This window comes from Meriones unguiculatus, chromosome 20 (assembly GCF_030254825.1).
Source record: "Meriones unguiculatus strain TT.TT164.6M chromosome 20, Bangor_MerUng_6.1, whole genome shotgun sequence".
NCBI lineage: Eukaryota > Metazoa > Chordata > Mammalia > Rodentia > Muridae > Meriones > Meriones unguiculatus.
The window spans coordinates 18,619,730-18,908,087 of record NC_083367.1 but is presented as its reverse complement, the minus strand read 5'-3'; the positions used below and the strand labels follow the sequence as shown (position 1 = coordinate 18,908,087).

At 37.9% G+C, this 288,358-nt stretch overlaps 1 non-coding gene and 1 pseudogene across 1 annotated transcript; one reads left to right on the top strand and one right to left on the bottom strand.

Moving 5' to 3' along the window:
- Positions 1-17,987: 17,987 nt before the first annotated feature.
- On the bottom strand, positions 17,988-18,121 carry LOC132649603 (small nucleolar RNA SNORA17). The gene has a single exon (XR_009588099.1). It is a non-coding gene; the product is annotated as a small nucleolar RNA SNORA17 (small nucleolar RNA).
- Positions 18,122-133,750: 115,629 nt separating this feature from the next.
- Positions 133,751-263,460, top strand: LOC110564667 (large ribosomal subunit protein uL2-like; annotated as a pseudogene).
- The last annotated feature ends 24,898 nt before the right edge of the window (positions 263,461-288,358 follow it).

The window sequence follows — 288,358 nt, the reverse complement described above, 5'->3', positions numbered from 1 at the left end:
ATAAAATACGGGGACCTGGTTTTCTTGATATGATTTTTTTTCAAATTTTTTCTCACTTATATATTCAATCACTTTACAGCCTGACCCTAATACCCTCTCTCCTCTCTTCCGAATCCCACTCTCACACTCCTCTCCCCAAATTCTTTCTTTTCCTTCTTCTCAGAGAAAAAGAAGCCCCAAGGGATTCAAAGCCGTCCTGTTACCTCAGGTTACAGCAACCTCTAGATGCAACCTCTCTCACTGAGGCCAGACAAGGAAATAGAGCTATGGGGAAAGGGATCCAAAGGCGGTAACAGAGTCAGAGACAGCCTTTCCTAACTTCCATTGTTAGGGGACTCACATGATGACCAAGTATCACATCGACGTATGTGTAAGGGACCTCTAAGTCCAGCCCATGAATGCTCTTTGGTGGTTCAGTCTCTGTGAGGTCTCATGGGTCCAAGTTAGTTTACTCTGTAAGTTTTCTTGTGGTGTTCTTGACCCGTCCAGTTCTGTCAGTCCTTCCTCCCACTCTTCGACAAAACTTCTTGAGCTTGTCCTATTGCTGGGCTGTGAGTCTCTGTATCTATTTCCATCAGCTGCTGGATAAAGCCTCTCAGAAGACAGTTATGCTAGACCCTTTTCTGCCCCTATAGCAGAGTATCATTCATAGTGTCAGGGGTTGGCTCTCTTCCGTGGGGTTGGTCTCAAGTTGGGCTTATTGCTTAGCCATTCCCCCAATCTCTGCTCCATCGTTTTCCTTACACTTCTTGTAGGTGAGACGAATTTTGTGTGGAAGATTTTACGGGTGGGCTGTTGTCCTCCCTCCACTAAAAGTCCCATGCTGGCTACAAGAACTACTGACTTCAGGCTTCATATCCTCTGCTGCTAGGGGTCTCAGCTAGGTTCACCCTCATAGACTCCTGGGAGCCTCCCCTGTCCCACAGATACCCCTGATGGCTGTCCTTTCCCCTGGTTTTTCCCCTTGACAGATAGCTCAGCTGTTGAAGGTTAGGCTCACAACCAAAAATATAAGAGTTCAGTTCCTGACATGATTTTAACATGCCCAGGAACCACCTCTGTTTCCATTTATCCCAGTAAAATCTTTTCCTGGGAACAAGTCTTTTACTAGTCTGGCTGGATGGGTGGTTCCTGAAAGAGAGTGACGTTGTTGCTTCTACTCAGGTACTTTTGTGCTCGTCTTTTTGCAGACCGCACATTTTGCAGTCATTTTTATCCCTTTAAATGGAGACAAAACTTCCTGTAAATGGAATCTCTTAGGGCTTTTTGTCTTTGTGACTAGTATCTCTATAAAACCACAAACTTTCTCTGCCATCCTCAATGGATTGCACTTGGGTTCAAAGCAGACTCAGTATAGTATATGTTGAACAAAGAACAACTAGTCTAACATTTTTTTTTCAGATATTTACATTGTGATTTATTTTTTTTTCTTTTCCATAATTGTATTTTTCTCATTAGTTACATTTTGTAATTCTGTATCCCAGCTGTATCCCTCATTCCCTCCCCATTCCCACCCTCCTTCCCTCATCTCCTCCCTGCCCCTTTCCAAGTCCACTAGTAGGGGAGGACCTCCTCCCCTTTCATATGACTCCCTTTTGTCAGGTATTTCAAGACTGGGTGCAAAGTCCTCCTCTGTGGCCTAACAGTACTGCTCCTCCCTTGGGAGGTGGGGAGGTCAAAGAGCCAGTCATTGAGTTCCTGTTAGTAATAGTCCTTGTTCCCCTTACTATGGGAAACCAATTGATTACTGAGCTATCACGGGTAACATCTGAGCAGAGGTTCTAGGTTTTATCCTCTCATGGACTTTGGTTGAGTGTCCATCTCAGAAAAGACCCTGTGCCCAGATACGTTTGGTCCTTGTGGAGCTCCTATCCTTTCCACATCAAACTCCCCTTCTTTCCTATGATTCCCTGCACTCTGCCGAAGGTTTGGTTGTGAGTCTTAGTATCTATTTTGGAGCACTGCTAATAGAGTAGAGTCTTTCAGATGTTTTCTGTGGTAGACTCCTGTCATACGTTCAATGCAGATCCCATTTGTCTTTCTAAATGAGGATAGATCATCATACCCCGTGTCCACTTTCTTGATTATCTTCTTTAGGTATATAGATTTCATTATGTTTATCCTATCTTTTAGGTCTATATAAGCAAGTATATTCCATGTTTGTCTTCTCCTTCTGGGATACTTCACTCAGAATGATCTTTTCTAGATCCCACCATTTGCCTGCAAATTTCATGATTTCCTCCTTTTTGATTGCTAAGTAGTATTCCATTGTGTAAAAATACCACAGTTTCTGTATCCATTCCTCCGTTGATGGACATCTGGGTTGTTTCCAGGTTCTGGCTATTACAAATAAAGCTGCTACAAACATGGTTGAGCAAATGTCCTTATTGTGTACTTGAGCAAATTTTGGGTATATGCCTAGCAGTGGCATAGCTGGGTCTTGAGGAAGCACTATTCCTAATTGTCTGAGAAAGCGCCAGATTGGCTTCCAAAGTGGTTGTACCAGTTTCATTCCCACCAGCAATGGAAAGGGTTCCCCTTTCTCCACAACCTCTCCAACATGTGTTGTCATTTGTGTTTTTCATCTTGGCCATTCTGATGGGTGTAAGGTGAAATCTTAGGGTCGTTTTGACTTGCATTTCCCTAATGGCTAATGACATTGAGCATTTCTTTAAGTATTTCTCTGCCATTCTATATTCCTCTACAGAGAATTCTCTGTTTAGCTCCGTTCCCCATTTTTTAATTGGATTACTTGTTTTGCTGCTTTTCAGCTTCTTTAGTTCTTTATATATACTGGATATTAGCCCTCTGTCAGATAGAGGGTTAGTGAAGATTCTTTCCCAATCTGTAGGCAGTTGTTTTGTTTTGATGATGGTGTCCTTTGCTTTACAGAAGCTTTTCAGTTTCATGAGATCCCATTTGTTGATTATTGCTCTTAAAGCCTGTGCTGTTGGAGTTCTGTTCAGGAAGTTGTCTCCTGTGCCAAAGAGTTCTAGGCTGTTCCCTACTTTTTCTTCTAACAGATTTAGCGTGTCTGGTTTTATGTTGAGGTCTTTGATCCATTTGGACTTTAGTTTTGTGCAGGGTGATAAATGTGGATCTATTTTCATTTTTCTGCATGTAGACATCCAATTAGACCAGCACCATCTGTTGAAGATGCTATCTTTTTTCCATTGAATGGTTTTGGCTGCTTTGTCAAAAATTGAGTATTCATAGGTACATGGGTTTATTTCTGGGTCTTCAATTTGGTTCCATTGATCCTCCTTTCTGTTTCTATGCCAATACCATGCAGTTTTTATTACTATTGCTCTGTAGTACAGCTTGAGATCGGGAATGGAGATACCTCCAGATGATCTGTTGTTGTATAGGGTTGTTTTGGAGATTCTAGGTTTTTTGTTTCTCCATATGAAGCTGAGAATCTTTTTTTCAAGGTCTGAAAAGAATTGAGTTGGTATTTTGATAGGAATTGCATTGAATCTGTAGATTGCTTTTGGCAGGATGGCCATTTTCACAATGTTAATCCTACCAATCCATGAGCATGGGAGATCTTTCCATCTTCTGAGATCTTCTTCAATTTCTTTCTTCAGAGACTTGAAGTTTTTCTCAAACAGGTCTTTCACTTGCTTGGTTAGTGTCACCCCAAGGTACTTTATGTTATTAGTGGCTATTGTGAAGGGTGTTGTTTCCCTAATTTCTTTCTCCGCCCTTTTGTCTTTGGTATGTATACAGGAGGGCTTCTGATTTTTTTGAGTTGATTTTGTATCCAGCCACTTTGCTGAAGGTGGTTATCAGCTGAAGGAGTTCTCTGGTTGAATTTTTGGGGTCACTCATGTATACTATCATATCATCTGCAAATAGTGACACTTTGACCTCTTCCTTTCCAATTTGTATCCCTTTGATCTCCTTTAGTTGTCTTATTGCTCTGGCTAAGACTTCAAGTACTATGTTGAAGAGATATGGCCAGAGTGGGCAGCCTTGTCTTGTCCCTGATTCCAGTGCGATTGATTTAAGTTTCTCTCCATTGAGTTTGATGTTGGCTGTAGGCTTGCTGTATATTGCCTTTACTATGTTTAAGTATGTGCCTTGTATCCCTGATCTCTCCAAGACTTTAAACATGAATGGGTGTTGGACTTTGTCAAATGCTTTTTCGGCATCTAAGGAGATTGTCATATGGTTTTTCTCCTTCAGTTTGTTTATGTGGTGGATTACATTGATGGATTTCCGTATGTTGAACCACCCTTTCATGCCTGGGATGAAGCCTACTTGGTCATGGTGGATGATATCTTTGATGTGTTCTTGGATTCGGTTTGCAAGTATTTTATTGAGTATTTTTGCCTCAATATTCATAAGAGAGATAGGTCTGAAGTTCTCTTTTTTTGTTGGGTCTTTGTGTGGTTTGGGTATCAAGGTAACTGTCGCTTCATAGAATGAGTTTGGTAATGTTCCTTCTGTTTCTATTTTGTGGAATAGTTTGAGGAGAATTGGTATTAGCACTTCTTTGAAGGTCTGGTAGAATTCTGTGCTGAAACCATCAGGCCCAGGGCTTTTTTTGGAGGGGAGGCTGTTGATGACTGCTTCAATTTCCTTGGGGGATATATGGCTATTCAGTCTTTCTATCTGATCTTGACTTAATGTTGGTAGATGGAATCTATCTAGAAAATTGTCCATTTCATTTAAATTTTCAAATTTTGTGGCGTATAGGCTTTTGTAGTATGACCTAATGATTGTTTGGATTTCTTCAGTGTCTGTAGTTATGTCCCCCTTTTCATTTCTGATTTTGCTGATTTGGATAGATTCTCTCTGCTTTTTAGTTAGCTTGGCTAAGGGTTTGTCTATCTTGTTGATTTTCTCAAAGAACCAGCTTTTTGTTTCATTGATTCTTTGAATAGTTTTATTTGTTTCCAATTGATTGATTTCAGCCCTGAGTTTGATTATTTCCAGCCTTCTGCTCCTCTTGGGTGTATCTGCTTCTTTTTTTTTCTAGGGTTTTCAGTTGGACCATTAAGTTACTTGTATGTGATGTTATAAATTTCTTCTTGAAGGCACTTAGTGCTATAAATTTTCCTCTGAGCACCGCTTTCAATGTGTTCCATAAATTTGGGTATGTTGTGCCTTCATTTTCATTGAATTCTAGGAAGTCTTTAATTTCTTTCTTTATTTCTTCCTTAACCCAGCTGTCATTGAGTAACAAGTCGTTCAGTTTCCATGTGCGTGTCGGCTTTTTGTTGTTTCCATTGTTGTTGATGTCCAGCTTTAGTCCATGGTGGTCCGATAGAATACAAGGTATTATCTCAATTTTTTTATATCTGTTGAGGCTTGCTTTGTGACCAACTATATGGTCTATTTTGGAGAAGGTTCCATGAGGTGCTGAAAAGAAGGTGTACTCTTTTGAGTTTGGGTGGAAAGATCTGTAGATGTCTATTAGGTCCATTTGATTTAGGGACTCTGTAAGTGCTTTTATTTCCCTATTTGGTTTCTGTCTAGTTGATCTGTCCTTTGGTGAGAGTGGGGTGTTGAAGTCACCCACTATTAGGGTATTGCCATCAATGTGTGGTTTAAACTTTAATAATGTTTCATTTATGAATGTGGGTGCTCTTGTATTTGGGGCATAGATGTTTAGAATTGTGATGTCTTCTTGATGAATTTTTCCTTTGATGAAAATGTAGTGCCCCTCTATGTCTTTTTTTGATTAGTTTTGGTTGAAAATCTATTTTATTAGATATTAGGATAGCCACTCCTGCTTGTTTTTTGGGTCCATTTGCTTGAAAAACTGTTTTCCAGCCTTTTACTCTGAGGTAATGTTTATCTTTGTTGCTTAGGTGTGTTTCTTGGATGCAGCAGAATATTGGTTCCTATTTCCGCACCCATTCTGTTAGTCTGTGTCTTTTTATTGGAGAGTTGAGTCCATTGATGTTGATAGATAATAATGACCATTGAATGTTATTTCCTATTATTGTGGAGTTGGCGATATTACTGTGAATCATTGCTTGTTTGCTTTTGACTTTTGTTGGAAATTATCTTTAACCTATGTTTTCTTGGGTGTATTTGTTTTCATTGGATTGGAATTTTCCTTCTAGTATCTTCTGTAGGGCTGGATTGCTGTTCAAATATTGCTTAAATTTAGTTTTGTCATGGAATATTTTATTTTCTCTATCTATGTTGATTGAAAGCTTTGTTGGGTAAAGTAGTCTAGGTTGGCACCTGTGGTCCCTTAGAGCCCGCATGATCTCTCCCCAGGCTCTTCTGGCTTTCATAGTTTCTGATGAGAAGTCCGGTGTGATTCTGATAGGTTTGCCTTTATATGTTACTTGGCCTTTTTCCCTTGCCGCTTTTAGTATCTTTTCTTTGTTTTGTAGATTAAGTGTTTTGACTATGATGTGGTGTGAAGAGTTTCTTCTCTGGTCTAGTCTATTTGGTGTTCTGTAGGCCTCTTGTATGTTTGTGGACATCTCTTTCTTTAGGTTGGGAAAATTTTCTTCTATGATTTTCTTGAAATTATTTTCTGGACCTTGTAACCTGGACTCCTCTTCTTCTTCAATTCCTATTATTCTTATATTTTGCCTTTTCATGGCATCCTTGATTTCTTGGATGGTTTGTGTTTGGGATTTTTCTGATTTTATTTTTGCTTTGAGAGAAGTATCAATTTCTGTGAGTGTATCTTCAGCACCTGAGATTCTCTCTTCCATCTCTTGAATTCTATTAGTGATGCTTACCTTTGAGATTCCTTCTCTTTTCTCTAAGTTCTTCAGTTCCAGGGTTTTCTCAGTTTGTGTTTTCTTTATTGATTCTAATTCTGTTTTCATGTCTTGCAACATTTCCTTCATCTGTTTGAGTGTGGATTCCTGTGTCTCCAAGATGGACTCTATCTTTTTGTTTGTTTCCTCTCTTAGTGCCTCTGCTTCTGCCTCCAATTGTTTGGCTGTATTTGCATGTGTTTCTTTAAGAGCTTCTTCGTTCACCTCGTTTGTCTTTGCTTCTATTGGGAGGCCAAATCGTTAAGGGATTTTTTTGTATCCTCTTTAACTGTTTGAATCTCTATGACTATTTCTCTGAGAGATTTTTTGGTTTCCTCTTTATGTGCCTCAAATAACTGGATAATCATAACTTTAAAATCATTTTCTTTTTCTGTTTCTGCTGAGTTGGAGTGTCCAATAATTTTGGGGGTTGCCGGTGCAGCCATGATATCTTGATTTGCGTTGGTTGTGTTCTTTCGCCGACCTCTGGCCATTTGGTTATCTGTGGTGTTCACTGTCTGTTCCTGGATTCTGAAGGTCAGACTGGTTTTTCTCTGGTATCTGGAGAATTCTTCAGGAGAATGAAGGTCTAGTGAGGTCTAGTGGTTTCAGTGTGTGCGTTGGTTATTCAGCTATACCTGTAGAAGGAAAGTTCGCAGGCGCAGAAGGGCAAATGCGGGGTAGCGTGTGTTTGAGCGTGTGCTTGTGGGTGTGTCTTAAGGGACAGGGTGTTGGTGAATGAAGAGGCCTTCAGTGTGTGAGAGGGGTGCTTTGCAGGCACTGAAGTTTTTGCAGGCGCTAAGGGATCGGAAGCGCTGTTGAATAATGCGTGCGTGTACTGATTTTACTGGTCTGCTGGTCTTTGGTGTCTATTCAGCTGGTTTTCTGCCACTGAGGGGTTGGATGGCCCATACAGTCACTGGCTGGGCCGCCCTGTGTAGTCCGTGCTGCCACTTGCAGGCTTGGGATCTGGGAAGGGTTGTACTGTGGGTCTGAGTCTCTGTGGCTAGCACTGTTTGGGCGTGCGCTCTGGCGGGATGGAGTTTCAGTGGTGTGTGCACTCCTGCAGAGCCGGGTGGTGGTGGTAGTGGGGAGTGTGTTCCGCGGGTCAAGAGCTAGGCGAGAGGGCTCTAGGTCGGGTGTGTTCTCCTCTGAGTGGTGGCGTTCAGCAGGATGTTACTACTCTCCACTGCGGCTGCAGGGTCTGGAGCCCTGCCTCTTCCCGTCTTGGGTCCCAGGCACTGAGCTTTGCGGTTTTGGTATCCAGGAAGAATTGTATTGTGGATCTGAGTCTCTGTGGTTAGGGCTCAGTGGTTGGAGCTCTGTGATTGGGCCTGCGCTCCTCCTGTGAGGAGGTTTCTGGGGTTATTGCGCTCTGGCCGCTTGGGGCGTGAGCTCCGCTGCACTTCCTGCTGTGGTCTAAGCCGAGGGCTCACGTCAGCGGGATGGGGGAGGGGACGATCCTCTGGACCCGAGGGCCCCAAGCGGGACGTGTCCCAGGAGGGGGCGGGTGTTCAACTGGTGGTTACAACAGATCGCTGCTGTAAGGGGCCCGGAGCACTGTCTCTGCTGCCTTGATCTCCTGGATGTGAGTTTTGTGCTCAGCTGCCTGGTGCTGTGTGCGGGTTTCTCCGCGGGAGGCCCGGACAAGGGAAGTGCCCTATTTCCTTCCCGGAGAAGTCCGCGCCCGATCTAAATCTACTAGCACTCCACACTTCTGTGGTGGCTCCTCTCCTTTAGAAAGCCCCACAGTCCAAATTCTAGCTTTGATTGACTCTCCACTCACCAATTACGGAGATTCAAGTCTTCTGCCTCTCCAAAACGGTGCGCTCTGCTTGCCGCCATCTTGGAGTCGACCTCCTAGTCTAACATTTTAAGACAATTTTTATGACAACACATGAGAAACCATGAAAGCATCCCCTGAACCATAAAATTCCCTACAAATCAACATTGCTAGAAGAATCATTACTTTCTCATGTTATTCACATAAAGTGGTTCAGACCCAGGAAACAGGATGAGATTTTGAAACCAGGAAGTCTGACTGGAGCTCCTATAGCTATAATTATCTTGCAAGTCACCATAATAATAGCTACTCTTTTCCAATATAATAATTAATTTATTGGTTTAAATTGGTAAGTCAGAAAAGAAAGATTTTTTTTTTTTTTTTTTTTTTTTTGCCTATCAAAACTTCCAAAGAGCCCCAAATAATCTTGGGATCTATGTAATTTGCTTTAAGAAATTGTTATTGAAACTTAAAGTTTTCTTAATGTCTAATCTTCCTTTCAAAGCAAAGCCTCTTTGTTAGGACCATTTGAGAGATATTTCTTCTCCTTTTCAACTTATGAGGTGTAGGTGGGATTGTGTCAAATGTAGAGTGAAGCTGAATGGCATGAGTTTTCCAGCTTGACAACCAACTTTTCCATGACCCCCAACAGAGAAAGGAAGCTGTATTGAGGCTGATTTGTGTATTAAAGCACATTTGCCTGGAGTGAACTCTCTTAGGATTCATTCAGAGCTGCTAGGAAGAAAACGACTTAAATGGAGCCACGTGTCCTTGTGCAATTGTTTCAAATACTCCAGAATTCAGTTTTCTCTTATTTAAATATTGTTTACCTAATGTGTTTATATTGGCTCTAGTCCTCAGAGACCTCTTATATAAGCAGGATGCAAAGTGAGTATGGTGTTTTCCTTGTCCTCTGACATTGCTTTAGGTGCAGTTTGTGGTCAGCATAGCTCCTAGGTAACTAGAATTTTCTTTCAGACCTGTTGCTTGCTTCTTGTCAGTATCATAGGCATATTTTCAGGGATATAAACTAGTATAACTAATATACTATGTAGAAAATAATAATAATCTATTGGAAAAATAAGACTGTAGGTAATTTGGGAAGTTTGCATCTGGTCAAATACATTATCCAGTGAAATTAAAAAATAAATAAAAACCAACAACTTCATAATAAGAAAAACTCACATTATCTCTCACATCTGTCCCTTTTCTTTTATCTGCAGGCAGCAGGCAGGCACACACAGTTTACACATCCATACATATAGGAAAACATACATATGAAAAAAAATTAATCTGATACAACATCTACTCAATGTTAGTGGGGTACTTTCAATAAAGGAAAAAAATCAGAATACTCTCCAAATTCCAAAGTGTATTATAAATCATGAATGCTATAAGCTATTTAATCTAGGGGGAGAGAAGACAGCAAAATGGATTACCACTATTTTCACATATTAGAAGCATCATGTTGAACTGTACTCTTCTTTCTAGAAGATTGGTTGAGCAGACCAATTTATAAGATCACAGAGATCTCACTGTCACATTTCCACCCACCTTATTGAGGGTAAGCATCTGGCACAGGGATCTGATAAGATACGTAAGTGAAATCAGTAAGTGTGCAATAGAAGAGCACTTAGTGAAGATGGTATAGGGAGGAATAATATTTTTGGAATGACAAACTTGAGTCTGAAACTCTATAGAATAGTCATTAGTAGGGTCTCAGCTGTATGTCTCATAAGACTTAATACTCACAACCAGTTCTTTTTGACATGTTAGAGAGGGTCATAGGTCACATTGGTTAAACACTGTTTTATCATCTTCAGTTTTTTTTGATCCAGGGATGCACAAAGGGTGAACTTCAAAACTCCCTTGAAAGTTTGGGTACCCATCATATTCTCTGCCAAAAGATTCTAGTAGATTTCCCCAAACCAATCCCAAAGGCACTGTCTGCTCTAGTCTCCAACCTACTCCCATCATTCTGCCCTGAACTCTGCTTCCAAGCAGCAGGTACACACGCTTCACAGTACTCCATAACTGACACATACAGCTTCCCAAGGAGGATTTCTTTGAGCTTAGGCCTGGAAAATTGGCTTACTCCAGTGAAAATGTATGTTTGAACATACTGAGTGAGATCTGGTTCTCTCAGTGCTTCTGGCCTTTTAACTACCATTCATGTAGACACCAGAGAGATGTAAACTCTGCGTCTAATTGATTGTAATAGTGAGTTAAAAAATACATACGTAATAATTATAGGGCAAATAATAAACATGACATAGCCCAACACCATCTTATTTTCAACAACAGAAGTGATAACAGAGCAGCTTCAATTCATGATTAGTGTAAATATTTATGTCTTGGAAGAACAGGGAGAAGATATAACAGCAGGAACCAAGGGCCTGTATAACCAATCTTCAAAGTTTGGCCCCAAGAGACCAATTTCTACCACCTATCCTCTGCCTCCCACAAACTTGACAGGCCTCCCAAGTAGTGCCACTATTTGAGGAACAAGTATTTAAAAGGTAAGGCTGTTAGAAACATAGATTCAAACCACAGCATTAAACCCCTGGCCCTCAAAGGTTAATGAGCATCTCATAATAAAAACGCATTTAATTCCTTTTCAAGAACCCCCTACTTCTAACCATCCCAACACTGTTCAAACATCCCAAATTCAAGAACTCTTCTGAAAATAAGTAATCTTTTTACTGAGAGCCTTTGAGAATGAAAAGAAGCCATATTATTGTGATATCTACTGGCACAAAGTAAACATTACTCTTTTAATAGGGGGAGGTAAGAGCATATAAGGAGGGTATTAGATCATGAGAAGACTGAATCCAGATGGGTATGAACGAAGCCCTACATATTCATGCTCAGGCACAGGGAATGTAGTCACATGATGTGAGCTCCATCGGGTCTGTGTAGTCTCTCTTCTATGGCTCTGCTCATTTTAGAATTCACAGCATCACTCTTTTCTTGTCTCCACTCAGTGTTTATGGCTTTTGTGACAAATATCCCATTTTCTCAGCATTTCTAACATCCTGAGGTCTCCATTACAACTTGAAAAATATCCCTATTGGTTAATACAAGCCCTTGAGAAGTCAAGGGCTCCTTGCAGAGAATCCAACAGTTATACAACTCTTGTTCTCACAGGCTTTACTCCAAAATCTTGGTAGGAGTATCCACTGCCCCATAAATCTTCCATTTTGTCTGTCTGCAGAATCAGTATCACAAAAATAAGGCTAAGTTTTGTGGTCAGCCTGAACAATTAGCTATACCACTTTTGACCAAGGCTGTAGCAGCTTCTGAGTTCTTCTGTAAGTGAACCCAGGAAAGCACTTACCTGCAATACTGTCCCTGCACATGAATAATGGAAGCCCTAATATAGGAATGTCTTTTACATGAATATTCAGTTTTATTTCCAAGATTCATTGATGGGTAAGGTCCAGAGAATTTCTAAAATGTCCTCAAGATACCTCTTCTACTGTGTCAATGAGAAGTACCTGACTTCTTAGCCAATTTAGTAGCCCCTGTCTGGTTGTCTATCTCTTCATATCTCTTCCTTTAATAGCAAAACTGCTTCTCACATTTTTCTGTCCTGTTCTTTGCCTAAAATCCTCATCATAAGTACAGGTAAAGTGGCCAGTAACAATTATGTCTCTAACTGATAACTACGCTGTCTTGAAATTTACTCCACCAAATTAATTAGGCAATTATTTCTAAGTTTATTTTTTTTCCTGAGACATGGGCAACACGTAGACAAAAATTTTCATTAGAGGATAAAGCAAACGGCCTCTATTCCAATTTCCAGTATAACCCATGCTCCCTTCTGAAACATTTAAAAGAGAGTTTACATATTTATTTTCTCAGTGTAAATGTCTTGACTGTGTACATGAGTGTGCATGATGTGTGTGCCTAGAGTCCACAGAGCTCACAGATGGTATCAGATATCTGGGAACTAGAGATAAAAAGCTGGTTGTGAGCTGCCATGTGAATGCTGGGAACAGAAGCCTGGTCTTTTGTAAGTGCAGGAAGTGTTCTTCACCCTGGAGCCATTTTTTCAGCCCTACCCTCTGTGCAGAACTTCTTCTGACTTCCCTTTATACTCTTTTTCTCTGCATTCTGAGCTGAGCTCCCACCGGACTTTCCCATTACTGTTTATAACACTGTATGATTTCTCTCATGCACGTTTCTAGACTCTTCTAGATTCGTCTCCCTAAATACTCTAAAGTCCTATAGACATCATGGTAGTGTTAGGCACTACTAATTAGCCCAGTTCTCTGATATCAGTTTCCATGATTAATTATACTGCTCACAGAAATGACTTAAGAGTGGAAGAATTTATATTGCCTCATGGTTTCAATGGGAAGACATGGTGGAACAGCTTAGCCCATAGAAGTTGGACTGTGTACTGGAGGTTGTTCCTATCGTGACAAACCAGAACATGGACACAATGACAGGAATCAGGGGCCACGTATATCAGTGGCTTCTCCTATTGACTTATTTCTTTCAGATGTCTTCCATTGCTAAAATGTTTGCAACTTTCTAAAATACTGCCATTAGCTGGGAAACAAGCATTTAAAACATTATCCTGCCTTGTGCATTTCATATTAAAAATGTACTAGTTATGAGTCTTAGCATCTGCTTCGATACCCTGCAGGGAAGAGTCTTTCAGAGGCCCTCTATGGTAGGCTACTGACCTGTTTCCTGTTTTCTCCCTCTTCTGATGTCCACCCTCTTTGCCTTTCTGACTGGGTATTGAGCAACTTAGCCAGAGTCCTCCTTCCTGATTAGCTTCCTTAGGTGTACAGATTTTAGTATGTTTATCCTATATTATATGTCTAATATCCACTTATGAGTGAGTATATACCCTGTGTGTCTTTCTGCTTCTGGGATACCTCAGTCAGGATGATCTTTTCCAGTTCCCACCATTTACCTGCAAATTTCATGATTTCCTTGTTTTTATCGCCGAGTAGTATTCCATTGCGTAGATGTAGCACAATTTCTATATCCATTCCTCAACTGAGGGACATCTGGGCTTCTTCCAGCTTCTGGCTATTACAAATAAAGCTGCTACAAACATGGTTGAACAGATGTCCTTGTTGAATACTTGAGTGTATTTTGGATATATGCCTAGGAGTGGTATAGCTTGATCTTGCAGAAGTGGTATTCCTAATTGTCTGAGAAAGCGCCAGAAACTTTGGGTAGAGTGCAGGGAATCTTATGAAAGAAGTGGGAGATAGCAAGCCCTGGAAAGGATAGGGGCTCCACAAGGACAGCAACATATCCAAAAAGTCTGGGTATAGGGTTCTTTTCTGAGACAGATACTCCAGCCAAGGACCACTCTTGGAGATTGCCTGAAAACCCTGCAGAGGTAGCCCATGGCAGTTCAGTCTCCTAGTGGGCTCCATAGTAATGGGGACAGGGACTGTCTTTAATAGGAACTGATTGGCCTGCTCTTTGATCACCTTCTCCTGAGGGGGGAGCAGCTTTGCCAGGCCACAGAAAAAGACAATGCAGCCACTCCTAATGAGACCTGATAGACCAGGATCAGAAGAAAGGGGAGGAGGACCTCCCTTATCAGTAGACTGGGAGAGGGACACAGGTGGGGGAGAGGGAGGGTGGGATTGAGAAAGGAGTAGGGAGGGATGTACAGGAGGGATACAAAGTGAATAAACTGTAATTAATAAAAATTAAAAAATATATATACTAGTTTGGAGAGCAAGGCTATCTTTGGTCAATTTTGAAATGAATTAAGTTCTGATAAAGCAGTAGTCAAGCTCAAGAGACTGACATAGAATATGTACATTGTTGGGTAATATTATATTACATTTTATCATGCAAAATTTTGATTGTTACATTTAACACACTGCATTATAATATGAAATTAAGAAGAAGCTTAATGTGTAAATAAAATGGTTACGTGATAGTCCAGTTCAAAAATCTGGGGCTGATGTGAATGTTGTCAGGAATGAAACTTGGAACTTTAGTATGTCCACTTATTACTGTTACTCTCTTATCAGCACAAAAACTCTGAGTCTATCCTGATAGGATGCCTAAGACTCTTACATAGCTGCTTTTTCTAATACAAATGAGCATCAGAGCAGAGATGGCGTGCCCGAATAGGCCTTCCTCATAGTCATTTACCACGGTCATGGAATTGACCATTTGGCTTCTTGTTCCAGTTCACCCACACAGGAGTGTGGTGTACAATGAGGCCTGGACTTGAACTGTCTGAGAGATGGCAACTCCTCCATTTGCATTTTTTAAGTCAAGTATGGGTCTAATATAAGAGTTTATTAAACTGGAATACCCCAAGTTAAAGTTTTCTAGCTTTTTTGGCCTTCCACAGATCATGAAAATGGTTACCCCCATGTTCTCTCAGAAGCTGATGAGCTTGATTATTATTTCAAGGTATCTGATATACAGAAGGCTTTTCCTTTGAAGTAGGAAGTATAATGTTACTCAGGTGTGAAAGGGAAGAAAGAGCAGTGATTGCATGAGGCAGGAACTGAGGACTCCTGAGAATTCTGTAGAAGGAATGGTGATATAGTGCCTCATTGCTGACTCAAGATGGATAGGTCAGATTTTAAATGAAAAGAAGAGAATCCAGAGATTAAGAGATTTTTATCATAGTGAATTTAATTGTATTTGGAATTTAAGCCTTACTACCTATACCTGGCTGTGTCTTACTGGACCCATTCACCATGCATTGTTACACAGGTTGTTCTTTGCCAAAACCATCTTACTCAGGAAGGATTAAGCTAGTAATTGTCTCCTAAAGGGAGTCATGTCTTTTCTACACAAAATTAAGAAAACTTTTTCATTTAAAATTTTTGATTTGTGTGAGTGTGTGGCACAAGTGTTTTGCCTGCATATATGTCTATGTACAATGTGCTGCTTACTTGTTGCCAGTGGAGCCCAGAAGAGGCTGTCAGATCCCCCAGAACCAGAGTTTGTGTTCCAGTGTACATGCTTGTGAGCTGTGGGTGCTGGTTATTGAACTCCTGCCTGCTGGGAAAGCAGCCATTACTGTTAATGGCTAAGTCATCTCTCCAGCTCCAAGGAATTCCTTTTCTTGATTCCCCAAACGGCACTGTATCCATCTGCCCTGAAGGTGCAGATTAAATTCAGAGTTGCAATTTCTTTATAGCATTTGCCTCATGAAATTGTTGTTAGGGGAGAAGACATTTCAACAGTACAGGCATCTCATTCTAGGCTGTTAGAATCGCAACATTCTTTTTTGGCACTTGGTGCTGGGTGTGTTAGGGTAGAGGATTATGCCACTCTATAATATCATCTGGAAAACACAATAACTATAATGACTACAAAATCACCACACACACACAAACACACACAAGCATGCACACACACACAACCAAATGGAACAACAACAAAATAATCAACAACATTATCAAGCGGTTCAGATAAAGCTATTTAGTACAGGCTGGGGCATTTATTTCAGTAAAATATGAAAGAACTATATTTTGAAAAATGCATATTCATTGGCATTATTAATTCCAAAGATGGCTGTGGGACATGTCACTAGCAGAAGGAGAATAGAGGGAGAGAGGGCTTTGGCTGTAGAAATCTCTGCTTAGACTTCCGTACTTTTTTTTTTAAATACAAATAACTCTATTGTAAAGATCTTGCAAAGAAAAATCATCAAAAAGTTAGAGTAGCATAGCCGCTGGAAACACTGGGAGCACACACACGGTCTTCCTAGGTTCAAGCCAGACAAGGTCGCATGCCTGAAAGAGGGAAATGGGCACGGGCATACCCTAACAAGAAGCTATCTGCAATTAATACACTTGGCAAAAGAAAAACTATTTTTCTTCGATGGAGTACCATTGGTATATTAACCTGTGCCCAGGAGTAGTTGGTAAACACGAAATTAATGCAATGGTATTTTTTAGTAGTCATTTTTGTTTGTTTGTTTTGCTTTTATTGGGGGGGGGGCTTATTGGTCTTTACTGGTTTATTTAGTATATTTCTTGTTTTTGTTTCTTTGTTTTTTGTTATATTTGTTTATTTTAACTTTTTATCGGTTCTTTGCGAATTTCACATCATGTACCCCAAACCTTCTCATCGCCCCTCCCTCCCCTTGGTCCTACCCTTTGCCCTTGCAGCTTCCCCCCAACAGAGGAAAAAAAAATCTCATTGTGGAAGCTGTAGTGTGTCACAGTGTGTCCCACAGCTTTCCGTTTTGTCCACACTTCTTTGCTTGCAAACGTTCATTGCAAGGACACGTTTATCTGGTTTGAGGCCTCTATCAGTCCTGCAATCTCACTGGGACTTCTGGCAGATATCCTGTTGTCGCCCTTTGTCGTAGAGATCCTGTACGTTTGGAACTGCGGGGCCTCTGACGAATTCCAGCAGTTCATCCATGGTATAGACGATGGGCCAATTTGAAGCCCTGGATCTGGTCCTGAGAGGCAGCTGAGCTGAGCTGGTCAGCTCTCTGCTCTCCTGCTTTCATGTCCCTGTGGGCCCAGCAAAAACAGGACCGCTCTATCCTGTTGCCCAGGGTGAAGTGCAGGGAAGGCTTTTCCGAGTGTTACAGCTGGGGAGGGACCAGGCCGGATCTTGTATTCTCATGATCTCAGGACCAGTTGTCCTGCCTAGATATCAAGCAATATGAGGGAAGCCTGAACAGGCGGGAAGGCACCTCTCCCTCACTGGCACGACTGCCCAGCAGACAAGAGACAGGGACAGCTCTCTCACATCCACAACTTTGGGGGGAGGAGGGATAATCTCACCTGAAACCCCCCATCCAGGGCCAGCTCTGCTGTGCTGTCCAGGTGAGGTGCAGGGCCTGCTCTCCCAAGAGCTGCAGCAGGTAAGGGTCAGGACCAGCTCTCCTGCTCTCATGACCCCCAGGCGTTGTCTTCTGCCTGCCGCAGGCAGTGAGGGGTGGTGGTGGAGGAGGGTATCTCTCCCATGTCCATGTTAACACACAGGGGATGGCTAGGGGCGGGGTCAGCTGTCTTGCTCCCACAGTGCTCAGGTGGAGGGGTGAAGCCAGTTTTGTACAGGAATCAGACATCAACATGTCCCCACACAGCAGCCCAGACCAGCCTGTCTGCCTGGACTTTGGTGGTAACAGACCCTTGCTACTGCAGGGCCATTGACCCAAATGTGGCTTCCCTTGACAGCACAGGCCAGGACCCTGCCCCGGTCCTAGGGCTACACCACTGGCTACTCACATCAAGCTGTTTCTCACTACCCTTGGGTTTCCTGTTCTGCCTCTCTTCGTTTTGTTTGTCTTTCTGTTTTGTTTCTAGCATACTTGCTTCTATTATTGGTGCCCTGGGTCTCTGAGTGTCTGGGATGGTCTCAGGAGTGTTCTCAGAAGGGCACTGCTCTGCTCATGTATTATAACAGCACCAGGCAGGCATCATCTTCGGCATGATCTACCCCCAGATCTCTGTGCAGCACTGGACTGGCAGTCATGTCAGACTTGCCTTCTTTCAGGGAGTGTTAGGCTGCTACTAACCAATCTGATGTTCATACATGAGAACACTGAGCATAGACATAGTCTCTTCCTTCTCTGCTACCTACTGAAGCACATGTGACACAGCAACCACTCCTGCTATGCTCTAGGGGCAGTTAGCTAGCTAGTTTTTTTTTTTTTTTAAAAACGAACAAAATATAAAGTTGGGTGAGTAGGAAGAATCTGGCAGAAATTAGGAGAGGAAAAAACATGATCAAATTGTATTTTACCAAAAAACAAAACAAAACAAAATATTTTCAGTTAAAAAGAGAAGGAATGCACCACATATCACTATGTACACAGTGAAGGTAGTTTAACCACTGTGATGAAGTCCATGCTATAACCAGGTACCTCATAACAGGTTATTACTGTGGCTGGTAAAAAGTCTATTAATTTTTTGTACAATTTAAATGTGAAATATATTATTAAAAATTTTACAACCAAAAGAAAAAAAAATGTATGGCCACTCTAATAAGCACTTTCCAGATCCAATACTGTGCATTGCAATGACCTTCTGCACAGGTAAAAGAGTCATTCAGAAGCTGTGGAGCTTCTGCTCTTTCAGCCTCAATTACATATTTATTCTCTTATGTATCACAACCTGCCTCCTAATAAAAATGTATCTGTGACCTAGTAAAAACTAGAAAGATCATTAACTTTATATCTTTTTTCATGGCTCACATGTCTAGCATCTACAGTCCACTCTTCCTCATCACCTATCACTCTTGTTCTACCTGTACTTACAGATACATTTATATCTGTACTACACAGATACATTTATTCTAGGTGAGAATCTATATGTGTTCTTTGTTTTATAGGCTTCACACTCTTTTGAAATAATTTTATTCATGGTTAGTTGATCTTTTATTCAATTATTTTCATTGTTTATATTTGCTGTATGTGGTATCATGTTACATAACAACATTTCCATGCAGTTCATAATGATGCTGAGCATCTTTTCCCATATCCGCTGTTCTCCTTTTAATCTCCTCCCCTTCCACTGATCATTTTCCACTAGACAATTATTACACCTACCTTTCTGTCGTATATACCTATATGATCTTATGTAGGATAGGAAACATGCAATATTTGTCTTTGAGACTGACTAAATTCATGTAGTCATTCTATTATTATCATTATTCCCAACCCTCCATGCTGTACCCTTTCTGTGCTATACATGTGTTGTGTACTTCTTCCAGACTTCCTGGAAGGTTGCTTTCAAACATTTAAGTATTTTCCAGTATTGAAATAACTCTGTTTTTCTGGCTGAAAATATTTCATCCTATCCTCATACCACTTCTTTCATTACCCACTTCTGTGTGTAGTCACACCTAGGTTGCAGTCATACTCTGCTATTGAGAACAGTGTTGCACGAGTGTGGAAGCGCCTCTGTGATGTGTTGAAATATCCTTCAAGGAAATATCTGGGAGTGCTATACCTGTGGTAGATCTTTTTTTAGGAATTTTTTTTCCAGGAATTCAGATACTGACTTCCATAATTGCTGGTCAAGTTTACATTCTAGCAAATGCTGGTGTGTCTACCTAGTCCACAAAATGATAAATATTTGTTTTGCTCTTATTTTCTAATAATCATAGCCATTCTAACCAGGTAAAATGATTTCTCAATATAGTTTAATAGTATGGCATATAATATGCAATACAACATGAATATACTGTGTCCTTGCCAATATACTGAGGTTTTACACAGCTGCTTATTTGAACAGTAAAATAATTATTAGGTAAGATGGCCACTTTTACTATGTTAATCCTACTGATCCATGAACACAGAAGATATTCCCATCTTCTGGTATCTTTTTCAATTTCTCTCTTCAAAGACAAAATTCTTGTCATACAGGCCTTTCACTTGCTTGGTCAGCGTTTCACCATGACATTTCATATTATTTATGGCTATTGTGAAGGGTATTGTTTCCCTAATTTATTTCTCAACTCATTTGCCATTTGTATGCAGGAAGGCTGATTTTTTTTTTTTTTGAGTTAATTTTGTATCCAGCCATTTTGCTGAAAGTGTTTATTGGCTGTAGGAGCTCTCTGGTAGAATTTTGTGAGTCACATATACTATCATATCATCTGCAAATAAAGAAACTTTGCTTCTTCTTTTCCAATTTGTATCCCCTGATCTCCTTTAGTTGTCTTATTGCTCTGGGAGAGAGTGGGGAGCCTTGTCTTATCCCTGATTTTAGTGGAATTGCTTTAAGTTTCTCTCCATTTAATTTAATGTTGGCTATTGGCTTGCTCAGTATTGCCTTTCTTGTGTTCAGGTATATGTCTTGTATCTCTGATCTCTCCAAAACTTTTAACATGAATAGGTGTTGAATTTTGTCATAGGTTTTGTCAACATCTAAGGAGATAATAATTTTTTTTAATTTCAGTTTGTTTATATGGTGGATTACATTGGTAGATTTTCATATGTTGAACCATCTCTGCATCCCTAGATGAAGTCTACATGGTCATGGTGGATGATGTTTTTGATGTGTTCTTGGATTTTTTTTATGAGTATTTTATTGAGTATTTTTGTATCAATGTTCATAAGGGAGATTGGTCTGAAATTTTCTTAGTTGGCTCTTTGTGTGGTTTAGGTATCAGGGTGATTGTGGACTCATAGAATGGCAATGCTTCTTCTGTTTCTATTTTGTGGAATAGTTTTTTTTTTTTTTTTTCAATGCAGTTTATTCAGGAACATTGAACAATCCTCGGACCCCGGGGAAAGCCAGCCCACAGCTTAAATAGCCTCTGGGTAGCCAACCCAGGCATGCCACGGGGGCAATGCAGATAGGTCTACATACATGGAAGCAAGCCAGATCCTCGGCCTTAGCCAAATGTGGAGTTGTTCCTGACAGAGAGCACTCACCATCGGGAAGGTGGAAGGCGGAAACCAGCTCCATCTTTAAGGCATAGCATTCTGCAGCTCTCTACAGTTCCCCCTTTTTGTTTTAGACGCATCAGAGATCAGACCTCTACTTTTGTGGAATAGTTTGAGGAGTATTGATACTTGCTCTTCTTTGAAAGTCTAGTAGAATTCTGCACTGAAACCATCTGATCTGTCTGCTTGCAGACAGGAGCCTAGCATAAGTGCCTTTTGAGAGGCTTCATTGAGCAGGTGATGAAAACAGATGTAGAGACCCACAGCCAAACAATAGGCCAAACTCAGGGAGCCTGGTGGAAGAGTAGGAGGATTGAGGGATTGGGAGAGGTCAAGGACACCACAAGAAGACCTATAGATTAAATTAACCTAGGCCCATGGAGGCTCACAAAGACTGAACCACCAACTGAAGAGCATGTATGGGCTGTACCTAGACCCCTTACATATTAGTAGCAGATGTGCAGCAAGGTCATCATGTGGGTCCCTAACAACAGAAGTAGGGGCTTTCTCTGACTCTGTTGCCTGCTTTTGGATACCTTTCCACTAGCCTGGTGGGGCTGCCTTGGCAGGCCTCATTGGGAGAGGATGTGCTTATTCCTGCTGTGACTTGAGGTGCCAGGGTGTGTTGGTACTCCTTAGGGGCCTCCCCTTCTCTGAGAAGGAGAGGGGAAAATAGGAGGAGAGAGACCTGAGGACAGGACTGGGAGGAGAGGAAGGAGGAACCTGGGATCAGGCTGTAAAGTGATTAAATAAATAAAATTAAAAAAAAATATTAGGAGACACTAATGTTTCCAGAATGCTAATTAATTGATTGGAGAATATTGTATGAAGAGAAGAATACTTGTTTCTATTCTACTTTTCATGTTCAATGTTTTTTTTTAACTAGGTAAAGAAAAATGTGGGTTGAGAGCCATACTGCTTTATCTTATTATCATAACTACTTGAATATTGCGTCAAATATGTGGAATTGTTTTGTGAAAATTTTACAAATTATTTTGTAGGAGTATTATCAACATCTAATATTTCAGATTTTGAATCACCATTTTACAAAAAACTCAAGCTCTTTATATGTGACTACAAAAGTGATTTAGCATACATCTGTGTATCAGAAATTTTGCCTCTTACTTTATTTTGTATAAAACAACATTTTGAGGCAGTTAATAATGAAATAGATGACAGCTTTTATTGCTATTTTTTTTCTTTTTAGAACTCAAATGTCACACCATATTACTTTGCAGTTTCACATAGAACCATCTGCCATGTTAGGTAGTTTCACCCCGTTTTGTTTCACATATGTGTCCTACTTTGAATGCATCACCATTTTTTTTTTTTTGGTTTTGTTTGCTAGTGACATGAAATTCAAAGAGCTAAATGTGTGAATGCCCCACATTTTTGTGTAAAGGCGTGAGAGAAAATACACTTCCCTGTGGTACTTCACAACCAGAGTTCAGGAAGCTCCTTCAGTTATATCTTTCCTTCTCAACAACACAACCTTATTATCTCTGCTTTGTTTAATGGTGATGAGCTGATACCTCCAAAACAAAATTCTTAAGATTTTTCCTTAACATTAAATTAAACAGATGTCTTCAACCTCTGATGATAGTTCAGGTCCACAGAGATGTCCTCAGTCAATAAACGGGATAAAGATTCATATCTTTGGAATGTATCAATGTTGAAACAATGGGTCTGCAGAGACCCTATGGGGGAATTTCCACCCCACAGAAAATATGTTCGCAAATACATTGTATGGAAAACCAAACAAGGCATAAGAAATTATTAGCAGCCACTGGAGGCTTGGAGATGGAAGAGACAGAATATCTCTGGGAGTCTCAAGAGGTATCATGGCTAGTGAAACTGACAGTGACCCTCAAGCCTATAAAAATGCTTTATTTCAACTTTGTTTTATGAACTTTTATATTATCTCAGGTATTCTTAACAAGTATTTTTGCCTTGAGGAATATTGCCTTTTCTTTAATTTCTTTAAAGAAAATAAGAGAAGAGTCATTATGTAAAGGCTTGTCTACCAGGTCCCTGCTTATGTATTGCTTATATTATCTCATTAGTCACTGGCTGGAACACTAATGAATTCCCAAAGTCATAAAAATACATAAAACATTGAGACTCCTGGTATTTTAAAAAACACTATTTTATTGTTTTGTAAGTTTGATTGGTTTCTTTCATGGGGACTTTGAAGGTGATAAGATGCCCTGAGGTTAACAAGCTGATCACTCTTGCCTCCCTTTAATTTAAAAGAGGTTATTTTCTCATGCCATATATCTTGATTACATCTCTTCTTCTCTCTATTTCTCCTAGTTCCTCTCCACTTACCCTCCCATCTGGATCCATTCACTATCTGTCTCTCACTAAGAAGAACTGGTTTTAAGAGACAACAACAAAACATAATAAATAAAATATAATAAGATAAGACAAAACCCAACACATTGAAGTTGGACAAGGCAAACCAACACAATGAAAAGATATCAAGAGAAGGTATAAGAATCAGAAAACCACTGTTCACACCCTCAGGAGTCCATAAAAATACTAAACAGAAAGTTACAATAAACTACAATACATTTGGAGAGGACCTGGTGCAGACCCATGCAGACCCTGTGCTTGCGGCTTCAGTCTGTGAGTTCATATGAGCTTTGTTCGGTTGATTTAGAGGAACTTGTTCTCCTAGTGTCCTCCAACCCCTTTGATTCTTTCTCTCTTTCTGCTTCTTCTAAATGGAATTCCCTTAGCTCTCAAGGAAAGGATTTTATGGAGACTTCTATTTAGTGTTATGTGTTCCAGGGTCTATCTGTGTGTATAATGTATGGCTGTAGGTCTCTGTATTTTTTTTTTTTTTTTGTCATCTGCTGAAGGAAGAAACTTCTCTGATATTGGGTGAATAAGGCATTGATCTATGAGTACAACAGAATACCCATAGGAGTCATTTTTGTTTTAATTTTTGAGACTGCAGGGTTTCCCTGCATAGCTCTGGCCATTCTGGTATTTGCTCAGTAGACCAGGCTGGATATGAATCCCATGATTCCTTTGCCTCTTCAGTGCTGGGTTCAAAGTCATATATCACCACCACTGGGCTCTTTTTTAAAATTTAATAATTTATTTTTATTTTTTATTCATTGGTGTTTTGCCTGCATGTGTGAAGTTATATCTGTGTGAAGCTATCAGATTACCTGGAACTGGAGTTACAGACAAGTGTAACTTGTCTGTTGTCATGTGGATGCTGGGAATTGAACTTGGGTCCTCATGAAGGTCATCCAGTGCTCTTAACCTCTGAGATATTGCTCCAACCCCTCACAGGAGTCATTTTATCACTGGATCACTGATTTTTTTTTTTTTTTAATGAATAGCAGTATTTGCTTTACCTTAGGTCCTGTTTTAAATAGTCTCTTGCTCTGGGTCACCCAAGGAATGTTGGGTGTGTGTTCCATCTCCTGGATCGGACCATAAATCAATTCAGACATTGTTTGGTTACTCTCACAAGTTTTATGCCACCATTACCCTAGCACGAAGGTGAGAATTATCCTTTTGAGATTTATGAATAATTGTATTAGAATTTTGATGGAGATTGCATTGAATCCGTAAATTGCTTTTGGTAAGATGATGCTTTTTGCTATGTTAATTCAACCTTTTCATGAGCATGGGCCATCTTTCCATCTATTCATATCTGTTTCAATTTCTTGCTTGAAAGACATGAAGGGTTTTTAAAAATTTATTCTTATTATTTATTTATTTATCTATTTACTTATTTATTTATTTTATCATACCAGTGTTTCAATTGTTAAGTTAGAGTTACCTCAAGATATTTTATATTATTTGAGGCTACTGTGAAATTTGTTGTTTCCCTGATTTCTCTCTCAGTCACTTTGTCATTTCTATATAAGAGGGTTTCTGATTTTTGTGAGTTGATTTTGTACCCAGCTCTTTTTGCTGAAAGTGTAATTAGTGATAGAATTTTCATAGGTAAATTTTTAGGATCACATGTATACTATTATATCACCGGCAAATAAAGATAGTTAGGCTTCTTCCTTTCCTATTTGTTTCACCTTGAACTTCTTCAGTTGTCTTATTGTTCTGGCTAAGATTTCAAGTACTTTATTGAATACTTAGGTAGTGAATCTACAACCTTGTCTTATTCCTGACTTTAATGGAATTTTTCCTCATAAATTGGGAATTGTTCCTTTTGTTTCTGGTTTGTTGGTTAATTTCGGGAGTATTAGCAAGTAGGAGGTACCCTGCTGGTGAAGGTGGCAGTTCATTTTTTTTCCAATTTATTTATTTATTTATTACAGTTTATTTACTTTGTATCCCAGCTGTAGCCCCCTCTCACATTCCCTCCCAACCCTCTCTCCTTCCCTCCCAATCCCACCTTTCCTTCTTCTTCTACTCCCATGCCCCTTTCCCAGTCATCTGATATGGGAGGAAGTTCCTCCTCCCTTTCCATCTGACCCTAGTTTATTAGTTCTCATCAGGACTGGCTGCATTACCTTCCTCTGTGGCCTGGTAAGGCTGCTGCCCCCTCAGGGGGAGATGATCAAAGAGCCAGCCACTGAGTTCATGTGAGAGATAGCCCCTCTTCCCCTTATTAGGGAGCTCATTTGGAGACTGAGCTGCCATGGACTACATCTGTGCAGGGGTTCTAGGTAATCTCCATGAATGGTCCTTGGTTGGAGTATCAGTCTCAGAAAAGACCCTGGGCTCAGATTTTTTGTTCTATTGCTCTCTTTGTGGAGCTCCAGTCCCTGCCAGGTCTTTCTATCTCCCCCTTTTTCTATAAGATTCCCTGCACTTAGATCAACAATCAATAAATGGGACCTCACAAAACTAAAATGCTTCTGTAAAGTGAGGATACTGTCATAAGAAGAAAATGACAGCCTAAAGATTGGGAAAGGATCTTCACCAACCTTATATCTGACAGAGGACTAATATCCAGAATACATAAAGAACTAAAGAACTTAAACATTATCAAATCAAATAATCCAATTTAAAAAATGGGGTACAGAGCTAAACAGAGAATTCTCAATAGAGCAATAGAGAATGGCAAAGAAACACTTAAAGAAATGTTCAACATCCTTAGCCACAAATACAAATCAAAACGACCCTGAGATTTCACCTTACACCTATCAGAATGGCTAAGATCAAAAGCTCAAGTGACAATACATTCTGGAGATGGTGTGGAGAAAGGGGAACCCTCCACCATTGCTGGTTGGAATATAAACTTGTACAACCACTTTGGAAATCAATCTGGTACTTTCTCAAACAATTAGGAATAGTGCTACCTCAAGATCCAGCAATACCACTTCTAGGCATATATCCAAAATATACTCAAGTATACAACAAGGACATTTGCTCAACCTTGTTCATAGCAGCTTTATTTGTAATAGCCAGAATCTGGAAATAAAGCAGATATACCTCCATTAAGGAATGGATACAGAAACTGTGGTACATTTAAACAGTGGAATACTACTCATAAATTAAAAACAAGGAAATCACTTTGTATCCCCCTGTACCTCCCTTCCTCCTCCCCTACCAGTCTCACCCACCTTCCCCCTTATCCACCCATGCCCTTTCCCCAGTCCACTGATAGGGGAGGTCTTCCTTCCCTTCCTTCAGATCCTAGTCTATCAGGTCTTATCAGGACTGACTGCATTGTCTTCCTCTGTGGCCTGGTAAGGCTGCTCCCCACTCAGGGAGATACTGAGACTCATAGCTAAACTTTGGGTAAAGGTTACAGTGGACCTGATAGCCATTCAGAGCTTGGAGCTAAAAGCAGAACTCTATCCCCTCATTGGTCCCTGCTTTCTGTCTGACTTCATTTGGAAACTCCCTTAACCACACTTGATATATGGCCTCAGACACAGCTCCCTATCATCTCTTCCCTTCCTAGGCCTATATGTTAATTAGGTACTAACATTCTATTCTTTTGATAGGCGTGTGCTGTATAATGGAAATCAGGCATCTTTGAAGTGCCTAGTTTCCAACCAATTATGTACACCTATTCTTGGAGCCCCTCACCCACTCCCCTAGGGGTATATAACAGTTGTTTTCTGGAATATAAGTTGAACCAGCCTTAGCTGTTCCCAGGGTGTGTGATCCTTGTATGGTTCTTGAGGCCATTCCAGGCATGCTTCCGGTCTCCTGCCCCTCCTGACTTCTTGATCTACTGGGAGGCAAATCCCACGCAGGAGCAGAACTAACATTAGGATTAACATTTTTTTCAAAGTCTTATAGAACTATCTGGTGCAAAAACCATCTGGGCCTGGGATTATTTTAGTTGAGATACTCTTATTGATTTCTTTTTCCCTAGGGGTTATGGGTCTGTTTAAATTGATTATCTGATACTGATTTAAATTTGATAAATGGATTTTCAAATACTCTTCTATGCCTTCAAGTCTAATCCTCCTTTCTCAGCCTCAGCTCAACATCAGAACACCTGTGGCAGCCTTCCTCTAACCCATGTCTTTTGGACCCTTCAGATCTTCTCATAACCCCCCTCTAGTCATTGCTTTATCCCAGCTCCCAGCTCTAACACATTCTTGCTAACACAAATAGCAGACTACTCTTCCCAGTTAAGCAGGTAGGATGGATGCAGATCTTCACCTTTCCCTCTGCTATCAGATTCAGTTTCCTAGTTTCATCGCCAGATCTTCAACAAAACGCTTGGGAAAGCCTTTGATACTCATCTGTCCCATGACCTGTTGATCCTATTAGGCCCAGCAGAAGCCTAATATCCAGAAAGGCAGATGAAGGAAATTTGGAGACCAAATTTGCAAACCCAAGAGGTTTATTCAAACCAATGAGCGATGTGGCTGCCCTCCAAACCATTGAGGAACAGCACAGAGAGACAAAAGCCTGGGGTTTTTAAAGGAAAGATCGGGGAAAGCTCAAGCTGGGTCGTTGGGGGGTTTGCAAGCTTGGCAACACTGGATTGGGTAGGGCAGTTGACTTTTAAAATGATTTGTATGTTTTTGGTGCCAAGTCCAGTCAGTCCTGCCCCCCAATTGCAAGGGAACTCTATCTCATACAGCAGATCTGGACATTCCTCCAGCAGGGTGGAGACCTTTGGCATTCCTTTGCAACAAGGTGGGTCTTGTCTTTCTTCAACTACTTCTCCTTTCGCCCTTCTGCTTTCTGGAAAAGTACTGGGAGAACTTAGTTTAATAAGGGATATAAGATTTATAAAGAAACCTGTAAAGTTAACTTGTTCCTTTCAATCCCACAGATTTTCCTAGAGAGAATTTCTGCACTATGAAATGACACATAGGAAGCAAGAACTCTGGCTCATCAAGACTCAATAGCTGGTGTTTGTTCAAACTTCTTGAGTTTGACATAGGGCCAGTTGTTGTAGGCATATGTAAGTACAGTATAATTTAGAAAAAAGTTTCCTGGTGGGACACAACTCCCTGTGCACAAAGAGATAAAATTACATTGAAACTCATTTAAAAGTATGTCACATAATCTTCCATGAAGATGGATTCTGAAGAGAGGTTACATGTTATCTTAAGAGAGGATCTGGTATGATCTCTGTCATACAGATAACATAGAGGTCATTAGGGCTAATAGTCAGCTTAGGTCTTTATTGTGGGAGATCAGGTGAGCCCCTGGCCATATGGATAGTACAGAAGTCATCTATTAGCCACCTCAACTCCTCATCCTTCTGGGAGAGATAACCCTCCATGTTTAACATTGCTGGTTTCCCTAGTGCTATCTGTGAGCAGAAGTATCTTTGTACTCTTGACATTTCCCTCTCCTAAGCTATTCCCTGACTTATTGCCTTATCCCAGTCCCCAACTCCAAAAGCCACCTTAGCAGACCTTTTAGGGTGACCTGTCATCACTCTCTGACCCCATTCCAAGGAAAATAAATCAACACAACCTGGTGGAATACACTGCTTTCCTCCCTCCTTTTAAATTGCTCATAACCTTAGCCTATCCCCATTCCTAACTGTCATCTTCTAATATCCAGAGACACATTTTACCTCCAGTGGCCATACCTGTCAGGCACACATAAATTTCCTACCAGGAACACTCAGTAAGCATATACTAATATCCACAGAAGAGACAGAAACCAAGGAACAAAAACAGTATTCAACATAGAACACAAGAACTACAATACCAGATGCCAAGACACCACCATAAAAGCACAACCAATAAAACCGGGAGAGAATGTCTCCACCAGATCCCAGAAGCCCGACCATAGCAGGGTGTGAGCAGTGCAACATAGCAGAAGCACACAAAAAAGACCTTAAAACCACCTGTATAAATACACCTATTTTAGAAGGTTTTTAGGCAGTCTGTGGCAATACATAGCACCATTTCTTTGCCTAAAGTATACTCAGCCACTTGGTGTGGAAAAACATGGCCACTGATATGTCTTTTGAACACTCCATTTTGTTTTTGTTTTGTAGCACAGTAATTAGTAATTTGCACATGAAGCTGAGAAACCAATTCAGTAAATTTCAAAACAAAGACCAATAGAAACAAAAGCAACAGATAAACAAACATGAAGAAGTAATAACACTTTCTGGCTCATTCTGGCAGTTGATTTCATATCATGACAATCTTAACTTTGTACCACATAGTGTCAAAATGATCCAGAAATTATTATTATTGCTTTATGTTTATTTATTTGGTAAGACACTGATCAATTTTAATTTTATGTTGTCTGAACAAGATTAATAATTAGAAGGTATCACACACATTAAAAATGTAATCCTTCAAACAAGAATCACATTCATGCATTTGTGTTTTCATTGTTATTTTGCTTTACTTTGATCTGATTGAACGATATAGTAAATTTTCTTTTCTTTATTATCCCTTTTATTTTGCCTACAGTAAGCCATCAAAACACATTTAAATTTGACCGGAGTTTGTTATGAAAATCTATTTTATCAAATTTGGTAAAGAGTTAAGTCTTATCTAGATTACAAGTAAGTTCTTCTTATGGTCTTCTGTCAAGCTTCAAGTCAGGTCCACACCATTAGCAATTTCAGAGAGTAAGCACTATGCTTTCTAATATAAATGGTTGTTTTTAGAACAGTGACAGTATTAATAGGAAACACTCAGATCAAGTAAATCTACAACTATCATTAAAAAGATTCTTTTATTAGAGAACAAACAAAACATTCATTTAAACAAAATGGTTTTTTAAAAATATAAAATTAAATGTTTATTATGTAAGATTGATGCTTTGTATATAATGTTTTTATTCACATGAACATAAATTTATTCACAAGTCTGCAATTCTCTCTTGTTGAAAGCTAACAATTGTCCTCATCCCCAAAGCTGAGTCCTGTCATTCTGGACATGGCTGAACTGTCTTTTTTCTGTGTTGCTCATACTGAATCAACTGCTCCTCTTCTTTTGAGGCCCACAGGATCCTATCACATGCAACTTTCTGTTGAGATATTGCTTCCCTATCCCACCACTGAATTGTAATTTCAAGTGTCCTTTGATGTAGAACCTCCAACTGTTCAAAGTTCACTTTGTGTAGAGCCTTTGGGGGTGGCCTGTCTCATCGTCTTGCACAGAGTGTAAGCCTGTTCTGCTTGTTAACTCAGTGAGGTCTTTTTCCAGTCTGTGGCTTGGTAGCCTCTGGAATATCCTGGCCTGATCCATCACTGTCCTCTGCCCAACTGCTGTAATAGCAATTACAGAGTATTTTATTTTGGGAAGAAAAGTTATTTTAAAAACTACATCCTACCATGAAAATTGCTCATGACTCATATCCCATGCTCACATTTCTTTGGTGGAGTTATCTTCTCATGCATAATAAATTTTTATGCAATGAAATGCATACTTTTTAAGTGCACAGCAAGACAAATGTTGACATCAAGCTATGGCATATTACTATCATCTAATAATGCCAATAACCCTTTGCTCTCAATCCAGAAGCTTTTCCCAGGTACCATTCTTTTACATTCTAGCAGAAATGTTAATAGATCTTAGAGTTGAACGTCAAATAAATAAAACCACATATCATATATGATAAATGTGTACATCATAGATCTGAATGTTTTCCACCTTTATTAACATAATGGTTTTGACAGTAGTTCATGTGGTTTCATTATAGTTGATTTTTAATACTGATGATTAGATTTTTATTCCATTGATATATTACAGTATGTCCATCGATTCTGCAACTGATGAATATTTGACTATGCTCAGTTTGGAATTATTGTGATTAACATTGTTTGGAAAATTCTTTTATAGGTCACATTTTTCTTAGGATACGTGAAAATATCTAATTAGGGGCTGGAGAGATGGTGCAGTAATTAAGAGCATTGGAACTCTTCCAGGAAAACCTGGTTTGATTTCCAACACCTATATGGTGGCTCCAATTTTCAGTTACCCAGTAACCTGTGGCATCCAACACTAGACTCGCATGGTACACAGATGTAAATAATGTTTCTATTTCCTTAGAAGGGTGAAAGAGATTAGAGCCACACCCAAGCTTTTCAAAAACCATGGCTTAGGCTGAGCCCAGAATATTTCTGTCTAAATATTCCATAGGCCTAGAACTGGAAGTTTTTAGTCTCCATAAATATTCCATAATCTTCTGCAAGCTGGGACCTTGAAGGCTCAGCTTCAAGCCTCCATCTGTGAGTAAATGTGCTTTTCTCTGGTAGAAGTGATGGCATCCAATTTTCTTCTATAAGAGACAGACACTTTTCTTTCTCTTGGGCATGCATTTCCTGTTGGTGTCATAATTTTCCAAAGGGACTCAAATTTGTTCCTGGGTCAAAGTGTTTAAAAACCCTATTAGTTTAAAGCATAAAGCCCAGGAACACAGTATATCATGCTACCTTTGTCTTATCAGCCATCCTATTAGAAACATCTGTACAATGGATTAGCAATGAATAATAATTATCAGAAGTGATTGAGGGACATTGTCTGATAAATTGTAAATCCAATTTATCAGATAGATATGTATTTATAGCGTCATATCAAAGCCTTTTCTCTTTAGAGATTATATCTAAAACTATTCACAAATTTCCAACATAAGAAATATGTCACTATGAGTGGGACCTTTCTCTGGAACACAGTGGCATGCTTCCATCACAGTCTTGTCTCTGTCATACTGTGAGAACTTTATTGACTTCTCCTGTATGTTTGTAGGTGGGGGGGTTATTGGCTATATTCCTAGGTAGTCTCTCATTTCATCAATTGTAGAGGAATTGTAATACTGCAACATGGCTGCTCTGACAAGAGATCACATCTAAAGACCTTCTAAGTTTTTGTGATCTGGCAGCAATGTAGACATGACCTCAGTACACACCTTTATTCTCAAGCAATAAAAGTAAGCTTAGTTTATAGAAGGAAACAGTAATGTCTGAAAGTGACATCTAATTGAGCAGCAGACCAAGTGATGAATCAGAGAAATATTTGACAGAATGAGTCAGGAATAGGATACACCTAGTTCTCAGACAGAAAGGCAAGGCTACATCAGAGCAGTGAAGGGAAAGAGAGGAGAATTGAGTTCAGTGCAGTTCAGTTGACTACAGTTGATTTCAGTTGAGTTTGTATAATTCCTTTCATTTCTGTTTAGTTCATGCAGTCAGTTCAGTTCAGTTCATAGAGTTTAAGGGCAGTTTTTCTAAGCAGAGTAATTCAGTGAGAAGCAGAGAAAAGCCAGTTTGTATCAATCAGCTTGGAGTGGAGTTTTAAGTCAGAACAGCTGAGTTGAATCAGGCAGCCAAAGTTCAGAAAGAATTAGAAAGTGTGAGCTTCTTTAGCTCTAAGTCTCAGAGGCTGAAAACTTTCTAGGACTAGGTTAGCAGGAGGAGGCTAGAAGCTGAAGCCTTCAGTATCCCAGCTTGTAGAAGATTAGATTGTATGAAAGCTAGAAGCTTCCAAGTTTAGGCCTAGAAATAATTATATAAAAACATTCTGTGCTCAGCCCACCCCATGTATTAGTAAAGTTTGGGTATGGCTCTCATCTCTTCCCTCCATCTAAGAAATAAAGGCAACATCTACAATCATTTTTTTTTCAGAAATATGCATGCCCTTACCATATTCTGTGTTGACTATGTGTAAAACAATCTAAAGTATCTGTTACATTTTTAACTATCTTCCTTGCAAAGAACCTGCTTAAAATAAGAAGCACAGTTCCTTTTTTGAACACTTAGAGATCATTTACTTAACTCTGTTGGTTCTTTCTACTTCCCTACTTAGTCAGAATGTTAAAACACTTTGATGCTTACTTCCTTATTTTTTAGTAGTTAGACTTTAGAAAGATTTCCAATACATATTAACTCATTTTTAAAGAAAATGTAAATGTCTAATACTTTGTTTTAGGCTTCTTCAGGGATACTCTGTTATGCCACAACCATGTTGTTAGGATTTAGATCTTAGTGTCTTCTGAGGGATTATGCACCAAAGACTTAGTTGCCAGCCTATGTCACTACTGAGAAATGGAGGGAATCTGAGGAGATTGTCCCCAGTAGGAAAAAATTAAGTTATTGATGGCATATCCTTTAGAGAAATATGAAGAACTCATATCTTGGTTTTTATTCCCTCCTACTTCCATAAGTGATCACCGTTGATCATATACTTTCATCATCTTCTGCTCTGCTCCTTGCTCAAACTAGGTAAGAGGCAAAGACAGGGCCAACCTGCTAAAAATTAACTAAATAGCTTCAATTGTTATCAACTTACATTGTGTTCTAATTACAGTTACTACTTATGGTGTTATGAATTATGTTTGCTTGATAAATGCCATGAATAGAGCAACTTGGGGATAAAAGGGTTTATTTGCTTAATACTTTCACATAGTAGTTCAACATTGAAGGAAGTTAGGACAGGAACTCAAACAGGACAGAAACCTGGAGTCAGGAGCTGATGCAGGGGCCATGAAGGGATACTGCTTACAGGCCTGCTCCTTCTAGCTTTCTTTCCTGCTTTCTTATAGAACCCAGGACCACCTGCCCAGGGATAGCCTTACCTGCAAAGGTTTGGGTTTTCTTCCATTAATCATAAATTAAGAAAATGCCCTACAGGCTTGCCTACAGCGATCTTCTGGAGATATTTTCTTAATTAAAGTTACTTCCTCTCAGATGACTTTAGCTTGTGTCAGATTGACATACAAATAGGTAGAAAACATTTTAATATCAAATAACCAAATCCTCAATTCCAACATATGCAACTCCATCAAAAAATGAAGATTTGGATTAGACACCTTTTTCTTATTTTTGTCAGATAACCAGTTTTTTTTTTTTTTAAGATGGCTATAGTTTGCTCTTGTCACATTTCATTAGAGAATGAGAAGATTTGCTCTATAGAACAAACCTTATCCCCAGTTACCCTCATAAAGTATGTAAGTGCCATATCTGATAGTCCGGGTCAGCTGAGACTGGTTGGATAGAAAAATTTGAAAAACAGAACAGGAATGACTCAGGTATATAGAATTATTTTGCTGCTATAATTTGAGATAGCTTCTATGCCTTCTTCTATATTGACTCCAAAACAGTAAAGGTGCAAAGAGGCATGTATAGTTTTATGCACAATGGAATACTACTCAGCAATCAAAAAGGAGGAAATCATGAAATTTGCAGGCAAATGGTGGGATCTAGAAAAGATCATTCTGAGTGAAGTATCCCAGAAGGAGAAAGACAAACTTGGTATATACTCGCTTATATGGACCTACAAGATATGATAAACATAATGAAATCTACACACTTAAAGAAGATAATCAAGAAAGTGGACAAGGGCGAAGATGATCAATCCTCATTTAGAAAGACAAATGGGATATGCATTGAACGTATGACAGGAGTCTACTGCAAAAGGCATCTGAAAGACTCTACCTAGCAGTGTTTCAAAGCAGACACTAAGACTCATAACCAAACCCTCGGCAGAGTGCAGAGAATCATATGAAAGAAGGGGAGTTAGTATGATATTGAAAGGATAGGAGCCCGACAAGGAACAAATATATTCGGGCACAGGGTCTTTTCTGAGACTGACACTCAACCAAGGACCATCTATGGATATAACATAGAACTTCTGCTCAGATGTGGCCCGTGGTAGCTCAGTAACCAAGTAGTTTTCCAAAGTAAGGGGAACAAGGACTATTTCTAACAGGATCTCAAGGGCAGGCTCTTTGACCTCTCTCCCCTCCCCAGGGGAGGAGCAGTCCTGTTAGGCCACAGAGGAGGACTTTGCAGCCAGCCCTGAAGATACCTGATAAAACAGGGTCAAATGAAAGGGGAGGAGGTCCTCCCCTATCAGTGGACTTGGAAAGGGGCAGGGAGGAGACCAGGGAGGGAGTGTGGGGCTGGGGAGGAAATGAGGGAGCAGGATACAGCTGGGACACAGAGTTAACAAAATGTAACTAAAAAGAAAAATAAAAATTAAAAAAAAAAAGAACCTAGGGAATCACAGACATAAGATTGATGATATTCAATCCAGAGAATACACACTACCTTCTTATATTTGAAATGTTCTAGGTAGATTAGGACAGTTAATATCTATATGTGATCTATCGTGTTAGTAATTTCAGAACCTTGCATGCATGACTTAAAGGAGTAGAAAAATCCCTTCAATATGACTAAGATTTGATTTCTTAACATTTCTATACATTTAGAAGTCAGGAAAGATAAACAAGCTGTCAAAAGAAAATTGAGCCCAGTTAAGAACACTGGAAAGTACTATTTCATGTCCTCAAGTGTTGAGAATTAAATTATACTAATTTTACATTTATTAGCAAAAGACCTTTCTACTCTTTAGTGTTGCAGCATATTTGATCACACCATAAACCCTGAGATTATGTACTGGGAAAACCTGTTCCTTGTTGCGGTGTGGCTCAGCCCTAGCACACACCTTTAATACAAGACCTGTCTGTAAACAGGATTAAATAAAGTTAACTCTAGGTCAAGAGGCAGATCAAGCAACCAGTTGACATGGCATGAATATGGAAAAAAAATCATGAAGAGGGAGAGGAAGTCTGGAGGAGTAATAGAAAATAGCACAGGAAGTAGAAAAGAGGTGCATTCAGTTTGAAGGGTTTTTAAAACAGCATGAAGAAGAGAAGGCTTTTACCTTTTGGGATGTTGGCTAAGTAGGAAGGTCAACTGGGTGCTTTCTCTGCCTTTCTACACTAGCATCTAGGTCCTGAGTCTTTATTGGTAAATTAAACAACTTGGATTTTCTTTCTTTAAAACAACACTTTGAACATGTCTCTTGAATAAAACATCCACCATTATATTTAGTTTACTTTCATAAGAGATTCCTAATTTTGCTTATCCTATCTGACATGGATTATCTTGATTCAGATTGTATGTGTTGATAGTGTTAAGCTCAGTGGAGGAGGATTCTTTGATTATTTTTATTAACTCCTGCGCCAGTGTTTACATTAGTGCCTTGTATATAACAGGTGCTAATTAGAGTCTGTTAAATGAGTGGCTCATTTTCAAAAATTCTCATGGTATTGTGAAAGTGTAAAGATGCCAACATATGAAATCTTGAAATAATGACAAGACTGATATTCCTATGAAGCAAACGGTACCTGTCCTAGATTTCTTGAAGGCGAAGCCAGCATTTTTTGTCTTGCTTTACTCCTGTTTTCAGTTCATTTGATGTTCCCCTTTGTTTTCTTATATTTATTTAGAAGATTGGTCCCCTAAGATACACCTGCAATTTGGAAAATGTAAAAGCTTTCCACTCACACTATCTATGTGACAACATTAGACTTTTAGTCATCAGAACTGACTTTTATATATGTTTTTGTAATATACATACACACATTTACACACATATATCTTTCAATTCTATAGCTGTAAAGTAATGTAGAACAATTTTATATTATACTAATTTAGTATTCTTCAACATTTATTTATTCACTGTACATACTGATTGTATTCCCCCTCCTCTCCTTCGAGTCCCCATTCCATACCCCTCCCCGAATTCTCCCCTTTCCTTTCCCTCAGAAAATGGGGAGGCTCTTCATGGGTACCAACCCATCCTATCACATTACATTGCAGCAAAACTAGCTGCATCAGGCCAGACAAAGGAGCCCAGTTAGGGGAACAGGATCCAAAAGGGAGGCATCAGAGTCAGAGAGGGACCCTGCTCCAGCTGTTGGGGAATACACATGAAGACCAAGCAGTGCATCTTCTAGTGCGGGAAGCCTAGAACCAGTCCATGCACACACTTTGGTTGGTGATTCAGTCTCCATGAGCCCCCATGGCCCAAGTTAGTTGACTCTGTAGGTCTTCTTTTGGAGTCTTTGACCCCTCTGGCTGTCTCAATCATTCTGTCAGCTCCTCCATCAGACTTTCCAAGCTCTGTCTAATTCTTGGCTATGGGTTTCTGCATCTGTTTCCATCAATTCTGGTTGAAGCATCTCAGCAGAGTCATGCTAAGCTCCTATTTACAAGCATAGCAGAGTAACATTAATACTGCCAGGTAATAGTTATTTCCCATGGTATGGGACTCAAGTATGGCCAGTGTTTAGTTGGCCATTGCCTCAATTTTTACTCCATCTTTGTCCCTGCATATTTTGCAGGCAGGACAATTTGGGTCAAAGTTATTATGGGTGGGTTGGTATCCTTATCCCTCCATTGGAAGTCCTGCCTGGCAACAAGAGGTTCCACTAAAGACTTCATGTCCCCTGCTGCGAGGAGTCTCAGGTAGACTGACACTATAGACTTCCTGGGGTCTCTCCTATCCCAGGTCCCTAGAAAATCCAAGAAATGCCCCCACCTCTGGTTTCCGTTCTCTCACCAGGCCCTCTATCACCTGCTCTCCCTATTCCTCATACCTACCCCTTCTCCCCTCCCCATACTTTCTCCTTTCTAGTTCCTTTACTCTATCTACCTCCAATGCCTATTTTATTTCCCCTTCTGAGTGAGACTAAGCATCTTTCCTTGAGAACTCAGCTTATCTTCTTTGGGTTTGCTGAATATAGCATGGTTATCATGTACCTAATGGCCAATATCCACTTACAAGTACGTGGTATGAGTACATACCATGCATGTCTTTTTGGATTTGGGTTACCTCAGTCATGAAGATCTTTTCTAGATCCATCCAGTTTACTGAAAATTTCCAGATGTTTTTAATAGCTAAGTAGTATTCCACTGTGTAAATACACCACATTTTCTTGTGATTTTTTATTGAGATTGCTTTGCAGTGCAGCTTGAAATAAAAAATGGTGAAACCCTCAGAAGTTCTTTTATTGTATATGATTGTTTTAGCTATATTTTGCTTTTTCATATAAAGTTGAGAATTTCTCTTTACTGCTCTGTAAAGATTTGTATTGGAATTTTGATGTGAATTGCATTGAATGTGTAGATTGCTTTTGGTACGATGGCTAATTTTACTATGTTATCCTACCAATCCACGAGTAAAGGTGATCTTTCCATCCTCCGATATATTCTTCAATTTCTTTCTCCATAGACCTTAAGTTCTTGTCATACAGGACTTTTACTTGCTTGGTTAGATTTAAAACACTCTTATTTCATATTGTTTGTGACTATTGTGAAAAGGGCTGCTTTTGTAAATTCCTTCTCTGCCCATTTATTGATTGTATACAGGAGAGCTACTGCTTCTTTTTTTTTTAAGTTAATTTTGTATCCAGCCACTTTACTAAATGTGTTTATCAGCTGTAATAGTTCTCTGGTAGAATTTTTGGGGCTAGTTATGTATACTATCATATAATTTGCAAATGACTTCTTACTTTCTAATTTCTGTGCCCTTTATCTCCGTTAGTTGTCTTATTGCTTTATCTCAGACTTCAAGTACTATATTAAAGAGATATGGATAGAGTGGGCAGCCTTGTCTTGTCCCTGATTTCAGTGGAATTAATTTAAGTTTCTCTCTGTTTAATTTGATGTTGGCTATGGGCTTGCTGTATATTGCCTTGTTGTGTTTAGATATACACCTTGTATCTCTGATCTCTCCAAGGCTTTTAACATGAAGAGGTGTTTGTCAAAACCTTTTTCTGCATTTAATGAGTTGATCATGCATGTTTTTTTTCTTTCAGTTTGTTTATAGGGTGGATTATGTTGAAGGATTTTTATATATTGAAACACCCCTGCATCCCTGTGATGAAGTTTACTTGATCATTGTGGATTATGTTTTTGATGAGTTCTTGATTCAATTTGCAAGTATTTTATTGAGTATTTTGCACCAATGTTTCTAAATGAGATTGGTCAACTGTCTTTGTTGGATCTTTGTGTGGTTTAGGTATCAGGGTGACTGTGGCCTCATAGAATGAGTTTGGCAATGTTCTTTTTGTTTCTATTTTGTTGGATAATTTGATGAGTATTGGTATTAGTGCTTCTTCAAAATTCTGGTAGAATTCTGCACTGAAACCATCTGGCCCTGAGAATTTTGTTGTTATTGTTGTTGTTGTAAGGCTTTTATTTATTTAGGAGTTATAAGACTATTTAAGTTGTTTACCTGATTCCATGTTGTACTTGGTTCATTTGTGCTAATACCAAGAAGGTATTTTAATGCATATGCACCATTCATACAAAAGGGATTGCTATGTTCTAGTCTGAATATTTTTATTTTCATTCATTTCATAAGTTTCTAATTACTTGGTTGGAAGGTATAAAGAGATGTGATGTTAGGGACTGATTATGCTGTGAGTATGGAACTCTCATTAATATATTTGTTTATTCCTTTATAAAAGAGGCTCTGGGAGAGTTTGTTTTCATTCTCCTCAGTGTGAGCATGCATGGTGGAAACTGGGAGTTTGAGGAAGTGTGCCTTTCTAGACATCAGAAAGGAAGAAACTGTAGACATTGATCTCCTTAGTTGGAAGGATTGTGAGAAGTAAATATAGGTTGCTATCTTATTTACCTTTCTGTCTCCTAAGATACCACTACAAGGCAACTTATAGAAAAAAGAGTATATAATGGAGATTTACAGTTTCCGACAATGAGTACTTGACCCTCACACTATGGATTACGGCCACAGGTGCACTGGTACATAACTGGAACAGTAGCAGAGAGCTTGCATGTTGAAACAACAAACGTGAGTCAAAGAGAGAGCTAATGGGGAATGGCATGGGCTTTTGAAACCCTAAACCCTACCTCTACGTGACATACCTTCAACAAAGCCATACCTCCTAAACCTTCCCAAACAGTTCCATCAAACATATGTGCCCATGAAGGCCATTCTACTACAGTTGTTTTTAGGATAACTAGCTGGTGTTCTCTGTTATTGTAGTTTAACAAGAGTATTAGGACAAAGGAAGATCTGTCTAGTGTTGGCCACAGGGTAAATGTGTAATGTGACAAAGTAATAGAAAATTTAGGAATGAGCTTTCCAGGAGCCACAGCCCAAAGCACATTTACTAGCAGTACATGCCCTCTGAAAGAGAGGAAAGCTGTGAACTCCTGGGATTTTCTGTGCATTTCACCAGCGTGTGTGCTTTTGAGAAAGAATATTTCTACTAGTTACATAATTATTTTGTGTCTCAATCAAAACAAGTCTTCTATCACTGTTTCTCTAGATGTGGAATTTAAAGTGACATGGCCGGGTAGATTTTACATGACCTGTCCCCTGAGGTTGTAACCAGATCTCTGTGGAAAAAAAAGGTTGTTTAAAAATAGGATTGGAGCTGAGGGGTCCATCCTACATGGCTCTGGGACTGTTAGGAAAAAGAAGGGTACAGATTGTGAAAGTCAGAGATCAGGGAGAATCTGAGTAAAGCACGGAATTCTAGACAGGACATAACAACTACACTTAGAGGAGCTGTGGATGCCTGATCAGGATGAGTTTTAAAACAATAAAAGAAATAAGCATCTCACTGCATGTTCACTCTAGACACAATTTTCAATATTTTTTCTTTTAATAGTTTCATAGTTTTGAGAGCATCGTACTAAAATACTGTATCTGCATCACCTCTGCTCTTTCCTTTGCTCTCTCCAACTCGTCTGAGGTTCTCTCCTCCCAAATTTATGATCTCTTCTTTAATTATTATCCTCATGTTCCAGTAAATTATTTTTCTGACTAACATAACTGCAATTTTAAATCATCTTTAACAAACCTAAATTGAATGTTTATTGGCTTAAATTAAATATTTTAATGATAATAATGATATAAAATTATATAGATATATGAGAGGAATTTCCATATAAGGTAAATGGAAATTTTTAGTTTTCAGAAAGATAGTTGTTAATCAAGTGAATAATAGTCAACTTGATAATAAAAACCAGTAGTTTTCTGGTGAACATAAAGAATTGAGATTGGAAAGAGGTGTAATAATTGTCTATGACTTTTTAATATGGGGAAAATGAGTACAGAAATAGAAGATTTAGTTACTGTAAAATAAGGGTTTTTGAATGAAGAGACCAAAAAGACCCATCTTAAAAAGAACAATATTCAAATGACAGCTATTGATTTGTTCTTTAGCCCTCAACAAACTTCTGTCATTGGTTATGCATCTGTATGATTCTATGATATGTGGAAGCATAACTATCCTTATGGCACACAAGTCTAAATGGTAAGTGCCTGTTAGCCTTAGCAATACAGTTCTCACTGTTACTCATACTAATTCCTCCATTCTTTTCAGCCCTCTTATGGTCCAATCTTATTCCAGATTCAAAATATGACTATTTTTATTTGGGAAAGAAATTGGGATTATTTAAATTAGGATGATGTCCTTTTTTATTCATTCAACAAACTCATTGAAGACTTGCCTTAATAATGGCTACTTCGCTAGATGTTCTTGGAAAATCACAAGAGAAAAGAGTTCAACACCAAGGCTTCTTTCTGTTTTACTGTGAAGGCATGGAAAATGGTAACTAATTCATTTGGACTGTAGAGAGTCCTCTAAATTAAAAAGTTGATACATGATACATACTGATACTTGTACTTCCATTACAGAGACCAGAATCTTACTGCACTAGCAGAAAAGAGTTGATGTTAAAACAACAGAATAACTTTAATATTTCCTAATTTAAAAAGGTAATTTTTGATGACTATTATCCAAATCTTGCTTATAAAGAGTAAGATGGAAAATTAACCTTCTCATTTGAATATGTATGGATAATAATTTTAAGTAGGCATAAGGAGCACATAAATTTGCATATTTTTGAGATGGGGAGTGGGCTAGGATGAACATCTATTCATTACAGTGATTAACTGATGCCCATAAAAGATACGAATTGCAAATACACCTTTTTTCAAAATCAATTGGATAAAAATTAGTCATATTAGCTTGGTTTAATATAACTATGCCATGTGTTAATAACTAATTTCCCATTAATGCAAGACATTTTCTTAGGCACACAATAATTGTGAGAAAATGTATTCTGCAGCTGATATGGTTAAGTTTTGGTATACATCTCTATTCACTATAGAATTTCTATAGCAGTAAGTTTTTGAATATGTCTAACATATATGCCAGTCATGTTTATTTACTGGGGACAGCATTACATTGCAGGTAAACTTATTAAGCTTACGCTTTTAAATAGAAACCAGTTCTGTTAATGGTAAAATAAAAAGTATAATACAATGTTCCCCATTTTCTCACAAATAATAACATGCAAATACAATTTAAAATAATTTGTAGAAAAGAATAAAATTTGTAGTAATGAATGTTTAAAGTTGTTCGATGTATTCCTTTTACTTTCTATACTCTACAAATGACATAAACATATGCCACAATTATCTTTGTGAGCCTGCGCTCCCTTGTTACACTTTGAAATTCAAAGCCTCATTATTTATTTCTAACTCTTAATGAAGTACTTTTTTCCGGTCTTGGACTTAGAAATAGAAGCTCTAGGCAAGGACATCCTCTGTCTCTTGGAAATCTGTTCCTGGGGGTGTTTTCTTTTGGCTTCCTTAAGTGTCTTGTCAAAAGTTTAGCATATTCTGCAGTCTCCCCCTGTTTTTCTTAGTGTATTGATGCTTCAGAGCACTATGTCAGCATTTGTTTTTCAGGACACATAAAGTAACATGATATTGAATATTTGGGTGCTTTATTTCTGGATTTCTTACATTCTTTTGTTTAAGGGTTTTCTGACTACATATTAGCAGACAGCATCTTTTTTTTTTTTCCTTTTAGAGATTTAAAATGTTTTCAAGTTTCCGTAGCTCTATTGGGTCCTAACTACAGAGACACAACAGTATTTGCCACTCCAAGACTATTACCCCCCCTTTATTTATTTATTTATTTATTTATTTATTTATGTATTTTTCAGTTACCTAGTTGAGAACTGAGATTAGCCAGATTGGCATCCAAAGTGCAACCCCAAGCTGACTTGCCCTTCTTCCCACCAACTGTCTTTGGTCTGTAGCAGAAATGGTCTTTATTAAACAGCAGGTGTGCTCTGACCCACTGCTTCATGGGAAAACCTTATTGTCATTCAACCACTGATTTGGACCACATAACTCTTCCACTCTTCATCAGAAAATCAGCAGCTAACTTTGTGGCCATGTGCTCCTTATAGAAAGTATGGAGGTGTGGTTATTGTTCACTTCAGTAAGTTTCCGACAGCTGGTGGGGTGGCTGAGTAAATATCCTGCTTCATTTAGGCATAGCCCACCACTATACAGCATCATGAAAAAGAGCCAGGCTTACTTTACTTAACATGATGATCACTTGTTTCATCCATTTTCCTTCAAATTGTTTAATCTTATTCTTCATGAAATAAGAAATAAACTGTTAGGAACAAGGGAGTAGAATAAGACAAATAGTAAGAGAGGTAAATATGATCAAACTGTATTGAAATGACTAGAAATATCATCATATAACTATTTACTAACACATCAGTAAAAAAAATCACTTGAAATAAAATGAATAAGACAGCATTACTTTTGTATTTTGAGAAAGGTGAATAGGTGGAATAGAGCAACGACTACAAAACATGGTCATACCATCTTGCAACTAACGGTAAGGATGTGGACAGTAGGTTGAGATAGTTCAATAAAATATTAAAATTCTCAGTATGTAAATAATATTATAAGTATTTACAAAGTTGTGATGTTTTAGAGGTTATTTTTTGAAGGGTCACACTTAAGATGAAAAAGTAATGGTAAGAATACCATCATGACAGTTTAAAGACTAAAAAATATATCTGGGAAAAAAGTTAGGAAAACTCTGAAGCTTACAAAAGCTATCTGGAGGCCAATAAACAAACAACAATAACAACAAAAAGTCCATCAGTGTGTGCTACTAGATTAACATATAGTGTTAAAATTATTATAATAAGTAATAGTGGAATATTCCTTCCCTTCTAAGCATTTTAATAAATTTATTCCATAGTATTATTTTAAGACTTAAAATTACTATTATTTCAGCTAGCAGATGGTTGTATCAATTAACATATTAGGTCATTATGGCCTAAACCATCACTTAATGGGTTCAATTTGCTTTATTAAGCCATGTAATTTTAACTTTTAGTGATAATTAGTGAAGTATGCCTGTGATTTTAAAACTATACAAACTTCTGTTTTAATCAATACCATATATCGGCTGATATGTGATAGGAAACCCAAAGGAAGGTTAGGAAGTATAAAACTGTGGGGCCAAATAATAACAATTCTGACACTAAAAGGCAATATCTCATTTAAATTTTTAGGTTGAAACAGCTTTCATTGTTCAAATCCCAAATCATTTATTTTTTTGTGTATATATGACAATTTTGTAAATTAGGATGTGAAACTACTATTATAAATGCTAAAATGAAACAGTTTTGATCTTGTTGGTTAATTATTTGTGTTACTTAAAATTAACATCCCATAGTTTTATGAGTTAATGTAAAATAGGATTTTTGTCAATATATTGTTATGTAAAGATATAGATTACCAACAAAATAATTAAATATAAAAATTTTATTGAGCGTAGAATGACTATATAGCAGCTTTATTCAATTATGAAATCCATTTTCATAGAATTGTTGCATCATAAAAGTAATATTAGTAACTTTTCTCTTCACTGTGACAGATTAACTAATGGGAGAAATGATTCAGAATTTCAATACATCATGCTGGAAAAGACATAGCAAAAGGAATGGCTTAGTGGGTGTTGATGGGAGTATGAGGCAATTTTGATTCATAAACTGGCATCTTCAATTTAGAAAAATAAAGCATAATTAATCCAGCCGGATCATGGCAGGCAAGAAGCAAAATTCTGGCCCTTCTGGCCTTCTTTAGTGACGTAAATATACCAGCTAAACTCTGTCCCACAGTATCCATGATCTCCTAAAGCAGTGCTAAATGGCAGAATATGTGTTCAAACACTGAGTAGACACTGTGATGAACATTCCACTTTTGATTCACAGCAGCAGCTATCAGAGTTAGCATATTTCTAATAGCTCTGAATTGTATCTTAACATGAACACACAGGGTGATGTTGTATTACATGGGATTGCAATATTTGCTTTATTTTCTTACTTTTAGAATAGCAGAGGTTCAAATGATGGATACTGCAGCAGCACATAGTTTAAAAAGGCTAAGAAATCATATCAGTGTTAGATATAGTGGTTCAGTAGTTTGATATATGTTTCTGATTGGTCTCTGTCAAATTCTGGTAAAGGGGATACAACAAAAGGGAGCTGAAGGAGATGCTGTGATAAAAGCTATGTTGAATTCTAATATAGGGCCTACACATAAATAAAAGTTCAAAGAACACTATGGTAAAAATATGTCTGGTATATTTAAGATAGTTATTTCATGCCAATGATCTCTGGGGCAGTTAAATATAACCCCCTCCCTGACTAGATACTGTCTCCTCATCTTTAACACAGTTAATTTATTTAATAAATAGAAGAGCTAAATGAGATGACATCTCTTAGGTTGGAAAGCACCTTCCTACAGGTAGGCATTTAAGTTTCACCGCACGGTAGCATAGGGTGCGGCAGATCGTTAGGTTATCTGTACATATAGTCTTTCTAAAGAAATAAAGCTACGGTTGAATTCTGGCAACTGTGAGCTACAAGACAACACAATTAAGGCAAACTCAGCGAATGAGCAATAGCCTAATGTGGCCCATTGGGATAGAAGGAATAAGCTATTACACTTGTTATATAACACATGGCTAGGACTGCTTGCTACATGAACAATATTGGAGTTATGACCATTTCAAAGAAAGTTACACACAAGAGGTATTCCTTTAGAGTGTGAAACAAACTTATGATAGTTCACTTTTAGGTTGAAACCAATAATAGTTGCTCTTGCCCAACTTAAACGGTAATTTCTAGATCCAATTAAAGCTAATGTGTTACAGTAATTTTTATATAACTGTTTTCTCTTTTTCTCTCTTAACCCGGCTATCATACAAATGATTGAGCCTCCATAATTTTTTTTTTAATAATAAGCTTCACAACACAGTACCTGACTAGCTCTTACTCTAGTCTGAATCTTTCATGCTAATCTGTTTTCCTCCCAGCATACATCCCAGAATACTTGCACTTTTTTGCTTCATTTGTAAACTCTCTCTCCTGCTGTCATCTGGACCTCTCCATGGTTAAATCCCCGACTTCCTATCCTCTAACTCCTCCTCCCCTGGCTGGCAGTAAGGCCAGCCCTATTCTCTTCCCTGCTCAGTGATTGGCTGTCAGCTACTTTATTGACATCTCAGGGGACCACTGGGGAACAGAGTTTATCCAGCACAAGTCTATCAACCAGATATGGGGGATACAGAAGCCAGCATTTAAATTACACAATAACCTTATACCGAAACTAACGGTTTGCTGAGACTTTAGGATTAGTTTTACCCCTTGAATGCAGCTGAGAATCATCCTTACCAACTTTACCACAATTCTCAAGCATGAATGAGTATTTTTAAAACACTGTGTCTAGCTGTCTCTCTCCCCATAAATACTACCTTTCCTTTGTTTCTTGGACATATCAGTGGCCACCATTTCTCTGCATGTCTCTTTTTACAATTCTGATTTTTGTTATTCCCCAAACACCATCATTTTGTATACAAGTAATCTATAATTTTCTTTCCATTTCATTGCCGGATAATTGTATTTATAATTTAACTCATAAGTATTGTATATTGTGTGTGTGTCTAATATTAACTAAAATTAAATCACAAATGAACAAAACAGCTTAAGTGTCTGAAAACATCTAAGCCATTTTTTCTCTTAATTATTTTTAAGACTTTTTGTTCTAAAAGTATTGACTTATTTAATTGTGAAATAATAACTTGCTGCTAAGTAAAAACAGAATGAAGATGAATTTATAACTTTGTAAATCCATTTTCTTTCAGACTTAGTCATCCAAAGAATTATATTTCTTAAAATGGATATTCTTGTGATCCCCATGAGGTAGTTGTCTGAACAATGGCTTCATTGGAAGATGTGTTATATCAATTCCTCTTTCTACTTCAAGGCAGTTGATTTTATGTCATAATAAAGTAAACTTATGACTTGTTATTCAACAAATCCAAAATGTTTGTTTAATGAGATGATTCAGACTTTTTTTATGGCAACTATTTTCTATTCCTGAGTCTGGAATGGTAGCTCATGCATATAATCCCAGCATTCAGAAGACTGAGGCTGGGGATGGCCATTAGCTTTAGACCAGCCTATTCTACTGTTTAAGGCATTGTCAATTTTTTTTTAATGTTTTTTTCTGAATGATTGTTCAAATAGACAACACTTTCAAACTATATTTACCCCGTTTTGTCCATCCAAACACAATACATTTCAATATTAATTTGGATCTGTGCTTGCTGTTATGTAAAAATGTGAAATGTTGTGTTTTATTAGCAGTAGTTTCTCTATATTATTATAACATTTATAAAAATTTGTGATGCTGATCAAAATAGAATACTTAATACAGATTGAAGAAACAGTTTATCTTCTGACCTAAAAACTATTTTATAGAAATTAATTATATAGCTAAAATAAAGACAACTCAAACTAATGTGGCCCTGTTATTGGAGAAGGATAACAATCAATTCTTCTTGTCATTAGGTGTCAGGCTTCTGGCAAGAGGAAAGAATATGCCTCTCTCTCTTCTTGTTAGGTTACAGTTGATGATTCAAGTAAGAAGAATCATGGCCGTAATAATTAAAACAACTTTAATAGGAATACAGTACAAACAATTATCACTAATGATCCTATTGTTTCAACATCTTGCAAAAATGTGAGCGTTACAGTAAAAATATGATTGAGTCATTGAAATTAAAAAATATAACAAAATAATAAACGTAATAAACACATATGTTCTTACAATATATATTATAAGACAATATAAAAATTAAAATTATAAAATTATAAGACAATATAAACAAAATAACATGATAAACATATGTTCTTACAATATATATTATAAAACTAATCACTTAAAAAAAAGCTGGTTGATTAAGATCAACCTCAATCAGTAGGGATAGGAATGTCTCCATTATTCTAGTTTAAGCATGAGGGATATTATATGGTAGTGACCATTTTGTAATCTGTTGAGAAAGATGAGGAGTAGATGAATCTGTGAAAAATGCCTTAGGTCAACCGTGACAAAGAAAGTACAAAGGGTAGCATATCAGTACTCGCTTTACTGAGATATTTGGATTAACTTGTGTATTAAACTAAAATGCTAAAAAAATATTAGAAACTACCACTAAGCTGCCTCTGTCTCTCCCCTAAGTTGATCAAAGCCAATAAGAGTTATTTTTTAATGTAAATAGTGTATGAATGAACATATGTAACCCTTACCACATGTCACAGAATACACGTACCACTACATGTGGCAGTTGCGTTATTGCTCATATTGTCAACTTGTTGAAATATAACGCAAGGCACGCTTCATAGACCCATGTTCATTCTTGCTTTAAATATGTTATGACCCTGGTTTCAACATTTAGATGTCAACCTAGGTTCATGACCATAATAGATACCTGATTATAACTCTTTCCATTAAAGTCAAGATGAATCTTTCATATATATTTCTGGAGCATCTGTATCTGGCTGGAGTAATCTATGTGGCTGTGAAATAGATGGTTCTTTTAGAATTTCAATGTGACTTAAATCAATGTGACTTAAATCAATGTGACTTAAATCACTGCTGTATTAGGAAGTTATTGGCTAATATCAGAGAGAAAATTAGTAACTACTAGTTAATAAGAAATAAGCATGTTTGGAAAACATTAGCCTCAGAAAAGAAAGTTTCAAATTTACATTGTCATTGTTTGTGTTGCCACAGTGAGTTCTACAGGCAAAAAAATGAAATTAAATAATTAAAAGAAGTAAAAATAAATTAAGTAAATAAAATTTAAATAATTCATTGTATTAAGTTAGATATCTATTGGCTATATCTGGCCAAATTTGACGTGTGTTTCTTCCCCTTTCAAAGAACATAAATTGGAGCAAAATAATATATAATTATGTCTTATAATTATTTTTATTTGCAGGTGTATGTAGAGAGCATGATCGCCTGATGCTCATATGGAAGTCAGAAGACAACCGTCAGTAGTCAATTTTCTCTTTCTACCTTATGAGTCCTAAAGATAAAATCATGCTTTGCAGCAAGTGCCTTTCTCTGCTGAGCCACCCCACCAGATGAACTTTAGGATTTTTGGATGCTAGAATGAGAACATAAAATTTATTATTAGCTTCATATCCAATGTGTGATTTCAATGTTACCACTTGAAAATATGTTCTAAAGATTTTTAAAACATTATCTTTTGGACTGAGCAGGCCAGCTACCTGTATGAATTCACAGTAGTTGTAGCAAAACACATAAAACCTGTTTAAGTCCAACCCAGACAAAATCCCAACATGGAGAGGGCAATGGCGCTATTGGCAATTAGTAGCTGAGTACACAGAGAGAGACAGATTTCCTTTCTATTTGCCCCATAGGTTGACCATGCTCCATTGGAAGACCATACATCCAAGATGATTTGGACAGCACAGATTGTTCTTGAAGTGATTTCTCTTAAAAAAAAAAAAGTAGGGTAGCAGAGGAGGGTGTGCTTAATATTGGAATAGCTGTAGGGAATTTTCAAAGAACTACTAAAATACCCCCTGCTCAGATGTAGCCCATAGGCAGCTCAATCTCCATGTGGAATTCCCAAGTAAGGGGAGTGGGGCTGTCTCTGTCATGAAGCATGCTGATTGCACTTTGATCAATTCTCCATGGTGATGTAGCCTTGCCAGGTCACAGAGGAAGAGGATCCAGGCAGACCTGATCAGTCTTGATAAGCTAGGGTCAGATGGCAAGGGAGGGGAACTCCCCTTTCAGTAAACTAGGGGAAGGAGATGGAGGGAAGAGGCGGGGGGGGACCAGGAGGAGATGAGGGAGGGGGCAATAATTGGGATATACAGTGAATAAATTGTAAAAAATAAATAAATAAAAACAAAAACAACTGAGGTAAATTAAATAGTTATGCATTCTGAGTGGTTAGTACCTTTGAAGACAAAGTTTGATTATTTTTTGGCTTTTTATTATGAGATCATCTGAACCATAATGATTAATTTAGGTCATAATGTTTAATTACTTATACAATAAAAATTCATATCCAGTCGATAAAATTTTATGAATTGTTTTAGTAAATGTAGGAAAGGCTTAGTGCTTCCTAGTTCCTCTGCTTTTCAGTTTTAGGTTAATAGCATATTAAACAAAAGTATTTCTATTTTTCTTTTGTATTTACCTATTCACTATCAATGACTTACCCATGCAGATAAGGGCTTAGGTAGAAAAGTATTTATTTTTATAGCATCATTCTTGCTGAATTGTTGTATGAAACAATATTTACTATTGATATATCTTCTGGTAAAGCTGCTGCTAATTCTAAACAGCTGTATAACCAAATCACCACACAGAAACCATGAGTTATTTAATTAACCTAGAACACAATGCTGGACAATAGGTGCTCCATCCTAACTCTCCAAGCCATCATAGTTTCCTAACATTTAGATTTCCCACATTATACTTGCTTTTAGTGATATATTAGGTCCAGTCCATCTCTCCACATCAGTCCAAGATTTCTGCTCCTGCCTCAGTTCTCCCAGTCCTCAGCTCTCTCCTGTGCTTTTTGCTCTCCTCTGCCTCCCACCTTCCTGTCCTCTAGCTCTTCCCTCTCTTTCTTCTTCCTTTCCCTTGCTTAGTATTGTGTCTAGTTGCTTTATTTTGGCATGTTTACACAAAGTTGAGAGAGGTGATGCTTAGAATAAATATCACAAAACAATGTCTAGATTGAAACCAGAGAGTAGAAGAGAGAAATCAGTATTTAAATGAACAAGGGTAAAGTGTATACATTTCAAAAGAACATTATACCAACACTCAATATTCAGGCTAAGACAATATAGTTATAGGAGGTTGTGTTACAGGTATTTATTTATGGGATACTGGAGTAATATATAAAGGATATCACTCTTAAGCCAATTATTTTATATATAATTATTTATTGATAAAAGTTCTACATCAATTGAAATGATCCTTTCATAAACGGAATTTTCTTTTTTCTTTTTTCTTAATTATTCTTTATTCACTTTGTATCCCCCATAAGCCCCTTCCTCCTCCCCTCCTGGTCCCATCCTCCCTCCCCCTTCTTCATACATACCCCTCCCAAAGTCCACTGATAAAGGAGGTCCTCCTCTTCTTCCTTCTAATCTTAGTCTATCAGATCTCATCAGGAGTGGCTGCATTGTAATCTTCTGTGGCCTGGTAAGGCTTCTTTCTCCTCAGGTGGAGGTGATTAGAGAGCAGACCTATCAGATTATGTCAGAGGCAGTCCCTCTTCCCATTATTATGTAACCCACTTGGACACAAAACTGCCATGGGCTACGTCTGTGCAGGGGTTCTAAGTTATCTCCATGCATGGTACGTGGTTGGAGTATGAGTCTCTGGGAAGACCCTTTGTTCAAATTTTCTGGTTCTGTTGCTCTCCTTGTAGAGTTCCTCTCCAGATCTTACTATTTCCCACTTCTTTCATAAGATTCCATTCACACTGCCCAAAGTTGGCCATAAGTCATAGCATCTACTTTGATAGTCTGCAGGGCAGAGCCTTTCAGAGGCCCTCTGTGGCAGGTTCCTAGCTTGTTTCCTGTTTTCTTCTTCTTCTGATGTCCTTCCTCTTTGCCTTTTGGGATGGAGATTGAGCATTTTAGTCAGGGTCCTCTCTCTTGGTCAGTTTCTTTAGATGTACATATTTTAGTAGGTTTATCCAATATTACATGTCTATATGAGTGAGTATATACCATGTGTGTCTTTCTGCTCCTGGGACAGCTCATTCATGATGATCTTTTCCAGGTCTCACCATTTACCTGCAAATTTCATGATTTCCTTATTTTTCCTTGCTGATTAATATTCCATCGTGTAGATGTACCACAATTTTGTGTCCATTCTTCAGTTGAGGGGCAACTGGACTGTTTCCAGCTTCTGGCTATTACAAACAAGGCTGCTACAAACATGGTTGAGCAAATGTTCTTATTATGTATTTGAGCCTCTTTTGGATATATGCCTAGGCTGGAGTGGTATGGCTGGATCTTGAGGAAGCGCTATTCCTCGTTGTCTGAGAAAGCACCAGATTGATTTCCAGAGTGGTTGTACAAGTTTACATTCCCACCAGCAGTGGAGGAGGGTTCCACTTTCTACACAGCCTCTCCAGCATGTGTTATCACTCAGTTTTTGTCTTTGCCATTCTGATGGGTGTAAGGTGAAATCTCAGGGTCGTTTTGATTTGCATTTTCCTAATGGCTAATGATGTTGAGCATTTCTTTAAGTGTTTCTTTGCCATTCGATATTTCTCTATTGAGAATTCTATGCTTATCTCTGGTCCCCATTTTTTAATTGGATTACTTGGTTTGTTGTTTTTCAGCTTTTTTAGTTCTTTATATCTATTGTATATTAGCCCTCTGTCACATAAAGGGTTGGTGAAGATTCTTTCCCAATCTGTAGGGAACTCTTACAGCTGATAATCACCTTCAGCAAAGTGGCTGGATCCAAAATTTACTCCAAAAAATCAGTAGCCCTCCTGTATACAAAAGACAAAATGGCTGAGAAAGAAATTAGGGAAACAAAACCCTTCAAAATAGCCACAAATGATGTAAAGTAGCTTGGTGTAATCCTAACCAAGCAAGTCAAAGACTTGTATGAAAAAAAAATTCAAGTCTCTGAAGAAAGAATTAGAAGAAGTTATCAGAAGATGGAAAGATCTCCCATGCTCATGGCTTGGCAGGATTAACATAGTAAAAATGGCCATCTTACCAAAAGCAATCTACAGATTCAATACATTTCCCATCAAATTAGCAACACAATTCTTTACAGACCTGGAAAGAAAAGATTCTCAAATTCATATGGAATAACAAGAAGCCCAGAATTTCTAAAACAATCCTCTACAATAAAAGATCTTCTGGAGGTATCTTCATCTCTGATCTTAATCTGTACTATAGAGCAACAGTTATAAAAACTGCATGGTACTGGCATAGAAGCAGAATGGTGGATCAATGGAACCGAAGAGAAGACCCAGAAATAAACCCACACACTTATGGACACCTGATTTTTGACAAAGATGCCAAAACCATACAATGGAAAAAAGATAGCATCTTCAACAAACGTTACTGGTCTAACTGGATATCTACATGTAGAAAAATGCAAATAGATCCATACTCATCACCCTGCACAAAACTGAAGTCCAAGTGGATCAAATACCTCAATATAAAACCAGACACATTAAATCGGTTAGAAGAAAAAGTGGGGAATACCCTAGAACTCATTCGTACAGGAGAAAACTTCCTGAACAGAACACCAACAGTACAGGCTCTACGATCAACAATTAATAAATGGGACCTCATGAAACTGAAAAGCTTCTGCAAAGCAAAGGACACCGTCATCAAAACAAAATTACTGCCTGTAGATTGGGAAAGAATCTTCATAAACTGAATTTTCAAGGTAAATTTGAGTGTGAACTTGAGTCTCCGTTTGTTAGTAAGCTTTTAATTCTAAAAATATATATTACTTTATATGAAATTTTATAATTGTTTAAAAGCAGTTCTTCTAATTTTAATATCTTCAGTACAAGGTGTCTGTTTATTATGTTTTTCTAATTTTTTGTGGAAAAGGTAGGCAGCTTCTTAATTTTGCTTTTTTTTGGTGAAGTGTGGTATAGCTATTTCTTCCTCTAAACTAAAGCATACCTTCCCGGAGAGATGAGGGTGATTCACAAAACTAATGAAGCCTGTGAAGAATGGCCCTGGAGGTTCACAACTTTCATGAAACTCTGGACACATAGGAAATCATAAGACCCACAAGATTTCTAGAGTTGGATGAAATCACTCACTTGGCTTGTTCTTACTGCCATGTTTAGAGTAATGTGCTTGGTTTTCTGACAGAAACTGACAAATTAAAAGACACATTGAAGATGGTCAGTTGCACTTGCTGCTCCTGCACATATATGATCAGATTTATGTTTCCATGTGAAACTTGAAGGCTCACACCACCTGTAACTCCAACTGTGTGTGGGGTGTCCATTGCCCTCCTCTGACCTCCGTGGGCACTGCTGTGACATACCCACACATAGACAGACATGCATATACATACACATAATTAAAAATGGAACAAACCTATTTTATAAAAAATACATTTGCATCAACATCAACCGTTTGGTACCTCCCATTTGCATAAAGGCTTTATTACTTTATAATTTATCAATGGAATCTTCTCCATTTTTAAAACTTTGCTTTTTTTCTTCACATCTTAATCTATCAAAAATTCACAAAAGAAAGTTGTTTCATATTTCAATAGCTACATGATTTCTCTGTACTCTGTATGATTTTACTTTATGTCCCAATCCATTCTTAAGGAATAATCTAGAATATTTCCTATCAGGATGTAAGATCCAAACTTTTTTCTTGTTTTCAAGAGAGTTACCCTCTCAATATTCAGAGTACATTTACAGATTTTTATGTTATTAAAGGAAAAAAAAACTACTGACAAATTTTCCTAGTTTTTAAATTTAAAACAAATTTTAAATTTAAATATATTTTGATTACATTTTTCCCTTCTCTCAGAATTTTAAGTTCTCTCTCAAAAATAAAAACAATATATAAACAAAATTCTCCAAACCAAAAACCAAAATACAATCGCACCCCAAAAGAACAAAATAAAACAAAGTAAAACACTAAACTATAACAAAATAAAAGCACACAGAAAAAACTGGCTTTTGTGACATGTTGAGCAGTTATTCAGGAACATAAGACCTGTCTTAGAACAAGTGATATACTTCTACCCTGATGGCTATTTTCACATTCATTCATTGATTCAGTCATTCATTTTTTAATACATAACAAAAAATATAATAAGATAAAACAAAAACTATCACATTGAAATTTTACAAAACAAACCAACAGAAGAAAAACAGTTCAGGAAAAGGCACAAGAATCTAAGATCCACTTGTTTGCACACTGAGGAATTCCATAAAGACACTAAACTGGAAGCCAGAATATATATGCAGAGGACCTGGTATAAACCTGAGCAGGCTACTTCAGTTTCTGTGGGTTCATATGAGTTTTGCTTATGTTGATTTAGAGGATCTTTTTTTTTTTCTTGGTGTCTTCCATGCCCTCTGGCTCTTAAAATCTTTCCACTTCCACTTTTGTGGGATTCCCTGGGCTCTGAGGGGACAAATTTGATGGAAACATCCCATTTAGGGCTGAGTATTGCAATGTCTTATGAACAATACTTGTAATAATTATGATTCAGCATTGTCTTATCCAAGCTAAAATTGCTTGATTCTTTCAAATGAACACTTTATTTGGCTAATTAGAAACAACTCTATCTAATAGGTCATTTAGCTTAATTTAGTATAGGCAAATTTTCTAAGGTCACTGTTTCAATTATGCAGGCAAACCCATTTATGTGCACTGTGCAAAAAAGAAATACCGACACCGTATGTTTTGTGCATTTCAACTCTCCAAACACACACACACACACCACAAACTCCTTTGAATATCCTATTTTCCTACTCATCTGAATATCCTTGATCATTATGTAGATAAAGCCATTGTTTCTCATAGAAACTGTCAATTAATTGCATTCCTTTTCAGCAATCACACATTTTTCTTATTAAGATAACATTTCAAAGAGTCTGATTCATATTGAAAGACACTTTTGAATTCTTTTGTGGTGCTAGGGATGAAACTCAGGGCCTTTGGCATAATAGGCCAATGCTTTGGCACTCAGAGACATCAGGAGCCCTGATATTTTACTTTTAACTCACGTGTTGTATAAGAATGTGGATCTCCTTTTACTCTGTAATATCAAGAGCCTCTGCAGAGAAAAGCACTTCACCTCAAGTCATTTAATTCATATGCTGGTCAAATCCCCATTGAGTCACTCAGCATATTAAGACTCACAGAGAATATGCAAAACATTAGATCATTTCTTTATATTTTTAAGCCCAGTTCCCAGGAAAGTAGAGAAAACTTGCAAACTTCCAGATCTGGATAGAGAGGAATTACTTGAAAAAGCCATTTTTAATGGGACACTTTGGTCCTCTGAGAGCTCTTTCCGGTACAGTAAGCCATGTGTTAAGCAGCCCCTTTTGCCCTGAGCATTGAATATACCCATTCTGTAAATCTGAAGAAATAAGCTTTAGCACTAAGATTAGAATGAAAGGGAAGACTTCAAAGCATATTAATTCAGACCCCTTCACTAATATCCTACACTTTTTTTATATTCACCAGAGACCTAAAATGGCTTTCTTCTGTGACTATTCTTTTCCTACATGTACATTTTTTATTTATTAAGGAATGTATGTTCCAGGCATTGAGCATATTGAGATTCAGTACTGAGGGTATTACCAAAATGTGAGACACTTTCCACCAAGTAGAAATATTCTAACTTAGAAAGGGACTCTTTAAACCACAAAAAATAAACAGGAAGAGGAAGTCTCTGAAACTTACGAGACTCACATAGTTATGGGCAGTAAGGCTTTTGGAGCTGCTTACAAGTTATACAGAGTTTCAGGCCTAAAGCTTTTCTGAGTCGTTACCCAAAATGAGGTGCATTTTGTTGGTGCACACGTCTTCGCATCATTTGGTTTCCCATAAGTAACAGCCTATAAACAACCCTAATATAGAAAGTTACTATATATATGTATACCTTGAAATGAAATGACTTGTGAGTGACTTAATTTGAGTTTACTTTTTAGCTTTTCTTTAATCTCTTACACATGACTTTTTTTTTCAGCTACTGTTATTATATTAATGATCTACATGCTTGTGCACAAGGAGGAGGAGGAAGAGGAGGAGCAAGTTATAGATGAAGGGCCTTTGAAACTCTTCTGGGTCAATAAATGATATGTTGAGATTCATATGCTAAGAAGAAAATAGGTCTTTCAGGAAGCTGCAAACTGTTTGGTAAACCTGGATATAGAACTTGACATGGGCAGTGAGAAAATAAAAAATAAGCTGAGGGTGTCACTGCTGGATGCTGACAGGTTGGTCTCTGTGTTACAAACTAAATGTAAACAACTTTCTCAAAATGCAATCAATACTAAGGAAAGACCATTCAATGACCACAATAACATATGACAGAGAAGGACACCTTTAAACAGCAGATGTGACTCTAGCTATACTTTAAGTCTCTTCCCTCATAGATGTTTACAAAGCAAAGAAAGAAACAAAAGGAAAAATTGAGGATATTTGATTTGTCTCTTATCACTCAGCATAATTCAAAATATTGTAATAATGTCCATTCATCCATGTTTACAAAGCTGCAATAGCATTTCCTTGGTTTATGCTCTTTCTTGATGCAAGATTCTAAGTTAAAACCCTAAATCTGTTTGTCTACAGGCAAGAGGCAGCCTTTGGTGTATTAGTCATCTTGTTATGTAACAAAATGCCCAAAATACTTTAGGTACAAAGAAGGACAATCTACTTAGGCCATAATCTGTTGGTGCCATTCATCTTGGCCTAGAGGCAAATCAACATATCATGATGGGGAATTGGTAGTGGATTAAAGCTGCCCTCTTCATGACCAGTGTGCCAAAAAAGAGAAAATCTACCAAGGACCATTAAGTCCTTTAGGACATACACACAGTGACCCAATATTTCCCTACAGGACCTGTTCAAGTTTCTACTGGCTTCCATAATAGCACCCTTAAGAGCAATCAGTCACCTAAGGCATGGGATTCAGACGGAACATTCCAGATTCAAATTACAGAATTTTATTTGTAATTTTGATGACTGTAGTAGAAGATATATTATGTGATTAGTTTAGATTAAGTTCATAAAGATGATATTAGAAAGTAAACTGGGCCATAGTCAAACTTTGGGCAGGGTTAAGGTAATCCTATGGAAGAAGGGAGAGATAAGATGTCTTGGAGGGGACAGAAGCTCCACAAGCAGACCGACAGAGCAAAAACACTTGGACCCAGGGGGTGCCTGCATCCAAGAACCTTGCGTGTTAGGAACATTGAACCCCTGCTCAGCTGTAGCCCATAGGCAACTCAGTCTCCAAGCGCGCTCCCTAGTTAGGGCAGCAGGGTCTGTTTCTGACATGGACTCAGTGGCTGGCTCTTTGATCACCTCCTTCTTGCCAGGCGGCAGAGGAAGAAGACGCAGCCAGTCCTGATGAGATCTAATAGGGTAGTGTCAGATAGAAGGGGAGGAGGTCCTGCCTATCTGCGGACTAGGGGAGGGGCATACAGGGAGAAGTGGGAGAGAGGATAGGACTGGGAGGAGACAAAGGGAGGCAGCTACAGCCAGGATACAAAGAGAATATATTTTAATATATAATAAATAAATGAATTAAAAAAATAAATTGGCAAGGAAGTGATATCTTATGTATGATAGCTGGCCATTGGAAAAGTATTCGACACACCAAGACAATTTTCAAAACTTTTTAAAGCATTACTTTGTTGGTAGTATAGATGATAAATTGAACAAGGGAAAACGTGTAAGTAAATAATTTTGTGAATAGCTATAGAAACCTAGAGCAAGTGATCGTGAGCCAATGAAACTTAAAAACTGACAGTGTATACATAAAGGAGTAGACAGATGAAAATGTGTGCTTTCATAGCTGGTGAACATGATGCTATGCTCTGAAAAGCTAAGAATTTTATGATGCTTTCATAATGGCAGAACAAAAGAAAATTAAAAATTTTTAAACAGGAAGACATCAGGTAAGTAGGCTGTGGCTATGTAGGAGAAGTCATTTCTACAGGCCTCAAATGCTTTCTGATGTTATTCTTAGCAGTATGGAAGGACTAATTTTGAGGAAGTTCATGGCTCAGGAGTTAATTCCAGCCATTGGTATAAAGCTTGAGGGACGTGCTTTGAACAGAAACATAGATTTGGTTATCAACAGCAGAGAGATGGCTAAGCAGTCTTTGAATTATTGAGCTACAGTTAATTCCATGCAACACTGAGTGATTTCAGATGACTCTGCTACTCTTGTTTTTCTATCTCCTTTTAAAAACTACTTGATGGAACCAGTTATAAGTCATAGAGAGAAACTGAATAGGACACTTGTAGTGCTTTAAAAAAAAGATAAGTTAACTAGATTCAGATAATTCATCAGTATAGACTGTGCATGAGCAAAGATAATAGACATGGTTTTTTAGGAAATTCCACAGATATAGAATTCTCAAATGAGTCACTCAGGTCAAATGATTCCTTCAGGGCTGATTGTTATGGATAACAGATGAAAAGCTGTATAAGGGGATAATTTTCCTGTGAAAGGAATCTAAAGTTTAATTTTCCAAAGAACATTACATATGTGAATGCTGCAATATTTAATAATACCCTGTCAATCACTGTGAGCAAGACAACCTTTGCAATTCATATTCAAGATTCTCAGTAATTCACCATTTACCCATTCATTCCACAGAAAATAATTTGTGTGAAGTAGGAAAAGATTTGAGGACATGAAATTTCACTTAATATAAAATATGATTAGGCAAAGTCTTTTTATAGCATTTCCCCAATTCTTACACCACAGTAGCTGTAGACCACAGGAATTTTTTGTTGTTTGAGATGATACTCTCCTCATCTTCCTTTTCTGCCTCTTCCCTTCCTTCTTTGTTATCTTCTTTTGCTTTTCCTTCTTTTGTACAGAGTCCTCCCACACTAAAAAGCTGCTCTATCACTAAGCTGTATCATTAGTTCTTTATTTATTTTTCCTGTGCTGTAAGTATTAAAAATTTCTCACAGGAGATGACATGGGAGAAAATCCAGGTGCTCCTGGGTATGGTGATGAGATTTTCACAAAATACCAGACACAATAAATTTTAAAGCATTGATAAATTAAACTTTGTTAAAATTACTATAGTTAGTAAATACTAGAATTAACTTCAGAAACAAAGCTCTTGAATACCACATTTTTATTTTTGTACTATAAAAATATTGTTGTCTTTTGATGATACAATACGATTAATTTTAATTAACTGAAAAATATAATCTTGTTTGCAAAACTGATTCTTCATATAAGTTAGCTAAGATATTTTACAAAGTATATTGGTCTAACTATTGCTCAGTTCAGATTATAGCAAGCCTCCAGCTCCCATTAGTCATCCAAAATGTATACTAGTTTTACTGTGACAGTAAATTCCTATCCTTCTCAGGAAAACATTCTCCTGAACAACCAAAAGCCTTAAAATGGAAATATTTACCTTTCCAGCTTCTGTTATGCATTTGGTTTCAACTCCTAAAGCACGAAGGATTCTTTATTCTGTTTATCACAGCAAGGTCTGTTGTTCCTTAGGTCAGATGTGACATTCTGTCTGTAGATTTCAGCAGAGCAATTTTAAGACCACTTTTCCAAGTTGCATGTAAAATGTATTGAATCTGAGTCAGTAGGACCAGATGAGTGAATCTACGTTATCAAGGTTTCTAGGAAGGCTTTGCACATGATAGTTTGACAACCACAGCAACAGGGAGCTTTGATTGAATACAATTTCCTTGATGCTTTAAAGAGCTGCTGATCTTTCAATATATGATGGAAAAAACACAAAATTTGTTTTTAATAACTCTGAAGTTGCAAATCATATATTATCACTCCACATGTCGTTTATTTTTTGCATGGTATTTCTGGTAGCACACGATTAGTTTATTGGCATAGCAACACACAACAAACTCCTATGTGAAAAGATGCATTTCCGTTAACAACAGTTCGCTGTTAGAATTCACAGATATGTCTTAGCACTTCAGTAAAGAGTGAAGAAGACTTACACTCATGAACAAAGAGGAAAAAGTTTTATGTGAAAAGAATGGGAGGCAAGATCGCAAATACTTCCTACATTGTCACTAAATTTATAGCTATTATTCTTCTATGGCCGGTCTATAAACAAGAAAAAGAGTAAGACAATTACATAACCCAAAGGCCTAATGGGTACCCTCTCAGTACCCTCAAAGAGGAAATGTCAAATAATCAGTCTTACATTTTCAAAACTAGTGGAAACAAAAATAACATAGTTTAAAAAAACAATTTAAGTGTGAAACTCAAATTGATTTTATATTGTGACTAGGAAAAGAATGTGGAAATGATATGGAAATAGAAGACCAAATTGGAAAACAAGAGGCAGAAAATAACACTGCAAAGATAGACAATTTACTTATGAACAGTGGGAAAATCTAAAGGGACACATGCATTGTCTGAAGCTGCCAATTGTCACATGCATATATTTTCTTTTTTGCTTTTGACAATATAAAAGCACAACTTTTGCCTCATGGAGAAAAATAATTTAGTTTTTAGACAAGTATGAGTAGTCATAGCCTAGGAACATGGACTGAGAATACTAAAAATATCATTTCAAAGAGCTACCAATTTTATGATGTTTTCATAATGGTGTAACAAAAGAAAATTATACATTGTAAAACAGGAGGACATCCAGTAAGTATGTTGTGACTATGTATGTAGGAGAAGTCATTTCTACAGGCCTCAGATACTTTCAGATGTTATTCTTAGCCCATGGGTTGGTGGATGCTTGTAAGTCATTATAGTGTTTTCACTTGATAATCTCAGGGTTGTTAAGTCATAGACAACACATGAGGAATAAATAGCTTTTAAATTAAAAAATAATCCCCCAAATCAGAATACTTTATTTCCCTTAGTCTTTAAGTTTATATTTCCCTTAGTCATGGAAGTTCTAATCAGTCAATCAATCTTATAGAATCTTTAACCTCTGTGAGTCATTTTTTTTTCTCCTGACAGAATCCAAGGTGATTTCAAGTTTAGAGCAAGTTTAGATGTTTTGTGCCTTCATTCTCGAAGGGGGATGACAGGCATCCTGGATCTTTAGATCGAGTCTCTTAGTATCTTAACTATGCAGCATCACTCAAGAGGCTGTTCCACAGTTAAGGAGAAAATGGAAAATATAAAGACAGGGCACCAGGCATTCACAGCTCTTAGTTATAATGTGAGTTCCTTAGTAGCTACCGATCTTATAGCTCTTCATATAGGGAAAAGGCCTAGTAAGAATTTGCCCAGTCTAGGTTGGCATGTCTACCAGAGTGGCCTTTTGCCGATTTTGTGCAGGTAGCCACACTGCTGAAAGCTCATGGGCACACCATTGCTATTAGAACCACAAGATCATATTCCACAGCAATACTCCCAGTGCTCTGCACTCTCTCCTAAGAAGTTCTCTGTAGAGGGTGTGTGGTGTGGATATCCCATTTGGGGCTGGGCATCACATTGTCATTTACTTTCTGCAGTTTGAAGATTTGTGAATCTCTGTAGTAGCCTCTGGGTGCTGCAAAACAAAGCTTTCTAAATGAAGGGTGAAAACTTCAGTTCCCTATGGTTATGAATATAAATATTTTGAATGTAGTTGGAAGTCATATTAGTTTTAGTAAAAGATAGCCTTAGAGCTTTTTGTGGAGACTCTGCTGCAGTCACTGGTTATAGGCACTGCATGAGTTTCCTCCTAAGGAGTGAGCCTTGAGTCCAGTTGGAAGTTGGTTACCTATAGGACATAAGTGCCACTATGGCATCATTGTTGTGGTTTGTGGGCTTTACAGCTGGGTAGGACTATTCTTGACTTTCTGCCTCTGGAAACTCGAGAGCTATAAAAGTAGTGCTAAAGGAGTAGGTTCTGGTTCAGTACCTGATGATTTCTCCAAGTCCTATATCTAAAGACTGCGGTGTCTTCAGTAATAGTATCATGTTTTGAAGTTATGCCAGGCAATAAAAGATAGTGGTAATAGCTTATTTTGTTCAGGAAGTCTAATGGAGCTCCCTGACCAAAAACTCAAAGGTACTGTCCCTTGCCTCTCACTGTGGGTTTGTTACATAATCTATGATAATTGGTTCATAATCAGCATGACGAGAAAACTCCATTTATTCTATATGTACACATATAAACACACATATAATTGTTTATTTTAAAAATAATATTTTATTACTTTTATATGTATTTTATATGGGTCTTTTTGTCTACATGTGTCTCTGGTGTCTACAGAGGCTAGCTGAAGGAATCATATCCTCTGGAACTGGAGTTCCAGATAGTTGTAAACAGACATGTAGTATTGGGAATTGAACCCAGGTCTTCTGGAAATCAGAGCCAGTGCTTGTAACTACTGAGACATTTCCGTAGCCCCAGTATATATGTATTTTTATGTTGAGCTTATACAAGGTTTTCTATGGCTTTTTAAACATCCTGAGTGTTTTATTCTTCCTTCTGTCCTTTCCTGCATTATATTCCTCCCCACATCAGTCAAGTTTCCCTGCCCTGTTCTCCTCTTTCCCATCTTTAACATCAGTGTCTTTCTACTTCTCCCTCTCCCAGTGATATTTTTTCTTTCCCAGCTGTGTGATTACTCAAGTTGTACATTTACACCTTAAATTAGGATCAAAATTATTTAGGCCATGCTAGGCACCAGCATGTAAGGAGGAAGCTACTCAGCTGCTTTGAACCTACAATTGCCAACTTGACATAATTAGTTCTTAGAGCAGACTGGGAACATTTTCAAAAATACAAAGTAAAAAGCAAAAGAAAAGAAAACAAGCAAACAAAATACTCCAAAGACTATGAAGTAAACAGGAAATTTGTTTTCTCATGAGCAAGAGGTTAGAACTGCATCTACAAGATGACCACAGACCTTAGGAACAGGCCACAGAGACTACTGTTTTGGAAGGCATGTGTGAAGAATATGCATCTTGGACCTGAGTAGGACACTGATCTCAAGAAGCCCAATTGTAAGTGGAAAAAAAAATAGCTTTTAGAGTCATTAAGGAAGCAATTATAATTATGCCTGGTAGTGTAGGGATTAGTTATTGACATGTTAAAATTCACAAAAAAACATGTGAACAAGATACAAATGACTTCTTCAAAAATGCCATCATACAAAAAATAACTAAAATTGTTATATTTCATTAATGTGCTTTATTCACCATGTGACAATGGCATAGATGCTGATGGCTCTAAACACTGACTTTTAACAAACTGTATTTGATAATGCTAATGAAGAAATGGATAGCTATGAAGCATGCTTTAGAATCTGGCCTAGAGGAGACAAGCTTACAAATGCATCAGTGTTTCTGAAGACAAACCTAGACAATGAAAATGACTGTATTGAAGACAGTTTTATTCCATTTTATAAAGCTGAGCTATATTTTTTTTTTTTGTTTTAAAAATGTAGCCATTTTTTTTTCTTAATTAATCACTCCACACAATTGTATCAGTTATGGGGTAGGGAGTGGGGAGTCTTCTGAAGGACTTAAATTTTGTGACCAGACACTTGAAGGCAACACTTTAAAAGTAATTTTTGGTCAGTTTTCCTATCACACTTTAAAATAGTGTTAATACTGATAGCAAGGAACGGTGACACAGACAAAAGTACAGGAGACCACGCATGGCTAAAGAAGGTGCAAATGTTGTGGGAGACTCACAGTAGAGCAGAGAGCAACCCAAAGAAGATTGCAAATAACACTCAGCATTCCAAACAACAAAGAAGGGAAGAACTGAATACATTATCAAATAAAAGGATATTGTAATCAATGTTTTGTTTAGAGTTACATATATAAAAATACAGTCATTTTCATTGTCTAGGTTTGTCTTCAGAAACACTGATGCGTTTGTAAGCCCATGCATTTGTCATCTACTTGCTACTGACCTTTTTGTCAATATCTTAATTCTTGTGCATATAACCAAATATAAAAATTCTGTGTTTAATTCATTTGATTAGAAATAGTATAAGTATTGGGATTCCATAATAATATTTAACCATTATTTTATCAATAATTTTTAGTTCATAATTTTCTCAAAGTTACATATGCATAATGCTGTCTAGTAATCTCAAAGTTTTTCCCGAAACAAATTAAGTATTCTTTAATTCAGTGTTTCTTAAAGAAATACCACAAGTATAAGTCAATATACTTTAGAAATTTGTGAAAATTACGTTACTATGTCCATACCTGCACCTTATCATCTCTTCATACAGAGCTCAGAACATGCCTTTTTCAATTTGTCCTTTTCTGTGAAAGAGAGAGAATGACTGTCCCAGGCTGTTCTTTCTTTTTTTTTCTATATGTTTTTCATTGTTGAAAGAGGACATTATTGTTATCTGTATAAATCTCGCTTCAAAGTTTCGGCTACAACAAGCCAGTGTTTGGTAAAAGAGAATGAAAATACTTAGTAACTCTAAGACAAGTGTGGACACTTTAAATGAGCAATTCTCGAAATCAGTTTTGTCTGGGCTGCACCAACACCACCCAATGTTTTTATTTAAAAGTCACATTTTGAACTTTGTTTGGGAGACCATCACTTTTTTGAGTGGGTTCCAGTAGGCAGCAGGGACATTTGAGATACTTGTTAACAGGAAGATCGTTTTAAACACCAGTCTGAACTTCTTTTAATCATAATAATTGCTGAATAATAATTCATTGCTGTTATTTGTGGCTTGCTAAAGCATATGGTACAGCTATCAAGGCTCAAGGCAAATCTTCCCTCAACACACACATTTAAGCATAAGAAACCACAAAAACCTTAAGCAGAGGAAGCCTTCGTTTGCATTTGTCTCTGATCCATGAGCCTTTCGTAGATACAGAAATTCATCTTTTAGGCTTAAGCCAATAGGAGTACAGACACAGAACCTGGAAAAATCAAGGAAGAGGACATTAAAGACAGATGTTTAAGAATTGGTAATATTAGATATCTATAATGTTGGTCTATATGTTAAAGTGACTTTTAAAATCTTAATATTTTCAATAAATATAAATTAAAATTGTTATCTTTAAATCATTAAAAATTATCTTCAGGAAACAATTAAGCCTTTTAATGAAAACTCAGCTATGCCTATCTGAAGATCCAATAGAGAGGCAACTGACTAAAGCATTGTCATTAGGACTCTGTGTTCTGACTCAGTAGGTGAAAGTTCCTTTACTTTAGAAATCCTTAGAAAATCATCAGCTTGGAGTTTTCAGTGTTGCTCTCAATGTAAAGAGTAATCTGAAAAATAGCTGTCATGTGTGGGAGATAGATCTAACATAAGTTTCTTATACTGTTGCTTTAAGAAAGAACTAGGCAATATTAATAGAGGTTACTGGTGAAATTGATGGAGGTAAAAGACAAATCAAATTAAGATATCCCACTTTTATCATCTGTGATATTTCCAGATATACAAAAAGATGTTTTAATTAAGACCAACAGCTACTGCTTATGCTCATTGCAGATAAGTCTGGACATACCCACATGACAATACATTTGTTAGCTCTTGATGCAGATAAATGCGTATTAATACTCTAAAATACCTTCTACATATTTATAAAGGTATACTCAAGAAAATATTTTTATGAGAAGTGGAGTTGTAGGAGAGTGATCAACATTTATTTGCAAGAACACTGATGAGTGACTCTGACCCTGATATTTTTTTAGGTATCACCTGAGAGACCAAATAATTGAATTTTTTTTTGGGGGGAGTATTAGTTTGGGGTTTGGAGCACAGGTCTGAGTGAAGGCCAGTCAAATGAAGACATGTCCAGCCACCTGGGTAAAGGAACTAGCTTTACTGCATTTTTTTCCTGCCCACTACAGATAGGGTTGTTAGGAAACTGGCACAGATTGGCCAGGCCAGAACCATTTATAGTCTTGGAGGCTAAAGTAAACCAATCATTTCAAAGTCAGTTTCCCTTATCCAATCATGTAACACCAAGGCATATAACTCCCTGCTTGCATTTTTTTCTTTTTAAAAACCTGTTCCCCTAGACCATGGGGCCACATTCCTTTCCTGCTTTCACAGGAAGGTTTATGACCTGGACTTCAGCTTGTAATAAAAAGATCCTCATGTGTTTTGCAATGAGCTTGACTCCTGGTGGTCTTTTGGGGTCTCAAGAATTGTGCACAACACAACATACAAATGAAGATTTCTCTAGAGTGAGCTTGTTCTGAGAATTTCATTTAATGAATTCTCCATCTAAATCAGAGAAGAAGTTAAAAAAAAAGGGGGGATTTTAAATTTGCACTCTGAAATTTTATGCTCCTTCATGTATCTTCATGCAAGCTTCCAGAGAATTAAATTTCAGGAGATATGTTTATAATTTTAAGATGCCACTGAGTCTTACCAGTTTTGCTTCCAAAAGAGGTATCTTGCTTCTCCATCTTCAGACCATTTTATTGCTTATGTTGCTACAACCTTTTCTTTTTTAAGAAGCATTTTTTTTTAAATTTAATTTATTTTTTTTAATTTATTTATTATATATCCTGATTGAAGCCCTTTTCCTCAACTCCCCTCTTTCCCAGCCTCCCTCCCTCTTTCCCCCTATCCACTTCCTCTAGTCCACTGAAAGGTGGATTTCTCCTCCCCTTCCATGTGCCCATAGCTTGTTAAGTCTCATCAGGACTGCCTGGATCAGATTGTCTTCCTCCTCCGTGGCCTGGCAAGGCCACATGGCCAGGGGCAAGTGATCAGTCAACTGAGTTCATGACAGAGGCAGCTCCTGCTAGCTAATTGGGTACTTCTATGCAGGGGGTCTAGGTCCTTCCCATGCATGGTTCTTGGTTGGTACATCAGTCTTGGCAGGACCACCTGAGCTCAGAGTTTTTAGCTTTGTTCGCCTCCTTGTGAGACTCCTGTCCCTTCCTTGTCCTGCACCTGACCAAAGTTTGCCTGTGAGTCTCAGCATCTGCTTTGATCCCCTGTTGAGTGAAGCCTTTCAGGGGACCCTTTGAGGGAACAGTATGGGAGCGTACTATAGAGAAGGTCTCGCTTTTTTTTAGACTGTTAGCCAAAAGTTTTCTATGCATGATCCTAGCTGTTCAAAACTTAGTAATAATAATAAAAACTTAAGCTGGAGTTTATAAGCTCTACACATTTCTGTTCATCCATCTAGGATATAGAAGAGAAAGCAATCAGAATACATTATATGCATGTATGAATTTTTTTTCCAGGGCCTTGTGCTTGCTAGGCAAGTGCTCTACCACTGAGCTAAATCCCCAACCTCTGAAATTTTTATTAAACGAAATTTTTCAGTAAAAATGTCACTATCAAAATCCACTGAATTATAGACTATAATATATACTTAAATATGAATATTAAAATGATAAAGGAGATAAGTGAGATGTAACAACTTTTCGTATGTCTATGTGTGTAACATGTACAGAATCTTGCAGATGAGGGGAAGGAAATATCATAGGAGCCAGAGGAATGAAGGACACCAGGAGAACACGGCCCACAGAATCAACTAAGCAGGGCTCATCAGGGCTCACAGACTCTGAAAGGGTAATCACAGAGCCTGCATGGTCTGCAGCAGGTCCTCTAAATTCATGCTGTGGTTCTTTCTCTTGGGGTTTTTGTTGGGCTCATAGCAATGTGATGGGCATGGCTCCGACTCTTACCTGAGTGTGGGACCTTTTTTCTCCTCCTACTGGGTTGACTCGTTCAGCATTGATATGAGGTTGTGTGCCTGGTCTCATTGCATCTTGTTATGCCAAGTTTGGTTGCTATCACTTGGAGGCCTGCTCTTTTTTAAAGGGAAAAGGAGGAGCAGTGTTTTCTTTGTTTGTCTGTTTGTTTTTTGTATTTTCTATAAACTATGTCTCTCTCTTCTAGCAAAAAGAAAAGGACACAGTGTACATACAATATTATTATTAACATGCTACTGAATGCACATTCAATAATTCTAAACCTGGTAATAAATTAAATAACCATTATTTTGACTCGTAGAGAGAAGCACATGATACAGACTTTTAAAGTATTTCATGTGGCAAGTCACCTGAGCTTTATGGAAACTTGTTCCCCCTCCTTTTCAAACTTTTTGTTTAGCTGTCTTTGAAGCAACTTACATGTATACTGCTTTTCTGTTACACAGTTACCACTCTGTAATTGTAGAAATGGTTATTTTTGTTGTCATTCTGGGTTGCATAGGTACATAGAGACTTACCTAAGAGAATAAAATCTAGCTGATGTGTGCCTGAAAAGGGAAGTTAAACATTTGGAAGCTGGTATATTCATGGGCTGATAGATGAGATTCTGCTCAATCTCCCTTCCTGTCTTGGGTAATTGTCACTGCAATTTACAGATTACTATTTACAATATGAAGCAAATTTTAATAATACCTTAGAAATGTCTAAATGAAGCCACCCACTCAAAACTTTAAAGATAACAAATGGTGAGAAAAGAGGACTACCACACCTGCTATTATATTAGTTATTTATACATTACAGAACAGTTTATCTACAATAGACTTGCTTATAAAGGAGATGCTAGCATCCAGTATCTAATGTAACATAAAACAGCTTAAGATATTTTCGTTTTAGTTCATTCTTTCAAAGCATAACAGTACAAAAAATAATAAAGAAAAGGCTACTGTTCACATCAACATTAATACCATAAGTTGTTAAAACACTAACAATTCTATCTCTGGAAACTCCTTGACCCAAAAAATGTTAAAAATGGAATAAAACCTTATATACCTTGCACACTACACACTTACACTATGGATAAGAGTGAGAGGTTATGCTCTCTGAGACAAGGGCAATGCAGGGTTAGATGGGGCTCCGTCTCCCATACTTGGCCAGGTATATTCTAGAAACATGTATAGGATCTGGGTGTGCAGTGCCTCCATGTTCAAGTTTATGAAACGCTGTTCTATCTTTCCAGGCAGTTCCATGAGGAAGTCCTATTGTTCTTCTGGAGTCACCTACGCTATTCAAGGTGAAGATCTGCAGGTTATTAATACAAATTTGTGTTTTGTATAAGTTTTATACATACAAGTGCATTCTGGTTTTCCCATACTGTCTTCACTATGCTGCTCATATTTTCTTCCTAGTAGTTGGTTTTCTATAATTAAAGGAAGACACTGAAGCAGACTCGGATGATCAGGTATAGCTCAAACTGCTTTAGTTCTTGCTAAAGCCTGTAAGGTCTAATCCATATCTATGCTCTATTGGATAGCTCCTGGTGGTTCTGCCTCTCTAGGTAAATCCTAAAAACATAGCTGTTAATTTGCCTCAATGTTTGAAACCCTTGCTTATTGTTATTAATTCTTTATCACAGTGAATGTGTCCATCATTTATCAAGAAGGACATTATGTGCATAAGCATTTATCAAATGCAAGTGATTTTGATTAAATTCCTGATTTACTGAAGGAAGCTGTTGTATACAAATTCAGTGATAAAGAAAGAATGTAAAAGTTCTGTTTCTTAATTATTTAAAAAGGACCTAAAATAATATCTTATGTTCAGCACTGTCCCTTCCTTTACTGCTCACCATGCTCACTTGCCTCAAAATATATATGACAATGAGTTCTTTACATTTTCTAGTAAAATGAAGGGGTTATAAACACTTATCCATAAAAATTAATTATGATATTAGCACTATGATCATTTACCCTATATTCTAAGAACAATATTCATGACGATCATGAATATTCTTTTTCTTAGGGGCTAACCCAGATGCAAACATTTTTATATCCAGCTTCTTAAACAGTAGAAAGTCAGCTCTTATGACTGGATTTTTTTTTCTTTTAGAGTAATTCTTTGAGGGAATTATATAGTCACAAGCAAGCCTATTTCTTTCTTTTGTTCACAAGTTTCCTGGGCATTTTCTAAATCAGAAGGTGGCCTATGAATTAAAATGACTTTTTTTCCTCAATACATACATAGCATTTTATTCCTATCATAGTAGCTAAAACTCTTTGTACTTTCTGGAAGTACTGGCAATGTTAATAAAAACCCCAAAATTTTATATTTATGAGATTTCTGTTGAAGAAAAGGACATTTTTTTCCTGTAAAACATAACATACTTTAGATACATTTAGAATGAGCTGCATAAATCATAAACATTAGAAAGTCTTAACATGGGATATAAAATTCCCAAGTAATAGAATCAATAACAGCAGGCCCATTTGCTAGAAGGCACTAAGTCTTCAAAAACTAAGCAGAAGCAAAGAATGCATGTACAGCCAATTGTGGTAGAAATCTGAAAAACTGAGTGTCATTTTTGTGAATAGCTACACTAAGCCAGACTTTATCTTCCTATTCACAATCCACAAAGCCTCCCGTTGCCTTTGCTTTGGAAGCAGTTGTCCTCACAGGGCTCACTGCAAAACCAACACAATATAATTGAAGCTACTTAAGTACAAGTAAGGGCCTGTGATACTGTACTGAATATAAAACCAGAAAAATTTCTGTTGTCAAGACAACACAAGAACTATTTTTATTTTAATGCAAAGGGCATAGCATAGTCCTAATTGATTATTCTGCCATTGCACACACACACATATATATATATGTAAGTACATATATATATATATGTATTTACAAAATATGATAATGATAATAAATGTTGTCTCTTAGATTTCTGAAGCATTCTAATTAGGATACCTCAACAGGCTAAATTTTTAGAAAAAAAATCAAGTTTCATTTGAAAGACACAAATTTGTCTCATTGTCAAGAAGTGAAACAGATGAACCATAACTAAAATAATTAGTGAATACTTATTTATTTGCAAGAGTTTGATTTTATAAAATCACCATGAACAATGAATGCATGGATTTTGAGCCGTTACTTTGTGAGGAAATAAACAATTTGGTTTCTGCCACATGAGGTAACTGAAATGCTAATTGCATTTTAGTTTCAGTTGTTGACATTAGTACAAAACAGATTTTTCTCCTCAACATAGCCCCTTCCCTGTATAACAACAAACAGGTATATTAAAAATCACCTGCAGCTTCTGAACCTCCCTCAATTGCAAGTTTGTTTTTCACACATCATCGCCTTTGAAGATTGTAAGGCAGCTCTGCTGGAGAAAGGTTTCACATTTCCCGTCCCTGGGTGATAGAGCTGAATTCCTTTGCCTTTATACCTTATGATTGATTCATTAGCGTTGAACTCCCAGTCAGCAGCAGTATATCTTATGCCTGAACAAAGCTTGTCTAACATATGTAGCTTTTCTTCAGTGCACATCACATCATTCTTGTGCTTAGGAACACTAGGAAGCATCTTACTATGCTTGGCAGGAAAATTCTAAACAGCATATAAAAGAACAGAAAACAATAGTGACCAAACAGAAAGGGATGCTTGTTTGTAGCATTTGCAGTTTTGCTAAAACAAACGTTTGTTGCCTGGTCTGGATGTGTTGGGGATGTATACAGAAGATAGTCCAGTGTTTGTCTGCTGTGGCTATAACCACACATAGATGTAGAGAGCAAAATTACACTAAACACTTAAGAGGATAAACCAATGAGAGTACTGCAACAGTGGTAGGGAGTCATTAAAGATAGACTGTGTACTTAGCTGTGCACAAGGTTTCTGCTGGCAGTCTTCGTACTCGTGGCTGTTCTGTTGTTTGTTTTGTTTTCTGTTCATGAGAATTCAAATTATTCTGTGGTTTTCTCATTATTATGTAATGGAAAGTCAAAGTTTAGTCAGTGTACACATACAATAGCTATATAGTTTAAAATTTAAATATGATTGAATCCAAAAGTTAGCTATTTAGTTTCTTTTATCTCCTTTATGCTACATGTAAACTTTGTAAAGTTGGCAACTTCCTTATAGGCATAACTTGGAAACTTGAAAGTCTACCTATGTTTCTGCTAAGGAAGTAAAGGCTCTGGGGTATTGAAAAATTTTCTTAAATGAAAATGAAAAGCAAAGAGGAAAAGTAGGAAGATATGGGGGCTCTGCTTCAACATAATGGCAGGCAGTGAGCCTGTAAGATTGACGGAATCAAACTTTTTCAGAATCCTAGAACCGAGACACATACCTAAAATTCACTGCAGGAAGCTCCTTAGAAAGCAAGGTGCTGCTGGATAGTCAGGACCCCTTAAACTTTCCACATACAACCTCCACAGTCCAGAGATGTCCGGCCTGCGGTCAGGCAGTTGTTATTAAAGAAATTCCCGGTGTGAATGCAGCCAATGTTAGATAGGTTATCTGAATATGCCTACTATGAAGTGTCATCCTTATACTACCAAGATCATTTATTTATTGCATTCTTTCACGCACAGTTTTAACTGTCTTTGATTTCATACAGTTTGAAAATGATAATTACACCCTGTATTTTTTTGGGAGGGGGGTGAGGTTGAAAATGTGGGAAGCATTTTCTTAACCCTTCTTGCTCCTTTTGTTTCAATAACATGGATATTATATACTTTAAAATACTATCCAGGGTCGGGGTATGTGGGGGCTAGGATCGGGGATAGCAGTGCTGAGAGGACACTGTATCTGAAGAGCAGGACAGCAGTGACTGTTTAGTGACCAGCAGACTGAACTTTGGGCCCTAAAACACTAGCAATTTTGTTTCTCAGTTGAGAGGAACCCCTATGGTGTAGGAAACAATGAGACCATTCTCAGGTCACCCAACTAAACCCCTGAAGAGTTTCTGGGTCCCAGCAGGTACTGGGGGCCAGCCCAGAGTCACAAGCCTGTATGCTCTGATCACCATCCCAGACTGAACTGTGGGCTCCACAACACCAGAGACTGGGATTTCCAGTCCAGAGGAAACCCCACTGTGAACGAAGCAATCAGGACTGATCTCAGGTCACCTAGACAATCCCTGGGAAAGGTTCTGGGCTCTGACAGGTGTGCAACAGCCAGCCCAGAGATCCGCCTGCATGCCCTACTCACATTCCCAGTCCCAGACAGAACTGTGGGTCCCCCAAACAGCAGAGACTGTGTTTCCCTGTTGGGAGGAAACCTCACGTGAAGGAAACATCTGGTCTGAACTCAGGGCACTTAGACAACCCCCCTCCAAAGTTCTTGAGAAAGTTCCCGGGTTCCTACAGGCCCCCAGTCTCCAGCGCTGGGTGCACATGCGTGCTCTACTCACCATCACAGACTGAACTGTGAATGCCAAAACACCACAAAATGGGTCACCCTGTTGGGAGGAAACCCCACTGTAGGGGAATCATCAGGTCTGACCTCCAGGCACCCAGCTAATTCCTGGAAAATTCCCTGGGCTCCTCTGGACTCTGGGCTCTAGTCTCCTGAGTATTGTGCTCACCTGCCACTGATTACCACTTGGGTAGTGGGGCACAGAGCTCCAACGTTAGGCCTATAGAAGCTTGGGATCCACAGGATCAGCTCCCAGACACTGCTCTAAAGTGCAACCTGTCTCCCTAGCTAAACTGACCAAACCTCAGGGCTCCCTGGTTCTTCAAGAGGGCTATGCCCAGCAAACACAGTGTAGGAGAAGCAGCAGCAGATTACTAAATTGAGAGCAAGAACCAGTGGCAGGGCAGCTGTCTCCAGAACTTCTCCTGGTGAGAGGAGAACCCTCCCTGACTACCAATGACCACAGTTAGCACACAGGTCCATACACCTGAAGTGAGCTGTGGCAATTACTGAGAAGCACGGCCATTTGGTAACCATTCCCAAAAAGCTGAGGAGGCTGCCTCATCCAAGGTGATTCTCCCCACCACAGGATTCCAGCAGGCACCAGAAACTTAACAGTAAAAACCTGATGCAGCCAGATGAGTAGTGGCCCACATAAAAGCACAACCAACAAATCCAAAACAATATGGCATCTCCCAAACCCAGTTATCCAGGGACAAGTAGCCCTAGACACCCTATCATAACTGAAATTCAAGAAGATGACTTTGCATCTATGCTTATGAAGAGGATAATGGAGAAACAAATAAAATGCAAAAGAAACAGAGGAAGATAATGTCAAACAGATTATGGCATTCAAAAATAAAAAGAAAAGAAAAAAAAAAAAAAAAACAAAAACGAAGCAGGAGCCAAACAGTTTGTGGCCTTCTGAGAGAAAATAATTAAGTTATTGAAAGAAATAAAAGAAATAGAGAGGAATGTTAAAACAAACAGGTGAAGGAATTGAAGGAAAAGCAAGAAAATACAGTCAGACAGGTGAAGGAAATCAACAAAATCTGAAGACAGAATTGGAAAAATTAAAGAAAACACAAATGGAGGAAATCATGGAGAGGAAGAACTTAGGGAAGAAAACAGGAACTACAGAGGTAAGCATAAACAACAGACTACAAGAGATGGAAGAAAGAATCTCAGGTGTGAAAGATATAATGGAAGAAATCAATGTATCAGTCAAAGGAAATGTTAAATCTAAAAAAAAATCCTGACATAGACCATCCAAGAAATCCAAGATAACATGAAAAGACAAAACCTAAGAAAAATATGAAGAGAGGAAAAAGAAGATTCCTGTCTCCAAGACCCGCAAAATATTTTCAACAAAATCATAGAAGAAAATTTCCCCAATTTAAAGGAGAGGCCTATGAGCATATAAGAGTCCTACCAAATAAATTACCTAATAAATTAGATCAGAAAAGAAAATCCTCCTCACGTAATAGTCAGAACACTATATACACAGAATAAATAAAAAAAATATTAAAATCTGCAAGGGAAAACAACCAAGTAACATATAATAGCAAACCCATCAAAATCAGAGCTGACTTCTCAACAGAAACTATGAAAGCCAGAAAGGCATGGATGGATATCATGCAGACCCTAAGAGAGGACAGATTTCAGCCCAGGTTACTATACCAAGCAAAACTCTTACTCATCATAGATGGAGAAAAAAAGATATTCAACAACAAAAACAAATTTAAACAATACCTACCCACAAATCCAGCATTACAGAAGATACCAGAAGAAAAAAAAATACAACCGAAGAAGGCTAACTACATTTAAGAAAACACAGGAAATAAATAACCTCACTACAACAAAACGAAAAGTAGCCAAGCACACAAACACACTACCACAACCAACATCAAAATGAAGGGACCAAACAGCCACTGGTCATTAATCTCTCTAAACATCAATGGACTCAACTCTCCAATAAAAAGAAACAGACTAACAGAATGGATGTGTAAACAAGACCCAAAAATCTGTTACATACAAAAAACACACCTGAGTCAAAAAGATAAATATTACCTGAGAATAAAGGGCTGGAAAACAGTTTTCCAAGCAAATTGTCCCAAGAAGCAAGCAGGTGTAGACATTCTAATAGCTAATAAAAGACACTTTCAACCAAAATTAATCAAAAGAGATTGGGAAGTTCATTTCTTCGACCAAGAAGACATCATAACTTTGATTATCTATGCCCCAAATACAATAACACTCACATTTGTAAAATAAACATTAAGAAAACTTAAACCACAAATAGATACACATTCCCAACAAAGGGCAGATCAACAAAACAGAAATTAAATAAAGAAACAATGACTCTAATAGATGACATGGATCAAATTAACCTAACAGATATTTGTAGAACCTTCCATCCAAACACAAAAGAATTTAACTTCTTCTCAGTACCTCATGGAACCTTCTCCAAAATAAACAGTATAATAGGGCACAAAAAAACCTCAAGAGATACAAGAAGATTGAAATAATCCCTTGTATCCTATCAGGCTACCATGGACTAAAGTTGGACCTCAACAAACAAATAGCAAAGAACCTACATACACATAGAAACTGTACAACTCACTATTCAATAACAGCTAGGTCAGGGAAAATGAAAGAAAGAAAGGATTCCAAGAATTCAATGAAAATGAAGGCACAACTCACCCAAACTTAGGGACACAATGAAAGCAGTGCTAAGAGAAAAGTTCAGAACACTAAGTGCCTTCAAAAAGAAATTTGAAACATATAATACAACCAACTTAACAGCTCACCTAAATGCCCTAGAAGAAGAGGAAGCAGACACACCCAAGAGGAGTAGATGGCTGGAAATTATCCCATTCAGGGCTGAAATCAACAAACTAGAAACAAAGAGAAAAATTCAAAGAATTAATGAAACCAAAAACTGGTTCTTTGAGAAAATCAACAAGATAGACAAACCCTTAGCAAAACCAACTAAAAGGAAGAAAGTCACTACCCAAATCATCAAAATCAGAAATGAAAAGGGGGACATAACAATAGACACTGAGGAAATACAAACAATCATGAGGTCTTACTTCAAAAACCTATATCCACAAAATTTGAAAATCTAAATGAAATGGATAATTTTCTTTATTGATTCCACTTATCAAAGCTGAATCAAGACCAGTTAAATAAATTAAATATTTCTATATAAGAAAGTAGAAGGTGTAGTCAAAAGTCCACCATCAAAAGAAGCCAAGAGCCTGATTATTTCAATGCAGAATTCTATCTGACCTTCAAAGAAATGCTAACACCAATACTCTTCAAACAGCTCCACAAAATAGAAACAGAAGGAACATTATCAAACTCATTCTATGAAGCCACAGTTATCTTGATACCTAGGCCTCACAAAGACCCGACAGAGAAGGAGAATTTAAGACCATTAACTCTTATGAACATTGATGCAAAAATACTTAACAAAATACTGGCAAACTAAATCCAAGACCATATAATAGATATCATCCACTATAACCATATAGACTTCATCCCAGAAATGCAGGGGTGGTTCAGTATGTGGAAATCCATCAATGTAATTCACCATATGAATAAACTGAAAAAATATGATAATCTCCTTAGATGCCAAAAAAGAATCTGATAAAAAAACAACACTTGTTTATGTTTATGTCCTGGAGGGATAAGGGATACAAACACTTACCTAAACATAGAAAAGGCAATGTACAATAAGCCTATAGCCAACGTCAAACTAAATGGAGAGAAACTTAAATAAATCCCACTGAAATCAGGAACAAGGCAAGGCTGCCCACTCTTTCCATATATCTTCAACATAGTTATTGATGTCCTAGCTAGAGCAATAAGACAATTAAAGGAGATCAAGGGGATTAAAATCGGAAAGGAAGAAGTCAAGTTTCACCATTTACAGATGATATGATAGTATACATGAGTGACCCCAAAAATTCAACTAGAGAACACCTTCAACTGATAAACACCTTCAGCAAAGTGGCTAGATACAAAATTAACTCAAAAAAAGAAAATCAGTAGCCCTCTTGTAAACAAAAGACAAATGAGCTAAGAAAGAAATTAGGGAAACAATACCCTTCACAATAGCCACAAAGACATAAAATATCTTGGTATAACTCTAACCCAGCAAGTCATAGACTTATAGGAAAAACCTTCCAGTCTCTGAAGAAAGAGCTAGAAGAAGATATCAAAGATAGAAATATCTCTCATGCTTATGACTTGACAGGATTAACACAGTAAAAAATTGCCAAAAGCAATCTACAGAGTCAATGAAATTTCCATCAAAGTATTAATACACTTCTTTACAGACCTTGAAAGAAAAACTCTCAATGTCATGTGGAATAACAAGAAACCCCTAATAGTTAAAACAATCCTGTACAATAAAAGATCTTCTGGAGGTATCTCCATCCCTGATCTCAAGTTGAGCTATAGAGCAAAAGTAATAAAAACTGCATGGTACTGGCACAGAAACAGACTGGTGGATCAGTGTAATCAAATAGAAAACCCAGAAATGAACCCACACACCTATGGATACTTGATTTTTGACAAATAATCCAAAACCATTCAATGGATAAAAGACAGCATCTTCAAAAAACGGTGCTGGTCTAACTGGAAGTCTACAGGTAGAAAAATGGAAATAGATTCATACTTATCATGCTGCACAAAACTAAAGTCCAAGTGGATCAAAGACCTTAACATAAAGCCAGACACATTAAACCTGTTAGAAGAAAAAGTGGAGAAAAGCCTTGAACTCATTGATACAGGAGACAACATCCTGAACAGAATACCAACAGCATAGACTTTAATATCAACAATCAATAAATGGGACCTCATGTAACTGAAAAGCTTCTGTAAAGCAAAGGACACTGTTATCAGAAAAAAATGACAGCCTATAGACTGGGAAAGGATGTTCACCAACCCTATATTTGAGAGAGGGCTAATATCCAGAATATATAAAGAATTCAAGAAATTAAAAGCAAAAAATTATGAAATCCAATTAAAAAATGGAGTAAAGAGCTAAAGAGACAATTCTCTGTAGAGAAATATCAAATGGCGGAGAAACACTTAAAGAAAGGCTCAACATCCTTAGTCATCAGTGGAATGCAAATCAAAATGACCCTGAAATTTCACCTTACACCCATTAGAATGGCTAAGATCAAAAACTCAAGTGACAACACATGCTGGAGAGGTTGTGGAGAAGGGAAACCCTCCTCCATTGCTGGTGGGAATGTAAACTTGTGCAACCACTTTGGAAATCAATTTGGCGCTTTCTCAGACAGCTATGAATAGTGCTTCCTCAAGTTCCAGGTATACCACCCCTAGGCATATATCCAAAATATAACCAAGTTTACAAATATATTTGTTCAACCATGTTCTTAGAATCTTTATTTATGATAGCCAGACTCTGGAAACAACCCACGTGTCCCTCAACTGAGAAATGGATACAGAAATTGTGGTATATGACACAGAAGAATACTAGTTAGTAATTAAAAACAATTAAAAACTAGTCAGCAATTAAAATAACGAAATCATGAAATTTGCTGGCATATGGTGGGAAATAGAAAAGAACACCCTGAATGAGTTATTCCAGAAGCACAAAGACTTATATGTGGATATTAGACATATAATGTAGGATAAGCACACTAAAAATCTATACACCTAAAGAAGCTAAGGAAGAAGAAGGATGCTAGGTAAGATGATCAATCCTCACTCAGAAAGGTAAATGGGAGAGACATCAGAAGAGGGAGAAAACAGGAAACAAGACAGGAGCCTATCACAAAAGGCCTTTCAAAGACTCTATTATACAGGGTATCAAAGTTTGGCTATGGCTGAGGCTCATAGCCAAACTTTGGGCAGAGTGCAGGGAACCTTTTGAAAAAATGGGGAGATAGGCAGACCTGGAGGGCAATGGATCTCCACAAGGAGAGGAACAGAATCCAGAAATCTGGGCACAGGGGTCTTTTCCGAGACTGATACTCCAACCAAGGACCATTTATGGTGATAACTTAGTAACCCTGCATAGATATAGCACACAGCAGCTCAGTCTCCAAGTGAGTGCCTAATAAGGTGCACAGGTGCTGTCTCTGACATGAACTCAGTGGCTGGCTCTTTGATCACCTCCCTCTGAGTGGGGAGCAGCATTACTAGGCCACAGAGGAAGACAATGCAGCTAGTCCTGATGAGACTTGATAGTCTAGGGTCAGATGATAATGGAGGAGGACCTACCCTCTCAGTGGCCTGGTGAGGGACATGGGAGGAGAAGAGTGAGGAGGGTGGATTGGCAGGCAATGAGGTAGGAGGCTAAAGCTGGGATACAAACTGAATAAATTTTAATAAATGAAAAATAAAAAAAACCACTCTCCACTGTTTTTGAGTCTGAAGCTTTTTTATTCTTCTTTCTTTTGGCACACCGGTGTTGGTACTTTTAAATTAACAATTCTCTATTTTAAATTAGTTATTAATTATTTAATTAGTTGTAATGGCACTACCAGTTAGATGTGTCCCAACTCTAAATAAATATTCAAGCTTACTTACTATTTCTTTGGTTGGATGAGTCTTCTGATGAAGTTTTTTTATGTTTTTTTTTATTCTTTATTAATTACACTTTATTCACTTTGCATCCCCCCCTGTGTTTCCCTCCCTCCTCCTGTCCCAATCCCTCCCTTCTTCCACCCTCTGCATGCATGCCCCTCCCCAAGTCCACTGATAGGGGAGGTCTTCTTTCTTCCTTCTGATGCTAGTGAAGTAGGTCTCATCAGAAGTGGCTGCATTATCTTCTTCTGTGGCCTGGTAATGTTGCTTCTCCCTCAGGGAGAGGTAATTAAAGAACAGGCTAATCAGTTCATGCAGTCCCTGTTCCTATTACAATGGAACCCACTTGGATACTGAACTGCCATGGGCTACATCTGTGCAGGGGTCTTAGGTTATCTCAATGCATAGTCCTTGGTTAGAGTATCAGTCTCAGGAAAGACTCCTGTGCTCAGATTTTTTAGTTCTGTTGCTCTCCTTGTGGAGTTCCTGTCCTCTCCAGATGTTACTGTTTCCCACTTTCATAAGATTCCTTGCACTCTGCCCAAAGGTTGCCCATAAGTCTCAGCATCTTCATTGAGAGTCTGCAGGGCAGAGCCTTTCAGCAGTCCTCTGTGTCATGCTCCTGACTTGTTCCCTCTTTTCTCCTTCTTCAACAAATGGTGCTTGTCTAACTGGATGTCTACATGTATCACCCTGCACAAAACTAAAATCCAAGTGGATCAAAGACCTCAACATAAAACCAGACACACTAAACCACTTAGAAGAAAAAGTGGGGAAGAGCCTTGAACTCATTGGCACAGGAGAAAACTTCCTGAACAGAACACCAACAGCACAGGTTCCAAGAGCAACAATCAATAAATGGGACCTCATGAAACTGAAAAGTTTCTGTAAAGCAAAGGACACTATCATCAGAACAAAATGACTGCCTACAGATTGGGAAAGGATCTTCACCAACCCTATATCTGACAAAGGACTAATATACAGTATATATTAAGAACTCAAGAAGTTAAACAGCAACAAATCAAGTAATCCAATTAAAAAATGGGGTACAGAGCTAAACAGAGAATTCCCAATAGAGGAATATTGAATGGCAGAGAAACACTTAAAGAAATGTTCAACATCCTTTGTCATAAGGGAAATGCAAATCAAAATGACCCTAAGATTTCACCTTAAACCCATCAAAATGGATAAGATCAAAAACTCAAGTGACAACACATGCTGGAGAGGTTGTGTAGAAAGGGGAACCCTCCTCTACTGCTGGTGGGAATGTAAACTTGTACAACCACTCTGGGAAGCAATCTAGTGCTTCCTTAGACAACTAGGAATAGTGCTTCCTCAAGATCCAGCTATACCACTCCTAGGCATATACCTAAAAGAGTCTCAAATACACAATAAGGACATTTGCTCAACCATGTTTGTAGCAGCGTTATTTGTAATAGCCAAATTACAAATAAGAAGCTGGAGACAGCCCGGATTCCCCTCAGTGGAGGAATGGATACAGAAATTGTGGTACATCTACACAGTGGAATATTACTCAGCAATAGAAAACAAGGAAATCATGCAATTTTCAGGTAAATGGTGGGACTAGGAAAGGATCATCCTGAGTGAGCTATCCCAGAAGCAGAAAGACACACATGGTATATACTCACTCATATAGACATATAATATAGGATAAACCTACTAAAATATATATACCTAAAGAAACTAATCAAGAGGGAGGACTCTTGCTAAAATGCTCAGTTCCTATCCAGAAAGGCAAAGGGGATGGACATCAGAAGAAGGAGAAAAGAGGGAACAAGTCAGGAGCCTGATGAAGTTTTAAAGTCATTTTTCATCTGTTTTTACTTTCCTTATGTACAGCACTTCTCTTTTAGTTGAAGAATTCCCACCTCTTCTTATATTACTAATATGGCTTTGGATTTTGTATACCTTATTATCCAACAGAAATATTATCTTATCAGTCATAGTGCTTTTTAATATTCTGGTTGATTACTTATGTATCTATTTCATATTTGTGATAGAGTGAATAATTTGAGCTTTGTTTTTGTGTAGGTGAAATCTAAACATTTTCTCAGGAAAGGAGGTAAACAGAGCTCTGATTTATATTGCTTATGCAAAGCTGGCTAGATTTCGATTTTGTTTCCTGCAACTATATATATCCCAGTGCTAAGGTTTCTCTTGGGTTTTGCTACTTTCTCTTGACTGTGGGCTTTTCAATGATTCCCCCGGCCACGACAGAAAGTCTTTTCATGTATTGTAGCTACATTGGTTTAGTAGTTTCAATCTGTTATATCATATTCCTGTTGGTTGTCTCTCTGAAAAGAAAATAAGAAGAACATACATTCTATAGTCTTTGACTTAAATCTCAGTGCTCCTGTGAGTTTGTTTTTGGCTCACTCCAGAAATACCTTATTTTCTTATATAATACCTCCAATTTTAGATGGGATATGAAGGCTGAAATGAGATAAACGAGAAAAATCACCCACCCATCCCCAGCTTGTGAAAAGGCTATAATAATGTCTTTTCTGCATCAGAGGACAGCAGACTGGGATCAAGTCTCAGACTATGATACAGAATAATCTCCCTCTCCTCTGGCATGACACAAGGAGAGCTTTTCCTCAAGCATCTAGCTGTTTCTTGAAAGTCACAGTCATGAAAGCTAAAGTCCCAGGGGCATCTCATTCTCAAGGAGAGCTATAGCAAAACTTTACCCTCTCATGCATGTTCCTCTTCAAGAGAACTTGCCAGTTCATATTTCCTGTGGTTAATGCGTCATCTCCAGTTCCTTCAGCTTCTTTTTGGTCTCAGTCTAGTGCATAACTTGTTAAGATTAAGATTCAAGAAAGTATACTAATTTACATTTTGTCCTCATACATTATAAAATGGAGGTGATAGTCTCTAAGCTCTTTTCCTAAGAGGTGGAACATTGGGTGTTTGTTGTTTTTATAACTTCTAAATCCTTGCTGGTTTCTCAAATATTTGATTTCTAGGTCTAGTGTACTCTGAGAGAATATTGTGTTATTAGTTACTTGTGGTATGAGTTATGTTTTATTACTGAGAATGTTTCAACCTTCATGGTGTTTTATGAGAATCTGAGAAGATTTGTTAATTATATTATGTTAGCTGGAACATTCTATGGATGTCAAATTGCTTAACATTTTTGATAGTGCTGTTTTTAATTAATTAATTTTTAATTTTTTATTTCTATTTTTTCTTCACATTTTTTTCCATTATATATCCTGACTGAAGCCCTCTCCCTCAACAACTTAAGTCCCACTCTCCCTCCTTCTTCCCCTCATTCCCTTCTGCCCGTCCACTGAAACGAGGAGCTCTCCACTATTGCTACTGCCCATGTCTTGTTAAGTCTCAGCAGGACTGCCTGGATCCCCTTCCTCTGCGGTCTGGCATGGCTGCATCATCAGGGACAAGTGATCAGGGAACAGTCAACTGAGTTCATGATAGAGGCAGCCCCTGCTCCTCTCACTCAGAGATCCACATGGAGACAGAGCTGCCAATCAGCCACATCTGAGAAGGGGGTCTAAGTCTTCTACGTTCATGATCCTCTGTTGGTGCATCAGTCTCTTCAGGACGCCCTGGGCTCAGATTGTTTAATTTTGTTGGTCTCATAATGGGGCTCCTTTTTTCTCCATGTCCCTCTAATTCCTCCCCTCTCTTCCTCCATAAGACTCCCTGCACTCTGCCCAACGTTTGGCCCTGAGTCTCAGCATTTGCTTTGATCCCCTGTTGGGTGAATCCTTTCAGAGACCATCTATAATAGACTCCCATTGTTTCCTCTCTTCCATGGCTTTTGGTGTCTATCCTCTGCCATTCTGAATGAGACTTAATCATCCTCTCTAGGGTCCTCCTTAGCTTCTTTAGGTCTGTAGATAGCTATCCTATATTTTACGGATAATATCTGCCTGTCTTTCTGTTTCTGGGTTACCTCACTGTGGATGATATTCTTCTAGTTCGTCTAGTGCTGTTTTTAAAATTAATTATTTTTAAATTTATAAAATTTTAAATAAATTAATCAATCAATTTATTTACTTTACATTGAAGGCCCTCCAGGATGTGGAAATTTCTGGTTTCTTTGAAGATAGAATTTTGTCATGTGATGTTTTGCTGCAAGCTAGTCATGTGATGTTTTGCCCAGGTTGGCTTGTGAGAGAGCAAGTGATATTTTCCTGTGACTCCTCATATTTGAGGGGTGTGACTTTGGACAGATGAGAATGTTCATGCGGGGACTCTGAGGAGAGGACATATATAGAGACCCACACAGAGTGAGACACTGCTTTTTGGATTAACATGAGTCTGCTCCTCTTAATGCTTCAACAATTTTTTTTTGTAGAGAGAAAGATTCCAGAGAGCTTCTCTGGGCAATGCAACTGAGTCTTTTTGCTTTCACTGACTTTGTGTTGCTGCTTCCTGTTGCTGTTTTGTATTGGCTTTTGGACTAGAATGCAGGTATCCTGATGACTGAGTCTGGTAATGCCCTAATGATCCATTGACACTAATCAGCAGGAAGCAGATAAAAGAGGACTGTGTCTCTTTTCCTTACTAATCTCCTACAGAAGGTTTGGGGAGGGGGTTGGAAGGGAGGTAAATGTCCTTTAAAATCCCAAATAATTTAGGATAGGTGAAAAATCTAAGCCTACACCTCCCTGCTCTCCTTCCATTCCCATCCTCTCTCCCATTTCCCAGTATTCCCCCTCCCCTACTCCTCAGATAAGGGAAGCCTTCTACCTACTGAGACCAGCACATCAAGTTGCATCAGGATTGAGTGCATCTTCTTCCCCTGTGGCCCTGACAAGACAACCCCACCAGGGGGATGTGACTGAAAAGCAGGCAACAGAATCCATGTTAGAGACAGCTCGATGTCCTCTGACCCACATGTTGGCCATGCTACTCAGTTGTGTATGAGGGGCCTAGGTTGAGTCCATGCATGGTCCTTCATTAGTGTTCTGTAAGACCCCCTGGCCCAGGCTAGTTGGCTCTTTTGGCCTTCTTGTGGAGCTCCTGTCTGCTCTGGATCCTTCTATTCTTCTCTTTTCTTCCAGATGACTCCATTCCCTCCACTCACTGTTTGGCTGTGAATCTCATCATCTGTTTCCATCCACTGCTTGATGTAGCCTCTCAGAGGACAGCTATGCTAACCTCCTATCTGCAAGCATAGTTGAGTATATTTAATAGTGTGAGGGACTGGTTTACTCCCATGGGGTGAGTCTCATGCTGGACCAGTCATTGTTTGGACATTCTCTCAATCTCTGCTCTATCTTTACCCTTGCACATCTTGTTGGCAGGGTAAATTTTGGGCCCAGTTTTTGAGGATGAGTTTGTGTTCTTCCTCCACTAGGAGTCCAATTTAGTTAGAGGGTGTCCTTTTCGGTCTCTATGACCACTGCTACTAAGAGTCTCAGCTAGAGTCACCCCCTATTCTTCCAGGAGCCTAACCTGTCATAGGTCTCCAGCTTGTCTCGAAACGTGCCTACCCACAATTTCTTTTTTCTTTGCAAGCCCTCTGTCTTCCCTCCCCCTCTCTGATCTAGATCCTCATTTCTCTTCACGATCATTCTTCAACCCTTTACTATCTATTGTTTTTCTATTTCTAAGTAATATTTAGGTATCCTCCCTTGAGTCCTCCTAGTTACATATCTTCTTTGGGTCTGTGAATTGTAGTAAGGTATCCTGTACTGTATGGTTAATATTCACTTATAAGTGAGTACACACCATGTGTGTCTTTCTGGGGCTGGGTCACCTCACTCAGAATGATCTTTACTAGTTACATCCCTTTGCCTTCATATTTCATAATGTGATTGTTTTTTAGAGCTGAGTAGTATTCCATTGTGTAAATGTACCACAATTTCTTTATCCATTCTTCGGTTGAGGGACATCTAAGTTGTTTCCAGTGTCCAGTTATTACTAATAAAGCCTCCATGACATAGTTGAGCAAATGTCTTTGCTGTACGGTGGATCATCTTTCAGGTATATGCCCAGGAGTTGTAAAGCTGGGTCTTTAGGTAAAGCTCTTCCCAAGTTTTTGAGAAAATGCCAGGTTGGTTTCCAAAGCGGTTGTACATGTTTGCACATGGACCAGCAATGGAGGAGTGTTCCCCTTTCTCCACGTCCTTGAGAGCATGCAGTGAGACATGAGTTTTTTTAAATATATTAATATTTTCTTATTTTTAAATAATTTTATACATTCACTTGTATCCCAGCTGTAGCCCACTCCCTCTTTTCCTCATAATCCTCCCCTCCCTCCCTCATCTCCACCCTCCCCCTTCCGAGTCCACTGAGAGGGGATGTCCTCCTCTCCTTCCGTCTGGCCCTAGTTTATCAAATATCTTCAGAATGGTTACAATGTCCTTATTTGTGGCCTATCAAGGTTGCTCCTTCCTCAGGGGGGAGGGGGAGCTCATGAGTTCATGTCAGAAACAATTCCTGTCCCCCTTACTAGGGAACCGACTTGGATACTGAGCTACAATGGGCTGTCTGAGCAGGGGTTGTAGGTTATATCCATGCATAGTCCTTGGTTGGATAAACAGTCTCAAAGAAGACCCCTGTGCTCAGATATATTTGGACCTTGTGTGACTCCCTGTCCCCTCTAGATATAGTAATTCCTCCTTCCTTCATATGATTTTCTACGCTCTGCCGAAGGCTTGGTTATGGGTCTTAGCATCTGCTTTGATACACTGCTAGGTAGAGTCTTTCAGAGACCCTCTGTGGTAGGCTCCTGACCTGTTACTTGTTTTCTCCTATTTCCAATGTCCATCCCCTTTGTCTTTGTAGATGAGGAGTGATCATCTTACCCCTGGACCTCTTGCTTGTTTATCTTCCTTAGGTGTACATATTTTAGTATGTTTGTACTATCTTATATGTGTATATAAGTGAGTACATACCATATGTGTCTTTCTGCTTTTGGGATACCTCACTCAGGATGATTTTTTTCTAGATCCCACCATTTGCCTGCAAATTCATGATTTCCTTGTTTTTAATTGCTGAGAAGTATTCCATTGTGTAAAAGTATCACAATTTCGGTATCCATTCCTCTGTTGATGGACTTCTGGGTTGTTTCCAGGTTCTGGCTATTACGAATAAGGCTGCTACAAACATGGTTGAGCAAATGTCCTTGTTGTGTACTTGAACATCTTTTGAATATATGCCTAGGTGTGGTATAGTTGGATCTTGAGGAATCACTATTCCTAATTGTCTGAGAAAGTGCCAGATTGATTTCCATAGTGGTTGTACCAGTTGACATTCCCACCAGCAATGGAGGAGGGTTCCCCTTTCTCCACAGTCTCTCCAGCATGCATTATCTCTTGAGTTTTTGATCTTAGTCATTCTGATGGGTGCAAGGTGAAATCTCAGGGTCTTTTTGATTTGTATCTCTCTGATGGCTAGGGATGTTGAACATCTCTGCCATTCTATATTCTACAGAGAATTCTCTGTTTAGCTCCATACCACATTTTTTAATTGGGTTACTTGGATTATTAACTTTTAACTTCTTGAGTTCTTTATATATTCCAGATATCAGCCCTCTGTCAGATGTTGGGTTGGTGAAGAACCTTTCCCAATCTGTAGGCTGTTGTTTTGTTCTAACGACAGTGTCTTTTGCTTTACAGAAGCTTTTCAGTTTCATGAGGTCCCATTTATTGATTGTTGCTCTTAAGGCCTGTGCTGTTGGTGTTCTGTTCAGGAAGTTGTCTCCTGTGCCAATGAGTTCTAGGGTCGGGACATGAGTTTTTGATCCTGGCCATTCTGATGTGTGTAAGATGGAATCTCGAGTTGTTTTGATTTGCATTTTCCTGATAACCAAGGACTTTGAACATTTCTTTAAGTGCTTCTTGGCCATTATATATTCCTCTGTTGAGAATTCTCTGTTTAGCTCTGTACCTCATTTTTTTTTAATTGGATTATTTTGTTGGTTGGTTTTTAATTTCTTGAGTTCTTTATATACTTTGGATATTAGCCCTATGTCAGATGTAGAGTTGATGAAGATCTTTTCCCAAACTGCAGGCTGCTGTTTTGTTCGTTTGACAGTGTACTTTGCCTTGCAGAAGCTTTTCAGTTTTATGAGGTTCCATTTATTAATCATTGATCTTAGTTTCTGAGCTGTTGGTGCTGCTAATTTTTTTTCCTTGGTTGAATCTTTGTGTGGTTTAGGTTATCAAGATGACTGTAGCTTCATAGAATGAGTTTGGTGATGTTTCTTCAGTTTCTATTTTGTCGAATAGTTTAAAGAGTATTGCATTAGTTCTTCTTTGAAAGTCTGGTAGAATTATGTGCTGAAACCATGTGACCCTTGGCTTTTTTTTTGGGGGGGAGAGATACTTTTAATGACTGCTTCTATTTCTTTGGGGTTATTTATATTGTTAACCTGATCTTTACTTAACTTTGGTAAAGGAATCTATCAAGAAAATCATACATTTTATTTATATTTTTCTGGTTTTGTGAAGTATAGCCTTTTGAAATAAGACCTAATGATTCTGTGGATTTCCTCAGTATCTGTCATTATGTCCCTCTTTTCGTTTCTGATTTTTTTAATATGAATATTATAGCTCTGCTGTTTAGTCTGGCTAAGGATTTGTCTATGTTGTTGGTTTTTCAATAAACTATTGTGTGTCGAATCTACTGTCTCCCTTTCCAGGGTGCTGATGATGTATTTCTCTGCCTCAAGGGAATCAAGAAGGTGGGATGTGGCTAGCATAGGATAAATTGTCCTTTTTAGCTGGAATAAGGATTTGAGTGTTACAGAAAATAATTTTTAAATTTTCTTTATTTTCTGCATTTAGTATTTGAATATCCTTGGCTCATTTATTGCAGTATAAAATTACAGTCATACAAGAACAAATACTTGGTATACACATATTATCTTTGAAAGCAATGAATCATATCCTGATACATCAAGTCCTTAATGTACAATTGAACATCATAGAGAAGTATTCAATAATTACTTATATCTTGAGCATTATTCTTCTAGCTGAAATTTTTATAAATAATGAAATAATTCATACTTTAATGTTGGTATAATGTTTATTGGAATGTATACACTTTACCCTGTTCATTCAAATGCTGATTTCTCTCCCCCCACTCTCTGATTTCAATCCAGAGAGTATCACAAAGACATTGCATTGTGATACTTATTCTAAGCATCACCTGTCTCAACTTTGTGTAAACATGCCAAAATAAAGCAACTAGCCACAAAGTTGAGCAATAGAAAGGAAGCAGAAAGAGAGGGAGGAGCCAGAGGACAAGAAGGTAGAAGGCAGAGGGGGAGGAGAGAAGGGCAGGAGAGTGCTGGTAGAACAGAGGCAGGAGGAAATGTTTTGGAACAACTGTGGAGAGATGGACTGGATCTAATATCACACACACACACACACAAAAAAAACAAAACAAAACAAAACAAGTATAATGTGGGAAATCTGAATGGTAGAAACTGCATGGGCTTGGAGGTTTAGGATGGAACAACTACTGCCTGGCATTGTGTTCTAGATTTATTAAATAAATCCCAGTGTCTGTGTGGTGATTTGGGTATACAGCTGTTTAGGATTAACAACAGCTTTACCAGAAGATATATCAATAATAAATATTAATCACCACCTACGACACTCTAAGAATACTAAGCATAGTTTTATTGGACACTTGCTTTAGTTACAATTTATTTTGAAGTCTGGTCAATTTTTTTACAGTGTTCCAATGGAAGTTATGTAAAAGGCACTTTCTTTATGGCACAGGCTTATATATGACAACAAAAAATAAGACAGGTGCATCTTTCATTGAGAGAAAGCTATTTATGGATCAGGATGCTGAAAGGGAATGACATTACCCATTATATCATTCCATTAAAAAGCCTTTAAAAGCACTGTCCAAAATATCAGACTGAAGGTCCAGCTGTGTTGTTCAAGAGCACTGTTTCTGCCTTTATCTGTTCTTTCTAGCCATGGGATATTATTTCAGTGATATTCTTTCAGTGAAATTATTTCAGCAGTACTGACTTGTTAAACATGACTTTCAAGATCCATAAACATATTTCTTTTGTTTTGATTTTTAAGGTAATAGACAAGTTTAAGATGCCTCAAAACACTATTTCAAGACTTGTTCAAATGCAGTATGGTTTGGGGTTTTCTAGTAAATTGTAATATTATTCTCCTGAACAGTGTCCTCTGCACCTAAAACGATATTAGGTGGGTCATAAGCTATTAAAAGTAATTTTCATTGAGAAAATTTTAAAATATTTTTTATTAGAGATTATTCGCATTGTATCCCGACTATAGCCCCTCCTTTCTCATCTCCTCCCAATCATACTCTTCCTCCCTCTTTTCCTCCAATGCCCTTCCCCCAGGCCACTGATAGGGAGGTCTTCCTTCATTTCCATCTGACCATAGCCTATCAGATCTCATCAGAACTGGCTGCATTGTCTTCCTCTGTGGCCTTGTAAGGAAGGCTACACCACCCTGACAGGGAGGTGATCAAAGAGCAGGCCAATCAGTTCATTGATAGAGACAGTCCCTGTTCCCCTTACTAGGAAACCCACTTGGGAAACTGAGCTGCCATGGACTATATCTCTGCAGGGTTTCTAGGTTATTTCAAAACGTGGTCCTTGGTTGGATTATAAGTCTCAGACTCTTATGCTCAGATTTTTTGGTTTTCTTACTCTCCTGGGTCTTCCAGGTCATTCTATTTCTCCCTTCTTTCATAAAATTCCCTGCACTCTGCCCAAAGTTTGGCTATGAGACTCAGCATCTGCTTTGATACCATGCTGGGTAGAGTCTTTCAGTGGCCCTCTGTTGTAGGCTCCTGTTCTGTTCTCTGTTTTCTCCCTCTTCCAATGTCTGTCCCATTTGCCTTTCTGAATGAAGATTGATCATCTTACCCAGACTCCTCCTTGCTTAGCTTCTATAGGTATACAGATTTCAGTATGCTTATCCTATATTATATGTCTAATATCCACTTATAAGAGAGTATATACCATGTGTCTCTTTCTGCTTCTGGGATACCTCACTCAGGATGATCTTTTCTATTTCCCACTATTTGCCTGCAAATTTCATGATTTCCTTGTTTGTAATTGCTGAGTAACATTGCATTCTAGGAGTGTACCAAAATTTCTTATCGATTACCCAATTGAGGGATATCTGGGTTGTTTCCAGTTTCTGGCTATTATGTATAAAGCTGTTATGAACATTGTTGAGCAAATGTCCTTGTTGTATACTTGAGCATACTTTGGATATATGCTTAGGAGTGGTATAGCTGGATCTTGTCACATCAGAATGGCTAAGATCTAAAACTCAAATGACAATACATGCTGGAGAGGATGTGGAGAAAGGGGAACCCTCCTCCATTGCTGATGTGAATGTAAACTTGTACAACCACTTTGGAAATCATTCTGAAGCTTTCTCAGAAAATTAGGAATAGTGCAATGTTATTGAGAAATTATTTTTCTTTTCTTTCTTTCGTTAAAATTTTATTTATTTTTATTAATTACAGTCTATTCACTTTCTATTCCAGCTGTAGCCCCTTCCCCCATTCCCTCCAAATTCTATTCTTCCTCCCTGTTTTCCTTCTATGTCCCTACTCCAGTCCACTGAAAGCAAAGGTCTTCCTCCCCTTCCATCTGATCCTAGCCTATCAGGTCTTATCAGAGAGGCTGTATTGTCTTCCTCTGTGGCCTGGTAAGGTTGATCCCCACTCTACCGGTGATGATCAAAGAGCAGGCCATTGAGTTAATATCAGAGATAGCCTTGTTCCCATTATTAGGGTACCCACTTGGAGACTAAGCTGCTATGGGCTACATCTGTGCAGGGGTTCTAGGTTCTCTCCATGAATGATCCTTCGTTGCAGTATCAGTCTCAGAAAAAAGACCCTGTGCCCAAATATTTTTCTGTCCTTGTGGAGCTCTTATCCCCTCTACATCTTTCCATCTCCCCCTTCTTTCATAAGTTTCCCTGTAATCTGCCCAGAGTTTGGTTATTTGGAAATCAATCTGGTGCTTTCACAGACAATTAAGAATAGTGCTACCTCAAAATCCAGCTATACTACTCTTAGGAATATATCCAAAAATGCTCAAGCATACAAGGATATTTGCCCAACTTTTTAGTAGCAATTTTATGTGTAATAGCTAGAATCTAGAAACAACCCAAATGTCCCTCAATTACACAATTGAATATACTCAGCAATTATAAACAAGGAAGTCATGAAATTTGCAGGCAAATGGTGGGAACTAGAAACGATTATCCTGAGTGAGGTATCCCAGAAACAGAAAGACACACATGGTATATACTCACTTATAAGTGGATATTAGACATATAATATAGGATAAACATACTAAAATATGTACAGCTAAAGAAGCTAAACAAGAAGGAGGACCCTGGGTATGATACTCAATCTTCATTCAGAAAGGCAAATGGGTTGGACACCAGAAGAGAGGGAAAACAGGGAATAGGAAAGGAGCTTACTACAGAGGGTCTCTGAAAGACTCTACCCTACAGGGTATCGCAGCTTTTGATAACCAGAATATTGTGAGGTGGCAAAATTAGCCACTTGGTTATATTCATTTAGATTTCCTACTTAAAGTTTTGAAACAAACTTCCTATAATAGTGATGATGGCAAGAGCCTTTGTGCTGCTGTTATCTCAAGAGGACCTTGTTCTAAATGGAAACATAGGCGCATGTCTCATTTTATGAGGAAAAAAAAAGCCATTGCAAAAGTGAAAGCAAAAACTTTAGCTAATGTAATTTACCTTACTTTTTATGTAACAAACATAAAACATATTTTGAAATAAAATGTTTTATAGTTTTTGTTATGCCCAGATTGCAAAGATTCTAAAGACTACCAGGAGGCCAGCCCTACATGCAAGAAAAAAGAGCCTTTATTATTTCCAGCTGTCTACTCCTCTTTGGTGTGTCTGCTTCCTTTTTTTCTAGGGCTTTTAGGTGAGCCATTAAGTTGCTTAAATGAGATGTTTCGAATGTCTTCTTGAAGGGACTTAGTGCTATGAACTTTCTTCTTTTTTTTTTTTTTTCAATGCAGTTTATTCAGGAACCTTGAACAATCCTCGGACCCTGGGGAAAGCCAGCCCACAGCTTAAATAGCCTCTGGGTAGCCAACCCCAGTGTGCCACGTGGGCAATGCAGATAGGTCCACATACATGGAAGCAAGCCAGATCTTCAGCCTTAGCCAAATGTGGAATTGTTCGTGACAGAGAGCACTCACCATCAGGAAGGTGGAAGGTGAAAACCAGCTCCATCTTTAAGGCATAGCATTCCGCAGCTCTCTACAGTTCCCCCTTTTTGTTTTAGACACATCAGGCAAGAGTAGAGGTCTGATCTCTGATATTAGAAATAAATTGGGACTTTGTACCGATGTTCATTTAGGTGTCATCCACCCAAAGAGCATCAGACCCTTCCAATACCTTTTTCTCAGAGGCGGGACCAGGGGCATCAACCCGCATGCAACCAGACATGCTCTTCTCTGGGTCCAAAGCGGCTGACCCTGAGTGCAGTGCTTAGCCTCGCATCCTGAGCGTATCATTTTAGCTTTTTATGGTATCCAACCATGCTTGGGGAGAATGTCCTGCTTCAATGGCTGTAAAGGCCTGAATGATCATGGCTGCATCACACTGTTGTGAGACTCTAATCTTGCATATATACCACAGGCAAACCAAGGAGACCAACACCAGAAGGCCTGCTAACGCTCCCATGCCCGCCCATTCCTTCAGATGATTCATGGCTGCAGCAATCCATGTTGATAATCCTGTGGCTAGTCCTGCGTCCACTCTGGTAGAATTTACTGTGACAATGGCCACTCTCAGCTGCTCCATCGTAGTATCGAATTCTCCAGTCCAATTACCTAAAATATAGCTCGACAATTGTTTAGACAGATTTGCAGCACAGGAAAAATTCTCATGTTATATGCTAGTGACACAAAGTCCAGCATACTTTCATTGACAACCAGGTTGAGCGATTTGCCATAGGGTATCAATTTGCTCCTGCACGAGCTCAATCCTCTGATTGAACACCATCAAGCTTCCTTTTAGTACATAAAGGAATTAATGCTCAACTAAAATGAACTTTCTTCTTAATACTGCTTTCATTGTGTCCCTTAAGTTTGTTTATGTTGTGAATTTATTTTTATTGAATTCTTGGAATTCTTTAACTTCTTTCCTTATTTCTTCCCAGACCCAGCTGTCATTGAGTAGCAAGTTGTTCCCATGAGTGTGTAGGTTTTTTGCTATTGCTGTTGTTGTTGAGGTCCAGCTTTAATCCATGGTGATCAGAGAGGATACACAGGATTATTTTAATCTTCTGTATCTATTGAGGTTTGCTTTGTGACTAACTATATGGTCTATTTTGGAGAAGGTTCCATGTGGTGCTGAAAAGAAGGTAAATTCTTTTGTTTTTATGTGAAAGGTTCTGTAGATGTTTGTTAGGTGCATTTGATTCATGACCTCTGTTAGAGTTGTTTCTTTGTTTAAATTCTGTTTTGTTGAGATTGGGGTGTTGAAGTCTCCCACTATTGCTGTGTAGGAATCTATGTATGGTTTAAGATTTCTTAATGTTTCTTCTACAAGTGTGGGTGACTTTGTATTTGAGATATAGATGTTCAGGATTGTGATGCCTTTCCTGGTGGAATTTTCCTGTGATGGGTATGAAGTGTCCTTCCTCATCTCTCTTTGATAATTTTTGGTTTAAAGTCTATTTTATTAGATATTAGAGTGGCATATATCCAAAATACACTCAAGTATGCAACAAGGACATTTGCTCACCCATGTTCATAACAGCTTTATTTGTAATAGCCTGAAGCTGGAAACAACCCAGATGCCCCTCACTTGAAGAATGGATACAAATATTGTGGTACATTTACACAATGGAATTGTGAGTCTTATAGACAAACTTTGGGCAGAGTGCAGGGAAGTGGGAGATAGTAAGACATGGAGAGGACAGGAGCTCCCCAAAGAGAGCAACAGAACCAAAAAAATCTGGACACAGGGGTGTTTTCTGAGACTGATACTCCAATGAAGGACCATGCATGGAGATAACCTGAAACCCCTGCATGGATGTAGCCCATGGTAGTTCAGTGTCCATGTGGGTTCCCTATTAACGGGAACAGGGACTGTCTCTGACATGAATTGATTGGCCTGCTCTTTAATTATTTCCCCCTGAGAGGGAAGCAGCATTATCAGGCCACAGAAGAAGACAATGCAGCCGCTCCTGATGAGACCTGACAGACTAGGATCAGATGGAAAGGGAAGAGGACCTCTGCTATCAGTGGACTCTGGGAGGGGCATTGGTTAAGAAGAGGAAGGGAGGATGGGTTGGAAGGGAAAAGAGAGGGAGCTACAAGTGGGGTAAAAAGTGAATAAACTGTAATTAATAAGATAAAAAAGAGCCTTTATGATGGACTTAAGCTCAGACTCCCCACCATTCAATGCAGTTGATTAGGGCGGGAGCCCCAAGTAGCTGTAAAGCTGGGTTTTTATTATGGTTTGAGCAACAATGGGACTTTTCCAACTTGTCAGTTACATGATTGGCTCTCATTTAGCAGAAGCAAGCTTTTCCTAAACTGATTGGTTGATGCTGATCTAGGGGATGACATTGACTTCATGGAGTATCCAAGTGGCAAGGTGTGCCAGGGAACAAAGAATTTTAAGAAAAAGTGTCCAGGTAACAGTTTCATTTTCACTAGGTAAGCAAAGGTTTCTAATTACGTTTTAATTTGATTGGTCAACTGCATATGGACTTTTCAAGGCAGTTACTAGATTATTGTTTCTGATTTTCAGGGAAGTTATTGAGTTATTTCATCCTGGAAACATGGGCGGGGTGGGGAGGAAATGAATAAATGATAGACACACACACAGGATAGCTGGCATTATTTGTGCTGTTTGTTCTTTGATACAGGGTACCAACTACGGCAACAACTGAGAACCTCAGTGAGTTTACGATGGACAGCACAGGAAAGAGGTTCTGATTTCTCAGTGGGAGGTCTCTGTAGGTGAGCAGCCTTAAGCTTGGAAAAGAAAGTGACAGCTTCTAGCTTTTGCACACACTAATTATTCATTCATAAATGCTGGTGCCTTCATACATTGTCAACACTCATGCTCAGACCAGAAGACTTTGCCAATTCTGAGCCTGGCCTATATGGAAAAGGCTTTGCCCCTCCCAAGTATTTGAGCCATTAGGTGCTTGTCTATGTCAGTAATAGGCATCCACTCACAACTTCTTCAAGTCTTTATACATTCCTAGGCTCCCCACATATAAATGCCATGTATCCCTCAAAAACCAGCTACATATCACTGCAGTATCCACCACTGTTTTGATGGGATAATAAGATACAGATTTCCTGCAGAAATGTAATATCTGGTTTTAGGTTAAGAATGAAAGAAGAAAAACAATCAAAGTCACATCTGGGTGATGATTTAAGGGATTATACCATTATCCAAGGAGGCAAAAACAAAAACAAAAACAAAGTTACACTGCTAAAGAGCTAGTAAGATAAGGTGGGAGCAGATCCCAGTGGATAAGGAATAACCCACTGAGCCTATACATTGAAGTTTGTGCACCATAAGCAGCAGGAGAGAAAGAGTTATCTTAAGTGGCTGTAGCATGTGACAGAAGATTAACAGTTTGTCACTCATAGTGATGATGACAAAGTTAGAACAAGCCTAAAAAGTTAGTGATGAATTTATTGGCTCTACAGTCAATAGGGAATCATTCAGACACTTGTATCATGTCTACCAACCACTGAAGATATTCAACCCAAATTGTACCAAGAACCACACAAGTGCTCTTCTGTGAAAGCAGACACAAAACACAGTTGCCAGTTAGAGAGAAAGAATGTTTACTTAGTTTTGCTTAGGCTTAAAAAATAAATTCTGGGAGATCCAAGATAGAAGCAACCAGTGCCCACTGTGTCTAAGGGGTATAGGATCCAAAACTCCAAAATTGGTGAGTGGAGGGGAATCTGAACCTAGAACATAAACACTGAGGCTTCCTGAGCAAGAGGAGACAACCCATGAACTGAGACCATTTGGATCTAGGTCCCCTGCGAACTCTGGGAATGAGAGTGGCAAATATTCAATGCCCCTGCACATTCCTTAACTGAAGCATGGGTCTCCCTCCTCAGTGGAGGTAAACCAAAGTGCCCACTGCTCCAAGCATGGACCTTCCTGCTCAGTAACTGAGACAGCAGAGGCCTCCCAGTTCCAAGGCTGCAGCTGCAGTGGGCAGCTGTAAGGTTTCCCAGAGGGTCACAATATAGGCCTCTCAGGTCTGTAGGTGGCTGTACAGGCTACCCAGGGCCTACCAGTGGGTGACTGTACTGGCCTCACAGTTCTGCTACAACAGTGAGACCCTGTACAGGCCTCCAGGTCCTTAGGCACTGTTCAGACTTGCCAGGGCCTCTCAGCAGGCAGCTGTACCAGCCTCCCAGGTTTTCAGTGGCGGCAGTGGAGTGGCAGCTAGCCCTAAAAGGAGCCTCCATGCTCTGTGAGTGAGACAACAAAAGTGGCTATCCAAAGCAAGGGTCTCCCTTCCCAGTGGACAAGCAGTGCACACCACTGATCCGACTTATCTACTACACTCTCATTTGCCCATGCTGGCCCAAATATGATTGTAGAGAACAGAGGGAAGCACTGTGCATGCTGATTAGGCCTGCAAGAGAGTGAGTGAGCCTTCAAGTGAGCGCATGCAGGGTCCAGGGTCCATCTACACTAGGAGCCAGACATCGGATGCCTCCCACCCACACAGCTATTATGGGCAACATAGGGATTCTAGGGACAGCATTATCAACATTAAAGACCCTGTTCTGTGGGTCTACCAGTGGAGTCCAGACCAATAATTCTGGAGCCCCAACAGAATTGAATGCCAGGGGACAGTACAACAGGCTTGTAGGCCATGGAGGTGTTCAGGGCACCAGCATATGCACATTGCACATGTAAAATGCATCAGCACCCACATCCCCTCCTGTGCTTAAGCTCCATGTTCCAGGCGTCTACACATGCTGTCACCCTGTCCTTTAAGACCTGTCCTTCCATGCATATGCCCTAGCTTGTCACTCATACTTGTGCACCCACACTTGTGATCTTCCTCTCTTAGCTACAGCCAAAACACCAACATCCACTCTCAAACTGGTGGACCTCTCTCATCTTCCTCAAGAATACTCCAGTTAATAAAGAAAGGCGGACCCCGTCTGAAGTACAGACTCCAGTAACAAACAGTGAAGGTTAAGGATAAGCAGATGGCTAGAGGTCAGCAGAAGAACACATCCAACAAAAATCAGGACATCATGACTTCACCAGCAAGCCCCAAAATCAATGAACATACTAACACATGTCAGAATCACAGGAAAATGATCTCAATTCTAGGTTTATCCAGATATTAGAGGCACATAAAGAGGAAACAAACAAACCTCTCAAAGAAATACAGATGAATACAGCCAGACAAATAAAGTCACAAGCAGAGGCATATAGAGAGGAAACAAACAAAAAAACGGATGACATCATGGAAAGATAGGAATCCACATTCACACAGATAAAGGAAATGGTGCAAGGCATGAAAACAGAATTAGAATCAATAAAGAAAACATAAACAGAGAAATCCTTGGAGCTGGAGAACTTAGAGAAAAAGATCAGGAACCACAAAGGTAAGCATCACCAACAACAGTTGGAAGAGAGAAGCTCAGGCACTGAAGATATGTTTGCAGAAATTAACACATCTCTCAAAGATAAAGTAAACTCAGAAAAGTTCCAAGCTTAAAACATCCAAGAAATTAAGTATGCCATGAAAAGATAAAAATGACATCTAAGAATAATAGGAATAATAATAATAAAAAGATTCCTGGCTCCAAGGTCCAGAAAATTATTTTCAAAAAAATCATAGAAGAAATTTTTTTCCAACATAAAGAAAAAGATGTCCATAAATAAACAAAAGGCCTACAGAACACCTAATAAACTAGACCAGTAAAGAAACTCCTCATATCACATAATAGTCAAAACACTAAATCTATAGAACAAAGAAAAAAATATTAAAGGCAGCAAGGGAAAAAGGCAAAGTAACATATAAAGGCAGACCTATCAGATTCATACCAGATTTCTCAAGAGAAATTATGAAAGCCAGCAGGGCCTGGGCAGATGTCATGCAGACACTAAGGAAACACAGATACGAACCCAGACTTCGATACCCAGCAAAGTTTTCAGTCAACATAGATGGAGAAAACAAAGCATTCCATGACAAAACTAAACTTAAACAATATCTACATAGCAACCCAGTCCTACAGAAGATACTAGAAAGAAAACTCCAATCCAATTAAAACAACTACACCCAAGAAAACACCTGATATAGATAACTTCACAACAAAAAAAAAAAAAATGAAGGAAAACATGCATTGAACATAGTAACATTACCAACTCCACAATAAAAGGAACTAACATTCATTGGTTACCATTATCTGTCAACATAAATGACTCAACTCTCCAATAAAAAGACACAGACTAACAGAATGGTTGCAGAAACAGGATCCAACATTCTGCTGCATCCAAGAGACACACCTCTGTAAAGATAAACACTACCTCAGAGCAAAGGGCTGGAAAAAATTTTTTTAAGAAAATGGACCCAGAAAACAAAGTGTATGGATAGTTATCCTAATATCTAATAAAACAGACTTTCAACCAAAATTAATCAAAAAAGATGAGGGAGAGCACTTCATTCTCATAAAAGGAAAAATCGACCAGGAGGACATGACAAATCTGAATATCTAAGCCTGAAATACAAGAGCACTTTTGTAAATGAAACATTATTAAAGCTTAAACCACACATAAATCCCAAAACCTTGATATTGGGAGAATTCAACTCTCCTCTCTCACCAAGGAAGAGATCATCTAAACAGAACCTGAATAGGGAAATAATGACACTTACAGAGGTCCTAAATGGACCTAATAGAGATCTACAGAACCTTTCACCCAAACTCAAAAAAGTATACCTCCTTTTCAGCACCTCATGGAACCTTCTCAAAATCTGACCACATAGTTGAGCAGAAAGCTAGCCTTAACAGGTACAAGAATATCAAACTAATCCCTTGTATCCTATCAGACAATCATGGCCTAAAACTAGACTTCAACAACAACAGAAATAAAAAGCTTACATACATATAGAATCTAAACAACTCTCTTCTCAATAACAGCTTGGTCAAGGAAGAAATGAAAAAAGAAATTAGAGACTTCCTAAAATTTAATGAAAATTAAGACATAACCTGCCTAAATTATGAGACATCATGAAAACAGTGCTAAGAAGAAAGTGCACAGCACTAAGTGCCTCCAGAAAGAAGTTTGAGACACTTCATACAAGCAACATAAAAGCACACATATACGTCCTAGAAAAAAAAAAAAGAATCAGACACACACAAAAATGAGTAGACTGTTGGAAACAATCAAACTCAGAGCTAAAATCAATTAATTAGAAACAAAGAAAATGATTTAAAACAATCAATGAGACCAAGATCTGGTTCTTTGAGAAAACGAAAAATATATACGAACCCTTAGTCAAACTAACTAAAAGGCAGAGACAAACTATCCAACTCAGGAAAATCAGAAAAGAAAAGGGGGCCATAACAACAGACACTGAGGAAATCCAAACAATCATTAAGTCTTACTACAAAAGCCTATATGCCAAAAAATTGAAAATCTAAAAGAAATGGACAATTTTCTTGACAGATTCCATTTACAAAATTAAATCAAGATCAGGTAAATAGTCCTAAATCCTCCAAGGAAATAGAAGCAGTCATCAAATGTCTTCCATCCAAAAGAAGACTGGTGCCAGATGGTTTCAGAACAGAATTCTAGCAGACCTTCAAAGAAAAGCTAACTCCACTTCTCTTCAAACTATTCACAAAATAGAAACAGAAGGAACATTACCAAACTCATTCTATGAAGCCACAGTCACCTTGATACCTAAACCACACAAAGACCCAACCAAAAAGAGAATTTTAGACCTATCTCTCTTATGAACATTAATGCAAAAATACTCAATTAAATACTTGCAAACATAATTCAAGAATACCTAAAAAATATCATCCACCATGACCAAATAGGCTTCATCCCAGGCAGGCAGGGGTGGTTCAATATATGGAAATCCATCAATGTAGCCTGCCATTTTAAAACAACAATAACAACAAAAACTGAAGGAGAAAACCCACATGATCACCTTCTTAGAGGCCAAAAAAGCATTTGACAAAATGCAACACCCATTCATGTTTAAAACCCATTCATGTTTAAAATCTTGGAGAGATCAAGGATACAAGGCACATACCTAAACATAGTAAAGGCAATATACAGCAAGCCTATAGCCAACATAAAACTAAATGGAGAGAAGATTAAATCAACCCCACTGACATCAAGGACAAGACAAGGCTGCCCATTCTCTCTGAGTCTCTTCAACATAGTACTTGACAGTCATATCTAGAGCAAGAAAAACTAAAGGAGATCAAGAATATGCAAATTGGAAAGGAAGAAATCAAAGTATCACTTTGCAGATGATACGATAGTATATATGAGCGACCCCCAAAATTGAACCAGAGAACTCCTTCAGCTGAAAAACACCTTCAACAAAGTGGCTGGATAGAAAATTAACTCAAAAAAATCAGTAGCCCTCCTGTATACAAAAGACAAAAGGGCTGGGGCTGAGAAAGAAATTAGGGAAAAAACACCCTTCACAATAGCCACAAAAGACATAAAGTACCTTGGTTTGACTCTAACCAAGCAAGACCTGTTAAAAAAAAAAAAGAAAAAAACTTCAAGTATCTGAAGGAAGAAATTGAAGAAGATATCAGAAGATGAAAGAACTGTCATGCTCATGGATCTGAAATATTAACATAGTGAAAATGGTGATCCTGTCAAAGGTAATCTACAGATTCAATGCAATTCCCATCAAAATACCAACACTATTCTTTACAGTCCTTGACAGAACAATACTCAACTTCATATGAAAAAACAAACAAACAAACAAACAGACAAAAAAACAGAATTGCTAAACTGATCATGTACAATAACAAATTGGAGGTATCTCCATCCCTGGTCTCAAGCTGTACTTCAGAGCAATAGTAATAAAAACGGCATGGCACTGGCATAGAAACAGAATGGTGGATCAATGGAATCAAATAGAAGACCCAGAAATTAACCCACACATGTATGGACACTTGATTTTTGACAAAGAAGCCAAAACCATTCAATAGAAAAAAGAGAGAATCATCAACAAATGGTGCTTGTCTAACTGGATGTCTACATGTACATCTGTACTTATCACCCTGCACAAAACTAAAATTGAAGTGGATCAAAGACCTCAATATAAAACCAGACACTCTAAATTGATTAGAAAAAATAGTGGTGAAGAGCCTTGAACTCATTGGCACAGGAGACAACTTCCTGAACAGAACACAAACAACACAGGCTCTAAGATCAACAATTAATAAGTGGGACCTCATGAAACTGAAAAGCTTCTGTAAAGCAAAGGACTATATCGTCAGAAGAAAGACTGGGAGCCTACAGACTTGGAAAGGATCTTCACCAACCCTGACAGAGTGCTAAAATCCAGGATGTATAAAGAACTCAAGAAGTTAAAAAGAATCAAATTAAGTAATCCAATTAAAAAATGGGTTAAGGAGCTAACCAGAGAATTTTTTGTAGAAGAATATAGAATGGTAGAAAGAAATGCTCAATGTCCTTAGTCATCAGGGAGATGCAAATCAAAACGATCCTGAGATTTCACCTTATACCCATCAGAATGGTTAAGATCAAAAATTCAAGTGACAATACATGCTGGAGAGGATGTGAAGAAAGAGGAACCCTCCTCCATTGCTGGTGGGAATGTAAACTTATACAGTCACTTTGGAAATCCATCTGGTGCTTTCTCAGAGAATTAGGAATACTGCTTCCTCCAGATCAACCTATACCATTCCTAGGCATATATCCAAAATATGCTCAAACACACCACAAATACATTTCCTCATACCATTTTTGTAGCAGCTTTATGCATAATAGTCAGAAGCTGAAAAAAAACTCAGATTTCCCTCAATAAAGAATAGACACTGCCTGATACCCTATGTCAAATCGCTCAACTTGGCTGTCAATGAAAATATGTTGGACTTTGAGTCACTAGCATATAACATGAGAATTTTTCCTGTGCTGCAAATCTGTCTAAACAATTGTCGAGCTATATTTTAGGTAATTGGACTGGAGAATTCGATACTACGATGGAGCAGCTGAGAGTGGCCATTGTCACAGTAAATTCTACCAGAGTGGACGCAGGACTAGCCACAGGATTATCATCATGGATTGCTGAAGCCATGAATCATCTGAAGGAATGGGCGGGCATGGGAGCGTTAGCAGGCCTTTTGGTATTGGTCTCCTTGGTTTGCCTGTGGTATATATGCAAGATTAGAGTCTCACAACAGTGTGATGCAGCCATGATCATTCAGGCCTTTACAGCCATTAAAGCAGGACATTCGCCCCAAGCATGGTTGGATACCATAAAAAGCTAAAATGTTAAGCTCAGGATGCGAGGCTAAGCACTGCACTCAGGGTCAGCCGCTTTGGACCAAGAGAAGAGCATGTCTGATTGCATGCGGGTTGATGCCCCAGGTCCCGCCTCTGAGAAAAAGGTATCAGACGGGTCTGATGCTCTTTGGGTGGATGACACCTAAATGAACATCGGTACAAAGTCCCAATTTATTTCTAATATCAGAGATCAGACCTCTACTCTTGCCTGATGCATCTAAAACAAAAAGGGGGAACTGTAGAGAGCTGCGGAATGCTGTGCCTTAAAGATGGAGCTGGTTTCCGCCTTCCACCTTCCCGATGGTGAGTGCTCTCTGTCACGAAGAATTCCACATTTGGCTAAGGCTGAGGATCTGGCTTGCTTCCATGTATGTGGACCTATCTGCATTGCCCACGTGGCATGCCTGGGTTGGCTTTCCCCAGGGTCAGATGATTGTTCAAGGTTCCTGAATAAACTGCATTGGAAAAAAAAAGTGGTACATTTACACAATGTAATATTACCCAGTAACTAAAAACAAGAAGATCATGAAATTTGCAGGCAAATATTAGGATCTAGAAAAGATCATCCTGAGTGATATATCCTAGAAGCAGAAAGACTCATAAGGTATATACTCACTTGTAAGTGGATATTAGACATTTAATATAGGATTAACATAATAAAATCTGTACACCTAATGAAGCTAAAGATAAAGGAGGGCCCTGGGTAATATGATCAATCCTTACTCAGAAAGACAAATGGAATGGACATTGGAAGAAGGAGGAAATAGGAAACAGTACAGGAGCCTGCCACAGAGGGCCTCTGAAAGACTCTACACAGCAGTATATCAAAGCAGATGCTGAGACTCATAACCAAACTTTGTGTAAAGTGCAAGGAATCTTGTGAAAGAAGGGAGAGATAGTAAACCTGGAGGGGACAGAAATTACACAAGAAGAGCAACAGAACCCAGACATCTGGGCTCAGAGGTCTTTTCTGAGACTGATACTCCAACCAAGGACCATACATTGAGATAACCTGAAGCCCTGAACATTTATAGCCCATGGCATCTCAGTCTCCTAGTGGGTTCTCTGAGTAAGGGGAACAGGGGCTGTCTCCGACATGACCTCAGTGAATGGCTCTTTGATCACCTTCCCCTGATGGGGGAGCAGGCTTACCAGGCCACAGAGGAGTACTTTGCAGCCAGTCCTGATGAGACTTGATAGGATAGGTATAATGGAAGGGGATGAGCACTTTCCCTACCATTGGCATTGGACAGGGGAATGGGAGATGATGAAGGAGAGAATGTGGGATTGGAAAGGAATGAAGGACATAGCTACAGTTGGGATACAAAGTGAATAAACTGTAATTAATATAAAAAATAAAAATCAGCTGAAAAGGCATTTGACAAAATCCAACATCCATTCATGTTTAAAGTAGTGGAGAGATCAGGGATACAAGGCACATACGTGAACATAGTAAAGGCGATATACAGTAAGCAAGCCTATAGCCAACATCAAACTCAATGGAGAGAAACTTAAATCATTCCCACTGAAATCAGGGACAAGGCAAGGCTGTCCACTCTCTCCATATCTCTTCAACATTGTTCTTGAAGTCCTAGCTAACACAGTAAGACAATTGAAGGAGATCAAGTGGATACAAATTGGAAAGGAAGAAGTCAAAGTATCACTGTTTGCAGATGATATGATAGTATATCTGAATGATCCCCAAAATTCTACCAGGGAACTCCTACAGATGATTAACACCTTCAGCAAAGTGCCTGGATACAAAATTAACTAAAAAAAAAAAAATCAGTAGCCCTCCTGTATACAAAAGACAAAAGGGCTGAGAAAGAAATTGGGGAAACAACACGCTTCACAATAGCCACAAAAGAAATAAAGTACCTTGGTGTGAACCTAACCAAGCAAGTCAAAGACTTGTATGAAAAAAATTCTGGTCTCTGAAGAAAGAATTAGAAGAAGATGTCAGAAGATGGCAATATCTCCCATGTTCATGGCATGGCAGGATTAATATAGTAAAAATGGCCATCCTACCAAAAGCAATCTACAGATTCAATGCAATTCCCATCAAATTACCAACACAATTCTTTACAGACCTTGAAAGAAAAATTCTCCCCTTCATATGGAACAACAAGAAACCCAGAATTGCTACAACAATTCTCTACAGTAAAAGATTTCAGGAGGTATCTCCATCCCTGATCTCAAGCTGTATTATAGAGCAACAATATGAAAAACTGCATGTTATTGGCATAGAAACAGACTGATGGATCAATGTAATTGAATAGAAGACCGTGACATAAATCCACACACTTATGAACACCTGAATTTGATAAAGATGCCAAATCCATTCAATGGAAAATATACAGCATCTTCAACAAATGGTGCTGGTCTAACTGGATGTCTACATGTAGAAAAATGCAAATAGATCCATACTTATCACCCTGCACAAAACTAAAGTCCAAGTGGATCAAAGACCTCAACATAAAGCCAGACATACTAAACCACTTAGAAGAAAAAGTGAACTCATTGGCATAGGAAACAACTTCCTGAACAGAACACCAACAGCACAGGTTCTAAGAGCAACAGTCAATAAATAGGACCTCATGAAACTGAAAAGCTTCTGTAAAGCAAAGGACACTGTCCTCAGAACAAAAGGACAGCCTACAGATTAGGAAAGGATCTTCACCAACCCTTTATCTGACAGAGGGCTAATATACAGTATATATATATTATATATATATAAAACTAAAGAAGTTAAACAGCAAAAAATCAAGTAATCAAATTAAAAAATGGGGTACAGAGCTAAACAGAGAATTCCCAATAGAGGAATATCGAATGGCAGAGAAACACTTAAAGAAATGCTCAACCTCACTAGCCATCAGGGAAATGCAAATCAAAAGGACCCTAAGATTTCACCTTACACCCATCAGAATGGCTAAGATAAAAAAACTCAGCAGACAACACATGCTGAAGAGGTTGTGGAGAAAGGGGAACCCTCCTCCACTGCTGGTGGGATTTTAAACTTGTACAACCACTCTGGAAAGCAATCTGGTGCTTTCTCAGACAACTAGGAATAGTGCTTCCTCAAGATCCAGCTATACCACTCCTAGGCATATATCCAAAAGTTTCTCAAGTACACAATAAGGACATTTGCTTAACCATGTTTGTAGCAGCCTTATTGGTAATAGCCAGAAGCTGGAAACAGCCCAGATGCCCCTCAGTGGAGGAATGGATGCACAAATTGTGATACATCTACACAATGGAATATTACTCAGCAATAAAAAACAAGGAAATCATGAAATTTGCAGGTAAATGGTGGAAACTGGAAAAGATCATCCTGAGTGAGCTATCCCAGAAGCAGAAAGATGCACATGGTATATACTCACTCATATAGACATATAATATAGGATAAACCTACTAAAATCTGTACACCTAAAGAAGCTAATCAAGAGGGAGGACTCTTGCTAAAATGCTTAATTCCTACCCAGAATGGCAAAGAAGCTCGACATCAGAAGAAGGAGAAAAGAGGGAAAAAGTCAGGAGCCTGACACAGAGGACTTCTGAAAAGCTCTGCCCTGCAGACTGTCAATGTGGATGCTGAGACTTATGAGAATCCTTTGGGCAGAGTGCAGGGAATCTTAGGAAAGAAGTGGGAAACAGTAAGATCTGGAGAAGACAGGGACTCCACAAGGAGAGCAACAGAATAAAAAAATCTGAGCACAGGGGTCTTTCCTGAGACTGATATTCCAACCAAGAACTATGCATAGAAATAACCTAAGACCCCTGCACAGATGTAGCCCATGGCAGTTCAGTATCCAAGTGGGTTCCATTGTAACAGGAACAGGGACTGTCTCTGACATGAACTGATTGGCCTGCTCTTTAATTACCTTCCCCTGAGGGGCAAGCAGCATTATCAGGCCACAGAAGAAAACAAAACAGCCACTCCTGATGAGACCTAATTGACTAGGATCAGAAAGAAGGAGAAGAAGTCCTCCCCTATCAGTGGACTTGGGGAGGGTCATGCATGAAAAGGGTGGAAGAAGGGAGGGATTTGGATGGGAGGAGGGAGGGAACCACAGGGGGATACAAAATGAGTAAAGTGTAATTAATAAAAAAAATCAAAAATGAATTCTTCTTTGACCTGCTACAAATTGGATATTCTATAAGACAGAATTTCCATAGAAGTCACAAATGTCATCATTTTTTTCCATAATTTTATTTTTCTCATTAGTTACATTTTGTTAATTCTGTATCCCAGCTGTATCCCTCATTCCCTCCCCAATCCCACCCTCCCTCCCTCATCTCCTCCCTGCCCCCTTCCAAGTCCACTAATAGGGGAGGACCTCCTCCCCTTTCATATGACTCACTTTTGTCAGGTATTTTCCTGACTGGCTGCAAAGTCCTCCTCTGTGGCCTAACAGTACTGCTCCTCCCTTGGGAGGTGGGGAGGTCAAAGAGCCAGTCATTGAGTTCCTGTTAGAAATAGTCCTTGTTCCCCTTACTATGGGAAACCAATTGATTACTGAGCTATCACGGGTCACATCCTAGCAGAGGTTCTAGGTTTTATCCTCTCATGGACTTTGGTTGAGTGTCCATCTCAGAAAAGACCCTGTGCCCAGATACGTTTGCAGAGAGACACTTAAAGAAATGCTCAACCTCATTAGCCATTAGGGAAATGCAAATCAAAACGACCCTCAAGATTTCACCTTACACCCATCAGAATGGCCAAGATAAAAAACACAAATGACAACACATGTTGGAGAGGTTGTGGAGAAAGAGGAACCCTTCTCCATTGCTGGTGGGAATGTAATCTGGTACAACCACTTTGGAAGTCAATCTGGCACTTTCTCAGACAATTAGGAATAGCGCTTCCTCAAGACCCAGCTATACCACTGCTAGGCATATACCCAAATGTCATCATTTTTAATGATATATTTTCAAAATATTAGTGTGAGACCAACTTGTACTCATTTCATGGAAAACTACTTAATTTAAAACTTTTTTCTAGACAAGTAATAAAAGTAATAAGAATAGTTAACATTTACCTAATAAGCTTTAACCTCATGTTTATCTTTTCCATGATTTAAACAATGAACATCACTTTTATTGCTAACATAATTTTTCTTGTGGTTTATTTTTAATGTAAGTTAATTACATTTCTCCCTTCCCTTTCCTCCCACCAAACCCTTCCACATGCTCCTTTCCACTGTCCTTCAAATCCATGTTGTCTTTTTTCATTGTTTTTGTATACAGATGCATATTAGCATATACCTTTATATTCCTAACTATATCATGTTGAATCCATATAAGATTATTTGTGTGCATGTTTTAGAACTATTTCACCAGTTGGTGTGTTCTTCTCTGGGAGACTCAAGTCTCTTGTCCCAAGCTTTATCCCGTTGCCTATAGTTCTTTGTGTGTGGTTGAGGCCTCGTGTGCTTTGCCCATGATATTTGGCAAGTTTGTTACTGTTATCTTTGTGCAGACCACTTTTGGACAGTCATGTTAATGAGACATCATGGGCCTAGTTTTTGATAGTACTAAGAGACGCAATCTCATAACAATTACTCTGATCCTCTGGTTCTTTCGGTTACACCCTATCTTCTGCAATGTTCTCTGAATCTTGGAAGTGTGAGCGTTTTGTAGATGCATCTGTTGTGACTGGTCTGTACAAATTTTCATTTTGATTGCCAATGATTTTCTGTAATATCCTTCAACTATTAACTTCTTTTTGCTACATATGGCAACCACTACTGGAAACAACCAATATTATTTAAAAATAACATGGTATTCCTATTTCTAATGCATCACAAAATACCTAGATCTAAATAAGAAGATCCCAAGATGAGCTATTTTTACAATAAATTTCAATAAAAGAAATAGTGTATTTTACTTAATTTTGAGTGTATTTGTAGTCATTTATGATTAACATGTCCCTCAAAACTGTAAATTTAAAATAAGAAGGTATTTACATCATTTATATATTATAGAGATATTATTTAAAAACTTAAGTCTATAAAAACATATATATAAACTATAGCTTACCTCAGGATTATTCTTTTCTTAGGAGTTTATAGAAACAAACTTTTCCACTACCTGACTGCTACAAAGAGAGATTTCTGTACATTTTCCCCTAATAAATAAAACTTCTTAGTGATTGTAGTGATAGTTATCAGCCATAGTAACAGAAGCAAAAATATGTTGCAGACTTTTAAGATTTTTTTTTTTCTGTGTATCTCACGAGGAAAGACAGCTAGATCCGAAACTTCATATTGCGTTCTGTTCTTTTATGTGTCTGTAGGCATTTTCCCAGAATACCAGAAAAACATCTGCCCTTGCCTCAAAGATCAGTGCCATGGATAGGGTTTAAATGAGCTTTTCAATGATAACAGTACTTGCCTTTGGGAGGCACATTTGAAATTTATTTTCAATAAAAGTGTGAAAATGGCAAGGCATTGAAAATTAATTGAACAATGTTGGAATAATTCTTAAAAAACTGAAATATTAACTTTTTAAGAGTGTTTGTTTTCAGCAGTTAGATATTCAAGTACTCATGAGTTTGTTTTTTTTAATATGAATTGTCACTGGCAGAGAATGGAATGTGATGGTTTATATCACATACACTGTCTAGCTTTATTTATTGGGATAATTTTATTGTTTTTGATGAGATTCAGTATGTAACTATCTCTGACTAGGTGTGGTCCTGTGGTTCTCTTGCCTCCATTACCTGAGTGCTGAAATTAGAAAGATGTATCATCACACATGGCAGTGGTTGAGGAAAGCATTTTGTTTTGCCACACACTGAATCTAGAACCCTGAGTCTGAGAGGCAAGTGCTGTAACATTCAGCAACATTGAGCTAGAGTCATGTGAGCTGGGACTCATATGATCTGTATTTATCACTTGTAAACACTGGTTAAAGTGTTGGGAGAAAGCAACAAGGAACATGATTAATTTTATTTTAAGGCACACACACAATAGATTGAGACTCCCACAAAGTTCTTATTACATTTTTTTTGGTTGATACCATTGCATATACATCTTAAAAATCTTTGTTATATAATATTCACGTGTATTAAAGCATTACATGCACTCTATTAATATGTGGTTTTATATGTCTTTATACATCAGTCAGAATCTAATTAATAAAAGGAAGTTAATACAAAAAAACATAACATCTATATAAACAAGTTAAATTACTTTGTGTTTGAAGCTGCTTTCATGGAAATTAATAGCAGCAATGATGGCATCCTGACACTGGCTACACAGATACTGTGAATTTCCCAGCAGGTAAGACAAAAGGGTAGAGGAGTAGAGATATATTATGTTTTATCCATCAGAGAAAGTGTGATCATTTGTTGATGATGCTTGGGACAGTTTGCTAATATGATTTGTTCCCAATGATGGTTTAATACAAATTTGGAGGCAATGCTGGCAATTGCCATCCACTGCACCTGGTATGTGATGCACACTTGAGGACCTTACATAGTAAACATCTTTGAAAATAGCCACATGGCTCTTTGACCACCACCCCCTGAGCGGGGAGCAGCCTGGCCAGGCCATGGAGGAAGACAATGCAGCCAGTTCTGATGAGACCTGATAAGCTAGGGTCAGATGGAAGGGGAGGAGGACCTCCATTATCATGGGGTTTGGAGAGGGAAATGAGGAGATGAGGGAGGGAGGGTAGGATTGGGGGAGGATTGAGGGAGGGGGTTACAGCTGGGATACAAAGTAAATAAACTGTAATTAATATTAAAAAATAAAAATTTCATTAAAATAGAAAATAACCACATGGAAGAGGGCTTAATTTCATTCCAAGACTAAACAGTTATCGGCTGATGGTTAGAAAAACAAATTGTAATGAACCAAAATTAAATTGTGTAATTTGAAGATCAAATAAAAATTGATATTAATACTATTCAAGTAATTCGATTCTAGATGCTGCTTACAACACTGTTAATACAGGTCAGTGGAGTGAAAATGTATTAATGTGGAAAATAGAATTTCCAGGTATGATGGGTCTACGTGTGCAATGACAGCAGCACTGTTATGTGAATTAACAGACTTCCCTCTGACTTGAGTAGGACTTATTCCACAGAATCCCTGCCTGGTGCTGTGAGACTTACCCATAATCCATGCCTGGGAAGATGATAGGCAAATCCAGGCGCTTACTCCTATTGTTTAAGTAAACGGACACAGCACCAAACTGCCCTCTGATGATCTAGGCTTATATCCATAAACAAAAGATGCTCTAAAGCCTTAATCAGAGAAGACGCCCTCTGAAGTGAACAGTGGTGAGTTCAGAGTCTGGAGCTGATAAAAAGTGGCAGTTAAGGACCAAGGCCCAAGTAAGATGTTTATATGATCCTCTCTAACCTGAAGAAGAGGCAAGAGAACACAAGAGCAAGAAGATAGGCTAATGGCTGTGAGATGTTATCCTTCAGGCATAATACACCACTGCAATCATGGAATTACCTCAGCCATGGCTACTTATGCTAGACCAGTACAAGAATTTAAGATTGGTCATTAATTGATGAGTCTTGGAAGTCTGGGAATGGAGGAGGATTATATGGAGCCCTTCCACTTACTGCTGAACTATTAGCTACTGATAGATTTGCATCAGGTGGAAATCTTTGTTTGTTTGTTTTATAGGTTTATAAATATGTTTTTTCTATTATTATTATTATTATTATTATTATAATTTTTACAATTTATTCACTTTGTATCCTGGTTGTAGCCCACTCCCCCATCAGTCCCACCATCCCTCCCTCTTCCTCCCCTATCCCTCTCCCCTAGTCCACTGATAGGGGAAGTCATTCTACCCTATTGTCAGATACTAGCCTACCAAGTCTATCAAGCCTATCAAGGACTGCCTGAATCCCCTGTGGGATGGCTAGATTACCCCCCAGACTCTGCACACCCCCTTGGGCCCAGCTTATAATTTTTGGCTTTGTTGGTCTCCCTGTGGTGCTCCTGTCCCTTCTGGGTTTTTCTATATGAGAGGAGGAAATCTTTATATTTAGTTATGTTTCCACTGGGATGCCAAAAGACTTCATTGCAAGCCTCCTAGTTCATGCTCACACAATGACACTTTTTAAACTCAGTGGCTAACAAAAGAAAATAAAATACAGATGACACTGAGGAAGAGTGTTTTAGGGAAGAAGAGGATAGGAAAGGGTATGATGAAGGTAAGAAAGTATGTAAATGTAATAAATATGCATTTAAACATGTATAAAAATATAACAGATCAAATGTAATTAATTAAAATTAAAAAACCTTTAATGTAACAACACAGCTATGACATAAACATTTTCAGTATATCATGAAGTCATATTGAAATAAATTATATATTCTCTTTGCCTGTATAATTTTCTTTTAAATTTGGTTATTTTTGTGATTTTTATGGTTGTGAGCCTACCTTTAATGTTTGAGACATCTGAAGCCCTGCAAGGGGAGGTGCAGGATCTAGACCCCCTGCTCAGATGTAGCCCGTAGGCAGCTCAGTCTCCATGTAGGTTCCTCAGTAAGGAAAAAGAGACATGAACTCTGTTGCCTGCTCCTTGATCACTTTTCCCTGGTGTGGTGACCTAACCATCTGACAGAGGAAGAGGATGCAGACAGTTCTGATGAGACTTGAAAAAATATGGTCAATAGAAGGAGAGAAGGACTCCCCCTTTCAGTGGACTAGGTGAGGGGTTTGAGGGAGGAGGAAGGGAGGGTGGCCCAGGAGGAGATGAGGGAGGGCTACAACCAGGATATAAAGTGAACAAATTGTAATATATATATTACAATATATATATCTATTATATATGTAATACATATCTAAATATATATGTATTATATATAAAATTTTATATATATTGTAATATATATAAAATAATCTGTGTCTCTTTCTTTCTTTAGATAGATAGATAGATGGATAGATAGATAGATAGATAGATAGATAGATAGATAATTTTATGACTGGAAAATAATTGGTCATTTTAATCATATATTTGTTATTTTCAAGTGTGGTTTGCACTAGATCTAAAACTGCTTTGTGACATATATATATGTATGTATAAACTCTAGAGTCCTCCAGTATCTTCTTCTATGTAGTTCAGAGCATTACTTTCAGAAATGTGCAAATTTATAGTTACTAGTTTTGGGTGAATTGACCCTTATGTGAAATACTTTTCTTTATTCCCATAGCCCCTCTGCATGGGACCAAATCTTTATGATATCAATCTAGCCACTTTAAATTTATGATGCTTGTTCTTTGTAAGGTGTACCATTTAATTTTTATTTGGCAGTGGTTTGAGCAAACACAAAAATCAATCTGAATTTTCATCAGATTTGACAGGCATTGTCTTTTACTTCAGGCATTTTGAACTTTTGCATTTTATGTAGTTATGGATATGGTTGAGTTACATGTATCATTTCCTTTCTTATTCAGTGCCGTATCGGCTATTAGAATACTTACTTCCTCTACTTTCCAGTTTTACACCCTATAATTGCTTACCAATATGATGCTTAAATAAATGTTTTAGAGTTTGTAGTAGATTTTGGAATATATGTAAGTAATTTATCACAGTTAACTTCCAATATTTTAATAACTAATTTATTTACTTTACATCCTGATCCCAGCCCCCTTACCTCCTTCTTTCCTAGTACCCCTTCTTACAGCCAGGGGAAGGAATGCCATCAAAATTAATTTTTTTTCTTAATGGACTATCAGTGCTACAGGATAAATTGAGAAGGCTATTAAGGAAACATTTTCATTGATATTTCTGGAAACAGAAAAGAATGAGAAGCCATGGTATGAAAATAAGTAGTTCAAATGAAATAATTCTAGTCATTCTCATAGTACACTTGGAACAGAAAATAGAAAGGAAATTCTTATCTCAAAGGAAATAGGCAAAAAAATACAAGATCAAAATGGTTTTTGTAAATTAATAGTAGCAACTAACCTCAAGTTGTCTGCTTTAGAGTATTTTGGTAAACCAGAGCCTAGTGGAAGCCATTACTTTGACGTAGTATGAATATGCATTCTACAGTGTAAGTGCATGTTGGGCTCTTTAATCACATCTGATTTCGTTGCCCTTTCAGACATGAAGGATAAGATGGCATAAGTGATGTTGTAGAATTTGTATGTTATTCTAGTATCATGACAGTTTCATTTCAGTACTATAGACACCAGAAGCAGGCTACTTTTAGTGAGTCTTGGAAAATGACTAAACTTTCTTTTTAGAAATTGTCCAGTTTAATAGATTTTAACACTTGCCAGTTGATCAACAAGCTTAATATTTTTGCAAAAGTTTTATTTAGGTGCTTAATTTATACTTGAAAACACTGCATTATGTATTATATTCAAAGGCCTAAAACATTTACATGTATCAGCTCATTTGCAAGTGTCCCAGAAATTTAGCTGAACATATGGAAGAATACACAAAATATCCCAAAAGTCAAGTGGTACAGAATGTGCAGCAGAGAGGATGGGGGCTGACTGAGCTGGAAACTGTTTCAAGATGGACCTACATGAGAAACTACCTGGAGATGCCACTCAAAGTAAATCAGCACCTAGATAAGGTACTTTGTAGCAGACTCTCAACATCACAAATGATGTGTGGTTCCTATTCTGCTGCTTTGATAAGCACCATGACTAAAACAACATGGGAAAGAAAAGGATTATTTTTCTTGTATCTCTGCATTAAATAATGTCCATCACTGATAGAAACTAAGGAAGGAACTCAGAAAGGCAGGGACATAAAAGCAAGAACTGAAACTTACTTCTTTTCCTTGTTCCCCATGGCTTGCTCAGTCTGATTTTGAGGATCGCCTGCCCAGAGGTGGTACCAACCAGTGTGTTGGAACCTCTCTTATTATTAATTGAGAAAATGTTCTAGAGACTCTCCTACCAGACCGTATGATATCAGCAATTCATCAGCTGAGGCTCCCTCTTCCCAGGTGACTTTAGGTTTGTCAGGCTGACATAAATATGACACACACACACAATCTCTATTGTGTCAAATCACAAAACTGAACAGCTGTCTTAATAGTGACATAGTGACATGGTTTTCCATGCTTATGCACAACCTTATTTACTAGGTATCATTTATATTTTGCTTGCCCAAGTTTCTTCTGTATATATAATTTTGATTTTAACTATACATAGAAGATAGTGTTTATAACAAGGGTAAACTGTCTAATATTGAAAATATCTTAGTATTACCAATAGTGGAAAAATGTTTTTGTTGATTTTGGGAGATGACAATTTTTTTTTTTTTTTTTAGTAATAGGACTATAACTAGAAAACCATGAAATAATATAAGGAGCTACTGTAAATACAGTCTAAGCATATATCATTATGCAGAAAGTTTTGTATACATTTCCTTCAACTAGATACAGCTCAGGCTAGTCACTGCAGAGCAATGCTGTCTTGCTCCTCTGAGGCCGACTCTTTAACTGATCAAGCTGCCACGATCAGTTCTCCCCTGGTATTTGCTATTTCCAGGATGACATAAAAGTGGAGGTAGTAGGCTCATTCCGGGACTGTATTTATGATGGTTAACTAAACTGGGACACCTCCAGCACACCTATGCTTCTGTCTGTAGACAAAAGCAGCTTCCAGACCTAATCAGAGGATCATTACCTTACAGTACACAGTGATGAATGTCAAGAGGTGTGCCCCTCTCACTTGATCTACGTGTGTGTTAGTGCACATCCATAAAAAGTCAAGAATAACTCCCCAGTAAGGCTCAGGGAACACTGAAGAAGAGAAGCCAAGGAGGCATTGAAGAGCCGAAAAATAGGGTGAAGCATCACAAAACACGATTCCTTTATATGCACTGAACAACTGTAACCATTAACTCACATCAAGTGTAGTCGCATGTATCACAACAGACTAACCCAATAACAGTCAGTCAAGTAGAGGTGCATGGCACAAAAGCCTGAGCTTTGAATTGTTTGCTATTGCTACACTGGGAGAGGGAGAATCATTGTTGAGATTCACAGGTTTTCCTCAGCCCACCAAGCTCAAATAGATACTTCCAAATCTATGGTAAAAAATGGCCCTTGTTGGTCTTGGTGAGTTACAAAAGTACATGAATAGACATTAATATGAGAAAAATTTGTGAGAGAGAGTGAGAGTAGTGGGAGGGCAGCAGAACATGAGAGTAGTCAGCATTCAGGAACTCAAGGCAGGAGCCTGAAGCAGAATCCACAGAGAAAGATGTTGCTGGCTTACTCCCAACAGAGTTAATTCATCTAGCATAACGCATCCAAGATTTACCTCTGTTGCTGCAAATAGAACTTCCATCTTTTTCAAAGCTTAAAAACAGGCTACAGTATTTAAAGATCATAATTTTGTTTTTGCTTATTCATCTGTTGGTGATATTTCAGTTGTTTTCTTTTTTTAATTTTTATTTTTTTAATATTAGTTGCAGTTTGTTAACTTTGTATCACTGCTGTATCCAGTTCACTTTCCCTCTCAATCCCACCCTCCCTCCATCATCTCCTCCCTGTCCTTTTCCAAGTCCACTGATAGAGGAGAACTTCCTCCCCTTTCATCTGATACTGGTTTATCAGGTATCTTCAGGACTGGCTGCAAAGTACTCTTCTGTGTACTTGCAGGACTGCTCTTCCCTTGGAAGGGAGGGGGAGATTAAAGAGTCCACCATTGAGTTCATGTCAGAAACAGTCCCTCTTCCCCTTATTAGGGAACCCACTTGGAAAATGAGCTACCAAGGATTACATTTGAGCAGAGGTTCTAGGTTGCATCCATACGTGGTCCTTGTTTGGAGAAACAGTGTCATATAAGACCACTGTGCCCAGATATATTTGGTCCTTGTGGAGCTCCTGTCCTCTCCAGGTCATATTAACTGCCCCCCCTCTTTTATGATTCCCTGCACTCTGCCGAAGATTTGGTTGTAAGTCATAGTATCTGCTTTGATACACTGCTAGGTAGAGTCTTTCAGAGGCCCTTTGTGGTAGGCTCCTGTCCTGTTCCTTGTTTGTTCCTACATCCAATGTCCATACCATTATTCTTTCTAAGTGAGGATTGATCATCATACCATGGGTGCTCTTTCTTGTTTATCTTCTTTAGGTGTATAGATTACAGTATGTTTATCCTATCTTATAGGTCTATTTAAGTGAGTATATACCATGTGTGTCTTTCTGCTTTTGGGATACTTCACTCAGGCTGATCGTTTCTAGGTCCCACAATTTGCCTGCAAATTTCATGATTTCCTTGTTTTTAATTGCTGAGTAGTATTCCATTGTGTAAAAATACCACAATTTCTGTATTCATTCCTCAACGGAGGGACATCTGGGTTGTTTCCAGGTTCTGGCTATTACAAATAAAGCTGCAACAAACATGGTTGAACAAATGTCCTTGTTGTATACTTGAGTATCTTTTGGATATATGCCTAGGAGTGGTATAGCTGGATCTTGAGGAAGCTGTTTTTCTAATTGTCTGAAAAGTGCCAGATTGATTTCCAAAGTGGTTCTACAAGTTTGCATTCCCACCAGCAATGGAGGAGGGTTCCCATTTCTCCACAACCTTTCCAGAATGTGTTTTCACTTGAGTTTTTCATCTTAGCCATTCTGGTGGGTGTCAGGTGAAATTGCAGGATCGTTTTGATTTGCATCTCCTTGATCATTAAGGATATTGAGTAGTTCTTTAATTGTTTCTCTGCCATTCTGTATTCCTCTACTGAGAATTCTTTGTTTAGCTCTGTATCCCATTTTATAAATCAGATTGCTCGATTTTTTACTTTTTAACTTCTTTAGTTCTTTATATATTCTGGTTATCAGCCCTCTGTCAGATAGAGGGTTGGTGAAGATCCTTTCCCAGTCTGTAGGCTGTCATTTTGTTTTGATGACTATGTCTTTTGCTTTACAGAAGCTTTTCAGTTTCATGAGGTCCCATTTATGGATTAGAGCCTGTGCTGTTGGTGTTCTGTTCAGGACGTTGTCTCCTGTGCCAATGAGTACCAATGTTTTACCCACTTTTTCTTCTAACTGATTTAGTGTATTTGGATTTATGTTGAGGTCTTTGATCTACTTGGACGTTACTTTTGTGCAGGGTGATAAATATTGATCTATTTTCATTTTTCTGCATGTAGACGTCCAGTTGGACCAGCACCATTTGTTGAAGATGTTGTCTTTTTTTCCACTGAATGGTTTTGGCTTCTTTGTCAAAAATCAAGTATTCATAGATGTGTGGATTTATTTCTGGGTCCTCTATTTGGTTCCATTTCTCCTCCTTTCTGTTTCTATGCCAATACCATTTATTAGTATTGCTCTGTAGTATAGCTTGAGATCAGGGATGGAGATGCCTCCAGATGATCTGTTTTTGTACAGGATTGTTTTGGAGATTCTGGGTATTTTGTTTCTCCATATGAAGTTGATAATTTTTCTCTCAAGGTCTATGAAGAATTGTGTTGGCATTTTGATGGGAACTGCATTAAATCTGTAGATTGCTTTTGGCAGAATAGCCATTTTCACTACTTTAATCTTGCCGATCCATGAATGTGGGAGATCTTTCCATCTTCTGATATCTTCTTCAATTTCTTTCTTCAGAGCCTTGAAGTTTTTCTCATACAGGTCTTTTACTTGTTTGGTTAGAGTCACTCCAATGTACTTTATGTTATGAATGGCTATTGTGAAGGGTGTTCTTTCCCTAATTTCTTTCTCGGCCCTTTTGTCTTTGGTATACAGGAGGGCTTCTGATTTTTTTGAGTTAATTTTGTATCGAGCCACTTTGCTGAAAGTATTTATCAGCTGAAGGAGTTCTCTGGTTGAATTTTTGGGGTCGCTCATGTATACCATCATATCATCTGCGAATAGTGAAACTTTGAACTCTTCCTTTCTGATATGTATCCCCTTGATCTCCTTTAGTTGTCTTATTGCTCTAGTTAGGACTTCAAGTATTATGTTGAAGAGACATGGAGAGAGTGGGCAGCCTTGTCTTGTCCCTGATTTCAGTGGAATTAATTTAAGTTTCTCTCCATTGAGTTTGATGTTGGCTATAGGCTTGCTGTATATTGCCTTTACTATGTTTAGATATGTGCCTTGTATCCCTGATCTCTCCAATACTTTAAACATGAATGGGTGTTGGACTTTGTCAAATGATTTTTTGACATCTAAGGAGATGATCATGTGGTTTTTCTCCTTCAGTTTGTTTATGTGGTCAGTTACATTGATGGATTTCCATATATTGAACCACATTTGCATGCCTGAGATGAAGCCTAGTTGGTCATGGTGGATATCTTTGATGTGTTCTTGCATTTGGTTTGCAAGTATTTTATTGAGTATTTTTGCATCAATGTTCATAAGAGAGATAGGTCTGAAGTTCTTTTTTTTGTTAGGTCTTTGTGTGCTTTAGGTATCAAGGTGACTGTGGCTTCATAGAATGATTTTGGTAATGTTCCTTTTGTTTATATTTTGTGGAATAGTTTGAGGGGTATTGTTAATAGCACTTCTTTGAAGGTCTGGTAGAATTATGCACTGAAACCATCCATTCCAGGGCTTTTTTTGGAGAAGAGACTGTTAATGACTGCTTCAATTTCCTTGGGGGATGTAGGGCTATTCAGTCTTTCTACCTGATCTTGACTTAATGTTGATAGATGGAATCTATCAAGAAAATTGTCCATTTTGTTTAAATTTTCAAATTTTGTGGCATACAGGCTTTTGTAGTACGTAATTATTGTTTTCTATATTGTGATTAATACAATGATGACACTATATATATACCTTAAGACTGGCTCCTAAAGTTTTGGTTGTATTCACCTAAGTGGTATTGTGGTTTCTGAGGCTAGAAATATTTAATATTTAATTAAGAACTTCCTTTGCTTTGTTATAGCATAGTAGTTTGACATTCATGTTTAGAGCATGCAAAAAAGTAAATTGCAGAGTTAATATGTAGGTCATTTGAACTGAGGATGGCAGTTAAATAATACAACAATATTTTTTAAAGCATCTAAGGCAGAAGTACATAGAGCAAAAGCGATGTGAAAAGTTATTTGAAGACTGATTTGGACCCAAATCGATTTAGAGCCTGAGGTCAATTAAAGTAAAACAGGCAAATGGCAAGAGGGAGCTGTGTGTCAGCACCTATTTTGTTTTAGATTTTTCTAATAACAGGTTAAGTGTTTGTGAAATGGCCAATGCCAAATCGTTGTCAGGGAAAATTTATTCAAATTAACAATATTGATTAAATTTATTACCTGTAGTGTTTTGGAAGTGAACTTTTACTGTGGAAAAAATTGCTTTCAGGGCAAATGTGACATTAGTGACTATTAGCGGAGAACGCGCTTTCGACGTGGATGTGATAGAAATGAAAACTAAGGTTTCACCTGAAGGTGGAGAGCTCTCTGGTCACAGTGCTCCAGAGAACAGCTGGAAGGAAGTTTTCAGCTTGTGAAGTTCAAGTGTGGTGTTTGTTTCAATATTGTGTCTTAGCAATAATTCAGAATGCTACCTGATGCATCCTATTCTTTACCTTATTGACATACTAAAACCATGATACATTTTATTCTGTCCTTTCAAAATGCTTTTAAATGAGCCTATTTTGGCATTTTGTGAGAAATATGACCACTGTATAGTATTTTCACAATACTGTCTTGGTTTTATTCAGCTATCAGTGACTGGAAGTTGTCCTTGTCTATTATGTGAGTACTAATTTAATAGCTTCATAGCCATTTATCCATAAAAGTGAAAATTAGAAATGATTTTATTTTCCTCTTATTAAACTTCGCTTTTGCTACCTTAATAATCATATTTTGCTTTGCCAAAGCTTGGAAGTTAGGTAAATGATTTCCATGTTATAAATAATTAGACAGAACAAATCAGATGTTTTCATCTTCCATCTCACAATATATTCTGGGTAACTATAAAACAAGAGTAACCTATGGATTTCCTGACATTGTAAACCAAACTAATCAAACTATATCTTTATCCCACAAGTTCTCACTAAAGGAATATTCTAAGTTCATTGGTATGATCTCTGCTCTCCGTCTGTGTGAAAGATATTAAATGGACAGTGAGAAAATCCCAGTTACTCGCAATATGCTTTTAAAGTTAAAAACAAAGGTGAGAAAATTATTGCACAAGATGGAATAAAATACCACAGGGTACTCAAAGAAGGAAAAATATAACCATGCAGTAGCTGGAAAATGAAAATAAATAGGTTAATAAAACTGTGAAGCAAAACATGCAGGCCACAAACATGCTAAAGGTCAAATGATATATATGAAATACAGGTATAATGAAGAAATGTGAGTTTTGCATACAGTGAAACAGTAATTGAGAATTAGATTTTTAATAATTCAATAAACATTTTATTGAGCTGCTAAGATTTAAAAGATAATATTGACAGAGCTACTGGCCTCTATTTGCTAACATGTTAGTGGAAAAAAATATACATATATATCTTATATATGCATACATATATATGTAAGTTTTTTTGGATAAAGTAATGAATTTTGGGAAAACGTATATTCCACATTGGACCCTGAGGTAGAAAATCATGCTATTAATTTGGGCATTCATGTGGTGTTGTTGTCTTTCATGTAAGAATTCCTGTCTCTCTACAGGTAACTGAGAATGTGTTTTATAAATTATGTGAAGTATTTTTATGAGTCTTTTATGTGGTATTTATGACAAAACTGTGCATCATGCTGTTATATGATTGGCCAATGCTATGAAGACAGCACTGTTTATAGTCTTTTAAATTTTATAAGAACAATTTTTATTTTGTGTTTTTTTAAATAATACACTCTCCTTATGGGAAGAATAATTCTAGTGGTATAGATTTAAATTATTTTACCCTCCAATTGCTATAAGAGAAATAAGCTACTTCAGCAGCACAGCAAATAAACATGCTGTAGTTAACACCAGTCCAATTACATACTGAAGAATCACTGCGGATCATAAACAAATAATAACCAAAATGCATAGGGATGAGCAGCCTTAGCAATCCAATGAACACAAGACCACAGGGCAGGACAGGACAGAGCAGGGCATGGAAGGATAGAGATATGGGACAACTGATGAGTTGCTCAATAATCAACGAAAGGTATGAGTAACCAGTGAATGAGGAAGGGACTTCCACAAGCTTTAGTTTTCAAAACAGACATACCCAAATATAACTTGTATCTCAGAAACTTACCTGTCTGAACTGTATAATTTAAATTTAAGTGAAATTATGAGGTTATACCAACTCCATAACCACTAGCTCACGTGTATTTTGTCATACTGATATGTCACTTTAATTTTTGTTCAGTGGTAGGTACATGATGAATTCTCACAAATAATACATTTTTGGAAGGATAAGTTAACCTTAATTTGGTTAATCTTAATTTGAGGGAACTGATTGAAAGAAAAGTAGTTTTGATTCAAATGGAGGGCATACTTTAAAAACAGGGAGGAAGTGAGATGGGTAGCACTGATGGAGAGTAATCGGTTTATCACACTGTCAACTATGTCCATGATACAACCCTGTCAAAAAGTAAGACTTGGCATTGTAAAGACGACTTGTTAAAACCTTTGAGACAACAGCAGTGTATTCCCACAGGCTTTACATAGCATATTTGTACATTTCTGGGAGAAAAAAAAGAGTAGTTCTTGGACAGAAGGTGCAAAAAAGAAAAATTTGAAAAACATGTATAAATATGTTCAGAAAGAAGGGAGATGTGTCTAAATATAGTAGTGAAACAGACAGCAAGCTGTCAGATATGCTAAAAACCAGCAGCGATTCATGTGTCAAGGAATCTGAATGACACTGGTTGCTTTAAAGGTCAAGAGAGCTAGCATAAATGTGGAGATGAGAACACGGTATGATCTCAAGGTTTACTTTAAACGGTATAATAACTGAATATGCGGGAAGTTGAGAATTTTATAACTGTCATTTAAAATGTGGCTGTTCAGAAATTTGAAAACTCTCATGAGCGTGTGATCTGTCAGAAGATACCAGGAAAGCAGGGAATGTGGGACAAGGAGTGCACGGGAGGACAGTAGCGCTCAGGTTGAGTAAAGGCCTGTGAGGGACGCAGCTGTGGAGCAGCCCACTACAGGGGGCTGGTGGAAGACAGCAGTAGAAATGGGCAGGAGTAATTTTAATGTGTTAGAGGTACCTTAGGGCAAACAGTTAGTGGTGAGAACAAATAAGAATTGTCTCCATTCTGCGCATTCACAGTATGATTCAGGACTTCCTTCAGCAGATTAAGTTACGTGAGGACACGAGAGCATTTGGTGTATGGATCCACACAGAGGAGTGTGGGATTTTACACAACTCAGCCATGTAAGAGGGTGTCTCACATCCCTCATGATCTGTGTGAGATTAAAGATTGTTTGTAGAGGAAGTGGTAGTTTACACTGCAAATCAGAACACTCCTTGTATATATTTACAGGGCACAAAGCATTTCTCAAATAAAATATCTTCCTGATTGTACTATATTAAAAACAACTATGCACTGCAATAAATATTTTTAGAAGGACTAAAATATTCAAATTAAATTCTTGACACTATCTCACTAGCTGAGGGCTCCACACAGTTTGGAGTTTCTGTCTCTTTAGATTTTAATGTTTGCATAATTAATGGATCCTTTGGGTAATAAAAATCTTATGTGGAGAGGATTTTGTAAAAGAAATGGAGAAAAGTAAACAGGGCAGGGCATTCCAAAAGAACTATATACTTTTAAAAGAAACTGATGTTTTTCAAATTGTTTCTTTAATAAATGAAATTGACAGACAAGTGATTCTGCATTCCAGATCATGAACATCTCTGACCGGGTAATTTGCAGAGTGTTCACTCTCCCAATGCCCAAGCAGTTTCAAAGTGCTGCCACTCCTAGCTTAGAGCTCTCTCAAATTAATGTTTTCAATGCCATGTCCCTTTTTAAAAACATTATTTTATTTTTAATTAAAATGTAATTACATTATTCCTTCTTTCTATATTTAATCTTTCTAAGATCCTCAATTTACTCCAAAAGTCCTAGTCTCTCTCTCTCTTTTTTAATCATTATTCACACACACACACACACACACTCGTACCAATAAATGTTTAAGTATAACTTACTAAGTCAATTTAGTGTAGCTTGTGTGCTTGTATTTTCAAGGCTAAATACTCCTATTGGGTAACAAATAAGTTGGCTCATTCTTGAGGAAGAATAATCTCTCTTTCTCATCAGTCCTTAATTGCCTGTAGTTCTTCCTCTAGGTGTGGGGGTCCTGCTATTTCTCCTGTCTACAATGAAATGTCAAGTGGAACAGTCACTGTTCAGATCGCAGAGAGTTTGATTGGTGTGGCTTCCCCACCATATGTAGAATAAAAAAAGAAAAAAAAACCCACAGAAGACTTTTTTTCCTTTACCTTTTTTATTACCTGAGTCATGGACTATGATAATAATTGATTTAAAAGATTGCTTCTTACAATCTTCTTTCATGAGCAGGATAAGGAAAGGCTTCCTTTCTCAGTACCTACTTGAAATAATGGTGAATCAGTAAATAGATATCACTGGAAAGTTCTGCTACAGTGAATGTTAAATAGTCCAATTTTACGCCAATATTTTCTACAACAACCAGTAGAAATAATTTATGACGATTTCCTCAATCTATTATTTATAATTGCATGGATGATATTTTGTTGGCTGATTCTGATACAGGTATTTTAGAGAAAATGTTTAAGGAAAACCAAAGAATTCTGCCATACCGAGGGTTACAGATTGCTCCTGAAAAACTACAGAGAGGAGATTCTATTAGTTATTTAAGTTACAAAATAAGTCAACAAAAAATTCAATTACAAAAGATACAGATATGAAGAGACCAGTTGCAAACACTTAATGATTTTCAAAAATTAATGGGGAATATTAATTGGCTATGAACTACCTTTGTTTTAATTACTGAGTTAAATAGTATGTTTCATATATTACAAGGAGATTGAGACTTAAACAGTTCAAAATGGTTGACAGTTGAAGCAGAGAGAAAAAGAGAGACAGAGACAGAGAGATAGGGAGACAAAGAGTGAGAGAGTTAATTCTAGTAGATCAGAGACTTTGACATGCATATGTGGATTGTTTATAGCAGCTTTATTTGTAATAGCCTGAACCTGGAAACAACCCAGATGTCCATCAATGGAGGAATGGGTACAGAAATCGTGGTATTTTTACACAATGGAATACTACTCAGCAATCAAAAAGGAGGAAATCATGAAATTTGCAGACAAATGGTGGGATCTAGAAAAGATCATTCTGAGTGAAATATCCCAGAAGGAGAAAGACAAACACGGTATATACTCACTTATATAGACCTATAAGATATGATAAACATAATGAAATCTATACACCTAAAAAAGATAATCAAGAGAGCGGACATGGGGTAATACGATCAATCCTCATTTAGAAAGACAGATGGGATGTGCATTGAACGTATGACAGGAGTCTACTGAGCGCATCTGAAAGACTCTAACTAGCAGTGTTTTCAAAGCAAAGACTCATGACCAAACCTTTGGCAGAGTACAGGGAATCATAAGAAAGAAGGGGAGTTAGTCTGATGGGGAAAGGATAGGAGCTCCACAAGGACCAAATATATCTGGGCACAGGGTCTTTTCTGAGACTGACATTCAACCAAGGACCATGTATGGATATAACCTAGAACCTCCACTCAGATGTAGCCTGTGGTAGCTCAGTAACCAATTGGTTTCCCAAAGTGAGGGGAACAAGGACTATTTCTAACAGGAACTCAATGACTGGCTCTTGGGCCTCCCCACCCCCCAAGGGAGGAGCAGTCCTGTTAGGCCACAGAGGAGGGCTTTGCAGCCAGTCCTGAGGATACCTGATAAAACAGGATCAGATGAATGGGGAGGAGGTCCCCCCCTATCAGTGGACTTGGAAAGGGGCATGGTGGAGATGAGGGAGGGAGGGAGGAACTGGGAGGGAATGAGGGATCGGGACACGGCTGGGATATAGAGTTAATAAAATGTAACTGATAAGAAAAAAATAAAATAAAATAAAAAAGACTCTAAACTCGACTATATTTTTATTATTTTGCCTTCAACTCATTTTTTCTTTTTTTACTTAATTTTTATTTTTTTAAGATTGGTTAACAGTTTATTCACTTTGTATTCCAGCTATATCCTGCTCCCCCATTCCCTCCCAATCCCATCCTTGCTCCCTCATCTCCTCCCTGCCCCTTTCCAAGTCCCCTAATAGGGGAGATCCTCTTCCCTTTCCATCTGACCCTAGCTTATCAGTTCTCTTCAGGACTGGCTGCAAAGTACTCCTCTGTGGACTAGCAAGGCTTCTCCTCCCTCAGGGGAGAGAGGAGGTCAAAGAGTCAGCCATTGAGTTCATGTCAGAAATAGTCCCTGTTCCCTTACTAGGGTACCCACTAGGATACTGAACTACCATGGGCTACATCTGAGCAGGGATTTTAGGTTATATCCATTCATGGTCCTTGGTTAGAGACACAGTCTCATAAGAGACTCCTGTGTCCAGATATATTTGGTTGTTGTGGAGCTCTTGCTCTCTCCAGGTCATACTAACTCCCCTTCTTTCATATGATTCCTTGCACTCTGCTGAAGTTTTAATTATGAGTCTCAGTATCTGCTTTGATACACTGCTAGGTAGAGTCTTTCAGAGGCCCTCTGTGGTAGGCTCCTGTCCTGTTCCTTGTTTTCTCCTACTTCCAATGTCCATCCCAGTTGTATTTCTAAGTAAAGATTGATCATCTCACCCAAGATCCTCTTTCTTGTTTATCTTCTTTAATTGTACAGATTTTATTATGTTTATCCTATCTTATAGGTCTAATACCCACTTATAAGTGAGTATATACCATGTGTGTCTTTCTCCTTCTGGGATACCTCACTCAGGATGATCTTTTGTCTAAAAATCTCATGATTTCATTGTTTTTAATTGCTGAGTAGTATTCCATTGTGTAAAAGTACCACAATTTCTGTATCCATTCCTCCGTTGACGGACATCTGGGTCATTTCCAGGTTCTGGCTATTACAAATAAAGCTGCTAAAAACCATGGTTGAGAAAATGTCCTTGTTGTGTTTTTGAGCATCTTTTGCTCAAGGACATATATGCCTAGGAGTGGTATAGCTGGATCTTGAGTAAGCACTATTCCTAACTGTCTGAGAAAGCACAAGATTGATTTCCAAAGTGGTTGTACAAGTTTACATTCCCACCAGCAATGGAGGAGGGATCCCGTTTCTCCACATTTCTCTTCAGCATGTGTTATCATTTGAGTTTTTGATCTTTTTCATACTGATGGGTGAAAGGTGAAATCTCATGGTCGTTTTGATTTGCATCTCTCTGTTGGATAAGGACATTGAGCATCTCTTTAAGTGTTTCTTTGGTATTCTATATTCCTCTACAGAGAATTCTCTCTTTAGCTTCTTACCCCATTTTTTTTATTTGGATTGCTTGATTTATTGCTTTTTAACTTCTTGAGTTCTTTATATATTCTGGATATCAGCTCACTGTCAGATATTGGGTTGGGGAAGATCCTTTCCCAATCTCTAGGCTGTCATTTTGTTCTGATGACAGTGTATTTTGCTTCAGAAGCTTTTCAGTTTCATGAGGTCCCATTTATTGATTGTTGCTCTTAGAGCCTGTGTTGTTGGTGTTCTGTTCAGGAAGTTGTCTTCTGTGCCAATGAGTTCTAGGCTCTTCCCTACTTTTTCTTCTAACCAATTTAGTGTGTCTGCTTTTATGTTGAGGTCTTTGATCCACTTGGACTTTAGTTTTGTGCAGGGTGATAAATACAGATCTATTTTCATTTTTCTGCATGTAGACATCCATTTAGATCAGCACCATTTGCTGAAGATGCTGTCTTTTTTCCATTGAATGGTTTTGGCTTCTTTGTCAAAAATCAAGTATTCATAGTTGTGTTGTTTTATTTATGGGTCTTTCAATCTGTTCCATTGATCCTCCTATATTTCTATGCCAAGAGCATGTAGTCTTTATTACTATTGCTCTGTAGTACAGCTTGGAATCAGAGATGGAGATACCTCCAGATGGATCTGCTGTTGTACAGGATCATTTTGGAAATTCTGGGTTTTTGGTTTCTCCATATGAAGTTGAGAATTTTTCTTTCCCGGTCTGTAAAGAATTGTGTTGGTATTTTGATGGGAACTGCATTGAATCTGTAGATTGTTTTTGGCAGGATTGTCATTTTCACTGTTAATCCTACCAATCCATGAGCACAGGAGATCTTTCCATGTTCTCATATCTTCTTCAATTTCTATCTTCAGAGACTTAAGTTTTTTTTTTTTTCAAACAGGCCTTTCACTTGCTTGGTTAGTGTCACTCCAATGTACTTTTTATTATTATTGGCTATTGTGAAGGGTGTTGTATCCCTAATTTTTTTCTCGGCCCTTTTGTCTTTGGTATACAGGAGGGTTTCTGATTTTTGTGTTGAATTTGTACCCAGCCACTTTGCTGAAGGTGTTTATCAACTGAAGGAGTTCTCTGGTTGAATTTTTGTTGTTGCTCATATATACTATCATATCATCTGCAAATAGTGACACTTTGACCTCTTCCTTTCTGATTTGTATCTCCTTGATCTCTTTTAGTTGTCTTGTTGCTCTGGCTAGGACTTCAAGTACTATGTTAAAGAGATATGGAGAGAGTGGGCAGCCTTGTCTTGTCCCTGATTTCAGTGGGATTGGTTTGAGTTTCTCACCATTGAGTTTGATGTTGGCTATAGGTTTACTGTATATTGCCTTTACTATGTTTAGGTATATGCCTTGTATTCCTGATCTTTCCAAGACTTTAAACATGAAATGGTGTTGGATTTTGTCAAATGCTTTTTCGGCATCTAATAGATGATCATGTATTTTTTCTCCTTCAGTTTGTTTATATGGTCGATTACATTGATGGTTTTCTGTACGTTGAACCACCCTTGCATGCCTGGGATGAGGTGTACTTGGTCATGGTGGATGATATTTTTGAATGTTCTTGGATTCGGTTTGCAAGTATTTTACTGAGTATTTTTGCATCAATGTTCATAAGAGAAATAGGTCTGAAGTTATCTTTTTTGTTGGGTCTTTGTGTCGTTTAGGTATGAAGGTGACTGTGGCTTCATAAATTGAGTTTGGTAATGTTCCTCTTCCAAGACCCATCATTTCCCTATCCATAGGTAGTTGGTTAAGTTTCCAGTACCTCCAGTGAAGTGGGCCTTGAGTCCAATTGGATAGCTGTTGGTAACTTCCAAGGTATAAGTGCCACTATAGTACCTTTAGGAGTATCTTGACATTCTGGCCAGATAATGCTCCACCCCTTAGGCACACACTATGTAACAAAATCTTCATTACCAACTATGCTAAAGTCTCTTTCAAGTTATCGGTCAGGGATGTCCAAGAGTATCCCTAAACACTGTAGACTATTTCTGGTGCTCTCACTTGCTTTCTAGAATTTAAAGGTAAGTTCCTAATGCTGAAGCATCATATACTTCAGACAAAGGCAACACTGAAATTAAGGTGGATCTAACCCTAAGGTACTATTCAAGCTGCCAAGGGAGGGAGGTAATAAATAGTCCTAATTTGGTGGTAAATGCATTGAATCTGTAGATTGCTTTTGGTAAGATGGCTTTTTTGTTTTTTAAATTTTATTAATTACCATTTATTCACTTTGTATCCCCCCTGTAGCTCTGTACCTCCTCACCTCCCAATCCCACCCTCTCTTCCCCTTCTCCACCCATGTACCTCTCCAAGTCCACTGATGGGGGTGGTCCTCCTCCCTTTCTTTGTGATCGTAGTCTATCAGGTCTCATCAGGAGTGGATGCATTGTCTTCCTCTGTGACCTGCTAAGGCTGCTCCCCCCTCAGGGAGATCAAAGAGCAGGCCAATCAGTTCATGTCAGAGACAGTCCCTGTTCCCATTACTATGGAACCCACTTGGACCCTGAATTGACATGGGCTATGTATGTGCAGAGGTTCTAGGTTATGTCCATGAATGGTCCATGGTTGGAGTATCCATCTCAGAAAATACCCCTGTGCCAAGATTTTTTGATTCTGTTGCTCTCCTTGGGGAGCTCTTGTCCTCTCCATGTCTTACTATATCCCTCTTCTTTCATAAGATTCCCTGAACCCCTGACCAAAGTTTGGCTATCAGTCTCAGCATCTGCTCTGATATCCTGCAGAGTAAAGCCTTTCAGAGGCCCTCTGTGGCTGTCCTTTACTATATTAATCCTGCCAAGCCATGAGCATGGGAGATCTTTCCATCTTCTGATATTGGGGATTCAACTCGGAAAGGAAGAAGTCAAAGTATCACTATTTGCAGATGATATGATGATAGTACACATGAGTAACCCAAAAAATTCTACTAGGGAAGTCCTACATCTGATAAACACCTTCAGTAAAGTGACTGGATATAAAATTAACTCAAACAAATCAGTATACAAAAGACAATTGAGCTGAGAAAGAAATTAGGGAAATAACATAATACCCTTCCAAATAACCACAAAGGACATAAAGTACTTTTGTGTAACTCTAACCAAGTCAAAACTTGTATGAAAAAAAGAACACTTTAAGTCTCTGAAGAAAGAAATAGAAGACCATGTATCTTTTAAAAATCTTTTAAGAGCAGAGATGCACAGCAACAGAGCTTGAGACAGAGAGAAAAAAAGTGTTTGCACATAATTCCAATCATGTAGCAATAACACATCATGTTATTTTATAACATGTTAGAAAACAGTTAGGAATATGAGGTTTTCAGAATCAATCTAATTAATTAAATTATTTATTCATATTTTTCTCTGAATTTGTAACTCACAGTATTTGAAATAAAGGGACAAAGAAAATTCACTTTTCTTTCAGTTTGAGTTATCAAATGTTTGCATTTTTTCAGTACATGTATTATTCAATAATATATTTTTAAATAGCTTCAAAAATATCCTGGAAGTCAGTTACAACCATCCTATCACTTTTGTCCTATATATGTCAATGTATATTTTCTAACAAGAATTTTTTCTATGTAATCTAATATTTCTTTGTAGCTATTATGTCATCTAAAATAACATCTTAAATGACATTTTATATACAATATTATATTTAAATTTCAATTAAAATACAATCTGAAGCTAATATATCTCCAGAATAATAAAAACTATATAAATAGAGGAATTACAAAGGAAGTTAGGCACAGTAAATGTGGATATATCAAAGAAGATCTGTGTTGATGTTTAAACTGTGTTTCCTTCATTGTACATAGATGTTTTGTAATTTACATCAACATCTTTGACTTCTTTTAAAAATAATACTCATTTTAAATAAATATTAGATTCATAAATGTTGCAAAGTCTTTATAATGTTTTTATATATCCCACATCCTATTTTCTTATAATTGGTCATTTTTAATAACTTACATAGGTATGATATATTTATTAAAAATCACGAACCAACATTGTTAAATTACAATTAAGTAATGACCATTGTCTGTGCAGATTTTCCAAATCCTATCTAGGATATTATTTGGTTATCACTATTTCTTTGGGTGTCTGTGAATGTTTGTTCAATTTTAATTCTTTTCTTTTTTTGGATGACCTTAATAATTTTAAAGACTACTGGTGAGAATTCTCCTTAATAAGAATTAGTTAGTATTTTATTGTTATTCTTAATGGGTTTTTGAAGAATGACCACAGAGGCAAAAATGTCATCATATGCAAACCACATCATGGATTTCTCATTAGTTCATTATGCTTACCACAGTATTGTAGAATGCTGCTGTTATAAGCAAGAGACACTTATTTTCAAATAGTACTGGATCTAAACAAGGACAATAAGATCTTGTGCTCAGGCCTCCTTTATCATAGTTGGTTCAAACACTTGTCAAATTGGATTAAGGTCCACTTTATTTGTAATCACTTTTAAAAGAGTCTACTAAGGATAAATTATTAGATGTGGCTTCCATATCACTCTGAAAGCCATGACAGAGTAAAATGATAATTAAGTCTATTGATAAAGAAAATTATTAAATGAGTGTCAGAAATCACAATGGTGATGAAAAGGCATGGAGAGACAGAAGGTGATGCATCAGACAGAAAGTAAGAGAAAAGTGGAAGAGAACATAGAAACATCACTCATGGGTAATGCAAGCAGCCCAGTGAAAGAGATTGAAAGTCCTGCCCAGCTATCAAGACCCTAGATATCCCAAAAATTATACCAGATGAAGATTTTGGATGAGACATTAATAGTTCCTGCAGGACTGCTGAAGGTCAAGAGGAGTTTATATTGTCTTTTCCCGAGCCCTAGAGAGTCATAGCCTGTTGTGCTCTTGAAAATCTATTGCTCAAGACTGAGTTGTTGTTTTTTTTTAATTTACATGTATAAATGAATGAATGAACGTGTGTGTGCATGTGTGAGAGAGAGACAGAGAAAGAAAGAGAGAGGGGGGAAAGACACAGAGAGAGAAAAATCAAAGTGAAATAAAACTATGGAAAAAGTGGAATAAGTCGAAAAGAGAAAAAAAGAGGTGTAAGGCAGAGTAATGAAACAAATGTAGTATGCAAGTAAAGAGAAAGACTGTTTTGTGTATGTAATAGAGAGGAATTGTAAGAAGAGATAATGGAAAAGAAAGGGCAACTGGAAGAATCAATATGATTATACACACACAATGATAGCTAAACAATTCAGAAATATGAATTTAGAAGAGTGAGCTATGGGGTGGGGCAAGATGGCGGTGCCTGGAGGACTCTCATTCCAAGCAGCAGCACTGCAGGATCGGGACAGTGACCAGCAATCAGAACTCACGGAGGTAAAACACAGGCGATTCTGTTTCCCAGGTGAGAGGATACCCCACGGTGGGGGACTCAATCAGCTTTTAACTCACCTGACTAAACCATGGAAGAGATCCCAGTTCTGCCAGACACTTGGCCGCCGGCCACCAGGCCCAGCCCCAGCCCAGAGCCACAAGCCAGTGTCTCTGGTCATGATCCCAGACTGAACCGTGCGAATCACACTATCAGAGACTATAATCTTCAGTCGAGAGATAACCCAACAGTGCAGGAAACTATTGGAACCGACCTTAGGTCACCCAGACATCCCCTAGAAAAGACTTGGGTTCCATGGGCACCCCAGGAGCCAGCCTGGAGCCAGAGCCAGGTACCCAGGCTCTGGCACAAAGCCCTGCTTGCGCACCTGATTCACTGCCCCAGACAGAACTGTGTGCTCCAGGGCACCAGAGACTGGCTTTCACTGTCCAGTGCAAACACACAAGGAGGGAAACGACTTGTCTGATCTCAGAACACTCAGCCGACACCCCAAGGTCTTGGTAAAATTACCCAGTTTAGGCAGACGCCCAGGCTCCCAAAGGTCTGAAAGGCAGACACAGGCAGTTTCTGTGTGCCAGCCAGCTGGCGGACACTGAGCAGTGTGCACCAGGGCAAAAAAAGACACTGGGAGTCTGTGTCTCCAGAGAATCCACAGGAAAGGAAGGAAAATATACTGACTTAAATCACCCAATCCTTCCCTAGGAAAAGTCTAGGAGACCAGTGGGGCCGAGACACCGTCACTGAGCTGTGCTCCAGACACAGGCACAAACAGTTGGTGCACGCCTGATGTCCAACTGGGTCACAGCAGCTGATCATTAAATTTACAACAAGAAACCCAGAAACAGGGCAGCTGCCCTCAGGACTTCCCTGGGTGAGAGGAGAACCCTCTTGACTAACAAAGACCACAGTTACCACTCAGGTCTATATCCCTGACATGAGCAGCAGCAACTCCTGAAAAAAACACCAGCCATCCAGGGACTATACCCAAAAAGCTGAGAAGACATCCTTCAGGAAAAACCAGCTTTCTGCAAAGGGGATTCTATATACCACAGGATCTCCAGGAACCACCAGAAAATAACCCCAAACACCTAAGATAGCACGATGGGTAGAGGCCAGTGTAAAAGCTCAAGTAACAAAAGACAGAGCAATATGGCATCTCCAGAACCCAGTTACCCAGGGGCAAGTAGCCCTGGACACCCCAGCATAACTGAAATCCAAGAAGATGACCTAACAACTATGCTCATAAAGATGATAACAGAGGAAACAAATAAGATACATAAAGACATAGAGGAAGATAAACTCAAACAGAATATTGCCATCCGTGAAGAAATAGAGGAAGTTGCAGCCAAACAATTTATGGCCTTTAGAAAGGAAATGCTTAAAGCACTGAATGAAATGAAAGAAACAGAGTTGAAGGAACTAAAAGAAAAACAGGAAAGTACAATCAGACAGGTGAAGGAAGTAAACAAAACAAATCAAGACCTGAAGATAGAATTGGAAAAATTAAAGAAAACACAAAGGGACAAAATAATGGAAAGGAAGAATCTAGGGAAGAAAACAGGAACTACAGAGATAAGCATAACCAACAGACTACAAGAGATGGAAGAAAGAATCTCAGGTGTAGAAGATACAATGGAAGAAATCGATGTATATGTCAAAGAAAATGTTAAATCCAAAAAATTCCTGACACAGACCGTCCAAGAAATGCAAGACAATATGAAAAGACAAAACCTAAGAATAATAGGTATAGAGGAAAAAGAAGACTCCCTTCTCCAAGGACCAGAAAATATTTTCAACAAAATCATTGAAGAAAATTTACCCAAGCTAAAGGAGAGGCCAATTGGAATACATGAGGCCTACAGAACACCCAACAAATTTGACCAGAAAAGAAAATCCTCCCACCACATAATAATCAAAACAGTAAGTATACAGAACAAAGAAAAAATACTAAAAGCTGCAAGGGAAAAAGGCCAAGTAACATATAATGGCAAACCCATTAGAATCACACCTGACTTTTCCACAGAGACTATGAAAGCCAGAAGGGCCTGGACAGATATTATGCAGACCCTAAGAGAACACAGATGTCAGCCCAGGCTATTGTACCCTGCAAAGCTCTCAGAACTCATAGATGGAGAAAACAAGATATTCAATGAGAAAAGCAAATTTCAACAGTACCTACACACAAATCCAGCATTACATAAGACACTGGAAGGGAAAATACATCCCCCCAAAATTAGCTCCTTTCAAGAAAACACAGGAAATAATTAACCTCACTACAGTAAAACAAAAAGCAACCAAGCACACAAGCTTATGACCACAGCCGACATCAAAATCAAAGGATCTAAGAGCCACTGGTCATTAATCTCTCTCAACATCAATGGACTCAACTCTCCAATAAAAAGACACAGATTAACAGAATGGATATGTAAACAAAATACAGCAATCTGTTGCATACAAGAAACACACCTAAGGAACAAAGATAGACATTATCCAAGGGTAAAAGATTGGAAGACAACTTTCCAAGCAAATAGACCCAAGAAGCAAGCAGGAGTAGCCATTCTAATATCTTATAAAATAGACTTTCAACCAAAATTAATAAAAAGAGATGGGGAAGGACACTTCATACTCATCAAAGGAAAATTCCACCAGGAAGACATCACAATCCTGAACATCTATGCCCCAAATATAAGAGCACCCACATTTGTGAAAGAAACATTGATAAAACTTAAACCACACATAGATCCCCACACACTAATAGTGGGAGACTTCAACACCCCACTCTCAACAAAGGACAGGTCAACTAAACAGAAATTAAAGAAAGAAACAATATCTCTAACAGAGGTCATGAATCAAATGGACGTAACAGACATTTACAGAACCTTACACCCAAACACAAAAGAATTTACCTTCTTCTCAGCACCTCGTGGAACCTTCTCCAAAATAGACCACATAGTTGTTCACAAAGCAAGCCTCAATAAATTCAGGAAGATTGAAATAATCCCTTGTATCCTGTCTGATCACCATGGAATAAAGCTGGACCTCAATAACAACAGAAATAGCAAAAAGTCTACACATACATGGAAACTGAACAACTTGGTACTAAAAGACAGCTGGGTCAGGGAAGAAATAAAGAAAGAAACTAAAATCTTCCTAGAACTCAATGAAAATGAAGACACAACATACCCAACGTTGTGGGACACAATGAAAGCAGTGCTAAGAGGAAAGTTCATAGCACTAAGTGCCTTTAAGAAGAAATTTGAGACAGCACATTCAAGCAACTTAATGGCTCACTTAAAAACCCTACAAAAAGAAGCAGACACACCAAGAAGGAGCAGACGGCTGGAAATAATCAAACTCAGGGCTGAAATCAATCAATTAGAAACAAAGAAAACAACTCAAAGAATCAATGAAACCAAGAGCTGGTTCTTTGAGAAAATCAACAAGATAGACAAACCCTTAGCCAAGCTAACTAAAAGGCAGTAAGACACCATCCAAATCAACAAAATCAGAAATGAAAAGGGGGACATAACTACAGACACTGAGGAAATCCAAGCAATCATTAGGACTTACTTCAAAAGTCTATACGGAACAAAATTTGAAAATTTAAATGAAATGAACAATTTTCTTGATCGATTCCACTTACCAAAGCTAAATCAGGACCAGGTAAATTAATTAAATAGTCCTATATCCCCCAAGGAAATAGAAGCAGTCATCGAAAGTCTCCCATCCAAAAAAAGCCCAGGACCTGATGGCTTCAGTGCAGAATTCTACCAGACATTCAAAAAAGAGCTAACTCCAATTCTCTTCAAACTATTCCACAAAATCGAAACAGAAGCAACATTACCAAACTCATTCTATGAAGCCACAGTCACCTTGGTACCTAAACCTCACAAAGACCCAACAAAAAAAGAGACCTTTAGGCCAATCTCCGTTATGAACATTGATGCAAAAATATTAAACAAAATACTTGCAAACTGAATACAAGAACACATCAAAGATATCATCCACCATGACCAAGTAGGCTTCATCCCAGGTATGCAGGGGTGGTTCAATATACGGAAATCCATCAATATGATCCACCATATCAACAAATTGAAAGATAAAATACACATGATAATCTCCCTAGATACTGAAAAAGCATTTGACAAAATCCAACATCCATTCATGTTTAAAGTATTGGAGAGATCAGGGATACAAGGCACATATCTATACATAGTAAAGGCAATATACACAAACCTATAGCCAACATCAAACTGAACAGAGAGAAACTTAAAGCAATCCCACTGAAATCAGGGACAAGAAAAGGCTGCCCACTCTCTCCATATCTCTTCAACATAGTTCTGGAAGTCCTTGCTAGAGCAATAAGACAGTTGAAGGAGATCCAGGGGATACAAATTGGAAAGGAATAAGTGAAATTATTACTATTTGCAGATGATATGATAGTATACGTGAGTGACCCCAAAAACTCTACCAGGGAACTCCTACAGCTGATAAACACCTTCAGCAAAGTGGCCTGATACAAAATTAACTCAAAAAAATCAGTAGCCCTCCTCTCCTGTATACAAAAGACAAAAGGGCTGAGAAAGAAATTAGGGAAACAACACCCTTCACAATAGCCACAAATGACATAAGGTACCTCGGAGTAACCCTAACCAAGGAAGTCAAAGACTTGTATGAAAAAAAATTTCAAATCTCTGAAGAAAGAACTAGAAGAAGATATGAGAAGATGGAAAGATCTCCCATGCTCATGGCTTGGCAGGATTAACATAGTAAAAATGGCCATCTTACCAAAAGCAATCTACAGATTCAATGCAATGCCCATCAAATTACCAACACAATTCTTTACAGACCTGGAAAGAAAAATTCTCAAATTCATATGGAATAACAAGAAACCCAGAATTGCTAAAATAATCCTCTACAATAAAAGATCTTCTGGAGGTATCTCCATCCCTGATCTTAAGTTGTACTATAGAGCAACAGTTTTAAAAACTGCATGGTACTGGCATAGAAACAGAATGGTGGATCAATGGAATCGAACAGAGGACCCAGAAATAAACCCACACACTTATGGACACCTGATCTTTGACAAAGATGCCAAAACCATTCAATGGAAAAAAGATAGCATCTTCAACAAATGGTGCTGGTCTAACTGGATGTCTACAATTTACATGGAGCACGTCTCGCCCCTGGGGGCAATGGTCTCCTGAACCTACTCAGACCTCGGACACCACCACTGCTAGTTCTAGAACTGATGCAGGATGTTCCAAGGAGGGGGTTAAGGCTTCTCATAATATTTCCTATAAGCGCACACCTGTTTGTTTATATCCCCCATTTTTATTCATTATTAGCCAGATAGAGCCAAGTAATTGTGGTAATGATACTTGCTTTTTTGCCCACTGCTGGAATGCTAGTAAAATTACTAGCTGGTCCTCGCATGCCTCGCTGGGTGCTTGTGCCCATTGATGCCCCTTACGCTATGACTCTCTTCAGACAGAAAAGGGATCTTGGAATTACAGCCGCCATTGTTACTGCCATCTCATTGGCAGCTGTTGGAGCTACCACTGCGGCATTAGACAGGAGTCATACTGGGCAGACTGCTCAGACCCTGAATAACATTTTAGCCAATGTAGCTCATGCCTTAGATGTACAAAAAGGAATTAATGCTCAACCAAAAGGAGGCTTGATGGTGTTCAATCAGAGGATTGACCTCGTGCAGGAGCAAATTGATACCCTATGGCAAATTGCTCAACTTGGCTGTCAATGAAAGTATGCTGGACTTTGAGTCACTAGCATACAACATGAGAATTTTCCCTGTGCTGCAAATCTGTCTAAACAATTGTCTAGCTATATTTTAGGTAATGGGACTGGAGAATTCGATACTACGATGGAGCAGCTGAGAGTGGCCATTGTCATGGTAAATTCTACCAGAATGGACGCAGGACTAGCCACAGGATTATCATCATGGATTGCTGCAGCCATGAATCATCTGAAGGAATGGGCAGGCATGGGAGCGTTAGCAGGCCTTCTGGTGTTGGTCTCCTTGGTTTGCCTGTGGTGTATATGCAAGATTAGAGTCTCACAACAGCGTAATGCAGCCATGATCATTCAGGCCTTTACAGCCATTGAAGCAGGACATTCTCCCCAAGCATGGTTGGATACCATAAAAAGCTAAAATGTTACGCTCAGGATGCGAGGCTAAGCACTGCACTCAGGGTCAGCCGCTTTGGACCAAGAGAAGAGCATGTCTGATTGCATGCGGGTTGATGCCCCAGGTCCCGCCTCTGAGAAAAAGGTATCAGACGGGTCTGATGCTCTTTGGGTGGATGACACCTAAATGAACATCAGTACAAAGTCCCAATTTATTTCTAATATCAGAGATCAGACCTCTACTCTTGCCTGATGCATCTAAAACAAAAAGGGGGAACTGTAGAGAGCTGCGGAATGCCGCGCCTTAAAGATGGAGCTGGTTTCTGCCTTCCACCTTCCCGATGGTAAGTGTTCTCTGTCAGGAACAACTCCATATTTGGCTAAGGCTGAGGATCTGGCTTGCTTCCATGTATGTGGACCTATCTGCATTGCCCACGTGGCATGCTGGGGTTGGCTACCCAGAGGCTATTTAAGCTGTGGGCTGGCTTTCCCCAGGGTCAGATGATTGTTCAAGGTTCCTGAATAAACTGCATTTGAAAAAAAAAAACAAAAAAACAAAAAAACAAAAAAACTCAAGTGACAACAAATGCTGGCTAGGTTGTGGAAAAGGGGAACCCTCCTCCACTGCTGGTGGGAATGTAAACTGGTACACCCACTCTGGAAATCAATCTGGCACTTTCTCAGACAACTAGAAATAGTGCTTCCTCAAGAACCAGCCATACCACTCCTAGGCATATATCCAAAAGAGGCTCAAGTACACAAAAAGGACATTTGCTCAACCATGTTTGTAGCAGCTTTATTTGTAATAGCCAGAAGCTGGAAACAACCCAGATGCCCCTCAACTGAAGAATGGATGCAGAAATTGTGGTACATCTATACAATGGAGTATTACTCAGCAATGAAAAATAAGGAAATCATGAAATTTGCAGGTAAAAGGTGGGACCTGGAAAGGATCATCCTGAGTGAGTTGTCCCAGAAACAAAAAGACACACATGGTATATAGTCACTCATATGAACTTACAACATAGGATAAACCCACTAAAATTGGTACATCTAAATAAACTAAGCAAAAGAGAGGACCCTAACTAAAATGCTCAATCCCCATCCTGAAAGGCAAAGAAGATGGACATCAGAAGAAGAAGAAAGCAGGAAACAACCTAGGAACCTGCTACAGAGGGCCTCTGAAAGTCAGAAGAAAAGAGGAAACAACTTAGGAACCTGCCACAGAGGGCCTCTGAAAGGCTCTGTCTTGCAGACTATCAAAGCAGATGCTGAGCCTGTGGCCAACTCTCATGCAGAGTGAATGGAATTTTGTGTGGGGGTCTCCATAAGGAGAGCAACAGAACAAGAACATTTGAACACAGGGAACTTCCCAGAGACTCATACTCCAACCAAGGACTATTCATGGAGATAACCTAGAACCCCTGCACAGATGTAGCTCATGGCAGTTCAGTGTCCAAGTGGGTTACATAGTAATGTGAAGAGGGAATGCCTCTGACATAATCTGATTGGCCTGCTCATTGATCACACCCCCCCCCCGATGGGGGAGCAGCCTTACCAGGCCACAGAAGAGGACAATGCAGCCACTTCTGATGAGAACTGATAGTCTAAGATCAGAAAGAAGGAGAGGAAGACCTCCCCTATCAGTGGACTTGGGGGGGGCATGGGTGAAGAAGGGGGTCAGAGGGTTGGATTGGGAGAAGAGAAGGGAGGGGCTCATGGGGGGATACAAAATGAATAAAGTGTAATTAATAATAATAATAAAAAAAGAGTGAGGTATGTTGAGGAATTGATAGCAAATGCTCACTCTTCAGGGAGCCAGGATAAGGCTACCATAAACCCCGGTGAGAAATAAACAGTCCTGAAGAGGCATAGGCCTGGTCCCAACACTTAAAGCTTTAGGCTGTAGGACGCTTGATTTGGTAAACAAACAAACAAACACCTAACCCAAACCCAACCAAACAATAAACAACAACAACAAAACAATTGGTATTAGTGGGTGGTCATAAGACTATAAGAAAACTACAGAGTCTGACATGCCAGTGTCTTAGGTCAGAGACAGACCCAACTTCTGGAACCAGCTATCTGTCATAAGGTTTGGGATTGGCAGGATTGAGACCTCTGAATTTCAAGCAGGTGCTTCACTTCTACAACTTCATCTCACTAAGCTGTGTGTTTTAACACTGAGCGGATACAGGGATCATAGTGACTGATCTTGCTTATGAGACCCAAACTCCAATGCCATGAAAGGAGGAGGGTCATGGGAACCTGAGAGGCTGAAGGGAATTGAGGGTCATTGACTGAAAAGACTGTGAAGTAGGCGCCCTGTAACATGCTGGTATATGCACACAGGCCCCCTGGTGATGGGTATATGGGTTTATAGACAAACACACAGAGACAATCTCGTAATAGTGGAGTTTAAGAGCACAGGCAGAGGCTTAGGCTTCTCACCAGTCCATATTTCTGTGAAATTTAAAAAAGTTATAAAAGTAGTTATAAAGTAGATTACTTCATTTCTCCTTTATGGTATGCCAGACATCTATTGGCAGCCATGTTGTGCTGACCCATAGCCTTCTCTGACCTCCCACCATGCCCTCCAGTGTCAGCCATGTTTTATCTGACTTGACACTAGATATACATACTAACACCACTTTGTCTAAATATAAATATCCCTTAAGTCTTTTTGGTACCTTTATTCCATCCCTTTTATACAAGAGCCCTGTAAGATTGCTCTTTGGATCCATGATCCCCAAGAACAGTATCGATGGCAACACTCTATGGCCTGAAGATTGTAAATCCTGTCCCTATTTAGGTAAATTATTAGCTCTCTTGAGAGTGTAGATTCTCCAGGCTCTCAGACCCTGTAGGCTCCTAGGATCACTGTTACCTCTCTAGACATTGTGGCTTTTTCAGAGTCTATAGGTCCTCATGCATTTCTCTATTTCTTCCACCATACAAATGTGACCTTGTTGTCCGAGGCCTGAACCTTATGCTGAGCTCTCAGCCCCTGTAATCACCAGCCAGTCTGTCTGTAGGCCTGTGACTGTGTGCTGCTCACCTGTGTTTCTGTGCTTGCCTGTATGTGGCTGTGTGCCAGTGTGTGCCTGGGTGCCCTTCCACAGCTGCCTGCCTAGAGTCTAATGTTTTTTGGGTACAGCAAAGCATGTCATATCAGTCTATGATACGTCAAATTCTGTTCAGATTCCTGGCCTTGTGTGACCCTCCTCCTTTCCTGTCTTCTGTGCATGGACCTCATATTCCTACACAGACTCCATTACACGTACTCCATGTACCTAGGATATATGTCTTACCTGGAATGTTAGCAAACCTAAGTGTATGTAAGAACCTGTCTGGCCCATACACTTCAAAATGAAGTTTGGTCCTCAGAGTCCCCTGATGGGCAAGCTAGGGGAGCTTGTTATTGGAAACCTATTATGGAGACATCTGCCAGTGTCTGCCAGTGTTGAGCAATAGCTAACCCTATAGGAAAGAGAAGAGTCCAATTTTAACTCACCCATTCTGCCATCTGGCAGATCCCAGATTTAGAGAATTCAGGAAAAAGAATGTCCAATATAACAGCCTTTGAAGGATTTTTGCTCATTTTGTGCTCCCTGCATTTGTCTGGATTTGATACTTTGAGTATCATTATGACATTATTCTAGTAAACAACAAACTACCATTTAGCTGTATATTGTGGCTGAACCAGATGCTGGTGAGTCTGAGTCAGGAGAATTTCTGTGAATTCAAGAGCATTCTGGGCTACGATGTGAGACTGTCTCAACAACAAAAACAAATAATTACTTCAGATCTTTCTGAGAATAATCATAAGTTCACAGCCATGTACCTTCTTCTTGAAACTCCCTTTGTATGTCACAAAGCTTTTGCTGACTTGTGATTTTATTCTTATTTGATTCTCTGGCTTTTACACATTTCCTCCCTTATTTCATAGGGAAATATAATGTAAACACATAACAGGCTATTGTTATTAAGTTTGGTCATTTAATTGACATATGCTTCCCTTTTGGAATGGATCTCTTCATACACCTTATTTTAGTTAGCACATATTCTATATGATTATTCTTGAAAAACATACTCTATAATCATTCAGGAGGACCTTAAGATTCATTTTATTTAGCAAATAAGTTATTTTCCTTCATTCAGTCCTAGAAAATACTATCTGCTTAAGGTTATATGACTCTTTATCATTAATTTTTTTAATCTACTCTAAACATGGAGGCTTACCAGAAGATAGTTACAAAATATTAAAAGAATTTGCTTGTGTGCTGCGTTATTTTTTTGAGAAAAATTCTTTTTAACCTGTAAGTGTCTTTAGGTTCTTAATAGATCATAGATTTAGCACTAGGGACTTATCTTTTACCTGTGGGGACACCAGGTGCAATATCAATAGCTTACCACGTTTTGGGAGTCATTTGGATAATGATCAAGAACTCAGAAAAGGGCTTCTCATGCTTGGTGTTGGCAATTGGAGGCAACTTTGTCCATCCAAATAGAGTTTTAAAAGCTACATGTATATTTATATTTTTATACCAACTTATGTGTTCTATAGATATTATTAGGTAGATAGTTTATTGTGTGATTCCTTATGATCTTTTCAAACATTTTTACTATTATTTCACCTTCTCTTTCCTTTGCTGTATTTATTTCTGTATCCCAAATCGGAGTCATCTAATCTTCCCTATTTCCCTTTCAGGTCACTTGTACTGACTATCGCTCTCTGGTACTCCCTCATTCCCACCTTTCTCTCCTGCAATGGTTCCTTTTACCTTCCTTATATCCGTAATTACTCAGCTTGTGTACTCAAATCTGAAGACTAAAAGCTAGGAGCCTCAGATAAGAGAGAACTTGTGACTTTAATGGCCCAGGATCACACACAAATAAGGAATACTCATAGTGAGACAAATAGTCTTCTCCAGAGAAGAGCACACTAATTAGTTATCCAATAAACAATGGTTATCCTGGAAAACTTATGCATACAAGTAACAATAGAGAGACTGGAAGGTCATATATAGGAATACATGTGCACATACAGATACATATATTGGCATATCACTGATGAAAAAGCGGTTCATGGATTTGAAAGAAAGAAGGTGAGCCCTATTTCTCTAATGGATAGTTTCAAAGAAAGAAATGTAAAGGCTATGGTGCAGTTATAGTACAATCTAAATAAATAAATAAACAAACAAACAAATAAATAAATAAATAAAATCCTTTTTTTTTTTGAGAGTACAGTTTCCTAAAATAAAATAAGCAAATATAACATTTATTGCTATAGGTAAAGGCAGAAGATTGACATCATACTAGTGAAGTTATTGCAGAAATAAACTAAAAAGGTGATGATATTGAGAGCCTACGCCTTGTAAAGTTCCTTTATGCCCCATATTTATAAATGAGTATGCTTCTTTTCATAAAAGAATGGTGATTAATTTTACTTGACTCAACTATCATATTTATCACATGTACTTGTAATAAAAAACCAGACAACAAAAGCAACAACAACAACAACAAAAAAACAATATTTAAAGATTGGATCTACAGCAGTAGGATTAAGATTGCCAAAATGGCTATCTGACCAAAAACAAGCTACAATGCAATCCCCATCAAAATATCAACAGAATTTTTTACAGACATTAAAAGAACAATTCTCAATTTCATATGGAAAAACAAAAAACCCAGAATAACTGAAAAAATTCCTCTACCACAAAAGTTCTTCTGGAGGTATCTCTATCCCTGATCTGAAGCTGTACTATAGAGCAATAGTAATAAAAACTGCATGATACTGGCACAGAAACAGACTGTTAGATCAATGTAACTGAATAGAGGACCCAGAAAGAAACCCACACACTTATGGAAACTTAATTTTTGACATAGAAGCAAAAGCCATACAATGGAAAAAAGCCAGCATCTTCAAGGAATGGTGCTGGTCAAAGTGGATGTCTCCATGTAGAAAAATACCCTGCACAAAGTTAAAGTCCAAGTGGATCAAAGACCTCAACAAAATAACAGACACACTTCTAAATCTGTTAGAAGAAAAAGCGGGGAAGAGCCTTGACCTCATTTCACAGGAGACAACTTCCGGAAAAAACACCAACAACACAGGCTCTAAGATCAACAACTAATAAATGGGACCTCTTGAAAACGAAAAAGCTTCTGTATGCAAAAGACATTGTCAAAGGAACAAAAGAACAGCCTATAGACTGGGAAAAGATCTTCACCAACCCTACACGCGAGAGAGGGCTAATTAATACCTAGAATATATAAAGAACTGAAGAAATAATCCAATTAAAAAATGGGGTACAGAGAGCTAAACAGAGAATTCCCAACAGAGGAATATAGAATGACACAGAAACAATTAAATGCTCAACATCTTTTACCATTTGGGAAATGCAAATCAAAATGACCCTGAGATTTCACCTCACACCTATCAGAATGGCTAAGATAAAAAGCTCAAGGGATGATGCATGATGGAGAGGTTGTGGAGAAAGGTGAACCCTCCTCCATTGCTGGTGGGAATGTAATCTTGTACAGCTGCTTTGGAAATCAATCTGGCGCTTTTTCAGAAATTTAGGAACAGTGCTACCTCAAGATCCAGCTATATCACTCCTAGGCATATACCCAGAAGATGTCCCACCATTCAATAAGGACATTTGCTCAACTGTGTTCATAGCAGCTTTTTTGTAATAGCCAGGTTCTGAAAACAACCTAGATGTCACTCAACAGAGGAATAGATACAGAAAGTTGGTGCATTTACACAATGGAACACTACTTAGCAATTAAAAACAAGGAAATCATGAAATTTGCAGGCAAATGGTGGGAACTAGAAAAGTTCATTCTGACTGATGTATTCCAGAAGCAGAAGAAAGACACATATGGCACATACTCACTTATAAGTATATATTATCCATATAATATATGATAAACATACTAAAATCTATAGTCCTAAAGAAGCTAAACAATAAGGAGGATGCTAGGGAAGATGCTTAATCCTTACTCAGAAGGGCAAACAGGATAGACATTGGAAGTAGGAGAAGACAAGGAACAGGAGCCTACCACAGAGAACCTCTGAAAGCCTCTACCCACCAGGGTATCGAAGGAGATATTGAGACTCATATCCACACTTTGGGCAGAGTTCAGGAAACCTTATAGAATAAGAGGATGACAGAAAGGCCTGGGGCGGGGGAGCAGGAACTCCACAAGGAGAACAACAGAGCAGAGATACCTGGGCCCATGGGGGCCTGCAGAGACTGATACTCCAACCAAGGACCATGCATGGAGAGGGCTCCCTGTTCAGAGGAAGCCCATAGGCTTCTCAGTCTCCAAGTGTATTCCTAATAAGGTGCTCACGGGCTATCTCTGACATGAACTCAGTGGGAGGCTCTTTGATCACCTCCCCCTGGAGGGTACCGCTTTGCTAGGCCACAGAGGAAGATGAAGCAGCCAGCCTTAATGAGACCTGATAAGCTAGAGTCAGTTGGAAGAAGAGGAGGTCCTCTCCTATTAGTGGCCTAGGGAAAGGGCATAGGGGGAGAAGAGGGAGAGTGGGTGGGACTGGGAGGATACTAAGGAGGTTGCTGCACTGGGGCTACAAAGTGAATAAACTGTAATGATTAATTAATTAAAAAGAAATATATTTTTAAAAAGTTTGGATCTACAGGAGAAAACTGTCTTTTGCTATTAACTGACCTAAAAACTATATAAGCCTAAAGTTACTTTGTGAGCTAATATATAATACTGGACAGACTATCTACATGTAAATATTACTTCTGGGTTCATTTTGTAGGACTCTTACCTGAGCATTTGTGTAGCAGGTGCATTGATGGGAATCGATGTCTTCTGTTCTTCCTATGGTGGAGGGCAGCATTGGATGAAAGAAAGGTCCAGCTTGACTTACAGGCTGACTGATAATGAGGGTGAGAAGAAACATTGTTGTGGGCATCAGACACGCAAGATAAAAGATGAGTGCCTTGTAAACGATGGGTGGTTGATATGAGGTAATGAATGAATTTTACAATCTAAAAGTGATGTAAAAGGGGTCAGCATTCTGAAAGCCTTGAAGTCCTGAAGAATCAGAATTGGAAAGAACTTCAAGGAGCTAGAAAAGAGCTTGAAGAGAACTTGCTTTGAACTATGTGCACTTTCCAAAATGATGCAATTCAGCTTCCAGTCCCCAGGCATCTATTCATGTGGTTTTAGGGGCAGCCAGTAAATGACATCAATACTGATGACAAATTGAATTAAAAAGTACATAGACAGACCATTCATTTTACTAAATAAAACATTTTTAATAGAATAAAAGCACTCTAAAACAGAATCCTGTGAGCATAGATGATATCAAAGTTTGCAGCTATTTATACTAGCTTGTTCATTTTATGCTACTGTGTTCTCTTGAGTTACTTTCAGTTCATTTTGTTTGAGATGAGATTTGTGAAACACAGTGAATCTTTTTTAGACTCTTCCAAGTGTTCATGGTTGGAACATGGCTTCACTGAAGCTTTCTGAAATATCTTCTATGGACACTGGAAGTAGGAGAAAACAAGAAACAGGACAGGAGCCTATCATAGAGGGCCTCTGAAAGACTCTACCTAGCAGTGTATCAAAGCAGATGCTGAGACTCATAACCAAACCTTGGGCAGAGTGCAGGGAATCATATTAAGGAAGGGGGAGTTAGTAAGACCTGGAGAGGATGGGAGCGCCACAAGGACCAAATATATCTGGGCATAGGGGACTTTTCTGAGACTGAAAAGGACCATGGACCATGGATATAACCAAGGACCATGCATGGATATAACCTAGAAACCCTGTTCAGACGTAGTCCAAGGCAGTTCAGGATCTAAGTGGGCACCCTAGTAAGGTAAACATCTCAATAGCGGGCTCTTTGTTCTACCCCCTTCCCTGAGGGAGGAGCAGCCTTGCTAGGCCACAGAGAAGGGCATTGCATCCTGTCCTGATGAGACCTGATAAACTAGGGTCAGATGGAGGGGGAGGAGGACCTCCCCTATCAGTGGACTTGGAAAGGGGCAAGGAGGAGATGAGGGAGCCAGGGTGGTAATGGGAGGGGAAGAGGGAGGAGGCTACAGTTGGTATACAAAGTAAATAACCTGTAATTAATATAAAAAAATGAAAATTATAAAAAATAATTCTGCATCACTGTCTCTGCAGAATGAAGGGTAAGCAGGGCATCTTTCAAGTGGACTCTAGGATCATGATTCTACTGTTCTTGTTAGAGTTATTTATTTCATTAGTTCTAAATGTTCAACAGGAGAAAAATATGCTTGATATTCCTTGAAGGAAAATGTGTTAGTATCCCCAGGATATCAAGGCATTTACAATTAAAGTGCAAAATGACATTATCTAGAATAGTCAGTTTCATTTTATCCTCTTTTAGTCTGGACTAAATAGAAAACTAGTGTCAGCATAGGTGCTGTAGTATATCCAAACTATAAATAATATAGTTAATAAATGCTGACATCACTCTGGTTCATCTCATTAAAAAGAGCTATAGAAAGGAAGGTTTTTTTGTGGTGGATACATAGGCTAATGGCAGATGAAATCTTTACAAACAGGTATTTCTATTTAAATGAGAATTATTATAGAATATTATTAAAATTTCAAGCCTAATTGTTTATAGTTTAGTAAATGGATTGTGAATACATGAAACACTACTAATAAAATCACAAAGAATCTGTTCAGGATTTGATTGCTTAACTTTTTTATTCTTTCTAAGACAGATAAGTTATCAAAAAGCTCTCAGATTTCACACTTTGGCAAAAATGATGTAACTTATTGTTCACATAACATGAACTTATGTTAATTCAAAAACTCAGTCATGTCTGTGTTCAGTACTGTTTCTGATATGATATCCCGTGCCAGATATAAAGAACAGGATACCATGAACTGATACACATATAACAGATATGTTATGTTTTCTGTTTTGAGGATTCTAAGAGGAGGTCCAATAAATGAAGAAACGGTTTGGTCACTTTTCTATTGTGACACACGTCTCTACTGTGATATGGTAGAAGTGTGCAGTTAAACATACATGCTGAGGGACATTACACTCACAATGCTCAGCCTGTGTATATTCAAGAAGAAATTGGTGACTACTGACTTGATATATTTTACATATTCCTATGTATGATTCATAGCTCTTTGAACTATTATACATCACATCACTGTTAGGAAGAAACATTTATATTTTCATACGGAAGTCTGTCAAAAAGAAGAGCCAGAACACTTAGGATCGAACTTGTGTCTTTCTCTTAAATCAAGTTCTTCCTTTAAGCATTTGATAGAAGAATTAAATACTAGTATGTGTCTATATAATTGATTTTTGCTCTACTAAATTATCAGTAAATCACAAAAAAATCAGCATTATAAGCCCTGATTCATAAAGACTTGTACCGTAATGTTCATTAAAATGATTTACGTAATTAAATTGTATTTAGTTATATATTATGACTCAACATTTAGTAAAATTTGTGTATTTTAGCATAACATGTTATGGTACATAATTATTGTCAGGTTTTAATTTTAAATATCCTTGTTTCAGATTAGGATTGATCATTGTAATACATGAAATGATTAAAAAGTACAAAATCAGATTGATTCCCAAGATCATGAGGGCATGCGTGTCCCTCTCCAAACAGTGTACTCAGCATCTGCTTTACTGCTGTTCTTAAATATTTTCACATGCCTGTCTCAAATTAGAGTCCAAAGTAAATAAAAATACCTTTGACATCTTTTTCTTAGTTTTATCTTTATTCTGTAGGCTGTATAAAATCAGCCACTTTTGATGAGAACTGATAGACTAAGATCAGAAGGAAGGAGAGGAGAACCTCCCCTATCAGTGGACTTGGGGAGGGGCATGCATGCAGAAATGGGAGGGAGGGTGGGATCGAGAGGGGATAAGGGAGAGGCTTATGGGGGGATACAAAATTAATAAAGTGTAATTAATAAAAAAATTAATTAATTAATTAAAAAAAGATGAAAAAAGTACAAAATCTATGTTATAATTTTTTTTTTTAATAAAGGGCACCTGAGTTAACCATTTATGTCATTTAAAAAGTATTCCTTTTGTTTTTGAATCATAGTATAGTTATATTTTACCTTTGGTTTTTCTCCCTACAAAAGTTCCTACACATACCTTTTTTGTTTTATTTTTTTCCTTAATTGACCACAGACACACACACACACACACACACACACACATCCTATATAGGTAAGTGGACCCCACTCCACAAGAAGTAACGAATGAATGGTACTGGGAAGCCAGCCAACATCCCAGGGATAGTGAAGTCACAGATATTGGAAGAGAATCTGTATTTTACCAAGCCAGTATAATCCCCAACTACATTCTAAATTTTTGTTCTTACTTATTTCTCTTTCTAAGATGTTTACTTGAGATATTTTGCCACAGTGATAGAAAGCTGACAAACATAACTACATTTGTATGTTATTTTTTAACATATATTGAAAATAGATTTTTAATACAATAAACGTTTTTCTCACCCAACTCCTCTAAGATTCTTCTTACTTTTGACCAAACCAAATCCATTCCCTTCCTCTCATTAGTATAGAGCCAGGGATCTAAAATTAGTAATAACACTAATACTACTAATACTAATACTAATACTAATACTAATAAAAGCAACAATAATAACTTTGATAAAACAAAATCAAGAAAACCAGAAGAGAAAAAACAAACAGAAAAAAAAAGAACTGAAAAAAATGTTAAGAAATACACATAGATCCTGAGACAAACACTTTTGCACACTTAGCAATCCTATAAAAACTCAAAACTAAAAACCATAATGTATGTGCAAAGGACCTATCAGACTAAAACAAAATGCTGACAAAGCATTATGAGTTAAAAAAAAATCTCTAAAAATGCCATTAATTTTGTTTGCTTTCTGCTAGGCATAGGGCCTGACAATAAGAGTGGTTTGTATCCCTGTGAGACTCCATCAGAGAAAAAACAATTTCTCATTTCGGAGCAGTAATCATTTGGAGATAGATTCTGGGTTAGGTATGTGGGCTGTGTCCACTCCGCCATTGAACAATGGGACTTCATTTGGCCCAGATTTGTGCAGGACCTGTGGATGCTGCTACTGTCTCTGTGAGTGTACCAGCTGTGTTGTATTTAGAAGGCCTTGACTCTCGGTGCTCTCCAACCCTTCTGGCTCATACAACTGATGGATATTCTAAATATCCTGTTTAGAATATTTATCGCCTTCTGCCTGCAGAAGCTTCTTTGATGATGCCGGAGCAAGAAACTGAACTAGAAGTATAGCAGAATGTGTTAAAAGTCATTTTATTGCTGTGTTCCATTAACAAAAGAGTTGTTTTGTTTTATTTTTTATTTATTTTTGTTTGTTTGCTGGTTTTTTGTTTTACCCTAAGTCCCTGGCCTATACCGTCTCTTTTCTTTGGCCACCTGAACAAGTTCTGGCTGGTTTTCATATCACGTGGGCCTCAAATCCAATAAGATATATTAGTTGCATTCATAAGCCCATCTTGGAGGCAGGTCTCCATGTAGATTAATGGGTTTGTACCTGGGTTGGTGGTTACTTTTCTACTTTGGTAGCATGCAGAGTAAATACTAGACACTAGGACTGATGGCTCTAGGTAGATGGCAGCTTGACTTATCTATGTTTAGTGAGTTGTATAGGTATTGCCTTCACTTTGTATAGGACCTTGCCATCACTTTGTGAAGAGAACCCAGTAGCCTTGGCAATGTTCTGGGTTGTTTGGGACTTCTCATGGGGCTCCCTTGGTCTATAACTTGATTAAATGTAACTCATCCCTGGTACTGGAAGCTTCATTTGGTAATGAGAACTGTCCAGATGGAGCGCTGTCTTCTCCATTATTTGGCAGTCCCATTTAGAGAACCTTCATCTATATGTATATTTTAGGAAGCTTCTATTTTAGGTTCTCATACAATCCTCAAATGGTAGTCCTCAGCTTTCTTCAAGAAGACTGCTTTTTGCAGCAGATGTAGAACATTACCAAAAAACACAGCCTATCAAAATGCAGAACTGTGGAGCCTAGTTCACAGTGTTATGTCTGTCACGTAATTCCTGCACTGAAGCCTCAGCAGTAGTACTCAAGTGGAGAGAGAAAGATCTTAAGAGTCAGGGGACAGCAAATTTGTTGCAAGGTTGTGTTTCCTAGTAATGTCAGAAGCCACATTCAGAAAGTATCAGCTGTCTATATTCTTACATTTATGTATTCTACATGAAATATATATTTATAATATATATACACATATATACATACATTACATATATAACACTTGTAGGAGCCTACAACATACTTAAAATTTTAAAATATTAAATCCAATTATGTAGGAAAATTTTATTTTAAGTCTTGCATCATTTTGTATAGCACATTATCAGCTGTATGTAAACTGTTGAGTGACCTACCAATACACTGAGGAATTGTTTTTATTAAGCAACCATTTCCATATCTTGTTACTCCCTTCCTGGACTATTGTTTTTGCAGTTTGATGTTTGTCTTGAAACTGAAACATTACCATGTGTGACAAACATTTAGCCTACTAGAACACTGAAGACCTCCAAATATCTGTCTGAAATTATATGTGCAGCTAAATTATTTGCTGGGGACTTTTTTTTTTTTTTGCTTCATACAGGAAGATTATCTGAGAGTCAAGAGAATCCCAGTAGCAAGCAAGTGGAGGAGGAGAGAGGGTAGATGCTCATTGAAGATGCGCTTCCTTTTTTACTCATGGCAAAATGCCAGTAGCACAGAGAATTTCATCTTTTCTTCAGTCAAAGGAAAGTGAGAGTAGAGACAAGAACTCAGAAGATTTTCTGCCCAGAATTTGGGAAGAATTAGGCATAAACTGAAAGAGAGAAGAAATGCTGGAAGCCAGGTCCCCTATTCTCTGCCAACCCTCATATCTTACTATGAGGGAGGAGAGAAGCAGAATTCAGAGAACATTTTATTTCCACATTCCAGTCTCATGCAAATTCCAGGGTTTATATGAAAGGAAAATAAAGCCAAGGTCACTAAATTACATTTAATATGCTAATGAGATTATAAGTAAAATGACAAAATATGTGATAAATATCTAAGTAATCACTTTAGAAAAATTTAAAATGAAATGAAGAAAGAATGCCCTTCAGTAAATTAAAGCAGTTCTGCGGACAGTTTAAAATAAGTCTATGTCCTTATAAAATAAAAGATGGTAGGTGCAGACAATGGAAGTACCCCAAAGCAAGGAATTCTAAGAGAGCATAAAACATATCCAGCAAGTGGCATATTTTTTTTCTCTGCAACTTATGTATAAGTAAATGAAATCTCACAGACTATTTAATATTCATATCTGTTCCTTGATATATGACAAAAATATTTATTGAAAATTTAAGACACATTTAATATTTTCTGATTTTATATGTAGTTTCATATATTTTATAATAATGTTATTATTAAATCTTTTAAATTTTATTTTTATTTTGTATACAAGTGTTTTCCTGCCTGTGATACATGTGTATTGTGTGTGAGCCTGGAGCATGTGGAGCCCAGAAGAAAGCTTCAGGTATTCTAGAATTGGAGTTACAGACGCTTAGGAGCTGCCATATGGATGCTGGTAACCACATTCAGAACTTTTGTAGGAGCAAAAAGTTATCTGAACCACCAAGCAATTTCTCCAGCCTCTTGGACATATTGCTTCACAATGGGTATGGTGTGAACATAGGAAGAGATAAATATTATGAAGAAATGTAAAACTGTATAAGAACACAGACAATTATAGCTATTACAGTACTTGCAACACTGTCATTTCAGCTGATGGACTATTGTATATGTATGTTATATGAAGTTACAAAAGGGAATAATAATTGAGCTCAATACAGAAGAAATTTATTGCAAGTCAAGAAAGGCAAGCCAAGCCTTGGAAAACACAAAAATCAAAGGTCAAGCATGTCTCCAGACTAGGTAGAGTCTCTTGAACAGGGCTTCAGCATATTGGATGCAGTTTTCAGAAAATAGCATATCTGAAGTTAGTCTGTAAATGTTTGTCTAGGGTCTGGTGCCAATAACCAGTAAAAATGGTGGATTTTTTAAGTCTAAAACAAAGAAAACCTTTTATACACCTTCTTTTTACAGTACACCATAATTAGTACAGAGTCACACATCTGGTAAAGATACACACAGAATAAGAGACCATGGACTATCCAGCCCTAAATTGGACACCTATGTTTCACTGGATCCTCCCAAGGCTCAAGGATCATTGCAGAAGAGGAGGAATAAAGATTCCAAGAGACAGAGGTGTTGGGTGACTACACTGAAGGAGTATTTTCTGGGAAGGCTGCAAGATACATATATGAATTTATAGCAAGAGAGAAAGCATGCACACAACCTGCAGAATCTCGTCACAGACAAAATTCAAGAACGGAAGTGGTAGGTGGACATAGCCTCACACTGAGCTATGAATGAGCCAGCAATTGGCAACTGCTAAGAGAAGGCATGTCAAGTGACCCTTGTGTTAATCACCCCCCATGAAGGCCTAATATCCAAGAGTATGGGCAGCACAACCTGGACTTAATGTGTTCAAAAAGGAGAACGCAGTGCTGGGTGGGTACAGAAAGAAGAAGAATCATGAAAGAGTGGGGAGAGGTAAATATGATCACAATATATTATACTGAATTCTTTAAGAACTAATATATGCAACAGTGTGTAACGTTTTCATGAAGAAGAAATTTGAAATTGCACTGTTATAGCTCTGAAGGGAAAGGCTTCCCTGATACATATATTACCTTTTCCCAAAAGAAGTGTTACAGTCTGAGGGGGAAGGTTTCCCCAATACATCTCTGAAAGGAAAGGCATCCTGGCAATCAGGAACCAAGAAATGTCACAAAGTCACACGTGCACAATAGGAGATTTATTGGGAGGGGAAGAAAAAACACATAAGAATGGTTGCCTCTGCTCAGGTGAGAAGTAGCGGAGAACTGAGCAGAAGACAGTTTAAACAGAGTTTCTTGCTGGGCGTGGTGTGGGGCTGGTAGAGCCTTCCAGGATGAAGGCTTCCAGGGTGGGGTTTGGTGGGTTTTCAAGTTCTGATCTCGGACTTTGTATTCTGTAGGAAAGGGCTTGGCAGCTGCATCTATAGCATTAGGTTCATTAGAGTGTCTGTGGGTAGATCCTGGCAGTTGGAGGTCCTCAGGGGTGGAGCCTGCCCACCTCCCCTCAAGAAGCTTATAGACACCATTCTGAATTATCTCAATGTTTTTAAAAATAGATGGCTCTGAGATATGGCCTAGATAATAGGATTACAGAAGACCATTCAAAGGGATGTAGTGTTGCTGGCTTGTGTGTCACTGCTAAAACAATAGAAAGTTTCCTTCTTTTGACTCCACAAAGGAATGCAGTAGTTTCCACTATTGTGAACTGTGTCAGACTCTGGAACCACAGATTTGCAACATGATAAAACTCTGCTTTTAAACCAATGCCAAGAACAGAGACTTACTACTTCTTATTAAAAATATTTCCGCAACACAGCCTATCTGTAGAGACATACAGGGCTACTGCATAGATACATGAAGCATGCTTGTTTTTACTTTGAATTATTTAAAAAAATCTTTGCTTTTTATGAGAGTGAGAGAACAAATACATGGGTGAGCAAGGAGGAGGTGGGTTGAATCTGGGGGGAATTGGGGAAGGAAATAATATAATTAAATACCAAAAGTTAAATACAAACTCGGCTGCCATCCTGGAAGAGCTCTAGCTCTTTCAGTCAGTTCACTCCAACCACCCACTCCATCTAAGAGACGCTGGAGAGCTTGGAGGAGCTGGTGCTGCAGAACCAGATCTTCTGGCACTTCATCACCATCAAAGATGAAAACCTGAAACATGGCTGTTATGTATGGAAGATGGCAGCAGCTATCAGCATCACCCCTGGACCTTAGAACATCTCTAAGGAGCTTGAGAAACTCATGCAGGCTCCAAGGGGAGGTTTGCCTGCTGAGGAGGAGTCAGCAGAGCTCTCACTATCCCCAGCACAACTCAAAATAGACAGATCTTATTTAAAAAGTGGTCTCAAGAAATTGGAAGGAAAGCTCTTAGAGCAGAACCTCTCTGGGGGAGAATGGAGAAACTACAAAGGCAATGACAAGGATATGGAAGCAATATGGGAATACGCCACAGTGAAAAAGAACATGGACATTAGCCAATAAAGCTGAGTCTCAGCCCACTGGCCAGCCAGGCCTCAGCATGGAGCCACTGCAACTATAGACCAAGCTACTTGCCCAGTTGGGAGAAGGGGAACTTTGGCAGCAACACTGCCAGCAGGCTACAAGCAAATTTATGTCCAGTAAGCAAGCAGATGTGCAGCAGACTGAAGCTCACAGGGATACTGCCCCGAGATGTCCTTCCTTGATGCAATATCATCTACTGAGCCGAATATCTGAGAAGAGTCTCAGTCATGCTCTGATGTTTATGGTGCTTCAGAAACTAGAAACATTGAACCAGACCAATAACCCCTTGTAATAAATATTTGCATGTTTGGGTATCCATCCATACATATATATACATATATGAGAGGCTGAACTAGAGATATGACTGAGGTTACAAGAGCCGGAGAAGGTTATAGTGGGCAGGGGAGCACATCATTGCTGACTAGGGCCATCAGGGTGATGTGCAGCAATAGTCTTTGTCCCTGAAAATGAACATGCTTCCCAATTTTACAGTCACCCTGATTCTGAACAACAACAAGCTGTCCAAGATGGTGAAAGGCTCCTTTTCTAGGATTGTGTCTCCTTGAATTCCCCCCCTCCTCTCGAGACTGTGCTGCCCCTGGAGGCCATGTTGGTATCCATGCTCTCTGGTTGAGGCATGTGCTGGTGCCTGTGGTCCAAGCTGCTGCCCCAGACTGTGTTGATGCCTGAGGTACTTGTGTACTTGAAGACCATGTCATGCCCATGGCCTGCACTACCACCTAACGACATGCAAATGTCAGAGGTCTGTGTTGCCAGCTGAAGCCATGTTTATTTCCTTTGCCTTTGTTACCACCTGAGGCCATATGAATGGCCTTGGTCTTTGCTGCTGCCCAAGGCCATGCTGGGTCCAGGATACTGCTGGGGGCCATATTGCTGTCTGTTGCCTGGGCTGCCTCTGAGGGCCATGTGGATTTCTGTGGTCCATGCTGTAGCCAGAAACCATGCTGAAGTCCTTGATCCACACTGTCACTGACTGTAAAAGTCAAGAAAGTTTTCTTTTGCAGTGATATTAATGACTACATGCTCACAGTAGAGAATTAGTCATAGGAGGCTTCTGTGCTACTGCCAAAGTTCTCCTTCTCCCAACTGGGCAAGTAGCTTGGTCTACAGTTGCAGTGGCTCCATGCTGAGGCCTGGCTGGCCAGTGGGCTGAGACTCAGCTTTATTGGCTAATGTCCATGTTCTTTTTCACTGTGGTGTATTCCCATATTGCTTCCATATCCTTGTCATTGCCTTTGTAGTTTCTCCATTCTCCCCCAGAGAGGTTCTGCTCTAAGAGCTTTCCTTCCAATTTCTTGAGACCACTTTTTAAATAAGATCTGTCTATTTTGAGTTGTGCTGGGGATAGTGAGAGCTCTGCTGACTCCTTCTCAACAGCCAAACCTCCCCTTGGAGACTGCATGAGTTTCTCAAGCTCCTTAGAGATGTTCTAAGGTCCAGGAGTGGTGCTGATAGCTGCTGCCATCTTCCATAAATAACAGCCATGTTTCAGGTTTTCATCTTTGATGGTGATGAAGTGCCAGAAGATCTTGTTCTGCAGCACCAGCTCCTCCAAGCTCTCCAGCGTCTCTTAGATGGAGTGGGTGGTTGGAGTGAACTGACTGAAAGAGCTAGAGCTCTTCCAGGATGGCAGCCGAGTTTGTATTTAACTTTTGGTATTTAATTATATTATTTCCTTCCCCAATTCCCCCCAGATTCAACCCACCTCCTCCTTGCTCACCCATGTATTTGTTCTCTCACTCTCATAAAAAGCAAAGATTTTTTTAAATAATTCAAAGTAAAAACAAGCATGCTTCATGTATCTATGCAGTAGCCCTGTATGTCTCTACAGATAGGCAGTGTTGCGGAAATATTTTTAATAAGAAGTAGTAAGTCTCTGTTCTTGGCATTGGTTTAAAAGCAGAGTTTTATCATGTTGCAAATCTGTGGTTCCAGAGTCTGACACAGTTCACAATAGTGGAAACTACTGCATTCCTTTGTGGAGTCAAAAGAAGGAAACTTTCTATTGTTTTAGCAGTGACACACAAGCAACACTACATCCCTTTGAATGGTCTTCTGTAATCCTATTATCTAGGCCATATCTCAGAACTTGAATACATTGAAGAGAAGCCTTTACAGTTTTTCTTTTTCTTTCTTTCTTTCTTTCTTTCTTTCTTTCTTTCTTTCTTTCTTTCTTTCTTTTTTTTTTTTTGCTTGCCTCTTTTTTTTTTTTTTTAAATGCAGTTTATTCAGGAACCTTGAACAATCATCTGACCCTGGGGAAAGCCAGCCCACAGCTTAAATAGCCTCTGGGTAGCCAACCCCAGCATGCCACGTGGGCAATGCAGATAGGTCCACATACATGGAAGCAAGCCAGATCCTCAGCCTTAGCCAAATGTGGAGTTGTTCGTGACAGAGAGCACTCACCATCGGGAAGGTGGAAGGCGGAAACCAGCTCCATCTTTAAGGCGCGGCATTACGCAGCTCTCTACAGTTCCCCCTTTTTGTTTTAGATGCATCAGGCAAGAGTAGAGGTCTGATCTCTGATATTAGAAATAAATTGGGACTTTGTACTGATGTTCATTTAGGTGTCATCCACCCAAAGAGCATCAGACCCATCTGATACCTTTTTCTCAGAGGCGGGACCTGGGGCATCAACCTGCATACAATTAGACATGCTCTGGGTCGAAAGCGGCTGACCCTGTGTGCAGTGCTTAGCCTCGCATCCTGAGCGTAACATTTTAGCTTTTTATGGTAGCCAACCATGCTTGGGGAGACTGTCCTGCTTCAATGGCTGTAAAGGCCTGAATGATCATGGCTGCATTACGCTGTTGTGAGACTCTAATCTTGCATATATACCACAGGCAAACCAAGGAGACCAACACCAGAAGGCCTTCTAATGTTCCCATGCCTACCCATTCCTTCAGATGATTCATGGCTGCAGCAATCCATGATGATAATCCTGTGGCTAGTCCTGTGTCCACTCTGGTAGAATTTGCTGTGACAATGGCCACTCTCAGCTGCTCCATCGTAGTATCGAATTCTCCAGTCCAATTACCTAAAATATAGCTAGACAATTGTTTAGACAGATTTGCAGCACAGGGAAAATTCTCATATTGTATGCTAGTGACTCAAAGTCCAGCATACTTTCATTGACAACCAAGTTGAGCGATTTGCCATAGGGTATCAATTTGCTCCTGCACGAGGTCAATCCTCTGATTGAACACCATCAAGCCTCCTTTTAGTTGATCATTAATTCCTTTTTGTACATCTAAGGTATGAGCTACATTGGCTAAAAGTTATTCAGGGTCTGAGCAGTCTGCACAGTATGCCTCCTGGCTAATGCCGCGGTGGTAGCTCCAACAGCCGCCAATGAGATGGCAGTAACAATGGCGGCTGTAATTCCACGATCCCTTTTCTGTCTGAAGAGAGTCATAGCATGAGGGACATCAAGGGCACAGGCACCCAGCACTGCATGCGAGTAACCAGCTAGTAAATTTACTAGCATTCCAGCATTGGGCAAAAAAGCAAGTATCATTACCACAATTACTTGGCTCTATCTGGCTAGTAATGAATTTTGATAGAGATGTTGAAGTGTAGCTTTTCACAGTTGATTGCCTTTAAGGGCTGTCTACTGTCTACTGGCAGGTTGGTGGTGTACTAGTGAGTATATGGGCAACACAATGGACTTCTTCTTCCTCCTCCTCCTCTCCTTCCTCCTTCATCCTTTTTTTCTGGGAGGAAGTCACAGAGGGTGAGGGAGCTGGAGCAGGGAGGACTGGAAAGTAAATGTGATCAGGGTGTATTATGTGAAATTCCCAAATAATCAATAAAAATATTATTTTATTGGATACAAAAAAGGTGAATATAAATACATTAACTTTATAAAAGAAGCATTTATTTTATATAAATGAGAAAAATCTATAAATGCAAGGCTAAGTGAACATGGGTAAAATAAAAAATAGATATAAACTGGAACAATAATATAATTGTGATATTTGACATAAAATATGGGCTAGTTAAAATAGAAGCTATAATTAATTTATAGTAGAAAGTAAAAAATACGTAGTTAAATTAAAAAATCATTTTATATGTCTAGCACACATGAGGTTATGAGAAAGAAAATGATTAAGTGGGGAATAAATTGTAAATCTATTTGCTTCCAATAGACTCCCTTATGAGAGTATAAGGAAACTTTAAAAAAAAATTACAGATGCCATATTTGGAACATTTCCTAATTCAAGTAGTTTTATTTGAAAAAGAAAAAAGGGTAAAATTCACAGGACAAGTATCTGAGGGAATAAACGCTGCTTTTCCCAAATGGAAGGAATCCTTTGCTAAAAGTGGCATCTGAGCACCTGAGCATAATTCACAGTTCAGATTGAAGTGGTTGTGTGACTAATATTAGGTATCAAAACATGATGAATGGTGGGTTCACTCGATATAAAATATACCTAGCAACTCAAATCATTAAAACCATAAACTTCTGAATATAAAAGTGCTAGGTGAATAGGTCTTACATTCAGAAGGTGTAAAGTTATTTATTTCAAGCCTACAAAAAATGCAACTCAAATAAAAACCAGGTATAAAGAAATACACATTAATAAAAGTTGTTTATTCATGAGATAAAAGTACAGTCAATAAGCATGACCTATCATGCTGAGAAAAACTGAAATATCATATGTATAAATGCGTGCATTATTTTGAATTGAAGCATTAATAGTACAGGGCTGGGAAAACGGCTTAGCATTTAAGAGCAGTTATTCTTGCAGGGGACAGGAGCTCAGTCACTGGTTCCCAGCACCCAAGTTGGGAAGCAATTAGAAGCATGTAACCTCAGATAGAGAGAGATTTTCTGCCTTTTTTTTTCTTTTTCTCTTTCTTTTTTTTTTTTTACCTCTGAGAGCACACAGTCAGGTGCACAAAGCCCACTGATACACATGCACACAATTAGAAATATAAATAAATAAATTTAAAAACCTTAATGATTCCTGTTGAAGCATTGATGTTTGATATATCTTAAAATCTTACATTATTAATAAACTTCATAGTGGGCTGAGGTCAGAAAGCATAACTTAAAATTGCAGAAACTGAAGTTAGCTATAAAGGGAACAGAGAATAGAACCTCATTTGTTGCAAGAAAGGATACTCTTGAGTTATATCCTGAAAGTAACCAGCTGATTTTTTTTCATAACATATCAATATCTTAGAATTACTAAAACCAAGGTATTTTTAATTTCATAAGCTATAAAAAGAAATATATATATATATATATATATATATATATATATATATATCAGTTCCTCATGTAGGAAGTCTATATTAAGAACACAGTAAAGCAGCTGATGAGCTAGCTTAATAGGTAAAGGCACTGACCCAAAGACTGATGACGGCCTTTGTTTGGTCTCTGGAATGTATTAAAATATGAAGGAGAGAATTTACTTCTTCACAAAGTTGACCTCTGACCTGCGCCTACCTACCATGGAATCCATGTCACAGCTACCCATAATAAATAATTGTATTTTTATGAAGAACACAGTAAAACAAACTTATGCAGTATAAATGATTATAATGCAGATAATATATGTAGATATGTTTAAGTTACAGTAGAACCACACTAAATTTTCATATTTCAACAGATATTAAAATACTGTGACTCAAAAGAATTATTTCTACTATTTTAATATAAATAACAAATGATAAATAAATATATAACATTGGACTTTCCTTAATTTAGTTTTTTTCATAAAACTTACACATGAATATATGAAAATGATATAGTCAAAAATAAAAAATGAACAATTTTTACAAGATCTGAATAACAACATTTCAGGAATTCATCGTGTTTTAATGCTGATTATACAGACAAATGGCTTTAAGAGTTAGTGTTTAAACGCATAGACAAGAACTTCCTACCAACCGTTCTGTGATAATTTAAGAGAATTGTGTATTTAAGTGATTTAAATCATTTATTTTTTTAGAAACTTATTGTTTTTATTTTATTTTTTTATAATTTATTTATTGTATATCCCAATTGTAGCCCTGTCCCATAACTCCTTCCAGACCCATCCTTCCTCCTCCTTCCCCCATGCCTATCGCCTAGTCCACTGAAAGATGGATTTCTCCTCCTGTGGTTTTAATAGTGTCTTTTTTTTTTTTAATTTTTCATCAATTACACTTTATTCATTCTGCATCCCCCCATAAGCCCCTCCCTCCTCCCAACCCAATCTCACCCTCCCTCCTCCCTCTGCTTGCATGCCACTCCCCAAGTCCACTAATAGGGGAGGTTCTCCTCTCCTTTCTGATCTTAGTCTGTCAGTTCACATCAAAAGTGGCTGTATTGTCCTCTACTGTGGCCTGGTAAGGCTGCTCCCCCCCCCCAGAGGGAGGTGATCAAAGAGCAGGCCAATCAGATTATGTCAGAGGCAGTCCCTCTTCACATTACTATGTAACCCAATTGGACTCTGAACTGCCCTGGGCTACATCTGTGCAGGGGTTCTAGGTTATCTCCATGAATAGTCCTTGGTTGGAGTATGAGTCTCTGGGAAGTTCCCTATGTTCAAATTTTCTTGTTCTGTTGTGTCTTAAGCACTATTATTTCATAATATTGTGGTCAGTGTTCTGAAAATCTATGCTTTACATGTCCACATAACAGTGATTTCTTAACCTGGCACTGGTGGCTCACACCTCTAGTCCCAGCACTCAGAGTGTCAGAGGCAGGTGGATCTCTATGAGTTCGATGCCACCCTGGTCTATAAAGCAAATCCAGGACAGCAAAGGCCACACAGAGAAACCCTGTCTCAAAAAACCAAAAACCCAAACCCAAACCAAACCAAACTGAACTGAGCCAAAAAGTAGTGATTTAGAAAAAAAAAATCAGGAATTATGTTTGAATAGGTAAATACGTAAGATATTTTAGATATACTTACTTAAATGCCTGCATGTGCTTTTACATGTTCTCAGAGTTTGGAAGTAAGCATGGATGAATTGACATTGAGAATAGTAAGTTAAATAAAATATGTTAGAATATCAATGTGTGTGTGTGCAATACACATAATGAGCATAAAATATATACATGCTTATATGAATTAAAGTTTGCTGAGTAAATCCTATCGACTACTTGACCATTGCTGAGTATACTATTGTGGTTGTGGAAATGTTTTAGATTAGGAGCCACAACTATCTTGGCTTAATTTTTAATATCCATAGTGCTTTCAGGTTATATATTCCTTGATGGGCAGATCTCATCAATTAATAGGGAAGTTTGGTACGTATTTTATATTCTGAACCATTTTACTATTTTGTTTATACTTGAAAATTTTCTTATATATTTTTGAGCACTGCTGCTTGGTATGTAGTGTGAGGTAATATAATTGAAAACAAAATGTCTTGTCTCTTATCAGAAATAGAAAAAAGAAGAGTGTTTTATGAATAAGCTTTGATGACTGTGTCCTTTGCTTTACAGAAGCTTTTCAGTTTCATGAGGTCCCATTTATTGATTGTTGCTCTTAGAGCCTGTGCTGTTGGTGTTCTGTTCAGGAAGTTGTCTCCTGTACCAATGAGTTCTAGGGTCTTCCCCACTTTTTCTTCTAACCAATTTAATGTGTCTGGTATTATGTTGAGTCTTTGATCCACTTGGACTTTAGTTTTGTGCAGGGTGATAAGTATGGATCTATTTTCATTTTTCTACTTGTAGACATCCAAAGACCAGCACCATTTGTTGAAGATGCTGTCTTTTTTCCATTGTATGGTTTTGGCATCTTTGTCAAAGATCAGGTGTCCATAAGTGTGTGGGATTATTTCTGGGTCTTCTGTTCGGTTCCATTGATCCACCATTCTGTTTCTATGCCAGTACCATGCAGTTTTTATAATTGTTGCTCTATAGTACAGCTTAAGATCAGGGATGGAGATACTTCCAGATGATCTTTAATTGTAGAGGATTGTTTTACCAATTCTCAGTTTCTTGTTATTCCATATGAAGTTGAGAATTTTTCCTTCCAGGTCTGTAAGAATTGGACACCATCATCAAAACAAAACGACTGCCTACAGATTGGGAAAGAATCTTCACCAACCCTTTTTCTGACAGAGGACTCATATCCAGTATATATAAAGAACTAACAAAGCTGAAAAGCAGCAAACCAAGTAATCCAATTAAAAACTGGGGAACAGAGCTAATCAGAGAATTCTCTGTAGAGGAATATAGAATGTCAGAGAAACACTTAAAGAAATGCTCAACATCATTAGCCATCAGGGAAATGAAAATCAAAACGACCCTGAGATTTCAACTTACACCAGTCAGAATGGCCAAGGTGAAAAATTCGAGTGACAACATATGCTGGAGAGGCTGTGGAGAAAGGGGAACCCTCCTCCACTGCTGGTGGGAATGTAAACTTGTACAACCACTCTGGAAATCAATCTGGTGCTTTCTCAGATAACTAGGAATAGCGCTTCCTCAAGATCCAGCCATACCACTCTTAAGCATGTATCCAAAAGAGGCTCAAGTATACAATAGGGACATTTGTTCAACCATGTTTTTAGCAGCTTTGTTTGTAATAGGCAGAAGCTGGAAATAGCCCAAATGCCCCTCAACTGAAGAATGGACACAGAAATTTTGGTACATCTACACAATGGGATATTACTCAGCAATAATTCCAGCAACCTGGAAAGGATCATCCTGAGTGAGCTGTCCCAGAAGCAGAAAGACACACACGGTGTATACTCACTCATATAGTCATGTAATATAGGATAAACCTACTAAAATCTGTACATCTAAAGAAACTAATCAAGAGAGAGGACCCTGATTAAAATGCTCAATCCCCATCCTGAAATGCAAAGAGGAAGGACATCAGAAGAAGAAGAAAACAGGAAACAATCTAGAAACCCACCATGGAGGGCCTCTGAAAGGCTCTGCCCTGCAGACTATCAAAGCAGATGCTGAGACTTATGGTCCACTGTTGGGCAGTGTGCATGGAATCTTATGTAAGAAGTAGGAAATAGTATGATCTGGAGAGGACAGGAACAATTAGAGCAACAGAACCAGAAATTTGAACACAGGGGTCTTCCCAGAGACTCATACTCCAACCAAGTACCATGCCTGGAGATAATCTAGAACCCCTGCACAGATGTAGCCCATGGCAGTTTAATGTCCAAGTGGGTTCCATTGTAATGGGAAGAGGGACTGTCTCTGAAATAATCTGATTGGCCTGTTCTTTGTTCACCTCTCCCTGAGGGGGGAACAGCCTTACCAGGCCACAGAAGATGACAATGCAGCCACTCCTGATGAGATCTGATAGACTAAGATCAGTAGGAAGGAGAGGAGGTCCTCCCCTATCAGTAGACTTGGGGGGGGCATGCATGAAGAAGGGGGTGGAAGGGTGGGATCAGGAGAGGAGAAGGGAGAGGCTTATGGGGGGATACAAAGTGAATAAAGTATAATTAATAAAAATTAAAATAAACACCCTAAAAAAAGAAATAAGCTTTAATCCAGAATGTGGTATTTATTAAAGGAATCCTGAAATGAGAGAAATCTCATTCTTTTATCAAACACTTGCATGCAACAATTTTCAAAAATGTTCTCAAGATAAATGATAACTCCCCATGTAAGCAGACCATAGAAACCTGTTTATTGCATGTAGTTCATATAAACTTCACCTAAATTTGATCTGCTGCTGGTTTCACTAAATATCTTTATCTTAAAAATAAAGCATAATTTTCTGTTTTGTTTTTGTCAAGAAGCTGGCTTCTAAATTAGAGCCAATATACATTAATTAGCTAATCTCTATGAAATATATAATCATCATTTTTTCTTTATGGAACCATTTTATGACTCATTTGTTATAAAAATGTATGTATTTTTTAAGTTTAATTTTTTTAATATTAATCACAGGTTATTTACTTTGTATCCCAGTCATAGCCCCTTCCCTCATTCCCTGCCAATCCCACCCTCCCTCCTTTATCTCCTCCCTGTCCTTTTCCAATTCCACTGCTAGGGGAGGTCCTCTTCCCCTTCTATCTGACCCTAGCTTATCAGGTATCTTCAGTACTGGCTGCAATGTCCTCCTCTGTGGTCTAGCAAGGCTGTTCCTCCCTTGGGAGAGAGGGAGGTAAAGGAGCCAGTCCTTGAGTTTATGTCAGAAATAGTTCCTGTTCCCCTTACTAGGGTACCCGCTTGGATACTGAGCTACCAAGGGCTACATCGGAGCACGGGGTCTAGCTTATCTCCATCCATGGCCCTTGGTTGGAGAAACAGTCTCATTGAGGACTCCTGTGCCCTGATATATTTTGTCCTTGTGGAGCTCCTGTCCTCTCCTGGGCATAGAGTCTTTCAGAGGCCCTCTGTGGTAGGCTAATTTCTTGTTTCTTGTTTTCTCCTACTTCCCATGTCCATCCATTTGTCTTTCTGAGTGAGGATTGATCATCTTACCCCAGGTCTTCTTTCTTGTTTATCTTCTTTAGATGCACATATTTTAGTATATTTAGCTTATCTTATAGGACTATATAAGTGTGTATATACTATGTGTGTCTTTCTACTCATGTGATACCTCACTTCAGATGATATTTTCTAGATCCCACCATTGTATCTATTTAATGTTTTAATTTGTGTGTCTATTTTATCTGTTTACCATAAAATATGATTATATATGCCTCCAACTAAATCTTCCTAAATCCTCAGTGTTGTATTCTCCCAACTTCATGTCTTTGCTCACACTTTATTTGATTTTTATGACCTACTCAGTACAGATAGTGCTGTCACTATATGTATGGATTGTGTACACCTTTGGGAGCCACTCTTAGCATCAGCCACGTTCTCAAAAACAAGCGATTCTTCCTCCCCTAGCAGCTGTCAACTGCCAATAGCTCCTCAGTAAGGGGTTGAGGCCTGCAAAATACCTTTGCCAGTTATGCCAGAGTTTTGATGGAAGTATTGCTCTTTTATGTATAACTCTAGCTGCAGTGATTTCATCCTGCAATAGTCAAGCCACCTGCAGAAAGCACAGCCTAACCACTCTTCTTCATCCTCCAGCAATTACAGTCTTTCTTCTTCCTCAGTGAGGATCACTGAGTTTGCTTTTTGTGGATATTTTTGGAGGAGTTAAAACAAATGTACCATTTAGGGCTAAGCACTCCATCTCTTGTTCTTATCACTTTGGTCAATTAGACATTTCTCAGTTAATAGCTCCCTAGTGTACATTATGCTTCTTTGACTGAGGTTTATGGATATCAATATTGATATGCAGAAGCATTTTGATAATATGATCACCAGCAAAATAACAGTAGCAGGTTTTATTCTAGGACCCATGACCTACTCCTCCATGAGCATTTGGCCAGGATTACAGTACCAAACATGAAATTTGGTTCTGTGACACAGGACTGAAATACAATCATAACATGGTCTGTTGCTCCATAACAGCCATACCATTATTATACTAGTAGTCCCATATATCTGGCAGGATAGTTTAACAACATGTGGGGTCTAATGCTGAGTTAAGCATTTTGATGTGTTTTGCCCCTAAGAGCCTGAATAGCAAGGCAGCTTTTAATGGCACAAAGCCCAGGCATCTTCCACTGGGAGAAAGTTTCCCATTGGGTCTAAGATTGGTTTCTGTACATCTTTTTTCCAAAGCATTGGGAGTTTTTAGAAACAGGTATTACCATGTAGTTATAGCTTGGAACCAAGTCCAATGGCAATAACTTATGTTGTTTTGGAGACATATAGGTCCTCCATGTCTCATCAGGAGGTATCCCACATCTTGTACAGAAATTTTAAATGTTGCCTTTTCTAACTGGACTCCAATATAAGGTTTCTATCTATACCTTCTTTCTTAGTCTCTCTTTCTCCTTCTCATTTCCTGTCTTCTAAATATCTGAAAAATTTCCTTTCAATATTTGCCTCAAAATAGAAAAGATTTACTAACCAAATCATGAATACTTGTGATCCTTAACAAGAGATTAGTTATCAACATTCTTTCTTGCTGTCTTCAATTCCTTCCCACATCTGCTAACTTATCCAGAAAATATACCAATATTTTCACACTCATAAATACCCAGCATTATCTGGTTATCTTTCCAAGACCTCAGTAAAATTAAGACAACGGAAATTCCAGCACAGATAAGGGAAGTCCTCTGAGGCTCCACCTCTAGTTGGGGAAATAGTGCAGGTTATGAAGGGTGGGGGAGGGGCACAAAATTTTGTTTGGATCTGTCACTATTAGGTTGCTTATGGGCCAGTGAATGACCCCCACATCTTTGGCATCACATCAGCACTAATCTAATGGAGTGGGATTATGAAAAAAAGAAGACAAGCTTGTGAGGTGGATGTGTTGTGTGCCCCCTGAGGGAGCTGAAGAGGAGAAATGAGGAGTGGAGATGAATAAATACACCAGACATATGTATGAAACTATCAGAAAGTAAAATATTTTAAAATAAATAAACACGATAATGTATAGCATTATTTTTAATAAAATACACCTTCTAGAATTTAGTGCCCTGTTTTTTTTTTCCAACAGAAAAAAATTCAACTATTTTATGTAAGAAAATTTTCATTTTGAAGACTGTCAGTTCACAGCATGAAGAAAATGCTGCAGAAAAGAAGCTGCTCTTCAACATGAAATTTTTGATAGTGAAAATAATCAATTCAAATGTTTACACTTTCTTCCATTTTTCAATAGCATTTATAAAGCAAATCAGTGTTTGTAACTTTTAACATGACAGGGAAATAACTTAGGACATATTGCATAACTACAACCATGACACACTGACAATTCTTGGCTTGACTCTTCATAACCACATAGCAAATGTAAAAGCATATGTCCACTCCAATTTTTTCATAGATTGTTAAAGCTCTGGTGGCTAATTGCATAATTCCCATGCTTCTTTCTACAGTGTCATTCAGATTTTTCAGATTTTTACTCTCCTGTGTCTTTTATCTCCAAACTCTTCATATTGAAAATTAATATCTGTGCAACTGTTTTTTCTTTTCCTTTTCCTTCATTCTTTTCTAGTTCATGATATTTTCCCATGTACAATTTTCCAGGTTTTATTCCTCACCTCAACTATTTCATTTTAATAATGATTTTATTAAAACATAACAGATAATGATATTATATTAATAAGATGTATAAAAATACAGTCACTTCTACTTTGATTGCAAACATCAGTGTTAGGAAGTCGTTACAGCATCACTGGGTATCTCACTAACAAAATAATTGGTTTTGCTTAATTGATAAATGATTAATGGCTGAATCAGAAAACTATGGCACATGCACAATAATGCACTTTATTCTTTTTCTTTTTTCACAATTTATTCATTATATATCCTGATTGAAGCCCCCTCCCTCAACTCCTCCAAGTTCCACCCTCTCTCCTTCTTCCCCCTTATCCTCTTCTCCTAGTTCACTGAAAGGGGGAGTTCTCTTCTTCTACCATCTGCCCTTAGTTTATCAAGTCTCCTCAATATTACCTGGATCCTCTTCCTCTGTGACCTGGCAAGGCCACATTGCCAGGGGCAAGTGATCAAAGAGCAGGTGATCAAGTTCATGACAGAGGCAGCCCCTGCTCTTCTTACTCAGGAACCCATATAGAGACTGAGCTGCCAGTTATCTATATCAGAGCAGGGATTCTAGGTCCTCTTCATGCATGGTCCTTGGTTGATGCATCAGTTACTGCAGGACACACTGGGCTCAGATTTGATAGCTCTGTTGGTCTCCCTGTGGGGCTCCTGTCCTCTCTATGTCCTTCTACTCATGCCACTCCCCCACTTCTTCCACAAGACTCCCTGCTCTCTGACCAAAGTTTGGCTGTCATTCTCAACATCTGCCTTGATCTCCTGTTGGGTGGAGGCTTTCAGAGGACCCTTTATAGAAGGCTCCCATCCTGTTTCCTCTCTTCCACTGCTTCTGATGTCTCTCCTGTTTGCCATTCTGAATGAGATTTACTCATCCTTCCTAGGGTCTTCGTTAGTGTTTAGCTTCTTTAGGTCTGTAAATTTTAATATGGCTATCCTATATTATATGGCTAATATCTGCTTATAAGTGAGTGTATACCATGCCTGTCTTTCAGTTTCTGGGTTACTTCACTCAGGATGATCTTTTCTCATTCCATCCATTTGACTGCAAATTTCATGGTTTCCTTTTTTTTTTTTTTTAATAGCTAAATAGTATTCCATTGTGCAAACGTGCCACAATTTCTGCATCCATTCTTTTGTTGAAGGACATTTAGGTTGTTTCCAGATTCTGGCTATTTCAAATAAATCTGCTAGGGAAATAGTTGAGCAAGCATCCTTGTTGAATGGTGGGGCATCATTTGGGTATATGCCCAGGAGTTGTATAGCTGGATCTTGAGGTAGTGCTATTCCCAAATTTTTGAGAAAGTGGTTGTACAAGTTTGCACTCCCACCAACATAAAGGAGGGTTTCCCTTTCTCTACATCCTCTCCAGCATGTATTGTCACTTGAGTTTTTGATCTTAGCCATTCTAATTGGTATAAGATGAATCTCAGAGTTGTTTTGATTTGCATTTCCCTGAGGACTAAGGATGTTGAGCATTTCTTTAACTGTTTCTCAGCTATTTGATATTTCTCTGTTTACCTCCATACCCCATTTTTAATTGGATTATTTGGTTTGTTGGTGTCTAATTTCTTGAGTTCTTTATACATTCTGGATGTTAGCACTCTTTCAGACATAGGGTTAGTGTAGATCTTTTCCTTTTCTGTATGCTATCATTTTGTTCTATTGAGACAGTGTCCTTTGCTTTTCAGAATCTTTACAGTTTCACAAGGTCCCGTTCATTTTTTTTTTTTTTTCACCAACTGTTCAATATATATTTTGAAAGCCCTGGGCACTTCTTTTTTTTTTTTTTTTTTTGGAGTCCTTTGTTGCATACCTGTTCATACTGGACACATTTTGGTTTATCTATCAAGAATTAGCAGGATTGGAAGAGATGCACAGAGAGCAAATTATAAGGTGGCATGTAAACTGTTCACTGTTTACACAGCATTGGAGAGCATGGAAGGATATTTCTATAGAGACAACGTTTCCGTGGAAGAGTTTCAAGCGCAGATAAACACAGCCTCCCTGGAAAAGGTCAAACAGTACAATCAGAAGCTCAGGTATGCAACCTCCGCTTTTGTTGCCTTGGTTTTGCATTTTCTCTTGCATGCGGGTTGATGCCCCAGGTCCCGCCTCTGAGAAAAAGGTATCGGACGGGTCTGATGCTCTTTGGGTGGATGACACCTAAATGAACATCGGTACAAGGTCCCGTTTATTAATTGTAGATCTTAGAGCTAGATCTTTCAGTTTTCTTTCCAGAAAATTGTCTTCTGTGCTAAAAAGTTCTAGGCTCTTCATCACTTTTTCTTTTAACAGATTTAGTGTTTCTGGTGTTATGTTGAGGTCATTGATCCACTTGAACTTTAATTATGTGCAGAGTTATAAATATGGATCTATTTGCATTTTTTTTACATGTAGACATTCAGTTTGACCAGCACCATTTTTTTGTTGAAGATACTATCTTTTTCCCGTTGTATGGTTTTGGCTTCTTTGTCAAAACTCAAGTATCGTTAAGTGTGTGGGTTTATTTCTGGGTATTCAGTTGGATTCCATTGATCCATCCGTCTGTTTTTATGCCAGTACCATTCCATTTTTGTTACTGTTGCTCTTTAGTACAGCTTGAGGTCAGGGATGGAGGTACCTCAGAAGACCTTGTATTGTAGAGGATTATTTTAGCTATTTTGGGTTTTTTGTCATTTCAAATGAAGTTGAGAATTGCTCTTTCAAGGTCCGTAAAGAATTATGATGGTAATTTGATGAGAATTGCATTGAATCTGTAGATTGCTTTTGGCAGGAGGGCCATTTTTACTATGTTAATCTTACTGAGCCAGGTGCATGGGAGATCTTTCCATCTTCTGATATCTTCTTCAATTTCTTTCTTCAGATACTTGAAGTTTTTCTTTTCTTTTCTTTTTTTTCACACAAGTCTCTCACTTTCTTGGTTAGAGTACACCAAGTTACTTTGTGCCTATTGTGAAGGGTGTTGTTTCCCTAATTTTTTCTCTCCCCCTTTGTCTTTTGTATAAAGGAGGGCTAGAGATATCTTTGAGTTAATCCAGCCAATTTGCTGAAGGTGTTTATCAGCTGTAGGTGTTCGTTGGTAGAATTTTTGGGGTCACTCATGTTTCATTATCATCTACAAATAGTGATACTTTGACTTCTTTTCTGATTTGTATTCTCTTCATCTCCTTTAAATGCCTTATTGCTTGAGCAAGGATTCCATGTACAATGTTGAAGAGATACAGAGAGAGTGGGCAGCCTTGCCTTGTCCCTGGGATTGATTTAAGTTTCTCTCCATTTAGTTTGATGTTGGTTGTAGGCTTCTGCATATTGCCTTTACTGTTTAGGTATGTACCTTGTATCCCTGATGTTTCCAAGACTTTAAACATGAATGAATGTTGGATTTTATCTTCAGCATCTAAGGAGATTATCATGTGGATTTTTTTTCTTTGAGTTTGCTTATATGATGGATTACATTTATAGATTTCTGAATATTGAACAACCCCTGTATACCTGGGATGAAGCCTACTTAGTCAGACTTGATGATATATTTGATGTGTTCTTGGATTCAGGTTGTGAGTATTTTGTTGAGTATTTTTGCATCAATGTTCATAAGGGATATTAGTCTGAAATTCTCTGTCTTACTTGGGTCTTTGTGAGGTTTAGGTACTAAGGTGACTGTGGATTCATAGAATGATTTTGGTAATGTTCCTTCTCTTTCTATTCTATGGAATAATTTGAAGAGTGTTGGAATCAGCTCTCTTTTGAAGGTCTGGTAGAATTCTGTGCTGAAACCATCAGGCCCAGGGCTTTCTTTGGATGGGAGACTTTTCATGACAGCTTCTATTTCCTTAGGGGATATAGGACTATTTGTTTACCTGATCTTGATTCAGCTTTGGTAAGTGGAATCCTTCAAGTAAATTGTCCATTTCATTGAGATTTTCAAGTTTTTGTGGCATTTAGGCTTTTGACTTAATGATTTGTTTCGATTTCTTCATGTCTGTTGTTATGTCCCCCTTTTCACTTCTATTTTTGTTGATTTGGATAGTGTCATTCTACCTTTTAGTTAGTTAGTTTGGCTAAGAGTTTTTCTATCTTGTTGATTTTCTCAAAGAACCAGATCTTGGGTTCATTGATTTTTTTGAATTTTTCTCTTTGTTTCTAGCTTATTGATTTCAGCTCTGAGTTTGATTATTTCCAGCTGTCTACTTCTCTTTCGTGTGACTGCTCCCCTCTCCCCAAGGCTTTCAGGTGAGCCATTAAGTTGCTTGTATAAGATGTTTCAGATTTCTTTATGAAGGCACTTAACGCTATGAACTTTCTTCTTGGCACTGCCTTTTTGTGTCCCATTAGTTTGGGTATGTTGTGCCTTCATTTTCATTGAATTCTAGGAAGCCTTTAATTTCTTTCTTTATGTTTTCCTTCACCCAGCTGTCATTGGGTTTTCCGGTTCCATGTGTGTGTGTAGACTTTTTGCTCTTTCTGTTGTTGTTGTTGAGGTTGAGCTTTAGTCCATGATGGTCAGATATAATACAAAGGATTATTTCGATCTTCTTTTACCTATTGAGGTTTTCTTGTGACCAACTATATGGTCTCTGTTTTGGAGAATGTTCCATGAGGTGCTGTGAAGAAGGTAAATTCTTGTGTTTGGTGAAAAGTTCAGAAGATGTCTGCTAAGTCCATTCGATTCATGATATCTGTTAGTGTCATTCTTTCTTTGTTTAATTTCTGTTTCGTTGACTTGTTATTTGATGAGAGTGGGGTGTTGAAGTGTCCCATCATTAATGTGTGGCAATCTTTGTGTGGTTTAAGTTTTAAAGATGTTTGCTTTACAAATGTGGATGCCCTTGTATGTGGGGCATAAGTGTTCAGAATAGAGAGGTGCACTGCTCTTGAAAAATCAGGGAGCACTGAGGTTTGGTCAGTTTAGCGATGTGGACAGTTTGCACTTTGGAGCATCGTCTGGACATTGATCCCTTGGGTCACAGGCTTCTGTAGGTCTGACATTGTAACTCTGTGACCCAGTACCCAAGAGGTAATCAGTAGCAGGTGGCATAGCACACAGGCCTGTGGCTGGTGGCTATAGGCCCCGAGAGAGCCTTGGGGCAACCCTGGAACTTTTCCAGGATTAGCTTGGTGCTCTTAATGAAACCAGAAGTTTCCCTTTCCATAAGTTTTGATCCCATACAGGGAGACTCAGTCTGTAGTATTTTGGGGTCCTCAGTTCTGTCTGGGATTGTGAGTAGAGCATGTAAAGACAGGCATGTGTCTCTGAGCTGTAGACTGAAGGCCTGCAGAAGCCCAGAAACTTTTCTGAAATGGTTGGCTGGGTGCCCCTAGGTTGGATCTGATGTTTCTCTCACAATGGGGTTTCCTCTCGAGAGAGAAATCCAGTCTCTGATGTTTGGGGACCCACAGTTCTGTCTGGGAGGGTGAATTTTGCAAGCAGGCATGTGGCTCTGGGTTGTCAATGGAGTGCCAACTTGATCCAAGGACCCTTTCCTGGATTTTAGCTAGTTGAACTGGATAGCTTGGATCTGATTACTTCCTTCACCATGGGGTTTTCTCTTGACTGGAAAACCCCGTGTCTGATATTGTGGGGCTAACAGTTCAGTCTGGGATGGTGATCAGAGCACACAGGCCTGTGTCTCTGGGCTGACAATGGAGCACCTGCAAGGACCCCAGAACTCTTCTGGAGTATAGCTCGTCACCTGAGATTGGACCCAATTGCTTTTGCACTGTAGGTTTTCCTCTCACCTAATGAACACAATCCCTGGTGTTTTAGAGCCTATTGTGCAGTCACTGCTGTCCTTCTCTTCACACACAGTGTGTTCTTGGGGCTGCCATCTTGGATATATAATGCATTTTTTCTTTTTTTTTGTAGTGCTCTTGGCTTCCAAAGGAAATGGCTAAGAATTCATGACAAGATGGGTTGATATCTTAAGTCAGCATAGTCTCTTCATTTGTTTTGGAGACTGAAAGAAACCACAATATTAAGGCCACACAAGTTTATTCAATCCACATTTAGACATTTGTACAAATATTAAACTTTTGGAGCAGTCAAAGATTCTGTGTCATACTTACAGCAGTCTAAAATTTATATATTTCCTAATTACCCTGCCAACTGATACACCAGTGAGCTTGCTAAGGGATGCACAAATCCAGTGAGTAGAGAAATGCTGACAAGGTCACAGAACACGTAACTGTTTCAAACGAGAGCATTAACAACACAGGATAGCAGTCTCAGGTATTCATTTGCATTGTATTCATTAATTATAACCACTAATGCTAATATTCTAGTCACTATGAATATAGTAAGAATGTCAAAGCAAATAGTATAATAGACACAATTTAAAGATGTTTACAGATACTTATTTTTCTTATTGATATTTTAAATATAAACACAGATGTCCTATTATTGCAAATTATCAGAGGCCATATTTGTCGTAATTAGGTTGTTGGGGTTTGTTTTCAGTTCAGCCTGATGAACAGATTTTCACCAGATCTTGTCTTAAGGTCAAGTACACAAATTTAGTCCCTCTAAAATTAACCAAAGCTGGTATATTTCTGAGACTGTTACTTCTGGGATTCACCAGATTTGCAGTGTAGGAGTATTAGTAATAGGTTGTTGGTAACACTGAAGAAGTCAATTACATTCCATCTGAATATATTTTATTATTCTTGCAGATGTTGATTTATGAGAATTTTGACCTTATTACTAATTTCCAAAGAATTATCATAAGATATTTTGTACCTAATAGCATAAAAATTCAGTGAAATGATATTATCTATCAGTGCTTATTTATAATCTTGATAAAATTTTCTTCATGAATTTTATTCCTTGACAAATAACTATTTTGTAGAAGGTAAGCTTTCAAAAAGGAGGGAACCCCCCATTATTTAATTATAAATTAAATATTAATTTAATTAATTTATCAGATGAAACAGTATGCACCAACAAAAGAATCAATTACTTGAGCTATGAATTTATCTAGTTAATATTCCTTTTAAATTCAGAGGTGTTGGACAATAGTTTAAGAAGTTCCTAACATTTCAATGTAAGTCCCTCTGACTATCAACATTTCCCTGCTTCTGAATGAATATAGGCTAAGTTCTGGAGGTATTTGTATTTGGTATAATTTATTGTCATTTAGAGTTAAGCATTTTTTTTCTACAGTGAAGTAATGTTTAGAAGTGCCAGTTCTTAAAGGTAATGTAATTAAATCTCAGCTGAATGACCAATCATTAAGTAAACAGTTGGTAATGAAGATAACGCCATTTCCTTTAGTAATTACAGGTCAGGTTATAGTTAGACATCTCAGATTATTATTTTGTTTTCGTCTTTTACAAGACGAATGGCACAGCATAGCTTTCTCAGGATGACTAAAGACTTTCTATTAGTCTCCACTCTATATTTGTATTTGATTCTGCTTCATGACAGTCTTTCTCATAGGCTCATACTTTATGAGTGGAAGGTGAAATAATTGATTTTTAGATTCATGAGCTCCCCCTGACCAAAAATGACTAAGTATAATTTGTAGAAATTTTGTTCAAAATCTGCGTTAAACTTGTACAAATTTTAAGTGATTTGACCAAGGAAAATAAATGTAATTTTTTGTTTGCTTAAACAATGAGAATATTTAAATTTAGAAGACCGATGATAAGTTGAGTTTTTGGTTGGAAACCTTAATATAATTCAATCTAAACAGCTTTTAGTTATTAATGGAGAGAGAATGAAAAGTGAAACATGTTTTTTATTTTTTATTTTTTGGTGGGCAGTTCAGGAGACAGAGCTCACATGATTACACAAATATAAACTTAAGAATATCTCAATTATAACACCAGGAAACAGAATGAAGTTGCCATAGAAGTGTGGGGGGGTTGTTGAAGGAAGAGAACTGAAAATTTTTAACATAGGCAGCCAATGTTAAATCTGGGAGATGAAGACAAATAATTGAATGACTCCCCAAGGAAATAGTTGGTTAAGCAGGGAGCCACCCAGAAGTTCTGAATATCAAATGATGCGATTCTAGGGGGAAGAGTAAGACACATATCAAATGCTGCTAAGGAGTATGGAGTGAGAGCGCTGTTATTTGTCATTATACCTACCTCTGTAAGAGTCATAGGGAAGAGCAATCATTTGTGAAGAGGAAACTATGCAGGGGGAGGAGGGATTATTGTAAAGAAGACCTTTAAGAAGAGAGGTCAATTACACCCAAAGTAGCTCCACCGACCCATCGTGTAATGCAATCAAAGGGCTTAGCAATATCCATCATAGCTTGACCCAACAGGCCCAATTCATCTCAAGCTCCCTTGATTTATGTCCATAGTAATTACTAATGAGATTTCTTTGTTCTCTCAGAAGTTTCCCAGTTTTGATATTAAAATATGTGACTGTATTTCCTCTAAAGACACAGTAGAGGTCTTTGGTCAGAAACAGAAAGCAGTAGCAGTTCCTCTTATTTGGGATTTCTCTAGCCACAGTGACTACAGCAAATCAGATGGGAAAGAGATGAACATATGTATTTAATCAAATACCTGTGTATTTTTTCAGTATAGTTAGAAAATGAAAGAGTGGGTCACTAAAGGATATACTCAGAAAACTTGTAAGCTTTAAAAAGAGAATTCATTATTTAAAGCCTCAAATTAAATAGGTGTTGCTAAAGAACACTTGAGATATATTTGAGAAAAATCTTGTTGTTTTATAATTTTTTTTAAATTTTATGTTCATTAGTGTAAAGGTGTCAGTGTTACAGACAGTTGTGAGCTGCCATGTGTGTGCTGAAAATTGAACCCTGGCCCTTTGGAAGAGCAGACATTGCTCTTAACCACTGAGACATCTCTCCAGCTTATAGGTATTTTTATTTGTTTTGTTTCGTTTTGATGACAGCCTACAGATTGGGAAAGGATCTTCACTAACTCTATATCTGACAGAGGGCTAGTATCCAGTATATATAAAAAAACTAAAGAAGTTAAACATCAAAAAGTCAAGTAATCCAATTAAAAAAAAGTAGTACAGAGCTAAACAGAGAATTCTCAGTAGAGGAATATCGAATGGCAGAGAAATACTTAAAGAAATGCTCAACCTCATTAGCCATCAGGGAAATGCAAATCAAAACGACCCTAAGATTTCACCTTACACCCATCAGAGTGGCTGAGATCAAAAACTCAAGAAACAACACATGCTGGAGAGGTTGTGAAGAAAGGGGAACCCTCCTCCACTGCTGGTGGGAATGTAAACTTGTACAACCACTCTGGAAAGCAATTTGGTGATCTCTCAGACAACTAAGAATAGCACTTCCTCAAGATCCAGTTATACCACTCCCAGGCATATACCCAAAAAGAGGCTCAAGTACACAAGAAGGACATTTGCTCAACCATGATTGTAGCAGCCTTATTTGTAACAGCCAGAAGCTGGAAACAGCCCAGATGCCCCTCAGTGGAGGAATGGATGCACAAATTGTGGTATATCTACACAATGGAATATTAGTCAGCAATAAAAAACAAGGAAATCATGAAATTTGCAGGTAAATGGTGCAATCTGGAAAAGATCATCCTGAGTGAGTTATCCCAGAAGCAGAAAGATGCACACGGTATATACTCACTCATATAGACATATAATAGAGGATAAACCTACTAAAATTGGTACACCTAAAGATACTATTCAAGAGGGAGGACTCTTGCTAAAATGCTCAATTCCTATCCAAAAAGGCAAAGAGGACGGACATCAGAAGAAGAAGAAAACAGGAAACAAGTCAGGAGCCTGATACAGAGGACCTCTGAAAAGCTCTTCCCTACAGACTATCAGTGCAAATGCTGAGACTTATGGGCAACCTTTGGGCAGAGTGCAGGGAATCTTAGGAAAGAAGTGGGAAACAGTAAGATCTGGAGAGGACAGGAACTCCACAAGGAGGGCAACAGAACCAAAAATCTGAGCACAGGGGTATTTCCTGAGACTGATACTCCAACCAAGGATCATGCACGGAGATAACCTAAGACCCCTGCACAGATGTAGCCCATGGCAGTTCAGTATCCAAGTGGGTTCCATTGTAACAGGAACAGGGACTGTCTCTGACATGAACTGATTGGCCTGCTCTTTAATTACCTCCCCCTGAGGGGGAAGCAGCATTACCAAGCCACAGATGAAGACAATGCAGCCACTCCTGAGGAGACCTAATTGACTAGAATCAGAAGGAAGGAAAAGAAGACCTCCCCTATCAGAAGACTTGGGGAGGAGCATGCATGAAGTGGGTGGAGGAAGGGAGGGATTGGGACTGGAGGAGGGAGAGAATCACAGAGAGGATACAAAGTGAATAAAGTGTAATTAATAAAGAATAAAAAATAAAAAAATATACAGAAATGCAGTTTTAGTAAGGGTGATCCAAGTGGACAACACTGCTGTTGATGAACTAAGGAGACGTCTGGAACACGGGTGAATGCAAAGTAGAAGAATGAAAATGTAACAGAAACACTGCAGATATAATGAGCTCCAGAAATCTCATCAGAGACTCCTTGAGGATCTGACAGAATTCCAACATATATGAACAAGAAAAAAAAAGCACTGCAGAGGGAGTACAAACTTAATAATTGCAAAAGGGTGTTCAATATTGGAAATCATTTCCTTTTCAACAGAATGAATAAAGAAGACTTGAGCAAAATATAAAGCATTCAAATATAATTTAATACAAATTATTTAATTATTTTTATTTTTATTAATTATAGTTTATTCACTTTGTCTCTCCCCTGTACCTCCCTCCTTCTTTTCCTCCCAATCCCACCCTCCCTCTTCTCCATCTGTGTTCCTCTCCCAGTCCACTGAAAAGGGAGGTCCTCCTCTCCTTCCCTCTGACTCTAGTTTATCAGGTCTCATCAGAAGTGGCTGCATTGTCTTCTTCTGTGGCCTGGCAAGGTTGCTCCCTGCTCAGGGGGAGATGATGAAAGAGCAGGCCAATCATTTCATGTCAGAGACAGTCCTTGTCCCCATTACTATGGAGGCCACTTGGATACTGAACTGCCATAGGCTACCTCTGTACAGCGGTTCCAGGCCATCTCTATGAGTGGTCCTTGGCTGGAGTATCAGTTTCAGAAAAGAAACCTATGTCCAGACTTTTAGGATCTGTCGCTGTCCTTGTGGAGCTCCTGTCCTCTCCAGGTCTTACTATCTCACACTTCTTTCATAAGATTCCCTGTACTCTGCCCAAACTTTGGATATCAGTTGCAACAGAAGTTAAACAGCAGTCAAGTAATCCAATTAAAAAGTGGGTGCAGAGCTAAACAGAGAATTCTCAATAGAGGACTATCGAATGGTAGAGAAACACTTTAAGAAATGTTCAACGTCCTTAATCATCAGGGAAATGCAAATCAAAACGACGCTGAGATTTCACCTTACACTCATCAGAATGGCTAAGATGAATAACTCAAGTGACAACACATGCTGGAGAAGATGTGGAGAAAGGGGAACCCTCCTCCACTGCTGGGGGGAATGTAAACTTGTACAACAACTTTGGGAAGCAATCTTGTGCTTCCTCAGACAACTAGGAATAGCGCTTCCTCAAGATCCAGCTATCCCACTCCTAGGCATATATCCAAAAGAGGCTCAAGTATACAGCAAAGACATCTGCTCAACCATGTTTGTAGAAAATTTATTTGTAATAGCCAGAAACTAGAAACAGCCCAGATGGCCCTCAGTGAAGGAATGGATAAAGAACTTGTGGTGTATCTAAACAATGGATTACTCAGCAATCAAAAACGAGGAAATCATGATATTTGCAGTTAAATGGTCGGAAGTGGAAAAGATCACCCTGAGTGAGGTATCCCAGAAGCAGAAAGACACATGGGGTATAGACTCACTCATAAGTGGGTACTAGACATGTAATATAGGATAAACAAACTAAAATCTATACACCTAAGGAAGCTAAGCAGGAAGGAGGACTCTGGCTAAGATGCTCAAACCCCATTCAGAAAGGCAAAGCAATGAACATTGGAGGAGGGAGAAAACAGGGAACTGGACAGGAGCCTACCACAGAGGGCTTCTGAAAGGCTCTACCCTGCAGGGTATAGAGGCAGATGTTAAGACTCATAAAAAAATTTTTTATGAAAATGAAAGTTGTGGCCTATTAGTGTTTCAGTAGAAAATTTACCGTGCTTTTACAAAACAAATAGCACCAATTATTCTTAATTTATTCTACTTGTCATGGGACAGGGAACATGCCATAATTCATCTTACCAGGTTAATATTACTCTAATAATAAATCAGATAAAGGTATAACAGGAACAGAAAACTATAGATCAACATCTCTTGAACACAATGAGAAAATCTTTCATGACATACTATTTAGCCACCTTCTGAAACATTAAAAATATTAACACATTTTTATCAAGTGCTCTATTTTTAAAATCATCTGCTGCAGCATCCAAAACCAATCAGTGCATTTTTTTTTCATTTACACAAAGTAAGAGGTTAAGCAAATTTTAACAGGAGTTTAAATACAGAAGTACTGTATTCCTTCTGGTGCTTTTTTTTCCTTTTAAATTTATCATCTCTTTTTTTAGCTTTATTTTATTTTATTTTTTAAATATTAGTTACAGTTTATTTACTTTGTATTCCAGCCATAGCTCCCTCATTCCTTCCCAATCTCACCCTCCCTCCCCCACCTCCTCCCTGCCCCTTTCCAAACACACTGATAGGGGAGGTCCTCCTCCCCTGCAGTCTGACCATAGCTTATGAGGTTTCTTCAGGTCCGTCTGCATAAATTTATCATCTCAATTTCTAAATGGTCAGGAAATTCTGAAATCTTGTCCACTCACAATGCAAGTGAATAAAGCTTTCTACATGAATTACAAATATCCAGTCCCTGATTTCTGCAGAATACTTTTGTGGAGAAAGGCTATGTAAAGGAGTATTTGCCCAAAAAAGCTCCAATGTACTCGGCACTTTTGGATGGTACCAAGATTCTTGCTTTGAGGAGCACATACAGCAAGAATATGATGAACGATCCATTTGATGCTTAGGTTTCTTTGTGCTGTTGTACCATTTCCTTCAGAAAGGGAAGATTGTTCTTTTGTTGGCAGACTGGATCAGATGAGCCCTTTAAAGGGGAGATGCATCCACCTTCAGGAGGGAGAGCTGGAAGCTAACAAAGACTTTATTCCTGTCTCCAGAAGGGAGAAGTTTTCAGCAAGGGCATTGAGATATCTGCTAAACAGAATAACAACAAGATGGCAAAGAACAGGGAACTGTGCTTTTCTCGCATTGAAGTGAGTCTCAAAGAAGACCTGAGCTCCATAAGGGGGATTAGCTGGCCAATACAACAATTCCTGTCCTAGGAACTGTGAACCAGACATGCACTGAGTGATGATGGTACATATTTTAATACCAGTATTTGGTAGGCAGAGGGAGGTGGCTCTCTATGATTTAAAGGACAGACTTGTCTACAGAGCAAGTTCCAGGACAGCCAGGGAAACAAACAAGTAAGCAAGCAAGCAAACAAAACAAACAAACAAGAAAGAAAGAAAGCCAGAGATGCTCTGTTTAGACCACTAACTTACAGAACCCTGAAGAATTCCGTAATGAATGGGTGCTACAATAAGCTTGTGTGTGTGTGGTAATTTGTAATAAACAAATAGAAAGTTATACTTTATTTATTTTCTAAGGTAACCCTTGATCTCTACTAACTTTCAGTTTACTTTTTGTAATTCTGTTTTATCAATTCTTTATATGTATGGAGGTTTTTCCTATGCAGACTTTTCTGATATTTGAACACCAAACTTTATTAGGTACTTACCAAATCTACTATAAAGCATAAGCCATACATGCTACTACGCTATCCACGGACACAGAGATTTTTTTCCATACTAGAATATTTTTCCACTTTATCTAGGTAACAGTATTTTTTTAAACAGGATTTTAGAAGCAGAGTATTCATTTAAATATAATGTACTATTCTACAATTCAGAAAACCTATAAGAAACCAGAAAAAAGTGACTAGACTGCTAAGAAACATTTTTCCCGTAGTTGTTGAAAGTATAATTGCTGAAGTAGATGAAACATCACATGAAAAATCTTCATTTTGATTGCTATGATTCTGGTAAGAAAGGCCAAGAGGAAGATCATTATCATATCAGAGGAAAGAAAAACCCTCAAGAACTCTTCTAAACTTTAAAGTTTATAGAAAATTATTGCCAAAGTACAGGAAGAAGGCAAAGGTTCCGGGAGGCAAAGCCTCAGATGAAGTCATATCTGAAAATGTGACAGGCTAATTGCCACCAAGATTCAGCAGGCAGCTTACACTGTAAATGTTTAATGGAGTTCAGACATCTAAGTAGGCAATATTGAGTGTATTTGAGAACTTGGGACTGAGGGAAAGAGCCTGTTTCCCAGGAACATGCAGATAGTTAACTAACAGAATACACTAATGTCCTTCTCACCAACAGAGGGTGTAGGCAGAGGATGATTCCACAATGAAACTAATTGCAATGTAAAGGAAGCAGACTAACTCTCCCACTTATACACATACTCAGACAAGTTTCATATTTTTTAATTTTATTTACATATTTATTTATTACAATTTATTCATTTTGTATCTCAGCTACAGCCCCCTCCCTTGGGACTGGGAAGAGATGAGGGAGGAAGCTGTAGTGGGGAAGTTGCATATTTTTATTATTTACTCAATAAAGTGTTTTCATTTCATGTCTCTTTATGTAAAAGTACATACATTTACAAACATTAGGTTTTGTGGAGAAAGAGTAACAGCATTATTAACATATGTATAATCACAGATCCTCCAAGATTACTGGGCAGAGGTCCTCAGAGTTGATATGAGAAAGACCTTTTTTCCCTGAATTCCTTTATTTTTACCAGCTCTCATTATATTGGGTATCATCAAACCATCTTCTGCGATGGCTACTTTATGTAGCTAGATTGGGCTAAATTGTATCATTATAGCTAAGGAAACAATATTCTTGGGTGTATTTGTGTCTTTCCAGAAGAAACTGATATTTGAATTAGTATACTGAAGAACAATATCCTTTCCAATGTGTAGAAACTAAACACTCTGATTTCTGGATGGTTTGGAGAGAGGGAAAGGTTTAGAAAGGGTGAACTTACTCTTTGATTAAAATATAATGTTGATGTTTCTCCTTTCTTTACTCTCTCTCTTTGTTGCTGTTTGTCTTTCTGCCTCTCTCTCTTTCTCTCTCTCTCTCTCTCTCTCTCTCTCTCTCTCTCTCTCTTCCTTACTCCATCCTTACTCTCTCTTATTTTTCTGGATTCAGTTTGCATAGTTTTTCTGCATTCTGTCACCATCAGTGTGAATTCATATGGGAAACTCCTCTGCTATATCTAGAAAACATCATCTTGAATTTATCCAATACTCGCTAAGAAAAAAAGTGAAGTCAGAGTGAAGAAGTAGCAATCATTTCATAAGTACATTTGGTCTAAAGTGTTTGGCTCTAGAGGACTGGTATCCTGGTACTTGAGTTTCTACAGTTTTGAGAACTAACACTATTGTCCTCATAGTTCTCAGGATTTGGGCTAGTACTAAAATTATGGTACCAAGTTTCTAGATCTGCAGCTTAAATATAGAAGACCATAATAATGCAAGCTATTTCCCAGTGAAGTTCTTTCTGTGTGTCCATATGAACTACCTTTGGTTCTTTCTTTTGTAAAGAAGACTGACAAACATACCCTTATATTTAAAAGAGATAAACAAATCCCCATGGAAACCCCCCCCCGACAAAAAAAAAGTGTCATCAGATTTCATGGAGTTACAATTGATTTTGAAACTTCTAATTTGTTATCTGGGAAGAGCAGACACTCTTAACCACTGAGCAATCTCTCCAGTGCCTCCAATTGCTGAGTTTATACAAAGCCCTAACATAAAAGGGAGAATACAGTCATAGATACCGGTCCTGCTGATTCAAAGCTGTAGGATCTCCAAGACACAGTACAATAACAGGATAACTCTTAGGAATCCCACTGAGGTTCTAATATTGATGGTGTGACAGAAGCCAGAGACCTCAACCCAGACCAATGACTCACTGAAATAATGAACTTTTGCAAGTAAATTTGTGTGGACAGAGGAACATAGTCCGGGGCACACTGTGAAATGTTTTCTATGTTTTGTTTTGTTTATTTTTTTTGTTTGTGTGTGTGTTTGATTTTGGTTTTGGGGGGTGGAGGTTGCAAAGGCGAAGGTGGGGACAAGAAAGTAGGGAGATGATTGGGACAGGTATACATGATGTGAAACTCACAAAGAATTAGGAAAAATATACAAAAACATATATAGGTAATCAACATCATGCTTATGAAGTAGGTAAAAATCTTTGTAAACCCCTAAAAGACAGAGGAAATGATTCAGTTTATAAAGTATTTGCTTTGGGTTCAATCTGCAGAAACAACAAAAAGAGGAAAAGGAAAAGAGTGTGTGAAAGTATGTGTAGTAGTTATATGCACTTACCGTAACAGTTCCCAGTGCCACAGAGATGGATGGATGTGCACCCTGGGGACCATTGGTGAGTTCCAGGTATCTAAGAAAAGAGATTCAAGGCTTTTGTGTGTCTGACTTTCAAACACACAAAAGCACATCAGTGCTCACCCACTCAGTCGCACACATGGACCTGTAAACATACAAGTGTACACACACACTTAATCTCAGCAACTCTGTAAATTTCATTTGTCTTCCCTTACAATTCATTTTTACTTTCCCTCCTTAATCTCCATACTTTGTCTACAATGTGTGTGCATATAAAAATACACATATATGTAAACACACACATATGCATGTATATACATAGGGAGAGAGGAGAGGAGGGTAGAAGAAAGAGAGTAGAAGGCATGGCAAGACACTAGAAGGGAATGTGCATTATGAAATTCTCAGCATATTAAAATGGTGTGTTTTGATGAAAATCCAAACAGTCTATGCTTCTTGAAAGTTTAATGAGAACCTTGTAGTTTGTGTTTCTGAATCATAGCTCTTCTCTCTTTCTGTCAGTAGATTTTCTAATCGAATGTCCCTGCTCTGCAGTCTTTCCAACTTCCTACTTATTCATCCAGATTCTTTTATTTTAGTTACATTACTGAATTCCATGGAAATAAAACACAAAAACAAAAATGCATATTCATAGCTACTAAACTGACAGAAATCAGGTCTGAAGTAGTCCATCTATCATGGACTGACTGTCCAGGCACTTCTCTATTACCCTATGTCATAGCACATATTAATACAGTGAAAAGCTTCTCAATTTTAGGTCAGATTGTATGTATACCAAATGTGTGTAATTATCTCTATAGCTATCTGTGTCATCAATATCTACCTATCTAAACACTTCTAATGTATAAAACTGTGTAATTTAATTAAAATACTGAAATGGTCATTTATGTTATTTTAGAAAACTTAAGGCTATTCCCATTAAAACATTTTATATTTGTACATATAAAAATAATGAGTTTTATTTTGCTTTGTAATATTTATTTTTCTAATATTATATCATTGTTATAATCATTTTATATATCTCTCATAACTTAAGTTTTCATTAATTTGATACACAGAGTTTATTTGTTTTAATCAGGAGGACATAGTATATTAAAGTAAATTTGTTTTTTTGGTATTATTTATTTCTTATTTAGTATTATTTTATCATTGATTGATTATTTTTTACCAAATTTAATATTATGTGATAATCTAAGTTGTACTTTAGGAACACCTATTAGCCCTTTTCCAAACTGTTGGCTGTTTGGATGACATAGAGGACTATGCTTGAATGTGCCGTGTTCCTTCTACTTCAAGGTGCCAAATGCTACAAAGAGATTAAAACAAGACAAAAAAGTGTGAAGAAGTATACGTGAAAATACAATAAGAAGAAACTTGATTCTTTGCTAAAAACTTAATCCCCACATCTGAATCAGTGAACTTAAGTAAAAATACTTTAAAGAAAACCATCTGAAGCAACTCAAATTATACTAAATTGAAATAAATCATGTGCCTGTAAAAGCATATATGGGAAATTCAGGGATAGGGAAAAATCAATTAAATGCTTACTACATTGAAAATAATCTTAGGCCTGCAGATTGAATTAGCTCACCAGTTATAAGTATAATTAATAAAAATATTTCCAAGATAGACTACCTCTGGACAAAGAACAACACTATATCAGTGGTTCTCAAACTTCCTAAAGTTGTGAGCCTTTAATATAGTTCTTCATGTTGTGATGATCCCCAACATTAAATTATTTTTATTACTACTTCATAACTGTAATTTTCTAACTGTGTCAGTATCTTAGGTCACCCCTGTAAAATGGTAGTTTGTCCCCGAATGGGTCATGACCCACAGCTGAGAACCACTTTTTTAGATGTTAGGCTTGTACATACAGTTCAATAAGCACAAAATAAGTAATAAATCGATGTACAAAGGAATAGCTAGTGTATCAGTCCATGAAACAGAGAAATAGAATATGATAAGTAATGATTTCCTACAGGATGATAGTGGGAAAGATTTAAACTGAGAACTCTGTTAAGTGTCAGTGATGTGTCAAGTCAATGGAAATAGAATTAGTCCACAGGAAGACTGAGCCTATTCCACTGCAGCTGTTACTCATAGCCAATCAGATAGTATTCAAGTCAGTTTAACACTGATGAAAAAAATAGGAAACAAAGAGAGGAACAGGTGGAATAAATGGCAAAATAAAGAACATGAAAATCTTCCGTTTTAGCTCAGTGTGAACAGGGACTATAAATGAGTATCAAAAAGAACAGATGAAAGAATATGAGGATGAATATTAAGGAAAGTCTACATAAATATCAAAGAACACATAATGCTAGGACACACTGGCCAGTGAGATGAGAGACGACAAGGACACATTCTAAGAAGCTCATTACATTACAAAAATGGTTTGAGTAGGTAGGCTTTACTAGGAAAAGAGAAGTTTAAGTATTTCTAATAAAGGGAACAGAGTTTGGCAGGTATTTATTTTCTGAAGAATAAGTAAACAATTAGCAACCTAATTAAGGTATTAAAAGTTAGCATTCACAGAAGCAGCAGAAAATAAAACATTTGAAGAAGGACATTATCAAAGAAAGACGTCTTAGTTAACCTTAGAAATATAACTCAGTGCAGGATGCATTAATGTGTATGCATAAAAAAGAGGCAACAGCCTAAAGCACAAAAAGTGTGAAAACTCATAAGCAGGCTACAATAATTAATAATAGCCTGCAAGTATTTTTAATATGGACAATAATCAGTAAAATGCAGCCTGGGGTGGACAATGATCAATTATATTTAGACTGGTTAGTCTTGATAGCAAAGCATAATCCATGTACTGCTGGCAAAATGTTTAAACCACACTGTGGTGCCTTTGCATAACTTGGGTTCTGGAGCCCTGAGGAGAGGTGACAAGAAGGAAAGTAGGACAAACACACATACAGAGAGAAGTAGGATTGTGAGTGCTGGGCCGCAGCACCCGAGAAGAAGGAATGAGGGTTATTATATACATGTGAGATAGCAGGCAGGTTAGGTATTCTTGGTAGAAACAATTTATTTTGCCGAAGCATAGGAAAGGTTTTACCACTCTGATGGGGCTGTAGCACTGGGGTCCCTGACACAGCCATGCTCATGTCAATAACATGGTCAGTCCCAATTTTACTCACATCACATACACTTATCAAAGGTAATATGACAGCTTTAAGAAAGTAGAGTGCTGATTATCTAAATCTTCTGAGAATTTGCCCTAGGAAAATATTAACATGGAAAGTAGGAAACAAACTATAATATGATCATTAAAGTTTACTTTGTGGAAAATATCTTGTGTTGTTGCAAAAGACAAGTTATATAATTAAAATGACATAGCATACACTTATAAAGAGTACACAAAACAGTTGCCTGTCTCTTCTTTATTTCTTCTTTTATTTATTATACTGATGTAGATAAAGCCAAGGCCGTAGAAATGCTAGATTAATGTTTTACCACTGTGTTATAGCCTTAATCACTAATGTATTTTTAGTTCAAATATTTTCACAGCTACGTATTTGTATATAACTGAGGGAATTGCTTGTATCTTGGTGGCAGAAAGTTAACTAAACTTAATTTTCTTGTTCTTTTTAAATAGACAAAGAAAATACAAGTACTTAAATTCTGTAATATAAAATTACTATTAATATAAAAATAAATACAGTGACCTTAAACGATGTCTAAATAATGAAGTGACTCTAAGCAGACCTGTCTCCAAGTCTGAAGATCATAACACCTTAATCTTCAAAGCTTTCTGCAACTCATGAATCAATACATTGTTTAACTAGGAAAAGAACCATTGGCTGGGTCAGAGGGTGTTAATGTCATGCATACATCCTGAAACTGGGATTGAGTCATACTATTCTAAATAACTTAAAAAAATAGAAGTCCAACTGAATGAGTTTACTGAAGATGGAATTCTAAATGAAGTCAGTAAGAAGGCTATTGGGAACACCTTTAAATGTGCCACTTGACAGAATTCTGTACTGTGTCAGTAGAATAGCTGTTAACTAAAGATTTTGAAAACTAGTGGCTTTTAAGTTCTTAGCAAATTTGTTACATAATGTGGCTATTCAACAGTCATGGGTATTTAAGTAGCTGGGGACCATACAATTCTCGGGATCCTTCAATAGAATGAGTTATTAAGTGGATTTAAAATATAGTTTGTTGTTAGAGTAATGCCCTGTTCTAACAGATCTTACAAAGTGCTTAATGGTATTGGTCCTCTGAGCTGAGTAGGTGGCAAGGATTATATCTCCATTAATAAATAATGAAATTATGTCTCAAGTGGTACCAGTTTCAGCCACGAAATGATGTGGAAGACAAAGATGTCAATTATCAAGGCATATCCGGAAGACTATTTCAATAGTGGTGCACAGAGAAGGTAGTGGTAACGGCCAACTGAAAATACTGGCTCATAGAATCTAGCAATGTGTGCCTCTCTGATTTAAAGCCCTATCATGGCCTCGAAACTCTGTTCTGTATCACTGATGTCTGAAGAAAAACATCAAGACTTTTATTTTGGAGATCTATGTGGTAAAAAAGGAAACAGAAAAACTGGAGTCTGTCTTGATATGCTCACTCTGTTGATGGAGTAGCACGAGCTACCAGAACAACTGGGAACCTCAGGGCATTTATTATGAACAGCACAGAGTGTAGGATTTAGCTAGTCTCAGTAGGAGACTAGCTAACAAATACCCAGGAGAAAGACGCTGAATTTGCTAGATTTTGCTCACCCTGCCAATCATTACCAAATTATTGAACAATTTTTAAAAAGCTGTAAATTTTTAGCTTCGCCTTTATGGGGGAGGGACTTGTCAATATCCCGTGGATGCATGTCCTTAGTGATTGTCATGGTTGTGCCCATTTAAACAACACACATTCACGCTGGACTTCGCTCACTCAGAACTTCCTTTGTTCCCTTCTAACAAATAGCTGATTAAATCAGCTTATCTGACAAACTGTCCTAAATATGTGTTTATTTCAATCAATGGAAAAACCTATTTTCATGTGGCAGAATATTATTGTGTGTTAGATTAGGTGTTGATCATTTTTGTTCACTTCTATGAATAAGGGTTTAGATAATAAATTACCCAGTGGCAAGATACTGGAATGATTAAGACCCACATGAGTAAGAATATGGGATCTGAAATAATCTGACCTGGTCAAAATATTGAAATGAATACCTCCAGATAAATTTTATTATTAATGTATACAAAGATTTGTACTCATATCCAACTAAGAGTCAGATATGTGCAATTGTATCAAAGAAGCTTCCTGTTGCTGTGACAAAATCAAATAATAAGGAGATAAGATTGATTTTCCAGTCCCTTTGAGAGGGTGTTTGCCTCATTGTGTGGACTTGTGCTGCGGCTGAGCATCAGAGTGGAGAGTACATGGCAAGGCAGGTCTCTTCAAAGAATGGTAATCAGGAAGCAGGATACAGAGGGGAGTGTCTGTGGTCCTGCTCTCCCTTTCTAGGACATGGCCTTGCTTACTCAAAATCTTCCCATGCCTCATGTGGTACCTTCACCTGCAAGTTGAAGTGCGTTCCCGTTTAAGCTCAGAAAGTGCCTAAATGTTCAACATAGGAACTCTGTGGGAACAAACACCTGAACACAGAGGAAGGGGGCTGGTTCTGTGTGCACAGTGAAGCAAAGTAAGGCCTTCGCTGAGCCGCAAGGCTACATTAGGGGCATTGTAAAGGACATCTTTCATGACCCTGCCCGCAGCCCTCCCCTTGTGAAAGTGGTGTTTTGCGATCAGTAGATTTAAGAAGCTGTTGGAGGTGTGCACTGCCTCAAAGGGAATTCACACTGGACAGTCTGCTTACTGCAACAAGGAGGCCCATCTACATATCAGCAATATTTTGCCAGGGGCTACCATGTCTGAGGGTACTATCATCTGTTATGTGGAGGAGAAGCCTGGGGACTAGGGCAAGCTGTCATGAAGCTCCAGAATTATGTCACAGTCATCTCCCACAATCTGGAGACCAAGAAGACCCAAATGAAGCTTCCTTCAGGGTCCAAGAAGGTCATTTCCTCAGTCAACTGAGCTGTTGTTGGTGTGGTGGCCAGTAGTGGCAGACCTGACAAATCTATCTTAAAGGCTGGTGGTGCCTACCACAGGCAAATGCCAAAGAGGAACTGTGGATCACGTATCGGGGTGTGACCATGCATCCTGTGTAGCATCCCTTTGGAGGTGGGCACCATCTCCAGCACATTGTCAAACCTTCCACCATCCCAGGAGATGCCCCTGCTGGCATCAAAGTCGGTCTCATTGCTGCCTGCTGGACTGGGAGACTGTATGGAACAAAAAAAAGTGCAGGGAAAGAGAACTACAATTTAGTACCTAGAAAAGTATGTCTTTTGGTAAAGAAAGAAAGACAAAGAAGAAAGAAGAAAGGAAGAAAGAAGAGAAAAATGAAAGAGAGGAGAGAGAAAGGAAGAATGAAAGAAAAAAAAAGAAAGTACAAAAGATCCAAATCTCGGTAAAAGCGAGACCATTGTGAGCCCAGTAACAGTCTGTGGTAACACAACAAAATATACTAATTATTGTGGCTTAATGATAGAATAACTGGTTATTATGATAATAAATATATTTATCACCATGATTTCATTTTTGTAAGTTTATGTGATAAGAAATAAAATGTTGTAAATGGGCAAAAAAAAATTTCTAGCTGCCCTCTAAAATTCACTTTAATTAATCTGCTATCTTTGTATATGAAAAATATGTGACATCATAATAAGTGCACAGTAACTAGAGAATAATCAAGTTAAAAAGAAAGTACTGTTACTGTTTTTCTGGAGAAAATTTACCCTTAAATACAAAATGGTTTGTATTTGTAGATTATACTTATCCCACTCCAGAAAACAGACCAATCCATTTGGCCATGATCTAGAAATCTACAAATAATAATAACCTAAGAATGGTTATTAAAACAAATTAGGTAGTGGTGGTGCACGCTTTTAATCCCAGAACCACAGAGGAAGAGGCCGGTAGACATCTGAGTTTGAGGCCAACCTGGTTTTACAAAGTGGGTTCCAGGAGAGCCAGGGTGCCACAGAGAAATCTGTCTTTCTACCACACAAATACAAACACACACACACATACACACACACACATACAAACACACAATACTAATTAAACTAGACATGGTAGCTTGTGCCATTAATCCCAGAAAAGTAGGTCTCTCCAAGTTACAGCTACATAGTGAGACCCTGTCTCAAACAAAACAAAACAACAGTAAAACAGGTGTTACTAAAAATTTTGGCGTTTCAGTTTCACATTGCTGGAAGAAGCAATGTGTTATTTATAAGGAGATTAAATTTCCCTGAATTTACATTTTACTTTGTTCCTTAGAGCATTATCTTGGTAAAGGGGGAGGTAGCAGCCAAAACAACAAAAAAATTTCTTACTAGTATCCTATTGTTATTTACTAATTTTTAAAGTGATTTTTATTTACATGTGTTTGTGTGCTCCTGTTTGTGTGCTCCTGTGTGTGTGTGTGTGTGAGTGTGCTCACATGTGCGCAGGTGTCATGAAACCCAAAAGAGTGTATTCAATCCTTTTTGAGCTGGGATTCAAACTCTGGTCATCATGATCAAACAGTCAACCTTTGGGATAATTGTCCAGTTCACAAAGTTGTTAATACATAGGCCATGAGATACCGTGCACCTGCCCCTTACCTCTGTTACCTTCTCCTCAAAATCCCTCTACAGTTATTCTGCCTCAGGCCTGTCCTACTTTCTTGAGCTAAACTTTGCTACACTGTGAATTATTTCTGGAATGTATTTCTTCCAAATACATTTATGATTGTCTATGTAGTAGTTAAATCAGAACTAAAATATCTCTTCCCCAAAGGAAACCTTCCAAATAGTGCTCTTTTTCTTCTCCCTCCTCTCTCTCATTTTTTTCTTTTCCTATCTCTCCTGTCTCTGTCTCTGTCTGTCTTTCTCTGTCTATATCTCTTTGTGTGTGTGCTAGTGCCTGCATGTAATTATACGGGTTGGGGGTTGAGGTCACATGTCAGGTGTTTTCCTCTGTCGCTCTCCATGTTATTATTTGAGAAAGTGTTTCTGACTACCAAAGCCCCCACCTTTCTATTTCTGCAGTTCAGGATTTCAAGTTCCCACTACTAAGCTGGCTTAACTTTACCTTCTTAATGGTTTCCTTGGTTTGTTGTTTCCTTGGTTTGTTGTTGTTGTCCACTTCCTGTAATTGAAGGATGGCCCCAAGAGAATATTGGTTTTATTTGGTTCACAGTTTTCTCCACTGCAACATATTAATATATATATATATATATATATATATATATATATATATATAACTTATAGGGTATTTTTATTTTTAATAATTACAATGATCTCATTTGTTAGTTACATTTAAGAAAGGAGGCTGTTTTATTTTGCATTTTTGAACATTATTCTTAAAGGACCAACTTAAACAGATGGCAAATTCCATAAACAGACTTTATGTGAACAACTGCTACATTGAAGCGCATTGAAATTCACAACACTTTCAGTAAAAACATTTACTCAAGACAGTCTATTTATAAATACTCACGAATTATCAATTACTTTATAATCTGTAATCTTTGCAACCAATTATTACTTAATAAATGATAACCACATACTGAACAGCAGGAGTATACAAATGGAAATATTTTATTTTCACTAAACATTAAATCCTCCATCCTAAGTGAGAACTGGGACTCCATGAAAGAGGGGAGGCTGCAAAACAGAGCAACCAGGAACTGGTTCAAAAGGGCCAGTTTCTCCCGTCCTCCATACTTTTTCTTTCCCTCTTCTATCTCTAATGCTGCAGTTCAAAGTTGTAACAAATGTAGTTGAATACACAGAGAAGAACATGGGGAGTAGGCTCATTGTTAGAACTCTGTGTCGGGATTCTCCTTTGATTGCCTTTTCATCTCTCCTCTTCTATTTCTCTACCTCTTGCTTGGGAGGTTCTGTTTTTCTTCAATTGTCCTTTCCAGATCCATGAGGAATCCTCTCTCTCAGCTCTCAGCAGGGCCTTTGAAACACAAAAGTGAAACTGTGCAGGAGGTTGGATGCATTAAAAGTTAGAAATGGCAGGCAGCCAGGGAACTGTCCCTGAGTGACAGGTGGCCAACATGGGCCTGTAAAGAAAAAGACAGGAAGGTAGCATTCTGTAATCAAGTATGAAGCAGGCAAGGAGGGTGGTGCTCAGTTGCTATACACTTTACAGCTTTCTAAGTGGAAGGTCATGTGTCTCAACTGCTTGAAGATTTACCAAGTATCAAACTCCCCAGCTAGCTCTCTGATCTCCACCTCTGTGTTTTCCATTATCTGTACTCAAAGCCACAGGGCTGTCACTACCAGGCACTTCACCTTCCCACGTCTAAGCTACCATTGGTCAGTTGCCTTTCTCTAACAGCAATCGTTTTGACAGTCCTGTCTTAAGGATGTTTTACCCTGTTCATCAGATCGATCCAAAGGGCCCCTTCTCCTTCGTAGATAGCCGAGTCTGACGCTATTCACCTCTCTGGAGCCAGACAATTTTTGCAGTATTTTGCTGCCATGGTTTAGGACAGCAAGGACTACACAGAGAAATCAAATCTCCAAAAACCAAGAAAACAAATATTGTTAATACTTGTCCAACAGTGTATCAGTTTGTTATCCAATGTTTTTTTTTTTTTTTTTGTTGTTGTTGTTGTTAAAAATAAAGTATGTTTTTAAAAGATAAAGTGGTAGGTAGAAAGCCACCCTTTACCTTTTTTATTTTAATTTATATTATTTTCTTCACAATTTATTCATTATATATCAAGATTGAAGGCCCCTTCCTCAATTCCCCCCTAGTCCCACACTTTCCTCTCTCTTCCCCCATCCCCTTTCCCTGGTCCACAGAAAGGGGGAGCTCTCCACTATTGCCATCTGTCCACAGCTTGTTCAGTCTCATCAGGACTGCCTGAATCCTCTTCCTCAGTGGCCTGGCAAGGCTGCATCCTGAGGGGTGAGTGAACAGAGAGCAGTTAACTGAGTTCATGGTAGAGGCAGCCTCTGCTCTCCTTGTCTTATATGACGTGTGTAAATATTTCTACCCTCATTCTACAACCTTTCATTTTTACAGATTTCATTTTCTTTTAAATAAGAAAAAGAGGACTGGTCATTTTGGGCATCTGCTTTTCAAATGTGTGACTTAAATATAAAACTGTAGAGCAAACTAGAAAGCAAGAAGCTCTTCAGGGCTCAGAGATTAGTAGGATTTGACAATATTACCTCCAAGTGATTAATTCAGCTTATTCGTGCTCAGTGGCCAAGCTGAAGCTTTCCTGCTCTGTATGTTCAAAGCCTGGGTTTGATTTCAAGAAGCTTGCCTAAAAGCCAGAGTAGCAAGAAGACCAGATGATGACCATTTGAAAGGAGGGGAATTTTAAAGACAGGGGAAAAATATATTATTTACTTTATTTTCTTATCATCACTAGTCAAATTCTTGTATGCTTGTAAAAAAAGTGTATTCATTTTCTAAGTAAGCTTTCTGAAGTAAATTTTGAGTCATTCCTGTTTTTCATTCTCTTCTACAAGTGGTACTTTGCTATGGGTAATGAGTTTCAATAAGAAAAAGTTCTCCCTTTCTGAGCTTGGAATAATATCATTTAAAATATAAGGAGAAATAACCTGTTATTTGTGCTTTGTACCATGAACACCTATGCTCTTGCAGGCCTGGCAACTTGGACTGCTTCTCTGAGAAGACAAGTAGAGGGGTTAGTCGTGACACAGATGAAGTTTAGAGGCAGGTTTGGCAACCCTCTCCATCCTCCACTGTTTGAAAGGATGTGGATGGTCAACAGGTATACAGTAGAGAGGGCTTATTTAATATATTCTCTGAACTTGTGTAGAAAATCATAACATTTCATGTGTGTATGTGGAATAAACATCTGGGAGTTGACAGTTATGATTTGAACCTGGAACATTCTAAAAGACTTTGGTTTGGGGCTCCCTTTCCTTGCTGGGTTGTGCTTTTTTGGAGGGCTATACTATATTCAGGAAGTGGGGCCTAGCTGCCTCAAGTAGATTGCCTTTAATGGTGCTAATCTTCTTTCCTGGTCCACAGAAATAAGAACATCTTCTACCACATTCTGTGGTTGCCATGACCTCTGTCAGATAGTCTCCCCACCATACTTTCAAACTCTCTGAACCAATGAGCAAATAAAACTTTGCCTGTATTAGTGATCTCTGCCATGTGTTTTCTCCATAGTGAGATAATAGTGGATATTCCAGTTTGAAACACAGCGTTCGTTTTTTTTTCGAATGAAGATAAAATCTATATAATATAAGATGCAGGTACCAATTTACTATGTAGGTCATAAATATGTGGTTTTTTGATGCTATATTTCCACTAGAAATCACTGCTATTCTGTTACTCATTATTTGTAAATATCCACCAAAATTATCTAGTCATTGAGTGCTTTTTATTTTTTAGTTTTAAAACATAAACTTTGTTATTAAAACATATAAACATGTAAAACTACATGTAACCATGTATATGAAAATATACAATATTTAGATTATTCCCTAGATTTGCAATTTTCAACTATAAAATATAAAGTTAAATATAATGCTAACATATTTGAGACTTCAACTCTTAAAATAGAGACTGTAACACAAGTCACACAAATTTTCATTAGTTTAGACCTTTTACTAGAGTTGTGTAGAGGTATACCCTTATGACAATTTATTCATAAGTTGCTTAAGAAACAAGCCATACATTTGGGGCTGATCAGAGCTGCAATTTAAGACACAAAAAAATTTAGCAGGCTAATGTTTTCACCAGGATCTTGCAGGTCTCAAAAAGGCAGAAAATACAAAATCCACAAAGTAGGGCAGGAGAGTTACATGTGGTGTGAGTAATGAGTTTAAATTGAGGTAGTGAAAGACTCAGAGTAGTAAGAAATCTTGTACAAAAGGAATTTGGGTAACTAAAGAAAAATGCACGAGACAGTTTCAGAAAAGGAGTTGGTGAAAAGACAAAGCTATTACTGGAATAAAGATGGAGCTAATTACCCTGGTGGCTACCCATGGAAATGAAATGTTCTAGTCTATGACAATTGTAACTCCCAGCATGGAAACAGTAGCAAATTGCTATTTTGGATCTATAAGTGAATTGTTTTCTGGTGTCCTCCTGCCCTGCTTTATCAACCTCTCTTTATGTATGCAGCTTCAGCTGTTCTGTTCTACCATGAACTGGGTCTTGAAAAATATAGATTTCTTTTTAGCATTTTTGTGAAATAGGCTTTTTGAAATGAAGTCATTTACTTCATTTCATTAAGTTAATGTGTAAGTTAATTAGTATGTATTGACTCTAATAATTTTACTTTTATGAGAACAATTCACATACCTAAAGATACTGTCATTTTTATTGAAGTAAATTTGAAATAAAAACATGGACTTTTCTAAGTGGAAAAAAACAGTAAAGATAAAAATGACATAAAGGCAAAACTTTGTAGCAAAAACCACATCTTTGCCTTACCCAAAGTACACATTTGAAATAGAGATTCAGAGAGTAGAATATAAAAGATACACAGACAGTATAGAGGTCACAATTTTAAGAAAACTGCATAAAGTAAAGCAAAACAGTATGATTTTTTTTGGAAATGCCGAGAGTGTTGGCCACCCAGAAATCCCGAGTCTTTTAAACTCGTAGCCTCACAGCTTGAGCCATTGAAAACTGGAGCCTTGGGACTGTGGAAGCTGAAGTAGCAAGTTATTGCTCTGATACTGTTGACAGTGCTGGCCTGGTATCTAGCAACAAGTTTACCGCCTGTAGCTTCAGGCATCTGGGCCCCTGCTCTTCATCCTTGGCAGCTCTCTAAAACTGTGCCAAAGGTCACTCTCATCCCCCCCCCCATTATTCTTTCCCATCTTTGGTCTTTTCTATTTAGAGCTCTTTTCGTCTGTTCCCTCACCTTCTTTGATATCTACAGTGCTTTTAAGTTTTGCTCCTGGTTCATTTCTTTGGTTGTCCCCTATTATAGTGACCCAGTGGCTTACACATTAGGGGGACTTTGTGAGATAAACAGTCTTGAAAATCAAATATTCAACTACTAGATCATAACAAAAAGTGGTACAAATAAACAGAAAATCAAACATAGAAGTAAAAACCTCTAGAAGAGATGAACGAGGTTAAGATGCATACACAGCACTCATGATTTCTAGGTATATGAAAATGTGCCCAAGTTCAATAGAAGACAGAAAGATCAAAAATTGAAAAAAATGATCCCACCATTTACCTGCAAATTTCATGATTTCGTTATTTTTCATTGTTGAGTAATATTCCATTGTGTAGATGTACCACAATTTCTGCATCCATTCTTCAGTTGAGGGGCATCTGGGTTGTTTCCAGCTTCTGGCTATTACAAATAAAGCTGCTACAAACATGGTTGAGCAAATGTCCTTTTTGTGTACTTGAGCCTCTTTTGGATATATGCCCAGTAGTGGTATGGCTGGATCTTGAGGAAGCGCTATTCCTAGTTGTCTGAGAAAGCGCCAGATTGATTTCCAGAGTGGTTGATTCTTGCATAAAAGGACCAGTCCAAGATAATAGTTCCCAAATTCTCTGAAAGATTTAATTTTCAAATACTATTCAAACTTGAATGAATAAAGATACAACACCCAGGTATTTTCTCTACCCGGTATACAGCTTTGCTATGATGCCAAAACTCAAACATGTTTTCTTAAGAATACAGTAAATATCTGAGTTACTATTTAAAATAAAAAGATATTAAAAGACAAATCTATTGCATTTATGGGGAGTATATGCAAGAAACACTGAAGTGCAGTATTATTAAATCCATTTATGTATCATATGTTAAATGAGATAATAAAATTCATAGAGCCAGAGCTCTAAAGACAGGTTGGTGATTGCAACACTTGCCCTCCAAGCATGCAAATCAGAGTTCAGACCTCTAGATTCTATTAAAAGCTAGCTAGGTATAGCTCATGGCAGTTCAATGTCCAAGTGGGTTACATAGTAATGGAAGTGGGACTGCCTCTGACACAATCTGATTGGCCTGCTCTTTGATCACCTCCCCCTGAGGGAGAAGCAGCCTTACCAGGCCACAGAAGAAGACAATGCAGCCACTCCTGATGTGATCTGATAGACTAAGATCAGAAGGAAGGAGAGGAGGACCTCCCCTATCAGTGGACTTGGGGAGGGGCATGCATGCAGAAAGGGGAGGAAGGGTGGGATCGGGAGGGGAGGAGGGAGGGGCTTATGGGGGGATACAAAATGAATAAAGTGTAATTAATAATAAAAAAAAAAGGAAAAAAAAAGCTAGCTAGGTATGGAGGCCTGTCTTTAACCACTGCCTGCCCCTGAAAGCAGAGATAGAAGACACCCTCCCCCCTCCAGCAAGCTGGATAACAAGAGTAACACATCAGACTGCTCTGGGTTTCACTGAAGACATGCATCAAGACTAAGAAACATCAACCCTGGCCCTCTACATGAGTGTAAACACAAGTAAATGAACATCCCCACACACGCCAAAGTAAAAGAGCTTGTGCACGCACATAAGCATGCCACATGCTTGCAAACCAAAGGGAAATCACATTCCCTCCACATACAGGTCCATACCCATGCAAACAGAAGCGCATGCACATCCCCACACATGCCTGTCCACACGCATCCATACCACACACAGGTTAAAGTGGAAAAGAAAAACATAATTTGGTCAAATTACTAAAAAGTGCAAACATTTGACAAATTTAAAACCCATTTCATAAATAACATTGTTTAGTAAGTAGGGGCCTGTATAGAAATAGGCTCGCTTTCAGATGATAAATTATAGATCAGTCCCCAAAAGGCTTACATCTTACATGCAGTAATTGCTAGGTATATATTTGTAATTTCAGGCAAAAGGCTGTATTTGATCTTACTCCTATTTGGCATGTATTTGAAAGTATTAGCATGTAAGAGCAGGGAAAGTAAACCTTGTAGAAATATGCGAGTTTAAAAGAAATGGAGAAAATGGCTGTAGTTTTGGGGGTAAAGATGGCTTATGCGATTTTATGTTTGTTTTTTTTTTTTTTTCTCTTTCACAAAGTGGACATTTGTATTGTTAAAATATGCTTGAGTTTGGGGAACACTGGAAAGATGCAGGGGGAAGCTCAGCACATTTAGGAAACATTCTTCAAGTCAGCCAAGGCCTTCTATACTTCCTGTGTCTATCCCACACTATTACATGGTTTTCTTGGTTAGATATTACATTCTTTTTTTTTTTTTTAGATATTACATTCTTTAAGGTATCAATACAGTTAATGCAATTGCACATTTATTAATCGCTAAGTAAATCATGGACACTGTAGTGTGTATGAGAGGGCTAGCTAATGGATTTCTCTTGTACCTATTTGTTCTAATGTCCCATATATCTCATCTTTGTAAATCCCTTTCTGGGGATACCCATGTTGACCTAGAACCCTTGCCATTCTTTACATAGAGATCACAAGAAAGAAATTCAAGGGGCAAATAAAAACCTCCTAGGGAACTGTTTGGGGTCATTTCTTTATGGAGCAGAATGATAACTCAACATGAACCTTTACTCTTTCTGTTCTGGGAGCCTGTTTTATCATTGGTGAAATTATCCATAGTCTCATACTGAGGCTGTTTATGTGGGATGAATAAAAACAGAAATGACATTAGGAAATAGATGGCATGCTCAATACAAATGAGTATTATTTTTACAAAAATGTTTTTAAATGGAAAATAGGAACGTAACAACTTACAGAGTAGAGCACAGCACCTGCTGGATAGATCACGTCTATAAAGCTGATACCGAGGGCACAGTCCCAGCTGTCTGGTACATCTATAGCCATGCTACCCTGGAGAAGAAGGCACAGATATAGCTGTGTGGTACATCTGTAACTGTGGAACATTGGGGAAGAGGGCACAGACATAGCTGTGTGGTCTTGGTTTTGAAAATGAAAGTACTGAAATAATTTAACCTTACAACTTTTCACAATTATCCAAATAATATCTAGTCTGAGAACAAGAGTTAATACCCTCATCTATTTTAGGAAATTATTTATAATTTGAAACAATAAAAGCTGATTTACACATTACTGAATGGAATACACATTAATAATATATTTTTTACAGTATTTCCCAATTACCAAATCTTCTTTATTCTTAAAACATAAAATTTGGGTTTTGGTTTTTATTTTCTACAGATAGTGTTTAAACTGATTATACTTCTAGAGTAAGAGCAAGCTGAGGTTTAATCACACAAATACTAAAAGAAGTTAGTAAGCTAAGAACTTAGTTGAGAATAACAGCAAAAGTATAAATTAAATGGGAGATTAAGATTGGTTATGTAATATTAGATACATCTTCTACCTTCATTATACACTCATATATAACACACCATGGTAAAATACTAAAGAAATAAAGATATATCCAATTTGACATTTGGTAAATTCTACTGAGAAAAACTTTTATTTTTATTTTCTTTTACTTTCTTTTTAATTAATTTTTTATTAATTTCAATTTATTCATTTTCTATCCCAGGTGTAGCCTCCTCCCTCATCCCATCCCAATCCCACCCTTTCTCCCTTTTCTCCTCCCATGCCCCTCACCCAGTCTACTAATAGGGGTAGTTCTTCTGCCCTTCCCTCTGACCATAGCCTATCTTGTCTTATCAGGACTGACTGCATTGTCTTCCTCTGTCGCCTGGTAAGCCTGCTTCCTGCTCACAGGGAGGTGATCAAAGAGCTAGCCACTGAATTCATGTCAGAGATAGTCCCTGTTCCCCTTACTAGGTATCCAGTTAGAGACTGAGTTGCCATGGCCCACATCTGTGCAGGGGTTCTAGATTATCTCCATGCATGGTCCTTGGTTGGAGTATCAGTGTCAGAAAAGACCCCTGGGCCCTTTTTTTGTTTGTTTGTTTTGTTCCTCTTCTTGTGGATCTCCTGTTCCCTCCAGATCGTTCATATCCCTCTTTCTTTCATAAGATTCTCTGCACTCTGCCCAAAGTTTGGCTATAAGTCCAGAATCTGTTCTGATATCCTGCTGGATAGAGACTTTCAGAGGTCCTGTGTGGTAGGCTCCTGTCCTGTTCCCTGTTTTTTCCTTCTTCTGATGTCTGTCCTGTTTGCCTTTCTGAGTGAGGATTGAGCATCTTACCCAGGGTCCTTCTTCTTGCTTAGCTTCTTTAGGTGTACAGATTTTAGTATGTTTATCCTATATGATATGTCTAATATCCACTTATAAGTGAGCATATAAAAAAAACTTAAGTGACAACACATGCTGGAGAGGATTGCTGGTAGGCATGTAAACTTTTTTTAAATTAAATTTTATTTTATTAATTACACTTTATTCATTTTGTATCTCTTCCCATAAGCTCCTCCCTCCTCCCCTCTTGGTCCCACCCTCCCTTCCCTTTCTTCACACATACCCATCCCCAACTCCACTGATAGGGGAGGTCCTCTTCTCCTTCCTTCTGATCTTAGTTTATCAGATCACATCAGGAGTGGCTGCATTGTCATCTTCTGTGGCCTAGTAAGGCTTCTCCCCACTCAGGAGGAGATGATCAAAGAGCAAGCCAATCAGATTATGTCAGAGGTAGTCCCTCTTCCCATTACTATGTAACCCACTTGGACACTGACCTGTCATGTGCTACATCTGTCCAGGGGTTCTAGGTTATCTCCATAAATAGTCCTTGGTTAGAGTATGAGTCTCTGGGAAGTTTCCTGTGTTCAGATTTTCTGGTTCTGCTGCTCTCCTTGTGGAGTTCCTGTCCTCTCCAGATCTTACTATTTCCCACCTCTTACATAAGATTCCATGCACACTGCCCAACAGTGGACCATAAGTCTCAGCGTCTGCTTTGATAGTCTGCAGGGCAGAGAGCCTTTCAGAGGCCCTCTGTGGCAGGTTCCTACTTCTTCTGATATCTGTTCTCTTTGCTTTTCAGGATGGAATTGCGTGTTTTAGTCAGGGTCCTCTCTCTTGATTAGTTTCTTTAGATGTACAGATTTTAGTAGTTTTATCCTATGTTATATGTCTATATGAGTGAGTATATACCATGTTTGTCTTTCTGCTTCTGGGACAGCTCACTCAGGATGATCCTTTCCAGGTCCCATCATTTACCTGCAAATTTCATGATTTCCTTATTTTTCGTTGCTGAGTAAAAAAGGAAAACCCTCCTCGACTGCTGGTGGGAATGTAAACTTGTACAACCACTCTGGAAATCAATCTGCTGCTTTCTCGACAACTAGGAATAGTGCTTCCTCAAGATCCAGCCATATCACTCCTAGGCATATATCTAAAAGAGGCTCAAGTACACAATAAGTATATTTGCTCAACCATGTTTGTAGCAGCTTTATTTGTAACAGCCAGAAGCTGTAAACAGCCCAGATGCCCCTCAACTGAAGAATGGATGCAGAAATTTTGTACATCTACACATTGGAGTATTACTCAGCAATGAAAAATAAGGTATGTTAAAACCTTAAACATACTTTAAAACTTTTAAAACCACTTTGGAAATAAATCTGATGCTTTCTCATACAATTAGGAATAGTGCTTCCTCAAGATCCAGCTATACCACTCCTAGGCATACATCCAAAATATCCTCAAGTGTATAACAAGGACATTTTGTCAACCATGTTTGTAGCTGTTTTATTCGTAATAGCCAGAATCTGGAAACAACACAGATGTCCCTCAATGGAGAAGTGGTTGCAAAAATTGTGGTACATTTACACAATGGAATATTACTCAGCAATTAAAAACAAGGAAATCACAAAATTTGCAAGCAAATGGTGGAAACTAGAAAAGATCATCCTGAGTGAGGCATCCCATAAGAGAAGCTGTTTTAAAAGCAGGCTTGATTTAGTTGAACACTGAACATCTATAAATAAATCTTCAAATCTATTACACATGGAAACTGTCAATATTGTTAAATAATTGAAATTTCTAACTGAATACCACCATCTATATTCATTAAAAATAAATCATTTTCTCAATACTTTAATTTTGCATGCATTTTTATATAATAGGTGTTCTTACATAATTTTCTGTAGCAAACTGAGTATTTACAAAAATCTCAAGGGACATAATGAAGCCATTAACATTCTATAGTATGTCTTACCAGAGCATAGGCATCAACAACTTCATAGAAGACTCAATAAACATAGTGGAAGAAGGGGTAGATTTTAAGAACTAGATGACCAATATGTCTGCGGCAAGATGGAATCTTCTCTAACACATTAAAATTTACTTAAAAATAATATTCCAAAATTTGGTTGCCTAAAGAAGACCTGCACAATATCAATGCCAGCTGACATTCCAACATAGATGGAAGAAATCTCACAATGTTCCACATTTAGATGAACAGCTACTGAAAGAGAGAGAGACAGTCTCCGTCTTCTCCAGGCATATTGTATGTGAATAATCATAGAAGAAGAGATCAAAAATTTCAGTGTAGTAGGAGACATAGGAGAGGTTGGACAAAAAAAATGTGATGAATAAATGTTATGTGAGTACAGCATGCATATACAATAATATAAAAAAATTAAATTAAAATAATAATAATAAATATTATATACTACAGTTACTGACTGAAGTTAGGGAGCAATTTGAGCTTATGCGTCTGTGGTGATTAATTTTATGTAAATTGATACACAAGTGTTGGATAGGCTAGGTGGGAGCAGAGGTAGGAGGCTGTCAGTATAGAGGACATGTATGGCTTGGCTGTATTGCATGCTTTTAATCCACTACTCCACTGTTGTGCTTATGTTCACGCATGCAGAGGAGGCAGTGAGAGGATGTACCAAGCTTGATCAGTCATCTCTACATTTTGTTCTAATGCCTCATCGACCAAATCAAATGACATGGATTAAGACAAAAATGACTTGGAACTCTAAATAGAAAAATCATAATCTGAATGAATAGAGTCTGTAACTTTTTAAATTTCACACTTGGTTACTTGCTACTGAAATTTTGTTAGGTCTTGGATTTGTTACAAATTAATATTAAAAGAGAGCCCAGGGTGAATATGAAATAAAAAAAAACAATATTGATCATTAGTTAAAATTTTTTCGAACTAAGAAACAAATAGATGGCATTTATTCTATACTTGTGGTGGATAGATTATTTATTGTGTTGTTATATAGTATATAAAAAGTAGAAAAATTGATAATCTGTTGTAATACAGGAAATACAACAAATACTAAAAAAGTAATTTAAAGATAAAGTTGAACAGCTATATGCTTTAAGGAAGTAACTAATAGCAAATAAATGTACTAAAACCTCCTCAACTGTCTGCTCAATTAAATGCAACTAGGGGTGTTTGTATTTCTGAACATGTTTGCATTCATTCATGTCAAACCTACACCATGTCTACACTAGCCACATCTCCAGTGTTTATCTCTAAAACATGACTCAGAAATACTGGATTTCTTTTTTTTTCCTTTTTATTTTTTGTTTTTTGGAATTTTTCATTTTATATCCTAATTGTAGCCCCCTCCCTCATCTCCTCCTGTCCCACCCTTCCTCCCTCTGCCCCCTAACTCCTTCCTCTAGTCCACCAAAAGGGAGAGTCCTCTTCTGCTAACTGACCCTAGCTTGTCAAGTCACATCAGGATTGCCTGGATCCTGCCTTGCAAGTCTGCATTGCCAAGGGCAAGTGATCAAAGAGCAGGCAAACAAGTTAATAAAAGAGAAAGCCCCTGTTCCTCTTACTGGAGACATAACATGGAGACTAAGCTGCCTATTGGCTACATCTCCATGCATGGTTCTTGATTGTTACATCAGTCCCTGAAAGGCACCTTTGGTCTCAGAATTCTTGGCTTTGTTGGTTCTTTGTGGAGGTCCTGTCCCCTCTGGGTCCTTCTATTCTCTGCCCACCCCTTCTTCCACAAAGCTCCCTGCACTCTACCCAAAGTCTGGCTGTTAGTCTCTACAGCTGTTTTGATGCACTGATGGGTAGCACCTTTCAGAGGACCCTCTATGGTAGACTCCTTTTCTTTTCTCTCTCTTCCCCCACTTCTGGTGTCTATCCTGCTTGCCATTCTGAATGAGATTTAAGCATCCACCCTAGGGTCCTCCTTTTATTGTTATATCAGTTTTCTACTACCAAAATTCTATAGGCAGATAATGCCCAGAAAAGGCAAATAGATATGCTCGATTAGGGAGACCAAAATGAAAGTAAATGGACTGGATCCTAAGAGCTGGGTGTAAACGTGTGTTTCATGAGAGTTGGGAATTAGTGCGGGGCCAGCTTTACTAGCTCATTTATTGTCTGGCTTATTCTGTTATAGGCTCTGAATTTTATACTAATTTCTATGAACAACCCACAGAGGGGGTTGAGTAGAGAATGTGATGAATCTGGTTTATGTTTGAAAATGACATCTGGCTTACTTAGCAGTTAGTGAATTAGAGCTGATGATTCTCTGTAGACGAGACATGGTATCTCTCTTGAACATCTCTGGCATTGGATATTGTTCTCTAAATCTGTAAATTATAAAAATGCCCAATTATAGATACACTATCTTTTGCTAATTAATTAAGTTTGGGAAAGGGTTCAGAACGAGAGTTTGGAATGAATGTGAAAAGCGGTTCCAATATAATTAAATTCAGCAAAACTTTATTATTAATAGTAAGGAACTATGTCACTATGTTTTTAACATTTTGTGTTATAATAGAACTGTATCAATACTACAGTAGTAAGAACTCTTACATTTGACATTTTTACCTCAGTTTCAAACAGCAACAAGAACAAAGTGTTCAGATACATATTTTAGCAAATCGGAGACTGTGGTGTCTAGGACAGCCCTCCATATATTAAAAGCTAAAGAAAGAGACAATAAATCATATATCACATTAAAATATTCAAAGGCAGTGCTGCTGTTTAAATTTATAGGAAGAATATTACAGTTTCAGAAGATTTATCTTTTCTATATAGAAAATTTATAGATATGATACGGTATGAATAAAAAAAATTACTTATCACCGATAAGCACATTTTGATGAATTGGAGAGTGATCTGTGTTTATGGTCTGTACTCTGCTAAAGAGATGAGCTGTGTTGTTTCTGCCTTAATGGGCTGTACTTAAATGTCAGTCTGTGAGCAGGAACATAATTAGATATGGTGTAGGTAGTGGCTCGAGGGAAGACAAAATCTTATAAGTTGTTGTCAAAACTGACTAGAGAAGGCAGACTTGACTGACCATTCTCTCTCTGCCTAACTGTCATACCTAAGGTGCTAAGCTCTTACCTTGACAATGAATGTTTCTATATATATGTTCGTATGTACAGGTGACCATATCACATGCCTTCTATCTGAGCCCATTGGTACCTGTGAGCCTTGTCTGTCACTTTGCGGAAAGGTACAGAAAGACTGATAACTGGCCCGAAGTCAGAATTTAATTTTGGAGAAGTGATTTATGGTAGAAATTTTAAACAATTATTTCATCTATCATTTCTTGAAGTACCTATAATTTTGGTGAATTTGTGACATTATTTCACAGGGAAAATTCTGAAAAAATAAGCATAATGTAATAATCATGTACTTTTATGCTATGTAAAAGCTAATCTGGTTTTCACTGAAACAATGTATACGTGTGTGTTTGAGTGTGTGACTATGTGTATGTGTTAATCATTGTTTGCATGCATACTTCAGTATGTATGATCATGTGTATTTGAGTGTTTGTGTATATGTATGTGTAGGTATCTGTACCTATATATGCATATGTGTATTATAAGTTTGAGTGTTTGGCTATGTGGTCATGGTTCTGTATTGTGCATCAGTGTGTGGATGTGTGCTTTAGTATATGTGAGTGTGTGAGTGTGTGTTTGTCTGTGTGATGTGTATGTGTATATATATATATATATATATATATATATATATATATGTATTAGTGTGTATATACATGAGCTTGTGTGTTTGAGTATGTGAGTATCTGTGTTTGGATATGTGTGAGCAAGTATGTGGATGTGTGTGTGTTAGAGTATTGTGAGAATGTGTGTATATATCTATGTAAGTGTCTATGTGTATACATATATACATATGTATATAACTGTGGTTTGCATGTGTGTTTATGTTTGTGCATGTGTATATGATTATGTATCTGTTAGTATGTGTGTTTGTGTATGTGTATTTGGTTATATTATGCAAGTGTTCATGAATATGTAAATATGTATCTATGAACATGTGCATGTTAGAGTATATATCTATTAGCATATACTCTATGTGTGTGTGTGGATGTGGATGTATGTGTGTATGACTATGAATATCTGTTCATGAATGTGTGATTATGTGTGGGTATGCAATGTATGTAATGAAATTAAATTACTCTTCTCTGACCTCACATTGTATGTCAATCAAACTTTAGTATAACCTATTATCAATAACTAGAAAAAATACTCTCTTCCTTCACTGTATTTTTGATACAGTTCACACTTACAGTGTTAATCGTATCTATATTATTCTGATTTTTTTTTGCCAGGATTTATGTTCTAAGACATTCCTTATGAACAGTCTTGTAATATTAAAACAAAATATCTGTCTTTATGGGACAACAATTTCTTTCTATAAATTTTAAGCAGAAAGCAATGCTACATGTGCTTACAACCAATGAGGATACTAAGGTGTTTCCCTCCATTCATTGCTCCAACAAATGAATGAGATGAGGCTGCACTCAATGGTTTATGGGACTTCTGAGTATATGATTGAGTTGGTTTCTGATTCTTGTGCCTTCTCTTTGGCTCTTTTTCTTCTGTTTGTTTGTCTTGTCTAATACAATGCTTTTGTTTTATCTTTTTATATTTTATTATTGTCATGTATAAGCCTGTGCTTCTCTAATGAGAGGGGAAAAATAAGAGTGGATCCAGAGAGGCAGGGGAGCTGGGAAGGAATTTGGAGGAGTACAGGAAAGGAAAACCATAATTGGCATATATTATGTAAGAAATAAAAAACTATTTTCAATAAATGGAAAAAAGAAAGAAAAATAAATGTAAAGATAAATGTTAGCCAAAACCACAAATACTTATTATTCCCATAAAATACTGCAATCCACTGGAGATTTTACATATTCTTTAACTTATGCTTAAATGTCATCACTGTGTGTTATTATTTTGCTGTTTGCCTCCAGTTTTAGTATCAAAGGAATAAATTATTCTTTCTATAAGTCTTTAGGTTAGTTTGAATATCAGAACAACAACAACAAAAAAGACTACTCAAGGTCCTGAAATTGCTCATGCTGGTGACGTTTCTGCATCATCACAAAGATCAATTGACAAATAGGTCCTTTAGAGGGGACATAAGTTCATTCTATGATTAGAGAGAGGCTTTTGGAGTTTCAGATTTTGAAATATACTGTGAGAAATCTAATCATATTTCATTAGTCTTTAGTGTGGGTATTGTTGTCAGGGTTTAAAATACTCCAAGATCCCTTAAAGCTGTTAGGTTTGCTTTGAATCAGGGATGGCCAATAAAAATTATTTACTATTAAATGAAATTGAAATTTACCATGTTTTTGTTTTTGTTTTTGTTTTTTTTACTAAATCTCACTCTCCAATTACTTATTAAATCTGAAAAGCAAAAAGAGACGGAAACCTTCGTTTTCCCACGCAAGCAGTTTTTCTATCTATCTATCTATCTATCTGTCTGTCTGTCTGTCTGTCTGTCTGTCTATATCTATCTATCTATCTATCTATCTATCTATCTACCTACCTATCTATCTATCTATCTATCTATCTATCTATCTATCTATCTATCTATCATCTATCCATTTTTGTTAGAAACCTCAGGGAAATATTTCAACCTCTTTTTAAGTATGTGCTCAGATGTTCTTTTAAGATACAGCCTATAAAATGTAACCGTTGCTCTTTCCTCCACGGGGCTTCAGGGGCTCCTGTGGCAGGCATGCTGGTTGTATTGCATGACTCTTAGCTAAGGTTCAGACTCCCTGGAACAGTCCCACCAGGCCAGGGACGGGAGGGAAGCATTGCATCATTTTCCGCACTGCAGAGGGAATATTTGGTAACAGAACTCAGCAGTCCCGAGAGTCACACGGTCCTTTGTGTTCTTTGTTCTTCATTTTACGTTAAGCTGAAAGGAGGTTGGAGTTGCTGAGTCCAGTCAGCAGTATTTTCCGGTCGAAGCTTCACAGATTAAAAAAAAAATTGTCTTACTAAACGTTTCAAAGTAATTAGGAATTATGGTCCTACTCCTGAAGAACAAGAATTAGACTGCTCTGCAATCACTCATGACGACGTGCAGACATAAAAGCTAATATACAGGAAGTGTGAAAACATGATGTGATTTCGGAGACACTGTCTGAAACAGATTTCATATTTGTTTAGGGAAACTGTGACTTAAAACTTTATGTGGCACCTACAAGGAGTTAAAGGAAAATAAACCCTGGCAGTCTTTTATCTCAGAATTCAACGTATAGAGAAAACATTTCTCTTGCAAATAAATTCTGGTTATTTCCTTGTTGAACTGTCCAGAAACAACAAAAAATACTCCAATCCATGATTACATTGTGCTGGGAAACATAACTTACATGTTTTATTGTTACTTTTATTTTTTACATGTTTTCCTCAGTAAGTCAGTTTCAAATCTAAAAATGGGAAAAGAAAGACTACCTTTTTTTTTTTAGGTTGATCTCTATAAATAAGTTACTTTGTCTTTCATTTGAGGAGAGGGTATGTTTTTCTTTTGTAATCTCAGACATGAAAGACAATAAAATGATACCAGTTTCTATAATGTAAGAAACGATGGAATATTCTGGGTGTACATTACCCATCAAAGCCAATTTTGACTTGACCAGCTGGTGGGATAGGCATGATTTATTCTGCTCAGGTCGTGTCCACGTTTATGGGGTTTCTGGATGAGATAACAAGGTTTTTACAGGGGTGAACCAGAGAAAGAGAATCTGTGTGTCATGCACAGCAGTCTGAATGTGATGCGATAGATGTGTGCATCCCCATCAGAGGCACTTTGATGGTCTAGGTATTACGCTATTTCAGAGCTGCCACAGTGAAGCAGGATACCTGGAGTTTTCCATACTTAAAAAACACAATGGCTATTTATATACACATTCTGATATGGAAATTACTTGACAGGGATCACGAAATAAGCAAAAGAAAGGCTACTTCTTGTATGAAGTCTAATGTTCTTCAAACCAAAGAAATGCTGCCACGTGATTTTTGAAACAAAATCAGAAAATATGAGTTTTGCTTACAAAGGTTTAGGGTATCTACAGTACAGTCAACTTAGTTTAAAAAAATTCAAAATTAGCTACAGACTTCACTATGTTAGAAACAAAATTTAAAAATAATTCTAATAGATTTTATTAGAAGAGCACAAAGAAAGAAAGAAATCACATCAGACAAGTGGAGACTTCCTCATATTTGACCCCAGAAATGCTAGCTTGAAGAGCAAACAACCAACAAATAAGATTACATTCACATCTTTTTTTTAAATCTTCAAACAACATAAGAAAAGCAAATGACAGATATAGGACAATTTTTGAAAGGGGAGAAGTTTTGCAAGCCACACTTCTGGTAAAGGGCCCATATATAAGAAAAAAAAGAAACCCCCAAAATTCTGTAAAATGAATATATTATATGGTCAAAGTTGCCAAGAGAAGAATGCAGAGTGGCGCAGCAGGAAAAGACGCTTGTGGCCAACACCGACCACCTGTGTTTCACCCGAGTGAGTCATGTGGTAAAGGGAAAACCCCCAACTGCATGTTGTTCTCCTATCAATGTGTTCTGTAGCATGCATGTGTACCTAAACAAACAATAAACACAGTAAATGCTAACAAACAAATAAGACTCGAGAAACCTTAAAACACTTCTCAGAAGAAAACACAAATTGACATCAAGAATATGAAAACACCACTCACCATGATGAATAATTATAAAAATGTAAATTAGCATGTTTAATTATATTACCATTTTTCCAAGTGGCTGCCAGAAGAAATAAAGGTTATGGTTTTGACAAAAGGTGGGAGATGAGATGGGGAGCCCTGCTCACTGTTTTGGGGAGTATAAATTAGTATAATCAATATATAAAAGCAAGATTTCATCAATAAATGATAATATTAATAATAAAGGTTAAATTGAGCAATGCAGGTAGGGATGAATAATTCTTCTAGTTTCAGGTACCTGGAAGGCTGTTACAGAAGGATTAGAAGTTCAAAGCCAGTCTGGAAAACATAGTGAGAACCTATCTTACAAAATAAAACAAAAAAGAGAAAGTAAGATAATGATTTATACTAATGCCTCTTCTGAGTATTTATACAAAAGATTTTGAATCAATATAAAGGCAAAACTGTGATCGTTGCAGCACTGTTTACATTCGTAGAGGTATCCAGATAGACTTTTATCAACAGACGAATGAGTAAAAACAAAACATTCACATGTACATATCTCTGTGATAGATCAGTATTTAGCATTGAAAAACTGTTTCTCCAACCAAGGACCATGTATGGATATAACCTAGAACCTTTACTTGGACGAAGCTTGTGGTAGCTCAATAACCAATTGGTTTCTCATAGTAAGGGGAACAGGGACTATTTCTGACAGGAACTCAATGGCAGGCTCTTTGACTTCCCCACCCCCCATGGGAGGAGCAGTTCTGCTAGGCCACAGAGGAAGACTTTGCAGCCAGCCCTGAAGATACCTGATAAAACAGGGCCAGACAAAAGGGGAGGAGGTCCTCCCCAATCCGTGGACTTGGAAAGGGGCAGGGAGATGTTGAGGGAGGGAGGGTGGGATTGGGAGGGAATAAGGGATCAGGATACAGCTGGGATACAGTTAATAAAATGTAACTAATAATAATAAACAAACAAACAAACAAAAGAATCATGAAAGGATGGAGCAATGCTCCCTAATATTAGCAATAAAAAAAAAGAAAAATGAAGGCACTGTAATTTGCAACAATATATATAAATTGGAGAACATTGTGCTCAGTGAAATACAGCAGGCAAAGAAAGACAAATATTTCTATTGTCATCTATCTAAATGATTGAATACATACACCAAGAGTAAGAGAAAGAGAGAGAGACAGAGACACAGAGAGAGACAGAGACAGAAAGACAGAGAGAGACAAAGACACAGAGACAGACAGGAAGACAGAGACAGAGAGAATCAGAGAGAGACAGAGAGAGAGAGAATACCATAGCTATCAGAGTACCAGAGTCTGGATAATGGTAGAATGGGATCATCATACTCAAAGAAGCATTGGCAGCAGGGGAAATGAGGCAATTATTTTTTTTGTTTTGTTGGTTTGTATTTGGTTGTTTGTGACCACTGTATAGTATGTTAATTATTATTAACAGCAAATTATAATTTCAAAATTATTTAGTAAATTTCAAACATTTTCATCACAAACAATGAGATTTATGTTGATGGGCATGTTATCTTAATCATTCCACATTGTATTATAAAACGCTATCATCACACAATGCCACATAATACAGGGACCAGGAACTGACTTATAATCTCAGTCTTTCTTTGCCTGACCCTAATGTAACTGTCAGCTAGCTTTCATTATTTCGCAAACAAGTCATCCAGGAGCTCTGGGCAAACTGGAGGGTACAGGCTTCCACCACATCCCTCATCCAAGGCTGGATCTTTACATTTTCAAAGCTTCTGAAGCAGCCAAACGGCTTGTTTCATTCTTTCCTATGGACAATCCCTCTTCTGGTCTCATGATGCTATCTTAGTCTCACTCAACAGTCCTTTCCTCAAGGACATATGAAAGCTAAATGTTATCTATATTACATTTGGTAAAATCACTTTTCTCTTGACTTCAAGAGTGGGAATAAAATCTGCTAGCTTACTTTGGCCTACAAGTATGACAGTCAGTGGAAAGCAGAAAGTTTGGTGGTGGAAGTAGTCTGACTACAGCTGAGAACAGGTGTAGGATGATATCTAAAATAAGATTGGAATCTGAGATGGTTTAACCAGAATATAAACTTGAAAGTAGGACAGAGCTCAGCTTAATTATGTAGACAATGATATCATATTTTATGAAAACTGATGATTTTCAAGTTATAATTCCTTTTTGAATCTCTAGTGTTGGTTAGGGTTAGGGTTAGGAGATAAGTGCATAAAACATATTTTGATAATGAAAGTGTGAAATCCAATGTGAAGCTCCATAGTTTCAGTTTCAAATGGCTAATCTAACTGTAGCACAGAAATTCATTGAGTAGGTTAGACTTTTGGGACAGTTAATTTTAGTATATAATATTTGATTTTCATTTTAAACTGTTTATTATAATGAAGTTTTAAGAAATACACCATTTGCCTGTAAATTTAGTGATTTCCTTGTTTTTAATTGCTGAGGAATATTCCATTGTATAAATGTACCACATTTTCTGTATCAATCTCAGAAAAGATCCCTGTGCCCAGATATTTTGGTTCTGTTGTTTCCTTGTGGAACTCCTGTACTTTCCAGGTCTTACTATCTCCCCCTTCTTTCCCAAGCTTCCTTTCACTCTGCCCAAATTTTGGTTATGAGTCTCAGCATCTGCTTTGATAAACTTCAGGGTAGGGTCTATCAGAGGCCCTTTGCGGTAGGCTCCTGTCCTGTTGCCTTTTTCTCCTTATTCCAATGTCCATCCCATTTGTCTTTCTGAGTGAGGATTAATCATCTTACCCAGGTCCTACTTCTTGCTTAGCTTCTTTAGGTGTACAGACTTTTGTAGGTTTATCCTCTATTATATGTCTAGTATCCACTTAAAAGTGAGTATATACCATGTGTGTCTTTCTGTTTCTGGGCTGCCTCACTCAGGATGATATTTTCTAATTCCCACCATTTGCCTGCAAACTTCATGATTTCCTTGTTTTGAATTGCTGAGTAGTATTCTGTTGTGTAAATGTACCACCATTTCTGTATCCATTCCTCTGTTGAGGGACCACTGGGTTGTTTCTAGGTTCTGGCTATTACTAATAAAGCTGCTATGAACATGGTTGAACAAATGTCCTTGTTGTGTATTTGAGCATACCTTGGTTACATGCCTAGGAATGGTATAGCTGGATCTTGTGGTAGCACTATTCCTAGTTGTCTGAGAAAGCACCAGATTTATTTCTAAAGTGGTTGTACAAGTTTACATTTCCACCATCAATTGAGTAGGGTTCTCCTTTCTCCACATCCTCTCCAGCATGCATTGTCACTTGAGTTTTTGTCTTTAGCCATTCTGATGGCTGTAAGGTGAAATATCAAGGTTGTTTTGATTGGCATTTCCCTGATGACTAAGGATGTTGAACATTTCTTTAAGTGTTTCTCTGCCATTCTGTATTCCTCTATAGAGAATTCCCTGTTTAGCTCTGTATCCCATCTTTAATTGGATTATTTGTTTTGTTGCTGTTTAACTTCTTAAGTTCTTTATATATTCTGTTAGATTAGCTTTCTGTCAGATAATGGGTTAGTGAAGATCCTTTCCCAGTCTGTAGGCTTGTCATTTTGTTCTGAGGACAGTGCCCTTTGCTTTACAGAAGCTTTTCAGTTTCATGAGGTCCCATTTATTGTTTATCTTAAAGCTTGTGCTACTGGCACTCTGTTCAAGAAGTTGTCTCCTATGCCAATGAGGTCGAGGATCTTCCCCACTTTTCTTCTAACAGATTTAGTGTGTCTGGTTGTATGTTGAAGTCTTTGATCCACTTGGACTTTTGTTTTGTATAGGGTGATAAATATGGATCCTGGGTAATAAGATCAATCCTCATTCAAAAAGGCAAATGGGAAGGACATCAGAAGAGGGCAAAAACAGGGAACAGGATAGGAGCTTCCACAGAGGGTCTGTGAAAGTCTCTACCCAGCAAGGTATTGAAGCAGATGCGGAGACTCATAGCAAAACTTTGGGCTGAGTGCAGGGAATCTCATGAAAGATGGAGAGATACAAAGATATGGAGGGGACAGGAGCTCTACAAAGATAGCCATAGAACCAATAAAGCTGGACACAGGGGTCTTTTCTGAGACTGATACTCCAACCAAAGACATGCATACAGATAATCAGAACCCCCATACAGTTGTAGCCCATGGCAACTCGGTGTCCAAGTGTTTTTGCTAGTAAGGGGAACAGGGGTTGTCTTTGACATGAACTCAGTGGCTTGCTCTTTCATCACCTCCCCCTAAGGGGGATCAGCCTTATCAGGCCACAGTGGAATATAGTGCAGCCAGTCCTAATGAGACCTTAAAGGCTAGGGTCAGATGGAATTGGATTAGGACCTCCCCTATCAGTGGACTTGGGGAGGGGAAACTGAGGAGATGAGCGAGGGGGGTACAGATGGGATAAAAAATAAATAAAATGTAATTAATAAAAAATTTAAATAAAATAGTTAATAAAACAGCAATACTTTGATATGTCTATGTATTTACTTTTCCTTGTCATTTTCATAAATGATGAATAAAGATGCTATCTGCTTAAAAAAGAAGAAAAAGAAACATCCCACTCTCACATAGTGTTGAAGCTACATGGAATTTCAGACATCCAGTCAAATATGAAAATTGTAATGAACAGATGTTTAAAAATTTAAACATTAAATTGAAATATCCAGCAATGATTTTAAATATATTTTGAGGGGTTTTAAAGAGCAACAACTCTGAGAACATATTTTATTTAGTATGTAAGTTTGCACCAAGAAAAGAAAAGCCATCAGTTACATAGCAAAAGAGTTTTATGTCTTTATTATTTCATGTGGATATGCTAAAACATAAGTCAAGGACTGTAATACTTTTATGTCCACTACTCAACCTATTGTCTGGTAATTGCCCTATTAAAACCAACACAGATGACCAGACCTAGATATTATTGAAGCTTCTGGAAAGAGTGTATCCCTATTTTGTGTATGTAAATGTGTAGAAAAGTTTCATTTTATTTCTCTTTACAGTTATTAAGAAAGAAATCTACCATTGGATAAGATGAGAAGTAGATATAAATTTCTCTGCTATTAGCAAAATAAAGATACACAGTAGGTACATAAACAGTAAATTGTTTCCTGATACGTGATATATGTGCATGCCAATATCTCTGTATTGCCTCTTTCCACGATCATTTTGAAATTGTTTATAAGCTGTAAGCCCAGGAGAACATCTTATCACTCATACTTGTTTACCTTAAAATGAAAATTAGGCCATCTCAGGCCTAATTTTTAAGATTAACATTCTGCTTCACATAATTTGGATTCAGTCATTCAAACAATCCTGTGGCATTGGGAGTGAGGATTTACAAATCCAGATTAATTCAGTATAATAATCAATGAAATGTAGGGCATAAATAAAAAATAAAAATAATGTTGGCATTGGGAAATAACACTCCTAGGAAACAGGTGATGATATTCTTGTGTTAATCATTGTGAGTAATTTTGAAGAAAAATGGCCTTAATATACCTCTCTCTTTTTTTATTGCTAGTGGATATTCCCAGTAGCACAAACTCTCATTTTAAATCACTAACTCACCGGGATATTTTGAAGATTAAATTCAATGTTGTATAGGAAAGATCCTTGTAAATCACAGTGTCTTATACACTTACTTTACTGTTATTAAGAAACACTGGAAAAGGAGTTGCTCATAGGGTACTTGTCAGGGTTCTTAGTTTAAATATCACTCACCAGCTATGGGTATATAATGCTAAAACATGATGGCTAATTACATAAGTTTATTCAACCATGAAATTACTTTGTTGCTACATAAGAAACAGACTTGTGTGTGTACTTGCAAATGAATACATCTTTGTAAATAGTTACCTTTATAGTATACTTTGATGCCTTTCTTTATTCTTCTTTAATAAAACAATACTTGCAGATATTACCTTCTTATCACTTGTAAATTTAATATGGTTCATTTAATTTCACATGAATTGTCAAGGACGGTCATGTTGAAACACAGCATATTAAATGCACAGTATGAATAAGGGATATAGATGTTGGTTGTGTGGACTGAGTGTTAGTTTTCTTTATTTTATATCTCCAACACCAAACTGTTATTATAAAAAGACAAAAATTTTAGTGTGGTGCTCCATTCAACCTAAGATATTTCTATGCATTTTTTCTTTTAATTACTTTATGAATTGCCACTTTGCCCTTGTATTTTTTTTGTGCCAGTAACCTTAATTAAATTACAATGCAGCCACTCCTGATGAGAGCTAATTGACTAGGATCAGAAGGAAGGAAAAGAAGACCTCTCCTATCAGTGGACTTGGGGAGGGGCATGCATGCAGAGGGTGGAGGAAGGAAGGAATTGGGATGGGAGGAGGGAGGGAACCACAGGGGGGATGCAAAGTGAATAAAGTGTAATTAATAAAGAAAAAATAAAAATATAAATTACACATGATGTTTAAGTACTTCATATAGTTTCAAAAGATCTAATAAGATCTGATTTCACAGTAGTCCTAGGAAAGTAGCAGGACATAATAATACATGTCTTTCATCCCACTACTAGGGAGCCAGAGGCAAATGGATCTGTGAGTTCAAGGATACCCTGTTCTACATAGCCAATTACAGGACAGCCAGAGGTACATAGGTACATGATAGCCTTACAAATAAAATAAAATAAAATAAAATAAAATAAAATAAAATAAGTCAGCTTTAATTGATTTAATTCTGCATATTTCTTTTTTTCCCTTGATTTCCACTGAACTGTGATCACTGATGTTATTTTTTGTCATTAAAAAGTTAATGTCCAATAACCATCGTCAGAAATCATGTGGGTAACAGTACTACAAAAGTAAGAGTCATTCATATTAGACTTGTATATATCTAGCTAGTACAGACTCCTAATCTTTTGGGAATTGGAATTATTTTCCAAATGGATTAACTTGACACCTAGTAAATGAGCAGAAACTCTCCTCCCTTCCATGGCTGGCCCAGCTTGACCTCCATGCCACGAGAGGGAGGAGAGTTTCTCAAAGGCTGTGGCAGAGTCAGCAAGTGAAGGTGGGTGCCTGTCTGCATTGTTACCATCATTACAGGAGGCAGAATTGTTCCATTCAAGGAACCTCCATCCCTGGCCTGCTAACTTCCATATTTTGTATTATTTATTAACCATACCAGGTTCACTAAAGGACCGGTGACCATCATTTTATTTTGAAGGTGAAAAATATTGTGAGGTTAATGCTGATTATTCAAGAGTTAAAAGAGCACTTAGTGGTTTCTTTTCTTCTAGGATCTAAGTTTCTGGAACTGGACAAAAAAAGCCTAGTGAATCAATGAAGGGCTCATTCCTAAGTCCTTCCAATATCATTTAAAGCATTGATATCTAGGAGTATTTGGGGGTAATACTGTAAAGATTAGAGTATATAAATTATTAAAACATAATGAGTTATAAAGGAAACAGTAACCTTCCTAAAGTAGAGTGTTAGTTTTATGAGAATTCACAGAGACAGAATCACTTAAGTAACTACCATACAATAAACTTTACATTTTCTTATGGCAAAGGAAGAATGTTCTTAAAATAATACATAAATAAAGCAATACTATAATCCATTATTATAAAACCAAAATTAAAATGAGACAGAAAGTGTCAAGTATTATTTTTACAGAAAGTATCTTACACAGTAGAAAAAAATATAAAAGAATTGTAATGAAAAAGGAATAGGCCAATAAGCATGGACTTTATAAAAGATATCAAAAGGAAAGTAAAACCCACATGAAAATAAAATATAATGAAATGAAATGAAAAAAGAAGATACATTTTTAGAAACAGTTGAAAAATATGTATCAAGATCATAAAATCAGTGGTGAGATGTGAAAATTAGACAGCAACAAACCAGTAACAATGAGCAAATTATGAAAACACATTTGCTAAAAGCATGATTAAAACACACCCAGACCTTGTAGAACTTGAGAAAATACCAAATCAATGAAAAATGAAGTTTTACTATGACCTTACAGCACAGAAACAATGATTACAACATATAAACATATAAAATTATCAAATATATTTTCTAATATATCTAGAGAACAAGTTGAAAATAAAGATTAATGTATATTGTTACAGACACTGATCCAATATTTACACTTACAAGAATTTATTCTAAGCAAAAACAGAGCTTAAGGACAAGTACCAGAACTATATTACATATTTATATAACATGATCCTATTTGAGTATAAAAGCAATGGAATAAAGACACGAGAGTATAAACAAACATGTCTGAAAACTAAGCTATGTTTTTAATGTAGTTTCCTTATATAATTTAAGTAGTTACTTACAATAAAGAGAAGAGGAGGAGGAGGAAGAATGCAAGACAGAGTGGAGGTTTGCCTGACTCCTGTCTTGACCCTACTGTGTGGAGCAAAATTGATCTGTTTGTAGGAATACAAAGCAAACATTTAACAAAAATTCCTGGAATTTAGATTGAAGAGCTGTGCCTGACTGTGATCTGGGTCTTGTTCTCAGCTGTAGGGACAACGCTAATCATCTAGTGGAGGCAAAAGAGTAGCAGCAGAAGCAGATTTTTTAATTTATTATTCTCTCATACATTCTACCCCAACTGCAGTAGCCCCTTTCTCATCTCCTCTCAGTCCCTCTTTCCTGCCTCTCCTCTCCTTGGGATCCATTCCTTATTCTTTCTTTCCCTAAAGGGGCAGGCTTCCCAGGGATATCAACCAAACATGGCATGGCAACTTGCAATAAGACCAGGCACCTCCCCACATATAAAGGATGGATCTGACAACCCAGGAGAAGGAAAGGTTCCCCCAAATCAGGGAAAAGAGTTAGTGACAACCCCATCCCACTGTTAGGAACAGCACAAAACCACCACGCTACCCACTATAATATGGAAGCAGAAGACCTAAGTCAGAACCATATAGACTCCCTGGTTGTCAGTCTCTGTGAGCCCCTTTGAGGCCACATTAGTTGATTCTGTGGGTTTTCTCGTGCTGTCCTTGACTTCTCTGGCTCCTACAATTCTAATCCCCTCTCTTTCGCAGAATTCTCTAAGTTGGTTCTAATGTTTGGCTGCGGGTCTCGGCATTGGCTCCCATCAGTTAATGGAAGAAGCCTCTCTGCTAGGCTCTGGTCTAGAAGTGGATCATTAGGAATCATTTAATTGACTTGTTTTGTTGTGTCCGTCGTGTTTGTTTGTATCCTAGGTCTCTTGGGTTATCCAGCCCCTTTTCCCTGACACTCTCCAGGCAGTGTTGACTGTCTTAAAGCACGATATCACATCACTCAATGTTTTTTCTGTTTGTTTTTGAGACAGGGATTCACTTCGCACAGGTTGGCCTTGAATTTGACTTAAGATTGAGGATGACATTGAACTTTTGATCTTCTAACTCAACTCCTCACTTCATCTACCACCACATTGGGCTCTCGATCCTTTTTCATATTATGATTTTAAACGCTTATATTTTTAAAAATTAATGGCAATATTTTCTATAAAAAAAAAGGCTGTGAATGTTAAAGGTCACTCTTTTAGCAACTAACATAATGCCTGGTACAGTAGCAATATATTTTCTAGTTTCCTGTCATTTTATTGTCTTTTCTCTCTTTCTCTTTTTCTTTCTTTCTCTCTCTCTCCCTTTCTTTCTCTCTCTCTCTTTCTTTCATTTTTTTTTTCAAGACAGGATTTCTCTGTGTAGCCCTGGCTGTCCTGGACTCACTTTGTAGACCAGGTTAGCCTGAAACGCACAGTGATCTGCCTGCCTCTGCCTCCATAGGGCTGGGATTAAAGGTGTGTGTCACCGTGCTCAGCCAAGGAATATAACTAAATGTGGCAGCCAATCTTAGAGTATAAAGTGCACGGCCAGTCACTGTAATCTAAAGCTAATTAATGCTTTGCATTGTAATTAGAAAAACACAGAACCTGAAAAATGTCAGTGAAAACCAATTCCCAGGGAATAGCCAAAGAAAGGTTCAATGAATTGTATTAACTTGCTTAATATTGACTGATCCAGTTAGCTGAAAATTAGATGTGATGTCCAGATGCCTTAATTCATTATGGTTCTTATAAGCACATGCCACTCTCACTCTTAGATTATCACACCTAAATCAGTGTAAATCTCTACTGATACATGTTTATCTGAGAAGATAAAACAATTCTATATAGGGTGAAACTAATACCCTATAGCGAGAAACAATGAATTCTAAGGACATGGAGGGAAATCACGTCAGGATGAAAACTGGAGATTAAGGAAATTGATTCTGAAGTATGTAAGACATTTCAAAGAGATGGTACTCATTTCCAACAAAGAGCAGCTGTTTATTTGTCCCATAAGGTAAGAGACTTGAGTATTGGTATTACATTTCAGAAAACATAATCTTTCAGGTGGGAGGGGTCTTTCACAAATGTATGAAGTTCAAATCTTCCCAAGAGACAACAAAGGAAGTAAAATCAGACCCATTATGGCCCTTACATTCTTACTGAATTTATCCTACTCAAAATGTAAATCTTTTGCAAAATGACCCAATTTGTCTACCCTTTCTCTATCAGCCCTTGATGTAGAAACCAAATATATGCAGGTGAAACCTGGCAATATCTTATTTCAACAAAATAAATTGGTTTCCCAAAGCGAGGGGAACAAGGACTATTTCTAACAGGAACTCAATGACTGGCTCTTTGGTCTCCCCACCCCCGAAGGGAGGAGCAGTCCTGTTAGGCCACAGAGGAGGGCTTTGCAGCCAGTCCTGAAGATACCTGATAAAACAGGATCAGATGAATGGGGAGGAGGTCCCCCTTATCAGTGGACTTGGAAAGGGGCATGGTGGAGATGAGGGAGGGAGGGATGGACTGGGAGGGAATGAAGGATCGGAACACGGCTGGGATACAGAGTTAATAAAATGTAACTGATAAAAAATAATAATAATAAAAAAATAATTTTAAAAAAAGGGATTCAAATAGCCTCCTAGCAAGCACTTTTCTAACTCTTGACTTCTGGAGAAGCTAGGTAGTGACTGAGGAACAGATTTTAAGATGGAATCTGGATCTGGAACTGGCTATGAGTATATGGTGGTGGTTTACAGTTCTGTGCAGATGAAAGTTGCAGTTTTGGTGTCTGATTACATCATTTTCATATTCAACAACTAAGTCTCAAGTTTTGGTTTTATTGATGTATAAGCTCTCTATAAAAGTCTTTCTTTATTATTATTATTAATTATTTACAATTTATTCATTTTGTATCCCAGTTGTAGCCCCCTCCCTCATCTCCTCCTGGTCCCACCTTCCCTCCCTTTCTCCTCTATTCCTCTCCCTTAGTCCATTGATAGGGATTCCTCTCCTCCCCTACTGTCTGACCCTAGTCTATCACGTCCCATGAGGACTGTCTGCATCCTCTTAGTCTGTGGGCTAGCTAGGTTGCTCCACCAAGGAGAAGTGATCAACGAGAAGGCAACCGAGTTCATGTCAGAGACTGTCTCTTCTCCTCTTACTAGAGGACCTACATGGAACTGGAGATTTCTATTGGCTACATCTAAGCAGGAGGTCTAGGTCCTCTCTAGGCATGGTCTTTAGTTGATGAATCAGTCTCTACAGTCTCCACTGGGCCCTGCTTTTTTGGCTTTGTTGGTCTTCTGTGGGTTCCTGTCCCCTCTGGGTCCTTTTATATCTCCATTCTTCTATAAGATTCCCTGCACTCTTCCAAAGTTTGGCTGTGATTCTATGCATCTGCTTCAATACCTGCTGGATGGAGTCTTTTAGAGAACATCTATGGTAGGTTCTCATCCTGTTCCCTCTCCTACTACTTCTGGTGTCTATATGTTTTGCCCTTTAGAATGAGAAGCATCCTCCCTAGGGTTCTCTATGTTGTTGAGCTTCTTTAGGACTGTATATTTTAGTATGTTTATCCTATATGATATGGCTAATATCCACTTATAAGTGAGTACACACAATGTGTGCCTTTCTAGTTTAGAGTTAACTCACTCAAGATGATCTTTTCTAGTTCCATCCATTGGCCTGCAAATTTCATGATTTCCTTGTTTTTAATAGCCGAGTACTATTCCATTGTATAAATGTACCACAATTTCTGTATCCATTCCTCCAATGAGGGACATCTGGGTTCTTTCCAGATTCTGGATATTAGAAATAAAGCTGCTATGAACATAGTTGATCTAATGTCCTTGTTGAATGGGCTAGGATCAGATGGTAAGGGAGGATGACCTCTCCCATCATTAGACAGGGCGAGGGACATAGAGGGGGAAGAGGAAAGGAAGGTGGGACTGGGAGTAAACGAGGGAGGGGCTACTGCCAGGACACAAAGTGAGTAAATTGTAATAAATAAAAATTCAATAAAAAGCAAATATAGAAAGAAAAAAAACATGATAAAAATAAATGACAAATTTCTATTAGCTCATAGCCATTAGGGTGGTATTCAAAGCACCAGTTTTCTGCAAGTCAAAGTGTGTGTTTATGCATGTGTGTGTCTGTGTGTTTGTGCATGTGTGTGTGAGGAGGGCATGAGTATGCCAGACAGGCATGTGAAGATCAAGGGCCCTGTCTCGTCCTCACTTTCTCTCTTATTTGAGGCAGGTTATCTCTGTTGTTTGCTACTGTGCTGTGTTCACCAAGGGAATCTGTAAAGGAGCTTCTGGATATGTTCCTGCCTATGTCTTCCATCTTCCTGAAGAGGCAATAGATTACTGGCTCACTACTGTGCCTGGCTTTAGGAGTTTAAGCTCAGTTCCTAAATTTGCATGTCAACTGCTATTATACAACTGAGTCATGCCCTCAGTCTTAGGGCACACATGTCTAATAAATGGACCTGGTATGTGTAGTACCTGAAGGATAGCTACAGAAGAGAATAAGTGATCATATTAGAGGTTTTTGTTTGTTTGTTTGTTTTGTTTTGTTTTGTTTTTTTCTTTTCCAGGCAGATTCGGTTCTTCCACAGAGAGAGAATGGAATTTTGTGACTGATAATAGTCATTGCTATGGGGAAAACCTCAGATACAATTTCCTTTTTCTTCTACATGAGATCAGCCTCATCTGTCCCAAGTGTCTTGTTAAGGACTTCACCTGAGGGGCAGGTGAGAGAGTTCAGTGGGTAGAAACAGCTGCTCTGCTGTCAACCCTGAGGGCCTGAATTTCTTTTTTGAATTTTTGCAGTGAAGGAAGAGACCACACTCTTGCATGTTATTCTTTCTCCTCCACAGGAGCACTATGGGGATTATTGTGTTGTTTCAATTTTCTCACACCTGTCGAGACTTGCTTTGTGTCTAAGCATGTGCAGAAAGAAAGAAAGAAAGAAAGAAAAAGGTTGTGCAGTGCTGAGAAGAAGGTGTATCCTTTTTTGTTTGGGTGAAACTTTTTGATACCTATTGGGTCCCATTGGTTTATAACATAAGTATTAGAACCAGCACTTCTTTGTTTCTTTTTTTGTTTGGATGACCTGTCTCTTGGCAAGAGTGCAGTATTTGTCTCCCACTATTAGTGTGTGCAGGTCAATACATAATTTAATCTTTAGTAACGATTTAGTGCACAGAAGAATTTTAGAAGAATATTTAGTGCACAGAAGAATTGCTTTTGGTGGATTTTTCATTTGATGAGTATGTAGTGTCCTTGCCTATCTCTTTTTTTAAATTATTTTTATTTTTATTAATTACAGTTTATTCACTTTGTATCCCCTCTGCACCTTCCTCCCTCATTCCCTCCCAGACCCATCTTCCCTCCTTCATCTCCTCCCTGCCCCTCTCTAAGTCCACTGATAGGGGAGGTCCTCCTTCCCTTCCATCTGATCCTAGCGTATCAGGTCTCACCAGGACTGGCTGCAATGTCTTCTTCTGTGGCCTGGTAAGGCTGCTCCTCCCACGAGGTTGGGGAGGTCAAAGAGCCAGACACAGAGTTCATGTCAGAGACAGTTCCTGTTCCCCTTATTAGGGAACCCTCTTGGATACTGAGCTGTCACGGGCTATGTCTGAGCAGGGGTTCTAGCTTATATCCATGCATGGTCCTTGGTTTGGGGAATCAGTCTCAGACAAGCCCCTGTGCCCAGATATATTTGGTCCTTGGGAAGCTCCTGTATTCTTCAGGTTTTACTAAATCTCCCTTCTTTTATATGATTCCCTGCACTCTGCCCAAAGTTTAGCTATGAGTCTTAGCATCTGCTTTGATACCCTGCTAGGTATAGTCTTTCAGACTATGGTAGGCTCCTGTCCTGCTTCTCATTTTCTCCTATTTCCAATGTCCATCCCATTTGTCTTTCTAAGTAAGGATTGATCATCTTACCCTAGGTCCTCCATCTTGTTTAGCTTCTTTAGGTGTACAGATTTATCTCCCCTGCTCATGAATCGGTAAGATTACCATAGTGAAAGTGGCCATTCTGCCAAAAGCAATCTACAGATTCAATGCAATCCCCATCAAAATACCAACACACTTCTTCACAGACCTTGAAAGAAAAATTCTAAACTTTATCCAGAAAAACAAAAAGCCCATAATTTCCAAAATGATTCTGTACCACAACAGAGCATCTGTAGATATCTCCATCACTGATCTCAAGCTGTACTACAGAGCAATAGTAATAAAAACTGCATGGTATTGGCATAGAAACAGAATGGTGGATCAATGGAACTGAATAGAATATTCAGAAATAAACCCACACACCTACATATATTTGATTTTAGACAAAGAAGCCAAAACCATTTAATGGAAAAAAGACAGCATCTTTAACAGATGGTGCTGGTCCAACTGGGTGTTTGCTTGCCTATCTCTTATGGTTAGTTTTGGTTGTTAGTTTTGGAAGTTCTATTTTTGCTAAATATTTAAAAGTCTACGCTGGCATGTTTCTTACGTCTATTTGTTTGGGATACCTTTATCTTTTTCTATCCATTACCCTGAGTTGATTTTTATCCTGGATATTAAGGTGTGTTTCTTGGAAGTAGAAGAAAGATTGAGCTCATTTTCACATCTATTTAATTGGTATATTGATATATAGAAATATCAGTGAACAGTGATTGCTGACTACTGTTATTTTATTGCTGTTGTTGTCATTGCTGGTACTGCTGGTGGTGGTATGTATATGTCTGTACTTCACCTATTGATGCTGATCTGGGATTATTTATTCCATGTGTGCTTTTTTGAATGTAGTTTTTCTTCTAATGCCATCTGTAGGGCTGGATATATAAATTATTACTTAAATATGGTTTTATCCTGGAATGCCTTACTTTCTCCAGCTATGATGATTGAACATTTTGTTGGATATACTAGTCTTGATAGGCTTCTGTACTCTCTTAGAATGTACAGAACATTTTCCAGGCTCTTTAGGCTTTTAGAGTCTCCATTGAGAAGTCAAGTGTAATTCTAACAGTTCTGCCTTTACATGTTACTTGGTCTTTTTCCTTGCAGCTTTTAATATTCTTTATTTGTTCTGCAGGATTAGTGTTTTGATTATTATGCGCTGATGGGACTTTTTTTTTCTATTTGGTGTTGTGTATGCTTCATGTACCTTGATAGACATCTCCTTTATGTTAAGAAAATTTTCTTCTGTGATTTTGTTGAACATATTTTCTGTACCTTTCACTTGGGCTTCTTCTCCTTCCATCTTCATTCCTATTACTTTTAGTTTTGGTCTAAAAGTCTAGTTTTAGTTTTAGTTTTCATATTTTCCACATCTCTTGGATATTTTGTAAAATGTTATTTTTTAGATTTAACATTTTCTGTAAAAGATTTGTCTATTCCTTCTGTTGTATCTTCAGTGCCTGTTATTCCTTCTTCCATCTCTTGTATTCTGTTGGTGAAGATTGCTTCTGAAGTTCCTATTTGAATGAATAAAGTTTTACATTCCCAGAGTTCCATCATGTTTTTCTGATTCTATTTTCAATTTTAGGTCTTGAACAATTTTACTCATTTCCTTCTAATGTTTTTTAATAGCTTTCTTTTTTAATTTTTATATTAATCATAGTTTATTTACTTTCTATCCTAGCTGTAGCTCCCTCCCTCATTCCCTCCTTATCCCACCCTCTCTCCCATATCTCCTCCCTGCCCCTCTTTGAGTCCACTGATAGGGGAGGTCTTCCTCCCCTTTCTTCTGACCCTAGTTTATCAGGTCTCATCAGGAATGGCCACAGTGTCCTCCTCTGTGGCCTAGCAAGGCTGCTCCTCCATGGGGGAGGAGGGAGGCAAAGAGCCAGCTACTGAATTCATGTCAGAGACAGTCCCTGTTTCCCTTATTAGGGAAAACCCTTTGGATGCTAAGCACCCATGGCCTATAGGACCTATCCATTTAATTAAAAAAGACTCTACAATATTCATAAAGGCTCCTTAAGGTGTTTTGGTTACATTTTAGCTATGTTCTAATACTCAGGGCCTGCTTTGATAGAGTTTCTAGTAGAACCATATTGTCCTGGGTACTACTGACTGTTTTTACACTGATGTCTAGGTTTCTGGAATATGATGAATTTAATTCTTAGTGCTAAGATATGGTCTTATCTTTGTTGAGTGAATGTTTTATTACTTGGTTTCTGTTTCTCCTCTGGTCTTTAGGAGAATGTAGTGGCTCTAGAAGGCTGATAGAAGTGAGCCAAATCATTTCCATTTGAAAAACTAGAAAGCCACTGTCTTTATGTGGATGAAATACTAATGATTAAAAATGTATAAAGATTAAATTCCAAAGAAAACTAAATATTTTTAAACAAACAAAGAGGAGTGGCCCCTCTGTTTTCTGAAGCATATGCTGACTCTGGGTCTTGATGGTAGGTCAAGCCTACCACTGAAGCTGCTCAGTGACTGATATGGTAAATAGTGTGTGAGTTGATGTGATGAGATAGAATAGTCACACTTTAAATACAGAGCAGGTTTTCTTTCTCTCCCTGACCTTCTTCCTGGGATGTTCTGAATGTGGAACCTCTAAATGGAAGCCTCTGAATGGAGGCTGACGGATGAGCAGAAATAAAGAACTTTTGGACATCTGCTGTTTGAAGATCACAATCGCCTGTTGTATAGAGACATTCATATCTATTCTTAATGTTGCCATAGTGCTCTGGGTTAGCTGAAGGTATAGAATGACATGTGCTTCAAACAGAGCAAAAATCTGACATTAATAGCCTTCATAAGAAAATAAAATCATCTTTACAGAAGCTTTTCAGTGTCATGAGGTCCCATTTACTGATTACTCCCACCAAGAACCATGCATGGAGAGGACCTAGAGCTCCTGCTCAGAGGAAGCCCATAGGTTGTTCAGTTGTTCAGTTTCCAAATGGGTTCCCTCGTAAGGGGAGAAGAAGCTGTCTCTGACATGAACTCAGTGGCCAGCTCTTTGATCACTTTACCATGGGGTGGGCACCCTTGCCAGGCCACAAAGGAATTTGATGCAACCTGCCTTGATGAAACCTGATAGGCTAGGGCCAGATAGAGGGGGAGAAGGACAGCCCTTATCAGTGGACTAGGAAAGGGGCATAGGGGGAGAAGAGGAAGGGTGGGTAGGACTAAGAGAAAATGAGGGAGGGTGCTACAACCAGTATACAAAATGAATAAATTGTGATGAATAATAAATAAAAAACAAAATGAAATCCTTAGTTTTGTTTATATCAATCTAATTGTGTGTGGTGTGGTGTGTGTGTGTGTGTATGTGTGTGTGTGTGTCAATGTGTATATATTATTACTCACTTGCCCCTAGTTATCTAGGTTTACATACCAGGTATGATTCTGTGTGTGCATATGGGCTTTCTGCAAGCCTTATGTCCAATTAGATATCTATTGGTTATCACCAAGCTCCAAATGCCACTATTGCACCAGTAGGGATATATCTCCCTATGCTGATTTTTGTTGTTGTTCATAGGCATTATAGCTAGTTATTATTATTGACTGCTTTTCTCCCTTGGCACCTTGCATAGCTTCTTCCAATGCTATGAAATCTTGTCCCATTGGTCAACGCAAAGAACTTCTGACTGTGAGGTGCCCAGCTCCCACCAATTGATTTACAACATAACCTCTACCTCTATGAATAAGGGAACACCTTGAAAGATGGTGTGGTAAGACTGTAAGAGGCATAAGACAAGGAAGTCTGCTGGGACATTGTGTCTTCTTGATATGATAGGGAGTTACAGACTTAAAATCTCAGCGGTATAGCTACTTAAACAGTTTAAGCAATGTCAACACCAGTTGAAATTCCAGCATAGCTAGAAAAAAATACATGCAGCTACACTTATTAGTAAGGAAGACTTCTCCAAGGATGAGCATCATAAGTAATTATCCAGTCCCATGTAGTCAGACCTAAAATATATACATACAAGCTATACATACAATGTGCATTAAATAGATGCATTCAGGCACATTAATATGTTCAATCACACATGAATATATATACTACATACCAACACAATTAGAAGTGTGATATAATCTAAGTCAATATCTAAGTATGATTTTATCAAATTTATGTAAAATATCTCTTCTAACTTTGTTATTCATAACTTGTTATAATAAACTTCCAAACCCAGCATGTCATTAATTCTCCTCTGCCCTGAAGACAACTATGTTTCCTTTCCAACAAGAATGTGTTCTTTCATATTGTCTCAAACTTATTTTTCTATCAATAATATTGACACTTTTATTTATATTCATATATTAATTTAAAAAACTCTTTGATGTCGCTAGGGATTAAAAAACCTTTTAATTATTATTTTCATCACCTTATGCTGCCTTTAACTTTTTCCTGTTGAGTATTTTCTTATTGCTTCCAGAATTACTTCTTTTGAGTTCTCAAACTTTGATTAAAATGTGACAGCAATATAGAAATTTTACTATCAAATACACTTTGTGACAAATCATTACAACAGAAAAGATTTCTGTAGCTATCACTAGGAAAGACTTTCTCTTTTTTGCTTCTCTCTTTAGCCAAAGGTGCTGGGTAAGAGTGTGAATGTATTTATTGTACAAAATTCTCAAAAAAAAAACCTAATATAAGAAAACCTCACCCCAATAGTAAAAACAGCCATTATAAAACAAAAAAAGTGAAACAAAACAAACAACTTGATTCCGAAAAGGACTAAGGCACTAACTAAATATATCTTATGAGATAACAAAGACATATGAAAACTACTCAGAATCTCAGATATCTGGAAAACAAATCACAGTGAGTAATCATTTGACTACTCCTAGCAGAAACTGTACTACCAACAACAAGCATAACACAAGCCAAGGGGTGATATTGGGGAAAAGAAGCTTTCACACTATGACTACATTTGTAGATCAGCACAGCCTTTGCAGTAACTAGCACTAAGTTCCTTAAAAATGATCCATCAATCCCACCACCTAAAGTATACACAGAGAAACTGAGTTGTGTCAGAGACTTACACACTCCCAAGTTCAAAGCAGCACTCTTCCTAAGAGCAACTTCTCCATCAGTGCATGATGACTGGATTTAAAAAAAAAAAAAAATGAGTCTTAGGCACAGGGGACTGCCACACTGCCACACAGCCACAGAAGGTGAAATTCTGTCAACTAGTCATTTATTGCAAAATGGAATGGATGAACCTAGGAGACATCTTGTTAAGTAAAAGAAGCTGGTTTCAGATGAGAAATGCCATGTAATTTCACTTATATATGAAATTTAAAAGGTTGATGTCATAAAAAAAAATGAGAGTAGAATTGTTTTATTCTGCTAGTTTACCAGTCAGGGAATAGTAGTGGGATAAGGGCTGTTGAAAGGCTGTTCAGTTGCTCTATAGTACAGCTTAAGATCAGGGATGGAGATAACTACAGATGATCTTTTATTGTAGAGGATTGTTTAAGCAATTTGGGGTTTCTTCTTTTTCCATATGAAGTTGAGAATTTTTCTTTCTAGATCTGTAAAGAATTCTGTTGGTAATTTGGTGGGAATTGAATTGAATCTGTAGATTGTTTTTGGTAAGATGGCCATTTTTACTATGTTAATCCTGTCAAGCCATGAGCATGGGAGATCTTTCCATCTTCTGATATCTTCTAATTCTTTCTTCAGAGACTTGAAATTTTTTTCATACAAGTCTTTGACTTGCTTGATTATGGTTACACCAAGGTACTTTATGTCATTTGTGTCTATTGTGAAGGGTGTTGTTTCCCTAATTTCTTTCTCAGCCCTTTTGTCTTTTGTATACAGGAGGACTATTGATGTTTTTGAGTTAATTTTGTATCTGGCCACTTTGTTGAAGGTGTTTATCAGCTGTAGGAGTTTTCTGGTAGAATTTTTGGGGTCACTCAGGTATGCTATCATATCATCTGCAAATAGTGATGATTTGACTTCTTCCTTTCCAATGTGTATACCCTTGATCTCCTACAATTGTCTTACTGCTCTAGCAAGGACTTCCAGGACTATGTTGAAGAGATATGGAGAGAGTGGGCAGCCTTGCCTTGTCCCTGATTTCAGTGGGATTGCTTTAAGTTTCTCTCCATTTAGTTTGATGTTGGCTATAGCTTTGCTTTATATTGCCTTTACTATGTTTATATATTTGCCTTGTATCCCTGATCTCTTTAAGACTTTAAACAGGAATGGATGTTGGATTTTGTCAAATGTTTTTCAGCATCTCAACAGATTATCATGTGTTTTATTTTTTCTTTCAGTTTGTTAATATGGTGGATCACATTGATGGATTTCCTTATACTGAACCACCCCTGCATACCTGGGATGAAGCCAACTTGATCATAGTGGATGATATCTTTGATGTGATTTTGCATTCGGTTTGCAAGATACTGCCATAGAAACAGAATGGTGGATCAATGGAACCGAACAGAAGACCCAGAAATGAACCTACAAACTTATGGATACCTGATATTTGAAAAAGATGCCAAAACCATACAATGGATAAAAGATAGCATCTTCAACAAATGGTGCTGGTCTTACTGGATGTCTACATGTAGAAAAATGCATACTTACCACCCTGCACAAAACTAAAGTCCAAGCGGATCAAAGACCTCAACATAAAACCAGACACATTAAATCGGCTTGAAAAAAAAGTGGGAAATACCCTAGAACTCATTGGTACAGGGGAAAACTTCCTGAACAGAACACCAACAGCACAAGCGCTAAGAGCAACAGTCAATAAATGGGACCTCATGAAACTGAAAAGCTTCTGTAAATCAAAGGACACCATCATCAAAACAAAACGAATGCCTACAGATTGAGAAAGAATCATCACCAACTCTTTTTCTGACAGTATATATAAAGAACTAAAGAAGCTGAAAAGGAGCAAACAAAGTAATCCAATTAAAAAATGGGGAAGAGAGCTAAACAGAGAATTCTCTGTAGAGGAATATGGAATGGTAGAGAAACACTTAAAGAAATGCTCAACCTCATTAGCCATCACGGAAATGTAAATCAAAACAACCCTGAAATTTCACTTTATAGCCATCAGAATGGCCTAGATGAAAAACTCATGTGACAACACAAGCTGGAGAGGCTTTGGAGAAAGGAGAACCCTCCTACACTGCTGGTGGGAATGTAAACTTGTACAACCACTCTGGAAATCAATCTGGTGCTTTCTCAGACAACTAGGAATAGTGCTTCCTCAAGATCCAGCTATACTACTTCTAGGCATATATCCAAAAGAGGCTCAAGTACACAATAAGGACATTTGCTCAGCCATGTTTGTAGCAGCTTTATTTGTAATAGCCAGAAGCTGGAAATAGCCTAGATGCCCCTCAACTGAATAATGGATGCAGAGTACATCTACACAATGGAATATTACTCAGCAATTAAAAATAATGAAATCATGAAATTTGCAGGTAAATGGTAGGACCTGGATAGGATCATCCTGAGTGAGCTGTCCCAGAAGCAGAAAGACACACATGATATATACTCATTCATATAAATATGTAATATAGGATAAACATACTAAAATCTTTACATCTAAAGAAACTAATCAAAAGAGAAGATCCTGACTAAAATGCTCAATCTTCATCCCGAAAGGCAAAGAGGAAGAACATCAGAAGAAGAATAAAACAGGAAACAAGCTAGAAATCTGTCATGTTGGGCTTCTGAAAGGCTCTGCCCTGCAGACTATCAAAGCAGATGCTGAGACTTATGGCCAACTGCAGAGCAGAGTGCATGGAATCTTATGTAAGAAGTGGGAAATAGTAAGATCTGGAGAGGACAGGAACTCCTCAAGGATAGCAACAGAATGAGAAATTTGAATACAGGGGTATTCCCAGGGTTTCATACTCCAACCAAGTACCAGGCATGGAGATAACCTAGAACCCCTGCACAGATGTAGTACATGGCAGTTTAGTGTCCAAGTGGGTTCCATAGTAATGGGAAGAGGGACTGCCTCTGACATAATCTGATTGGCCTGCTCTTTGATCACCTCCCCCTGAGGGAGGAACAGCCTTTCCAGGCCACAGAAGATGACAATGCAGTCACTCCTAATGAGATCTGATAGACTGGGATCAGAAGGAAGGAGAGGAAGACCTCCCCTATCAGTGGACTTGGGGAGGGGCACGGGAGTGTGGGATTGGGAGGGGAGGAGGGAGGGACTTATGGGGGTTACAAAGTGAATAAAGTGTAATTAATAAAAAAAAAGAAAGGCTATTCAGTGGGAACAAGTTATAGGGACAAAGCAGCTGGTAAGCTCTGCCTTGCTGTTGCACCCTGAGATGACTGTAGTTACTAACAATGTATGTTTCTATGTAAAACAAAGCATTTTGTGTAATCTCAGTACAAATATCATAAGTGTTCAAAGTCATGTATATCCTTAATAACATCTCTAATGGGTCATTATGCAATGTTTAACATGCATTCAAAAGGACACTGAATCTCATATGTAAATACAACTATTTGGCCTGTCAAAGGAGACGTAAGTATAACCACATGTTAAAAGAAGTTGACATAACCTCTAGTTTATCATTGCACACATTCATTTTTTTTGTTTTTGTTTTTTGTTTGTTTGTTTGTTTGTTTTTTTCAATGCAGTTTATTCAGGAACCTTGAACAATCCTCGGACCCTGGGGAAAGCCAGCTCACAGCTTAAATAGCCTCTGGGTAGCCAACCCAGGCATGCCACGTGGGCAATGCAGATAGGTCCACATACATGGAAGCAAGCCAGATCCTCAGCCTTAACCAAATGTGGAATTGTTCGTGACAGAGAGCACTCACCATCGGGAAGGTGGAAGGCAGAAACCAGCTCCATCTTTAAGGCATAGCATTCCGCAGCTCTCTACATTTCCCCATTTTTGTTTTAGACGCATCAGGCAAGAAATGAATTAAAATCACATCATTCCCCTTGTCATTTTCCTCCCCAGCCCTTTCCATGGTCCCAACCTTGCTCTTTCTGAAATTCACGGCATATTTTTGTTAAATTGTTGTTGTTACACACACACAGACACACACAGACGAAACCCATAAATATGAAAATATAACATGATTAGTCCATTTAGTTTTGCTTGTAGACATATGACTTCAAAGCTGACCATTTGGTATTGGATAAACAGTTAGGGGCTCATCCATGGGGTAGCTGGTTATTTGTCTCTTAGCATTTCTTAATTGCTTATGGTTTTTTGTCATTAATTAAAAGGAAAAGACACAATGAAACAATCAAGAATTCAATTCAAATTTACCCATTCATTTCCTGGCTATTGTGAGTAGATCTGCAGTCAACATGGGTCTGTAAGTATCTCTGTAGCAAGATGTAAATTCGTTGGTTATATTCACATTAATGCTACAGTTGGATGCATTAGCTACTTTTCTTTTCTGTGATAAAATACCATGACCAAACTTAACTTAAGAAAGAAGAATTTCTTTGAGATTTTAGTTCCTGAGGCTTCTTGAGAAGTCATGGTGTGACTATAGGAGCAGGAAGTCCAGTGATCATATTTTTATTTTAAGCAGAAAGAGAGGGCAAAAGGGTGGAGCAAAGTTTTAAATCCTATTTTAGGCTCTATAATATACATATAGAGTTACACCAACTGGGTCCAAATATTCAAATCCATAGGCATATGAGGAGTATTTATCATTGAAAGCACCACATTAGGTCATATAAGTAGGCCCATTTTAGTATTTTTTTTTTAAGAAAAAACAACCTCAATACTGGCTTCCAGAGAGCATGAGTTTGCTAATGGATTTTTAAAGAAGATGGACATTGACGAGGGTTTGGGACAGAAAAAGCATGGGAAGAGAGTGCCCATGATGCATTCTGTACTGTGGGAAATTGCCAAAGAACAAATTTTATTAATAAAAAAGTTTCAAAATAGATGGACAAGAAAATGTAGTACATTTAAAGAACTGACCATTACTCAAGTGTAAAGAAAAATAATATCATGAAATTTGCTAGTATATGGATGGAAATGGAAAAAAAAAACATGTCAGGCTTGAAAGGATGGACATGACATGTTCTCTTTCCTTCAAATTCTAGCTTCAAACATTATGTTGTGTATTTAACATAACATAGAACAGACAATGGACCCAGAGAAAAGCATATCTGATTGCATGCGGGTTGATGCCCCAGGTCCCGCCTCTGAGAAAAAGGTATCGGACGGATCTGATGCTCTTTGGGTGGATGAAACCTAAATGAACATCAGTACAAAGTCCCAATTTATTTCTAATACCAGAAATCAGACCTCTACTCTTGCCTGATGCATCTAAAACAAAAAAGGGGGAACTGTAGAGAGCTGCGTAATGCCGTGCCCTAAGGATGGAGCTGGTTTCCGCCTTCCACCTTCCTGATGGTGAGTGCTCTCTGTCAGGAACAACTCCACATTTGGCTAAGGCTGAGGATCTGGCTTGCTTCCATGTATGTGGACCTATCTGCATTGCCCACGTGGCATGCTGGGGTTGGCTACCCAGAGGCTATTTAAGCTGTGGGCTGGCTTTCCCCAGGGTCAGATGATTGTTCAAGGTTCCTGAATAAACTGAATTGAAAAAAAAAAAGAAAAAGAAAAGTAGAAAGGGAGCTTTTGGCAAACATTAAAGAAAAGGAAACAGTGTACTGTAGATTAAAAGTGGAGCACTAGGTGCTCAAGGCTTAAGTAAGAAGGGCTACAAGAGTATGGAAGAAAGCAAGGAGTAAGGTGGGGAGGCAAACACAGAGGCAAGTTGTAGGAGGCGCTGTATGGATGGTGTACTAATGGAGTTTAAACGTCAAGTAGAGACTAAATATTTTAAAAATTATTTATTTATTCACTTTACATCCTGATTGCAGCCCTCCTCCTCCCAACCCACCCATCACAACTCCTGTCCCCATTATCTCCTCTCTTTCCCCTCAGAGAAGGGGGAGGCCCACATGGGTACCAATCTTTCTGAGTCCATTAAGTTTCTGCAGACCTAGATGCATCCTCTCCCACTGAGGCCAGACAAGGCAGCCAAGTTAGGGAAATGGTGTACAAAGGGAGACATCAGCGTCCGAGAGGGGCTCTTCTGAAGTTGTTGGGGCACCCATATGAAGCCCAAACTACATATCTGCTACCTATGTGCAGGGGGCCAAGGACCAGTCCATGAATTGTAGTAACTCCTGTTCAGCTTTATTTCAGATACCTTTATATGTACACTCATTCTTTCCATTAATTGGTAGTATCAGCCTTCCCTAAAGGCGTTGAACTTTTACTCTATTGTTACTTTTGATTTGACCTAAGATACCACAGTATGTCAATCACAACTGAAGGATTCCTTAATCAGCGACTAGACAAAATAGAATAGACATCACTATAGAGTTGTTTCATGCTTATTTGATTGCCAATATCTTTAAATGTCTTTGAGAATGCAAGTACACTTGGAAGACACTTTGCTTCTGGTGACTTTAATTATAGGATGAGTTTCCTGGTTTTATTTATTGTAGCTCTTCCATTGCTGACACTAAGTCCCTACTACAGCAAACATGTGAGATTTGTCTGGTCTTTTCTCCCTCTTTCCCTGTAGTCAATCACTTGCTTTGTTTGGGCAGGACATTTTGCTGTTTTCTATCTTTCAGAATTACTTAGAAATTTAAAGCTATGTAACATATTTGTTAATAGGCTTCTCATACTGTTCACACATGTTTTGAAAAATGTACATTTTACATATATAAATTAGTTGATATATTTTTAGACTTGAATACAGAGTGTAATAAAAACAAATCAGTTCACTTGGCTGTCTTAAAGGTAACTTTTTGGTCCTTTATTGATGGTGTCCACTTAAAATTAAATATTCTTAATTATAGGTGTAATGTTGACAATATAATAATCATCTTCAGGTCTATAGATTCTACTGAGCCTATCCACATCACTGCCATCGTCACATTCCCAGGTTTAAGAGAAGAAGTGCACATCTTCATCTTCAGGTAATTGAATGTGTTCTGTGGTGTACAGACAAAGCAGCAGGAGTGTCTGGAAGATGTTGTACCCTAAATAAAGAGCTGGAGATGGATTTTAATCAGTAATCCTAAACAAAATCATGCCACTTCTCTGAATATGTGAATAAATTTAAAGAGGTATTAAAGATAAAACTGGCCTTTAATAAGAATCAGCAGTCTGACACAAAATATGATAGTTTTACTTTTGTGTTTGTATATATTCTGTTCATGTATATATGTGAGGAGTAATCAAATTCAGCAAATTGCTACTTGCACAAGATTTGGGATGAGACTGTGTCTCACTGTGTGTCCAGAAAAAATTTTCAAAAATGTTACCTTTATAATAAAAATGGTTTGCAAAGATACATATTCAAAAATGAAAGAATAGAAACATATTGGGACAGCTTCATGTTATAAATGCTAAAATTGAATTGGGACTTCTAAATCAGTTTTAGCCTTATTCAAACCATCTCTGGGGAAAACAGTCACTGTGTTTTCTCTCTTCATAGAGTACTTTTATACAAGTTTGTTAGTGTTTATGTTGGTTGACAGAATTGTTAAGCTGTTGTGCTGGGGAAATGATCTCTCAGAGCTACAATTGTGAAGTCACAATTGTAAAATAAATTTAAATATAAAAAATTTCACCCATTTGCACCTCACAGTGGATGTTTAATAATTGCTTAATATTTGGGGCATGAAGGTTTTCATGATGCATTGTTTGCAAAAGAGAAATTTGGGAGTTAAAGTTTACTACAAATGTTTTCTTTTTCTGTACATAAAATTTAATGTATATTTACTGACATACATAAAGACATGAAGTTGATAATTTTTTCTATTATAGCTCATGAAAGTTTAAAAATCAGAGTGAGGATAAATGTTCATATTTAGGAAGCTAAATAAAATTTTCATGTTGCATCTGGAAATGAGACACTATGGAACTTCAAAAGAAAGATGATAATTTATGTATATACAAAAGCAATGCCAGTGATGAAGTTGCATAAGAAAATGCTGAACAGAAAGCTAATTCAATCACCAATGATCTTGTTTTCTTAAAATGTACATGTAGAAAGTGAGCAAGAGGCAGACAGAGAGAGAGAGAGAGAGAGAGAGAGAGAGAGGATGGAGAGAGGCTGAAGAGAGGAGAGGGATCTAGATTAGAGTAGACCTACTGAAAGAAGCAAGTAGCAGAGAAGGACTGTGAAAACAGATGACAGAAAATGCTGTTTCTTTGCTCAATCCCCATTCTGAAAGGCAAAGAGGCTGGACATCAGAAGAAGAAGAAAAGAGGAAACAACCTAGGAACCTGCCACAGAAGGCCTCTGAAAGGCTCTGCCCTGCAGACTATCAAAGCAGACTCTGAGACTTATGGCCAACTGTTGGGCAGAGTGTATGGAATCTTATGTAAGAAGTGGGAAATAGTAAGAGCTGGAGAGGACAGGACCCCACAAGGAGAGCAACAGAAACAGAAAATTTGAACACGGGGAACTTCCCAGAGACTCATACTCAAACCAAGGACTATTCATGGAGATAACCTAGAACCCCTGCACAAATGTAGCACATGACAGTTCAGTGTCCAAGTGGGTTACATAGTAATGGGAAGAGGGACTGCCTCTGACATAATCTCATTGGCCTGCTCTTTGTTCACCTCCCCCTGAGTGGGGAGCAGCCTTACCAGGCCACAGAAGATGACAATGCAGCCACTCCTAATGTGATCTGATAGACTAAGATCAGAAGGAAGGAGAAGAGGACCTCCCCTGTCAGTGGACTTGGGGAGGGCCATGCATGAGGAAGAAGGAGGGAGGGTGGGATCGGGAGGAGAGGAGAGAGGGACTTATGGGGAACTACAAAATGAATAAAGTGTAAAGAAAAAAAATTCAAACATACCATTACTTGAGTTATATAAGATAACTGTAGTGGCTAAATTCATTCATTCTTATGTAGCAGAAATGAGACTGGTAGTTAAATTTGTAATCTGTAACATTTTTTTCATTTAATATTTTTATTGAAAATAAATTCTTCTCTCATGCAAAAAAAAAGAAAAAAAGAAAAAAAAAGAAAATGCTGTTTCTTGATTTGAAAGTGAATTTCCCCCACTGAAAGCTGATGTGGGTCTGTGTTCTGCATTTCTGACAATTTGATCTGTTCAATGTTTTACTTTTAAAACAAAAGGAAAAGTAATTTTAATTCTAAACAAAATTTTGAAAAGTCTTCCTGGAGAAAGTACATCAAACATTTAGCAAAAGGTTGCAAACTTTACTATGATAGACACGCAATTCAAATGACATCGCTAGGAAAGAGGTACCCCCACAGACAAGTAAACTACTTCCCAAAACAAGGAAAAATATGCTGAAAACACGTAGTTGTGAACTAGGAAAAAAAATAAAGCACTGACTGGACATTTATAATTTTCTAAGTTACAAAAACATATTTTGAAGTGTATTGTTATATTAGTGTGAATCTATGTATGTATAATTTTGTTCTGTCTAAATTCAAACATTTATTTTCAAAGCAACTTGTTGTATACATAAAGAGTCATAAATAACTTTGTACTTTTGAAAGGATTTTCCATCTAGAAATTTATGTTCAGGTCTAAGAAATGTGGACCAGTCATTATTCAGTAGAGTGAACAGGTATTTATTATTCCTGTAACATGATGGTTAAATAAATAAATGTTTTACAGAGAAAGGACATTGTGAGGCATTGTAAGAGCATAATGTGCAAGAAGACTCAAAAGAAATTTCAAACAAAAAATAGTGTGACTCATTTGAAAAATAGGTTGGAGTGTGTGTGTGTGTGTGTGTGTGTGCAATTACACACACTTTTTTTTACATTGTTTCAAATTTACTTCTATTTATTTATTTATTTATTTTTAACTTTTATTAATTACACTTTATTTACTTTGTATACCCCATAAACCCCTCCCTCCTACCCACTAACCCCACCTCCCTCCACCTTCTGCACACATGCCCCTCCCCAAGTCCACTGATAGGGAGGTCCCCCTCTCCTTCCTTCTGATCCTAGTCTATCAGATGTCACTAGGAGTGGCTGCATTGTCTTCTTCTGTGCCTGGTGAGGCTGCTCCCCCCTCAGGGGGAGGTGATCAAAGATCAAGCCAATCAGATTATGTCAGAGACAGTCCCTTATCCCATTACTATGGAACCCACTTGGACACTAAACTGCCATGGGCTACATCTGTGCAGGGGTCTTAGGTTATCTCCATGCATGGTACTTTGTTGGAGTATGAGTCTCAGGAAAGACCCCTGTGCTCAGATTTTTTGGTTCTGTTGCTCTCCTTGTGGAGTTCCTGTCTTCTCCAGATCTTACTTCTTTCCCACTTCTTTCATAAGATTCCATGCACTCTGCCCAAAGTTTGGCTATGGGTCTAAGAATCTGCTTTGATAGTCTGCAGGGCAGAGCCTTTCAGAGGCCCTCTGTGGCAGGTTCTTTGGTTGTTTCCTGTTTTCTTCTTCTTCTGATGTCCAATCTCTTTGCCTTTCGGGATGGGGATTGAGCATTTTAGTCAGGGTCCTCTCTCTTGATTAGTTTTTTTTAGATGTACAGATTTTAGTAGGTTTCTCCAATACTATATGTCTATACGAGTGAATATACACCATGTGTGACTTTCTGCTTCTGGGACAGGTCACTCAGGATGATCCTTTCCAGGTACCACCATTTACCTGCAAATTTCATGATTTCCTTATTTTTCATTGCTGAGTAATATTCCATTGTGTAGATATACCACAATTTCTGTATCCATTCTTCAGTTGAGGGGCATCAACTACACACACTTTTATTTCAAGGATGTTCCCAATACCTTGTCCTTGCTTTTACATTACTTAAAAAAATCATCATAATATTAATAATGTGAAAGTATATAATATGTTTCAGATAAATGTATATAGGATACAATATATACAATGTATCTATCTATATATGAACATGTATACATACATATGAAACTTTCAAAAAATAAATTTAAAATGTTAAAAAGATCAATAGTGTAGGTCAAATGTCCCTTGTAATAACAGGCTATGATTCAATTTACTGATATCAAAACATTTCAATATTGTTTCTAACTTTAGAAGAGCTAATATTGAGATATTTCTGAACTACACTGCTCTGCTGATACTGATCAGATCTTGCACATGAATCTCTTGGACATTCCTCTACAGCACAGTGACAGCAGGACAGCATTATTAAGAGCTTGAAGCAGACTGACCTAGGTCTAAATCATCATTGTAATTATAAGCAGCTATGGGCTAAGTTACTTAATCTCTCTATTTCTTAACTTCTTCAACTGCACAAAGAGAAATATTTTGCATTTATTTTACCATGCTGTTGTGAGAATTACAAATGTTAGCACACTTAGAAAACTTGGTCACATGTATGTATTTTTCTGTGTTTGTATATTTGTCTCTGTGCACATGATGAGTGTGTGTGTCAATGATACCTAAATCTACCTTTTGACAAATCGTCATGACATAAATACAATATAAGACATATTAGCACTTTCGTATTTGCTGTTTTATGTCATAGTACTGCCATGCTCTTCTCTCTGCAGCCTACCTATATCCAGCTTTTCACACTCTTGTTAATAAAAAATTAAAAGTACTTGTGGAAGGAGTTTGAAGTTTTAATCTAAGAAAGCAATTAAGATTTTGGAGAGAGCTTAGTAGGCTGTTATGGGAGACAGAAGACACGAATTTTGAGAGCAACATAGATGATGGAGGCCTGGATCGTAGAGTTTCACAGAGAAGACTGAAAGTCCCTTAAAGCCTCTATCAAAACCATTTCTGTGATGGATGGGATTATGAATCTGTGATTCTGGTCAGCTGGGGCTGAAGAATCAGCTTCTATTTTTGGATTTGTGCATGTCTCCACCTTGCCCCACACAACATCACTGAAAGGGAAGCTTTATTTTACTGAGATACTTGATAATTGCTAGCTGGGCCTAAGAAGTCAGCTTTGATTAATTAGAGATTGACATCATTGATACGAAAATCTTCTGAGAGCATTTCCTTGGAGTAATCATACAGAAGCTGTTCTCTGCTGGAGACCAATGCTGCATCTCAAGCAGGCAACCAAACTTGGTATTGTATAATAGTCTTCCTTTAGCATTGGGTTTGGTGGCAGAAAAATAGCAGGATTGAAGGGATAAGAGAGAAAGGCTGAGCATGGACCCTGAGAAGGGTTAGAGTACCTGACAATCAAAACAGTCTTAAGTACTGAGTAAATGAATATCATATCTGTAGCTTTGAGGGAACCTAAGAGGTGATAGTTAAATCAGAACAATATGATCTCAGGGGGAATTTTATATCTACATAAGGTGATACCTAACTTCTGGGATATACTTCATTGATTTAAAATTTCTACCCTGTACCAAACATTCTGCCCTCTACAATTCAACTGTAAGTTTTCAGACTCAGACAAAGGCACCTTCTGGGCCAGTCACCTCAACTCTACTCCACTGTTCTCTCTAGCAGGTTATGCCTTTATTCTGGGAAAATCTTTCCTTAACCTCTTTTGACGTTCTATAAATGTAGGCTCTTCTAGGTTGAAATAAATATGATGTTTTCTTCATTTGGGTAAAGATATGTAAAAGTTTGCTGTCTGAAATAGGCCAGTTTTACTTCACAGTATAGTGTCTGGTATTCATCATGCAAATGGTCACGGTGCTTCACTGAAAACTTATGAGTCAAGGAAATCTGAGGTGTTTGCTTTAGTACAAGACAGAACTTAGTCATTTATCTCGTGTGTGTGTTTCAAACTTATAACTATTTCCATACCTGTAAATCATAAATATTAAATTGAAAAATTCCTATTATTCTTTGTTTTAATATGCTTTTATACTTACATAACAAAATTTTTTTATTACATGATTTAGGTTTTTTTTTTTTTTTTTTTTTTTTTTTATCTAGGAACTTTATATTCTACCTGGGAAGGCTTTGGGAAACCCAAGGTAAGGCCATTTTCAGGTTTATTGCATAATAAAGGCTGCTCACTGTTTCCAATATGTATCCACTAGAGAAGAAATAAACTGTTACATTCTCATCAGAAGAGAACTAAATAAATGAGCCTTCAAGGTTCTTTGTGGTGGTTTGAATAAAAAATGACCTCTTGCATGCGGGTTGATGCCCCAGGTCCCGCCTCTGAGAAAAAGGTATCAGACGGGTCTGATGCTCTTTGGGTGGATGACACCTAAATGAACATCTGTACAAAGTCCCAATTTATTTCTAATATCAGAGATCAGACCTCTACTCTTGCCTGATGCGTCTAAAACAAAAAGGGGGAACTGTAGAGAGCTGCGGAATGCTATGCCTTAAAGATGGAGCTGGTTTCTGCCTTCCACCTTCCCGATGGTGAGGGCTCTCTGTCACGAACAACTCCACATTTGGCTAAGGCCGAGGATCTGGCTTGCTTCCATGTATGTGGACCTATCTGCATTGCCCCCGTGGCACGCCTGGGTTGGCTACCCAGAGGCTATTTAAGCTGTGGGCTGGCTTTCCCCGGGGTCCGAGGATTGTTCAATGTTCCTGAATAAACTGCATTGAAAAAAAAAAATGACCTCTTAGGCCCATAAGGATTGGTACTATCAGGAACTGTGGAGTAGGCATGACCTTGTTGAAGTTAAGTGTGTCACTGGGGTATGGGCTTTGATATTTCAGATGATCAATTCAGGCCTAGTGTCTCAGTCTTCCCTCCTGATGCCAGCAGATCAGTATGTAGAATTCTCATGTTCTCCATTTCCATAAAGCATGTCTGCCTGAACTCCACTATGCTTCCTGCTATGACAGTAATGGAGTAAACTTCTGAACTGTGAGCCAGCCTTCAATTAAATAATTTTATAAGAGTGGCCTTTGTCACAGTGTCTCTTTACAACAACAGAAATCCTAACTAGCACAGAAGTTCGGACTGAGACACCAAGGGACTGAGGTGTTGTTGTGTTATGCCTGACCGTGCTTTTGTTTGAAAGAATGTGGGTTTTGGGACTTTGGATCAGGAAAGTAGTGGCATGAATTAAGCAGATCTTAACGGGCTATGTTACTAGGACAGTGGTCCTGGGAGTGATTTGAACAGTGGGGGCCCAACTGAAGAGGTTTCAGAGGAGAAGAATATTTATATATGCCCTAGATATCATTCTTATTATATATTGGTAAAAAAAAAAATGTGGCTGTTTTCTGCCCTTTTCTAAAAAAAAAAAAGCTTGGGGCTAAGCTGAAGAGTTCTATATTAACAGCTTTGGTTGAAGACATTTCAAAACACCCTAGCATTGACTTATCATGTGTTATCAGTGTCCAAGGCAACTCTTGTGTGTGTGTGTGTGTGTGTGTGTGTATACAGATAGTGTAAATAGATTAAATAAAAGCTTGTTCCTAAATGGAATAAAGTGAGTGATGACCTCAGAACAAAACCTCACCCAGCTAAGCTTAATATTCCAATTTGTGAAAAGGAATTAAATAAAAACTTAGGAACATGTATGAAGGTATAAACCTTCAATAACAGCACTCAGAAGGCAGGGTTCAAAGTCATTCTGATCTTCAGATTGAGTTCTAAGACCAAGCTTAGAAAGTGACAGACCCATCAAAAACAAAAAACTGGTGAAAATATAGTTGAATGGGAGGGGGGAGGACATGTTCCAGCCCCAGCAAGTAGCAAAACTAAGTAGATTCAGTCACATGGTTCTGCCTTTACAGTTAAGTATACAAGAAAGGCATTATGGCATTTTCCTTTAAGACTAAAGAAACCTTCTGAGACCAGGCATGCATTAAGGATATCCCTGCATAGAGATCGAGAGAGGCCATTGCATTTAGCTGTGAAAGTAAAACCTGGATTTCCTTGGAGACTATAAGATGTTGGAAATGCCAGTGTCATGGGATACCTGCCAAGGAAAGTTGCTAACAGGGGGTGGAACTAGCCTAGAAGAAAGAAATGAGCTACACTCAACAAAACTGAAAGCAGTTGCTGAGCTAAAAGAGTGATTTGATATTAGATATGGAGATTCAGAGTTTGGAGTTTGTCCTGGTGGTTTTTGGTCTTGATTTTCCTCTGTATTTCCCCACTGTGCTCCCTTGCCTCCCTTTAGGAATGGTAATGTGTATCTTGTCCAGGCCTAGTGCCTCACCCTTCCTTCCTGCAGCCTGATGATCCAGTTGTATAACTCTCAGATCCTTTTCTAGCACCATGTCTGCCTTCACTTTGCCATGCTTCCTACCACGATGATAAACTCCTAAACTATGAGCCAGCCCACAATTAAATGTTTTCCTTAGTTGCTGTGGTCATAGTGTGTCTTCATAGTACTAGAAATACTAAGTTAGACGATTTTTTATTAAAAAAATACATTAAAACTGACTACCAAAACTAATACTGACTATTGTCATTATCTTAATTTTTATTATTTTGCTATTGCACGATTTACATGTAAATGTCCTCTAAAATTCATAATGCTACTGTTAACATGATAATATTTAGGTGTGATTTAGTTATGAATGTCTTCCCTCATGGTAGTTATTTACTGAATAAAAGGGATTCTTCAAAGCTAACTAATTCCTCCAGGAAGGAATGGATGCCACAGAAAAACAGAAATGAGTTCAAATTACATCTTAAAACCACAACATGCAGAGATGCACTAGTTCTTTAGTCTGAGCTGATCAACTCCAGATAGAGTAGAAGAGATAGAAATGTTGAAGCAGTAGTCAGGCTGGCAGTTCAAACAAAGAGAGGTACATTCTTTTATCAACTGGACGTCATAGGATGAACTTTAGTAGTTTTGCATTAGTCATGAGAGTGTTTTCTTTCTTGTCCTCAAGTATTCCCAACTTTGGTTTTAAAGCTTAAGTTTTAGTACAAATTTAAAAATCTTTCAGTACTTGAACCTCTCACAGCACTAATAAACGAACAGAAGAGTGGGGTAAATGAAAATTTCTTAGCTGTAGGAACAGGAATTTATGCTAAGTCTGTGTTAGACTCTTTTCCAGTTTTAAACATTTTAAAAGAATTCATGCATGAGTATTCTACTTACATCATTTGAATCCATCATTCTCCTGACTCCAGTATACAAGTTCCTCCTTAAATTTGTTACCTCCTTTTCTATCATTGTGTGCATGTACACACAAGCACACAACATGCAAAGCACACACTTCTGTACATATATGCATATACACATACCCGTGTCTGCACACATGGATATGCACTGTGCACACACTGGACTAGTTAAGGCAGCAAGGGAGACAAACAATATAAAATCAGCCTTGCCGAGTTTTGTCTATTTTAGCCCTCCATCATACTTCTGAAGACACTATAAATAACTCAACATTTTTAGTGAAAGTAGTCATCAGGTAATTTTATTATAACCAATGTCAGAGTCAGGAGTGTATTTTACATAAAAAATGTGCATAATTAGTAATATGTCTAGAACTCCAAAATAAGTGATTTAAAGTTGTTAAGAACAAGTGCTGCGGTCTGCAGTAAAGTCTGACCCCTGAGCTTACTCTACGGGCTTACCAATGGCATTTTATGGTGGATAGTTTTTATCACCAACCATCCCATCTTAGCCCTCATCTCTGTAATTGTGAAGCATTTAGGATCTGTTGAGACTATGTGTGATTGTCTGGAACACATTCAGTTTAGTCTAATCAGAGGACTCTTAAACTTCTTAGCATTTGCCTAATTTGATATTTCATGATAATGGTGATGAGAAGGAACAAAAAGTGGCACAGAAGAAAATACAGTTTATTGGTTTACTGGTTCATGAGTTAAAATTAGGTGAAAAGGCTAAGATGTTAGGAACCCAAGCATCTAAATAGTGTTTACTCAAAAATAAAATTCACCTTGGGGCTGGATGGATTGCTCAGTGGCTCTTGAAAGGCACCTGGGTTCAGTTCCAGATCTCCATTTTATGGGGTTTACAAAGACCTAAAACTGGCACTTGGTACCTTCTTCTGTCCTCTACAGATGCCTGAAATTCCATGTACACAAATATGTAGTTACACACACACAGACACACACACACAGACACACATCAGATTTTTAAAGAAATTTCCCTACAGAATACATCTGATACAAGAACAGTAACAAGGGCTACCAGTTATTTTTTTTTTTACTTTAATAGTTTTGAAATTATAATTACAAAAATTTTCCCTTCCTCCCTCTAAAACCTCTAAGCCTTCCTATATATCCCTCTGCCCTCCTTCAAATTCATTAATTGTTACTGCACGTACACAGACATACACACACACACACACACACACACACACACACACTGTAACATTTTCAGTCTGTATAATGTTATTTTATTATTTTATATATTTTTTCAGGGCTGACCATTTGGCACTGGGCAACCAATTGTGCTCTTCCCTAGGGAAGACTGTCTTTCCCATTCTCAGCTTTCCTCAGTTGCCTGTGGTTCTTTGTGTAGGGTTGAGGTCTCATAGCCTTTAGGCATCCACTTTTGCATGTCCATTCTTGTTGTCTTTGCTCAGCTCATGTTTGGTAGTTATGTTGGTGTCTGCTAAATTCTTAACACAATTTAGCTACTTAAAGTTACAAACTATCAATGAGAAAATGTTGAGCCTTTTTGGAAAATATATCTATCTAATCAACACAATGTCATATACTAGCATGGCTTTTATCAAATATTTCATTGAAGAGGTCTATGTACATCTGGCCTATGTACTAGCATACATGTTTGTCTATATGCTTGTAGATATCCATTAATAACTTGATAATAATTATAATTATAATTATAATATATATTATATATTATATAATATATGATATATATTGTAATATATTATATATAATATATATTATAATTATATTATAATTATAATAACTTGATTATAAAGACCCATATGCTGTTTCTGCATGATGTTTTCAAATATGAAATATACAAATATGTACATATATTATAAATAATATGTATTATTGGGTGTTTGGTTTAATTTATGTCAGCATTTGCTTATTTGTTCTCCTGTAACTTCAGAGTTATAATTTTTTATTGAACTTGTCACTTAGCACATGTTGTATGGATTAAAGGGTGCAGATGAACAATTCTGTGCACGGATTGTGCATCCAAACATGCATGTTTGACTAAGGATGCATAGCTGCAGAAATATGTTTACAGAACAAACGGGTCTCAGCATCTGTCCAATCCATGGTGGCTCTCATTAATTAAAAGCATTCTCTGTTTCAAACTGTCAGTATAATGTCTATCTGTTTGAGGTCCAGCTGCTTGGCCATAACAAAGTGGATCAGAATACATTTGTCAAATGATAAGAAATTTCCAAGCAATGTGATTCAGCTCATATCAGGAAAAAGGAAGCATGCTTCTAGGAACTGAATGTTTACTTGTGACTTATTTTCTTGTCATAATTAAAATATTTGGCAAAATAGCTCATACTCAAGCATGTTTTAATGTACTACATGGTTTCTTTCCTGCATGCTACTATTGTTCTCCAGTGTGGCATATCCCAGCAGCATGGATTGATAAAATTGTGCCAAAACATTTTGTTGATTCTGCTTTGCCAATAATACCAACTGGATCAAAAGGAAGTGTGATGCTATTTTCTAGTTCCACACTACAAGCAGCATTCATTTTTATTGGCCCATAACACACTACCAAGTAAAAAACTCCACTTGCTACCAAAAAAATGAAGAAATAAAAGCAATGTGCTTTTACATGTCAGAGCTATTACTACACCACATATGAAGCAAATAGTTTCCAAAGCTTGTCTCTTGTTGAGAAAAATGAATAATTCTTAAAGAAATGGTTTAGGACAGCACATCACAAGCAAATATACTGATGACATATGGGGACATTTTATAGAGGGAGTACTAAGCAACAAAGTTGATATTTGAACACAGTTACTTTTATTCTAGGTGTTGAATGTCTTAGAATTTCTAATTTCCTTTGAATCCAGAGACAGCCTTCACACAGTTTTGTCAAAATGTAAAAAATTGTGTGCCCTGACCTAGGACTGTATTCAGGGATATGAATCTTAGGTTTTGACTGTTTTTCTTAGCAAACAGAATAAAAAGAAAAAGTGTCTTTAAATATGTGTTCTTTCTTTGTGGACCTAACAAACAACTGTTGAAACTGACACTCCTAACAATTACATATAAAATTTGTTTTATGGTTTCAGTTTTATAAAATGCAGTCATCACACATTGTTTAAATACGAGAAGCCTGAAGACTTAAATAATTGACAGATTTAATGGTTCTGGCAGAAAGGAGTCAGTCTCATACCCAGCATAACTCAGCTCTTCCACCTTTTTGAGGCTCTAAAGTGTGACACCAAAGGATTTGTCACTTCCAAGATATAGATCATCTGTACTACTCTCAGGTAGCCTTTTCTAGAGTGATGAACTGTTATTCAGTAAAATAAATGTAAAATAGAAATAAGTATCTAGAAGAGAGATGAAAGTGAGATCAATGTGATTGAAAAGGTAAAAAGACAATTGAGAAGTATGGGACCATAATGGCTGACAATTATGGAGGAAAGGTCAAGGAGCTTCAATCTGGGATACTTCAAACATGAAGGTGGCAGGAGTTGACTACTTGCCCCCTCCCAACCTAGCGTCATGAAGCTAGTTCCTCCATCATCAACCCTAGTAAGAATTTATTACTCTGACAGTTATCAAACTTTACTCCTTGACTGACCTTATAACTCTCCCTCACCCATTCCCTGAGGAGTCAGATTAAGCATCTTCCAACACCTCTGTGCTGACCAATGGTACACAGCCACAAAAATCTTGCTCTGAGACACTTGCCCCCTCCATAGAAGCATAAATACCTCCTTTCCCCCAATAAACCCAAACAGTTATCTAAAGCTATTCCTGGGTATGCTCTTTGCCCGCACACTCATTGTCAACAAAGATCCTTCATTGAGCTTACTGGTTAAGCTTCCCTCCTCCAGGCTGGTTCAGTTTCCTAAGGGCCTGGCTAGCCCAGAGAGAAGCAGACACAGGGCAACAACTGGCAACCCAACTTGGAAGTAACAGAATCTTTGTTAAAGAGCAGGTCATAGGTGAATACACCCAGGTTCATCTTATTCTTTTTGGTTTGCACCATCGTGTTGGGTTCAGACATGTTGCAAGGGCAACTGACGTTCCCAGGCCAAGCCTATTCCTTGGCATTGGAAGAGGCTAAGAAACCTCTGTCCAAAAGCTGACAGCCTGGATGGGTGTTAGGAGCAATCTTCTGTCTTTTATCTTCAAATTAAAAAAGAAAAAAAAAAAGAATTTAAAACAAAAGAAAAAGAAAATGGTAATGTAATTCCAAAAAAAAAAAACCAACCAGGATGGTCACTGGAACTCTTAAAACTGTGGCTAGGCTTGAGTCTGGGACTTTGAGGAATCATAAGTCATATGGAAATCATAAAGCTACAGAAACATTCTTCTCTTTCTCTGGTGTTCCCTTTCCTTTTCTATCCAGAGAAATGACTCATCACATCAAAAGAAACCTCAGATTAGGGAAATATGTGCCTTCTTAAAGTCCTGAGGAATAAAACTCACCAAACAACAAGTCTCCTTGTTTTGGGAGGAAGTCTTTGATATAGTGACATGTATGGTGCGCTGTACAGCCATGACTAAGACTCAGCCATGACAAGCAAGGCTTACCTTGCCTGGCAGCAAGATACCCCAGAAGGGAAAACTCCTTCTCTACATTTTCTGCCTATCATTGCTGCAATCTGCTGATGTGTACGATCCCCTAAAATAGGACTCACCAGAGTCCTCCAAATAAGGTGATTCTTCTGCATCTCACAGTCTATGAAAAGAAATTAAAGTCATACATAAACACATCTCCTAAAAAAATAATAATTCTCAGCCTCATCTGCATGCTTTTGCTCTCTGTCCGATCCAGTTTATCTCCCCACAACTTCACCCCAAAAATAAGTCTTCTCAGAGGAAGAGAAGATTAAGCTTTCTGTCTCATCTTCTACTCCTACTACCCCACCCTCTCCCACAAAGCAGCAGGGTCTCCATGGCAGCTCCAGGCTTTCCCTGATTCTTACACCTCTGCCCAGCAAAACTGTACTCTCTAAGAACCTGCCAAGACAACAGGTAGAACACTGCATAGCCTTCAGCTTCCTCCCCCAACCCACTATCACGCAACATTTTTTTTTCTTTTTACTTATTTGTTTGTTTGGTTTTTTGGGACAGGGTTTCTCTGTGTAGCCTTGTCTGTCCTGGACTCACTTTGTAGACCAGGCTGGTTTACAACTCACAAAGATCTGCCTCTGCCTCCCAGAGTGCTGGGATTACAGACATGCAACAACTTTGTAATCTCTGTAATTTTGTTATTTAAGTGGAGAAAATATCAAAGAATCTAGACTGGAAGAACAAAATATACAAATGCTCAAAGATCTCTGGTGAGATATCTGGCACACTATTCACCCAACACCCCTACTCCATGGTACTCAAATCTTTTGAAGTCTTGGCTCCTCCCTCTTCTTTGGTCCTGCATAGGCTCTTGGGAGCCTCATCTTCCTGCCACCCTGTCTCATCGAATTTCTAAAATGGTAGATCAATAGCACTGAAAAAAAAATCACTGCCAATCAGGTTCTGGTTCAATACCAAACCATTCCCAACATAGATATTGACTATGAGAATTCTGCTCCTTTATAAAAGAAATGGGATTAGCTGTGGGACCCTAATGGCCCATAGTTATGGAGGAGAGGTCTAAGGAGTTTCAACCCAGGATACCTCAAACATGAGGACAACAGGAGTTGGTGACCTCCCACCTCTCGACAAGTCAGCTGCCCCATCATCAACCTAAGTAAGCATTTATTGCCCTGACAGTTATCTTGAGAGGAACATGATAACTTTACAGGTCTCTTTATATGAATTTTATACTGCCATGTTAAAGTAAATTCTCTCAGTACTTTTCCAGGAAGCAGGAGGACACAGAAGAAGCAGATGAATTGGAACAAGACACACCCTGCTGTAAAAAAATTAAACTAGGCCAAGCAGTGTGCTCAAGGTCTTCTTGTTGCAAAAGATTGCTGCCAAGGTCTCTTCCCTGTTGAAAAGTACTGTCCAAACTTCTGTACAAAATAGGGTTTCCTGGCTACCGGTCCAGAAAGTCACAACTCCCTCAGCTAGATAGCTCTTCACTCCACTTTTTGGAGAAGTCACAGGATGTGATGGTCACCCTCCTCCCCAACTAAGCCCGAATCTGCAAGTCATAAGACATCCCTTGTGTAACTTAAATATCAGATATCCTTTAGATGTCTGGTGACTTGGGTGCCTAAAATGAACCAATTTTATACTGACAAGCTTACAAACCCATGCCTCCACATACCTTTCCTTTAAAAACACAAGGCTTTTGTTACCCCCCCCGCCCCCCCCCCCCGCTGCTGTTCCATGCTGACTTGTAGGAGGCCACATCTTGTGATGGTCTGAATAAACCTCTTGCTTTTGCATAGATCCACCTCCGAGTTTCCCTCAGTTGCCTCTCTGGCAATTAGGCTCTCCCTGGGTCTAACAATCTGGCTTCACTCCTTGTTTGAGCTTATAAAGTTTTGTGCCCTTGAGTATGAAGATGAAGTATTTTCCTACTTTGCTACCCTGGACAATGGTATAGGGCCACACAAACCTTGCCCCAGAGACCCTGGACACTTTCCCAGAGGCATAAATACCCGCTTTTCCCCAATAAGTCCAAACAATTCTCCAAAGATGTTCCTTGGAATGTTCATTGCCTGGACACTTATTGCCAACCATGACCCTGCATTGTACTCACTCATGCCCAGCTAATCTTCCTTTTCCCCAGTCCACTTAGGTATGCAATGGGCCAGGCTACCCTGAAGGTGAAGTGGACATGGCAGAAGAAACAATTGGCCTAATGGAGGCAATGCAATAGCCTACAGATTTGTCAAATAAAAGCAAATAAGGTACTTGTACAAAGCTCTTCAATTAAATAATATGGAGCAGGAATATAGGCTTCTAGTTTATTTTGTAAGTCATGACCCTGGGCAGGTCTTTAAGCCTTCCAGTTCCTCACTGCATCGCTCTGGAGAAGCTTTGGGCCTTCTAAGGATTCTGTCTTTAGGATTACTAGAACCTTTGTCAGAACACTGCTACATCACTGAGCTGTGACAGACTCTTCCATGTACAGATGTGGCTGACAAAGAGAGCATGCAGCAGTTTGGCTTGGTTTGAAATGGGATATTCCCACTAATGATAAAATTAGACAGAAAACTCATATACTAAGATTAAAGCCCAGATGCCCCTCAGTGGAGGAATGGATGCACAAATTGTGGTATATCTACACAATGGAATATTACTCAGCAATAAAAAACAAACAAGGAAATCATGAAATTTGCAGGTAAATGGTGGGATTTGGAAAAGATCATCCTGAGTGAGCTATCCCAGAAGCAGAAAGATGCACATGGTACATACTCACTCATATAGACATATAATATAAGATAAACCTACTAAAATCTGTACACCTAAAGAAACTAATCAAGAGGGAGGTCTCTTGCTAAAATGCTCAATTCCTATCCAGAAAGGCAAAGAGGCTGGACATCAGAAGAAGGAAAAAAGAGGCAACAAATCAGAAGCCTGACACAGAGGACCTCTGAAAAGCTCTGCCCTGCAGACTGTCAATGTAGATTCTGAGACTTATGGGCAACCTTTGGGCAGAGTGCAGGGAATCTTAGGAAAGAAGTGGGAAATAGTAAGATCTGGAGAGGACAGGAACTCCATAAGGAGAGCAACAGAACCAAAGAATCTGAGCACAGGAGTCTTTCCTGAGACTGCTATTCCAACCAAGGACTATGCATGGAGATAACCTAAGACCCCTGCACAGATGTAGCCCATGGCAGTTCAGTATCCAAGTGGGTTCCATTGTAATAGGAACAGGAACTGTCTCTGACATGAACTGATTGGCCTGCTCTTTAATTACCTCCCCCTGAGGGAGAAGCAGCATTACCAGGCCACAGAAGAAGACAATGCAGCTACTCCTGATTGAGAACTAATTGACTAGGATCAGAAGGAAGGAAAAGAAGTCCTCCCTTATCAGTGGATTTGGGTAGGGGCATGCATGCAAAAGGTGGAGGAAGGGAGAGATTGGGATGGAAGGAGGGAGGGAACCACGGGGGGATACAAAGTGAATAAAGTGTAATTAATAAAGAAAAAAAAGAAACAAGAAAAAAAAGATTAAAAAGTACATTGCAGATAGAGCAGCATTTGATTTATAAGAACACTTTCTCAATAGGAAAATATTTGAAACTGCTTTTTTTCTCTGTTATAATGTTAATGATGCAGAATTAAATTTTCTTTCCATAAGCATCCCAAGTATATAAGCAAATACCCAGGCAGAACTCACAACTCTTTTTGGAAAATCGTATACTTAATTGCAGGTATAGAAATTTACTACTACCTAAAGCTGAACAAAAAGAACAGTAACAAGAAAATCACTTTGCAAGATGAGCATAGTTAGTCTTATAAACAGACGAGCTTCACACTTATAAAACAGAACAAGTGAAGAAGGGAGGCAGGTGGATCATAGCATATTGACCTTCACCGTTTCCTGTGAGTAACACAAGTGAATTCGGGTTTGCTGTGGTTTTAATTATAGTCGCTATGTATAATTTACTCATTCAATTACACCAACCTAAAAAATTCTGTTTTTCTCAAACATTACTAGTTTTGAAGGGAAAAAAAAAAAAAATACAAAAAAACAAACGTGTGCTATAAGGATATCTATTCTAGAAAATAATGCAAGCCCAAGTGTTTAATCTTCCGATTTCTCCTTAAATGACTAAAGATTATATATTCATATATACCAGTTTGGGGGAAGGGTGTTATTCTCAAGGTTGCAATATGCAATTTTTGTAAATAATAAGGCAAGGAGAAGAGTTAATTAGAATGTCATTTCTTCATATAACAAAAGCCTGTGAAGATGACACAAGTAGTGGAAGAGTTTTACAAACATTCCTGAGCTGAGAAACTACAGAAATGCCCAGAATATTGGTGAGTCAGAGGCAGGTCAGTGCAAGCCTTCCATTTAGTTTTAAAAAGAGGTTCTGGAAATAAATGCCTGTGGCAGCAATGACTATCCTGGAGTGTAATGTGGGGACACTAGCAGGAAGAGAGCAAGAAAAGCTATCCATGTCAGGATAGTTTTCAGCCTTGGAAGTTTCGCTGGCTCCAGTAGTTTAACAATTGTATGCACCACAAGAGAAAGCTTTCTTTGAGAATTCAAGGAACCTTTGGATGAGATGCTCAAAGAGTTTTCCCAAAATATCTGGGTACTCTCTGGCATTTAGACAATGCGGCTAGTCCTGATGAGACGTGATAGGCTAGGGTCAGAGAGAAGGGTAGGAGGTCCTCCTCTATCAATGTACTTAGAGAGGGGCAGGGGAGGAGATGAGGGAGGTAGGAAAGGATTAGGAGAGGAAGAGGGAGGGGGTACAGCTAGGATACAAAGTGAATAAACTGTAATTAATAAAAAAAATTTAAAAAATAAAAATAAAAGTGGATCAGCATGGTATTGGAATAATGCTTTAGAATGTTTGCATTATGCATCTACAAGTATGTTTTTTAGACTTACTAGAAAAAGAAATGAATGTTTTAGTTTTAAATTATTTTCTGCCTTATTATTATCTTGGAGAAATTTTAATTTCCACTGTCTCATTTCTTCAGCAATACACATTATCAAATAACACCTTTACCAGCATTGGAGTACAGATTAGTGCAAGTATACTACCTTTGTGTATAATTTACCCCTTGGTGTATCTTGGTTTATCTTGGAGCATGAGAGGAAGATAATTTGGTGAGCCTAGTACTTCCAATGGCGTTTCTAACCTTTCCCTCAGGACAGAGACTGCATGGACTATATGAGGGTGAGTTCATAACTTCAGGAGGCTGGAGAAATGGCTATATGGTTAACAGCATGGCTACTCTTCCAGAAGAATAAGGTTCAATTCCCAGCACTCACATGGTGGCTCAAATAATCTGTAACTCCAATCTCATTGGATCAGATGCCCTCTTCTTTTGTCCTAAAGCATCAGTACTACACAAACAGAAATGCAGTCAAAATACTTATAAACATAAACTAACTAACAAAATAAAAATTAATTACATTCCTAAATTATACCTTCTTCATTTTTCCTCAGTCCCAGGGCATGCAAGTAATCATGAATACAATTAGCAATCTATCTATCTATCTATCTATCTATCTATCTATCTATCTATCTACCTACCTATCCATCCATCCATCTGGTATGTCTATACTGACAATTTGACACTAGTTTTGGTTGACATTTGACACTAGTTTTGGTTGACATTCATGATTTTTGTTAATATATATTATTACTTTATTCTGACCTTGATTTGTGTGAGAGGAACAGGGTCATAAGACAGCAGTAACCTAGGCTAATATCACAAGCATCACATAACCCAGGTGGAATCTTCCAAGTCAACATTTTTTGGGGGCAGGAATCACTTCCTATGGGGATGTGATTGCTTGTGTCTCTCTAATATGTGGTCTACTATAAGTCCTACAACCGCTTTCTCTATTTTTCTCCGTGTTCATGGCCTCTGATGAAATTCTTTGCATGTAAGACAGTGAAATGCATGTGAGGAAGTGCTCCCTTCCCCTGCTAATGCATTACACGTGCCACGTAAAAATGTGTTCACACTACACACATTGTTGTCTGTACTAACAGTGAAAAGGCCACGATGAATAGAATTAAGACAACAACGTCCCACTGACTGTTTCCTTTTATAGACTTTTTTTGATCTAGTACAGTCTTTGTTTAACTGCACTTCTGGAATAATCTTATATCTGACCATGAATCTTCTGTGTTAAGAGCCCTTCTTTAGGGAGGGACAACAGTGACGCAATGGAGTTCAGTCCTTAGAACCCACACGGGGAAAGGAGAAAAGTTACACCCATATGTTGTCCTCTGACTTCCATTCATGAGTTATGGTACATGCACATACAGACAAGCATATATACATACATATGTGCATACACACACACACACTTAAAGAAATAAAAATGCCAAACAAAGAATAATGCAACCCTTCCTTGGCTACTAATTGAAATAAGGTTAGAGACAGATTCTTTTTACTGATCAACAGGACTCAAATAATCTGTTTTTTAGTAAGAATTCATTATAACCAGCTTCCTCTGTTTCTTTTTGCTCCAGAAACACTAAATTTATCTGGAAATGTTATCTCCTTACATTTGTGTTCAGTTTTGAGCACTGGCCTATCTAAAATAAATAATATGCATGATTTACTGCTAAAATCATCAAGAAAAACTACCACTTTTTTTGTCAACTGTAAACTTTTCATGTAATTTGTCTCCAGTGTCACTTATTTAGAATTTTTCTATATATTCATTCATTCATTCATTCATTCATTCATTCATTCACTTTACATCTCAGTCATAGCCTACTCCCTCTTCTCCTCCAAGTCCCACCCTATTTCCTCTTCCCTATATCCTCCTCTCACTCAGAAAAAGAGAGCTCCCCACACCTACCCACCCTAGCACATCAAGTTGCATCAAGACTGAACTCATTCTCTACCATGGTGGTCTGGCAAGGCAGCCCCTCCAGGAAAAAGTGATCAAAAAGCATGTAAGAGAGTCCTTGTCAGAGACAGCCTCAACTCCCCTTACTAGGGAACCCACATGAAGACCAAGCTGTCCATCGGCTACATATGTGAAGGGAGCGTAGGTCCAACCTATACATGGTCCTTGGTCAAAATTTTTCTATTACTGCTTATCCATAGGATGATTCCAGTTCTGAAATAGTATAAATATCTATATCATTTATGTGCCTTAGTTAGTAGGGGTCATTCTTTCACTGAAGCATACATTTTACAGTTGTAAGATACTTTATTTTTTTCTGTTTTGTTCATAGACTGACATTGGATTTTGCACAAAATGGTCTTGAATGTATGAACCATATATTTATATTTGCTAAGTTCTCATGTTTCATCTTTATTGATTTATTGTTTTGTTCTTTGTTTTTTATCTCAGCATTTCTTACTCAAGAAAATGTTTTGTTTTGTTTTGTTTCTCAAGGATTTTCTTTTCTTTTTTGTTTCTTTTTCCTTTTTTGTTTATTTGTTTTTGGTGAGGCTCCTCTATGGTATAACTTTCGTTTAAAAACAGAGTTAAATACAATAACAAAAAGTCCCTATGTTTTGTTTTGTTAAAGTAATTTAACCTCACCAAGGCCTTTAGCAGGGTTATTTCATTTAGAAGAATGAATCTTATCTAATATGCAATAAAATTCTTGCCTAAATATATTAATTTAAAATTGTGTGAGATGTAACTAAATCAAAGTGATCAGTTACTCCAGAAGAAAAAGAAAAGTCAAATAAAAATAATTTTCTACATTTGGATTAATATAGAAAGCCACTAATGATGTTGCCAGTGCCTTTGTAGTGTGGTGACTAGTGCAGAATTTTTCTTTGCTATATCTCTGGATGTCTTTCTTAAAGACTTGATGAGAAATAGACCTTGTCTCTTGCCCACTGCCTTTTTAAAATGAATATAATACTACTGATAAGTGAAGAAAAAAAAGGGAAGGAGAACAGTCTGGCATCGGACTTACACAAGTTCACCTATTCCAAGACACACATGGAGGTTAGTTACATACTTGTCAGGCCAGATAATAGAATTATGAGGCAAAATAATAGGAGTGGTATGTGAGCATCTTTATGATTCATGATCTCTGTGGAGAAACACCTATTTTGTTTAGAAAGAAGAGACACAAGGGCATATTCTTATTACCAGGCTCAATCAAATTGCTCTGTGGCTAACTGCTTTTTCTTTTTCATGACACCATCTCCTTTTACCATTACTAGATTGATCAGTCTTTTCATGCTATACTCTCCGTGTCTAAACCAGCAAGGTCACATTTCTTACAATATGAAGGTTTGTTTTTGTGAATATTTTTGTTTTTATATGTACTTGCACATGTAGGCGTACATATGAATGTGTGAGCGCATGCATATGAAGGACAGATGAAAACCTAGATTGTTCTCAAATGCAATTCACATTTCATTTTGAGACAGGATTTCTCATCAGCCCAGAACTAATTGAATAAGATATACTGATTGGCCAGAGAGCCCCAGACAGCTGCCTCATCTGTCTCCCCAGCACTGGGTTTACACACAAGCAGTGACTTTATTTGAGAATCTTTTGGGAATCAAACTCAAGTCCTCATGCTTGCAAGGCAAGCATTTTACTGGCTCAACAATATCTCAACTCCTCTAACATTATTTTAAAATTTTGTTTAATTTACTTATTTAATGTAATATTATTATCACAAGAAAAGTAGCCTACACTTTAAGGAATGGCATATAAATAGATTAGTTTCACATGAATCGTCTCCTGTGATTGGCTAAATTTTTTAAAAGTATAAGAATTTTTATGTATCCCTTAATAATATGATTGGATTGGATCATATTATAATATCTTTATAAAATTACTGCTGTTCGTAATTGAAATTCCTTTTGCTTTTATAGTCAGAATAATTTATATATATATATATTTATTTATTTTTAAAGGGCATCTTCCATTTTGACACAAATGTATTTGTTTTAGGAATTTATTCTAACAAACAAATATCCAGCTTTGTGCATTGCTGTAACAAAATGTACAAAACACAGAATTGATTGCAAAGGTAAAATAACAGTCTGTATACACTAGAGTTAATCTAGATTTAATTCAAAAGTTATTGGGTAGTTACATATGAACATCATTAAAACATTAGAGAACATCATTCATCTCCATGTATCTCACACTCTCTTGATTTATGAGTAGCTATGAATATAAAACAGATGCATATTAAAACAGTATTATAGAATTTATAGTAAATATGTAAACTCGGCTCAGAATCAAATAACCTATAAATTAGCACTTTTGGATTATTTTTTTGAACTACAGAAAAAGAAGACAAATCATCTATGACTTTAAGAAAATGAATAAATTAATTTTACTTATAAAGAAAAGTATAGACAGAAATTCATGTTGAAATGAGTGGAATTGGCTAATTTAAAAAATTCTAATCAATCTTTTGTTATATTTGTGCTTTATCTTCATTAAATTTAGGAGAGAAATTCGTGAGATGTACTCTGAAAGTCAAGCGAAAGCAAGTAATATAAATTAATATGTATTATTGGTACATATAACTAAATTATGAACATTTACATATATATATATAAATTTAAAATAAAAATGTTAAAATCTAGCCATAGCTAAACAGATGAAATTGTGATAACCCATTGCATGAAAGCATAACTGAATATCAGATATTATATTTTTAAGATTTTTTTTAATGTGATACTTAAATATTTTATTGGGAAAATTAAATATTAGGAGAATTTTTCAGAGAAATAGATACCAGATTAATAAAAAGCCTCCTGCTTGTGGCTCAACAGGTTGACACTTCTGTTTTCATCTGTTTCTTTCCAGGAATCACGGGAGACTGGAAGAACCACTTCTCAGCAGCGCTAAGGAAGAGATTCGATGAGCACTATGAAGAGCAGATGAAGGACTGCGCTGTGAAGTTCAGAACAGAGCTCTGAGATGCTTCCTTTTCTTGCGTCTGAAACTGGAATGTTCTTCACTTTATCCTCCAGTTTCTCTTGTTTCGCTTTTCAGTACAAGAGACTTTTTGAAGGCTGATGATTTAATTTCATTCTGTCTTTTAAACTTTTACATCAATTTAATTTCTGAATGTGTTTGACAGCAAAATCACATTTTTCTCATATATAATATAAGCATGTGTTCTCTAACAGTGCTCAAATATTTCTAATCAAGATTTTTTATCACATTGTTAAGATTAATTTTTCTTTATGCTTCACAGTTTCATACATGAAACATGGTCACATTTACTTTCAACTACCCACCTATAATGCTCTAAGTTATTTCTCCAAGGTCTCAATTAAACTTTATGATGAACTCATGTTGTTGTTGTTGTTGTTTTGGGGCTGTCCTCTTTGTTTTTCAATAAGCCACTGCAGTTGATTAGTGGCAATCATGAAGTGCAGATGCAGGGTCACCAGAAACACGTGAAACACGGGAAATCAGGAAATCTACAGAAGGCCATGTACTTCTTAAACAGGGCTCTCCTACCTAAGCCTACATTTTGTCTGGATCAATCTTGTGCATGCCTTGTATAGGCATCCCTAGCTCTATGAGTTCATGGGTTCAACAGTCATATCAAATCCAGAATTTTGCTCTTCACAGAATTCCTCCCTATCATCTGACCCTTATATTCTTTCTCCCTCCTCTTCTGTGGTGTTCCCTAGCCTTAGTGGTGGTGGGATTGGAAAAGATGTCTGATTTAAAGCTGAGCATTCACCTGCAAATTCCATGATTTCCTTGTTTTTTGTTTTGTTTTGTTTTTTATTTGTTTGTTTGTTATTTAATCACTGAGTAATTTTTCATTGTGTAGATGTACCACAATTTCTGCGTCCATTCCTCAACTGAGAGGCATCTGGGCTGTTTCTAGCTTCTGGGTATTACAAATAAAGCTGCTACAAACATAGTTGAACAGATGTCCTAGTTGTATACTTGAGTATCTTTTGGATATATGCCTAGGAGTAGTATACCTGGATCTTGAGGAAGTACCATTTCTAATTGTCTGAGATACTACCAGTTGATTTCCAAAGTGGTAGTACAAGTTTACATTCCTATCAGCAATGGAGGAGGGTTCCCATTTCTCCATATCCTCTCCAGCATGTATTGTCACTTGAGTTATTCTTCTTAGCCATTCTGATGTGTGTCAGGTGAAATCACAGGGTTGTTTTGATTTGCATTTACTTGATGACTAAAGACATTGGATATTTCTTTAAGTGTTTCTCTGCCATTCGATATTCCTCTGTTGAGAATTCTCTGTTTAGCTCTGTACCCGTTTTTTAAATTGGATTACTTGATTTGTTGCTGTTTAACTTCTTAAGTTCTTTATATATACTGGATATATATAACCCTCTGTCAGATATAGGGTTGGTGAAGATCAGCAGATAACTGGTGGGAACTGGGAAGTATCATCCTGAGTGAGTTATCCCAGAAGCAGAAAGACACACAGGGTATATACTCACTCATAGTGGATATTAGACATATAATATAGAATAAACATTAAATCTGTACAGCTAAGGAAACTAATCAGGAAGGAGGACTCTGGTTAAGATGCTCCATCTCCATTCAGAAAGGCAAAGAGGATGGACATCAGAGGAGAGGGAAAACAAGGAACAGGACAGGAGCCTAAAACAGAAAGTCTCTGAAAGGCTCTACCCTGCAGGGTATTGAGGCAGATGCTGAGACTCATAGCCAAACTTTGGGCAGAGTGCAGGGAATCTTATGAAAGAAGTGGAAGATAGTAAGACCTGGAGAGGACGGGAACTCCACAAGGAGAGCAACAAATCCAAAATTTCTGTGTGCATGGGTCTTTTCTGAAACTGATGCTCTGGCCAAGGACCACTCATGGAGATGGCCTGGAACCTCTACAAAGAGGTGGTAGCCTATGGCAGTTCAGTGTCCAAGTGGCCTCCATAGTAATGGGGATAGAGACGGTCTCTGACATGAACTGGTTGGCCTGCTCTTTGATCACCTCCCCATGAGGGGGGAGCAGCCTTACCAGGCCACAGAAGAAGACAATGCAGCCACTCCTGATGAGACCTGATAGAGTAGTATCAGAGGGATGATGAGGAGGACCTCCCTTTTCAGTAGACTGGGAGAGGGACACAGGTGGAGAAAAGGGAGGGTGGGATTGGGAGGGGAGAAGGGAGGGAGGTACAGAGGGATACAAAGTGAATAAACTATAATTAATAAAAATAAAAATAATGAAATAATAAAAATGGAAAAAATAATGCTTAGCATTCAGTCTCTTATTCTCAATGCCAGTTATGCATCTTTCCCTTGACTGTTGCCCATAAAAAAAACCACATAAATAAATAAAAAGGAGAAGCTTTTCTTCAAAGGCCGTGAGTTGGCAGTACCTATGAATATAAGCATAAATATTTAGAAGGCAATTTGGCAACATGATGATTTAGCAAAAGTATGATGGCAAGTTTTACTCTAGGGCCAATGACTACCCCCGCAAGAGATTTTGATTAGATTCATAGTATGCTACAATAATTTTCCTTCTTTGCATAAAGTTTTCTGTCCAATCAGAACTCAGTGAGCCTACCAATGTCTTGCTGCTATTATTGTTGTAAGGAGTAGACTTTGTTTGGTTGGACTGTATTGTAGTGAGAGCTATCCTAGGCTGGGTAAGACCTTAGATATGCTTTGGTTTGTTTCCCTCCAAAGAAACATATGTATATGCCCAGCAGCAAGGTAGTGTTTTGGTTCACTTGAGACTGATTTCTCTACATCCTGCCTCTCTAGGAATAGTGTATTTTCAGCATCGGCGTCTTACCATATAGTAACGGTGCATAGCCAAGAGCAAGACAATAGCTTGCATTGTTGTGGAAACCTCTAGGATCTCCTTACCAATAACTCCTAGGAAGTTGCACTGCACTTGTCAATAAATAATGCAAGATTTCCTGTCGTTTTCCAGGCATTATGGGTAGTTCCATTCAAACTCATATTTTATTTGTTTATTTTGAGACAGGGTATCACTGTGTAGCCTGGGAGTGCATGGAACTTGTTTTTTAAGCAGACTGGTCTTGAACCCACACATATCCATCTGCCTCTGCCTCACGAGTGCTGGAATTAAAGGCTTGCACCACCATGCCTACTTAAAACTCATGTTTTAAAGGTGTATTTTAAAACTAGTTTTTTAACTAGTGAGTTTATGTAAACCATTTCTTTGCAGCCTGTTTTTTAAAACATACTAGATATTCTTCCCTAAATCTCCTTGAATCTAGTCACTTTAATCATTTGTACCTCCTGCTTTTATTTCATATATATTATAATATTCCTCCATATATATATATATGCATATGTGTGTTTATTAACTAAGATATTTATTTACTTTACATCCTGATCACAGCTTCCCCTCTCTCCACTCTTCTCAGTTCCTCCCTCTACTCTACCATCCACATACCCCCTTCCTTTCTCCTCAGGAAAGGGTAGCCATCCCATTTATATTTTTTTAAGTTGAAAACCAGTCCATACATGTTTGTGGGTCTTACCATGAAGCAGCAGGTCCCACTACTGTCAGCTGAAAATTGTAGAGGAAACATTTCTAAATTAATTTATAATGTTAATACAATTACTATCAGATACTTATTATAATGTTGTGTGTGTGTGTGTGTCCCAAACTTATGGGACACAATGAAAACAGTGCTAAGAGGAAAGTTCATAGCACTAAGTGCCTTCAGAAAGAAAGTGGAGAGAGTTCATACTAGTAATTTAAGAGCTCACCTGAAAGCTCTAGAAAAGAAGGAAGGAAGACACCCAAGAATAGTCAATGGCAGGAAATAATCAAACTCAAAGTTAAAATCAATAAACCTAGAAACAAAGAGCAATACAAAGAAACGACAGAATAGAAAACCCCTTAGCCAAATTAACTAAAAGACAGAGGGAGGGTATACAAAATGATAAAATCAGAAACAAAAAGGGGGATATAACAACAGACATGGAGAAAATCCAAAGAACCCTTAGATTGTATTTAAAAACTTGTCCACAACAAAATTCAAAAATATAAGTGAAATGGATGATTTTCTTGATATATAACACTTACCAAAGTTAAATCAACATGAGGTTAACAATTTAAATAGACCTATATCCCTTAAGTAAATAGAAGCAGTCATCAAAAGCCTCCCAACTAAAAAGAGCTCTGGGCCAGATGGTTTTAGCACAGAATTCTACCAGACTTTCAAAGAAGAACTAATACCAATACTCCTTAAATTATCCCAGAAAATAGAAACGGATGGAATCACTGCCAAACTCATTCTATGAAGCCAGAGTCACCTGGATACCTAAACTACATAAAACCCAAAAAAGAAAGAGAATTTCAGACCAATCTCCCCTATGAACATTAATGCAAAAATACTAAACAAAATATTCACAAACCAAATCCAAGGACATTTCAAAAACATCATCTACCATCATTAAGAAGGTGTCATCCCAGTGCTGCAGGGAAAGTTCAACATACAAAAATCCATTCGTGTAATCCACCATATAAAAAACTGAAAGAGAAAAAAACACATGATTATCCCATTAGACGCTGCAAAGGCCTTTGACAAAACTCAACACCCCTTCATATTTAAAGTCTTGCAGAGATCAGGGATACAAGGCACATACCTAAACACAGTAAAGGCAATATATAGCAAACCAATCACCAGCATCAAGTTAAATGCAGAGAAATTTAAAAGCATTCCCCCTACATTCAGGGAAAAGAAAAGGCTGCCCACTGTCCCCATATCTCTTTAATATAGTACTTGAAGTTCTAGCTAGAACAAAAAGACAAATAAAGGATATCAATGGAATTCAAATTGAAAGGGAATAAGGCAAAGTATCATTAATTGCAGATGATATGATAGTAAACATAAGAGACCCTGAAGATTCTACCAGAGAACTCCTATAGCTGATAAACACCTTCAGCAAAGTGGCTGGATACAAAATTATTTCAAAAAAGTAACTACATTATACTAGGGACAAAAGGGCTGAGAATGAAATTAGGGAAATAACACCTTTCACAATAGCCACAAATTATATAAAATATCTTGGTGTAGTTCTAACAAAGCAAATGAAAGACCTGTATGACAAGAATTTCAAGTCTCTGAAGAAAGAAATTGAGGAAGATTTTTGAAGATGGAAAGCTCTCCAATGCATGGATAGGTAGCGTTAACATAGTAAAAATGGCTTCCCACCAGAAGCCATCTACCGATTCAATGCAATGTGAATTAAAATTCTAACACAGCTCTTTACAGACTTGGAAAGAGCAAACATTAATTCCATATGGAAAAATAAAAGACCCAGGATAGCCAATACAATTCTATACAATAAAAGAACTTCTGCAGCTATCAACATCCCTGATTTCATGCTATACTACAGAGCAATACTAATAAAACCTGCATGGTCTTGGCATAGAAATGGACCAAATTGACACCCACAGTTCTATGGGCACTTGATTTTTGAGAAAGAAGCCAAACCTTACAATGGAAAAAAAGAAAACATCTTCAACAAAATGGTGCTCTTCTAACTGGATGTCTGAATGTAGAAAAAAACAAATAGACCCATATTTATCACCTTGAACCAAACTCAAGTCCAAGTGGATCAAGAACCTTGGCATAAAACCAGAGACTCAAAACTTGTTGGGAAACAAAGTCAGGAAATAGGCTGCAACTCACTGTCATTGGAGATAATCTCCTGAAAAGAACACCAATAACACAGGCTCTGAGATCAACAATCAATAAATGGGATCTTATAAAGCAGAAAAGCTTCTGTAAAGGAAAGGACACTGTCAACAGAAGACAATAACAGCCTGCAGACTGTGAAAAGGTCTTTATCAACCCTACATCAGATAGAGGACTAAAGTGTAAAATATACAAAGAACGTAAATTAAATACCAACAACTCAAATAATCCAATTAAAAAATGGGGTGCAGAGCTAAACCAAGAATTCACAACAGAGGAATCTTGAATGGCTGAGAACACTTAAAAAATAATCCCAATGTTTTACTTAAAATAATTCTACATGTAGTCCTTCAAATACTGTACAATGCCAATCATGAAGAAATCAAAAATTGTTTTAATTGTGCATTTTTAACACACAAAGTAATCACAAAGAAATAGTGAGATGAGTATATTTAGAATATGGACTGGGAATAAAAAAAAGGAAAATGTTTAAATAGAAAGATTAATGAAAAATAGGCATTGGCTTATTTTATTCTTGGGTTTAATAGGTTTACTCTTTATAAATGAAGATCAATCATACCCATGTACCCAATACAAGTACACTGGTTACAGACAATGTGGAGAAAGTAACATTATTCATTTATATTTCCTTTTCTGAAAACATGGATCATTACTTTATCCAAGTGGAATAGGTCAGGAGCTCAAAGAGGTAAAATGAAGATATGACTTGCTATCCATGCACTATCAGAAGGAAATGGACATTGTTAAGTCATGGAATGTGATAGGACACAGACACAATTATGCGTTGGTTTTAGAGTCTTTTTTAAAACCTCTGGGCTGTCCCAGAAGCATGCTAAACTAAGCATTGCCATAGTAGGTTGTCCCCGTCCTTTTTCATCATGAATTAGCCATGAGATAGGAGATTCTTATTTTAGAAAATTAAAATTTTGTCATTTTGGCTCCTATCTATTAAAGATGAGACACACAGAATGGAGCAAAAAGAAACATGAGGGTACACATGGAAGCTTTTTCGAAGACCTCAAGCTGATATATACAATGCTTATGTTGTTCAAGGGGAGAAAGAATGCTATGAATTGCACCCTATCCATGAGCCTTAATTAACACACCAAGACAAAGAAAACATATTAAGGCCACCAGAATTCTGGAAAAGACAACAAACAAATATATTCATTAATACACACTTGCAATATAAGTTAAAACACTCTAACAAATGTGTTTTATAGCAAAATATGACATTGAAAATGCTCATAGCAATATAATCTGAAAACACGTAGCATAATTGATTTCTGATGATAATATGAATGAATGTTCTTGCAAATAATAACAACAATGGTAATTTGAAGTCTTTGAAACTTAGCAAAGAAACTAACTTTGAGGCCAGAATGAATGTCACAAACATACAGGATTTGACAAGAAAACAACTGGTACCAATTAATGTAAGATTGATGTTAGCATTCTCACATTCCATATTTCATCAAAACTACAAAGCCATTATTTCTAAGTTGTACTCTTACAATTTGTAATGCTAAAGAATAAATATGGGCAATCATTCTAATAAAGTCCAATGCACTAAAGACATTACTCATAAATTGTATTTCAATTTCAAGAGACTGCAATTTGAAAAATGGAGAGACAAGACGTATATGACAGGGTTACTGGGCTGAAAGTGTTCCTGCATTTCTTATGTTGTCTTCAATGCTATCCGACAAATTATATTTTAAAAAATAAGTGGTGACTGAAGTGCTGACTTAGCACTGATGTCACATGATCATCAAAGTCCGTGATGAGGATGAGTTTATAATCTATTATTATAATCATCTCTTTAAATACAATATAGGGAATAACAGGCATTGAATATTCTTATAGTAGTAATGACTTCTCCATCCATCTGTGCTGCTGCATTGCACAGCATAGTCCTGTCTCATCACCTACACTCACATGTATGTATGTAAAATGAAAGCTTACATATGGGAAAGTGGGAGACAAAACATAAAATGAGAAAAAAACAAAGTCAGATCCGCTGAACATTATTAGCTGGCTGTATTTGTTCTAATAAACACATTTCCCTTCCCTTCTTTCTCTCTTCTTCTCTCTCCCATTCCCTTATTCTCTCTTGCATTGCCTAATCTTTCCATGCCATCCTTGCTATCTTTCCCCCTTTTATTTATTTCCTTTTACTTTCTTTTATTTCCTCTACTACCTCTTCAGAAAACAGAAAGAGGGAAAGGGGAAAATGTGTAATTGCTGACACAGAAGGTAAGGTGAAGATGGAGATTCAGATGATAGTCCATGCCAAATAAAGTACCCATCACTGTGTCTCTTTTCTAATGAGCTATTACGGAGACCTTAAGGAGGAATGGCGCTGATGTGCTGGAGGACACTGGTGCAGGAAGGTCCTTTTGGAATATAATTTCATCCACTCAGAAATTAAGGCCATACAATTTATAAACAGAATCTCATAAAAATAAGCTGTACAGGGTTGGAGAGATGGCTCAGAGGTTAAGAGCACTGGCTGTTCTTCCAGAGGTCCTGAGTTCCCAGCAACCACATGGTGGCTCACAACCATCTGTAATGAGTTCCAGTGGGCAGGTGTACATGCAGGCAGAACACTGTATACATGGTAAATAAATAAATCTTAAAAAAAATAAGCTGTACAACAGAGGCAGCCATCAATAGTGTAGAGAGGAAGCCCACAGAGTGGAGGGGAATATTTACTCAGTAATACTTGTAATCGGGAATAAATAATCATAATTTATAAAATTTTAAATCGAGTAAACACAAAACCTATTGATAAGAGACTAGAGATTTGAATAGGGTTTTCAAAAAAAGAAATAAAAATGACCATATATTTTATTAATTCAGGTAAAGCAAATTAAAAATATTTTGAGACTGTTCGGTTTGACATCAGTCAGAATGACTAAGGTTAAGAAAACAATTATTTGTGTGTCTCATCATCTGCTTAGATACCCTGTTGGGTGGTGCCTTTCAGAGGACCCTCTATAGTAGACTTCCATCCTGTTCCCTCTCTTCCATTGCAGAGTACAGGGAGTCTTATGGAAGAAGGGGGAGATAGAAGGACACAGAGGGGACAGGAACCCCACAAGTAGACTAACAAAGCTAAAACACCTATACCCAGGGGGTCCTTCAGAGACCGATGCACCAACCAAGAACCATGCATGGAGAAGACATAGACCTCCTGTTCAGATTTAGCTGAGAGGCAGCTCAATCTTCATATGTGTCCCTGAGTAAGGTAACAGGGGTTCCCTCTCTCGTGATCTCAGTTGCCTCCTCTTTGATCACTTGCTCTTGGCAATGCAGCCTTTCCAGGCCACAGAGGAATAGAATCCATGCAGTTCTGATGAGTATTAACAAGCTATGGGCAGATGGCAGAGGAGAACTTCCTCTTTCAATGAATAGGGGAAAGGGATGGGGGGAGAGATGGAGGAAGGGTGGGCCTGGGAGGAATTGAGGGAGGGGGGGTTCTATCAGGATATATAATGAAAAAAAGTATAAAAAAATGAAATAAGAAAAGAAAACAAATTTATTTAACTCCAAGAAAGATGGGAAGGAAAACCTCATTCACTTTGATGTGACTACAGACTACAATGTAATCACTGTTTTGAATTCACAAAACGAAAAAAATAATAATTTTACTTATGTCCATTGCTACTCTATTCACAATAGCTAGGAAATGGAAGCTTCTCTGGTGTCTTTCAGCTGAGGATTGGATAATGAACATGTGGTAAACATACACAATGGAAATATATTCAACTGTAAAGAAAATAAAACCCTGCAATTTCAGGTAAACGGATAAAAAAAACAAAAACAAAAACAAAAACATTATACTAAGTGAGATTACATAAACCCAGAAAGAGAAACATCATGTTCTCACTACTTTCTAGGTCTTTAGATTTGATTCTTTAACTTGAATATGTAAGTTGGAGTAAATATAGAAGTCAGGAAAGTAGAAAGGGACCACAGTGGAAACGAATAGTAGGATGTAAGTGCTATGATAGGGATAAGAAGAAAACTAGTGAGAATGGATTAACAGCAGACAGGTGGAGGATAAAGAAGACAAAGGAGATAAATAACACTAAACATGTTTGAAAAAGCCAGAGGCAATCTTAATATTTATAAACATCAGTCGTACACACACAGAGAGAGAGAGAGAGAGAGAGAAAGAGAGAGAATGAAATAGAGAGAATGTACAGTTATAACACATGGAGTGACAATATTCTTCAAAGAGCTGTAGACAACCTAACAGAAACCCCAGAATCAGTCAAGGAAAATCTCACTTTGTTGATCAGTGTGTTCTAAGATACTCTCAAAAACAATATCACATACAGCTATTGCCATTGCTTGACTCCCAGAACTTTAAGGGAAGAATCTTCTTTTCTTATAGAAGATACCACACACTTTAGAAACAGGACTGAAGATATCCACCTGGAATGAAACTGGAATCCTACTCCCACAGGCTTCACTCTGATAGTATCAGAAGTTTATAGACAAGCTTAAACAATCAACAGTCCTACTCAGATATAAGGCCTGTGGCCCACAACAGTGATGACCAGCTTGCCAAGCTATTCTCAGCAGTGCAATAGAGTACTTATACCTTGAGTGTAAGGAACAGCTATCTAATTGGAGAAAGAAAAGAAATGAAAAGAAAAGAAAAGAAGGGAAGGAAAGCATAAGCTGTCTTGCTGAAGAATTAGAGTTACACTTACCTGTGTTTACAAGATAAGCTTTCAGAATACAGCTAGAACCTACAGTAATTTAGAAAAATACTGGCAGTTGTTTCTCCTGTCTTCTAGGGTCTATGACCTCTCTCAAGGCACAGATAGCTATCTGTGTTTTCAGTGCCAGGCATAAACATCAGCCTGTTGAGGACTTCTTAAATCCAATTAGATGGAGATACTGCCAGACGATCTGTTGTCGTACAGGAATGTCTTTGCAATTCCATTCATCTCTCCCCTTTCTCTAGAACTCTGTGCCAGTGAAACTCCCTCCTCAACCTGATCCCTCTTATTGCAGTTTCCACTCACCCCAAGTCCACCTGCAACATGTATTCTATTTCACCTTTATAGGGAGATCCATACTCCCACACTGGAGCCCTCCTTTTAAAGTGGACTCTCTGAATCTATGCATTGTAGCATTATTATCCTTTACTTAACAGCTAATGTACAACTGTAAATGAGTACATACCATGTTTGTCTTTCTGGGTCTTGGTTGCCTCACACAGCAGGGGTTTTTTTTCTAGTTTTATCCACTTCCAACAATTTTCATGATGTCATTTTTTTAAACAGTTGGGTAATACCCAATTGTGCAAATCTGGCGCTTTCTCAGACAATTAGGAGTAGTACTTGCTCAAGATCCAGCTATACAACTCATAAGCACACATCCAAAATATACTCAAGTATACAACAAAGATATTTGCTTAACCATGTTTATATCAGGTTTATTTGTAATAGCCAGAATCTGGAAACAACCCAGATGTCCTTCAACTGAGGAATGGATACAGAAATTGTGATTCATTTACACAATGGCACTCAGCAATTAAAAACAAGGAAATTATGAAATTTGCAGGTAAATGGTGGGAACTAGAAAAGATCAATCTGAGTGAGGTATTCCAGAATCAGAAAGACACATATGGTATATACTCACTTATAAGTGGATATTAAGCATATAATATAGGATAAACATACTAAGGTCTGTACACATATAGAAGCTGATAAAAGGAGGATCCTGGGTAAGATGTTTAATCTTCATTCAGAATGGCAAACAAGATAGATATTGGAAGTAGTACAAGGCAAGGAACAGGACAGGAGCCTTCCACAGAGGACCTCTAAAAGACTCTACGTAGCAGGATATCAAAGCAGATGCTCATAGCTAATGTTTGGGGAAAGTGCAGAAATCCTTATAGAAGGAGAGGGAGCTAGATCTGTAAGGGACAGGAATTCCACAAGGAGAACAACAGAGCCAAAATACCTGGTCCCAGGGTGACCTCCAGATACTGATACTCCAACCAAGAACCATACATGGTAAGGAGCTAAAGTCCCTATTCAAAGCAAGCCCATTGGCTGCTCAGTTTCCAAGTGGGTGCCCTAGTAAGCAGATCAGGGGCTGTCTCTGCAGTGAACTTAGAAGCTGGTTCACCTTCCCCCTGTAGAGGGATCAGCCTTGCCAGTCTACAGGGGAAGATGATGCACCCAGTCTTGATGAGACATGATAGGCTATCGTCAGATAGATGGGAAGGAGGTCCTCCCCATCTGGGGACTAGGGAAAGGGCATAGGGAGAGAAGTAGAAGGGTGGGCGGGGCTGGGAGGAGACAAGGGAGGGGGCTGCAGTGGGGACACAAAGCTAACAAATTATAATAAATAAATTTAATTTAATTTAAAAATGGAAAAAATAAAAAATAATAGAATAAAATAAAAATCTAATTAAGCTTTTCTAAATTGGAATATAAGTATATTGACAATTACTTAACTTAAAGATTAATAAGGCAAATGATCAAAAGAACAGTGTTTAAAGCATCTTTCCTTGAGAAAACTACTCTCAAACAATCACTAGAATAAAAGCAACCACTTACTAACAAGTAATGGATGGGTGATGTTAAACCTCTTCAAATTCAGTAATTTATCATTACTCTGTCACCCTCTAACAAGGACAAATTTTTTATTTTTGCATAATTATTGAATATAAAGCAAAATCAGACTGAAAAAAGCTGTAAAGAATCAGTGACTTGGGATATGATTAGACCTTGGTTGTAGTATATTTTTAGCTAAATAAATATAAAAATTATATAATTTTGATATTTTTCATAGTTAACCTGATCTTTTATTCAAATAAATTATGTATGTAATCTTTTTCACCATGCATGGCTTTTTTGATGAATTTATACATTACATGGTTATTTGAATGAATAAAGAGGTTACCTCCATAGATAATAAGGAAATGTTAAATTGTGTGTGTTTGTAAAATCATAGACTGACAATGAGTGCAGAAATAAGTAGTGGATTTGGCTTCACACATTCACTGTGACAGAATATCCATGCTTCACCAGGCATTTTTGTTTCATTTTTGATGCTTAGTGGTGCAGGTCTAGAGACATCAATCTACTATGATTGATGTCGAGTAGACATCAGTCTACTATGATATACTACTTATCTTGAAGGCTAGCCACATCAAACCTTGAAGAGACTGCTGTATGATTTATTATTTTCTTTGTTGATTCACAATAAACTGACTGTAATGATAGAATATACATTAACATCATTTTGATGCCTGAACATGTATATGAAATTGTTTGCTTGTGTGTATGAGATAGATAGATAGATAGATAGATAGAGAAAGCCAAAGAGCAAGAAATTTGTAGCAACTGTCTCTCAATTACACACCACTCTATTTTTTTGAGGCACTGTCTCTCACTGAACCTAGAATTTATCCATTCTATAAAATGGGTGGCTACAAAGCCACAGTTTTGTCATGATTCTGCCTCCCAATAACTGAGATCAGAGTTGCCTGCCACCTTATCTAAGATTTTAAATGGGTTCTGAGGAGGAACTCAGGTTCTCATATTTGCCTTAAACTTTTAAAAACAGCCATCTTGAGTTTTTCATCTTGGCCATTCTTATGGGTGTAAGGTGAAATCTCAGGGTCGTTTTGATTTGCATTTCCCTAATGGCTAATGAGGTTGAGCATTTCTTTATGTGTTTCTCTGCCATTTGATATTCCTCTACAGAGAGTTCTCTGTTTAGCTCTGTTACACATTTTTTAATTGGATTACTTGGTTTGCTGCTTTTCAGCTTCTTTAGTTCTTTATATATGCTGGATATTAGTCCTCTGTCAGATAAAGGGTTGGTGAAGATTCTTTCCCAATCTGTAAGCAGTCGTTTTGTTTTGATGATGGTGTCCTTTGATTTAGAGAAGCTTTTCAGTTTCATGAGGTCTCATTTATTGATTGTTGCTCTTAGAGCCTGTGCTGTTGGTTTTCTGTTCAGAAAGTTGTCTGGAGAGGTTGTGGAGAAAGGGGAACCATCCTCCACTGCTGGTGGGAATGTAAACTTGTACAACCACTCTGGAAATCAATCTGGTGCTTACTCAGACAACTAGGAATAGCGCTTCCTCAAGCCTCAGCCATGCCACTACTGGGCATATATCCAAAAGAGGCTCAAGTACACAAAAAGGACATTTGCTCAACCATGTTTGTAGCAGCTTTATTTGTAATAGCCAGAAGCTGGAAACAACCCAGATGACCTTCAACGGAAGAATGGATGCAGAAATTGTGGTACATCTACACAATGGAGTATTACTCAGCAATGAAAAATAAGGAAATCATGAAATTTGCAGCTAAATGGTGGGACTTAGAAAGGATCATCCTGAGTGAGCTATCCCAGAAGCAGAAAGACACACATGGTATATACTCACTCATATAGACATATAACATAGGATAAACCTAAAATCTGTACATCTAAAGAAACTAATCAAAAGAGAGGACCCTGACTAAAACGCTCAATCCCCATCCTGAAAGGCAAAGAGGATGGACATCAGAAGAAGAAGAAAACAGGAAACAACCTAGGAACCTGCCACAGAGGACCTCTGAAAGCCTCTGCCCTGCAGACTATCAAAGCAGATGCTGAGACTTATGGCCAACTGTTGGGCAGAGTGTATGGAATCTTATGTAAGAAGTGGGAAATAGTAAGAGCTGGAGAGGACAGGACCCCCACAAGGAGAGCAACAGAACCAGAAAATTTGAACACAAGGGTCTTCCCAGAGACTCATACTACAACCAAGGACTATTCATGGAGATAACTTAGAACCCCTGCACAGATGTAGCACAAGACAGTTCAGTGTCCTAGTGGGTTACATAGTAATGGGAAGAGAAACTGCCTCTGACATAATCTGATTGGCCTGCTCTTTGATCACCTCCCCCTGAGGGGGGAGCAGCCTTACCAGGCCACAGAAGATGACAATGCAGCCACTCCTGATGTGTTCTGATAGACTAAGATCAGAAGGAAGGAGAAGAGGACCTCCTCTATCAGTGGACTTAGGGAGGGGTATGTGTTAAGAAGAGGGAGGGATGGTGAGATCGGGAGGGGAGGAGGGAGGGGCTTATGGGGGACTCCAAAGTGAATAAAGTGTAATTAATAAAATAAAAAAACAGCCATCTTTCAAGCCCCTAAATTTTATTTTAAAGTAACTTATTTTGGTATGTCAACTGATTACTTACTGATAATCACAGCCAAATCTTAAACATTTTATTATAGTTCATAGACAATGAGGCACAGAATCAAAACAGAAAAACAGGAATTAAGTGGGGAAATATTATCCACATTATTGGTATACTTGTCAGGAACACATACATTTAATGTAAGTTTGATGGCAAGTGAAAAGGAAGGATTAGAACAAGACAAACCAGAGGTTTTAAGAAGTAACGGTAGTTTCATAATAAAATCTTAAATAGTTGTTATGCTGTTTCTCGCACCTCCAAAAGTCCGGTAATGTAGGTCATACACCATACACATCATTGTTCTTAGTTTACAGATGAAAAGTCATGCAGCATTTTGATTAAACAATTTACCCACATTTGAGTAAGCAGTGACATGCTGAACCCAGATCTCAATAACCTACATGCCAACACTAATCTTGAGTTACGTGTCTACATTCAGTAGACGATGAAAACCAAGCTGGAGAAAGAAGGTAGTGAGAAATGTGATTAAGAATAAGAAATTGGACTAGGAGACATAGTATGGCTGATCAAACTGCAGGCAAGGACAGAAAAAAGAAAATTAAGCAGGCTGTTCCTGTCAGATTTGTGTATGAGCCAAGTCTGCAGTCAAATTGCATCAAGCGATGGCTCATTTAACTTGAGACAACTTTGTTCATTTTCCTGTTTTTTTGTTTTGTTTTGTTTGTTGTTTATTTTGGAGACAGGGTTTCTCTGTGTCCACTTGGCTGTCCTGGACTCACTTTTGTAGCCTGGACTAGCCTTGAACTCACAGAGATCCACCTGCCTCTTCCTCCCTGAGTGCTGGGATTACAGGTGAGGAGCCACCACAAGTGCATTTGGCATACAAGTCTTTCTTTTTAAATTTTTAAATTTATTTTTAAATTAAATAAAATTTAATATTTTAAATTAAATAAAAACCAGGGTTTTCATTTTATTCTGAGTCACCTGGGCATTCCAAGATACCACGTATTAAATTTCCCTACCTGTATGAAGATCATTAAGCTCTATAGAGGATATGCTATGTCTAGAGAGCCATTATGTGCTTAATTAATCCTAAAATGGCCTCAATAACATGTTTTTACAACCATATTAAATGGAAAGAGCAAGAATGGGACAGGGCAGCTGAGCATAGTGGTGCACACCTGTAATTCCAGTACTCAGTTGAGTCAGACAGATCTCTGTGAGCTTGAGGCCAGGCCGGTCTACAAAAGGGGTCCAGAACATCCGAGGCCACACAGAGAAAGACTGTCCGGAAAAACAAAAAAGAAAAGGAAAAAGAAGAAGAATTGGGTTATAGGGCTACAAAGCAATGCCAGCCGGAGACAAAGCCTCAATTTTAAAAAATGATAAAATTCCATAGAATAAATATATCAGTGTGAGTTTGACACATTTAAATGACTTTATCTGTGTTTGATTTTCTTTTCAAAAAAACTGTGACTGATAAAGAGTCAAGTGTAATGTAGGTGGGTGTGAACAAGTGTCTTTAAGAAGGGGAAAGATTTTTAAGGATTGTGCCCAAGGAAATTTCCACAAGCAACAATTATGCACAAAGTAAGAGTAAGTTTATGTGACAATAGAAAAGCTCCACTTAGGCAAACACTTAGCATGAACACGTTGCAGTTGGGAGACGATCTTGCAAGTGATTCACAGCCTGATTCTAACCAGATTCTTCTCCCTTGGCATATGACTGTACAGGAAAACACTTCATTTCTATCTATAATAAAGCGATTTCAGGCATTTCTATATGAAATTTTCTACAAGATTCTCTGTTCCAGTAAAAGCAGTAAGAATGTCCTTCCTGTGTGCCAGGATGCCAAATTGGTGCACACACACACACGATTTAATTTAAATATTTCATTAACATTACATAATAAACTTCTTGATTTGTGATTGTAATTTTTGACAAATTATGTTTTAATGATTACATAAAATTGTGGAAGAACCATAAATGTAATTAATTTGTTAGTACATTTATATATACCTATCATTACATACTGTCCTCCCTTTTCCCCTCAAGCTCTTACCTTTCTCTCTCGTGGCCATTTCTCTCTTGCTTTTGCATTTTTCCTCTCTTATTGAGTTACATCTGCTGTTTATTCATAAATAAAATCTCTATTCTCTATCCAGAAGATAGCATCATAGCCTACATACCCATGCCAAGGTCCTTACACTCTTTCTGTCTTCTCTTCTAAAATGTTCTCTGATCCTTAGGTAGGGTAGTACAATGTCCCTTTTAGAACTGAGAACTCACTGGTCACAGATTTTGCCATTTTGACCAGTTACACATCTATACATATTAGTCATTACCAAATTGGAAAAAAAAGAGATTCTTCTCTGATTATTACTGAGAGTGTCATGTATGTAGGCATAAGGTTATTGTGATATTCAAATGTTGATTTCGATACCACCCCATATTTGATTACATCTCGTGTTCTAAGACTCTGCTGTCTAAATACTGTGTAAACACTGATCACCAATTGTCCTCTGTTATGCCATTAAAACAGCATACCACCAATCACTGAGCAGGGGAGAGAATAGGGCTGGACTTCCTGCCAGCCAGGGAGGAGCAGTTAGAAGATGAAGAGGGGTTTGAGCCATGGGAGAGATCTAAGAGGTATCAGGAAAGGAGCTTGTCTTGACGAGCTATAAAGTGTAAGTATTTCTGGGTTGTACTCTGGGAGGGAGCCAAATTAGCTTAGAGGGTTAAATAGATTAATAACTGCTCAGTTATTGTGTTGCGAAGCTTATTATTAAAGAAATTTTTATAAAAGAGTCTGAATTATTTGTGTGATAGCTGGGTTAAGAGAGAAACTGAAAAGCAAACACAGTTTTATAAAAATAACATTAACACATGTATGGTATGAACATACATATTTATAGGGCAATTTGACCACACATCTATTTAGCAAAACATCAGTAGTATATTTTCTCATAGGGCCTGTAAGAACTTCACCCATAAGCTACACTACAGGCATGTATTTCCTCATATGACGCAGGCCTCAGATACAATCTAAAATGGTTTGGCTCCCTTATCATAGTTATGTCATTATTGTATTATTGAGAATTCTAGACTGGAAGATTGATAGTGCAGCTCCACAGGCTGCAGAAGAACAGGTCATTGATGCATTTTCTCTCCCAAAAGCCTTCGTGAACTACAGACAGAAGCAGAGGAGGCTCCCAGCTAAGATTGAGCTTAATTTCCCTATATGTGATGCCTTCAGCAATATTATCAAACCATCTCTAGTATCATGTAGTTCTGATGGCCAACCACGAGCACATGTACTGTTCTGGGGTCCTCTGAGGACTGCCTGACTACCAGTTCACTGGAGATATCCTTCACAGCACTGGGATATTTGTTCTTGGGGTACATTTATGGTTGAGATAATCATTTTAAAAGGATTATGTATCTCTAGTGTCCAGAAAGTATTGATTTTCATACCCATATCTGTTCCCATGGCATAAGTCCCATGTACTAGTTGATGTAAATTCAAGTCGTTAAGTGGGCTGTAATGTTCTCCTCCCATGCTAGGCCAACCATGATTGAACTCTTCTCTGTCAGGAATCTATTCCAAAATTTTACATTTTTATGTAAAGTTAATTAAACATGCACTTTAAAGTATGTATCTTTTTTAAGTGACATCTTGGCATCCTAGCACTCAGAAAAGATATAGTATTAAAGAGATAGTATTGTATATTTATTTCCAGGTTGCTCTATTTCTATATACATGCATACCTATTGTAACACTTAATTTTATTAGGTGCCAAAAATTCTTAACATTGATAAATAATTATAGAATATAACAATTATAAAAGTAAAACATAATAAAATTCTTTCACTTGTTTTCTGCTTCTCCACACTGAGGTCTTGCTTTTTATTTTTGTTCAAGATGTCTACTGTAAAGACTTCTATGTGTCATTCCTTCTGACAGAAACATTCTACAAGTTATAATTCTCTAGTTCTCTCAAGTCTCCATGTAGCTGTATCACTGGCAGGTGGACTCTCTTCTGAAGGAACAGTGGATCTGGGGGAGAGGGGAGGATGGTGGGCTGGGATGAATGGAGGGAGAGGAAGCTGTAGTTAGGATGGATATATGAGAGAAGAATAAGTTAGAAAAATAAGATTTCACTTTTTGGAACTTTGTGTATGAGCGTTTTTTTTTTTTTTTGTTTTGTTTTGTTTTGTTTTGTTTTTATTAATTTTTTTCCAATGCAGTTTATTCAGGAACCTTGAACAATCATCTGACCCTGGGGAAAGCCAGCCCACAGCTTAAATAGCCTCTGGGTAGCCAACCCCACTGTGCCACGTGGGCAATGCAGATAGGTCCACATACATGGAAGCAAGCCAGATCCTCGGCCTTAGCCAAATGTGGAGTTGTTCGTGACAGAGAGCACTCACTAGCATACAACATGAGAATTTTTCCTGTGCTGCAAATCTGTCTAAACAATTGTCTAGCTATATTTTAGGTAATTGGACTGGAGAATTCGATACTACAATGGAGCAGCTGAGAGTGGCCATTGTCACGGTAAATTCTACCAGAGTGGACGCAGGACTAGCCACAGGATTATCATCATGGATTGCTGCAGACATGAATCATATGAAGGAATGGGCAGGCATGGGAGCGTTAGCAGGCCTTCTGGTGTTGGTCTCCTTGGTTTGCCTGTGGTATATATGCAAGATTAGAGTCTCACAACAGCGTAATGCAGCCATGAACATTCAGGCCTTTATCGTTTTTTTATTTATGGATACAATGTAAAAAGAGGCCAGAGGAGAACATCTGTAGAGGCCAAACACCCAGTGCACACAGATAAACATTAGAGAAGCCAGGGATGTTCAGTACAGAGCTTACCTCTTCAATGGAATGACATGGTCTGCTGAATACCTGCAGATAATCCCCTGTGAAAGCAACAATTTATCATTCCCAAGTTCTTCACCCCTCTCTAAAAGCCAGCATCTTGCCCTTTGCAGACCCCACTATTTCCCATGGGAGAGAGGCTGTCCTTTGTTATATACCCTAGTGAGCACAGGCTTATCCAGTGAGATCAGTTTGTGGTCTCTTTATTCTCTTTTCTTTTTATGTTGCCTCCGAAATAAATACAGCACTTGTGCAACTCCTGACATGGATGCTGCAAACAGAATTCCAGTTCTGTGAAGGGGCAACAGGCATGGTCAACTGCTGAGCCATCGCTTCATCCTTTTCTTTTCACTGTTTTGGTTTGTATCAAAATCAGAGCCTTGAGAACACTAAACACTTTATCACTGACCAATATTCCATTCCCCCAACCCGGAATCCCAGTTTGACCCTCATAAGAATGTGGACTCCGTTCATAAGATTATCGTGTGATCATATGCTAATTTAAGAGAATTTATTCAATTCTGAAAATCAAAACAGAGGGGAAATTTATTTAAAATATCTACCCTGACATGGTGGCATATGCCTTTAATCTCAGCACTCTGAGAGGAGGAAAAGGCAGGTGGATCCCTGTATGTTCTGAGGCTAGCATGTTCTGCAAAGGACAGAGAAAAGGCTACACAGAGAAATCCTGTCTTGAAATCATAAATAGATAGATAGATAGATAGATAGATAGATAGATAGATAGATAGATGGATATGTAGATAGACAGACAGACAGATAGATAGATGATAGGTAGATAGTTTAAAATACAGTACCTGAATCCATAATCTTAACTTTGTAAGCATGTGTGGCAGAGTTTTTCTGGAAGATCAATGATGAATGCCTACAATCTAAGGGATGAGGTTATCTGCAAAAGAACAGCAGCTTACTTCTAATGTTACACAGATCTGATCATCCCAAACAGATGATGACATAAGGGTGTATGTCATATTTTGAGCATATACACATTGTTCAGCTTTTCTGTATTAATTTTTTTAACTTATTCTTCTCTCATTTATTACATCCCAACTGCAGTTTCCCCTTTATCCTCCCCTGCCAGCCTAACCTTCCCAACTCCTCCTCAATTTCTCTTCAGAAAAAGGCAGGCCTCCCAGGGATATCAACCAAATATGGCATATCAAAGTTGCAGTAAGACTAGTTCCCCCCCACCCCCGCTAATATTAAGGCAATAATTGGCAACATGGTAGGAGGAAAAGGGTCCCAAAAGCAGGCAATAGAGTCAGGAACAACCCCACTCTCACTGTTAGGTGTTCCACAAGGAACCCAAGCTCTACAACCATAACATATAAGTATATGGCCTAGATAAAACCCATGCAGACTCCTAGACTGTCCACTAAGTATCTGTGAGACCCTATTAGACACAGTTAATTGATTCTGTGGGCTTTCTTGGTATTTCCTTGATTCTTCCTGCTCCTTCTTTCCTCTCTTCTTCAGTATTCCCAAGGCTCTACCTAATGTGTGGCTGTGGGTCTCTGCATCTATTTTTATCAGTTGTTAGATGAAGCCTCTCTGATGACAATTTTGCAAAGCTCCTGTCTTAGAGGAGCAAAACTATTTTAATGATAGTTTTCATACTTGAAATAGTTTAAATCTTCATTTATACTGCAAAGGTTCTTTTTCTTCCTCTCTTCTAAGTCTTTGTCATTTGAAAATATTCAACAGTTTTAAGTCCTTGCAGCATTGATAAATTTTCAGTTTCATATCTTTTAATGGTGTTTCTATTAATATTGTAGTACAGTTCAAGATATTAAATTTTTAATTGGTTTATTTAATAAAAATATTATAGCAGTTTCTTTTAATTTTTATTTCTCACTCTAGATTTTGTGGTATTTTTATTACTTTTATTTTATAAATTATATCAGTACCTCAATTTACTTTCTATGATTACTACATTAGGTGAAAATCACTGATTTAATATTGATTTCTGATTTCCTACCTTTATTACTATTTTTTATTTGTCTTCGTTTCAACCTAATTAAATAAATCTTCTTTATGTTCTCTTGTAACATTATTGAAGCATCACTGTGGATATTTTCTATTCTAAATTGTGTTACTTTGAGTTACTTTTTAATGTTAGCTTTGTGTTTTAAATCAATTTATGCTTCTTCCTCGAATGTTCCTATTTATTTCTCTGTTCTGTTTCTATTTTAGCCATTTGGGAATCCAAAACACACATACAGTAGAGTCACGTTATTACCAATGTATCAGTGCTTTAAAATGTCTGTGTGTTTATAGTCCAGTGGTCAGCCCCAAGACCAGCATTACACTAGATTGGGTAGGTTTGGGTAATGATATGATCCTGCGGCAGGAGTCGGTATAACACCAGTCTGCTGGACTGAGCAGTATGCTTAGAGTAACTTTAATTCATGTGAATATTAGGCAGATAAGGGACTAAGCACATTCAGAGCCCTGACTAGAACACTAAAAAGGACATAATGATTTCCATTCTCTTTTCTACTCACTCTTAAATCTTCATTGAGATGTCACTGAATCCACAAGAGCATATAAATTGTGTATGTCTTTCCCTCATTATTCACAACATGAGGACGCTGCAGAGACCATTTTCTAAGGCAGCACATATCACAAGGTCATCCTAAGAGCAAATGCATAAATGTTCTCTGTTGAAGAAGCCTCCAGAATAGATACAGTCATGGATTTTTCCCCATTTCAAATGAGCATTATTTTTGAATGTAATGTCTGTGCAAATCCTTGACATTTTGAGAATTTGTGTAAGGCCTCATAAGAACATTTTTCTTAGAAATTGAATAAATGTAATTGTTTTCTCTCATTTTTATCTTTAACTGACATACAGACTAAAATATCCACTATGATAAGCTTTCCATTATGAATCCTTATAAACTGTAGTAATATATAATCATATTAAATGCTATAAGTAATTTTACATGCTCATGTAGATAATCCCACCATTTTCTAAAGGAAAATAATTTCTATTGGTCTTCATAATGTTAAATTCTCAATTATACATTGTAAAAATAGTAGGGGAATCAAAGATGGCAGCACAGGGAGGACACTGTTTCTGACCAGCAGCACAGCAGCAACAGACAGTGACTAACAGACGGAACTCTAGGCCCTAAAACACTAGCAATTATCTTTCACAGGCTCCAAGCTCCAGGCTCTAGACTCTAGCTGCCCACATGAGTGCTCCGCTCACCTGCCACTGATTACTGCTAGGGTACTGGGGCACACAGCTCCAACCTCAGACCTACAAAAGCCTAAGAGCCTCTGGATCAGCCTTCAGATACTGCTCCAAAGTGCAAGCAGTTATCCATAGCTAAACTAATGAAATCACAAGACTCCCTGGTTCTTCAAGAGAGCTGTACTCAGCAAACACAGCATAAGAGCAGCAACAGCAGCTCACTGAATTCAGAGAAACAAACAAACAAACAAACAACAAAATAAACAAAATGGCAGCTGTCTCCATGACTTCTATTGAAAGGAGAGCAGTTACCATACACGTTCATATTCTGAAGGTGAACTATGGAAATTTCAGAGAAGCACCTCCATTCAATTGACCATACCCAAAAAGCTGAACACTGTCAAGGGGATTCTCCCCACCCCATGATTACAGCAGGCACCAGAAATTAACAGCCAACACCTAAGGCAGCCAGATGGGTAGAGGCCAGAGTAAAAGCAAAACCAACAAAAGGCAAAACAGTATGGCATCTCCATCACCCACTTATCCAGGGGCAAATAGCCCTGGACACCCTAACATAAATGAAATTCAAGAAGATGACCTTACAACTATGCTTATGAAGAGGTTAATGAAGGAAACAAATAAAATGCATAAAGAATTAGAGGAAGAAAAAGTCAAACAGATTATGGCCATCCATAAAGAAATAAAGGAAAATGCAACCAAACAGTTTGTGGCTTTCAGAGAGAAAATGATTAAATCACTGAATGAAATAAAAGAAACAAAGGGATGTTCAAACAAACAGGTGAAGGAATTGAAGGAAAAACATGAAAATACAGTCAGACAGATGAAGGAAATCAAGAACATGGTTCAAGATATGAAGACAATTAGAAAAATTAAAGAAAACACAAATAGACGAAATGATGGAGAGGAAGAATTTAGGGAAGAAAACAAGAACTACAGAGGTAAGCATAACCAAAAGACTACAAGAGATGGAAGAAAGAATCTCAAGTGTGGAAGATACAGTGGAAGAAATCAATGTGTCCGTCAAAAAAAAAATCTAAAAAGTTCCAGAAACAAACCATTCAAGAAATTCAAGACAACATAAAAACACAAAACCTAAGAATAATAGGAATAGAGGAAAAAGAATATTCCCTGCTCCAAGGCCCAGAAAATATTTTCAACAAAATCATAGAAGAAAATTTCCCCAACTTAAAGGGGAGGCCTATAAAAATACAAGAGGCCTACAGAACACATGATAAATTAGACCAGAAAAGAAAATCCTCCTGCCACATGATAATCAAAACAGTAAGCATACAGAACAAAGAAAAAAAATACTAAAAGCTGCAAGGGAAAAAGGCTAAGTAACATTTAATGGCAAACCCATGAGAATCACACCTGATTTCTCAACAGAGACTATGAAAGCCAGAAGGGCCTGCACAGATACATGCAGACTGTAATAGAACATAGATGTCAGCCAAGACTACTATATCAAGCAAAACTCTCAGTCCTCATAGATGAAGAAAAAAAGATATTTAATGACAAAAACAAATTTCAACAATACCTACACACAAATTCTGCGTTGCAGAAGATAAAAGAAGGAAAAATACAACCCAAGAAAACTAATTACTTTCAGGAAAATACAGAAAATAACTCATTACAGCAAAACTAAAAGTAGCCAAGCACACAAACACACCACCAGAGCTAACATTGAATTCAAAGGATCTAACAACCAATAGTCATTAATCTCTCACAAAATCAATGGATTCATCTCCCCAATAAAAAAGACACAGACTAATAGAATGGATGCATAAACGAGACCCAACAATCTGTTGAATACAAGAAACACACCTAAGTCACAA